Source organism: Phascolarctos cinereus, unplaced genomic scaffold (genome assembly GCF_003287225.1).
Source record: "Phascolarctos cinereus isolate Bilbo 61053 unplaced genomic scaffold, phaCin_HiC Scaffold_726;HRSCAF=1367, whole genome shotgun sequence".
NCBI classification, from domain to species: Eukaryota; Metazoa; Chordata; class Mammalia; order Diprotodontia; family Phascolarctidae; genus Phascolarctos; species Phascolarctos cinereus.
In genome coordinates this window covers 359,757,966-360,031,510 of record NW_027556098.1, presented here as the reverse complement: position 1 = coordinate 360,031,510, position 273,545 = coordinate 359,757,966, and the positions used below count along the sequence as shown (strand labels likewise).

The following is a 273,545-nucleotide window of genomic DNA, read 5'->3' as shown; positions in this document are numbered from 1 at the left end:
GGTCAACAGCCATCTGAGGGGGCCTCAAATTATTGGTGTGCATGGGTGAGCAGGCAGGCCGAGTCGGGAAACTCAGTGGTGATGGGACAATGAAATCCCTAAACTGACTTTTCCCCCTGGACCCAGAAAACACTGGATAATTGGCACCAGATCCCTGGCACCAGCAGGGCCCTAGAGCAAGCTGAGGTCTCATTTTGTTCCTTCAGTCCTAATGCTTTACTCAAAATCATTTCTTTGTTTTGCCCCTTCTCTTTATTTTTTTTTCTTCTCTCATGCTTTGTGTCTCTGTCCCTGAGGCAGAGTCCCTGACTGGGAAATGAGCTAGAGGGAGGCTTAGGAGAGGACAATAGGGCCCTACCAGTGGATCCCCTTCTCCTGGGCCACAAAGCCAGTTTGGAAGGAGTATAGAAGCTCTTCTCATTTGAAGAGGCTGAAGGAACAGAGACTGCTTCCCTGGCCTAGCCTCCCCTTCTGATTTCTTGAAGCTAGCTCTGAAGAAGCTTGTTTTCCTAATTGTCTGGTTAATCCTTTGCAAGAGTTTAGGTTTACTCTTTAAAACAACTGACCTGCAAAAAAGCAACAGAAGAGAAAGTCCAAGTCAGAGCCAAGCTGGAGCAATTTGAAAAAAGTGACGCTCAGAAAATTCCCTGATCTCTAGGGTTTCGTGACAATTTCTCCAAATAAGACACAAACCATCATCCCCAGACACCCACTGTGTGCCTAGTGACCCTCATTTGTGCTTGGCCTTTTGGTCCAGCTCCCCAGTTGGGGGCAGATCAAATTCATCCCAGTCACTAGATTTTTCCTGGACTTTGGGGCTGAGCAGGATGGGAGTGGTTTTTCCACAAAGTGTTCTTTTTTTTTCCCCCTTGGATCAGGGGTCAGGCAGGCAGGCAGGTACCAGCTCCTACTTCTCCTGCCCAGCAATGCCTGTGCTGGGGTATTGGTATGCACATGGATGCGTGTCTGTGCACGGATGCGTCTGTGTGTGCACACACTCACCTTCAGGGGAAGCCTCTCATTCTTTCCCAGAGACTCAGATGTCCCTGGGCTCAGACACACAGTGCTGTTTCCCCAGCAAAAAGATTTTCCTCCCAGATTTTTTTTTAAATGGATCATACCCACTAAGAGGGAGACCAGCTAAAGAAATGAGGTGTTAATCCACCGTGTGTGTATGTGAATATTTGTGCCTACACATATCAATATTGGTGTGATGTTATGTTAATATGTAGATATAGGTGTATTTCTGTGTGGACTGAATTTCCGTGTGTACATCAATCTCTGTTCCTATAGTCGTCAATCAGCAAGTATCTATTAAGCACCTAATATGAGCTAGGTGCTGAGGACATAAGTACAAAGAGTGAAACTATCTCTGCATGGAAAGAGCTTTTATGAGTGTGCGGGTTTCTCAGTGTCTGTGTGGTTTGGTGTACGTTGGTAAGTGGTGTGTGCACTCACAAACCTGTCTGAAATGTCTGTGGGCTTGCATGTTTTTATGGATGTCCATGTTTTTGCATGTATTTCTGGACAGTTGTGTAGGCACGCATGTGTACATTAATATGGGAGACAGTGGGTCCCTGGGGATCAGCACAGGACTGGGGAGGGTGTGGATGATGGCAATGGTAAAACCTTAGGGCATTTAGAAGGGTTAATATTCCCAGGCCTGCAGCTACCATGTTTGGGAGGATGGAAAGGCACCATTCACCAAAATAATGGCTACTCGAGCTAGCTCAGAGTCCTTTAAACCATTAAGACATGGGCCTGGGGATGCATGTTTAGTGGCCATGTGTGGTCATGGTATATATGCTCAGGCCCACACCTATGTATGTTCATATGTGTTTATGTCCATGGGACGGGAGCTTACACATGCCCAACCCAATACCCAGCAAAGGATATCAGAGGATAATCCTAGCCCATCTCAGAGTTCTGTCAGCTGCAATCCCACAGTGGCTGAGGCTTCCGCCAGGTGATGGTTTTGCATTTGCTGCTGTTTCTCAACTCACCCGGGGGGCCACATTCAACCAGGCTGACCCACCCCTTCAGGGGCTCACCTGGCCCCAGGCAGCTTCTGCCCTGGATGGAAGCTGTCAGCCAAAGGACATAGCCAAGAGGGGCAAGGGTTGCTTGGAGGCCTGTTTAATGATTGCCTGGGAAGCGTGCAGACTGGCCCTCTGTGCTCTGACTTCCCCCTCCACCCCCACCTCTCCCATGGTTCTGAATGAAGAGGGTGGGGGAGAATCCCCTGGATGGAGCTGGGCTTGGCCCCCACCATTCCCTGAGTTCCTCCACTCTGAGTCTGGTCTCACTGGGGCCTCTACATAGGGTCTATCACTCCTCCTACATCCAAATTTGGTGGATTGAAAGTGCTTCTTGGAGTGAGGCAGCAAAGCCTGGGGCTCTCTGCTCTGCTCTTCTCTGCTCTGCTCTGCTCCCCTCCCCTCCCCTCTCCTCCCCTCTGGCCTCCCAGGCCTCTTGTGGGAGAGTACTGCCCTCTATTGGTCTTTCAGCCAGGGGAACATGTGAGCTGAGCTTTCCAGAGAATAAGATCGTTGGGGTAGGGGGGAAAATCCAAGAACTGGGCCCACCTGCTCCCAAACCCTATCCCCCATAGCCCAGGGAGAAACAGCCTCAGCCCCTGAGACCTGACCTCATTCCGTCCTATACACAGTTTCTCGGACTTTGCCCATTTCTCAGGGCCTTTTAAATACAATCTGTCAATCTTACACACACACACACACACACACGCACGCACGCACGCACGCACGCACGCACGCACCCCCCATAGCAACAAAGGATGGTCAGGGCTAGGCCTACTCAGAAAAGCTGTGAGTATATAGATGCCAGGTTCCTGAAACTTGTAATAAAAGTGTTTATACTGTCATCTAAGGACTATTCTCTGAAGATCTCCAAGCACCCCAGACAACCTACACTTTACTAAATTAGCTAGTATCAACCTTCAGTTCCCCTCTCCTCTATTATCACTTCTGAGTCCCCTTCTGATAACTGGCAAGACGATGTAAGTGTACATATGTGTAATCCTGTTTTTTAAACATACACCTCCACATATACATATGCATGTATGTATGCAAACACATACATACAGAGCAAGGAGCTATCTACTTGTGTCTCCACAATTTCACTGCCTTAGATAAAATGCAAATCATGTAAATACATTCACAACAGTCAGGCTGTAAACACACCCGTACAGACGCAGCCCTCCCTCACTGCCACACACAGTTGTACACTGTCACTGTTACACATATACACATACATATATATACACACAATTCCACTGTCCTTTTACACCCTCACAAAATTGCCTATCAGTATGTTCTAGGCAGTCACGCGCCCATCACACTGTCACTGACACACGCACAGAGCCATAGTATCTCTTCAGCACTCACTGTCACCCTCGTACACCGTTGCCCTGGTCGCACAGTCAGTCACGTCATGGAGATCATAGTCACACTCAAAGCCACAAGTTCACACAGTCATGCTAACACGGAGACATAGCACACACAATCACAGGTACACTCGCACATCCCCAGTGTTCCACCTAGGTCACAACTCCCATCTTTGATCATTTGCCCTGTACCCTTTTGCCAGGTGATGAGAGAGAGCTCTCTCTCTCCAGGCCAAGTTCCATTGAGTTTCTGGGAGCTGCTTCCCTGAGCTGGTACTGGGTAAGGCTGGTTATTACTAGCCTACAAAGGAAGAACTGAGGCATATGGTCTCATACACAAGAAATAATGTTCATGTTAAATCAGACCTCATGCATAATGCATAATGCCTGGTGCCTGATCTCACATTATTTTGGGTGTTCGTCAAAATCAGTGTTATTTCTTGTAAGCTCTCCTGAAAAGATGGGGAGGTGGAGGGGGGGTGGTAAAGTCGTTTGTTAATTACCCACACTGTATCATGGACACATCGCTGAGAACATTCCTTGCCAAGGGCTCTCTCTGTGCTCTTGAGTTCCACATAGCTGTCTCTCTCATCTCTATCTCTGTGACTGTCTCTGTCTCTCTGGATGCAGTGACTTCTCTGCAGCTCAGTGTCTGTGGCCCTAAGTATGTCTCTGTCTGGAGGCCAGGGCTTTCTACCATCATTTTGTTCTCTGTCTCTCTGACTCTGTGTGTGTGTGTGTGTGTGTGTGTGTGTGTGTGTGTGTCTGCCCTTTTTCTGGCTTTAAAGGGGGAAATTTGTAGGTCTCTGTTTTGATGGAAAGAAAAGAGGTCCGTGTATCATTCTGAATCCTCCGGTGTGCTGGGCTTCTGGTCCCTGGAGGGCTGGGGGACTTGAAGCCTCTGCTTCTACTCTCACACCCGATTCATTTGCCGTTTCATGAACTCCCCGTTGATTCATCGCCTCCCCAAGTCAATGACTCACTCCTGATGGCTTTTCAGAATTTCTTTTTCAAAGACTCCTGATTGTTCAGGGTTTCAACAGAGGCGACCTAAAGCTGGAGCTGCTGCTTGGTGAGCTAGCTAGCGGTGGGCTGGTGTACAGCAACAGAATGGGGGAGAATTCTGTTGATCTATCTCAGGCCAGCCCTGGGGGCTGAGCCAAAATGGGGGAGCAGGGCCAGGCAGGGGACCTTGTCCTTGTCCCTAGGCTCTGGGGTTGTAATCATGTTAATAGCAGCTCCTTTATGCTTGCATGGCACATTATCTCATTAGAACTTCACAAATGTGTCAGCAGGAACAGGAATCAGCATTCCCATTTCACAGGTGAGGCATCAGAGCCTCAGAGAGGCCTCTCCTACCAATACCCATAGTAAATGATAGAGCCAGAATTCTAACCCAGATCATCCCTCCCTGAGTCCAGGGCTCTTTCCATCAAACTGTTGATCAAACTGAGTTGGGCAGTAGAGAGAGTGTGGAGACAGTGCTAGACTGGGAATCACAAGAGACTGGGTTTGAGTCTTAGCCTTACACTCACTACCCATGAATATCAAGTCACTTAACTGACCTAAGCCTCAATTTCCTCACATGCAAAGCTGAGGGGATTGGACTTTATGACCTTGTAAGTGCCCTTCCTGCTCTGCATCTGTCATCCTATGAGTCAATCAGAGAACTGGCCCAGGCCCAAGTCTCCCTGGCCCTTGGGAAACTCCCAGACTAAGACAGACACATGTACAGGACATATTGCTGACAACAGCCTGAGAATATTTAACCCAGAGGTGACTGGAAAGGGTAGAATTTCTTCACCTATGGTTCCAGGGTCAGGCATAGTTAGGGAAAAGTCTAAAGGTGGGCTATGACTTATTCCAGGAAAGCAAAACTATTTTGTGAATGGACCAGAACAGCTCCCTGGAGGAGGCAGGCCTTCCAGAGTTATTGAAATGTTATGTGTGGTACAATATGATGCAGAAGAGGTGAGAAATGTGGGGTAGGGCACCCCCCCATCTTCCCTAGAGATCTTTACAGATAGGCAAATGCCTCTGATATGAGGTCAGAGAGGCCTGGAGGCAGGGGGACAGATGCAATAACCTTTTTGGTTACCAGCTCCTGCCTCTAGCTGGGGCTGGTAAACACTGAAGTACCACCTAGCCCAGCTTTCGGTAAATAGTGGCCTGTTTGCCTTAGGTAGGATAAAGTCTATTCCTTGTCTTCTGGGCCACATTTCCCTCATGTGGTCTCCAGCACCAATCTAAATAGTCAGCATGACTATACCAAGCAAAAAAAAAAAATGATGTCCATGATTAGAAGGGGAGGGGAATTTGGAGGGAGGGGATGCAGAGAGGAGGAAGATAGGAAGGAAAGAATGACCAACAGCTATTATTTGTTGATCTAGAATATATAGATGGTTCAGGTTTTCCAACTTAGAGCACATCTCGAGATAACACATCAGCTCAAGGATCCCCTTGACTTCATCTCTTGTTGAGGACAATGAGCAGCCAACCTTATATCCCTGTATGCTTCCTAGCGCAGGGCTGGGTCATGGAGCACCCCAACTATTCCCTCCCAGCAAAGGACCCTGGCTCCCTAGCACTGCCTGAGTCCTCCAGGAACACTTCCTCCCAACAGAATGCTCAAATAGCTGCCCCCACAAAGGGGGCTACTCATCTCAGCACTGTAATGAGCTAATTTTGAGCCTGAGGCAAAAATATAAAATTTCCCCATTCCCTCCCCTACCCTGAGCTTAAGAAAGTGGATGCATATTTCATCTTCTTTTTTTTTCTGCACCATCCCCCAGCCCAGTCCAGCTAAAACTTGGGCTCTTTCACTCCTTCCTTCACTCAGTCAATGCTTCCTGAGTGCCTACTATATACACAGTACATTCTTATTTCAAATGAAATAATATTCGTAAAGCTCTTAGCACATGGTAGGTGCTTAATAAAGCTTATTCCCTCCCCCATCCCCAACCCTGTATTCAGTACTGGTAGAACAAAGGTGAAAATTGGCTGCCCTCATGGAGCTGATATTCTAATAAGGGGGATATGATTTGGACACAGAGAAGCATCCTCAGTGTAATGTCGTGGAGGCAGAGGTGAGATCCCTACAAAGTGCCTACCATGTGCCAGCCGCTGTGATAAGTCCTGGGGATACCAAGAAAGGCAAAAGACAGTCCGTGCTTTCGAGGAGCTCACAGTCTAGGGCCACACAGTTTAGGACAAGCACAAGCTACTGTGTACAAATAAGATCTAGGCAAGAGAATTTAGGGGTGATCAACAGAGGGAAGGCACCAGCATCAAAACTTTCACCAGCCCCCATTAGAGGTAGAGCTCTAGAAATAATTTAGTCCATCTCATTTTACAGATGAGAAAATTGAGGCCTAAAGAGGCTTAAAGATTGCTGGTAAGTGTCTGGGTCAGAATTTGAACTCAGGGCTTCTTTATTCTCAGGAGACTGTTTTACCCACTACCCCAAGCAAGAGGCACAAAGGGAAAGATCATTAATGTTCCAGCTAGGGGAGGTTGGGGGAGGGGGCTAGGGGGGCTCGGAAAGAAGATAGCATTAACTGAGCTAGAGCTTGAAGGAGGGGGAGGATTTCAACAGGCAGAGATTCTAGAATAATGACACCTTGTATTAGGAAGCACTTTCACATCCATTATCTAATTAAGTCTTCAAAACAACCCTGTGAGAGAGTTATTATCCTCCATTGGACAAATAAGGAAACCAAATAATTGACAGAGCCAGCACTTGGACCCAGGTCTTCTAAATCCCATAGGAAAAAGAGCCCAAGACCCTTTATGTGGCCCCACTGCCTCTATAAGCCACAAAGTACCTCTGCCTCTAGGCAGGCTTGGGAGACCATCTTCTTCCCTCCCCTTGGCCCCCACCCCAGGATCCCAGGAACAGAAGCCATAATGTTAGAGGAAATGGGAAGATAGATCTCTGCTCCATCTTCTGCAGATGCTGAACAAATCAGCTCCTACACAAGGGAGGTAAGCAATCTGGCCTAGGGACTGTTCTCTGTTCCTGTTCCTGGGGACCTCCAGCCCAGGAAAAGAATAAGGACAAGGAAAGTTCTCAACAAGTTTCTGTTCTCTCCAAAGCCTTGTCATCAGACAGAAGGCAAACCCAGAAATAAGGGTCTAGAGAGCCATGTATGAGAGAGCCTTCCCTCTTGTCCTGGTCAAGGCCACTCTGCATCCGTGGAATATCAAGCCCTTTCCCCTCCCCTGACACCTGCCTTCACCTTCACTCTTTCCTGGCCTTCCCTCACCACCACCACTACCACCAGCACCACCCTCCTCACTTCTAAGAACAATGATAGCCTATAGTTATATAGCACTTTATTATTATTGGCAACACATTCTTTGACTCCTTATAACCTTAACCCAGTAAGTTGCATGGTCCAGTGGAAAGAGCCATTTGCAGTCAGAGAACCTGAGTTCAAATCTTGGCTCTGAAACTTACTACCAATGTGAAATTGGGCAATACCTGTAGGACGCTGGGTCTCAGTTGCCTGATCTGTACAATGGACTAGATAAGTCTCCCAGGTCTCTTCTAGCACTAAATTTATGAAACTAAGGAACAAAAATTATGCCCATTTTTTACAAATGACAAATCTGAGATACAGAGAATCAGATTCCAATCCCATTGCTCCCCACTTCATCACAAAGCAGACCACACCTCTAGCCCTAGAGGAGTTTTAGCAAAGGGTGACCTTCCCCTAAATCTCCCATATTGGCAAAATTCCAGAGGCTTCTCCCCTTTGATCCACCTGCTGTAAGCCTCACCCACAAACTGTGCAACAGTGAGCTCAAGGAGAAGGACTCAGGATACCTCCTGTGGGATACTGGCTGAATTACTTCTCCTCCTGCCCTTCAATGCTGGGGCAGGACCTGTGAGCTCATAGAGTGATCTTTGGAAGGCCCCCATCTCCAGGAACCCTGGGCAGCTCTATGCTTGGCTCCATACACCAGGACCCCAAAGAAAGTCTGTATACTGCCCGGGTCTGAGCCCCCTGCAGGGTTCTATGTTAAGGACTCAAGAAGTGGCTGATAGGTCTGGAGTCTGTTAGTGGTGGAGGAAGAAAGAACTGGAGAAGCAATCTGTCCACCAGCAAACATTTATTGAACACCTGTTGTGTGCCAGGCACTATGCTAAATCCTGGGGACATAAATAACAAAGTTAAACCATGCCTGCCCTCAAGGAGCTGGGGAACCAAAACATCCATAAATATACGTGCAGAACATAAACGAAATAAATGCAATAAATGAGGGGGTGGGTGGAGATAGTCGTTAACAAAATACAGGGTCCCTAAACAAAGCAGAGGAAAGAATCTAAGAGGCAAAGAATGGATGTTCAAGAATGGGAGTTCAATTATGTGGGACAAGTACAAAGACATGGAAACGGAAATGGGTACACAAGGAACCAGTTTGGCTGGATTGTAGAGAGCAGGAACATGATCCCTGCCACAGACTCAGTTTCTCCTACCCTTCAGCTTCTCTGCTTGGGACCTACTTCTGAGGTTTCTCATTGAATACAATTCACTTTAACAGCTCTCCTAGTTTGAGCATAGTGCTGGGGAAGGCACTGAGGAAGACAGAGTTTAGATAAAAGTGTGGTCCCTCCCTGCCCTCCTAGGATAAGGGAGGAGGCAGCTGGGGGGGGGGGTGAAGAGCGCCAGGCCTGCAGGCAGAACAACTTGAGTTCAAATCCAGCCTCAGACACTTACTAGCTTTGTGACCCTGGGCAATTCACTTATGTTCTGTCTGCCTCAATTTCCTCAAATGTAAAATGGGGATCTTAATAGCACCTACCTCACAGGGTTATTGTAAGGATCAAATGTGTTAATGTTTGTAAAGTACTTATCACAGTGCCTGGCACATAGTAGGTGCTCAATAAATGCTTTTTTTCCTGCCCCCTTTTCTCATGGACCTCACAGTCTAGTAGTAGTGGGAAAATGAAGTAAATGGCCCAATGGAAAGAGCCCTTTCAAAGTCAGAGAACCAAGTTCAAGTCTTGGCTCAGGATAATAGACAATATTATGCTCCTAAGAGACGTTTCATTTATTTAAGGGGGTAAAGAGACAAAGAGATGCCCCAGTTGAGGGCATCCAAGAAGGCCTCTTGGAGGAGACAATATTTGAGTTGGGCTCACATGGGAATGTAGGAACAAAGATAAAATAAGAGAAATTGTTAAGTGGGGGAAAAAAATTGCATCAACTATCACCAATCACTCAAAGAATCACTATTCTCCATGATAAAGAGGGAATTAACACAAATACATAAAACCAAGAGCCATTTTCCAATAGATAAGTGATCAAAGGTCATGACCCACTTTCAAAAACATCATAAACTATAAATGGCCATTTAAAATCACGTCCAAAATTATTAATAAGAAGAGAAGTGCAAATTTAAACTCTAGGGTTTCACTTCACACCCAGAAAATTGGGAAAATGGCGAAAGATGGGAAGAATTAGCATGAGTGGGGTTGTGGAAAGATGGATGCACTATAAACATGGTGTTGATGGGGCTATGAACTGGTCCAACCATTCTGGATATCAATCTGGAATTAAGCAATACAAGTGACTTAAACCATCCACATATACCCTTTGATCCAGTCATACCACTATTAGGCACATACCAAAGGAAGTCACAGACAGAAACAAAGGTCCAATATATGCCAAAATAGTCATGGGAGTACTCTGTGGTAGCAAAACTGGGAGTGGGAGAAGGAGTAGGTGCCCATCAATTAGGGGGGGGAAATCTAACTATCTAATATAGATTTAGAGCTACACAGGACCTTAGGAATCATCAAGTCCAAATATGCATTTTATAAATGAGGACCCTAAGTCCCAGAGAGATTAAATGAGTTTCCCATGGTAACACATCTAATAGGTGTCTGAGGCAGGATTTGAATCTAGGTCTTGCCAACTCCAAGGACTATCCCAAACCCTAAACACCCCACCATGCTACCTCTGCTTCTCACATAAATGCAATAGAATATTATTATTCAGTTAAAAATGAAGATGAGGAATTCAGAACAACTTGGGAAGACTTGTATGAACTGATGCAAAGTGAATTAAATAAAACTAAAAGAATCATGTAACATTATGACCACAACAATATAAATGGAAAGGTTGCTGAAAGGAAACTGACTTCTGAGTAACTGCAAAAAAAACAGCAAAGGTCCTAGAGAACAGGTAAGGAAGCAAACAAAGCTGCACCTTCTTAGTGGGGAGAGGGGGATGCTAGAGCAGAATGCCACCATATTCCCTGTTTTTACTTGATTGTTTTTCTTTGTCGAATAAGGGAGGATTGGATCTGAAGTTGAGGTGACTGAGTGAAGGCAAAGGTCAACAATGAAGGTTTTTTTAAAACCATAACGAATCTGTAGGAATTCAACAGGATGAGAGTGGGAAACAAGATTCTTCCAGCACAGGAAGAAGGGTGATGGTGGACAGGGAAGTAAGAAGGTATGGGGAATGGATGAGGAGGAAGAGGTAGTCCAGGTTGGCTTGAGTTTAGAGGATGTGACAAGCTAGAGGATGTAAAAGGGCTAGAAAGAGAAAGTGGTCTCATGCCAAACTGCCACTTGTACCAGAATAGACCTTACCTAGAAGCGGCCATAGGGAGTCACTGAAGGGATTTGAGCAGAGCAGAGTCGTATACAGATCTACGCATGCCTAAGGAAATTGAATTTGACAGCCTGTGAAGAATGGAGTGGGAAGGGATGGGAACAAAGTTTCCTACAGAACCAACCCCACTCAGTCCCCTACACCCCTACTACCCCCCAGGCCCCCATCACCCTCCCCATCTCTGGCATCCCAGCAGCAGGGGTGGGCGGCTATTGGCTACACAATGAAGTCTCTCTAAACAGCCTACACCCCAAAAGGATTGAGGCAGGGCGAGGGAGGGAAGGCCCAGGAGCTGATGGGGCTTGGCAGGCACCTAAGACTCCTCCTGCCTTTCACACCCTAGCCCCACCCCCTAGGACACAAACAGCCCTCAGTCCCCCTCCCAGCCTCACCATCACAACTGGCCACAACTGTCTTCCAACTGCCCCGTGAATTCCCCTTCTGTGGCCCCCGGGGGAGTGTGGTAGCTAGTTGGCCTGGGCATCAGGGTGTGGCAGCATGAGGGGGCACAATGGGGGCCTGTGGTAGCCAGCAGCAAGAATGCCTGGCTCTCTGGGCCATTGTCTCTTGCCCCTTGGGCTCCCCAGGCCCTACTGGCCTCGCTGGGCTAGTGTGGGGAAGGGTGGGTCAATGCCATGCTGCCCAGGCCACATCCATGTGCCAGGAACACAGGCAGGCCAGGGGCTAGAAACAAGAGAGTCCAGAGTTTTCCTCCTCTCTATCCCTGTCCCTTGAGTGCATAGAGGGATAGATAAAAGGAGTTAAGGAGTGATATAGAGAAAAGGATGACAGGATAGATGGGTGGTGAGAATGAAAAAGAAAGGAGTGAGAAAGGGAAGAATAAATGAAAGGAGGAGGAATGGATGGAAGGATGAAGGGGAAAGGTATGCATGGAAGGAGGTGAGGCAGAATATATGGAGGAAAGGAGGGCTGGAAGGAGAGATGGATGGAGGGAAGAATATGAATGGAAAGAAAGAAGAATATATAGAAAGGGGTGGGAAGAAGGGAGGAGAAGTAGTGGGAGAAAGGATGGCTGCATGAAGGGGGAAGTAAGAGAGGGAGGGATAGTGTGGGTGAGGAAGGATGGATGGATTAGCTCTTCCTGAGTCACCTAGCTCCACAAAAGAGCCTGTTACGAAGCCTAGAAGAAAGTGGACCACAGCCTAAAGAAACCAGACTAGAGGCAAGAATTTTATTTGGGATAGACTGGTATCCACCCAAACCCATCCTACCTGGATGTCTGCTCCCAACCCTGGGGCACCTGGGGAGTCTGCAGAGCTAGGCTGACCCTAGCAGAAGTGGGGGGAGGGGCCTCAGAGGTGCCGTTCAGCTCAGAGACCCAAGTCGTCCATCATAGTGGGGAGGGGAGGGGGTAACCGCATTAGAATAATACAGGATTAGAGTGGGGTTGCCATAGCGACGTATTAGGGCAATGTATCATGAAGCCCCAGCCCCTCCATGATGTATGATGCTCTTGTTCAGTGAAAGTGGGGGGTTGGGGGTGGGGGTGGGCAGTAGATATTCCACCCCCACTGTGGGGCTTGGGGATCAGACAGCAAACGGACTACTTCATCAAAGGGTAGTAAAGGCCTCAGGACCTAAGCCCCCTAATCCACATACACACATATATGCACACATTTACCCATACATATAGCCACAAATGTACACTCATTCACCTTACAAACATCAGCTCTGGGAACAGGAGACTCACCCTTCCCTACCCTCATCCCCAGAAGCCCAGACCAAGAAAGTGACAGCCCTCAGACTGAGTCCAAGCCCCCTGCTGGGTTCAGTCTCCTCAGCCCCGGCTTCGGTCCCTCCAGGTTCTGACCACCCAGGCCCAGCTGCAAACCTTCTTTTACTTAAGGATTTAGGGAGCTAGATTGAGGATTAGGGGGCCAATAACTGAGGGTTGAACAGGTCTTTGAGTGTAAAAAGGGCATGAAGGGAGGAGGTGGGGGTTGGGGGCGGGTAGAGAAGGTAGATAGTCCTTTAGAAATGCTCCCTCCCAACCACATGCCTCAGTGATGCTAACTGGGGACAAGAGAGACAGCTTGGAAATAGAAAACAGGACTATGCTGTCTCTTATAGCTACTTCAAGCTCATAGCTAGTCCTTAAGCAGAGAAAGACCCAGTGATCCCCCTCCTTCCCCCAACCTAATGAATGGCCTTGGACATGAGGGGAAGAGGCTAGGCCTCCATTTCCCCATCTCTCTCAGCATCTCCTGCTCAGCATATGAACCCCAAAGCCTTTTAAAAACAGAGCAATGTGGAACTGGGTCCCTGCATATGTATATCCATGTCAGTCTCCGTGTGTATGTTTGTAGAGCGGTGAGGTGGGGGAGGCCACACTCCTCACCCAGGATGATAATTTTTAGTTAATTCAATTGATTACAATAATTACACACCCCGAAAATTCTTCCTTTTTCCTTCTGAATGCAATGCCCTGGCTCTGTGCCAGAGAAAGGAGAGGTTGGGAAGGGGGGGTGGGGGTGGGGACTAGCTGCTGGCCCAGGGCCAGGGACAAAGACTGCACTATACAACCTTTTCCTCCCTATCTCTAACCCCAATCCCAGGCCCAAACTTCAAATAGAAATCGAGGGCCTTTCTCAGTCATCCATAGAACCTATCCTCACCACTATCACACACAGGCATGAACACACTCCCCATATATGCATGTGTGTGTGTGTGTGTGTGTGTGTGTGTGTGTATGTGTATGCATGTAACCTCACGTACATATTTCCAGACTTATGCACTTATTCCAATCCTGGCCAGAGCAGAGGAGAGGAGAGGAGGGGAGGGGAGGGAAGGGAAGGGGAAGGGAGGGGAGGTAAGAGATGCTTAGAGAGCAGAGAGATCATGTAAAGGACCAAGAGATAGTGAGACCTAGGAGAAAGACTTAGAAGAAAGGAGAGAATGAGATAGGAAAAGAGATGTGAGAGGCTGAAATGAGAGAGAAAAAGACAGGAAAAGAGACAGAGGAGGCTGAGAAGAGAGACTAGGAGAAAGATGAGAAGCTGAGAGGAGAAAGAGAGGGCAGAAAGAACCAGGGAGAGAGAAGTCAAGAAGTCAAGTCAAGAATAGAAAGGAGAGATAGAAAAACAAGCACAGAGAGAAAAGGAAGAATAAATGGGGCAGGGACTCAGAGAAGAGTGTGAACAGTAGACAATGAGAGGAGAGACTAGTAAGGGAAGTGACCCAGGGACAGGACAGGCTCCGTGTATTCCCAGGACAATTCCTAGGGTGGGGGCAGCCCCACAGCTGCATGGTCCAAGACCCCTTGGCCCACAGAGTGGGTGAGCTGATTGCCTACTCCATTCATACCCGTTTCTTCTCAAGGCAGTAACCAAAGGTCAGCATGTGGTACCCAGCCAGCCACGTGCTGTTCATCGCAGGGCCTCACCATGTGAGGTTCCATCAAAACATTGTTGTGTGCTGAGTTCACCCAGGCCCCAACGCCCACTTACCCACTCTGCTCAGTCCTTTCCACAAGGTCCTGTCCAGGCGGTCTGACCTTCCTACTACAATGACCTGTAGCTCTCAGTCCAGCAGGCACCTGGCTCCCAACCTCAGCAGTGGGAGTAGTAGCCTTTAGGGTGAGCCCTACTCTGGTATCTCTGGAAAAATGAGATGAAGTCCTCTCCTGCTTTCCCAGCACATTCTGGAAAAGACTGAATCCCCCAGCATCAGAGAGAGGGCAAGATCAGGGCCTGAGGGGGTGGCTGGGAGGGCAAGGAATATACATGAGGCCACTAAGAATCCTTGGAATGAGATGCCCCCATCAGGGAGCAGCTGAACACATATAATGACATCTCATATCTTACCTCTCTCTGCTCATTCCTCCAAGTGGATCTGAGGGAACAGAGGAGGAGCTTAGGGCCTCTCTGCGTCACCATGACTGTCAGTGGTGGGGGTCAGCCCAGGAAGCCCAGAGCACTGGCTGCCAGCCTGGTCCAGAACACAGGCTCCATTGAGGCCCCGACCCAGGGAGGGCATTTAAAGTCATTGGACACACATGTCCTGCCCACAGGTCCTGGTGTGTGGTTAGCCCTCCCAGAGGCAGGCTGGCCCTGACTAAACCCATTGAGTTGTCCCAGATAGGGTGAACGTAAGTGGAGAAAAGGAAAAGGTACCTTGGGACGCCTGGCAGAAAGAATGTGCTTCTACAGAAAGTTGCCCCTTGTGGTCTTAGTTCCAGACTATTTGTGAGGAGCTACCACCTCCCCACCCCACTGCACTCCACATTTCCTAACTGTATCACAAATGATTAAAAGATGTTGGTAGATGAATGAATATTCCAAATGTATAATGTATATAGGATCTAGATGGGATATTCATTTTTGCCAAAATAGGTTAGGATGGGGGTTCTTGCCTTCCTCACAAAAGTTTCATTTATCCTTCTTAAAACCAGGGAGTCGAAAACCCCAAAGGAAGACACGTTTTGGTGGAGTTTGCACTGGCCACACCCTCTACATGGTGGGAGGTGGGAGTGGGTGGGGAGAGGTTAGGGAGTTGGGGGATAAAGAAATAGAGAATCAAAGTTATGAGAGCATTTGAGCTTGGGGGGGAGGGGCAGGGACCTGGGCACTTATGGAAGTCTTCAGAGAGGGAAGGAGGAACTGCCAGGGGAAGTGACAGAAAGGTGATCAAATCCGGAGCCTAGGCAGGGGACCAAAGCACAGCTTCCAAAAGGTGGCGGGTGGAGAGGGTATGGTATTAGCCCATTACACCGCAAACAGGAAGGGCCAAATGAGGAAGCACTCAGCCGTGGGAGGTGGGAGTATGAATTGCTCACCTTTTTCTCCTAAACATTCAGAACGGTGACTCCCAAAGCCCAGGCCCTGTTTCTCATACTTTATTTCTCCCTCCTGCTACCTCGCTTTGCATCTTTCACCCATCTATCTGCATCTTGGTCCTGTCCCCATCTCCCACTGTCCCCTTCGATGCCTCCCCCCCAGTTCTCTCACTTTTCGTTATTATTAGGTTGTGATTTACATTTGAAACGCTGAGTCAGAAAAACCAAAGGCTGCACTGGCAGAAAGGCGGAGAGGGGGGTCCAAGCCACAAGGAGCTGGCCGAAGAGGCAGCAAAGGACGAAGAATGGATAAGGAGGTCTCTGCTTCTCAGTGAACAGGGGAATTACAGTTCCCAAGGTCTTATTGGCATTCTCCCCACTGTCTCGAGCTCGGGGTCTCTCCGTCTCAGCCCTATCGGGGAAAGAATCTATACGGACAAGAGGAGGGTGGGGGTTGGGTGTGGGGATGGGGATGGGGGGCGGAGTGGAAGGAGGAGAGGTGTGATGAAGACAGCCCGGGATGACCACGACTAAAAGAGTTTTAAATTGGGGAGTCTTGCCTCTTGGGTCGGATCCCGGTGCCAGGGCTTGGGAAAGTGTTCTCCAGCTCAACCGACTGGAAGAGCTTAATCTTCCTCCCCCTCCCACCCCGACGACCGCCGCCAACCCAGCACCATGATTCCCCTCCCAGGAGGAACAGAGTGGAGCAGGAAAGGGCAGGGTCCCAGCTCTCCCTTTCTTCACTCCCTACAGGAGGTAGAGCTATAAGTCCAGCACACTGGGAGACTTGGGCAATGACTGGGTTGATACACACGTGGGCGTAGGGGGGGCACACATGTACAAGCGTGTTTGGCAGGCATGCGTGCCCGCTTCCACCTTGCAAGGCAGAGGGGAGGGAGTGTGCTGGGCAGGTCTGTCTTTGCTCCCTCGGTCTCTCTGCCTCCCTGACAGAGGAACTGGGCATTGTTGCCAAAAATAAACGTTGGCGCTCCCGCTCCCCGGCTCATTAGGGATGCGTGGCGTTTGGCTTCGGGCCCACACCTTGCAGCTCATTATAAATATGCAGTCGCTGCTGGCGCTACCCCAATCATCTCTGCAATCAGAGCTTTTAATTAGGTTAATTAAATTGTATCAAATCTCGCAGGGACGCAGTTCACTGATGCTGATGAGGCAGCCAAAACAGACCCCCGGCTCCTCCGCTAATGAAGGCCGCCGCCTGCCTGAGCGAGCTAGTGAGGGAACGGGAACGCATAATAAGCCGGCATGCATGTCCTCGGAGAGGAGGAGCCGCTGCCCAGGTGGGGGTAGGGAGCATCTCGGTGCAGGGGCCTCCAGTACGTGGTGGTCTGGCAGGCAACGTAGTGGTCCCAGACGCTTTAAGCTGGCAGCACGAGCGGAAGCCAAGAGCCTCCACGAGGGGGAAATCAGCTCTCTCGACAGCTCATCCACAGAAGCAACGGGCAGCTCTACAGCCCACCCCGCATCCTGACCCAGGAGGCCCATTAATAATGGAAAAGGCCTAGCATCAGATGCTCTCATCGGAGCACCTCCAGGATGCCAGGCCAAAAGGCTGGGTCCCAAGGCTTAGTTGCTCTCTGCACTCTGCTGCAGGGCAATGGAAGAGGCTATGCCTCGAGGTAATACTGAGTGGGTTCAACCAGCTCCTGGTCCTTGGTTTCTGCCTCTCAGCCCTCTGCACTCTGATGATGTCACAGGGCTTTTTGGAGCCAGCAGGGCTTGAGGAGCATTTAATCCAAGGAAACTGAGGCAGGCCTGCAAGAGGAAGGGAGAGGAGGTGAAGTCACACAGCTGATGAATTGGCAGTTCTGGGTATCAGATTTTGAACTCAGTTCCTCTGACCCCAGATCCAGTTAGCCTTTCCCTATATATATTACATGGCTTTCTCATTAGCAGAGGAGGCCAAGATGTGCTCAGAGCCAGTCCTGATACTCGTGCCCTGGTCTCCACATGCCACCTAGTGATCCATTGGTTGGGGAGGGGAAAGAGGAATCAAAGAGGAGTTAGGCAACAGCATGAGGAAAAGCCAGCCCTCTCTGGCTCCTACCCCCAGGTGACAAGATCCCTGAGCCCTCCTTTACTTTAGAGCCCCTCTGCCCACCAGAGGGATGTTCCCCACTGTTTAGCAAGGATACCCTGACCCTTCCCTCCCTTGCCCCTCACCCTTTGATGGCATCATCGAATGCCTAGCTGGGTGTTGAGCCTTGAGCTCAGACAGCTGAGAGACCTGAAGACATTCTATCTTTAGGTAAAATAGTCTCCCACTTGAGCTGTCAGAGTAGGGGTCTGGTTCCAGGGTCCTGGAGAGTGATGGCCCACCAGATGCGGGAGGGGGGGGTGTTGGGGGGGGAAGAAGGAAGTAGAAGAGAAACAGTCATCAGCTTCACACCCAGAGGCTTGCTCCCACCATGTTCTGTAGTGGAGCCAGCTGAGTTACCATCCAGATAAATGGAGGTGATGAGAGAAGCTTCCCTCTTTTGGCCAAGTGATGTTTCTGCTAAGGAAGCTGGGTGTTTTAGGAGTTAGAGTTTTTTAATTTGGGGTGGGGTTTTTTCCAGTTTACAGTGATTGGGATTTTTCCCACCCAGTTACATGAAAACATGAAACTTGAAACCAATCCCTCCCCTCATTTGTCCTTCAATGAGAAGCCTTTGCTCGGTTAAAGAGGGGAGAAACAGTAAATGAGTCAGGCTGGCTGTAGGGCTGGTGGAGCTGCAGGCCTGTCTCTGGCCCATCAGGTTCACAAACCTTTGTGAGCCAACCTGGGTCATCGGTGACAGATGCCAGGAAGGGGAGGAGCAGGGATTCCTCCCCACCTACCTTCTGTGGACTTAGTAGCCCAAAAATATATCTGTATTCAGGGACAATGACTCAAGCCCCTAAAATGCCCAATCTTTGTCTTCATCTTATTCAGTCCAACAGTATTCCCTACTTTAAGGAGCCACACAGAGCTGCCCACTCGAGGCCCCTTCTGATGGAGAAAAACAGACATCCCTGGATGCTGAAAGGACTGAAGGAAAAGGACTCGATTTAAACCAGGGTAGGAAGGACAGAACTTCCTGGGCCTGGTACTTGGATTAGACCCAGGAACAGAGAACAAAACGGGGTCCCTGCACATCTTCTTTAAGAATGGGGGGAGACTCTCATGGGACCAGGGCACTTTAGGTGTGGCCCTGCCTAAAGGCAGCAGAATGGACTGCATGACCTCGGCAAATTCCTTTCAGCCCCAGGATTATGAAGCAATAGGGCCAGGGAGAGGGAAATAGAAGCTCATTCCCACTCCACCCCCCATTGCTTCTCCCCTCCATGGGAAACTCCTCCTCACTGCATTTGCTCACCTCCCCCGGGCCTCTGGGGAGCTGGGTGGGAGCATTCTCAGCAAGGAGGCCCCAAGACCTGATGAGTTGGAGGGGGAGCACCCTCTGACCTGAAAGGCAGCTGCACAAGCCCAAGAAACCTGTACTGGCTCAGCCTCCACTGTGCAATTCTGCTCTGCCTACAGCTCCTCCACCCAAAGGCTGCAGTGGGCACGCCCCCTCGGCCCCCACACCCTCACCCCAACACAGTTCCCAGGGCTGGCACTCGTGGAGAGGGAAGGAGACAGGCAACCGGGAGACACACACCTACTCCTCTAACCGTTTCATGTCCCAACAGGCCCAGGCCCCACCGGCCTACACAAGCAGAGCACCCCGTCTCTCTCCGGTTGGGGGGCACACGGCTTTGATTGCATAATGTACTCCCGCAAGCAGATGGAGCAGCTAGATGTTAATTATGACGAGGCAAGTGCAGTGTGACATTGCCAGCATCACCAGGGAGCCAGACCCCGACCTAATGGGGAGGTGGGAGGGGAAAGGGTGGAAGGGAGAAGGGGGAGGAGGAAGGGGGAAGGCAGGAGACAGCCTGCTGAGTCGTTGGGGAACCCCTCATAGACGGGAAGATTCCCAGGATTTCCCCCAATTTGAGTTACAGCAGCAAAGCTCCCCTGGGACCCTCCTTGACCACGAACACGGGAACCCCCCCGAGGGAAGCAATCCCAGACAGCATATAAAAATTAATATTCCAAATGCTTTTGACAAAACATTTATTGAGTGCCTACTACGCACAGAGGGGCAGGCTCACAGGAGCCAGTAGATGCCGCAGGAAAGGGACAGCAGTGCCACCTGCTGGGCCTGTCACCTCCCTGCCCAGCCCGGTGGCAGAGCTAGTAAATGAGGCATCCTCCCAGCTCCTGCCCCCTCTGCAGGGGAGAGAAGTGTCTAAGGTACTTTAGCCCAGCTGAGCCCTGAGGTCATCTCTCTAGAAACGAAAGGTTAATCTATCCAAGAGGGGGACCCCTCTGTTCTTTCCAAGGGGCCCACGTACATGTGAGACTAGATGACAGGGAGACCACGAAGTGCCACTGAAGCACAAAAGACTTCATCATGCTCTGAGCAATCACCCACTGGTCCTGCTGCTAGAAACCCCACCCCCAGTGGACTAGAGATGTGACCCATCTGGAATCTACCACTTCCCCTGGCCCCTGAGGGGTGCACGCTAAAGAACATGGCCTCTCACTTCCCTCAAATACAGCCAATCCAGCGGAACAGCCTGGAAAGCATCCATCAGGTGTCGAACTTTCCACTGAGAATGAGGACCAGCGCCAGCTAAGACTCATCGGGCCTCTGGCCAAGACAGGTGGTTGCAGGAAAGGGCACCTGAAGGAACCCCAGGAGGTGTCCCAACATGGAGCTCCACAAAGTCCCCTTTCAGACCTTTATAAACTCTCCACAGCCCTGGATGGGCTCTCGCAATGGTTGAGTGAGACAGGCATTCCAAACGTGCTCCACTCACAGCTTCACAGTGCATCTTCAAAGCACAGAATTCCAAACCCCCAAGGTGGGTCTCCATGTCGGGGAAACTCAGGCCACCACCTGGGAAATGACTGGGCCAATGTAACCAACCTCACTCTTTACTTCTAGAGGGCTATTCACTGTACCAAGCTACCCCTTACCTGTTTAAGTGGCCACAGCACCCAGCCATACCTAGTTATGAATGTTCATCTAAAAGAACCTGCCAAGTAGGGCAAGGAGCAGGGTGCATGAGGGGCAGCACCGGACCCTGCCTGAGGTGGGATGTGAGAGAGGATGGCCTCAGGTCAGTAATAATGATGATAATGATAACAGCCAGCATTTATATGGCTTTCACATATGCAAAGGCACTATACTGTTATCCATACTCAATGCTACCTTATAAAGGGAGCTGCTGTGATCCCACTAGGCAACACTTCCCTCCAGAAGCCAGTTAAGTTTCCCTGAGTTTCTCTGACCTTTATACATTCCCTTCTCTTTTCAAGGCTGTGCCTCAATTCTATTAGGTGATCCTTGCAGAAAGAGGCCACCTCACACTCGGTTCTGTACTGGGGCTGGCAATCATGGGCACTTGTTAAGTGTTAATAATGATAGAAAGGAAAAAAAAATCATTAAAATCTACCCACAGCTGTTCCCCCTCCAGGGCACTGGTGGAGTGTGAGCAAGCCTCCCAGAGCACTCTCCCCCACCCCCACCCCCAACCATCTGCTCTAAGCATGCTCAGTCCTGTCAGGCCTCAAGCCCACAATCCCTACAAGGGCACAAGAAGCAGGTGTGATTCTTGGGGAAGGGGGGGGGGGAGCTGCTGCAGCCTGAGGCCTGTGTCCCCAGGGTGAGAGGGCCATGCCAAGCCATTTGTGGCCTCTGAATCATGGGAACTCCACTAGAGCACAGGGCAGGGGCAAGGAGCCAGGTCTGTTCTGATTTGAGCTGCCTCAGCAAGGGGAAAGGCGTTCCTGGACCTCTGCTTTCATGGGACCCCAGCCCATACTCTAGCCCAAGGTAATTAAAAAAATAAAAACCTCCTCAGAAAGCTGTCGTGTCACTTCTGAGGAGGCAGAAAGTGTATTTGCAAATGAACTTATTTTGTTCATCCATACTGTAGCCACAAGGAGGAAAATCCTGTTTAACAGAATCACAAGTTATTAGAAAAATAGAATTCTTGTGCCTAAAGAATGACCAGACTTAGACAACAAGAATTTAACGTTTTCGTTGACTTTTAAATTTGTAAATAGCTGGGGAGTTGACTGTTTCATTCTTCACCTTCACTCTGGGGGTTTTATCCTGCAAAACAGAGGGAAAAAATTAGTACAATTGGGGGGGGGGTTGAAGAAGAAGGTCTCAAAAACAGAGAAACAACTGAATAGGCTATTTATGTGAAAGTAACTAAAAGTCTATGAGTATCTAAAGAGTCTGACATTTAGTGGATAGATGATAATAACATGGAAGTGTCATCTTAGACTCTTCAGCTCTGCTATTTAACTACACAATATCGTCTATTTTTAAACACCAGTGAGTGGCACTCACTGTTTTGTTAACCTGTTTAAATGTTACGGAGAGCTATTCATAAGCTATAAAGTTCAAATGCTGCCCGTTCCTACCCTATGCTGTTCCAAAGCACTGACTAATAACCCCCTTATTACCTTCTTAATCAAGGAACATTTCAACACTCCCAGAGTAACAGACATTGGCTCAAACTGTGCCCCTAAGGAGCAGACATTTTCACCGCACCTGATTTACACACAGATGAAATCCAGTCTCAGTTAAGACCTTTAAAAGAAACGAAGGCCTGAGGCTTTTCTCTACTCACCAGAAGATCTTTGCGTGTTTGGATTTTCTGTGCAATAACAAACAATTCCTTCTCCCTCTCGATACGTTGCTTCAGGAGGCTGTATTGCCTTTTCCTCTCTCTAGCTAGCTTCTATAAGAGAAAAATATACAACTATTTTCAGCAAAACAAACAAATGGAGTAAAAGTCACTAAGAAATGTTTCGGAGCCCAACGGGAGGCCAGATCTACCAAGGCTTAAATAAGCTCTTTTCATGACTCCACCAGGACCTCGCTACGAGGCAATGGATGAATTGCTCTGAGTTTGGGGGACTGCGCTCATTTGGAACCTCCAATAATCACAGCACCCTTTTGTAGATCAATTCTGTTTACCCAAGGGCATCATTACCGAGGGCAGCAACCCTATGAGGTGACTGATCATTAGCCCCATTATGCAGGAAACTCAGACTAAGAGAAGTGACTTGCACAAGGTCACAGAGCATGTAAGCAGGAGACGAAACCCAAACTCAGAACCTCCTAACTCCAACCTTCCCCTCCCTCTCCTCCCTCCAACCACTTCCATGGTCTGTCTGGGATCTGAACATCTCAAGGCCAACAGAAGTGGCTGGGAAAGTATGGCCTGGTCCTTTTGTAGGCACTCCATGAGATTCTGAAAAAACTTCAGGAAAAAAAAGAAATGGCCCTGCCCAAATTCTGAAGCTTCTCCCTGCTGACCCTTCCTTACATGCCCCTTTTCAGAGACACAGTCACTACCTAATGTGGCACCAAAGCTCTGCCAAATGTTTAGCTCTAGAGTAACAGGAGTGAAGAGGCTATCCTCTTCCAGTCCATCCACCTTGAGCAGAATGCCTCAAACAGCCCCGATCACAAGGGACAAACACTGCTAGCTAAAACAAGGGAACAGGGCATGCCCCAGCACCCTACCTCTTTCCACTCCTCCCCATCCACTGGGGCAAAGCAATGCAACCAGGTAGTGACAGACAGCAATCTCGGGGGACCAGCATTTAATACTCAGGAAAGGTCAATGACACACTTAACTATTACCAAAACTATTTCACAAAGAGGGTAATGCCAGAAAACCAGCCTGGCTGCTCCAACTGCTGTGTATGTAGAGGGAATATTCTTGGACCTGAGATGACGACAATTCACCAACTATACCACAGTCTCCCAACAGCGGTTTCAGACAGCTTTTGTTTTCACTTTATTGCACACGCTGTCAAATTTATGGGATTGCCCAATATATTCAAACTAATTAGGGGTATTTATATTACTAAAGCAAGTTTAGCTGCCTCTGAGCTAGAAGAAACTGCTGTGAATTAAACATTGGAGGCAAAGCTGATGCTGTGTAAATGATTCAAATCACAACAGAACAGCTGTCTGCTTGAAACTCACAAATTTTTTTTTTCAATGAATCAGAACTGAGATTTCAATTCTCTGAGAAACCAAGCATCATGCTTCATAAACCCAATCACAATCATGGAAGAGAGTCACAAGGGAAAACCCAACAGAAATTCATCACTGAGGTGTGGTGGGCTTCGTGGTGGAGAGAAGACCCAGGCTCTGGCACCAACTGTACAATATCTGAGCTTTGTGAGTGACCCAAACAAATGACAAGCTCCCTGAGCTTCAATCTCCTTATCCAAAAACTAAGGGAGAAAGACCACCTTCAAGCACTGTTGTAGGGATCAAGTAAGATGGTGGGCATGGAAGCATCTTGTCAACTGCTACTCTAGAAATGTGAGTTATTATTTATAACCAAAAAACTTGCGGGGAGGGGCCCACAGGGAGATACATAATCACTGCTACATACAAGGCCTCAGACCAAAATAGTCCAAGTGCTGTATCCTTCAATGATAACCTCTTCCCTAGGATCAGAGAATGTTACTGATGGAAGGAATCCCAGAGATTACCTAGTCCCTCAATAGATTCACTTATACATTTTAAACATTTTTAGCACTTGTGACATATCTTGTCCCAATAGAGGAAGAATGATCCCTTGACTGTACTCAAATTTACCAATAATCTCATTTGTTATTATTTATAACAACAAATTTTTGTTCTTCAGTTGTTTTTCAGTGGTATCTGACTCTTCATGACTCCATTTGGGGTTTTCTCAGCAAAGATACTGGAGTGGTTTGCCATTTCCTTCTACAGAACATTTTACAGATGAGGAAACTGAGGCAAACAGGGTTAAGTGACTTGCTCAGGGTCACACAGCTAGTAAGTGTCTGAGCCTACATCTGAACTCGGGAAGATGAGTCTTCCTGACTCCAGGCCCAGCTCTGTGCACTATGGTGCCATCTAGAAGCCCCAATGTATACAACACTTTGAGGTCTGCAAACACTTTACTTATGTTACCTCATTAGATTCTCACAACAACCCTGTGGGTTAGGGGGCTATTATTAACCTCACTTTACAGATAGGGAAACTGAGGCAGAAGTTAAGTGACTTGCCCAGGGTCACACAATTAATAAATGTCTGAGACATGATTTGAATTAAGATCTGACTCCAAATCCAACACTCTACACATACAATTAGTCTGATTAGTTTTAGAACAAAAAAGAACCCTGAAACCTGGATTAGAAGCCAGAAGCTTTCTGTTCTGGCTCTGCCCCTCACTAGTTATATGAACTGGCAGAAATCACTTCCCCTCTCTACAGCTCAGTTTCTTCATTTGTAGAATGAGGGAGTTGGACTAATAACTTTAGTGCCTTCCAGCACTAAAATTCTATTTTTAAAAAAATCCAAAAACTGGGGGTCTACAAGTCCAGCGGGTCCAAACCTGCATTAGTAGCTCTACCCAATCGCATCTTTAGCACCAAAATAATAATCACTAGCATTTGCACAGCACTTTAAGGTTTATGAAGCGCTATATAAATATCTCATTTAAAAGAGACTTTTTTTTAAATCTCATTTTTATCCTCACAACAACCCTAGATGTAGGTTCTGGTTATTATCCCCATTTTATAGATTAGGAAACTGAGGCAGACAGAGGTTCGGTGACTTGCTCAGGGTCACCCAGCTAGTAAGTGTCTGAGGCTAGATCTGAACTCAGGACTTCCTGACTCTAGCCACCACAAAACTACCATCATCCTCTCCAAACAAACCAGACTGTGAGCCAGTTTCCAGTCTCAGAAATCAAGAGTTTATAACAAGTATCTTTGTTATACAAGGTGGCAAAAAGGAAAAAAAAAGTCCTCCCACTCCCCTTGAGCTGAATGAACAGAACTGAGGCACAAAGCACCTCGATTTGGCTCCGCTTCGTCACACCCTTCACTGTTTCTTTCTTCAAGGTCTCTATCCTCGGCCGGTTGTAGACTCTCTTCACTAGCTCGGGGGCCGTCTGCAGGTGAGTCGCAATATCAAACTCTTTAACTAAAGTGCAGAGAGGGAGAGCTTCCTGAGTCACCGCACCACAGTGACAGCCCGCAGGCCGGGACCCTCACCCAAGCCCCCGAGTCCTCAGGGCGCCCCCTACCTTCCTTTTTGGTGTCAAAGAAGAACACGTGCTTGTTCTTCTGCTTTCCTGAGGCCTCCAGCAGGTGGAGCTCCGATTTCAGGCGTTCAATTTTCTAAAGGAAAGTCAAGGGCACATCGGCCTGGACTCTAGGGTCTCAGCCCACAAGTCTCAAAGGCTACCCTTGCCCACCTCCCCCTACCCCAGCCCACATTCCCAACAAGCAAAGAAGAAGTGCACTCGCAGGTGCTGAGACTTCACCTGGGCAAGCTTCTGTCCACCCAAGACCCAGCTCGGCTGAGGATCATTCTTCAGTGACGTCACACTCTCCCAGAATGGAACTGAGGCCCACAAGCCCATGCAGGACTCCATTTTAACAAGAGGGAAACATCAGGAGAGAATGCTCCCCATACTACCTTGACTTCTGCCACCCTCTTCATCTCCACATATTTGATGTCCTGAGTCTTCATCACCTTCAGCTGCTCATCGGTCACCTCGTCCTTGGGCTGCTTGACCACGTGGACCCCATCCTAAAAGTCGGTTCAACCACCCACTAAATTAACCACCCAAGGAGTAGTTAAGGAGTCCCACAGGTGGCCCAGGCCTCTCTAAAGGAGGTCACTCCCCTCACAGACAGCTCAGCTCAGCCTGCGTTGTGCAGGAAGCCCGTCTCCCTTATGTGCCTTCTCCTAAAGGTCCCCATTAACCCTAGTTCTGCCCTCGAGGGTCACGCTGAGTAAGTCTGATCCTTTTTCAATATTAACATACCTTTAGATAGTTTAAGAAAACAATCACTCCCCACAAAGTCTTCTCTACTTCACAAATCCTCCTCATCTGATAGGGTTTTGAGACCCTTTACCATCCTGGTTATCTTCCTCTAGAAGGACTTCAACTTGTCCCTCCTAAAATGTGGCACCCAGAGGTAGATAAAATACTGCAGATGTGGGCAGGGGGGACAGTCAGACCATCACTGCTCTGATTCTGGACAAAAGCCTTCTTATAGTGACACTGGCAAAAAGTACATTACCTTATTCAATGGCCACATCCCATTACTGAATCATACTGGGTCTGAGATCCACTAGGACCACCAAGTCTTTTTTTACTTATGAAGGTATCCATGCTTATCCCCTCCTGCTCCTCTTCCTACACTAAGTGTATGTGGCACAAACTCATTTTGCCATTCATATACCTTCTCTTCAGAGCAACCACTAACATAAAATGATTCATACCCAGCCCCCAAAAGCCTCTCTGTTGGACAATAAGTGTGATGATAGGTAAACTGGAGATTAGCCCAGGATTAGCCTTACCACCCTTCCCACAATGGCAAGATACTCAATGAATACTTCTGGGTCAATCAGACACTGACCTGGAGTTGAACCCGAGTCATCTTAAAGTAAAACTCATCAGGATTTTTTTCCAGAGCCTTCTTCCGAAGGGCTCTGAGATGCTCCTGTTTCTTGTGGTAGTCACTGAAAAACACATTAAACAGTGTTTACTAAATGGCTTCCTCAGACCAGATCAATCCCAACAAGCAGCTTGGACAGGGATCTGAAAGTTCATGGACAACAAAGCCCACAGTTCACTGTAGCCCCAAAGCAATTCAGCAACTGTCAACATCTCTCTTGCAAATGAAAGATATTCCATCCAGTTCATTTCTCTTCATCAAATCAAAGTACAATCTATGTCACAGAAGCCACAGATAGTAAGAAGACCAAGGTTCAACTCTCAGCCTGGCCACTTACTTGCCATGGAATCTTGGTAAGTCATTTAACTTCTCTAGACCTTGACTTCTTCATCCATACACTGAGAATAACAGCAGCACTGCTTATTTCTAGGGTAGCTCTAAGGGTCAGTCAGGTGGTAGATGTAAAGGACTCTGTCAAAGGTCAGAAGTTATCTATACATCAGTTATCGTATGACCGCCCTCTCTCCCAGCCTGTCATACCCAACTTGGGCTACCTGGCCTACTTCAGTTTAGCAACATTCCTGTCACTCAAGAAGCCAAGAGCCTCACAAAGTGAGAAACTAAGCATCTGGGGGGGGGGTCTGGATGCCAGATGGGGTCACGGACAGAAAGAACATGATTCCAGAGTGACAAAGACAACAAGTGTAGATAAGGCAGATACCATCATGCCCATTTTACAGCTGGGGAAACCAACTGTCAGAGACACTGTGTCCCACTGAAGGTCATACAGCAACCAGGAGAAGATGAGTCTTCTGGATCCCTGATTTAGCACCAGGCCCCACCACCTCCCTCGGGAACTGATGGGCCTTCAAAATTCCATAAAATGCTCCTCCCATTTTGTACTGGAGGTACAAGGAAGACCTGGGCCATCCTGTGGAATGACCAAGAAAGGTCACTAGCAAGCATTTGACGACAACAATGGTGCTAACTGTGCTATCACGGATTCATTATCATGGGGGGAAGGGTGGGAGGGGAGGGCAGTCACTGTAGCCCCAACTTTCACATCTGGATCACAAACTCTCCCACATCCACACCTCATGGGGATGTAAGAGATGGAACAACTGGATACTGAGATGCTATCTGGCATTTCAAGGACTGGAGAGGAAAAAAACCTGTTTTTTGGCTCAAATACCAAGACCATCACAAACAAAGTCACTTTGAGGAAATGAATCTGGAACAAAATGTTGCAACTGGAGTTGCTACAAATATTACTATGCCTAAACTAAGAGACCAGTGTGGGGCCAGGAAAAAGTGTCTGAGGGGCTGCCAAAGGTTTGGCTACAATCAATGGCAGGAAACATCCCCTTCTGGAACTGGAGCAATTTTGTCGCAGTGCTTCAAGACTATCATGTTATTTGCAGGAGCTTGAACAGAAGAATCAACTCACTTGGCACGAAGTTTATAATCTTTCTTCTTTTCCAGAAAGCCCAGATGTTTTCGAAAGCCAGGCTAGAAGACAAAAACACGGTGTTTGGTTTCCCCAGCACACTACACACTCAATAAAGCTCCCATCTGACTGTCACCAGCCCCTCTGAAGAGACAAGTAAAGCCATGTCCTTGGAGCCATCCCTGTGCTCCAGCTTCCCTCCCTCCCCGATTCCTCCATACCTATCCTCTGCCAGAGGACAAGATACATCGAGCTGGGCGCCAGCAGGTTTAAAAGCTTGGCCATGGCAGGCTTTCTAGCCAATTAAGGACAGAGGGAGGCAACAATGACTGTGCACCATGTAAGCAGTTGCCAACAGAACTAAAATTAATGTGAATTGGATCCAAGAGTTTGTAGAAAACCAAGCAGAGGGAATATAATGCGTATGTCTAGTGTCCCAGCAAATCTTAGGGAAGGTAGGGAAAGCTTTCTACCTGAAGGAGAACACCCCTGGTAGGGAGGCTGGCTACAAGGATGGAATTGCGGAAGGGGGGGAGGGGCCTGAACGTGTATCTGTTACTCTGACACTATAGGAGTGGTTGTAGTAAGAAGTAGACTTTTTTTATGGATTGATCTGACGTTAAGAAGTCTACTAATATACTGCACATTTATGAGATGGTTCATCGTGTTCTGTCATCCTTTCAAAAAGGAGTATCTTTGGTAAATCCATGCCTTTTTCCCCATAGATCCCTCCTCTACGGTCACATACTTCATAACCATCTGGTCTGAGCATTTAGAGCAGGAAAGGACTTTAAAAATTCCCTATCCAAATGGTTCCCAACTTTTTCAAGTAAAAGAAGCCTTTTAAACATCAAAAAATGTAACATCCCCACATGATGGTGAATGTACCAAATAACCATTAATGAAGAAAAATATAACAAAAACCTCTATGAAATCAATGTTGCTTTTAAATGAAATTATATTCTATTCATCACAACAGCACCCACAAACATTTGAAAAACAGTAATACTTATACGTGAAAGATATAGTCTTTATTCCATCTACAGAAGATAAGTTTGTCAAAATAGTAGATATCCAGTGTACTGGAGAACTAAGTAAATTGTGACACATTAACGTGGTGGAATATTTACTGCACTAAAAAAAACCAATGAAAACGAAACATTCAGAGAAACATGAAAGACTAATGTGAACTCCAGAAGAATGAAGTCAGCAGAACCATGAAAACAACATACACACTGACTAAAGCAATGTAAATGAAAGGAACAATCAAGTGAAACTGACAGTGGTCATCAGAATGACCACACTTGGCCCAGTGACAATTCTCTTTTGATGGTGAAGTAGGGGCTTTCAGGTCTACAATATTGCATTCAGTGTCAGGATAGGTCTATGAGTCATTTAATTTCCTGAATGTTTTTTTTTCTTTTTTAATCTATTAAAAGAGAAGGCTCGCTAGGTACAGCACGGATGAACGTAACAGGCAATGAATGTGACATAAGAACAAAAGATTTGAAGAATAAATTAAAGGAAAAATGTAGTGGGAAGAATGGAAGTTAGGAAGAATGGAGGGGGAAAAGTATCCATCAACAAGGGATTCAGGAGTCAGGATCTGTCCTTGGAAGACGTGTATCAATCAGAAGAATGGGGGCAGGGGGAGAGAATTAAGCACATTTATCATATCACTCCCCTTCAACAGCTCCCTATCATCCAGGAGGTCAACTCTAACCACAGAACGTTGGAGCTAGAAGGATTCTTCCAGAACATCTTGTCCGATCTCCTCATTTTACAAATGATGAAACTGAGGCCCAGAGAGTATTAGCAGCCTACTCTGGAAAGAACACCAGATGTCAAGTCATGTAACCTTGGGAAAGTCACTTAACCTCTCGAGGCCCAGATTTCATCATCTGTAAGGGGACTGAACTAGATGATCTCTAAAAGCTCTCAATCCAATGAACCAATTGCTTGCTCAAAGCAAGCCACTTCGGGGCACAGCCCAGCCCTGCCCAAAGAAGCTACCGGATGATCCCTATTACCCCAGAATCCAATCTGTCTGGCATTTAAAGATCTTCATACTTGGGCCCCTTCCTACTTTTCCAGGCTTCTTATACTTTGCCCCCCACCCCCTCACTTACTCTATAATCCAGTAATCCTGGCCTCCTGGGAGTTCTTGAACACTTGACAATCCAGCTTTCAACCCTGACATTTCTGAGCATTTTCACTGGCTGTCCCCCATGCCCAGAATTCTCTCCCTCCTCACCTCCACCTCTTCGCTTCCCTGGCTTCCTTCAAGTCTCAGCTCACTCCTGCCTTCAGCAAGAACCCTCTCCTGGTGCCATTTAATGCTAGAAACCTCCCCTACTAATCATCTCCAATTTAGTCTGTATATAACTTGGATGTACATAGTTACTTGCATGTCGTTTCCGCTATTCAAATATGAGCTCCTTGATGGCATGGACTGTTTTTTGCCTTTTCTTTTTATCCCCTCAGTTTAGCACATATGAAGAGCTTAAGAAATGCTTATAGATGGGGCAGCTAGGTAGTGCAGTGCATAGAGCTCCAGCCTTGGAGTCAGGTGGACCTGAGTTCAAATGTGGCCTCAGACACTTGACACTTAACTAGCTGGGTGACCCTGGGCAAATCACTTAACCCCGACTGCCTCACCAAAAAGAAAAAGAAATGTTTGTGGATAACAGAAAGGATGACAGAACTCAGGTCTCCTAATTAACCATAGAAGACTCTCATACTATACCACCCCAGCAAAGTGATTACGGTGTTAAATGAGCCAGTCTGTAAACATTTATTAAGGCCCTACTATGTGCTAGGCACTGTGCTAAGGACTGGCGATCTAAAAAGAAGCAAAAGACAGTCTCTGCCCTCAGAATTCAAAATCTAATGGAGGCAACAACAAGCGAACAAATATGAACAAATTATATATAGGATACCTAGGAAATAACAGAAAGAAGGCAACAGCATTAAGAGGGGTTGGGAAAGGCTTCCCATAGAAGATGGTTGGCACTTAAAGGAAGCCAGCAAAGTCAGTAGGTGGAGATGAGGAGGGGAGAGCATTCCAGGTTTGGGGGACAGCCAGAGAAAATGGCCAGAGCTGAGAGATGGAGTGTCTTGTTCATCGAACAGGCTGAGGCCAGGGTCACTGGGGTGTTGGGGAATAAGGTGCATGAAGCCTGGAAAAGTGGGAAGGAACTAGGTTATGAAGGGCTTTGAACACCAAACAGAGGAAAGAACTCTGGACCTATAATCACAGGGCCTGGATTTGACTCCTGGCTAATCCATTTTATGAACTGTGTGTGATCTTGAGCAGTTCACTTAACTTCCCCCGGTCTCAGTTTCCTCACCTGTAAAATGGGACTCACAGATGAAGACGCTACCTCTACAGACGCTACCTGGCACGTTCTCTAAAACTTTCAAGCATTAGAGACGCATACAGCATTGAGAATGGCCTGCCCGGGGTCGGACTGCCAACCTAACAGGTGAGACTTGAACCCAAGTCTCCCTGATTCCCAGGCCAGCTTTCTAGTCACAGAATAAATGCAAGATAACAAAAATTCGTTGAATTTAGCCCTGGCCTCAAAGTTAGGGAATCTGGGTCCGGGTCCTCGTCCTGATCCTAACTCTGCCACTACCTCTATGCAGAGCGTAAGTTAGCTCCCGCTAGCCCTCTCCAGAACTCAAGCATCTGGAGCCTGGGCTTCTAGGCCCCTAGACCCCTCGAAATAGACATTAGATGGTTCCACCAAGTAGGAGCCCAGAGAGCGTGGTATGCAAATGAGGCGGCGGAAACGCCGACCAGGAGCCGGCCCAAGATGTGCGCACGCGCCAGGCTGAACTCCGAGTGAAAAAAAGCCGGACCCGCACCACGGAGTCACGGCGGGGTTGGAAACCCGAGGAGCCGCAGGGAAGGAGGGAGGGGGTCATACCTGGCTTCGTTCCCGGTGCTCCCGCTGCCGGGACTTCGCTGCCTTTTTAAACGCTGCCGACATGTCGCTTCCCTCTTCCGAGAGCCCAAGACGCACCTCCGACTACCGCTCCGCCTCAGCCGCCGCGCAGGAAACAGGCCGCGCCACTGGATGGCCCCTCCCACTTTCACCGCACAGCCTATCGAACTCGGACCTCTTCGGAAGAGTCGTCGCCAAACCTAGGGCTACTCGAAAGCCCTTCTGGGAAATGTAGTTTCTCTTGGGGTGGAGCCACGTGACATCTCGCCCGTTGTTGATTGCCAGCTCTCACGTTCCACCGCCTAAGACTTCGTGCTCTGCTAGTCCTTGGCTGTAAATCAATGTATAACACTTTGTTTAGCGCGTACTATATGCCAGCTAGCTGGTGCAGTGGTTAAAGCGCCGGGAAATCAGGAAGACATCTTCTTGAGTTCGAATGTGGACTCAGACACTCACTAGCTGTGTGATCCTGGCCAAGTCACTTGACGCTGCTTCAGTTTCCTCATCTGTAGAATGAGCTGGAGAAGGAAATGGCAAACCACTCCAGTATCTTTGCCAAGAAGAACAAGACGCGACTGGACAGCAACAACATGTGCCAGGCACTGTGCTAATGGCTGGGGGGTACAAAAAAGAGTTAAAAGACAGCCATAGCCCTTGGGGAGCTTACAATCTAAGAGGGCAGACAACATGCAAACAAAGCATGCTATATGGGATAAATTGTAAATAATTAACAGAGGGAAGGCACTGAAATTAAGAGGGGATGGGGGAAGGCTTTCTATAGAAGGTAGGATTTTAGTTGGGACGTAAAGGAGACCAAGGAGGTCAGTAGTTAGAGTGGAGGAGGGAGAACGTTCTAGGCATGAAGGACAGCCAGAGAGAATGTCCAGAGACAAGAGATGGGGTGTCCTGTTCATGAAACAGCCAGGAGCCCAGTGTCACTGCGTGGAAGAGTATCCTATTGGAGAGTAAGGTGGAAGAAGAGTGGAAAGGTGGGAGGGGGCCAGGTTATGAAGGGCTTTGAATGCCAAACACAGCATTTTGTATTTGATCTTAAAGGGGCATAGGAAGCCACTGGAGTTATTGAATAGGGAGGTGACAATGACAGACCTCTGCTTTAAGAAAATCACTTATGGGGCAGCTAGGTGATGCAGTGGCTAAAGCACGGGCCCTGGAGTCAGGAGGACCTGAGTTCAAATCCAGCCTCAGACATATAACACTCACTAGCTGTGTGACTCTGGGCAAGTCACTTAACCCCAATTGCCTCACCAAAAAAAGAAAGAAAAAAAGAAAATCACTTTGGTGGCTGGATGGATGGTTGATTGGAGTGGGGGGAAGGACTTGAGGCAGGTAGACTCACCAGTAGGTCATTGCAATAATCTAGGCATGAGGTGATAAGGGCCTGCACTAGAATGGTGACAGTGTCAGAAGACAGAAGGTATACAAGAGATAATACAAAAGTGAAATTGACCTTGGCAACAGCTTGGATATGGAGGGTGAGAGAGTGAGACCCTGAGGATGACTCCTAGGTTGCAAGCCTGAGAGACTGGAAAGATGGGGGTGTCCTGTATAGTAATATACAAGGGCAGGGGGTTGGGGGGGAGGGAAGATGAGTTCCCTTTTGAGCATATTGAGTTTAAGATATCTACTGGACATCCAGTTTGAGATGTCTGAAAGGCATTTGGAGAGACAAGAGGTCAGCAGAGAGGTTGGGGCAGGGTAAATAGATTGGAGAATTATCAGCATGGAGGTGGCAGTTAAATCCATGGGAACTGATGACATCACCAAGTGAAGTAGTAATAGAAGAAGAAGAGAAGGCCCAGGATAGAACCCTATGGATACCTACAGTTAGAGGGTGTGATCTGGAAGAGGATGCAGGAAAAGGACACTGAGGAGGAGGGGCCAGATAGGAAGGAGGAGAACAGGAAAGAGTCATGTCCAAAAAACCTATAGAAAAGAGAAGGACAGGGTGATCAACAGTGTCAAAGGCTGTAGAGAAGTAGAGGAGAAAGAGGTTTGAGAAAGACGGTTGGATTTGGCAGCTAAGAGATCACTGGTAACTTTGGAGAGGGCAATTTCAGTGAGGTTGGAAACCAGATTTTAAGGGGTTAAGAAGAGAGTGAGGAGAAAAAGTGGAAACACCTGTTATAGACTGCTGTTGGAGGAATTTAGCCCCAAAAGGTAGAAGAGATATAGGATGATAGTTAGCAGAGATGGAAGCATGAAAGAGATTTGTGCATATTTGTAAACAGTAGGGAATGAGCCAATAGACAGGAATAGCTTGAAAATGTGAAATAGTGGAGATGACAGGGTGTCTGTTAGAAGAGACAAGTTAGAATGGGATCACTTGAACAAGTAGAGGGGTTAGCCGTAAAGAGTAAGGCCATTTCATCGTGTGAGACGGGGTGAAGGAGAAAAGAGTGGCATAAGGTACCTGTGTGATAGGGGATGAGGAAGAGAGGAGAAGAGAGATCATTTTTTTTTGTAAAATATGAGACAAGTTCTCAGCTGAGAGTGGGGGAAGGGGAGCCATGGGAGGTGAAAGGAGGGATGAAAAGGTTTAGAAGAGCCACTGAGGAGAGTGGGAGAGTGAGTCAGTGAGGGAGGTATATAGCAGGATTGCCTAGCAGCAGTGAGGGCCTTGTTGGGGTTGTGTAACATAAATTTTTGGTGAACCCAGTTAGAACAGTTGTGTGAGTAACCTTTGTACAGCAGCATGTGTGGAGGCGCAAGGGGGACAAATAGGAGTGACCTAAGGCTGAGGCTTAGCTGGATGTAATCAGTGATATGATGGGGTGGGGGGGGGCCTTCAAGAGATGATAACATAGAGTTGAATTGGTTCACCAAGTGATGAAGATGGGGAAAATATGGGGAAGATGGGGACAGAGGATAGTGCAGGGGAGGTGGCCTAAGAGAGAATTGAGGGGGTAAAGAAATTGGCAGTCGCAGTGTGGATGAAGAGTAGAGTTATGTAAGAAAAGGCAGAAGTAGAGGTGAAAAGCCGAGAGATTATGACTGGATAAGGAGATTTCAAAATTCTTGAACTTAAAGACAGCACATTTGTGCATCATGGCAAGATCAAGGATAAGACCGTCTTTGAGCTGGCACCTCAAAACATGGAGTTGGCCCTTCCTGGAGGCTGAGCCAGACACAAGAAACCCAAATTCACATTCTCTTAACAATGTTTAACCCTTTTCCATAGTTCTGAGTTTAATTTGCTGCTTTGGGGTTGCTGAAGTAGCCCCATATAACTGGCTACCGTTCATGGTTGGTCATGGGAACAAAAAGAAATTGACCCACAATTGCTCCTAAATATGAGAATTAAGGCTTCTCTGGCTCCTGGCCATATAAATTAAAATTCCTCCTGTATTTATAGTAGTTTACAGGTTACAAACCACTTTCACATCCATGTATGGCCCCATAAGACCTTATGAGGGAAGCTAGGCACATGTTCTTATACCCATTTTACATATTAGGAAACTGAGGTCTAGAGAGCAGAATAACAATAGTTCTCATTTCTGTGCTGTGGTTTGCAACACACTTTTCCCACTACAACCCTGTGAGCCCAACAATGTAAATAGTTTCTGTTTGCCCAAAGTCACCTACCTGTTAAGTAAAGGAGGCAGGACTCGGGGTCCCAGGATTTTAGAGTTTTAAAGGATCTAAGGCCAACCCCTCATTTTGAAAAGCTGGAAACTTAAACCCAAACCCACCTTTTAGCCAATCAAGTTATTCACACAAGGTTATAGGGTCATAGCTACAGCCAAAGTTCAAGAAGCCACAGAGAACTTCTACTTCAGCCTCTCATTTTACTGTTGAGGAAATTGAGGCCCAGAGAAGATCAACGATGTGCCCAAAGTTATCTGTCCCCGTCCTGAGGTGGGGATAAAGACCCTCCAGAACCAAAGCCCTCTCCTCTATACCAGGATAAACTCTTACAAAGACAACCTGTTAGCTGGGAACCATGGACCCCCTAGTCACTGAGACTATGATCAGAGCTTCTTCCATAACATGAACTAAAGCTTCCTGAGAACTCTGGCCCAACAGAATCATCTCCCTTCTCTAAGACCCTCAGAATTTGGGGGTTCTAGATAGCATAGTCATATAAGTTATGTCATGTTCATAGTTGCAAACGTTGCTTAACTTCTCACACACATCTTGTCTACCATGTTAGATTTTTGAGCTCTGACCATATCTTGCTTTTAGATGTCCCCACCCCCACCCTAATGCCTTGATGAATCATTCTGGTTGTTTCCTTCCAGATATGAGAGGGGCAATGTGGTACAATGCAAAGACAACTGGGCTTGGGGCCAGGTGACCTATGTTTTCATCTGAACTCTGCCACTAATAAACTGTATGACCATGGACAATAGTAATCTGTATGACCCCTTTCCCTCTATGTGCCAGTCTCCCACCTATAAAGTTATTGGGCTGAACTAGATGCCATATAGTTCTTTCCATCTCTGACAGTCTGTGACCCAAGCCCCTCCCAGCTCTGACATTCTCTGTTCTAAGTCTCCTCCCAGCTTTCACATCCTGTGTTCTCTGTCACAAAGCTACGTTTGAAGGACAGAGTCTCAGGGACAGAGGAATCTTAGATCAGCCCAGTGGTTACAGGGAAATGGGTTTCCACCCTCTAGGGTAGCTCTCACCAGGTCCACCCCACATTGACTTGTATTACTCTGATCAGAACTTCCAGATAAAGAGATCTTGAGAAATTGTGTCCTCACTACTGTCCAGGGAGATTTAGATGGGCTGGGCTGATCTTGGGAAAAACTGCTTGTGCAGGCTACCTGTCCCCTCTCCCCCCTCCCTCCCCCCCCCCAGCTCAAGGCATAGGAATCTGAGAAAAGACTCATTGTACTACCTCACCCCCAAGAGTCATAAACCCATTTACTGAATAATCCCTCATATCTGTACTGGCTTCTCAAGTACCTCCACATACAATTATGTCATCTGATCTTCATAACCCTGCAAGACAAGTATTATTATCCCCATTTTACAGATGAAGACAGACTCAGAGGTGAAGTTACTTGGCTCAGTTAGTAAGTATAGAGCTGGAACTCAGGCCCGGACTTTCCGACTTTCATTCCAATATTCTTCCCATCGAGCCACCTGGCCTTTGGGAGGGCCCCTCTGGGGGTATACAAAGCAATGTTGGTTTTGCTTTGGTTCCTGGAAATTTAAAGGTATGTCATTACTGATCAATATTAGCCCAGAGATAGTGCCCTTGGACACCCCTCTACACACACACACACACACACACACACACACACACACACACACCCCTACAGGACCTGCAGGTGGCACCCCAAAGCAAAGATAACCGAATTAATCCTGAGGAGGAAGTTCTCTTGATGTGGGAGAAAGGAGGGGTTGGAGCAGAGAAACAGTCCAGCCATCACAGAAGAAAAGTAAAACTGTTTTCATCGCATTTAGAGTTTTTCACATTTACAGAAGGTCACACTACCACGGGGCAACCAAGTTCCTTCCTATTCAGCCAATCCAAGTCCAGGCTGGACGAAGGGTATGCATATGCTGGGACTGACCCCTCCTAACTCCTACAGGACATTACTCCTCCTCCCTCCGCCCCCACTGCCAACATCCACGTGCTGCCAGGGGTGGATTGGGGGCAGCTGCCTGACCAGCCTGCTTCTCCAGTGCACCTGTTCCATGAAGCCTCTAGGGTGGAGTGAAGGAGGGAACAGAAAGTCCAAGTGGCCTGAACCCCACAGAGTCCCCTGGTGGCTTATCCCCAAGACCAAAGAAGCCAGAGACAGGCCAGGTGGGGACCTGGGGCTGTGGAAGAGGGCAAAAAGACAAGGCCAATTTTGCAGCCTATTCCAGAGTACAGACAGCACAGCCCAGTAAAATGAGCAGTGAACTGCTTCTGAATTCCAGCCTTGCTATTTACTACCTTTGTGACCTTGGCCAAATCCTGCTCTAGCCCACTTTTTCTCACCTGAAATTCTATCCCGCCTCATCTCAGCTTCTTGATTTCTCTGGCTTTCTTCAAGTCCCAGCTAAAACTCCCCCCCAGCAAGTCTTTCCCAATCTCCCTTAATGCTAGGGCTTTCCTTCTGCTGATTACCCCCAATTTATCCTGCATATAATTTGTTTGTACATAAGTATTTGCATGTGGTCTCCCCTATTAGACTGTGAGCTCATTGAGGGCAGGGACTGTCTTTTACCTTCTTTCACATCCCTGCTACTAAGCAAATAGTAGGTGCTTAATAAACATGTATTGACTGACTGCAAAATTAGGTGATTACACTAGGTCTCTAAGGTCCATTTAAATTCTAAATCGGCGGAACCTTCAGCCTCCAGGCCACATGTGGCCCTTTAGGTCGTCAAGTGCAACCCTTTGACTGAATTCAAACTGCACTTAAAGACCTAGAGGGCGGCATGTGGCCTCGAGGCCGAAGGTTCCCTACCCCTATTCTAAATCCTACTATCCTAAGACATACCCATCCTTAAGACCCAAAGGTCCCTGACTGCCACAGACAGCTGAAAGTGATGTCTGCAGCCTCCTAATTCTCTTGTTACATTGTTACCTCTCTTGGGCTCTTATGTTCTATTTTATATTATGCTTATTTGAGTACAAGTCTCATTTCCCTACCCAACTGTAAGCTCCTTGAGGACAGGGACTTTTTTTTTTAATCTTGGTATCTCCTCCAGTGCAGAGCACAGAACTTTTGACATAATAAGTACGTAATATCATAGTGTACCACCTAGCCTGGTACAATGGAATGAGTGTTGTGTTTAAAGTCAAAGGGTCCAGGTGCAAATTCCACCACTATTACTACCTACATGCCCCTAAGCAAGTCTGTTGGCCTCAGTTTCCCCATCTGTTAGGCAGTTATATGAGATGGCCTCTAAGGTTCCTTCCAGCATGAAATCTATGATGTAAGTCAGAAGACCTGGATTCTAGCCCTGGCTCTGCCTCTTGTTCCAAATGAGACCTCAATTTCGCTCTCTGTAAAATGGTCGATCACACTACATCACCTTTGAGCTGCCTTCCAGGTCTGACCCATGTTTTAAGGTTCCTTGCCACTCTGACATGCTGTGGTACTACTCTGTGGTCTAAGGCTCCTTCCAGATCTGATGTTCTCTGAATCTGTTCCATTCTTTTCTGCCATTCCAGTCCCTAGGTTCCCAGCCCTGCAACAACTCAACCTCCTTCTGCCATGAACCTTTAGTTTCTTCTCCATCACTTTCTTCCCTAAAAGGACCAGGATACTAAAATCCATTCCAGTCTTCAGTGCTCCCTTTTCGCTCAGGGTTCCCTCCCCTCCCCAGGGCAGAATCCCCTCCCTCTAAGTGGTCAGGCTCTCCCTCATAGGCCAGACCACAAAACAGTGGCCAAAGGCTTAGACCTCCAGTACTCCAGTATTGATGCCTCCTCATGGATCATCCCAGTTGAAAGGAAACTTAGACCATCTAGGCCAACCCCCTCATTTTACAGATGAGGAAATTGGGGCACAGACACTGAAAAGGATCTGCCCCACGACCACATGAAAAGACTTACAGGGCAGGCTTTCTTTCACCACAGGGCTCAGAATAAATTTAGCACTGATCTGAATCCCTTGGGTCCAGAGAAAAAAAGAATCAGAATTAGAGGCCAAGAGCCTCAGAATGGAAAGAAACCTAATGGGGGTGGGCGTGGAGGGGGCTGGAGAGGCTCTCCTGGGATTTTAATTTCTGTTCTTAATTGTCCCCGGAGCCAGTTTATCTGGAAGGTTATTTCCAGGATCAGTTTGTTGTCTCTTTATTTTGCAAACAGCCCCAGCAGTGCCTCCTCACTTCCCCCACTTTCCCTCCCCGTCACTCAGGGGCTATTTATTTCTGGTGACAAGCCCCATCGTCCCTTGTGGGGGTGTATCAAAGCATTGGAGGGGACAGGGTGTCACTGGCAGCAGGCAGGCAGCCTCGTATGGCACAGAAGAAGGTTGGAGCAAAAAAAGCTCCAACACCCCCACCCCCAGCGACTGGCCTTTCTCCCCTGCTTCTCTAAAAGCACTGGGATCAAGGGATCAAGGATCATCAGGCTCTCCCCAGGGCCTCAAAGGTCAAGGCTATTTCTGGACATGGGGGAAACAGAGGCAGTAGAGTCAGGATATTTTTGGTGTCAGGGATGGGGCCAGAGGGTAAGTTGGAGAAAGAAGGCATCTCCCTCCCTTCTACAATCCCCACCTCCCGCTGTACGTACACACACACACACACACACACACACACACACACACACACACACACACACAGCCCACACCCATAACTTTTAAATAAAGAACTCTGGAAGGTCACAGATCCATCTGCAGGAATCCTTTCTGCTGTCACCACTCTGAGTAGCAGGAGTATGTCGTCCCCCCTCTCAAGTCACCTAGGGAGAATTATATATTACCCATGTAACTTTGGGGGAGTCCACTTGTTCTCCCAACCTGCTTTTTTCTGTAAAATGGGAAAGCTATGAGGTACCCTGGTACAGTGGAAAAACCACTGACTGAAGTCAGAGGCCTGGGTTCCAATACCGCCGAAGATGACCTTACACAAATCTCCAGGCCTCAGGTTCCCCATGTATTACAATGAGGAGGTTACAATAGATGACCTCAGAGGTCCCTTCCAGCTAGGTCTATGATACTATGACTAGGTGGTCTCTAAATGCCCTTCCAGCCTTCAATCTAGCAGTGTTATGACCTGAAACACCAACATGCCCCTACCCTTTCCATGGCTACAGCTACGCTAACCCCAACTGAGCCCCCCACCCACCCACCCAAGCTGTGGGATCTAACTTGTGTTCCGTAGTCATGTTGGGCTAGGGATCTAGGGGACGAAAGACACCTCCACTTCACCCATAGGAAGGAATTCCTTGAGGCCTTACTCAGATTCTTAGAGTAGGGGCAAGAAAGATTCCACCATGGAAAAGGGGAGAGATCAGTGGATAGCGAGTGAGTCAAAGGACCTGGTATAGTGGGAAAAGGGCAGGATTTGGAATCCTATTTCCTGGCTTGAAATCCTGGTTCTGCCACTCTTTGTCACTTGGGCAAATCCCTCAGGGCCTCAGTTTCTTCATTTGTAAAATGAAGGGTTTGGACTTAGATGCCCTATAAAAATCCCTACCAGCTCTAAATCCCTGAGCAGATGGTTCAAATCCTAACCCTGCTATCTACCACCTATATGATTTAGGCAAAGGCACTTACCCTCTGCGCCTCAGTTTCTCAAGATGCAAAATGAAGGGATTGGGCTAGATTAACAAAGCTCTATATTAAATCTGAAGGCTCAGACCCCACCTGAAAATACTTCCTAACCCTTAGCAAGAGAGGCCAAAGCAAGGGTCTCCAAAGAGCCCTGGGAAGTCTTTCAATTCAAAATGCCTACTGTGTGCAAGGCCATAGTCTGAGGCCCAGGGCCAGAGGACCAGCACAGATAGGCCAGACTTGGGACAGGGGGCTCGGGGAGGGGCTCTGGTCGAGGGGGCGGGGTCCCAGGTTGTAGGGGGGAGAGCAACAAGGAGAGGGGTGGGTCCAAGAGGCACTGGGGGAGGGGGGCCGGGGGCGGGGTCCGGGCTGGGCTGGGCGGGCTCCCGCCCTCACTTCCTCCGGGAGGGGTTAGGGACGTTGTGCTCAGAGTCGCCCACACAGTCTCTGGACAGGAGTCGCCTGAGCCGCCCGTCCGGCCCCGGCCCCCCAGGTAAGAGCCACCGCCCCGCGCACGGCGGCGGGCAGAAAGACTCGGCCAACCGAGATCCTACCCCAGCACCCCGCCCTCGGCCCCAGCTGGGGCTGCACCCCCTCCTCCACCTCATCAAGCTTCCTGGCTAGACTCTACCCTTGAATTTGCCCCCAGCCCAACGTCCCAGGCCGATCAGTCCCCTCCTGCTGGGGCCGTGCTCTCCTGCTGGGACAGGAAGGTGTGGCGGGAGTAGGGGACGCGGGGAACGGAGAAGAGTTCCCGAGTGGCACACAAAGGGTTAACGGCAGCTGTTTCTCCGCCTGTCCCCGGCTTGCTTGCCTGCCTGCCTGCCTGCCTGCCTGCCTGCCTGCCTGCCGCCTGACTGCCTGCCCAGGTTCCAGCTTCCGAGCGACCCCAGAGCCCGGCAGACCGTGCTGAGCCGAGCTACATAGTCGAGGCCGGGTAGGGAGGGAGCTCCCCGCTGCCGAAACCCCACTGACATCTCCCCCTTCCCCGCCCTTCCCCAACGGCCTCTGTCTGTGCCCTCCCGCTGGGAACCGGCCGGCTAGTTTCTGATCCTGGCCAGACTCTCCCTTGGGGGACAAGGAAGGGAGGCCGGAGGGGTGGGGGGAAAGGTTCCCGCCGTCCCACTGGGTGTGGGACTGTTGTGGGGAGCCAAACTGCAGAAGGAAAAGACAGAAACTCGGAGGCACCCAGAGACTGAGACACAATTGAGAGACAAAGATGGAGGAGGCGTCAGGGAAAGAGAAACAGACACACGGAGACTCGGAGTGAGACAGACATACCTGGCTAGCCCTAAACTTTTATCTTCCAATTCAAATCTCCGTCCCAGTGCCTCAGCCCCAGGGGAGAAAGACTGAATGAACTGGCTGTCCCTGGGCCCTTGGGAGCTTCATCCATCCTTCCCTTAGCAAGCCTTTTCCTTTCCCAAGCAGCTTTGTCCTTCCAGGCCCCCATGGGAAGGGGGGAGGAAAGAGGAGAATTTAGGTTTGGTGCCAGGCAGCTGGTAAGAGGGAGGGAGGGGGAGGGGGAGGGAGAGAGAGAGAAAGTGTGTGAGTGTTAAATTTCGCCCCTTGAGTATTCTGTCAACAAACCCACCAACTCCTGGAATCTGGGGAAGAGGAGGAAAGGGGGAGGAGGGCAGAGAGAGAAGGTTGTAGTCCTAGTCACAGCTGGGGGTGGGGGGCAGGGCAGGTTCTCTGCTAGCCAGTGGGGAAATAAATGTCCTCGAATTTGTATGCCCTTCCAAACAGTGGAGTAGTTAGTGGGTATAATGGGAAACTTTATTTGCGTGAATATTTAGGGAACTGGGAGTGTCTGGCCCTCTGAGATAGAGGAGGCAAAGGGAACCTAGATCCTAACCCTGTTAATGTTCTCTGCCTTCTGGCTAGCTTGGCTGAAACATTTCCAAATCACTTCTCTCCCCTAAGAACTCAGTATTGGCAGCCTTTTGGCAGCCACACATTCCTGTAGAGCTCAGAGGGGATCCACCAGGTGTGTCAGAAAGGAGGAGGAGAAACAGATGGCTGGGTAACCCTGGAGTCCAGCGTTTGGTAAAGAGTGACTTTTCCACTGGAGCTAAGCAGGCTGGACCTGAGGGAATCCCTGGGCTTCTGCTTGATTCCCATGCTGAACAGACCGGTTGGGGAGCCCTTCTCACATTTTTGCCCCTGCTCCGTTCTTTGGCTATAGAATACAACAGTTCAGTTCAATTCACCAGATATTTATTACCAAACAACTACTGTGTACAAGGCGCAATGCTGGATTCCAAGAACACAAGGAAGACAATTACTACGGCCACTGCCCCTACCTGGCCAGAACTTAGCATCTACTATGGGAGATGTGACTCAATGGGAACAAAGCTAAGCCCCCTACTAGAGAGAATGTGATAGAAACAGAGGAGAGTTAGACCAAGTGCTATGAGAAACTTAAGGAGGGAGAACACACACAGAAGGCACTATCTCTTAGGGGGAAAAGTCCCAGGCTTGGACTGAAGCCTAGGAGGGGATGGAGAGTCTCCCATCTTCGATACACACCCCCGCCTCCACCACTGCCCTGGGGAAATTCAACGCCTGCCCACTCCTGGGCATTGAGAATCAATATCGTAGGATCCTGCCTCTGGCCTGCAGACAGGATTCCAGGAGTAAGAAGGCACTAAAATGGCCCTGTGTAGATCTCAGAGCAAGATTCTCCTTTTCATTGTAGCCCTGATACCCTGGGGGAAGAAGGAATCAAGTACATCGGAACTCTGCATTCTGGTGACTTCTTGTCGCCCACTCCCACCCCATCCTGGCATGCACCTACGTTTGAGGGGAAGAAAGCTGCCCAGAAAGGAAATGGAGATTATAAAGTGGGGGGGGGAGAAGAGAGTGACCTGGAGGGCCTTTAAATTTCATCCACAACGCTTTGCTACTCTAGCTGCACCAGGTAGACCAGACAGACTTGGTAGTGTGTGGTATATGGAGTGTTGGTCCAGAAGTCTGCTAGACCTGGGTTCAAGTGCCGCCACTGGCAGCTAAGGATAGTAACATCTATTGTTGCTACCTCAAGGGGTTATTGAGGATTTAATAAAATAATCTATGGTAAGTGCTTTATGAATGCCAGCTGCTCTGATCCCCCCTCCCCCTAACCCAGGAGGGGAAACCCCTTGTCTCAGGAGCTGGAGGCCAGGCCAGGGAGGAAGGAAAGGGTCCTGGACACTCCCCGACGGAGTGCACTCACCTGCACTGACCACTCTTACGTGTAGTGTTGAATGGCCAAGCAGGGCTTCAGATACTGGGCCAGAGGAAGCATGGGCTGGGGGAAGGGGAAGGAATGGGAAGAATAGAGGGGTCCAGGCCAGAGAGGGGAACATTCTGGAGAGTCAGAACCTGTTTCCCTCAGGGTTCTCTCAGTTTTGCAGGTACCCTTTCCCAGAGGGGTCTTCCCCTCCTGTACAGAAAGGGAAACTGAGTCACAGAACAATTAGTCCCTGAGGAACAAGTTCAGGGATCTTAATAGAGTCCCATATTGCCTGATAAACCTGCTGATGGAAACTTTATTCAAATAAGCACTGCTACCCTGTAGCAGAACTATATATACCCTACACCCTAGAGGAACTGAAGCAGACTGCCTATTTCTGGGAACTTCTCCCCAAACAACCATGGCCCAAGGGACTGACCTGAACTCCTGAGTCCCAGGGAAGGATTGTCCCTAGAAAGGATCACTGTGGTCAGGGTAGTCTGACAGGGAATCCCTGTTCCTCAGAAATGACTGATCCCCAGAGGAACCTCAGCTCTTTCCCTGGTTTCTTTCCCCTAAATCCATTGTCCCTGTGACTGTTTCAGGAAGGGGACTCTGAGGCCACTTAGCCCAATTCCCATAGGCTTGTATGAGATGGAGGGTGAGCAGTTTACCCTACCTGATGAGCTCTGCTCATCAGAGTGAGATCTGTTGGAGAGGAAACCTCAACTGAGGGGAAGGAGAAGGGGTTCTTTTTTTCCTTAAAGTCGGGGGGGGGGTGCGGGGGGGAGAGCCAGTCTCCTGTCCTGTATGTAGCTCCCTCCCCCCAGCTCTCCCTGTGCAGCTTGGTCTCAAGTCTGGCAGGGGAGGGTAATAGGAGGGTCACTTTGGAGAGGAATGAAGGATAACATTTAGAAAAGTGTGATGGTAAGGGGGAAGGGTGGGGAGGTGCAAAGATAAAATAAGGGGAGCTGAAGGAGAAACTGAGGGGAGGAGTGAGGACTAAATGAGTAACTAGATGTGTGTTGGGGAGTAGGGTAGACTAATGTAATGGGAGGCTTGAAGGTAACCTGAGGAGGATTGGAGAGAGGTGTGAAGGGCAGCTAGCTGGCCAGGCTACTTTTCCCCCATGGAATCGGATGCTTTGGTCTCTGTCCCTTTAACTTCCCCGGCTTTTCTCTGCCTCTGCCCCAGGGCCTTCCCATCTTCTCCTCCTCCTACTTCCAGCCCCTTCCTGTCCTACTCTGTTACCTTTCTCTGTCTCACCCCAGGCTGGGTTCCAGGTGCCCCAAGGAGGCCAGGGGCAAGGAGACTGGTGTCTGACTAGGGGACTTCTGTCTTAGAAGCTTCTGAGAAGGGAGTTGGGGTAACTTGGGACCCCTCTCCCCCTAATCCCCAGTCCCATCGACTCCAGCTCCTGCGCCTGCTGCAGAGGCAGCTGCGCTGATGACCTCACCCCACAAACACGCTTTGTTCCTGAGAAAATGGAAACTGTCTGAGGTTTGGGGGCCGGGTGTCTGCAGCAACAGCTCCTAGGGCTCCCCTCCTTCCGCCTCCCCTCCCTCCCCCCTAAGCCCAGCCAGGAGCCAAAGGGAAGTAAGATTTAGATCTAGGAAGATAAGATAATCGGAGCTCACTTTTTGTATGGCTCTTTAATGTTCATGAACTGCTTTTTTCTTGACAACTATGAGGAAGGCAGAGCAGGTTATTACTGCTTCCATTTTACAGATGAGAAAACTGAGGTTCAGAGAGATAGAATGATTTGTCCAGGGTCATATAACTTGGTAACCAAAGTTGTGTGGCAGAATTGGAACTCAAACCGAAGTACCTTGGAGCTAAATCCAGTGCTTTTCCCACTATAAAACACCGTCTTTGCCTTCCTCACTCCAAATGCAAATTCTTCTTTATCTGTCCCCCTCAGAAAACCAGGAAAAAGTAGAAGAGGGAACTCTTCACTACAGAGGTGGGAGGGGAGAAGGAATGACTTTACAGCCTTGTAAGGAGCAACTTAGCCAGTCCTAAAATCTGAGGAGTGCTTTGCCAGGCTCTCAAGAAGCCGAATGAGGTCAGGAATAGCTGGGGTATGGGCAGTGAGTGACCCATGTGAAATAGAGACTGTGCACTACACACATTCTCCCTTTCTCTCTACCCGTCTCTCTTTTTTTTTTTTCCTTTCCATTTGCTAGTGAATTTTGACATCTGGCCATCTGTGCTCCCCACAGATGCTGCATATGTTTGACACCAAGACTGCCAGTTAATGCTGTGGGAAAACAAATGGACCTGAGTGGCTGGAGGCCTGGGGAGTGGAGGGGAAAGAGGCAGGCTTAGGAGAAAGGGCTGGGAACACAGAGGCTTCTGGAAGCCTAACTGTTCCCCCTCAACTTTTGAGAGGCTTCCCACATTGGATTCTCACCCTTGGGCTTCATTCTGTTTGCTGCCACCTCCCATTTTCAGCCAGTCAATCCACATGCATTCATTAAGTGTCTGCGGTGTGCCAGGCACTTTGCTAAGTGCTGAGGATGAAGAGAAGAAAATGAAATAACACCTGCCTTCATGGAGTTTACATTCCACTAGAACAAGGCTTCTTAACCCCTGCAATCTATGAACTTTATTCTTGAAAAATATTTTGATAAGTGTATTGTAATATAATTGTTTTCCTTTCTATGTATTTTATGCATTTAAAAATGTGATTCTGAGAAAGGGTCCATGACACAGAAAGGTAAGAACCCCTGCACTAGAAGGATGCAACATGTTCACAGAAAGTAAACACAAGATATATACAAAAGAAATATACAGTAAAACAGTAGGGTTCTAATAGTGGGACAGAGGTGAGGGGAAGTAACTTGTGGCATCTCCTCTCTTTTTTCCTGGGCACGGACCATGAGGAGCAATTACATCTCCTTCATCACTTACCCCATAAGTGCCCAGCTGCTAGTGTCCTCCCTCCAGAAATTCCTTTCCACTTACTTTGTATATTATTATTAGCAGGATTATATAAGGCCCACATTCACTTATAGGTCACCTCTCAGTCTGCTACTTAAGCAGTACTTTACCCCAAGCTCTAAGGTGATCCAGGAGAGTATATTTATTTGTTTCCTCATTAATAACATTTAATGTAGCTATCAATGAACTAAGCTCAGGGCCCAGCCTCAGTTTATCAAATATCATTTATTTAATAAACAATAGATATCTCTTTTCTGAATTATAGTTATGTGTATATCTTTATATATTAAGTTCCTTAATTTCATAAGATTAAATAAAAATATTTTAGATCACAGCCATAATCACCTCCAACCATCACTATAACGGCAGATTACTTCTCCTTACTTCTGGAAAAGTAAGTCCACCATTCAGTTCACTGAAGATCCCAAATAAAGTCTCTTCTCAGGAAATCTTATCATCCTCTTTGAAAAACAAGGGTTTAAACAATACCATCAAGAAAGAAGACATCTCCATCCTCTTTCTGCCTTTAACTTCTTTCAAGCCATCACTGCTTAGTCTCTCCCAATACAGTTAAAACAGCAATTTCCACAATTCATTTGGCTTTCACAGCTATGTTAACTATAGCCTCTGTGGGAAAAGTTTTTGAATAGATGTTTATGGATGTGCATGTTGTCTTTACACCTAGAATGTAAGCGCCTAGAGGGCAGGGACTGTTTCGTATTTGTCTTCTGATCCTCAGTACCTAGTATGGTCCTTGGCACATAGTAATAAATGTTTGTTGATTGAGCATAGATTTGGAACTAGAAGGAACTTAGAGACTAATAGTCTAACTTCTCCCTTTGCAAACTTTAAAGCACTATATAATAATACCTATCTCTTATTTCACTGATGAGGAAACCAAGGGCTTGAATATGAATGAGAAGTGAATTTAACAGGGGCAGATCGGTGTCTGGGTTCTAGGTAGCTGTAGTACACAGAGCACCAGCCCTGGAGTCGGGAGGAACTGAGTTCAAATTCAGACTCAGACACTGGACGCTTATGAGCTGTGTGTCCCTGGTCGAGTCACTTAACCCCGACTGCTTCGTGTGCCCCCCCCCAAAAAAAATTCACTTACCCAGTGTCAAACAAGTAATATTACAGCTGGGATTTGAACCCCAAACTTCAAATCCAGCACCCTTTCTAATAACACACTATGCTGCCTCCTTTTCTTCGACCCCTGAGCTGTGTTCTCTCTGACACCCACCCCGGCTTCTAGCTTTAGATTGAAGTGTCTTCTCAGTCTGTCCACGGCCCGGGGCACCAGAATCATAGTTTGCTCCCAAAATAATAAGGTCTCCTTGGTGCTCTCTGAGGGCCTGGGAAAGGGTAGAATTCTGCATCAGATCTTCAAGGGGGAGCTAAGACAGTTGTTAAGATGGGGCAGAGAGGAAGCCTCACTTAGTGTCACTCTGCCCCCTTACCCAGATCAGTCACTGGGGAAGGAAAGCTTGAGGGTGGGGGGAAGTAGTGAGGGGGGTAGGTAGTGGAAGGAACTCCTCAGAGCCAGGACAGGAAGTGAGTCATTGGTGGGGGAGGAGGGTTCATCCCTCCATCAGGCTCTGCTAGGACCCAAATTAGGAAGCAGTCTCTTCTTCCTGTCCCTGACCTGACCCCTCTGCCCTAGAGATTCAGAGGGAGAAGATGGGGAGCCCTCCACACACCAGCTATGTATGTCCACATCCCCCAGGACCTCTCTGTAGCCTGAAGCCACTCAGCTCCTTATCCCTCCTTTCTCAGGACTGGAGTTGAAGTGGAGTGTTGCCTTAAGATTTCAAAGGCAATTTCCCCCGTTCTTTCCTCAACACAATTCAGTCAATTCTGGTTTCCCTCTTCTAGGGTTACACTGACTTCTGGTTCCCCTCCTTGGGGTGATCTAAGCTCCCCCACTTAGCCCCAGAGCCAAGAAAAGACTAGCAAGTTTTGAAAATTGAGGCACTTGGGACTCACATACCACACTTGCAGGCCAGAGAGAGTGAGATGTTCTGGCGTTAACAATCTGTATGTCTAAGACAGATGACCTAAAACACAATCCTTCTTATTCCACCATCCTGAATGTTGTACCCATGAGGACTACCCACCTTGCCTACCTCCAAGGCTGTTCTAGCCCAGCTCCATGCTGGCCTTTCTTATTTTTTTGAGGAGATCTGAGGGACTCGACTATTTCTCTGTTCCCATTGCACCTGTGTGACCCATCTCCTCAAGCCATAACCCCTGACTCCTTTGTGGTCTCTCTCTTCAGGGCCCTTGACACCACCATGAGTGAGGCCTTCGACTGTGCCAAGTGTGGGGAGTCCCTGTATGGCCGGAAGTATATCCAGGCAGAGGGCGGCCCCCACTGTGTTCCCTGTTATGATGGCACCTTCGCCAACACATGTGCCGAGTGCAAGGAGCTTATTGGGCATGATTCTCGGGTGAGGATGGGCACCAGCTGCCAAGCTGGCTTTGATTTGCAGACACTTAAGTTCCAGACACTTAAATCTGTTCTAGGCTTCATTTTCCTTATCTGAGAAATGGGAGAAGGGCTTTGTGCCTCAGAGGAAGACAGTGAAGAAGGATCTGTCCAGGAGAATGCCATGTGGCCTTGGGAATGGTGGGGAGTTTGGGTTGACCCTAAACCCAAGTGTGTTATTCCTCTCCCTGTGTCCCAACAGGAACTGTTCTATGAAGATCGCCACTATCATGAAGGCTGCTTCCGCTGCTGCCGCTGTGAGAAGTCCCTGGCAGATGAGCCTTTTACTTGCCAGGACAATGAGCTCTTGTGTAATGAGTGTTATTGCAGCGCCTTCTCCTCTCAGTGCTCGGCCTGTGGGGAGACCGTCATGCCTGGTATGGGCATTAGGACAGAGAGGTCCCTTGAATGGGGAGGATGGGCATGGTGTGGCCTTGTTGGGCGTTCAGGGAAAGTGGAGTCCCTGAAGGAAGGGGCTGTGCTTTTCTGTCCTTTGACCCCTTCTCCCTCCCAAACAGGGTCTCGGAAGCTAGAGTATGGGGGTCAGACCTGGCACGAACACTGCTTCCTCTGCAGCGGCTGTGAGCAGCCTCTAGGCTCCCGCTCCTTTGTGCCTGACAAGGGTGCTCACTACTGCGTACCCTGCTACGAAAGCAAATTTGCCCCTCGATGTGCCCGCTGCAGCAAGGTAAGATCAGGGATGGGTTTGGGGAGGAGGACACGCAGATGTGGAAGACAGGGGTCAGGGCTCTGGACCCAGGGGTTGGTATCTCTAAAATGTCCAGCTCCTTCCCATATCAGCTTCCCGAGGCTTTGCTTTGTCTTCCAAGAGGAACTAGAGATTGATGCAGGATAGTACCCCCTCTACTCTAGGCCAGTGTCCTAAATCCAATCCCATGCTCCCTGACCCTGGCTCCCTAATTCCATATCCCGTGTGTTCCCAAACTGATATTTCCTTAGCCCTCTGCCCTTAGTGTCCTGCCCCCTGATTGTGTCCCTGTCCCACCAGACACTGACACAAGGTGGAGTGACTTATCGTGACCAGCCCTGGCATCGAGAGTGCCTGGTCTGCACTGGGTGCCAAACCCCCCTGGCTGGCCAACAGTTCACATCCCGGGACGATGACCCCTATTGTGTGAATTGCTTTGGGGAGCTCTATGCACCGAAATGTAGCAGCTGCAAGCGGCCCATCACAGGTGGGGAGCTGGCTCCTCCTGTTGGGGAGTGGGGTTATTATGGTAGGGGTTGATTGGGGGGCCTCTCTCCCGGTAGATAATGGGGACTCATCATACTGTGGCTGGAGGAGAGGAGGGAGCCTTCTGGGAATGAGAGGAGGGTATTGGGGGATCTGACCTCACCTTTTCCATTTCCCCTACCTAGCAGGACTTGGCGGGGGCAAGTATGTGTCATTTGAGGACCGCCACTGGCACCACAGCTGCTTCTCCTGTGCCCGCTGCTCAACCTCCCTTGTGGGCCAGGGATTCATACCTGATGGAGATCAAGTTCTCTGCCAAGGATGCAGCCAAGCTGATCTCTGAGGGAGCCTCCCCGGCTGGGGACCTCCCAGGATACTCCCACCTCAAAGCTGGGGTCTCCTATAAACCCAAATGTCCCCTTGGTTGTCCCATCCCAAACTCAGGATGCCCCCCATTCCCACAGCTCCCTAATCCCAGCTCAGAAGGTAGTGAGCTCCCTGTCGCTGGAAGTCTTCAAGCAGAGGCTGGATGACCATTTGTTCAGGATGTTGTAGAGCAATCTTCCTGTTCAGGTAGGGGTTGAACTAAATGACCTCGGAGGTGTCTTCTAGCTCTAGGAGTCAATGGAACCCTGAGACCCTCACCAAGAGCCTCCTGGCCTGCCTGAAATCCTAACCCCCAAGTCTCTAACCAGAGGTCCTTAAACTTGAGACCACTCATGCCCACAACAAACCCAGGACCGCAGGCTTCAAAGCCCAAAGATTTTCTTAGTCCTCCCAGAGGACCTTAAACCCAGGCCATATCAACAGAGGTCTGACACAGTCCTTTCCTGTTCTCATCTGTCTGAGGCTGTTTTGGCTCGGAGGACTAAACTGGGGTGGGGGTGCAGGGTGAGGAGGAGAAAAGGACACAGGGCCCTTAATTGGGGCTGGGGGAGTAAAGGGGAAGGGGGAACCACTCATCCTCCCTCTCCTTTCTTGCTTCTGCAATAAAAGTGTGATGAAACTGTAGCAGTTACTCTTTGAGTAACCCCAGATTCCTCTTTTTGCCCAAGACCCTTTTCTCTCTTCAAAAGGTACAGATGCTAAACACGTATCTGGCAGAGTCTAGGGAATGGTGGCCATCCCCTCTCTCCTACTGCCTCTGCTACGCAGTGGAGCTCAGTGAAAGTGATCACAACCTCTCCCCTCTCCCCAACTCACACACATATCATCCCCCACTTTTCCCAAGGCCTGGCCTCCTGCTGCAGCTTAAAGGATAATTTTAATCTTCCATCCTCTGTGGGGATGGAATGGTGGCAAAAATAAAAACCATTCTTCCTAGAGTGTTTCAAACTTACAAAGCCCTTCTCTTACATCAGCTCTGTGGATGCATCATTTTCACCTTTCTACTGATAAGGAAACTGAGGCCTTGCGGAGGTCACACATCAAGCCTCTATGAGAAGCACCCTGGTTCTAACCCCCCCACCCCTTCCCCTGTATTAAACTTCTTAAAATACAGTGTGACACAGGGTTATAATTTTAATAGCTCATGTCTCTGTATCCCCAGGGGCTAGTACAGAAGTGGGGAACCTGCAGCCTGGAGGTCACATGTGACCCTTGAGGACCTAAAGGGCCACATTGTTCTGTGAAGTTTGGATTCGAAGGGCTGCACTCGAGGACCTAGAGGGCCATGTGTGGCCTTGAGGCTACAGGTTCCCTACCCCTGGATGCCTGGCAAATAGTCAGTGCTCCATAAATGTTTGTTGACTGATTGCTTTCTGTAGCTGTTTACACTGTTGTACAGTGGATAGAACCCTGGACTTGGAATCGGGAAGACTGAGTTGTTGTCTAGACTCAGCCAGCCCTGGGCAAGTCTCAAGCTCTGCTTCAGTTTTCTCATCTGTAAAATAAGTATAATTAATAGCAACCACCTCCCAGGGTTGTTGTGAGGATCAAATGAGATAATATTTGTAAAGTACTTTTCCAGCCTTGAAGGGCTATCTAAATGCCCATTATTATAATAATCTTATCCTCCCAACCGCCTGGTGAAGTAGATAATGGATGTATAATTACTCCCATTTTAGAGATGAGGAAACTGATTCGATCCAGAGGCATTCTTTTCACTACTGTTGGGCTACCTCCTCGTTCTCCTCTAGAAACACCCATTTGCAACCCTCACCTCGCCTTTCGCCTCATCTTCCGCCCCAAAAAGGAACAGAAGCTGCTTCCCTTTCATTGCCACAGTCAGTCCCTGGACCCCCACCATAGCTCCCTGCCCCCCGACACTTTCCCGAGACGGGTAGAAGCAGGGGAGGGGGGGGCCGGCCAGGCCCCCCCTTCCCCCCCCCCCCCCCCGGGATTCGCTCTCGGCTGCACGTTTTTAGCCAAAAAAGGCAAAGGAGCAGCTGCATGAGGCAGGAACATCTGGATCCGATTCCCGGCATGAATGGGTCATGGCCCCGCCTTCCCCTCCCGCTCCCAACATGGGTGATTCATGGATCGGTTTGGGAGAGGGAAGGGGGCTGCCCCCCAAAATGGGAGGAGGGGGTCTGAGGGAGGTCGGCGTCTGAATGACTACACGTCCCCTCCCCTAGGGATGTAGGGAGGCAGAAGGGGGCTGCACTCCTCCAGTTTGCTTCTGCTCCCCACCTCCCCTCATTCCCTCTTTCTTGCTTTCTAGCCAGCCCTTCCCCCCGTCCCTCAGTAACTTGACTGCAGTCAGACCGCAGAAAACTTTCTAGTTCCTTGGCCCGCTTTGTGACTCTTATTTCTCTGTCTCTGTCTCTCTGTCTCTGTCTCTGTGTCTCTGTCTGTCTGTCTGTCTGTCTCTCTCTCTCTCTCTGTCTGTCTCTCTCTCTCTCTGTCTGTCTGTCTGTCTGTCTCTCTCTCTCTCTGTCTGTCTGTCTGTCTCTCTCTCTCTCTCTCTCTCTCTCTCTCTCTCTCTCTCTCTCTCTCTCTCTCCTCTCCCTCTCTCCCCCCTTCCTCTCCCTCTCATCTAATTCTCTTTCTTCTCCCTATGTGTCTCAGACAGACACAAAGACACACAAACTTAAGGTTAGTCGAGCCTAGAAGCTAAGGATGTCTCCCTTCCCCACGCCCACTTCAGGGGAGCAGAGGGGGCACAGAAATATTACAGTAGCCTTCTAACCAGTCCTCGGCCTCCACTGCCTTCACCCTCTAATTCAGCCTTTATACACTGCCAGATTAATCTTCTTTATGCATACATGAATCACTTCACTTGCGGAGATAATGCTGGAGGCCAGAGACATTGGTGCTGGGCGGGACCACAGAAGTCGTTTGGTCCATCCCTTCATTTTACAAGCTAAAGAAACTGAGGCCAGGAAAGGGGAAGTGATTTGTTCATGGTCACCCCACAAATAGGTGGCAAGAGGAGGATTCCAACACCGACTGTCTCCTGACTCCTAGTTGCCTCCCCACTGACAGCAGTCAGTATAAATTCCATTTATGGCCTTTCACGATCTAATTCCAATTGGATAGTCCAGCTTTATCTCATAGTACTCCCTTGCCTGTACTCTGAAACAACTGTCCCTCTCTGTCATCTTGTCCTCTTGAAATCCCCATGCCTGGAATGGACTCACTCTGCACCCTCCCCTCCACCCAATCCCTATCAGTTCCAATCTCTGTCTTCCTTTAAGACTCAACTCTGGCACCCCCTCCTCCCTAGCATGAAGTCTTCCCAGACTCCCCAGGTGAAAGGGATCTCTTCCCTGCTCACATTTTCTATGGCACTTCTCAGGACTCTCCCTGGCCCTTAACTCACTCTTCCCTGTCATGGTTATTTGCATACAAACCCTTCCCTGACTTAAAAATGCATTATGGTGGAGTAAAGAGAACAATGAATTTGGAGTCAGCATCTCAGATCTGCTACTTATCTGTGGAACTGTGGGCAAATCCCCTTCCCTTGTCTGGGCCTCAGTTTCCTCATTCCTGCTCCAAATAAGACAATAGGGCCTTTATGTAGAATCTATCTTTGTAATCCCAGCACAGGGGCACTTATGTAGTTGGGGATGGGGTGGAAGTTGATCAGCCTACCATTTTTTTTTAGCATTTAATTTTATTTTTTCTCATTACATATAAACAAAAAATTTATATTCTTTTCTTGTTAATTTTAAATTCCATATTGTCTCCCTCTCTCCCTTCCCTCCCCATTTAGAAGCAGCTAGGTGGCACAGTGGATAGAGAGCTGGGACTGGAGTTGGGTAGACCTGAATTCAGATATGGCTTCATATACGTACTAGCAGTGTGACCTTGGATAAGTCACTTAACTTCTGTTTGCCTCAGTTTCCTCATCTGTAAAATGAGCCAGAGAAGGACCTTTGCAAGATCTCTCATCCAAAATGATGGAATTAGAGGGCAACTTAGCCACTGGCTGGCCAAGAATTGATGGCCCTTTAAAAAAGTGGGATACACTTTCTAGTAATTGAATTGAGGATTGAATCAGGAAACAGTTTTGAGCAGTATGACTGCCTCTGTGAGTCCAGAGAAAACCAGCTTTGGATATTGAGAGTTGAGCTGCAGAGAGAAGCAGGCTCAGAGACCCCAGCTGAGCAAACTCCCCAGCACAGACACTGCACCCAGAATAAGCAACATAGTGATATGAAAGGAAAGGACCCTGGGGACCTGCAGATGAGTTGCCTTGGCCCCATGTACTAAGTGTCAGCCTCTGTACTAGTGTGTTTTCAATCTTTCCACTAATGCTGTGTGTGGTTGTGATGTGTTGTTGGGTAGGAGAGTGTGCCTCAGGTTTATGGGGTGGGGGGTGGGGAATGTGTTGTAACTATTATTCCTACCATCTCAGAAAATACTTTTGTGTCAACCTGCTGACTATTAAACGTAAATGCTCTGGTGGGGACTCATAATCGATAGTTTTAAGAATGTAAAAGCACAGAGTATCTTAAACCTGTGGGTAGTTGCCCCCTAGGGAGCGACCCATGAGTCAGAGCTGGAGGTACCCTGCAAAGGGTACGGCACTTGGCATTGAAATTCCACTAACCCACATTGCTTCCATTCTGTCTGCTGCCCCCATCCCTAAACACCCATCACAAGATAGATGACCAGTAGGTGGTTGGCTGTTGTCCTTCATGCTTGAAAAGGACCAAAATGACATCACCATGTCAGGATCAGTGTACAACGTGTCCAATTGTGGCAATACAAGCCCAGAAGGCTCAATCACAGGTTGGGCACAGATAGACCACATGAACATTTGGAGTGGAGATGTCTCTAAATTTGCATGTCACCTTTCTTTGGAGCTACTGCAATTCTCTTTTGCTCATAGTACACAGAGCCTTTTTTGATGCTGGCATGCCATGCTGGGCAGTCCTGTGCCAATATCTCCCATGCCTCACAATCAATTCCAAAGTTCTTCAAAGTGACCCTGAGAGTGTCCTTGTATCGCTTCATCTGACCTCTGTGTGAGTGCTTACCTTATTTGAGTTCTTCATAAAATAATATTTTAGGCAAACATGCATTTGGCATTCAAACAATGTGGCCAATCCATCTGAGTTGCAATCTCTGACATAGAGTTTGAATGCTTGTCAGTTCAGCTCAAGAAACAACCTCAGTGTCTGGTACTTTATCTTGCCAAGTGATCTTCAGAATCTTCCTAAGACAATTCAAATGGAAGTGATTCAGTTTCCTGGCATGGCACTCTGGTAGACTGTCCAGGTTTCACAAGCATACATCAATGAGGTCAGCACAATGGCTCTGTAGACCTTCAGTTTAGTAGGCAGCCTAACATCTCCTCTTTCCTACACTTTCCTTCGGAGCCTCCCAAACACTGAGAGAGTTCTGATGATGAGTGTGTGTTAACCTCATCATCTACGTGTACTTCACTGAAAGCACAGGTAAGTGAACTTATCCACAGACCTAGAGTGCTAGACCAACCATAGACTTATCCTCTCCAAACTAAACATTCAAATTCAACAAAAGCAGTGGCCCCAAGGCAAGATGCCTACCAGAAGATTTAATGTCAACAGATTAGATTGCTTCTCCATTCAAGAACAGTTTGTTGCTAACTTGTAGGGAAAGCTGAGCCAACATGCTGGCTAGTAACAATGGAACAGCAGAAGAGTGGGCAGCTTTCGGGAATTTGGTGTCTGGCACCACATCTGGCCCAGGACACTTGAAAACATCGAGACCAGTTTGATGAAAATGATGGGGAAATTCAGAAGCTGCTAAATGAAAAATTAGAAGTCCATAGGATAGTTATCCTGCAGCATTTAACTCCATCAAAAGTAAAGTGCAAGCAAAGCTCAGAGATGCAAGATTCTTGGCTCAGTAAGAAGGCCGATGAAATTCAGTTTTACACTGATAGTAACAACCCAAAGTGTGTGTGTGTGTGTGTGTGTGTGTGTGTGTGTGTGTGTGTGTGTGTGTGTGCTAATGATTCCCTAGTGGCTATTTATGGGCCAAAGACCTATGCTGCATCTCAACTACTCAGTGCTGATGGAGCCACATTGATTAGTGATTAGGACGTGATCCTGGAGAGATGGGCTGAACACTTCTGTGGTGCTCTCAACAGACCATCATTAATCAATGCTGAAGCCACTGATAGTATACCTGAGATTGAAGTCAATCTGTGTCTAGCCGAACTTCCACCTGAAAAAGAGGTTTTGAATGCAAGCACCTGGTGCTGATCTATTCTAGATGAGATTTACAAGGCAGGGGGTCCACTGCTCATACAAAAGCTGACTGAAATCTTCCAGGTTATGTGGCAAAAGGAGGTTATCCCCAGGAGTTCAAGGATGCCTCTATCGTCCATCTCTATAAAGGAAAAGAAAATAGATTGTCCTGTGACAATCATAGAGGAGTCTCTCTCTTAGTCATTGCTGGCAAGATCTTGCCAGAGTCCTCCTTAGTAGGCTGATTCTTCACCTGGAAGATGGTCATCTACTGGAGAGTCAGTGTGGTTTCAGAAAGGGCTGAGGAATGGTCGATAGGGTGTTTGCTACCCGACAACTGCAGGAGAAACACCAAGAGCAGAACTGGGGTCTGTACACAATGTTTATCAACCTGACCAAGGCCTTTGATTCTGTCAGCTGCAAGGGCTTGTGGAAGATCATGGCAAAATTTGGTTGGAAGTTCATCAGTATTATATACCAGTTCCATGATGGCAATGCTCTGGAGCTTTCGCAGTCACCAATAGAGTGAAACAGAGCTGTGTGCTTCCTCCCAGACTTTTTAGCATATTTTCAGCGATATTGTCGGACACCTTCACCGAGGACAAAAATGGCATCAAAGTCAACTATTGCATTGGTGGGAAATTATTTAACTTGAAAAGATGATCAATAAATAAATAAATTACTAAAAAACTGGAAACAAAATGTGTATCAATTGGTTAATGTCTGAACGAATAGTAGTACATAAATGTCATGGGATATTATTACATGCTAAGAACTTACTAATACAAAGTCAAAGAAAAATGGAAAGACTTGTATGAGCTGATGAGAGTGAAGTAAAGTAGGAGACCAATATATACAGTGATAATGACTACGGGAACATAAATTTTAAAAAGTAACCAAGGAAACCAAATTTTGATAAATTGTACCATCTCTGGGGTAGTGACATCAGCCAGCTTTGTCCACAGAGGGCAATCACTACTCTTCCTACTCAGAGCTCTATCACTGAATAACTCTGAGAGGCTGGAGTTTCTGATACTGTCACTTAGGAGCCTCCATTCAGGGTGCTTCCCTTGCCCCCCTCCCCATTATCTATCAATCAGCTGATAGTAATTAGCTTTTATAAAAGGATACTTACTGAGAAGGTATAGTAAGAAGGTTTGTTGTGTCTGCCCTTTGTTCTCGAAGAGGACCATGACATCAAGGAGGTGATGACATGACTTGCAATTGACTTTGATTTGAGTGAGGGAGGGCTGTGCAAGGTCACTAGCCTCACTTTCTCCTCCAGAGCCATCTGGGTCCAGTGGCCAGATATTCATCAGGACGACTGGAAATGGCCCAGCAGCAAGTAGAGCAGTTGCATAATATTACCCCCAAATGAGGGAGTGTGTTCTTTCTTGGGAAGAGGAGACTCAAAGTTAAAAAGCCCCTACAAACTTTGGGCCTTCCCCCCTCCTCAATCACGAGCATATGCTTTCGTCTGCACAAATTTAATTCCTGGGAATTGAGCTCGATCTTAAAGCTGGAACATCCAGTAGAGAATAGGTCCTCCTAGACATGACAGTCCTTGGAAGAATCCCCACCAAATCCACTTTATGGAGTGGCATCACAGGTGAGCAACGTAATCCTGGGCTCCACTGGGTAACTTCATGTAGAATGTGACCAGTCAATCCATTCCTGGGCTCAGACAAACAGACTGCTCCTCTGGATTCAGGTATTGCTGCTACTAGCTCCCAAGGCCTCTGCTAGCAATCTGATTTGTTGAGGGGACCGTTGGGGGTTCTTCCAACCTTTTGAAGCTCAAAAAGGTAGTAACCTGGTCGATTCTATTTTCATATGCTCATTCATCTAAGATCAGGAAAGAAGAAATACAACAGAAACAGGAGCCATATATTCAGGGCCCCATGGCAGCCTGAGGACATAAGTCTACCCCTTCTCTCTGCTGAGGTCCATCAAAGTTCTTCCTCACTGGAAAGCCTCCAGAGGAGAATAAATGGAGATCTTTCACTTGACTCTTTTGTGGGTACCCTCAGTTCTGGCTCAATCTCTTCATTATCAGCTCTTCCAGCTTCTCAACCAACCAGAAGATTTTTCATCATGACCCAAACAAGCTTCCAGAGTTGGATTGGTGGCAGGTAGGACTATTGTTCATGGTTTAATGTAACCAGAGAGGCAAATCTGTTCAGGTTTTAAGGACTGGGTCTTCATTACATGAGAAAGAGAAATATGGAAAGACTTCTATGAATTGATGCAGAATGAAGTCAGCAGAACCAGAACAAAAAAACCACAATGATCACCATAATGTAAAAATAGGAAAGAAAATAACCCTAAAAGGAAGCCAACCTAAAAAATTATGGAGGTCTATCTTAGTTCTAGAGAACAGACAATGAAACAAACCTTTTTTTTTTTTAGAATAGCTAGGGTGTGGATGTTCAGGGAGGACTACCACCTCTGGTGTGAAGACTTGGTGAGCCCTTCTCAGGACACCTTTGGTGTCCACTCAACTCTCACCTGTGGCTCCAAGAAGCTGTAGCAGGTTCAGAAGCCATACCCCCGTAAAACTGTCTTGGCAGACAGGCTAAACCAAGTGGAGGGTATCTGACAGGCCTCAAACCCGTCAGTGAGTTAGGGGGACGTCTGCTCTTTGTGGTTTGGGAAGTCTAATTATGTAGTGAAAGAAAAGCGCTAAATTCAGGAGTCAAAGGATTTGAATAAAAAGTCCCATCTGACCCCTGTTAACACTGTGAGTACACACACAAGGGAACATTAACAGAAGGTAGGTCGGAGTCAGAATCAGGAGACCCTGGTTCTAGCTGTGCAATCCTTGGCAAGTTACTTCATCTCAGAGTCTCCATTTCTTCATCTGTAAAATGGGAGTGATGACATCACAAGGCTGTGAAAAAAGAGTTTTATAAATTAAAAAAAAGACTGGGGGAATTGTTATTCGCTGGGTCTCCTATGCAGTTTCCTCCTGGGTAGAGAAGTATGTCAACCAAGAAATATTTATTAAGCATCCACTATGTGCCAATCACTGGCAATACTAAGACCTCAGACCACAGGCAAACAGTCAAGTACAAACAAACTGTATACAGGATAAATTGGAGATAATCAGCAGAGGGGAGGGATTGGGAAAGGCTTCCTGTAGAAGGTGGGGTTTTGGCCTGGACTTGAAGGAAGCCCCAGAGGTCTGTAGTCGGAATGGAGGAGAGAGAACATTCCAGGCATGGGGGTTGCTGCTGTTGTCTTTCATTCTTAAAGAGGACGGTGACCTCAGGGAGGTGATGCCGTGACTTCTAGATGAATCAGAGCCACCAGCCTCACTTTCTCCTCTGGAGCCAGGTGGGTCCAGTGGCCAGTTATCGATGGGAAAATGCTCAGAAAGGAGAGATAAGAGTGTCTGATCTGTGGAACGCCTGTGTCACCAGATCTAAGATGACATGCAAGGTGTAAGAAGACTAGAAAGGTAGGAGGGGGCTAGGTTACAAGGGCTTTCAATGACAAACAGAGCATTTTGTATTTGTTTCTGAAGGTAATAGGGAGCCACTGGAGATTATTTTGTAGGAATGGCATGATTAGACCTTTGATTTAATCATTTTGACAACTGAATAGAGAATGGAAGAGAGTGGGGAGGGTTTTTTTGTGTTTTTTTAAAACAATTTTTGTGGGGATAACTAGATGGCCAAGTAGATAGAGCATTGGCTCTGGAGCCAGGAGTACCTGAGTTCAAATCCAGCTTCAGACACGTGACACTTAGTAGCTGTGTGACTCTGTCACTTAACCCCAATCACCTCACCAAAAAAACAAACAATTTTTGTGTGTCATTCTTGGCAAGTCACTTTATCTGAGTCTCAGGTTTTTTGTCTGTAAAATGAGGCTGATAACATTACAAGGCTGTGAAAATATGGGTTTTGTAAATTTTAAAGGATTATGGAAATTATTATTCTCTGGGATAATTTATAGAGCATTGTGCAAATTTTAAAGCCGCCTTAGAAATGTCAGTGATGAAGGCGACGATGTAAAATAAAGGGATTGGACAAGATGATCTCTAGCAACTCTAAATCACATTTTAGAAATATGGTTTCTTCATCTGGGAAATGGGTACAGTAACACTTGACCGGCTTCACTCACGGGGCTATTGTGAAGAGGACGGGATATGAATGAGGTCTGTTATCTCACATCCTGCCTCGCCGTCCCGGGTCCCCGAACCCCAGCCTCAAGGAGGCCCCAGGAGGCCCAGATAGGTCACAGACCCCTCTGGCCGCTCTGCTCTCCTCCAGGAACGTGAGCACAGGCGGCTGAGGGACGCCAGTGTCTCCGCATGGTCAGCAGGGGGCGCTGCCGCCTCGGCCCGAGCCACCTGCTCCTCTCGGTGCTTCTCCCTTTACTATCTCCTCCCCGGCCCCACTCCCAGGCAAGGACTTCCGGCGAGGGCGGAACGTTAGTGTCGCTGGGTGCGAGGCGCGGGCGGCAGAGCGCGCTGAGAGGCACCGGCGGTTGCGGTGACTTCCGGTCGTAGAGGCTGCTGGAGTGAGGTGGAGGTGGTGGGGGCAAGATGGAGACTATTCTGGAGCAGCAGCGGCGCTACCATGAAGAGAAGGAGCGGCTCATGGACGTCATGGCCAAGGAGATGCTCATTAAGAAGTCGACGGTGAGCGACCGAAGGGAGGGCAACGGGCGACGCGGGGAGGGAGAGAGAGAGAGAGGGAAAAAAAAGCGGGCACATCCGGGATCCTGCCCCTCCCCCTCCCCCGGCCCCCGGGATTCCCCCCTCTCCAGTGTCCCAGGGCCCACCCTCAGCTTCGGGGGGCACGCATCCAGCCGGGGGGGACTGTTCCGCTGCAGTCCGGGGACTGGGGGTGGGGGTCCCCGGCAGGTTGAAGCTGACCCTATCTGTGTCTCTTTCCCCTTCAGCTCCGGGACCAGATCAACTCGGACCATCGCACTCGGGCTATGCAGGACGTGAGTTCTGGGGCGGGGAGGGTCCGAATGCGGGCAGAGTGTAAGCCCCCGGAGGGCAGGCGCCAACCACCTCACTGTATCCCCAACTTCTCTTTGAAGCCTTTTCCTGCTTAGCTGTTTGCGTATGGTCTTCCCCATGGGACTGTGAGCTCCTCAAGGGCGGCGACTGTTCTGTTTTTTGTCTTTTATCAGTGTCCTTCGTGTTTAGGCCAGGGCCTGTCAGCTCTGAGGCTGGAACATTGGTAATGGTTTATTGACTGACATAGTGAGCGCTTAATTAATGCTTGTTTGGCTTTCCAAGAAGGGCGGCGGAGGCACCGGGCCATCGATGGTCAGTGTGCTAGAATTTAACCCGTTTCCTATGGGCCTGACACTGTGCTAAGCACTGGGAATACAAAGAAGGGCAGAAGAACAAACAGGCCCTGCTGTCTAGTCCGGCACAATCCAGTGGAAGGTGGGATTAATCACTTTATTCATTTCAGGTCAATAACCATTACCCACCTACTCCGTGTGAACACACAGTGTTCATTTTTGAAGTTAGCTGCCAGAGAAGGAAGAGATTAGAATCTCAACAGGATTAGATCTGAGAAAGCATGGAGCCTAGCCCCCATCTGACCAGGACTTCTCTCTGGCTCTCCATGCTTTTGGACTATCTAGGTCCCTCATGGAGTACCTTTTCCACAGCATATAGACAAGGGATCAGCATCCCTGGGTTTGAATCCCAGCTCTGCCTGGGATTAGGAAGACCTGAGTTCAGATGCTTCCTGTCTGTGCGCCCCTGGGCAAGTCACTTCATCTCTGTCTTACTCAGTTTCCTCATCTATGAAATAGGGATAATTTTAGTACCTACCTCCCAAGGTTGTGAGGTACAAATGAGATGGTGTTTGTAAAGAGCTTTGCAAACCTTAAAGTGATATATAAATGCTAGCGATTAGTAGTAGTAGTAGTTTTATGACCTCAAGCAAGATATTTCACTATCTAATCGTAATAATATCTTCACTGTCTGCTGAAGTCTTAGTGCCCCTTAGAGGACTGAAAAATCTTTGTTGGATATCCAGCTGTGAGGTGACAGAAATTGCTTTATGTTGATGAGGTGGGGTTTTTTTTGTGTGTTTTTTTTTTTTGCCTTTTAGAGGTACATGGAAGTCAGTGGAAACCTGAGAGATTTGTATGATGACAAGGATGGGTAAGTGGCAGTGCTGGGCCATGTATGGGGGCTTCAGGGGAACCAGTGTCAATCAAATTACCGACCCTGGCCTCTTGTTTTCTCTTTTGGTCCTTTTGGGAATTTCAGGTTAAGAAAGGAGGAGCTCAGTGCTATTTCAGGACCAAATGAATTTGCAGAATTCTATAATAGACTCAAACAGATAAAAGAATTCCACCGGAAGCACCCAAATGAGGTAAGCCCTAAGAGTTGTTGATGAAATGTGGCATATACTTTCAGAGTGAGCCAAGGGATAGATACTACAAGAAGAGACAGCAGAGAGGAGGAGCACTACAGATCTTTGGTTTGTTTGTACTCATCAGTTACGTGATCTGCACCTTAGAGTTGTTCTGATGACCTATAACAGCTGAGCAAGGGGAGTATATTTATCATTGAAAGACAGGGTAGGACAGGCTTTGGCAGCTGTTGTCTCCATGTTTCCAAGTTTGCCATATTAACACTTTTTCCTGTAAAATTATATTATGTATGAATATAGAGATTATCTTTATTATTGTTATTATAGTATGACAAATAGACATTTTGGTATAGTGCCACAATAGAGTGCTGGACTTGACGTGAGGAAGACTTGGGTTCAAATCCTGCCTCTGATACTTACTAGCTATTTGACTACAGGCAAGTAATTTATACACTCTGAGTCTCATTTTCCCCTTCTGTAAAATAGGGATAATACCTGAAGTACCTACCTCCAAGGGTTGTTACAATGTATGGAGAACACTTTGCAGACTTTAAAGGATTATTATGAACGTGTGAATGTTCATTATCATTATCATTATTATTATCACTGTTATGTGTAGTTGACCATAATATTTGTTGAGTGTCTACTATATGCATGTACTAAAAAAGAAACAAAAGAAGTCTAAGACTTGGTCTTTGCCCTGAAAGAGTTGTCTCAGCAGAGAGACACATTTAAGTACCAGACAGGAGACAGCCATGGTATACTGAGCAGTGCTGACTTGGGCTCAGGACTATTTCCCCTATACCCAGGAGAGCTGGGTTTTAATTCCGTTCTGGTGCTAACGAGCTCTGTGGCTTTGAGCAAGTTACTATGTCATGGTTCTGGGCCTCAATTTTAGGGTCTGCAAAATGAGGTGCTTGGGTTGGATGACCACTAAGATCCATCCAGCTCTGACCTGGCATGATGCTGAGGATACAGGGAGTGAGCACTATAGGCAGTTAAAGGCAAGAAAGCTCAAGGAGTGGAGGAAGAAGAAAGCTTTTTCAAGAGGGAGGACTTGAATTTGGCCTTGAAGGATGGTTCAGTAGAGAGTCGTGGGAAGGGTATTCTGGTAAGGGAGCACTGGGAGAAAAGGTAGAGAAGTGAGAATAAACAAGATATGTTTGAGGAACAGTGAGTAACCAACCTTAAGTGAAAGGTCATGTTGGATTTTAGCAGGAGAGGAGGAAAGGGAGTGTGAGGTCAGACTATAGAGCTTTGAATTTCAGGTTCAGGGGTGTAGGAGGTGGAAAAGATCAAAGGCTTTTGAGGAAGGTTATTATGTGAAAGTAACAGAAATTAGAAAAGGTAATCTGCCAGTGGTATACAGGCTGAATTGGCTGTAGGGACCAATGAGGCAGTTAAAATCATCTAGGTATAAGGCGATATGGACTTGGGCTAAGTTGGTGCCAGTGGGAATGAAAAGCCAGGGAGATGCCTGCATTGAGGAGGAATGTGGGCACAGTAGCTAAGGAAGCACATCTACCAGTGTAAGTCTGTCCTTACCATTGTGGGTTGTCACCTGTCTTCTGGTCATGAACAGATGAACAGAAAAGTAATTATTAAGCACTTGCTTTGTGCCAGACACTGCGCTGAAGTGCAGGATACAAAAAGAAAAGCAAGTAGGGAAAATCAAGAGTTGTCAAGGAGCTCACATTTCTAATTAGGGGAGAAAACATGGATGTGTTAGAGGCTTTAGTGTGTTAGCGGTCCTTAGTGTGCAGCTACAGGTCAGGCCTTAGGTTGAATTGTTTGGTCAGATGTCAGTGCCCTGAGGGTTTGGAAGACAGAGTGTAAGGTCTGGTAAGGATAGGAATAAGAGGGAAGGCTTGGGAATCCCTTGGTCACCTTGCTGTGATGTATTAGAGTCCGAGACAGTGCTGCAAGCCACACTACATATAGAGTCCAGTTCATTTCACAGAGCCCTACATACGAGACAGTGTTGCTTCTGTTCAGAGGAATTGGAGGATCCAAGAGGCAGCTAGGTGGCATGGTGGGTAGAGCACTAGCCCTGGATTCAGGAGGACCTGAGTTCAAATCCGGCCTCAGACCAAAAACACTTGACGCTTACTAGCTATGTGACCAAGTCACTTCACCCCGCTTGCCTTTAAAAAAAAAAAAGGAAAGAAGTGGAGGATCCACCTGGGCTTTGTGCTTTCTCTTCTCAGATTTGTGTGCCAATGTCAGTGGAATTTGAGGAGCTCCTGAAAGCCAGAGAAAATCCTAGTGAAGAGGCACAAAGTAAGTGGGGTTTCACATTTCATATTAGCAAAAATATAGCAATTGTTCAGCCAGTTTTTGTGTAATTGCAGCTGTCTTCCCCACTGTGGAAAATAGAGTCTCCCAGAGAAAAATGTGTGTTAGTTCCCTCAGGCTATTTAGTGAGGTGAAATCTTGGCTTGGTTCCTTGCTGAAGGGGATGTCACTTAGGAAGCAGTTGGCCTCAGTTTCTATAATCACTTGGAAGTAGGTGCCTGGAACCTTTTCTTCCAGAGTTCACTTAGCTTCAGTGACTTGGAAAGCTTCTCAGCATGTTGTGGTCAGCTTACCCCAGAAGCAGCAGGGGACAGCTTTGTGAATGGACCTTACTGTCTAGTGAAGAAGCAAACAGGCTAAATGAATAGGCTGGCCAGAGAGGTTTTGTGTAAGGGACTGTTTTTAATTTATTTGGGGCAACTGTCCTCTCTGATTGCCTCAGACTTGGTGGAGTTCACAGATGAAGAAGGATATGGCCGTTACCTGGATCTTCATGACTGCTACCTTAAGTACATTAACTTGAAAGCATCTGAGGTAAGATATTAGAGAGAAATCTTGATTCACAGAAGTGGATCAGGGAGGTTGGGCTGGGGATGTTGACTCTGAAGCAGGTGGTGTTTCACTTCCTGCTAGATTGGAGATGGGATGTGCACTCTTTGAATGAGCCTCCACTTGAAAAATGAAAACACAATAGGTGGTGTGTGCTAATTACGTACAACACAATTGTGCCCAGTGCTGTGGGGACTACAGTGATGTGTAAAGCGTGAAGGAAAATGCCTTTATTAGCATTTTCTATGTGCTAAACCCTACTAGGAGCTGAGACTATAAATAGAAAAGTGAGATAGTCCCCATCCTCAAGGAACTTTCATCCTGCTGGGGGAGAAGGGGTGGTCACCAGAGGAGGTCAAATGGCAGTGTTCGTTGAAGAAATCAGAGGGATGGTGAGTGGAACCGTAGAGGAGGTGATTGATTGACATGCCTTTTTCAGTAGCAACGGCAGTATAGATTTGATTATGATTCCTAGGGGAAGAGATGGAAAGGGGGTATAGAGCACATGTTCATAGGCAGGCTGGATGGAAGGGAGAGGAAGGTCATGACTGAGAAAGTTGGCTAGGTTAGCTAGATATGGTGGGCCATCTAACCATGTGCATTTGTGCCCATACACTCACCAATCATGAGCCCCAAAGTAGGAAGGGCAAAGCCGAATGGCTAAAATCCCCCAGGGCAAGGTATCTGGAAGTGTGGTGGTTCCCAGGGTGCAGCAGTAGGATGGAAGGCAAGCAGATGGCTGGGGCAGAAGCATGGACCCTGCGTTTAAGAAGTTTACAATATAGTTGATAGAAACATGAGTTCAGATCAGCTAATGTTTACAAAACACCTTCTGTGTAAATGTCACTGAGTTAGGTACTGAGAATTTTTAACTGCAAAAACAGTTGACAAATAATAACTCCCAGGTGAAGAACATAAACATGAAGTAAGATCAGAATTGAGAAGAAACTTTCCCAAAAGTTAATTGGCTCTGTCTGGAGCATCCTACTGGATGCTGGAAGAAATCTCGTTGTAATTTAATTTTTTGGTCACTGTGTCTGCTTCTCTTCTAAATGTACAGGCTAGTAGATTGCCTACCAAAGTAGTGCAAGGATTGAATGTTGGAAAAATTGCACGTGAAGAAAAAGACTCCTGAGTTCTCAAATTGGATCTTGTATAGAATTGATTAGACTATGTCTTTGAGTTCTGCACACCCAGCTTACTCAAGCCTCCTGCGTTATTTTTCAGAAACTGGATTATATCACATACTTGTCTATCTTTGACCAGTTATTTGATATTCCCAAGGAAAGGAAGAATGCAGAGTACAAGAGGTGAGCATTGTCAAGCTTCTTGGCTTGTTTTTTTTAAATTAGAAGCTAAATTCTAACCCTGGCTATTCTGTGACCACTCTAGAGTTATTGGGGAATGTGGAACTCTAAAGAACCAGTTTTAGAACATTTATACTCCACCAGTCTTGGCAGAGTGAATATACTTTAAAATTATTATGAACTTGACAAACATGAATACTTCTGTATAGAAAGAACAGGGACAAAAATAATTTTATATGAAACTGTGAAGCTCATGTACAGCTTGGTTTTTGCAAAGTATGTGTTAAATTTAACACGTGTTAAATTTAAACACTGCCTTACTTGTCTTTGTCCCCTTCTGAACTTCATGTTCTTTACTGTGCATTTTGATGGACCTTTCTTTTCTTTTTAATCATGGTCTCTCTTTTTCCCCTTCTCCCAAATAAAAGCCTTTTATCGTAACAAGTATGTGCAGTTAAGCAAAACAAATCCATACATTGGCTATGTCTGAAGCTGTCTCGTCTGCACCTCTAGTTCATCCACTCTGCCAAGAGGTGGGCTTCGTTATCAGTCTTGCAGGGTGTTTTCCTTTACAGTGTTGTAATCATTGTATTAATTGATCTCCCAGCTCTGCTCACTTCAGTCTGCATCAGTTGAAAGGAGTCTCACATTTTTCTGAATCTGTTCCTTTTGTCATTTCTTATGGCACAATAATAGAAGGAATATGATTTTGTCATCTTAAGCCCAACCTGCTGCTTCATTACTGTCCCCCATAAGCCATATAAGGCTCTCATGCTTAGGGCTTTGTGTCTTTGGGGCTGTGGCTACAGTGACAAAACCAGGCCTATGCTTGGAGGGGAAACAGGACTTGTTTTGCTTTGCCACCTCCATCACAGCACCTCTGACTTTCTCTGACTGAGTGTCTCTCTCTGTTAGGTACCTGGAGATGTTGCTCGAGTACCTCCAGGACTACACAGACAGGGTGAAGCCCCTACAAGACCAGAATGAACTGTTTGGGAAGATTCAGAATGAATTTGAGAAGAAGTGGGACAATGGTACCTTCCCCGGCTGGCCGGTGAGTCTTGCCCTTTGCATTTTAGTAAAGGACTTGATATAATAGATGGTCCTTTCACACTCAGTTGTGGCCCAGAAGCATTCTCTGCCCTGTAGTTTTATGGAATCTGGTTTTCTTTTGGAGATCATTCCTAAGACTTGAATGTGTGGAAGTAAGAGGGATCCATTGTTATTGCTCTAGAGCTGGCTATTAATAAAATTCCTTGGTTTTCTTTCTTGGCAGAAAGAAACAAGCAGTGCCCTGACCCACGCTGGAGCCCATCTTGACCTCTCTGCATTTTCCTCCTGGGAGGTATGTTTTCTGTAATTCTCCAGTCTGTCTCACAGACTAACCAGCCACTTTCGTTTGTTTGTTTGTTTGTAACACATTCTTTTCTTTGCAATTAAAAAACAAAAAGGTTTTCTAGAACTGAATACATGTATAAGATAAGGAAAAATCAAATGGGATAATGTGTCTATACACTTGAGTAATTGTAAAGTGCCATATGTATATGTGGTACTATGATTATTAACTTTACTGTTGCTTCACCATGATATGGAGATCACCCTAGGATCTCAAGTTCAAGCAGGAGTCATTTTTTTCAGCATCCTAACTCATTCCTCTGTTTTATAGGAGTTGGCCTCCTTGGGTCTGGACAGACTGAAATCTGCACTCTTGGCTTTAGGGCTGAAATGTGGCGGGTAAGAGGCAGGGACTATAGTCTTAGCTGCCCAGTATTCCCTTTCTCCACTTGTTCATCATAATCATTAGAGGAACTTAAGCTCCATTTGTCCGACTCCTGTAAAACTAGCCAAGTGCAGGTGAGACTGCCTGTTGTGATAACAGGGAATCCTTTGTCCTCTTGTCTTTACACAGTACACTGGAAGAGAGAGCCCAGAGGCTGTTCAGCACTAAAGGCAAGTCCCTGGAATCACTCGACTCCTCTCTGTTTGCAAAGAATCCCAAATCAAAGGGAACCAAGAGGTGAGTGACCTGGTAGCTTCTGTGTCCCCTCATAAAGTTGATTCTGTCTTGGTCCTCTTCCCTGGCAGGTGGTATGGTGTTGGAGGAGCATTGGACTTGGAGGCAGAATCCCAGGATTTAAATCCCAGCTTTGACATGCTGGCAAGTCATTCACCTCTGAGTCTCACACTCCTCATGTGTAAATTAGGGATAACAGTACTTGGGTATTCAACCCCCAAAGACTCACATCAAAGTGTTTTATCAATGAGTTGCTCTCATTATTGTTTAAAAGGTAGATTTTGAAGCCTGTGTCTTGCCATCACTGATACATAGTGATGGCCAGTCAAGCAGCACTACTGGAGGAAAGTTGTATTAATATTCCCACACAAGGGGGCAGCTAGGTAGCGCAGTGGATAGAGTACCGGCCCTGGATTCAGGGGACCTGAGTTCAAATCCGGCCTCAGTCACATAACACTTAACTAGCTGTGTGACCCTTGGCAAGTCACTTAACCCCATTGCCTAACCAAAAAACAAAACAAGCCAAAAAAAGTATTCCCACACAACTAAATTTACACTTGTTTAATTTAGAGTTGACTCTAGACCGTGCTATAGAAATGTTACCTCAATTAGCTAGAAGCATAAATAGATTGAATTTAGCAAACATTTAGTAAACGTCAACTTGAAGCAAGGAACTTTGTGTGAAAGACAAAACATAACCCCTTCTGCCCTCCACAAATTTAATCTCTGCTAAAGAGCTGTAGTACCTACCCAGATGAGCATAACACGGTCAAGAGGTATGGGGCAAAAGAGAGCTCATACAAAGTACTCTTGAGAGACCTGTGAAAGAGAGAGTTGATAGCATTGAGAGCTGGAGTACAGGCAGCCTGGAAGAAAGAGAAGGTTTCTGAGAGACCTTGAGGAGGAGGAGGAGGAGGTGCGTTTCTGATGTCGAGTATTGCTTGTCTCAATGCATGCTGGCTAGATTTGTTATGATGATTTAAGAAATTCAACTTTATTTTACAGTCTAGTGTGGTAGTAACATAGATTGTGTTAAGGTATGTAATGTAAGATAAAGCTGGAAAGGCATGTTGGAGCCATATTAAAGTTCTAATTAAAGAGTTTGTGTCTTATCCTAGTGGTAGTAGGGAGCCACCAAAGGTTTCTGAGCGCTAGAGTCCAAGTGGCTGTGTATATGAAAAGAAAGTTGGGAAGAGGTATTATGAAGTTAGTGACAGGATTTAGAAGTTTTAGGTATGGGGGAGGGGAGAAAAGGAAGGGAAAGATCAGAGATGACTTCATTTTGGTCTGTTCAATGGTAATAGGCCAGTACCCCAATACTCTGAGGTTCTTTGTCAGTGGCATAAAGTGTAGTCATTGCCTCTGTGACAGTATTTTCAAATTTCTAGAAGATTCTATACTCTTGTTTTATCAACCCATTATGGGTTTAGGTGGTTATAGCTTTTAAGATTTTAAAAATTCTCTAAAGGAAATCTTCACTTACAGGGAGTGAGGTGCAAAGTGGTTCCTAGGATTAGGGGATTGAGTTGAATTATAGAGAACCCCCATTATATCAAATTTCAGTCCTCTTCAAATGACCTGGATTTACTTCTTGTTCGCAGGGACACTGAGAGGAATAAAGACATTGCTTTCCTTGAAGCCCAGATCTATGAATATGTAGAGATCCTCGGGGTGAGTATGTAGCTCTGAAGGTAATGATGACCCACTGAAAGGCCATCTACCTATCTTTTTTTTGCTTAGACGATTAAATGAAAAAGGATTATTGAGGTCAAAAGGTTGTTTTCCTTGGACAGCTTCAAGTTCTCCACACTGGTCTTGGGCACAACCCGAGTTGCCAGTCTTCCCAAGCATAACTGGGTGCCAAATCTGTCTCTAGTTTTTGATTGTAGGGAGTCAACTGCATCCCTCTACACTTTTGAGAGCATGCTGTATTTATGTTCAAGAGGTGTCTTGGGGATTTGAGACCATTTGATTTCTGGAACAAGTTCTGGTCTTTGGAAGGATGAGGCTTCTTCACCTTTGGCTAAGACAGTCTGATCCCTACTATAAAGGATATTAAGTGAATGACTATAATCTTGAGCTTTTTTGTCCCAGATTAGGAGATACATTCAGACAGGAAGCTCTGAAACTGTTCGGATCAGATAAGTCCAGTAAGTCATTTCTGCTTTTTAAAAACCTGTAATCCTTGTCCTATCAGAAAATAAAATTGCAGGTGCTGCAGACCATTTGAAGAGGTGTTCCTGATTCCATGTCCCTGGACATAATGGTTCCAAGGACTTTGGGCAAGTCGAGAGAAGTTCCCCTCAATAATAATGATAGCTAGCATTTATATAGTGCTTTAAGGTTGTTAAAACACTTTATATATTATCTCATTTGATCTTCACAATAACCTTGTGAAGATAAGTGCTATTAGTTTCCCCAAACTGAAGCTGAGGTTAAGTGACTTGACCAAGGTCACATAGCAGATATCTGAGGGAGATTTGAACTTTGGGCTTCTGGACTCCAGGCCCTGCACTTGTAACCACTATACCACCTAGATACCTTGTTAAAAATGTATTTGTCTTTTTATTTTTTGTTATATTGAACTTGACAAACATCAACAAACATTTCCATATGCAGAGAGCAGAAAAACGACTGTATATAAATCTTATGTATACCTTTAGTTTTTTGAAAATTTATAATAAATTCATCTTGTTAGTTTCAAAGCTGTCGTCCTTCTATGTTTTTCTCTTGTTCCCTCCTTTGCTTATTAAAAAAATACTTCAGTGACACTTTTTTCATCCCTTTTTGGGGCATCACTATTTTTAGCTCCCTCTCCTCCAGTGTTTTTCCTCCCATTAAAAAAATAGAAACCTAACTCTTTAACAAGCATAGCCGAGCAAAATTGATCCACACATTGGCTGTGTCTGAAAATGTTACTTCTTACTCTGTAGCTTTAGTCTGGCTTCCCTGTCAGGTGGTAGGTAGCATGTTTCATTGTTAGTTCTTTGGAGTTGTGGTTGGTTTTTGTATTGATCAGAGTTCTTTAAGTCTTTCAAAGTAGTTTCCCCCCCCCAAAGTTGTAGTTATTATATAAACTGTTCTAGTTCTATTTACTGCACTCTGCATCCGTATATACAAGCATTCCCACATTTCTCTGGATCTATCCCTTGTCATTTTTTATTGCACAGTGATATTTTGTTATATTTATATACTGTAATTTATTGAGCTATCTCCATTTGCTGGGCAACTATATGCCCCACCCCACCCTTCACCTTAGTTTCCAGTTCTTGGCTATAACAAAAAGTGCTCCTGTGAATATTTTTATATGTAGGGATTCTTTTCCTCTCTTTTGGGTATATTCCTGTTAGTGATATGATAGGGTCAGAGAGGATTCCCTGTTTTGTTGGGGTATAGCTCCAAATGGTGTCCCAAAAGGACTGGATCACTTTACGGTTCCACCCATAGTGCCTCAGCAACTGTCTTTGTCCTCCCACATTGAGCTACACTTCTCCTGCCTATTTATTAATTAGGTTATCTTCTTTTAGGAACAGCGACATCTCACTCATGAAAATGTGCAACGCAAACAGGCACGGACAGGGGAGGAAAGAGAGGAGGAAGAGGAAGAGCAAATAAGTGAGAGTGAAAGTGAAGATGAAGAGAATGAGATTATCTACAACCCCAAAAACCTGCCCCTGGGTTGGGATGGCAAAGTGAGTGCTCGTACCCCATTCAGGGGGCCTGTTTAGCCCTTCCTGTCTTCACGCTTCAGGGTCTTACTGTGTCCTGTGTCTCATTTCTTCCAGCCCATTCCATACTGGCTGTATAAGCTACACGGCCTCAATATAAACTATAACTGTGAGATCTGTGGCAACTACACCTATCGGGGACCCAAGGCCTTCCAGCGACATTTTGCGGTAAGGAGTCCTGAGGCCTGTTCCACCAGAAAGGAGAACAAAGCCAAGGGGGGGAAATCTTTAAATGGAAACAACCCATAGCCAGCTCCTTTGTGGAGTTAAGAGAGAAGAGGAAGGATGATTAGACAGTGTGCTTGGAGGTCTTGGAATATGGTGGGGTGCCCTGGGCCAGCAGCACATGCCTGTGCAGCCCTGGAGTCAGAGCTGAAGCCATTGTGGAGCTGGCATCCTGCTGAACCTTCCCCTGTGGACCTCTTGGTTATAACATACATGGGCCAGACTGAAGGCACCAATCAGTATGCTTCCCAAAAGCCGTTAAGCTGAACAGTGCAGAAGAGTGATGGTGAGAGGCAGTGTGTGCACCATTACACCCGTGTCGTTTACCATTCTTTAAAAGGGAGGAAATGAGGTCAGGAACGTGTATGTTACTTTTTTGATTTCTTTTTCTTCAGACTACATCATTCCATACAGACATTCCCGTACTTCTTTGAATTTTGTTTCTTTTTCTTAATTCCCTTTCTTTTCCCTTGGCTTTTTTTACCTTCTCAATACCTATGTCTTACACTTTTCTCAGAGCATTTCATGGTCCATCGATGGCATTAAAGGCTGAGAGAGGGTCTACTTCTGGTCCTGAAGTTGCTGTGGGCTTCTACATTGTGCCTCTTACGGAAAGGAAAGCCATTTATGACATGAAGGATGACAGTGTTCATAGTAGCATTTTTATTTTTTGGCTAGGCAGTGGAGTTAAGTGACAAGTCACTTGCCCAGGGTCACACAGCTAGTAAGTGTTATGTGTCTGAGGCCGGATTTGAACTCAGGTCCTCCTGAATCCAGGGCCAGTGCTGTATCCACTGCGCCAGCTAGCTGCCCCTCCATAGTAGCATTCTTAAAACAAGTTGTTAATGAAAGGATTTGCCATGGCCAGCAAAATAGCTTAAACTTCTTATTTTCAGCTATTTTTGCTGCTTAAAAAGAACTGTTCCAAGAGGAAAAGGCTTCTAATAAGGAGAAAGAATGTTAGACTTAAAGTCAAGAGAATTGGCCTAGTGTTGAATTTTGATACTTATTTGCTTTCAAGCAGATCTCTTAACTTTTTCAAGCCTGTTTTCCATCTGTAAAATGGGGTTAATTATGATACATGTATCCCCTGTCTTCCAGGATGGTTGTGCAAAAAAGCACCATAGAAAAGTATACCTTTTTTTAAACATTAGTTCATATCTAACGTAATCTTTATCATATTTTCTGCTCTTTCATAGACCAACAGTGAAATGAGCTTCTTATTTACAGAGATGGTATTATTGGCCAATCATCACTAAAGCTATGCTTTGGGTTAGTTTTCTAGTAGTGGTAATGGTTTGTGTCTAGCCAGCCATCCTCTGTCACCCACTTCTCCTTGAAATAACAGTATGCATTTTAAAATGACTAGTCAAAAGGTTGATTAGAAAGGTTCATTAAAATCATAGAATGATGGAACTGAGAGATATGTAGTCTGACTGCCCTGCTTTGCAGATGAGGAAACTTATTCCCAAAGGGGAAAGTTCCCTTTGCTGTAGTTGCATAGCTAACTAGTTTTAGAGCCGGTACTTAGACAACATTGTGCTGATTCCCTCTCTGGTACTCTTTGCTGCACCATGATGTTGCCTACCGTTCTGTACTCATGGCACAGTTATTGGCAGCAAGATGGACTGGCCCATAGAAGCTAGGCCTGAACTGACTGATTTTGACTAAATAGTACAACTAGGAAGAAAAGTATTTGGGGCCAAATGGTGTAGTACTTTTTTGAATCATCTGCTTCCTGTGGTGTTAATTACAGTCTTAAGTGCTTTTAGGGAGAGTCTAACGAAGGGGGAGTTTCAAGATTTAGGGATGAAATAAGAATAATGCTTTGTGTGTAGCTGATACCATTTCCCATTGTCCTTCTGACTTTCTTCCCTCCCAGGAGTGGCGTCATGCTCATGGCATGAGGTGCTTGGGCATTCCAAATACAGCCCACTTTGCTAATGTGACCCAGATTGAAGATGCTGTCTCTTGTAAGTAACCTTTAGTTCTAAGTATTAGGACAGACTTGAGTGCCCACTCCATTTATCCCTTACTACCCTTGGTGCCAGTGGTGAATCAGCTCTCACAGAAAGCCCTCTGAAAGGTGGCACAGTCTTGTCTTTTTTCCTGTCTTGCCAAGCTAGAAGTATAAAGGGTACCTATGCCAGGCACTTCTCCCATTACCGATGGGCACAAGAGCTTTTACCTGCTCAATTTCCACACTGGAACAGTTTGCTCCTCCTTAGGTATCTTAGAGACTTCTGGCTCCTGAGGATTCATATTAATGCCAAACTTAGTGTGGGCACATGACCAGTGTTAGCCCTCTTAGCTCAGCTGAGAAGGTCCCCCAGCTTCAGCCTCCCCAGTGGCTGGAATTACAGGCATGTGCTAGTGTGCCTGGCAGAATGGAGTGGTCTTCAGTATCTGACTGACAGTGCCATCAGCTTTCCTTCATTAATATGGACCCCAAGGTGATGTGGCCATATTCTTACCAAGGTTCCCCTCACTCAGCTCATCTGTTAGCTCCTCCTTATCATTTAATTCTAGGACACTTAACCTGTCATGCTGCAGTCTGATCTCAAGGACTTGAGGTTACAGAGCAGGTGCTCATTCTATGCCAACGAAATCACAGCCAGGGGAGGGTGTAGGGGGTAGGGATGTGACGTCAACTTTAAAATGCCATGTTAATGCCGGCTCTTAGTATTTCCATTCCGCCAAAGTTCTGATAGACACGTAGCTCTTAGATTCTGAAGTAGAGTTGGAGTTCTAGTCCCATACAGCCCCTGGATACTATTAATACTAATTGCTGGTCATTGTTTTGTAGTGTGGGCCAAACTGAAACTGCAGAAGGCTTCTGAACGGTGGCAGCCTGACACTGAGGTAAGGGGCCATATTGAGATCACTGGTGGAGCTGGTCAGGGAGGCTGCTGAGCAGCAAAGACCTGCTCCTTTATCAAGCAGCTGTAGGCCTTGGCCTGGCTATGTTGCATCGCAGCAGTGAGTTTCTGGTCATGGCCAGTGAAGGCCTGGTGGTGGTCCAAATAGATTTCATGCTAAACGCTTGCAGGAGTATGGTTTGTAATAGGATAATGAATATCCTTTGGTTTCTGACATCACTTAGAAATTAACCTGGGATGTATCATAAAATCTCCACTGTCGCCTTCTTTCAAGTATCCCATTGTAGTATGGAGGTGACTCTGTGTTTTCAGAGGCTGTGCCAGCCAGAATAAAAGCTCTGCCAAGTCCCACGAGACTGGAAGGGTTTCCATTTAGGACCTCATGGTGGGTGGGCTCTGCATCTGACATCCAAAGACTAACCTAGCTTAGTAAGGAGAAACTTATCGCCACAGGGATGACCACCAAGGGCTGAATTTTTTGAGCCATAGCAACTCATAAAGACAGCTTCCTTAGTATTCTTTGGTTGAGGGAGTGCCCATGCCAATAAAATCATGAATTCTTGAAGCATGTCATAAAGCCAGAAATCACCTTATGTGTCTTTCTTCAAAAATAGTGTCATCTTTCTATTAATTCTGGCAAGGATTTGTTAAGGGGGTCAGCAGCGGTTAGACGAGTCCTTTGCCTTACCAGAGTGAACCAGTAGCCACAAAAATTGAGAGTGGATGCCCTTCAGCAGGGGTTCCTCATCTTTTCTGTGTCCAAGACCCCTTGGGCAGTCCAGTGAAACCTTTGTTTTTAAAATACATAGGATTATGAATGAAATCAATCCTATTAAAAGTTATCAAGATATTAAGATAAACAAGTTCATGGACCCCAAGTTAAGAACCCCTGCCCTAGGAGCTCTGAATACTTTTGCATGATCTGCCTTTGTTGGGGATATCTAATGACTGGCTGGCTCCTGTACAGATGTGATTATCAGTAATGAGACTGCCCTCCTTGTTTCGGAGGGGTGAAGATGGTTTGCAGAGGGAGTGCACATGTTAAGGCAAACACCAAGTGGTGGGTACTAGAGTGGGAAACGGCCGCCATGTTTTGCTCATGTACCTTGAGATTGCCCAGAAGTGAGCTGAGGCCATTTGCAAACATCCAAATGCTCATTTTCCTCAAGGCTAATAAACCACTTCCCTCTTTGTTTCTCCCCCGTTTTTCAGGAGGAGTATGAGGATTCCAGTGGAAATGTTGTGAATAAGAAGACATATGAGGACTTGAAACGCCAGGGACTGCTCTAGTGTCTTGAGGACAAGCTCTGTGACTGGTGGAGCATCCTGGGATTTGGCATATTTTTTGTTCCACACAAGCACATGTTCCCAAAGACTGCTACATGATCTAACATTCTACCATGTGTCTTGTGAAGATAAGAATTGTGGACATAGTGAAGATTTGAAATATGTTTAAATTTTTGTTTTATATTAAAAAGAGTTCTGCAGAAAAACAAAAAAACTAGACTTGATTTGAATGTGACATGTCCTAAAGCCTAGTAGGGAATCCAGTTCTTCAGGCCATTAGTTCTGTCACTTTCCTGTGCCTAGTCTGGAAGGTCAGAGGTTGAAAAGAAGAAAGAACTGTATCAGAATGTCAGAAATCGGCAGACTACTGTATCGTTAATGTGAAGCCAACACAGAGCTGCCTCAGGGCCCTCCTCAGGGAACCACCAAGCACCATTGCTCTTCTCTCTTCCTTCTGTCCCTTTTCACTGGAGGACTTCTCTCTCGATGGCACCAGGGGAGCCCCATGCTTAGTTGTTGGAGCACCAGCAGCTGTTTCCTCATATGGGAGGAGCCTGTGACCTTTAACTCTGTGTTTTCAGTGTCCTCCTTATTTTCACAGTCGGTCAACACGCATTTGAGGTCCTGCTATGTGCTGGGCCTGGGGGATACAGGGACAAAAGGTGAAACACACTCTTCACACTCTTGACATGGGTCGGAATTCTCTTGTGGCTCCCCAGATCTTTTCTTCCTTGTTTTTATTGTGTAGCTTTTTTTCCCTCAAAGAACACTTCTCCCTGATGACCCAGAGAGAAAACATGGTGTTCTTCCAGTCTCTGTCCCTCTTCTAAGAGAGGGCCAGGCTACACTTTGAGGACAATTTGTGGTTCCTTGGCCATGACAGAAAGACAAACATGCCTTCTCTTCTGGATACTGAAATAGTTTCCTTGCCCTCCATTCTTGTAGGAAGTAAGATCTTCAGTCTCTAGTCCTCCTTCACTCTTGTGGGAAGGTATTGCAATAGGTGATCTCAAAAGACGTTTCTGTGGCAAGCTGCCTGTTGGTCTTGCCTGCTCACCTCCATAGGGGCTGTTCAGGAAAGAGTTTTCTTGTCTTTCCTTCCAAGATAAGGCTCACTTGCTCACCCTGCTTTGGTTCAGCACATAACACCATACCTTGCATACAGTAGGCACTTAATAAATATGCCTTGAATTGTCTAGTTGCAGTTAGAGCCGCTGTCTGCCAAATGCCTCTTCCCCATGAGACCACGTTAAACTCAGCCCTATGCCATCATCCATGGGAATTTGACCATGGTCTACTCTTGTGGGCCTCAATTCCTTCAATAAAATGGGGGTCAGAAAGGGAACAAGATTGGCCTGAATGATTTCTGAAGCCCTTCCTTTATCTAAAGCTCTGATCCTCCTCCTGTCTGGGTTTGAACCTCAACAGCTTTTTACTAGCAATGTGATCTTGAGCTGTCTTCCCCCTTCTAGGTGTCAGTTTCCTCAGGTGTAAGTTGAAGCAGGTAGAGGTGACCAGCCCCTCAGGCCTCTTCTTGGTCTGTTTCCTCCAAGCTATGATCCCAAGTCTTCTCTTTCTGCTCTCCTCGGCTCCAGGAGCCTCTGGGACCTCTTCTGCCCTGGGCCTGGTCGTGTCCCACTCCTTCACCTGAAGGCTTGGCAATGGACGGCTGAGCCCTGCCCTCTGCCTCTGCGTGGGGCTTTCCCTACCCCGTATATTGTGCTGTCAGGTTCCCATGGCATTTTATGTACTTTCTCATTTAATCCTTATGAAGTAGGTGATACATTATTCATCCATATCTTATAGATGAGGAATCTGAGGCTCAAAAGAGATTAATTGACCTTGCCCTTGATTAACCTGGTAGAGTAACAACAGCCAGAAAGATTGGAACCCGTTCAGTCTGACTTTTAGGCAGATACACAGATAGACACCCCTACCCAGACCTGATAACTACCAAACCAGACTTGCTGCCAAGATTGTTATCCATCTGCATTTGCTATGGTGTAAGTCATCCAGAGAGGTGGGTATTGGCTTGGGTTGTACTACTGACACCCTCCCAAGTTCTTAGGACCCCGGGGCAGTTTACACGGCAAGGTGGTGAACAGGGCTCAGGATACCACTTTGGGGTTTGGTACTCTGTCTCAGGAAAGGACCAGGGAGTGTGGGGGTGGGGGCACCTGAGCTTTCCACAGGGCTGTCCCACGAGATCCTTTTATTAAAGGGATTTGTTCTGTGAACTTTGTATTCAGTCAAGGGGCCACACTTGAGGACCTAGAGGGCCACTTGTGGCCTTAAGGCCACAGGTTCCCCACTCTTGTCCAAGACTGACTGCCATGCTGTGCCTTGCCCCACAGCCAGTAGCTATGGCCAGACAGTCCACATCCTAGGTATCATTCTTCCATAATGGGAGAGAGATGTTAGTGATAACCACAAGAAATTATGGAATGCCACTACGGCCACCAATGAATTGAAAATGGAACTTATCACTGAGAGGCCATGGAGAGAGGCGTGAGAGGATAGGAGAAGACCTAAACATTACAAACAAGGCCTCAGGAAGAGATTTGGAGTAGACGATGCCTTCAAAGAAATGGGTAAGCATGAAAGATGAGCTGGTTGTGTGAGGGACAGTTGATGGCTGTCCTGTGTCAGGAAAAGTGTAGCAAAGGCATGGGCACATTGGGCAGCCCCCTCAAGGTGGATCAAGTCCAAGTTGAAGTTAACAGTCTTGTATTATCAGGGACTTACTGTGTCAGGCACTGCACTAAGGGCTGAGGATACAGAGCAAGGCAAAAAACTTCCGTTCCTGGTCTAAGAGGGAGACGATACTCAAATGACAATGTACAAACAAGCCATCACATACGTGGAAAATTAAAGAGAGTCCCAGAGGGAAGCCTCTCAAGAAAGACTGGAAGAGGCTTCTTGTTGGAAGTGAGCCATGAGCTGAAACTTGAAGGAAGCCACGAAAGAGTTCCAAGTATTGGGGGACAGCCAGGGAAAAGGTCCAGAGCTGGAGATGGAGGGTCACATCCGAGGAAGAGCAAGAGGGCCAGAGTGGCTGGATCAAAGGACAGCGAAGGGAGTAAGGTGTGAGAAGACTGGAAAGGCGGGCAGGGGCCAGGTTATGAAGACTTGAGCTGTTTATATTTGATCTGGGAAAGCAATAGGGAACCACTGGAGTTAATTGAATGGGCTGGACAAATGGACAGAGACCAGAATCACATAGGGTGGACAGGCACAAGCTGCAGGGTCACAATCTGCATTATTCGCTTGAGTATTTAAGAAGAGCTCCTATTTCTTTTTTTTTTTTATTTTAGTTTATTTTTGTTTTGTTTTAGGCATTTGGGATTAAGTGACTTGCCCAGGGTCACACAGCTAGTAAATGTCAAGTGTTTGGTCTGAGGCTGGATTTGAACTCAGGTCCTCCTGACTTCAGGGCCAGTGCTCTATCCACTGTGCCACCTAGCTGCCCCCCCAGAGCTCCTATTTCTGTAACTCTCTAATTATTATAAGCACTTCTATCACAATAACCCTGTGCAAGGTAGTGGATGGCTGGAAGGGCATTAGAAGTTGGGAGGAGCGATCAGAACATGATGCTTGAGCTACAAGGTGAGAAGGAAAGCGAGCGTTCCAGACGTGGGGCACACAGGACAAATGTAACACAGAAAAAGGACCATCTTGTGTGAGGGACAGAGGCCAGTTTGGCTGCAAGTGTGGGAAGGGGAAGAATAGATAATGAAGCTGGAAAGATGGGTTGGGGCCAGGTTGTGAAGGAGGAGTTTATGCTTTCTCCAAGAGAGCCACTTGAAATCAACCAGTAGGATAGTGACATGGTCAGATCTATACCTACGGAAAATCACCCACATGGCTGTGTGGAGGGTGGACCCAAGTAGTGAAAGGCTGGGGGCAGGGAACCAGCTAATACAAAGACACTCCATGTGCCCCATTTTGAGAGAGTTCAGCCCTTGTCCCTTGGGCTCCCTAGGACCCAAGGGCCACTTTTCACATAGTAATTTATAGACTAGTTCCTGCAGCTGTTGAAAACCTCAGTTGGACTATGTGGTCTCTTGGGGCTCTAGAGTAGCATGGATGGATATTAAAACTTAATTCAGCCATCCAGGAGGGCTTGATTACTGTAATGAGCCACTGGGGCAATTAGTGCCAGGGAAAAACAAGGAGGTGATAAACTGGCAGGACAGTGGGTGGGATTGGCTGGGTGGTGGAGGGGAAGGTCAAGACCACTAATACGTGATAGGCATAGGGATGTGGTGGAAAGAGCACTCATTGGTCAGATCTGAGTCCTCACCTCTAGCACTTACTAGGGCTGCGACCTTGGGCAAGTCGCTTCACCTCTGAGCCTCAGTTTCCTGGCTATAACTTCTACTTTCTACCTCTCAGGGTTCTGAGCAAAGCTTTTGGAAACCTTAAAGTGCTATGTAAATGTTATTATGGGGAAGTCATGAAGTATACTTGATAACTCTCTTAAATTTCCAAGTTCCTCCCTTGGGCTTGGGAGGTCTGGGGCACTTAGGTTTGTGCTGAGACCCAAACCTCACTGCCTTCAAGCAAATCCTTAGAATTGGAGCCATTCAAAGGATGTATGGGCCACTTCAGAAGGGAATGAGTTTCCTTTAAGCAGAGACTAGATGACTATTTGTCAAGGAAGCTCAGAGGGAATTCATATTCAAGTAAGATGAACTGTGAGGTTCTTTCTACCCTTGGATTTTTATAGATGGGAAAACTGAAGTTCAGAGATAAGATCTGAGTGAGCCCCATGATTCCATTCTTAAATAATAGCTCAAATTTCTTATAGCACTTTCCTCAGACCAGCTCCTTGAAGTAGGAAGACAAATATTATTTTTCCCATTTTATGGATTAGGAAGTTAAGTTTTAGCAAAAGGCAGCAACTTGGGTTTGAATCTAGGTCTCCTAATGCCAGTCAGTCAATTTATTAAAGGTCTCCTGTGTGCCAGGCTCTGAGCCAAGTGCCAGGGTTACAAAAAGGAACAAAAGACAGTCCATGCCCTCAAGGAGCTCACAATCGATTGACATCTGTTATATTTAGATTATACTGGCCTTTGGGGCAGCTAGGTGGCTCCGTGGATAGAGCTCCAGAGCTCCAGCCTTGGAGTCAGGAGGATCTGGGTTCAAATTTACCTCAGACACTTGAAGTTTACTAGCTGTGTGGCCTTGGGCAAGTCACTTAACTCTGATTGCCTCACCAAAAAAAGAAAAAAATAGATAATTCTGGCTTTCTTGCATTATGAGCTTAATGTCCTCCCCTTATTTTACTTCTCTGCAGAATACAAGACACTGGATCTCTCTCTCTCTCTCTCTCTCTCTCTCTCTCTCTCTCTCTCTCTCTCTCTCTCTCTCTCTCTCTCTGTGTCTCCCCCCCTCTGTGTCTCTCCCCCCCCCCCACACCCCATCTCCTGTGGAACGGGGGTGTTCATTGCTGTTATGGGCACTGCTGGCCCCACGTGGGGCATGGTGGAGTTGTGTTTCTCCTGTGTTTGGGCAGTGCTAGGTTGACTTCCCAATCTAAGAGCCAGCATTTACAGAGCACTTTCAGGTCCATGTGTTGCCTCGTTCGGCCCTCACAACTCTGGGAGGTAGATGCTATCGTTATCACCCCCACCCTCTCCGTTTTACAGATGAGAAACCTGAGACGTGGAGGGGTTAAGTGACTTGTGTGGTGGGGAGCAATGGAGGGGATACACAGTTATACAGCGCCTATTTATTCTGGGCACTGTGCTGATCACTTTACACATAGTATTTGACCCTCACAATAACCCTACAAGGTAGGTGCTGTTGTTATTCCCACTTGACAAGGACACCTGGGCAAGCTGTGGTTAGCTTGCCTAGGGTTGCACACTCAGTAACTGTCTCAGGCAGGTTTTGAACTTGGGTCTTCCTGATTCCATGTCCGGCACACTCTTCACTGGGCCACTTAGGTGCTTGTCCTACTTTCACAGCCAGGGAAGAGGATTGACTTCCTCCTCTAAGTGAGGGATCACCCAAAGGCCCCAGACAGATGCCTCTGTTCAACCCCCATCTGATTCCTCTTATATCCTTCTTAAGGACAAGGCAGGAAGTTGGAGATTTTCCTCTTGGAAATCAAACCAAAATTCAGCACCTGCTCCTATGGCAATGATTTTTGTGAAGCCAGAGGCAAAACCTGGGATTGACACTCTTGGCCATGAGCTCCACTCCCTATTCCCTGGATAGGCAGGCATTCCATTACTTCACTCCCTTCAAACTGGGTCTGTGCCTCCCATCTCAGACGCAAAGCCCCAGTATCTTTGGTTGATTCCCCCCACTCCCACCCCTGCCCCCTCCCACTGGGATTACTTGTGCTGGAGGAGCTCAGACAAGGGAAATAATGAGATGGGGGGGACAGGAGAGGGCAGCGCTCCAGGGCTATTTTGCTTAGGACTCTTCTACCTGGGCCTCCCCATCCCTGGACTCTGCCCAGACTTGCTTTCTCTTACCTACCTCTAGGTCAGTTGGTCAGTCAACAAACATTAAGTGCCTACTATATTCCAGGCACTATGTACTTCACTAGGCATACTAGGAAGTAAAAAACAATCTCTTGCCTCAGTCCTCTGACTGGAATCTTAACCTCCCCCATCATTCAGGCAAGAAAGAATAATAGCAAATTTCTATAGCATTTTAACATTTACAAAACATTTTCTTCACAACCCTGTGTGGTGGGTATTCTTCTTTATTCCATTACCTAGCAGTAATAGCATTCCTTCTCCTCCTTCCATCAGGCATCCTGAGTGTTGCCTTGTCTTTCCAATATGCATAGAGTTGGGGACCTCAGCCCATAATCTAAAGTATGAGGCCCTGAGCAGGGAAGGAACAGCCAAATCTCTGTCCTGTAGGTGCCCTAGCTGAGCCTGGGGAGGGGATTGCACTGACCTCTGTGACAGCTGATCTGAGGAGCCTCCCCCTCCCCCCCCCGTTGCCCCGCAGGCACTTGGAATCTGGTTATCCCTGGGAAGTTAAGGCCTTATGTCCTCCAGGCCACTGGTGAGGGAACCTTCCCTATTGGTACTACTTAGGGGAAGGGAGCAGAGGTAATTCTTCCTCTTTTTAAAATGAGGAAACAGATCTCCAGAGAACTGGATGAGTTGACTCATCCATAGCCATTCGGCTAATAAGTATCTGAACTGGGATTTGAACTTGGGTCTCCTGGCTCCAGGTCCAGAGGTCTTTCTGCTACTACACCACTGTGTCCACCACTACTACCCACTCAGTTTCACTATGCATTTAAACTCAAGCAGCGGCCCTTAACCTGGAGTCCCTGAACTTGGCAGTGGAGGTGAGTTTTAAAAAATATATTTTTCTGACTATTTCATTATAATTATAATTTCCTTTGTAATCCTTTGTATTTTAAGCATTTAACAGCATTATTTTGAGAAGGGATCCATAAGCCCATGGACACAGGACACAAAAAAATGTTAAGAAGCCCTGAGCCCCTATGCTCAGGGCTCTGGGGGGGAGGCAGAATAGCTCTCAGGTGAGGTCTGATGCTTTCTTCCTTCCCCTCTGTCCACCTCCTTCTGAGATTTCTGGCACAGCCCAGGAGAAGTACTTGCTGGCAGATGGGAGGAGGAGGGAGTGAAGAAAGGCCTCTTGCTCTGGCTAAGTTGCAGAAGTTTCCCTGAGTTTTCTCTAAGGAAGGATGTGGAGAGATCAACCATACTTCACCTTTAGCCCCTGTTAGGGGCATCAGAAAGCAACGTGGATGACAGGTGCCTCCCTGAGTTCCAGCCTCACCAGAATGAGCTATCGGCCCCCAGACTCCTGCCCGTGACCAGTGCCCTCACATACTCTTAGTCACACCCAGGTACCTGGGCTTCTGGGGCCACTGAGTGATAAAACTGACGATGTTTAGCTGGTCTTGGGAGGGCTGGTCTGAGGGATGGAGGAAGAGCTGGGATTCATGTCGAATAGGGAATGAGAGACTGGGGCTTTTCCTGGTCCCTAGATTCAGTCTCACCTCTCCCTTCAGTGGCTCTCAGATGCCAGGAGGGTCCTGTGCATATCAGGACTGGGGGATATTGTCACCAGAAATCAGAATGACCAAAAAGAGCTGGCTCTAAGCCCCTCAGCTTCTATCCCCTCTGACACCCCACCCCTCAGCTACTCACACCAGCCACATCTACACAGGTCAAAGAATGGCAGGCTTTGACTTACTGGGCAAGGCTGCTCCGTCCCTTATGTCTCATCCCTGCATGAGGACATGGTAACTTTGGCAAGATCTTCCTGGTGTTCTGTCTCTGCCTCAGTTTTCCCTTAGAAAGACTGAGGAATCCAGATGCTTTGAAGGTCCTTCAAGAAGTACTAGGTAGGTGGGATGGGGAATCTATCCAATTCTTGAACACTTGGTCTGAATTCTCAATGATCAAGGAAAGGAAAAGAGAGTAAGGTTGACTGATAGTCCATCCTCAGTGGCCAGGGCAACATTTGTCCAAGGAGCTTCTGCTGTGACCACTGTGAAGCCCCATTCCTTACCCTAATGCCCAAAGAATAGCAGTAATAGCAGTACCTTCTTCTCCTTCCTTCCCTTCACCCCCCATCCCCCCATCATCATTTAACTTCAGGCACCAGGCATCCTGAGTGTTGTCTTGTCTCTCCAACATACATAGTGTTGGGGAGCTCAGCCCATAATTCAGAGTAGGAGCGGGGAAGGAACAACCAAATCTCTGTCCTGTAGGTGTCCTAGCTGTGCCTGGAGTGGGGTGTGTGTGTGTGTGTGGAATTGCACTGTCCTCTGTGACAGCTCCCACTGCTGATCTGAAGAATCCATTAGGCTGCAGCAGGGGCTTGGAATCTGGTTACCACCGCGAAGCTAAGGGCTTGTGTCCTCCGGGCGGTTGGGGAAGGAACCTTCCCTATTGGTATTACTTAGGGGAAGGGAGCGGAGGTAATTCATGGCCTGAGGCTGTATTCTCCTTTCTTTGAATAGGGGTGAAGAGGGAATTCCTTGGGTTCCTTTCTCTTGGTAGGTGAGAATCTTGGTCTTGGGGACTCAGTGATCGTGCACTCAAAACACAGGAGTTATCTAAATGAAGCGGCTCTGGTGGAGAGGTATGTCTTGCCCCTGGGGAGCCTGAGGCCTGGGGGGATAGGGCTCTTAGGGATTAAGGACTGCTAGTTTTTTGCTTCTTGTTGTGACCAATGGGATCTGACAGCTACTTCCTGCCCTATTCTGCCCTGAGGCAAATTGAAGATGAGGAAAAGACCTGCAGTTTGGATATAAATTCTACATGATCATAACCTGCACACCTTCTGATGACCAGAGTCCAAGCCTGGAGTCCTTAGAGATCATTCTCTAGGGACTCTTATGGGAGATTGAGCCTAGATCAGGAGGTCTCAGGGGCTCAGTGCCAGAGTAAGAGGGAGACACCTTGGGTAAGGGGTGTGATCTGTGCGTTGGGGTCAGGGTAGGACTGTATCTAACATGCCTGGAGACCCCAGGCAACAACACCAGGAGATCTGGTTCGCTCAGCTGTCCCTCTGGGAAACTACATCATGGATCTGACCCTGAAGTGCTCTGGTCCATTTCTGACCTCAGTTTTGGGGAGGGGCAGTTCAGAGCTTGGTGCCCTCGTTGTCCTAGATGGGACACCTGAGTAGGAGGGGACAGTGAGACAAGAATTGATGAGCACAGAGGCTCCACTTTCCCTTCTTCCTGTCTGCTGGTGAGTGTGTCTGACACCTCCACTGAAACAAACAAACAAAAGTCCCTTCCTCCAAATAAACCTCAGCCACACTCCTGTCCTCTGCTGCAGAACTTTTCCCCAGGGCCTGTTCTTTCCACCTGTGAAGCCAAAATCCCACCCCTCCACCCCCCCAACCCTGTCCATCCTCACACTGAATAGAAGGCAAATGAGTCCCTGGCCAGAGGCACAGGATGCCTGTATCTTTCCTTCCTGGCACCTGCTCTGAGCTCCAGTTGGAGCTGGGACACTGGGACATTGGGGCATTGGGATGGAGGCCACCATCACCATGCCAACCACAGCAGCTGCTGCTCCCCTTAGTGCCCTTTACTGGGCTGCGGGGCCTAGAGAGTGGTGACTACCTTGATGGAAAAGGCAGGGACAGCGAGTTTCTAGAAGCAGGGATATACTTCTCTTGCCCTTTCCCCCATCCCCTCCTCTGAGGGCAGTCACCCCTGCGAGGCAGCCTTAGGTCTTGCATGGGGAAGCTGGGGTATAAGGAAGGAACAGAGGGAAGCAGCTAAAGGAATGGGCCAGAGATCCTCTCTTCTGCTGAGATCAGGGGGAGCTGTTGGTGGGAAGGAGCTGTTTCCTTCTAGCCTTCCATCCCCCAGTCAGGGAAGTTTCAGCCCTGCTCTTCTCCCCATGGACTCTGCTGACTCCTCTGCCATGTCCTCTCCCATTGGAAATGTGACCTCGATAAACATTATGTGACTGAAAGGTGGATGTTTACCGAAGGCAAGTAGTGGACGGTGAATGGGGAACATGGGAGAGGTGTTGGAGCCCAGCAGCTTTACCTGGTTTCCATCTGTAAAACAGGACAGGCCATGGCTTTAACCACCCCATAGTTTTGGAAAGGAAGGAGTGGCTGGGTTTTCTTCTCCAGCATGGGAATAGGAAAAGAATGGCCCGCTTCTCACCATCATGATTGACATCCCCAGGTAGGAGAGTGAACCCTCTCCATTGGTTGGGAGGTTTAGGGCAGGGTGAGAGGTTCTATAGAATCAGAGAAGACAACCCAAGCACAAACGTGTCCAGATTTAAAGGTTTACTGAATGTCTTTTTTATGCGCCCAGGACTGTGTAAGAAGTTAAACTCAGTCACAAAGTATTATTAACAAAAGGGACCTTAGAATACAGAACACACACATACATACATATGTGTATGTATGTGACATTTTAGATAAAACATACAATTATGTAATACATTATTTACATATGATGCCACCGTGTATATATGTTATATATTATACATATAACATTAATAATATAATGTGTATTATAACATGTATAACAAATTATATACGTTAAAAAATAGTCAACTATATAATACTGTTACATTGTATATTATAATACATACATAGAATATATATAATATACATAGTATATAATTGTATACATTTGTACAATATATACCTATAATGTACAATAAGGTTAGGTTGATAATATATTATTATATGCATATTATATATGTATTAAGCTTATTAAAGTTTAACATTACACTAAGACTTTTGGGACAACTATACACACACATATAGATAGGATTCAGATCTATGATCTCATTAGTATAGGAAGTTCATAGGGGAGGAAACTCCCTCTACCATTTCAGATCAGTATATTCATTGAAACTTAATCTTAAAGAATTACCTCAAGTAATAGTATCAAACTGAAATAGAAATAAGGCCGCTAAACTGTATATAGGGATCCCCACAGGACACATATTGACCTAGAGCATCACATCATATTAATAGAATCGACGTTTTATTGTATTTTTATTTAATTTGCTAAATATTTCCCAGTTACATTTTTATTCTGATTCAGATTGAACTTAGAAGGGTTTCAGGGAGGGCCACTGTTTGACACCTCTGACCCAGAGATTAAGTGACTCAAAGAGGACCCAAAACCAGAATGTAACCAGAATGGGATTTGAACCCAGGTCTTCAAGGTTTCTAGGCTAACTCTGTGTACTATGCCATGCTGATAGATAGATGATAGGTAGAGAGAGAGATAGATATATAGATAAAGGAGGATATTGATAGTAGACAGACAGACAGATAGATGTATAGATACATACATAGATACCTGGATACATAGCTAAGCAGCACAGTGGATAAAGCACTGGCCCTAGAGTCAGAAAGACTCATCTTTCTGAGTTCAAGTCTGGTTTCAGACACTTGCTAGCTGTGTGACCCTAAGCAAGTCACTTAATCCTGTCTGCCTCAGTTTCCTCATATGTAAAATGAGCTAGAGAAGGAAATGGCAAACCACTCCAATATCTTTGCCTAGAAAACCCCAAATGGGGTCATGAAGAGTTAGACTGGATAGAAGAACAACTAAAAAGATAGATTGATAGGCAGACAGGTTGACTCCCACCCCCCAAAAAATTACCTTGTATTTATATATTTGTGTATTATGAGTTTATTCGTGTGTGTATTACTTCTTCTGATAGAATATAAACTCCTTGACAGCTGTGGCTTTCACTTTATCCTCGTATCTCCAGTGCCTAGCACGGTGCCTGACACTTAAAAATGCTTGTGAATGGAATGCTTGGTATCAAAGTTGGAAGAGACTTAGAATGTTAGAGCAGAACAGACCTTTGAACAAAGAATTTAAAGCTCCAATGGACCTTAGAATATGGATTGTCTAAGGGGGCAGAGACCTGAAAGCCTTCATTTTACAAGTGGGGATACTGAGGCCTATCTAAAGGAATGTACTTGTTTCAGGGCCTCACAGCTGGGAAGTGACAGTCTTCTAACATTGAGTCTGATGGTTTTTACACCATACTACCCATTTACACTTTTCAGGCGGTGGAAATCAGGGTTCTTCACATCACAAATATTTGCTTAGAATCACAGAACCTTGAAACTGGAAGAAAGTATTTGGGATCCCAGGTGCTTTACACCAATTTATAGACCGTACAGGTCATTTAGTCCAACTCTCTCATTTTATAGGTCAAGATATTGAGGCCCCGAGCAATTAAATAATTTGTCACACAGCAAGCAAATGGCAGAGCTGGGATTTGAACCCAAGTCCTCCAATTCCCAATCCTGAGGGTTTTTCTCAACTGTGTCATGTAGCCTCCTCTAGTTTAACTTCCTCATTGTTACAAATGGGGAAATTGAAGCCCAGAAGAGACTTAAGGTCAGAAGCTGAGCAGGGAACTGCTGCTCAGGCCCCTGGGCTCTTAGGCCAATATTACTGTCTGTGATGGGTACAGAGATCATCAGTGTAGGGGAACACTTGGTGACTCATGTCACCAATATTTTGGCAGCTCGTTTTAACTTAAGATCTTAGAATCCTATATTTAGAACTAGGAGGCACCTTAGAAACCATCCAGTGCAATCCCCTCATTTTATTGATGTGAAAATTGAGGCCATAAAAGGTTAAATAACTTGCTTAACATCACATAGGTTGTAAGTTGTGAAGTAGAATTTGAACCTAAACCTTTGACTGCAAATTCAGTACTTTTTCCACAATACCAGGATTTCCTTCATAGTTTCGGAAAGTTGTATGGGGCACTGAAAGGTTGTGACTTGCCCAAGGTCACACGTCTAGTATGTGTCAAAGACTAGCTAGACTGAACCCAGGTCTTCTTGATTCCAAGACCTGTTCTCTATCTCTTATGCACCCTGCTTCTTTCTTCTTCCTATCACACTCAGAAGGTTTGTGTCCTAGCTCTGAGTCTTATTAAGTGTGGGTAAGTCTCCTTACGGTCAACTAAAGGGTCTCTAAGATTCCTTCCAACTGCCCCTAAGAATGAGAGTACCCTAAGGCTCTATCTTCCACCCACTTTTCTTCTCTCCTTATGTTCTCTCTGCCAATGGTTTAATCATCTCTATACAAATGACTCCCAAATCTAAATGCAAGTTCAGGGCCACACTCACCACTGCTCCCTCAAGATGCTGGGCTTACATTGGCCAGCACCAATCCCACGGACTTATCCCTCAGAGTATCCTTCTGTCTTTGAATTATTATTCTACCACCCTGCAACTCTGACATTTAATCCAGGGAAATCTCCATAATAAAGCTCAAGTATATTTCGTGTCTAAATTTCTCCAAACATGGGTAACAACATCCCCAGCTTCTGTATAAGCACTCAAGGTGATAATGTGTTAGGCATGTCATTGTTAAGTCATCTAAGTAGTGTCCAGCTGTATTGTTGTTGTTCAGTCATGACCCCATTTGGGTTTTTCTTGGCAGAGATACTGGAGTGGTTTGCCATTTCCTTCTCCAGCTCACTTTACAGATGAGGAACTGTGGCAGTCAGAGTTGAATGACTTGTCCAGGGTCACACAGCTAGTAAGTGTCTAAGCCGGATTTGAACTCATGAGCATGAGTCTTCCTGATTTCAAGCCCAGTGCTCTATCCACTGTGCTACCTAACTTGGCCATGGGTCAACCTTTATTCCACCTCATAAGAAAATGCAAAAGATGAAAAAGATTCACAGGCATCCAGGAACATGTATAGAAGCACATAAAAATATTCAAGCAGCTCATATGCTCCCCTTGAAAGGGAAATAGGCTTGAGAAGAGAGAGGAAATGGAAATTAAACATTTACATAGTACCTACTAAGTGCCAGGAATTGCACTAAGTGCTTTTCTACAAACATCTCATTTGATCTTCACGACAACACTGCAAGATAGGTATGCTATTATCCCCATTTTACAGTTTAGGAAACTGAGACAAACACAGGTGCCCAGGGTCACACAGTTAGCAAGCGTCTGCATTTGGATTTGAAATCAGGTCTTCCTGACTCCAGGGTCAGTGCTCCATCCACTTTACCATTAGTTGACTCTGTGAACTCCATTTGAGGCAACCTTTGTCATTTTAATGAGTCTCTCCCACAAGCTACTACGGTGTCCCCAAAACTCATAGTATCACTACAGAAAGTCAACATACTGCAGAGGCTATTAAAGAAGCAATCCTTTTTCCATCAGACTTACATTATCTGAAAAATTCCTAGTTAGAGGCTGGAAAAGTATCCTTTGCTTCCCCTCCCCTCCTCCCCTACTTATTGTTTTGTTTTCCAAGGACACTGTGCAAGAATTACATGAGCAAACCTCCCAAGAGGCAATTCTTTTTATGAAACTTCCCCTCTAGAAGGGCTGATGATAAAATTTTCAGACTCTTAAACCCAGAGTTAACCACAAGACGAAACCCCAAGCCTGGCATTGCCCATGAAATATCCCTTTTCTACTAGAAGGCTAGATTCTGAGATCTCTCTGTCCAGGGAATTCCCCAGCTCCTCACAGCAAGGTTTAGGTTTGGTAACATTGTCCATGAACTCCCGTCTTTGAATAAGGCCCTCTCTGGTTCTGCCACATTCTTCTTCGGGAGCACTCATTGCCTCAGCTGCTATAGTCTCTTGAGCTGGGAAAGAGTACTCTTGGACGCCTTTCTTTTATGCCACTGCAAGCATGTCCAACTCTTCCATGTGTAAGGTGCCATTAGATGTTTCTAGGTGGAGGAGAGATCCTTTACTATCCCTCAAGAAAGGTGCAGGGGAAAATAGGACCAGAAAGAAACTTGAGTTCAAATTCAGCCTCAGACATTTACTAGCTGCATGACCCTAGGCAAATTATTTAACCTCTTTCTGCCTCAGTTTTCTTCTCTGTAAACTAGGAAATAATAAGAGTACCTACCTCCCAGGTTTGTTGTGAGATCAAATCAGATAATATTTGTAAAGAACTTTGTAAGCCTTAAAGAGCAATATAAATGCTAGCGATGTAGTAGTAATAGTAGCAGTAATAGTAGTAGTAGTAGTAGTAGTAGTAGTAGTAGTGTCATCATTTTGTCTTTGTAGTTCTGAGAGCCATTGTGGCTCAGTTGTTGTCCTGGAAGAGGACCATGACATCAGGGAGGTGATGCCATAACATGCAAGTGAATTGGATTTAAGTGAGGGAGGGCTGTGAAAAGTCACCAGCCTCACTTTCTCCTCTGGAGCCATCTGGGTCCAGTGGCAAGATATAGATCAGGACTGGTGGATACAGTTTTGAAACCAGGATTTAAGCTTAAGTTCTAACTTTGACACATACTGGCTGTGTGACCCTGGGCAAGTTATTTTTCCTCTTATTGCTCTAAGCTCTTTCTAAGATTGAGTTATAGTGAGTGTCAGACTCTGTGACCTAATAGTGTGTTATAATGGGCAGGGTGCTAGATTTGAAGAAATAGGATGTGGATTCCTCACGTATTACCTGCTAGATAGCCTACAAGTCACTTAAGCTATCTGGTCCTCAATTTCCTCATCTGTAAAATGGGAGGGGGCTTGGATTAGATGACCTCTAAGGTCCTTTCCAGCTCTGAAGTCTCTAAATCCAAAGATTCACTTAGAGAAGTTTACCAAAGGATTATTGAATTGAGTTCTACTTAGTATGACACCATTTGCATGCCAGGATTCAGACCTCCAGCTTGGGATGGGGTTTTGTGTATTTGCATATGTATGGGGGGCAGGCGGGGGTGGGGGTGGGGGTGGGGGAAGGGTAGGAAGATAGGGGTGCTAAATGGCCTGGAGCCCGTGGTGGTTTTCAATAATCTTGCAGGGGCTGTCTGGTCTGCTAAGGATCCTTCAAGACTGCGGAGATGCTTAAGGGGTTAATAGCCTGGTCATGTAGGGACAGGCGCAGTGCAGGCTGGGACTTGTAGGTCTTCTGGCCCCTTGGCCTCCCGGCCCGCGGGCAGCTGCGTGGAGCCTGGAGGGAGGTGTAGTGAGCTGGCGCTGTCTCGCAGTCCCCAGGCTCTCCGTTGTCTCCAGCACTCAGCAGGCAGTGACATCACCGGAGGTAGGCAGGCAGGTTAACAGTGGAGTGCTCTAGCAGGCTAAGCAATGAGCTGCAGGACCGGGCTGGAGTCCGGGTGGGCAGACTAACAAGGGTGGGGTTGGAGGCTGCGGATGTGTAGCTTGGGTGGGGTATCCTTCTCCCCATTCACTTGCCTGTCGCTGCAGGACACTTCGTCCCCTCCTGTCCCCTCCTCCGGCTGATGCAACCCGACTGGACACCCGCCCCGGGAACGAGTGGTGGAGATTGGAGAAGAGTAGCGGGGCTGGACTATGGTCCCAGGCCACTCCAATCCCCTAAAACTTCTCGTCCTTTGCCCTCTCTTCTCATCCTCCCCCGCTCTCCTCTCGCCTCTCTCAGCCCTTCGGGGCCCCGGGACTCTAACTACCCTCTCTGACATCCATTCAGTTATCCCGCCTGGACCTAAGGAAGTCTACCGCCCTCGCTCGCAGGCTCCCAGCTGTGCGTCTCTGGGTCCAGCTGCAGCTGCCAGAATGGACCAGTCTGGGGCCATTCAGGAGACCCTGGCTCAGGGTGAACACTGCGTTATTGTATCCTTTCCTTGTAGGTCAGGCTCTTGAAGGGTGGGGGAGGGGAAAATGAGGAAGGCAGCAGAGCACTGCGTGGTGCCCAGGGTGGTGAGGGGCTCTTGGGAACACAAAAAGTTTTCTCCCTCTCCTGGTCCCATTCCTGCAGAACCTGGTCCCATTTCTATTGCTGTCTCACTGCTCCCGTACCCCTGCTGGGTAGGTAAGGGAGAGGTGGGGAAGATCAGGGTGGAGTGAGCTTAGTTGAAAGACATCCCTTCCTTACTTCCCTTCTTCCCTCCTATTTTCCTTGACCTTGGGCGGCAGGCGGTACAGGGTGTAGTGTGTGCCGGGGATAGTCTACAAAGCCGCCTCTTGGGCTTGGTCCGATGTGGCCCGGAGTATGCGTAAGTGAACTCAGAATGACACCACGGCCAAGCGGAAGGGACCTTAAAGTTCATCTCTTTCAGCCCTTTCATTTTACAGATGAGGAAACTGAGGTCCGGTGAGGGAAAGGGGCCTATCCAAGGTTCCTGAGCTAGTGAGTGGAAGAGCTAGAAATTAAACCCAAATTTTGGGTCTCCTGTTCCCACGGTTTTTGCATTTTAGCAGCTGTCTCCTGCTTTTCCCTGGCACACCATTTAATTAACTTGGAACTCTAATTGTGGCACTGGTGTTAATTTGGTCTCTCTGGGTAGACCTCAGAGCTAGTAAAGGGCTGGGGCTATGTCTTATTCTTCTTTTACTTCCATCCCCCCAACACAACACAGGGAACTGTGTTGCTTAGATTGATTGGGTCAAAGTTCAGTGACCCAATATAATTCAACAAACCAGCTGTGTGTAAGGCAAAGCTAGGTGGTGCAGGGCCTGAAGTCAGCAAGACATCTTCCTGAGTTCAAATCCAGTCTCAGACACTTACTATGTGACCCTGGTCAAGTCACTTCACCCTGACTGCCTCAGTTCCTTATCTGTAAAATGAGCAGGAGAAGGAAATGGCAAACCACTCCAGTATCTTTGCCAAGAAAACCCCAAAATGGGTCATGAAGAGGGGGACAGGACTGAAGAATAGCAACATTCATAAGGCTCTGTGCTTAGTGTGAAGGGAGATTTAAGGAGGAAGATGCAGCCCTTGTCTTCACAGAGCTTGCAATCATATAGAGGGGAAAAATTGGCCCATTTCTGTGATTTTTATTAATGTGGAGAAAGTCCTGTGTGAAAATGTCCTCTGCTGTTTTAGTTCAGCAGCTTTCTTCTGATATCATGTTAGAGAGTTGCCTGGGGCACTGACAGATTAAGGAATTTTAATATGGTACTACAGCTAGTACAAATATATGTCATAGGAAGGATTGAACTCAGGGCTGGCCCTGTGTCCATTACAGCAGAGTGCCTCTGTATAAAGGAGATAAGCCAACTGAATTGAACTGGTGCCAGGAATGCATGAAGAAATAGCCTTTATGAAGTGTTTGCTCTGTGTTTAGTACTGGTCATACAAATTGAAAAGCTCTTTAGAAGTTTACTTTCTAGTAGAAGGAGACCACAAATATAGGAAGTGGTAGCCAGGGAGGGTGCTTTGATTTGGAAAGTCACAGGAATGATGAATGGAACCACTGGGGAATCAGCTGACACACATATCCCAGAAGCAATGGATGAAAAGGGGAGATGAGGGGTACTTGCCTCAGCAGGGCAGAGGGAAAGGAGTTGCTGGGATGGATAGTCACATGGGATTTCCAGGAAGGTCTGGGGCCTGGGAATGGCTAGATATAGCGAACCCTTACATTTGCAATCACTAATTCGGGCACAATATGGCCCTAGGACAGTGGTTCTAACGCTTAGTGGGTTAAGTCAGTCAGGGCATGATCTCAGGGGTCTGTCTGATGGTCCCAAGGGAGCATCAGCAGGGGAGAAAGCAGGATGGAATTCAGGAAGATTTGGGTTCATGTCCTGCTTGTGACATGTATTTGTCAATAGAATAAAACAATTCAGTTCAATAAGCAAGCACCTATTATGTTTGATTCCTGGAGATGCAAAGATGAAACAAAATACTGTTCCTGCCCTTCAAAGAGCTTACCTGTCTACTAGGTAGATTAGACAAGGACACAGATGACTCCAGTAAAAAGCAGAGTATAGTAAGTGTCCCAAGAGAATGACTGGAGAGCTTCAAGGAGGGGGAGCTCTCTTCTAGCTGAGAGGGATCTCCCATGTTTGAGCAGCATGACAATGTTCCTAAGCCCCAGCACATGCATATGCACCTCTACCTTTCAGAAGACTTAGCTTTATGTCTCAGCTCAGGTGCTGCCTCTTCAATGAAGCCTTCCCCAATTGTTGTACACACTTTCTCCTTACTCAAAAGACCACCGTAATAATAACTCACATTTGTACAGCACTTTAAGTTGGCATTGTGCTTTCTTCATAACAACCCTATGAGATATGTTGTGCAAGTATTCTTCATCCCCCTTTTGCAGATAAGGAAACTCAAGCCATGAGCAATTAAGTGACTTTCCCATGGTAACCTAGAGGTTCTGAGGTGAGGCGCAGACTCACAAAAATTGAGTGTTGGAAAGGACTTCGGTGGCCAGACCAGAGTTTAAAGGAATCCCTCACAATCACATGTCCAAAAATGGTCATCCAGCCTCTGTGCTCCAAGATCTCCAAGGTGTTGGAATGGGGGTGAGGGAATCTCTTTCTTTAGTAAGCTTTTCAAAAAGGGAAATGAGCTTAATTTAGTAGGACAGGGTCTTTGTAATCATCAGTTCTCTTTCTGGGTGTTCACCTACATTTCTTTAATGATCCATTCTAAAATTTTCCCAGGAATTGACTTTAAGTTCAATGCTTCCCCATGAGACTGTGAGCTTCTCTGGAGCAATGTTTTTGCCTTTGTTAGCCTTTGTTAGCAACTGAGAGTGCTTAGCATAGTCTGTGGCACATAGTAGACACTTAGTAAATGTTGGTTGCCTGACTGACCATAGACTGTTCCCTTATTCTTCTTTTGAAAATTGGGACAATGAGTCTTTCTCCAGTCTCATGGTGCCCCTCCCATTTTCTATGGTCTTTCAAGTATTATTAGTGATAATAAATAGCTCAGCAATCACACCTGCCATTTCTTTAAGTAGTAGAGGACCAGGTGACTTGAGTTCATTAAGGACAGACAAGTGCCCTTTTGTTGTTTCCTTATTTATCATGGCCACCAATTCTATTAAGCCATTCTTTGTTGGGTCATGTCTAGTTGACACAACCAAAAAAAAAGGCATTTAGAGAAAACAGAAGCAAAATGAAAACTGAGCAGCCCTACCTTCTCTCTGTTGTCAGTTACCATTGTCCCATCCACCCTAGGCCAAGGTCCTATCATTTCTTTGATCCTCCTTTTTCTTTCAATATAGCTTTAAAAGGCAAACACCTCTTTTTCGTCCTTAACTTCCTTTGCCAGCTCCAACTCATCCTAAGCTCTATCCCTTCTGACACTATTTTTACAGGACCATGCCATACTTTTATATGTGTCCAGTGTTACATAGACTCGATTCTATCTTCCGCACGTTTCTTTTTAAAATCTAAGTTGATTGGTGAGTTCCCTGTATATCGACATTGGTCACTTCAAATAAATCCCACTTTTCATCACTGAAATTGTTTTCCTACATGTCTTCAGAATTTCATTCTTAAAAATCTTTCATCTTTCCTGAGCTGACTTTCCACGTAGCATTTTAGTCCATGGGCTCCAGCTTGTATTTTCTCTTGAATCCTGTGAAATCTGCCTTCCCAAAATCCAGTGTGAATGTCAGATTCTCAATCAATTAATCAACTCATCAACAGTTATTAAGGGTTACTATGTGTCAGGCACTGTACTAAATGCTGGGGATGCAAAGAAAGGCAAAACCAGTTCTTTCCCTCAAGGAGCTTACATTCTGGTGAGGGAGTGAATAATTAGGTATATAGTATACAGACTAGATGAAAGGGGACCTTAGAGGAGAATGCTGTCACTACTTGGGAGATGGAGAAAGGCTTTCTGCAGAAAGTGGCATTTGAGCTGGAAAGAAATTTTTATTAATTTTTTAGAAGAATTTAAAGAAAACCCAGGATTTTAAGAGATGGAGGTGAAGAGGCAGAGTATTCCAGGCATGGGGCAGAGTCATTGCAAAGGCATGGAGATGGGAGATGGGAGATGGAATGTAGCATTGGAGGAGCAGTGTGGCTGGATTATTAAATATGTGGAAGAAGAGTAAAATGTAAGCAGACTGGAAAAGTAAGAAGAGATTTTTCCCTCCTCTATCAGAAATGCTTGGGGAAATTCATCACTTCTCCCCAGCAAACCTTCATTTCTACTCCAGCAACTAGTTTCTCAATGTGAGACTGTGATGGAGAATAGGCAATGGGGTTAAGTGACTTGCCCAGGGTCACACAGCTAGTGAGTGTTATATGTCTGAGGCTGGATTTGAACTCAAGTCCTCCTGAATCCAGAGCTGGTGCTCTATCCACTGTGCCACCTAGCTGCCCCATTCCTTCACCTGTTGAAGGATGAAATTATCACTAAGGCAAGTCAAGAAATTAGCTGTCCTGCTTTGTCAGGGAAAGACAGAAAGAGGAAAGGAGGGAAAGAGAGAGAGACAGAAGGTTAGAGACAGGGATCTCCGGCAGATGTCTGGATTATCGAAGTCCTCCATCACTACTCTACCATACCTCTGTTCCAGGCTTGTGATCTCTTTCCTCTTCTTGTCCAGGCAATCTGTAGTATGCTCCACTGAGAAATCTCTTCTGTTTCTCTCTCCATTAACATTCATACAAATATTCCATCACACTTCCCTGTTTGGTTTCTGTAGTTCCTTACATGTGTATATCTCTTTAAGATACAGTGCTGTCCCACTCCACCACCTTTTCTTTTTCTGTTTCTTTTGTACATGATATGCCCATTTTGAGCCATGATCTGGCCATGTGTCTTATCCAACCAGGTCTCAGTGATATCTTTGAAGTTAAGTTTGCCTCCTTTCATAAGGACTTCTAGTTCCTCTTATGTGTTGCATAACGGCTGGGCATTTGTGTATAGAAATGGGAAGTCATGAGGTTTTACTACTGAGCCTTCCCTTGGATTTTGTTTCCTGTGAATTGTATGTTTCAATTACTCTTCTTAATTCATCGTAGCTACTCTCTTCAGGGATATGTACCTGTCGGCAGCCCTCTCCCTCCCTCCTCTGTCTTTTTTAATTTAAAGCCCTTTTGTTTAAGACATTTAGCAAATACATTTTTATCAACCTCTGTTAGGTGTACTTCATCTCTGACCAGGAATTTGTCATCTTTATATTTTATTATATCTTTATATTTTATATTTTAATCTGTCCAGAAGTACAAATACTGTCTTCAGCTACCACCTTCTTAGCCAACTGTTCACATCCCCAAATAATTTTTCTCTTCTTTGTTACCTCTTGCTTTAAATGGTTAACAATGAGAAAGCTGCATCCTGGGGCCCCGCAAGAAACCTTTGGTTTCTTGCCCAGGACTTTATAAGCATGGGCAATATGTTTCATTTGTATCCATTGAAATCGTCAAAAGTGGATAGTCGCTATCTGTTCTGATAAGCCTCAGGACATTTCCCTGTTATGTCTTGGAACTATGCCCAGGGAAGACAGCAGACCATTGTTATCTTTTCAATAGATAGCTGAACTCTGAGCTGTTGAGCGGGGAATTACCAGTTACTGCTCCTCTTCTCTTCTTCCTCTGACCTTCTTGAATGATCTCTGTGACTCCACTTTTCTTATTCCTTGGCTTTCAAACAGTTTCTCCCACCTCAGGGCATCCAGCTCTAGCCTCTCCAAGATGAGCTTCAAGTCCAGTTTTGAACTCTAATTGTACTTCTCTCCTTTCCCTCCCCTTTCTCAGTCAATCAACAAGCATTTAAATACCAAGCATTGAGGATAGAAAGAAATGCAAAAACATGATCTCTGCCCTCAGTAACTCATATTTTAGTGGGAGAGACAATTTGTAAATAACTGTACATACAAGATAAAAACAGGGTAAATTGGAGGGACTCTCAGAGGAAAGACACTAGCTGAAGGGTGAGGTGTGATTGGGAAAGACCTGTTGCAGAGGGTGGGGTGTGAGTTAATTTTTTTTTAAATTTTATTAGTTTATTTTGATTTATCTACAGTCACTTCCCTATGCTTTTGAGTTTAAAATTTTTCTCCCTCTTCCTCCCCACCATCCTCCCCAGAAGGCGCACAGTCTGATATAGGCTATACATTTACATTCCTATTAAACATAAGTGTGAGTTAAATTTTTAAGGAAGCCAGGGAATCCAAGAAGCAGAGGTGAGGAGGAGGAACATGGCAGATATAGGGGACTCAGAGATGAGAGATGGAGTATCTTCTTCAAAGACAGTAGGCAGGATGGAGTGTCTTTGAGGCACAGAACATAGGCCAGTGTCACTGGATTACAGAGTATGTGAAGGGGATTGAAGTGTAAGAAGGCTGGAAAAAGTCGGAAGAGGCTTTAAAAGCCGAAGGCAGGCTTTTTTTCCTTTTGGCTAGGCAATGGGGTTAAGTGACTTGCCCAGGGTCACACAGCTAGTAAGTGTTGTATGTCTCAGGCTAGATTTGAATTCAGATCCTCCTGAATCCAGGACCAGTGCTCTATCCACTGCACCACCTAGCTGCCCCCAAAGAGAGGCTTTTAAATTTGATCCTGAAGGTATCAGGGAACCACTAGAGTTTTTGGAGTCTATGTATGGTGGGGCAGGGGAGTGTGACATTGTCAAATCTGTGTGTTAGGGAAAATCTTTTTGGCAGCTGAGTAGAAGGTAGCTTGAGGGGAGAGATGGGAGGCAGGGAGACCATTTTAGAAGCTGTTATAATAGTCCAGGTGATAGGTGATAAGGGCTTGCCCGGAGGTAATGGTTATGTGAATGAAGAGGAGGCATATAGGCATATGCATAGATGGCACACAGGTGAGATATTGAGAAGACAGAAACAACAAGATCTGGTAACAGATTGGCTATAAAGGGGCAGCTAGATGGTGCAGAGAATAGAGCACCGACCTTGGAATCTGGAGGACCTGAGTTCAAATTTGCCTCAGACGCTTGACACTTACTAGCTGTGTCACCCTGGGCAAGTCACTTAACCTCCATTGCTTTTGGGGGGGAACAAACAAAAACAGATTGGCTGGCTATGTGAGGTGAGTGTGAGTGGGGAGTCAAGGGTGATACTGAAGTTATGAGCCTGAGGATAGTGGTGACCTTGGCGTGAACAGGAAAGCTGGGAAGATCACGAGTTCATTTGTGGTAGGCCAAGTTTGAAATGATTAAGTAGTAAATAGGAAAATAGAATAGTGTTACATAGAGGAAATCCTCCCCTTTTTCCAACTTGGATTTTACTGTTGGGTTTCCTCTATGTAATACTATTTTCTAAACTACTGATTAAATTAAATCTCTGCTCCACCACCTCAGACCGCTGTTTTTTCCCCTTGAAGCCTTGATTTTCTTCCTTTAAGAGCACCTCCTTCTCCCTAACATCCTGCAATGTTTAGAGGTGTTCTTCACAGCTCTTTTAGCAACTACTCCATGACCAAGACAAACCTACGTATAATCGGAACACAGATAAGTCACCTGACTCCGGCGGAAATATGAATGTTGCACACTCAGTGAAAGCCACTGCACGATTTCTTGTTATTATTCTCCATATTGGATGAAATATTCAGTCCTTTTGTTTGTGTCCCTTTAATTTGAGCATCTTACAAGTATTTATACTTCAAGCTTAAGTTCCTGATTAAGATTTATGGCCTCTTAATAATCTGGCAAACCTACTCAACTTCCCTTCCTTAGACTTACCAACAACTGTATAGCTACATCTTCTCCTTTTTCAGCCTAACACCAAACTCCTTTCTTCAGGACCAGTCTCCTCACCCACCAACCCATTCTCTCAATTTGCTTTACCCTCTGACTTAACCCTGTTTGCCTCAGTTTCCTCATCTGTAAAATGAGCTGGAGAAGGAAATGGCAAACCACTCCAGTATCTTTGCCAAGAAAACCCTAAATGGAGTCACAGACACACACACACACACACACACACACACACACACACACACACACACACACACACACGATGGAGCAACAACTAATTGCTACAATTACTTTTTCTTACTTACTCTGCCTTCTTTTGCCAACTGCTTTCTTCTTTTCTCTCTTGAGTCTATTTCAGGATCTCATCCTTTTTGGTCTGCCTGTGTCCTCTTTAATTATCTTCGATTTTGCTCCTCTTTTAACACAGAAGTAGAATCTAGACTAGTATCTGTGCCTAGAGAGTTTTCTTCCTCCAAATTTTTCTCAATTTCTTCTCCCCAAATTAAAACTCTGACCTACTTCACTAGTTCCAACTCTTCCAAGATATCTATAAGGTTTAATTTTCCTTTCCTGTTCTTCCAAGGAAGATAGAAACATATTAGAAACTGCTCTATTGAGTTATCTACACTAACCCCCTGCCTCATATTTATTTATTCTAAAATTATAATTATTGATATCTTTGGTCACCACAGCCATCATTCTGGATGAGTTTTTCTACCCAAGAATTGAATCCTTCCTTGTAATAGTTAAACACAAATAAATAAGATAGTGATCTTGTCTGACAATGTGCAGAATTCAGTCATGAGAGGGTCCCACTTAACCATTATTCCATTAACTCTTCTCTGGGACCAAGATTAGTTGTTACAGGCACTCAGAATTCAACCATTTTTTAGTGTTCTTTGCGTTACAGTAGTCATCGTGTATAGTATTCCTTTCCCCCCCCCCGCTATCTTTACTTAGTATATACTTACTTTCCCAAGTTTTTCTAAATTCCTCATCTGTACTATTTTTAACTGCACAATAATATTTCAAAATCCTCATATACCACAGTTTTTTAGCCACCTCCCAATCAGTTAGGATCTATTTTGTTTCCAGTTCTTTGTTATCATTAAAAAAATGCTATTAGTATTTTGGCATACATGAGGCCTTACTTTCTATATTTGACCTCCTTAGGATATATTTCTATTTCTTTTTTGTTTAAATTTTTTCTTCAATTGCATGTAAACAAAAATTTTTAAGATTTAAAAAATTTGAGTTTCATATTCTTTTTCTCCTTCTCCCCCCTCTCCCAAAGGCAAACAATTTAATGTAGATTATATATGTACTATCATGTAAAACATTTCCATATTAGCCATATTGAAAAAAAATGCAGATGGTATTTGTCTATTAATGAGATGGCTGGGCCAAAGGATATGCGTAATCTTTTCACCTTTCTCCCATAATTCCCATTTTCCAGAATATGTGCCCCAGTTTTCCCTGTTGCCAATAATTTAGTCATGTGCCTGTCTTCTCCCAGACCTCCAATATTTTTTGTCAGTTTGCTGGGTATGAGGTGAAAACTCAAGAGTTGTTTCAGTTTTTATTTCCCTTATTATGAGTGATTTGAACCATGGTTTTATGTGGTCATTGACAGTTTGCCATTCTTCCTTTAGAAACTGCTCCTGTCCTTTGACCCCTTATCTATTAGGGATCTGAAATTCATTTATGTCTTCATGTTGTATTTTCTGCTACCCCTCCCCTTTCCCTCCAATAAACCATAAGGTCTTTGAGGGCAGGGACTAGTTTTTTTGTTTTTGTCTTTGTGTCACCAGTGCCTAGTGTTTAGAAAAAGCTTAGTCAAGTTTTGCTAAGTCAAATTAAGTTGAGGAGGTTAAAAAAAAAAAAAGGAAAACAAATTGAGGAAGTCTTGAAGAGAAGGAAGGATTTACTTGGCAGAGAAGGGAGATGATGGGCAGATTCTGTTCCAGGTGCTTCCCAGGTAGGGGAGATGGCACATTGCCAGGAGAGGACAGGATGAGATGGAGAAACTTCCAATATTTGTGAACTCAAATCATTACAATATAAAAGAAGACTTGAGGGCATAAGAAAAATGTTAAGTAAAGTGCCAGGCAAAGTTAAGGGAAAGAGACAGCATTTTGACTTGTGGGGTTGGCAATCAGTGAAGGCTTACCAGAAGATGTGACGAGCCCTCTCCACCCCCCCCACCCCTCCCCCTAGCTGTGGTCCCAGAGTGTTCCATAGGGGCCATTGATTCTACAACCAGAGAGCCTCCAGGTTATAGAAGATTCTGAGTGATGGGGAGGGAGTTTATTTCATGATTTATAGCCTCATTACATTTATCAGATTTGCTCATTCTGTGTTCCCCTCTGGGCCAGTTATTGGTCATGGCTAATGTAGCCATTGAATAATAGATGTATATTAACCATGCACTCAGTGTCTTTCCCGTATTCATTCCCAGAAAGCTTTCCAAGGTCTTATGACTTCTTTGGGGGCCTGTGGTCAACCTTAGGGCCTGTGGAAATCAATGATCCTGGGCATCTAAGCAGCCACAAACCTTCTGTCTGCAGCCTCTTCCTGTACAGTCATCGAAGGATGGCGATCGCTGGCGAGGATGTGTCCCTGGACAAAGTGGTGCCCATCACCAGGAATTTTACAGTGGAAGAAGGTGCCTTGTAGGGGTGGGAGAGGTGGTGGTGGTACAACAGACATTATTTAAATGCCTGCTATCTTAGGCATGGGGTGGGGGAATGTAATACAAAATTTTGATCCTGATAAGGACCCTTCCCTCCTTCTCTTGGGGCTAGGATGGAGGAGCAGCTGCTTCATCTCTTCCCCTTGGGCCTCTTTTCATTTTGTCCTTGAGTTGGCCTTCCCCAGAAACCTCAGACTGTGGAAGCCTGAACCCATGAATGGGACTTTCAGAGGTCAAGCTAGTTAGAATCCAAAAAAGATCTTGACAGGCTTGAATACTGGGCTGAATATAGGAAGATGGAGTCATGAATGTCATCATACACTTTTAAAAAATCAACTTGACAAGTCCAAGGTGAGGCGTCATGGTTAGATAGAATCATTTGTCTGAAAAATGATCCAGGGGTTTTATTGTAGTGCAAAGTTAATCTGAGTTAATGGTACAGTATGGAGGCCAAAAAAGCTAATGAAATCTTGGGTTGCATTGAGAGATATAGCTGCCAGGAATAAGGAAGTGATAGCCTGTCTTGCTCAGACCATACCTAGAATATTCTGTTTTGGGTGCCACAGTTTAGAAAACACATTGATGAGCTGGAGAGCAACCCAGATGGTGAAGGAGGTCAAGTCTATCTATGACATGTGAGGATCATTTGAAGAAACTGGAGATATTAGACCTGAAGAAGAGAAGACTCAGGGTGGGAGTAGGGGGAGGGGGTGTTGATAATCGGCTCTGAGTATTTCAAGGATGTGATGAAAAAAAGAGACTTATTCTGTTTCAGCCCAGAGGGCTGAACTAGGAGCACTGGGTAGAAGTCAGAAAGGTACATATTTAGGCTTGATGCCAGGAATAAAACTTTCTACCAATTAGAGCTGTCCAGAAGGGGATTAAGCTACCTTGAGAGGTGGTGGTTTAGTTCACAATGAAGGTCTTCAAGCAGTGGCTAGATGGCCATTTGTCAGTATTGTCATAATGGGGATTCCTCTGGGGGACATGGGGTGGAAGTCTCTTCTACCTCTCATCTGTTGTGATCTTCTGATTCTGAGATGACATTTCTTTTCCTTCTGACAGTATCCCCTGACGGCGACCTCCATGTTCTGGGTAAGCGCTCCAATGATTTTTTTTTTTTGCCTCAAATTGGGAAAGGGTTCAGGGACTGGTGTGAGAGAGGAATGATTAAAGAAAAAAGACTCCCTCTCCCCCACTTCCTTTTGAGAACCATTTGTGGTTGGGTTGAAGATCTGAGCAGTCTATACCTACCAAAAGTACTGCTATGGTGGGGCATGAAGACCATGGCAATCTAACATTTCTATGGTCTTTGGGAGTGGAAAGAATGTTAGATTTAGGGTCAGAAGAGCTGGGTTAAAATCCTCATTTTACTTATGACCTGTATGATCTTGGGTAAGTCAATTTACTACTCAAGGACTCAGTTTCCTCCTCTATAAAATGATACAAGAGAATAAGATATATAATACCATGGAATGACTGTTGGGAAAGCATTCTGAAAAGTCTAGAGTTATAGGATTTAGATATAGAAGGGAGAGATAGCTCAATTGCTCTATCTATTAATATATGGTTGTTGTTCAGTCATGTCCAACTCTTCACGATCCCATTTGGTGTTTTCTTGGCAAAGATACTGGAGTGGCCTTTTCTTTCTCCATCTCATTTTTAGAGATGAGGAAACTAAGGCAAACAAGGTGAAGTGACTTGCCTAGAGTCACACAGCTAGGAAGTGTTCTGAAGCCAGATTTGAACTCAGGAAGATGAGTCTTCTTAACTCCAGGCTCTGCACTCTACCAATGGCACCATCTAGCTCCCCCATTAATAGAGCATTTATTAAGTACTTACTATGTGCCAGGTGCTGGAGAAGGACATGGCAAACCAATTCAGTATCTTTGCCAAGAAAACCCCAAGTGGGGTCATGAACAGTCAGACACAACTAAATCAACAGAACAACAAATGTACCTGGCACTGTGCTAAGCACTGGGCATACAAATACCAATGAAAAAAGCTTGTCCCTACCCTCAGGGAGCTTGCATTCTAACTGGAGAAGACAACATGTTATCATCATCATCATCATCATCATCATCATCATCATCATCATCATCATCATGGATAGCATTTGTATAGCACTTTAAAGTTAACAAAGCAATATCTTAACTAATTTGTAGATGCTATTATTATTTACTTTTTACCAAGGAGGAAACTGAAGCAGAGAAGTTACTTGCCTAGGTCACATGGTTAAGGAGTACCTGAGGCAAGATTAGAGCTCAGGCCTTCCTGGCTCCATGTCCTGGTTCCATGTCTATCCACTGCAAAGGAAGTGGAAAGGGTCAGGGTGGGGATAAATGGGGGAATGGTACTCAAAGAAGCTTGGTTGGCTAGGGAGGAGGTAGAAGGATCAGGAGAGTGAGCAGAGGAATTAGGAGTGGAGTGAGCATGGCCCTTAGGCCAGGGACTCATCAATGAGAAGAGAAAGCTATGAGGTGTCTACCAGAGATCAGATAGTCCAACCACCTCATTTTGTCCAAGTTTTTAGGACTAATTAGTGTCAGAGCTGAGATTTGAACCCAGATCTCCTGGTTCAGTACTCTTCCCATGATATCATATTGCCTCTTATGGGCTTAGCAATTTTCCTTCCTCCGTTCCATTCATAAAATGAAACAGAGCTGGGACTGGGAGGGAGGAATGCAGAGAAAATTAAGGAAGCTTGTTTTGCCATACTGCCAAGGATATCAGTCCTAAGCCTGGATGTGATCTTCGAAGTCTAAGGGAGTAACTTGAAGTGGTGAGCTTAGGAACCCTGGCTCGTTCTCCCCTTGGTAATGGTGACCTAGAGTGGTGCAGGGTAGAGCAGTATGGACTCTTACCCTGTGCCTTTCAGCTGTAGCTTCAGCTCTTCTCTCCTCTGTGCAGGCTCTGATGTGACTGTCTGGATGGAGTCTGAGGAGATAAGCCTCACTGTTCGTCTGCCCTTCGGCTCTCACACAAGAATGTTCCTTCAGGAAGTCATCAGATCCTGCCCAGGTGGGTAAGCCTCCTGTTAACTTCCTTCTCCCTTGATCCCACTTGCTTTTGGGGCCCCTGCCAGCTTCTGTAGGAGTGGAAAAGACTGACTCCAAACTCTATGTGCATTTCATATCCAGGGTCCATTACGGTTTTCACCCTTCAACAATTCAATTCAATGAACCCATCGAGCACCTCCTAATGCAGGGCCTGTGGCATGTATGGGAACACAAAATTAAGCATAGAATAGGCCAGCATTCAAGGAATTTTGATTTTAATAACAGGAAAGACAAACATTCAAATAATCAATCAATCAATCAATAAACATTTATTAAGCACCCACTATGTGTGCAGCACTGTGCTAAGAAGCAAAAGACAGGCCCTGTCCTCAAGGAGCTTATAATCTAACCAGGGAGACAACATGCAAATATATACAAAGCAAGTTCTGTACAGGATAAATAGGAAATAATTAACAGAAGGAAGTCATTAGAATTAGGAAGGATTGGGGAAGTCTTTCAGTAAAAGGATCTTAGTTGGGACTTAAAGGAAGCCAGGGAGGTTAGTAGGTGCAACAGAGGAGGGGGAGCATCCCAGGCACAGCACACAGTCAGAGAGCATGGCCAGAGCCAAGAGATGGAGCATATTGTTTGTGGAACAGCCAGGAGGCCAGTGTCGGTGGGTCAAAGAACACAAGTTCAGGAGTAAGGTGTAAGAAGACTGGAAAAGTGGGGGGGGGGGCGGCGCTAGGTTATGAGGGGCTGTGAATGCCAAATTTTGTATTTGATTCTGGAGGCAATAGGAAGGCATGGGAGTTTATTCAGTAGGGGTGAGTGGGTGACTTTTGCTTTAGGAAAATCACCTTAGTGGCTGAATGGAGAATGGATTGGAATAGGGAGAGACTTGAGGCAGGCAGACCTACCAGCAGATTATTGCTATAGTCTAGGTATGAGGGGATGAGGACAGTATCAGAGGGCAGAAGGGGGTATATTTGTTGCAAAGGTGAAATTGACAAGCCTTGGCAACAGTTTGGATATGGGGGTGTGAGAGAGTTAGGGGTCCAGGATGATACCTAGGCTTTGAGCCCGAGGAACTAGGAGGATGGTGTTGCCCTCTATAGTAATAGGGAAAGGGGTTAGGGGGAGGGTTTAGGCAGAAAGACGAGTTCAGTTTTGGACATGTTGAGTTTCAGATGTCTATTGGACGACCAGTTTGAGATGTCTGAAAAGCAGGTGGAGATGCAAGATTCAACGTCAGAAGAGAGACTGGGGCAGGATGGGTAGATTTGAGAATTCTCAGCATTAGAGATGGTAATTAAAACTATGTGAGCTGATGAGATCATTAAGTGAAATAGACTAGAGTAAGAAGAGAACAGGGCCTGGGATAGAACCAAAGTATAATTAGGTTGGCACATTTCTGCCAGAAACAATTTTTAAAATTTAAATTATGAATCCAAGCATTTTCTGTCTTAAAGAGAGAAATATCTAATCTGGCACAATCTTTCCCTGCCCTCAGACATGTCTCCTCTCCAAGACAATTTGAGATAAATTTATAGGAATCTTAAACAAGGAAAATGTCATAATATTTATTAATTAGGGGCAGCTAGGTGGTGCAGTGGGATAGATAGGCCTCAAGTCAGGAAGACAGGAGTTCAAATGAGGCCCTTGACATTCTTACTAGTTTTAGTGATTTAGCAAACCACTAAACCTCTGTTTGCCTCAGTTTTCCTCATCTGTAAAATGAGGATAATAATGACACCTAACTCCAGGGTTATAGTGAGCATCAAATGAAATATTTGCAAAGCTCTTAGTACAGTGTCTCACACAAACTAAACACTAAAGATTAGCTATTAGCCAGATAATTGGTTTCCTTTATAATCCCACATATTTTATTTTATGCATTTAAAAATATGATTATGAGGAGACAATAGGTTTGTCAGCCTGCTAAAGGGACCCACAATACTGAAAAGGTTAAGAACCCCTGGCGGCATTTTTTCTACTCTTCTTCCTTCTTCCTTCCTTGCTTCCTTTTTTTTTTTAATTGACTGGTTTCCACATCTGGATTTCTACTGCTTGTGCCTCTGGGTCTGATTTTTTGACCTCAAGAAGCCTTCACTCCTTTAAGTAGAATGTGAGCACCTTGAGGTCAGATACTATTTTTTTTAAAAGGGGAAGGGGAAATCTCTTTATCTATACACATAACACAATGCCCTACACATAATAAGAGCTTAATACATTTGTTGAGTTGAATTTTCACCTGTGTAAACAATTGGATGGAGATAAGAAAGAACAGGATGTAAATGGGGTCTAAAGAGTACTAGAGTAGAGAGGATGTGAGGGGCAACTGCTTAGTTGGAGATAAGACTGAAAGGTACTTTCAAGAGGTGCTGATAGGACCTTGAATGTCAGAAACAAGAGATTACTTATACTTTCGTTCAGTAGGCAATAAGGAGGCCCTAGAGAATTTGGTGGAGAGGAGTGATGTGATCCTAGTGAGACATTAGGAAGATTTCTCAGGTCAAATGTGGAGGATGGACTGAAGAAGGGATCTCCTGGAGGCAGGAAGACCAGTGAGGAGGCTTCTACCAGGCAAGCTATGATGAGTGTTTGAACGAGGTTGAGAGGGTAGAAGAAAAGCCACATGTGATAGATATTGCGGAGACAGAAATGGCAGTCCTTGGTACATGAATTGCATTGTGGAGTGAGTCCCCTATGCAAGAGGGCTTAATGATGCCAGTCCTTTTTATCCAGTGTCCCCAGAAGAAGGTCCTATGTGTGAGGGCTTTGAGGTCCTCAGGCCTAGTACTGAGCTGTGGTCATCCAGAGCCTGCATCTCTCCTGTCTCTCTTTTCCCCATATTGCTCATTTCCTGTTCTCTCTTCGGGTACAGCACAGCCTGGCTGTTGAGCCATGGAGATTTCTGCAGGTCCCCTTGTCCCAGGAAGACCTGGAGAGGGGGCCACCAGGGAGCAACCTGGAGCCAGGGGAGCAGAGGGAAGTAGGCTCTTCTGAATTAGGACCAAAGAGAGACACAGAGAATGTCCTAAGGGACCTCTGAGGCCTCTTCTAATCTTATCATTTGTAAGGGAGGAAAGAAGCCCAAGGAGAGGCTCAAGGTCACAAAATGAGTCAGTAACAGAGCTGCAACCAGAATCCAAGGGTCTTGACTCATCCTAGGGCTCTTTCCCTTGTATCAATTCCCCTTTTCTGTCCCAATCTCAGGGTCTGGAGAATGTTGGGGTAGGAGTGAGGAAGTCTTTTTTTGTTAGGGCTGAAACTCAGTGATTCTAATTGTTATTGCTCTTTCCCCAAATACTTTGTTTTTGTTTTGTATATATTTGTATATTGACTTATCTGTCTACATGTCATTTCTCCCTAGTAGAACAGAAGATTCTTAGGGGAGGGACTAGTTCACTGTTGTATTTGCAACCTTAGCTGGTGCAGATACTTAAACAGATGCTTGTAAGATTGAGTTCAACCAATTAATCAAGTATTTATTGAACTCCTGCTAAGTGTTAGGCAGGCACTGGCTAGATGATGGGGATAACCATTCAACAAACATTTGTTGAGTGCTTACTATATGCCTCACATACTGTGCTAAGCACTAGAGATAGAAAAAAAGGCAAAAAACAGCTCCTGCCCTCAAGGAGCTCACAATGTAAAGGAGAGACAACATGAAAGAAGTCAGTCCAAACTATATATATGCACATAAATTGGAGGTAATCACAGACAGGGAGGGCACTAGTATTAAGGGAAACTGGGAAAGGCTTCTTGTTTTTTGTAGAAAGTGGAGTGTTAGGTGATATTTGAAAAAAGCCAGGGAGAAAATTTTAGGCATGAGAGGACAACTAGTGAAAAACGGTCAGTCAGAAGATGGAGTGTCTTGAGTAAAGAACAGCAAAGATACAAAGACAAAAAATGAACAGTTCCCTGCCTCCTGCATTGGAGGAGATAATATGCACAATTGAATTGGGGCAGAAGGGAGGCAACCTGATTGTCTTATCTTATTTGAAAGTTGTCAATAGGAAGAGAAATTAGAATTGTCCTGCTTGACCTCAGAGCATAAACTAGGAGGGAGGGAAAGGAAAAAGTGGGAGAGTGCTTCTGGGAGGCAGATTTTAGCTTGGTAAAAGGCAAAGCTCTGAAAAACCTATCCAACAATGGAATGGATTGCTTAGTAAGGTAGTGAACTAGAGGGTCTGGAAGTATTTAAATGGAGGCTGGATAGCTACTTGTTAGGGTGGAGTTGGACTGGGTACTTTTTGAGATCCCTTGCAGCTCTGAAATTCTGTGAATGTCAGAAAGAAATAAGTAGACTCAGCATGGTTCAGTAGAAAAAGCATTGAATCTGGAGTCAGAAGACCTTGTTAAAATTTCAGTTTTGGCAACTGGGTGATCTTGTGCAAAATGAAGTGGGTTGACTTAGATGTTGAAACCAAATTCTATAGAAATAATAGTATATGGCATTTATAGTAACTGTCTTTAGGAATGCAGTATATTCTCTTTTAATCCTCACCACAATCCTGTGAGCTAGGTTCTATGGGTATTATTATTCTTCCCATTGTACAGGTAAAATGGTTGAGTAATTTGCCCATGATCCCACAGGTAATCAAGTATTAGAATCGGGATTTGAAACTAACTCGGCTCAGGCACTGTATTCATGACACCATGATGCCTCTTTTATGCCCATCTAGCAACAGAAGTGATTTTCCCAGCAACAGCGCGCAGTTATTCACTCAATCAACTAGCTTTTATTAGGCGCTTAAGATGTGCAGCGCTGCGGATCTAGCTAGCGCTTCTACCCCACTCTGGGCCTGGAACTGAAGTTATACCTTTCCTTCCATAGCCCCAAGCCTTGGAGTCCCAGATCCCCAGTTCCGGTGGCTGGGCCGTTACCGGTGCGCAGGTCAGGGGGAGGAACAGCAGCCGAAGATGCAACAGCAGCTTCAGAAACCTGCTCTTGCAGTCGCAGGTAGGTCCCCAGGACGAGCGGGGATTGGTGGAGACTGGGGAAATCCACCCCCGCCGGGAGGCCTCTGGTGATTGGAGGATGGCCCTAGCAAGGGGGCGGGCTCTACGGGCGGAGCGTTCTTCGATTGGCGAAGGCTGCGTGACGTCTAGGAAAGGGGGGGGGCCTGTGGGGGGCTCCTGGAGGGGTGAGGAAGCTGAGGGAGGAAGCTGTGGCAGCGGCTGGGAGATGACATGTCCGGCTTTCGGGAGCGGAATGCTGCAGGTCAGTTTGGGGGCCCCAAAGACCGGAGGCATTTTAGTGGACCAGCAAATTAGCGGGGTGAGAAAGAGGTTCCCGCCCTGCTGCCTCCCCTTCCCTTTTCTGTCTCAGGAGTGGAAGAAGGCTCGATTATTCAGGGTAGGGGCGGGGAAGAGGGGGTGGTCAATGTGCAAAAAAGACGGATTACTCTTGAGGATCGGTGTAAAAGAAGAGAGGGTTATTCGGAAGGGTCAGTGCGCAACAAGAACGATTATACCGGAGGGTCGGTGTGCAAGAGTTATTCGGGAGTGTGCAAGAAGGGCGGATTATTTCGGAAGGTCACTGTGGAAGAAGAGTAGATTATTGGAAGGGGGTGTCTCTGTAGAAGATGGGGATTATTCAAGAGAGTCTAAAAATTCTGTAGAATGTCAACCCCCTGAAGGCAGAGACTGTTTCATTTTTGTCTCTAGACACCTGTGCCTGGTGAATAGTAGGCGTTTAATTAATGTTTGTTGAATTGGAGGGTCACTGTGAAGGGAAGGAGGTCAGGACTGCGTGGTAGGATGGTGGGTGAATCAGGTCATAGAGGAAGATTCATCGACTCAATCTGTGAGCAAGGTGGGGGTAGGAAGATTAATCATCTTAATTAGCCACTTTGTTTCAGTAGAGGGAGAGTCCTCATTGGGTAAAGAGACCATGCATACTTGTGAATGAGTGAAGTACTGTATATATAATAGTGAGGCAAGAGCAACTGGGCTGGAATTGAGATTTGGGTTCTAGTTCCCATTCTGCCATGAAGTCCCTGTGCGATTTTTTTTTAGCAAGTTGTTTCAGTTTCTTACATCTTTCTTTACTCATCTATAAAATGAGAGGGTTCAATTAGGTTAAGCGTTCTTAACTTGGTGTCTCTGAAACTTAAAAATGTTTTGGTAACCGTTTCAATATAACTTGTTTCCTTTATAATCTTATGTGTTTTATTTTATTCTTTCAAACACATGATTTTGAAAAGGGGTCCATAGCTTTTACTAGAATTCGAAAGGGAATCAAAAAAAAAGTTAAGAACCCTGAGCTAGGTGATCTCTAAGAGCTGGAAGGGAGCTAACATCCTGTGAGTCTGTACGAATCAGTAATTAACACTAAACTTGGGCTTTTGGCAGATCCTAGGGAATGACTATAGATTTCTGGGAATCAGATTCCCTAGAAATCTGAGTAAGTGAAAAGGAACTTGTCCCGATAGTCAGGTGATGTGACCAGTGGCGGCTTCTGACAAGCTGTCTGACTTTGGGTAAGTCTGTTCTGTCTCTGGGCCTCACTTTCTTCCTTCTGGCCTGTAATCTCTACAATCCATTCCAGGACTGACCTACAATTTTATTATGTCATTCTTCCCTACACAGCTCCTCAGAATGTTTGAATGTCAGAATTGGAGGAGATCTTAGAGTTAATCTAGTCCAAAGCTCCCCTTTTGTGGATGGGTGACTGAACTCAGAGAAATGAAATTACTTGCTTGAGGTCACAGTAGCCAGGTCATCGTGGCTCCCATGTGTGAATTGAGTATTTGAGGAACTGAGTGTTAGCATTGGACTCCAAGATGAGCTTGCAAGGTAAAAATAATTGGGCAATCTCCACCTAGTCCCTGGTGGGCATTTGTGTGTAGTCCCAAGGGCCAGTTGTTTGGTTGAACTTGGCTAAGTGCAGGCTTATAATGTAGGTCAGCCTGATGCTTTGGTAAGGAATAGCGCAGATTTCTGTAGGCCCAGTTCCAAGACTTTTCTGGAGGGATCAAGTGGGTTAGGACCTTTCCCTTGATGTGGTAATGAATGCCCAGTATATCAAGTAGAATTTGGGTACAATAACAAGATAGTGAGTTGCCTCTTTTTCTCTGTCATTGGCAGGAATTGAAGACTGTGTTAGAGAGCTTTGTCAAGGCCATGAGAACTGGGAGGGACCTGGTTTCACAAGAGTTTAAAGACAGAATAGTGCTTCTCTTTCACTGCAGCCTCCATAAATAGCAGTTCAGGTGCTTGATGGGGATGTTCATTTGTATTGTTTCTAGACTTGACTAAGGGAAACTCAAACCACTTGATCTTGCCACTTTTTTTAAAATTTCTTCAATACTGTGCTCTCTTCTGTGGTACCTTAACAAGTAAGTCATAAAGATGAAAGGGATTTTTTTTTGTTGTCCCTCTGAAGGAAGCTGCCTGTGATCAAGCTCTCAGGGACCTGGTGGAAGAAAGGTACAACCCCTGCATTCCTCCTTCATCGTGGTGTCTTCTCTCTATGTATTATCTCCAGCTTATTCTGGCTGTATCTTATCTGTACATAGCAGTTTGCCTGTTGTCTGGTCCATTATACCCTGAGCTCTTTGAGGGTTGGAACTGGCTTTTAGTCTTTTTTTTTTTTTTTGTATCTGCAGAACTTAGCACAGTGCATGGCACATAAGTAAGTGCTTAATAGATTGAAGGAATAATACTTGTAATGATACTAAAATAATAATTGAAGTACATTCTTTCTCTTCACATGTCAATGTGTTACTGTTACCCAGCTTGCTTCCTTCTTCCAGCAGAGCCCTTCAAAGTCTTCTCAGGCCAGGTTTAAACTTAGTTAACTGCTTCCTTAGCAGATATACACTGGTATATCTGTCTTTGTTTCCATCTCTAAAAACTATCGCTACCTGACTGTTGAGGGCTTTGCCTTTATTGTAGCTTTGTTAGTTAAAAAGTTGCTTCTTTGACAATTGTCTTTGGACTATGTGGGACAGTGTTATTAAATGTTTTCATTAAAAGCGTGGAGATGTGAGGACCAGGCCTTTAGGGCTAGACATTTAGCATTCCAGAACTAGACTGACCTCACTGAGAGTAGGTTGAGGACAAAAAACCAAGTAGGAGGGAGGAACTTTGTTAAAGATTAAGGCCATTCAGGGACAGGGTAATGAAGCCTCAGGAAAGCAGGGACTTCTGGACTTGGGCCCTACTATCTGCACATTATAAAACAGGGAATAAAAAATGGAACAGCAAGAAACCACTTCCCGATAGCCCAGGGTACTAACCAAGACAGAAGTCTTCCAGAAAATGGAAGGAGGGTTGAAAGAAAAAAGAAACCACGTGTAGTGAGTCTCCAGGACAAGTGAACAAAAAAATCCTGCCCTATGGAGAGGGGCTAGGAAAAAAAAGGAACGTTAGAATCCTAGAAGGCTAAAGTCGCAAGGAGTGTTAGGGATCTTCTAGTCTAACTCTATAATTTTACAGATGTTGAACCACTTACCGAGAAGTAACCTTAAAGGCTTGTAGTTCACAGAATCTGAGATTGGAAGGGACCTCTGCAGCCATTCAGTCCACCCCATAAACCAAAGGAATCTCTCCTAGAACATGCCCACAAGTAGTCATCCAGCCTCTACCCCCAGACCTCCAGAGAGGTGGCTCTTGTTCAGTCATGTCCGACTCTTCATGACCCCATTTGGGGTTTTCTTGGCTGAGATACTGGAGTGGTTCGCCATTTCCTTTTCCAGCTCGTTTTATAGATGAGATAGCTAAGGCAAACGAGGTTAAGTGACTTGCCCAGGGTGACACAGCAGAAGAGGCAGATCTTGGATGACCTCTTGAGGTGGTCATTACACTTCTGGATGTCTAGTTGTTAGGAAATGTCACCTGACATTAAGCCCAATTTGCCTCTTTGAAGCTTCCACTCTGTTTTCCTGGTTCTGCCTTCTGGGGCCAAAAAGAACAAGACTAGTCATTCCTCCACAGGGCAGCCTTGTTCTAGAAAAGTTCAGATGGTTGATGAACATCTAGAAAGGCCGGCTGGCTTCGTCAAGAACAGATTGTGCCAAGCTAATCTTGTTTCTTTTTTTGATGGGATGACTGGACTAGTAAATGAGGGGAATGCTGGGAACATATATTAGCTCTATTTTAAGGAGACTTTTGTTCTCATGCTATTCTTGTGGAGAAAGTGCAGAGGTATGGATCACCAGGGTTCTTAACCTCTTTTATGTCACGAGACCCCTTTGGTGGCTGGGCAAAGCTTATGGACCCTTTCTCAAGATCATGTTTTTAATGCATAACATATGAAGGATGACAAAGGAAATGAATTACACATTGAAATACATTTATCAAAATATTTTTTAAAAGTTCATGGAACAGAGGTTAAGGACCTGAGGATTAAACAATGATAGCATTATATACATTGAGAGCTGGTTGAATGGCTGTGCTCAAGAACGGTTGTTAAATATTCAATGACAATGTTGTAGAGAATTTCTAGTAGAGTTGATCTAAGCTTGATTTGGTGCTGTTTGTCATTTTTATCAGTGACTTGAATAATGATAATCGCTAGCATTTGTGCCATGCTTTCAGGTTTACAAAGTGCTTTACAGGTATTATCTCATTTGATTCTCACAACAGCCCTGTGAGGGAGGTGCTATTATTATCCTCATTTTACAGATGAGGAAACTGAGGTAGACAGGGATTAAGTGACTTGCCTAGGGCCACACAGCTAGTGTCTGAGGCTGTGTTTGAAATCAGGTCTTCTGACTCCAAGTTCAGGACTGTATTCAGTAGTCTGGCTAGCAGCTATTATGGATAACAGCACAGATAGATGCCATGCCCATCAACTTTGCAGATGACTCAAGACTGGGATGGATAGCTATTTCCTTGGATAGGAGACAGGATCCAAAAAGAATTTTGTTAGACTAGAGCATTGGGCTAAATCTAATAAATTGAAATTCAATAGAGATAAATTTGAAGTCTTATCCTTGGGTACAAAAAAATCAACTTCACCATTATAAGATGAGAGAGATATGGTTAGACAGTAGATGTTCTGAAAACTCTCTGTGGGTTTTATTGGCCTCTGTGCCCAATATGAGTGAGTAGTATGATGTAGCAGGCAAAAATCCCCAAACTTCATTCATTCTTAGAGTGCATGAAGATTGGTATTGTTCCTAGGAATATGGAGGTGATAGTACCCTCTGCTCTCATTGGACCTCGTTCACTTCTATCCATGGTTGAGGGTTGTTGTTTTTTTAACTAATAGGGAAAGTGAATCTGTCCCTTATTTCTCCTGTTTCCTCTTGCTAGAAAAATCAGAAGTGGGTTTTTTTTCTTTTTCTAGCAAATATCTTACAGTTCACAAGTTCACTGATTAACCCAGATGCTTCTTCAAAGGGACCAGCCCCTTTCTTTGCTCCTGCTTTAGAGACATCAATGGGCATGCTAGGCAGAAGGGCCTATGGGAGAAGGGAGAACTGTAGATCACTCACTCATAGCACAGACCAGAATATTAACATATTCTCATCAATTCTTCATTCTTTTGAATTGGTGTCAAAATGGGAAATGCACATCTGTTTAGATGCTAAACTCATCCAAAGGCCTTGTCTTCTTTGCCAAGTTTCTTTGCCTTCTTCAGCCTGAAAGGCCTTATATTTGGATGAACAACTGGACTGGTCACATCTTCTACTGCTTCTCTGGCAAATGGTTTTCTTTTATTATGCTTCCATTTGTTGTGTGGGGGTTTCTCCTTTAAAGTAGATGTGGCTTGATTTAGAAGAGATGCCCCATTTATTACTATTGTGTGGCTAGAGATGCCTTTACAACAGTGTTCTTTCTCAGAGTGGTCACAGGGGGGAAGACATTTTCTTAGCTTACTTGCATAGGGCTCATGCATCCAGTGTCATTGCATGATACATGAAATACAATTCACATAGGTGTGCTCACTGAGCACTGATTGAGTGATTAATGAGTTGCTCTTTCCCCCAGCTAAATGTGTGTGTATACCTGCATTCTGTCTCAGGGTCCTGCAGAGCCCTGGGGCAGGTCTTCCATGGAATCCTGAGCACTATGCTAGAAGGAAATAGCTGCTCCCAAATCCCATTAGTCTTACTGGAACCAAGCTTTAGGTAACTTAATAAGGTGGTGAGAGCAAGAAACTAACCTTGTCTTTTCAGAACTATTCTAAAATTCTTTGTTTAGTGGAAAGTGGGCAGGGTTGTAACTCAAATGTAGATTGAATTGTGTTACGTTTTGTTTGGTTTCTCTCTCTGGGATCCAGCAAACAAAGCATCATGGCCTGACTGGCCTTTGAAAGGAAATGAATGCTATTTATATCGCAAGATCCCAACAAAGCATAACCCAGATTACCATGGTAGATGCCAGAGAGATTGTTGGAAAAATAGCTCCTGGGCCTCTTAAAAAAATTGCAACTAAGTTCTGGGATTTTCTTCTGTTGGAATTAATAAACAAAGTTTCATTTGTCAACAAGCCCATTCCATGTGAAAGGAATGTTAAAGAATGAATTTTGTTTGCACTTAACCTGTATGCAGTGACCTCCCAATTACCTCTACCTGGGCTGGAAGTTATGCTGGTTTCTAAGCAAATTAATTATTTTAGGTCACCTTGCTGTTCTTACACAGAGGGTTCTTGTGTATTCACTTTCTTCCTTTTTCCCCACTTGCTGTTTTCCTTCTGTGTCCCTTGTAACTTTAGACATAGTCTCAGTTGGCTACAGCAGCAAACTTTCTATCTCCTTAAAAAAAATATTTGCTTTTGAATTCTTTGAGGAACAGATTACAGCAAGGCAAATAAACCATAAACATTCAGTTAGGCATGAAACTTTGAAAACAAGAGTAGTCAGAGACAGCTCAGAGTGAGCAGTAAATATTTATTGGAGCAAAGATGGTTTTATGATGGTTTTATGTTTTACGTTGGTTTAGGTATTTCTTTCCTGAGACATATTGTAGCAATAGTCTTTATGTACAATGTAATTTATGTGATCTGAAGCAAGTGACTAAATACTGAATGAGGTGTTTATTTTTGGAAATGCTAATGATTTCAGTATTGGAACAAAGTTGTGTTGTTGGTTTTTTTTTCCCCCCAGTGCTTCTTTAGCCGGCTAATTTCCCCAGGTTGATTTTTGCTTTTGCTTTAGAAGTTTTATCTTTGGAGGAGACAACAGGCTAAATGTTGAAGAGGGCAAATGTTAATGGTGTATGTCTATTGCAAAAAAAGGAGTAGGATGTTTCAGATGGGGCAGAGTTGAAAGTGAAATTTTAACCTATTTGATTCTCTCTTGATGCAGCAGCATTGGGCACATCTCTTCCCTTCCTTCTATAAAATGGAGATGGGACTATATCCCTCCTGAAATTGTGGCATTCTGATTATGTCATCCAAAGTGTTAGCTGTCCTTCTTGGCTTTGTCTCCTGTAAATGCAATGAATATGATATCTATGCATCTATTCTGTGGAGAACATAGTTATAGATTGCAGATCTAGAAAAGTAAGGATTTGGAATGACACAGTTAATATGTAGCCGCTCTGTTCCTCCTTTAAGGTAGAATTTTTACAAGAAGCTGAGGGTAAGATGGGGCCCCCAGCTGCTCAGTGCTGAGGGCACTACCTTCTTCCTCATTAGGCAGGATAGGCAGCCCTCACTTCTCCTTGGTCTTCTTTTATCCACTTCTCTTTTGGCCCTGTGGGTGGGACACTAAGGCCCTGGGAGGGGAATATTGGATAAAGTGATTTCATAACATTCAACACACCATTTTTCTCTATTGCCTACAATCTGTGTCTTCTTCCTTGGAAGATTTCTTTTTTCTTAAAAATTGTTTTTGTTGATATCTTTTATTTTTATACCATCTTCATTTGCAAATATGTCTTTCTTCCTTGCTCCCTCCCATTCCCCAAGGTCTCATCCCTTGGAACAAATAATTAAAAACACAGGAGTAAAAGGCAGTTCCGAAAAACTAGCCAACGCAATCGAATGGACATTAAATACAATGTTCCATTTCCATCTGCAGTCATCCTGATCTATATCTGGCCACTGGGCCCAGATGGCTCTGGAGGAAAGAGTGAGGCTGGTGACATTGCACAGCCCTGCCTCCCTTAAGTCAGATTCACTTGCAAGTCAAGCCATCACCTTGCTGATGTCATTGGTCCTCTTTGAGAATGAAGGACAAACAACAATCATATCCATAGACTCCCATTTCTGCAGAGAATATAGGGAGGCTGCCTCTTCTCCTTGGTGGCAAGCTTGATCATTATAATTGCAAAATTTTGTATTTTTTTGGGGAGAAGATTATTTTTCTTTCCGTTTACATCATGATAGTCATTGCATATATTATTTTCCTGGATCTGCTTATTTAACTTTGTATCAGTTTACTTCATCTTGGAGGGTTTTTTGCTTGATGACCCAATAGAAGTTACTCAGAATAGAAGAATCCTGTGTGTCATAGATTCACAGATGTAAACCAGAAGAGAGATCCTGCAGTGTGTGATTAGTGATGACAAGGGTTGTCCAGAAACCTGTTGACCTTAAACTGCTTCCTGTTTTAGAAGTTGGGTGTTAAAAAAAAAAAAACAACTGTGCTATTTGGTGTCTGAAGAAGAAGCAAGGCTGGTTTGGAACAGCATTCTGACTTGGGACAACATCGAATTCTCCATTGAAGGTAGTAGTTGAATATTAAATGCAAGCTTGTTATGTGCTAGTACCTAGCACAGTGCCTTGCTCATAATAGACACTTAATAAACTTATTGAATGAGTGAATTAACATTCTTATTGGTGGTAACAGTTATTCCATAGTGACTGAGCAGCCATCATCTGTTAACTACCACGTGAAAACTACTCAGATTTTATCCAGTATATTACATTGTCATAAACTATTAAGTCTCATAGGGGGTTCTTCTCTATCTATAGAGTGTAAGTATAGCTTTTATAAATGCTTACTGAAAAACAATGGTTGGCAGAACACTATTACACAGGAAGTGTTACATGTGGGCAAGACAACAGGTTAAGTGCTTATTATATGCCAGGAAGGGCAGCTGGGTGGCCCAGTGGATTGAGTGCTGGTCCTGGAGTCAGGAAGACTCCTCTTTGTGAGTTCAGATCTGATCTCAGGCGCTTACTAGCTGTGTGGCCCTGCATAAGTCACTTAACCCTATTTGCCTTAATTCCCTATCTATAAAATGAGCTGGAGAAGGAAAAGGCAAACCACTCCAGTTTCTTTGCCACGAAAACCCCATATATGGTCATGGGGAGTCAGACGTGACTGAAAAATGATTTAATAACAGCACACATACCAGGCACTGTACTAAGCATTGGAGATACAAATACAAGCAAAAAGAAAGATAGCCTTTGCTCTCAAAGGGCTAACCTTCTAATAGGGAAAGAGAATACACAAAAAGGGAGTTGAAAAAGTGTGTGTGTGTGTGTGTGTGTGTGTGTGTGTGTATGTGTTGTGTGTGTGTGTGTGTGTGTGTGTGTGTGTGTATGTGTGCGTGTGTAAGGATGAAGGTACTTGGAATAAGTTGGCTGGCCAGGACACCTCCCTGCAATGGAAATTCCTTGAGGAATTCATCAGCAGGAGACCAGGAAGGCATGGCAGAGGGATGTTTCAGGGTGAGGAGGCCCAAGGAATTGGGGAGATTCTAGGTGAGACTACAGCTAAGGCATGGTATTGAAATCCTGAAAGCCAGATGGACAGCCAGGAAGAGAATGGGAACATGACCAGACTGACATTCAGTAAAGTCAACCCTGCTGGGGCTTATGTACTAATTAGGATTGCCGCTAGCCCTTCAATTTGTATCTTGAACTGTTGGCTAAGTGATATTTCAGTGGCATTTGAGATGTTATGGTTTAGTTTGGTGACAAGTTACTGATGATATTGTTAGGAAATGTTCATTGTACCTGTCACAGATAGATATTATACAAACTTATTCACAATTTTTATTGCTATCTTTTGTTATCTTCATTTTCAAATGTATTTTCCCTCCCTGCTACCCATTGAGGCATGCCTTGTAACAATGATTGAAAGAGAAAATATTTTAACAAAACTAACACTTCATTGAGTCTTTTGTTCACTAAGATTAACTCTAGCTTTGTTTTTGAAACAATGTTTGCTGTAGACATTGTTTTTGTAGATTCTTCAGCGCTAGGGAATTAACTCTTGGTGGAAATGATGTGGAAAGTATCACTGTGACACTGACCTGCCCCTCAAGAAACTCAGGAAGGGGAAGTTACGGAGTTCCCCCACCCATTGCAAGAGAACTCTCTCTCTGTCCTCCCTCCCTCAATCTCTCTCTCTCTCTCTCTCTCTCTCTCTCTTCTCTCTCTCTCTCTCTCTCTCTCTCTCTCTCTCACACACACACACACACACACACACACACACACACACACCCACACACACACAGAGACTTACTTTCTGTCTGATGAGATCATGGTGGTCCAAACCAGAAGCATCAAACTTGATTAGAATGTAATTGGGAAAGATTTAACAAAATAAATAAAACTACAACATAACATAATGTTATTTTTTTTTCTAAACCAATATGTGGCCCACAAGAGACAATACTGTTCTAGACTTTTTCCTTGTCTGTATATCTTAAGGAAAGAAAATTAATTAAATACGTAAAATGAACTCTTTACTTATAGTTCTCACCCTATAGGAGTTTATAATCTTATTGTTTAGAAAATATACTGATAGGTAGAAGTTTGAATATTACTACAAGACAGTATTAAGTGCCAAATGAATGAAACAGACAAATTTTATAGTAGTTCTGAGTAGTGTTCCCTTGTGATCTAGAGCAGAGAAGGTAGGGAATAAGCTAGGCTTTGATGGATGGGTGGAAGTTGCATAAAAAAAGAGGAATAGAACTAGAATTCCAGTTATAGGATACTTCTTGAGCAATCCAAATTAAGAGAAAGATCAGAAAGTTTGTGTTATGGTGTAGTAAAAGAAAAGCTTGGTAAAATAGATTAGAAATGGATGCCAAAGGGCCTGAATGCCATGTAAGTAAACCATAGGAGCTCAGAGTTAGAAAGAACATTAGAAATAATTGAGACCCAATTTTATAAGAGGCATGAAGGCTTTTTATCCTATGAATAAAGTGGAAAGCTGTTAAGCTTTTTTTGAAAAAGAAGAAAGGGGCATTTTAGGGGAGGTTTGGGAAAGAAATGAAAGGAATATTTTATTATATATTTATAGATTTATTGATGTGTTTTTTTTAGACCACTAGTCACTTTTCAGTATTTCCCCTTACTTTTTTCATAGCATCCATCATATAAAAAAACTACAAGGTGATCATGACTAATAGTGAGTATAACCTTTCACACCTATAATCTCCCATTTTTCTACTGAGATAAGGGAGTATGTTTTGTCATCTGTTCTCTGGAACTGATTGGTCATCGTTTATGATCTGAGTTCAGATGCCACCTTGCACTGTTTAAATTTAAATCATCACAGTCATTTTGCACAATCTCTTAGCTCTACTTTCTTCATTCTCTATCAGTTCGTATGTTTTCCCATGTTTCTCTGAATTCCTAATACCTCTTGTTTCTTACAGTAAGTAATTTTATATATATAAATACACACACACATAGACACATACAGTAACTTTCTATAGTAACTTTCCACTACATTCACTATCATAATTTGTTCAGCCATTCCCCAGTCAACATTGTGTGTGTGTGTGTGTGTGTGTGTGTGTGTGTGTGTGTGTGTGTCTTCTCTTGCAATAAGTGGGGGAACTTTTACTTGACTTCCCCTTCCTGAGCGACAGGTCAATGTCACAGTAAAGAATTATCGAGAATAATCAATAAGCCTTCACTTTGTTTCTATTGCTATGAATATTTTGGTGTAGGTGAGACTTTACTTTCTGTCTTTTATCTCCTTGGGGATATATATACTCATGGGGGAATTGCTGGATCTAAACGTATGATCAGTTTTGTAACTTTTCTCATGTAATTCCAAATTGTTTCCCCAAATTTCCACACCATTTCACAGCTCCACTATTAGTGAGTTAATTTGCTTATCTTTCTGCAGCCCTTTCAACATGAACTATTTTCATAGTTTTCCTTTGTTGACAGCTAATGGGTGTGAGTTGAAACCTCTGAGTTATTTCAGTTTGTACTTTATTTATGACTTGGAGCAATTTTTCATTTTTGTTGATAATTTGCCTTTTTTTTTGGAGAAAACTTTATATCCTTTAACTACTTTTCTCTTGGGGAAGTACTATTTTTTCCCTATTTGTGTCCTCCTCTTCCTCCTGAGGCCAGGACCACTGACCCTGGTGGGGGAATGGGAGGAGGCAGGCACAGTGACATTACCAAAGGGGTGGGGTTGGCCTTGGTCAGTGGGAGAGAGATGTTTGATGTAGAGATTCCCCCCCCACACACTTACCAGTTTACCTTTTATTCTAGTTGCATTGCTATTGTGTATGCAAAAGCTTTGATCTTGTGTCATTGAAATTATCTGTTTTGTCTTTTACAATCTTTTCTATCCCTTGTTTGCTTATGAATTTTTCCTCAAGTACACTTGTGAAATACATCTCATTCTTCTTTAATTTTTTTAATGGTATGGCCTGAAAGTGATATTTTAAGATTAATCTCGCAGAAGTATGTACAGTGGGGGAGAAAGACTGAAGACAAGAAGAGGATAATTTGAGAAGAAAAGGAAGGGGAAAGCATTTATTAAGTGCCAGGCACTATGCTAAGCACTTTACAAGTCTTACCTTCTTTGATCCTCACAACGACCTTGTGAGGTTAGTGCTATTATCAACCTCATTTTACAGTTGAGGAAATTGAGGTTAAGTAACTTGCCAGGGTCCCAGGGCTGATAAGTGTCTGAGGTAAAATTTGATTTGGCACTAGGCACAGGACTCTATCCATTACACCACCTAGCAGTGCATGTTTAGGCTATGATTTCAAGTGGCTGAGGAATTGGCCTGCTTCTTGCAGATCCCTTCCTGAAAGTGGAAAGAAAAGCAAGAACATCCATAGTTAGGGGGCCAAAGTAGAAGAAAGGACCAGAAGAGGAGTGATCATAGAGATAGAAGGAGCCAGGGTAAGTTGAGGGGGCCAAACCTGTACCTGCTGCCCACCCTATCATGGGCAAGCCTGCAGAGAAGTCATAGCCAGACCTCAGTTCTGAGCTGTCCAAAGAGAGGTGGCTTACCCAGCCCAAGGCTGAGAACTTACTGAAGGCTGCCGTTGGGGAGGGGATGTGTGTCAGTTACGCATGTGAAACTGGTTCAGCTGGCTTTCTCATAAGATATGTGCAATGCACAGTATTTGCAAAGATGAGTTCTTGTGTGCCTTTCACAACATCTGGTCAGAGCGGTAGGATCTGCCCTTCTGACCTGGTATGTCTGCGCTATGAGGAAACCATCTCACATGGGAAATAATTCCAATATGGAACTGAACAAAAAAAGTGGTTGGTGAAAGGTCCTGGAAATTGCATTCTGGTTAATCTCTCAAGATAAGACCCATGGGACTTTGGCTGGCTTTGTATTTGACAAAAGGGCAACTATTAGCCAGCCATCGTGGTGAGTTCTGAAGAATTATATCCTAAAAAGATTAAAAGGGGAATTTATCAAGATTTGGTGGAGTTCATTCTGAAGTGTAGAGCAAATAAATCTTATTTGATTGGCAGTGAAGGAGGAAATGGGCAGCTGACAAGACACAAATTAGTTGCTAAGGCCTAGCTTTTATTTTTATTTCATTTTATTTATTTTTAATTAATTATTTTTTAGTTTTCAACATTCATTTCCATAAGCTTTTTTTTTTAGGCAGTTGGGGTTAAGAGACTTGCTCAGGGTCACACAGCTAGTGAGTGTCAAATGTTTGGTCTGAGGCCGGATTTCCACTCAGGTCCTCCTGACTTCAGGACCAGTGTTCTATCCACTACACCACCTAGCTGCCCCTCCATAAGCTTTTGAGTTTTCAATTTTCTTCCCTCTCCTCCCCTTCCCCCTCCCCAAGATGGTGTGCAATCTGATATAGGCTCTACATGTACATTCATATTAAATACATTTTCACATTAATCTTGTTGTAAAGAAGTATTAGAACCAATGGGAGGAACCACAAGAAAAGAGAAACAAAACAACAAAAAGCGAGAACAGATAGTTTTGCTTCCATCTGCATTCAGACTCCAAAGCTCTTTCTCTGGGTGTGGGATAGCATTTTCCATCATGAGTGTTTTGGAGTTGTCTTAGATCCTCGCATTGCTAAGAAGAGCTAAGTCTATCAAAGTCAGTCATCGCACAATGTGGCTGTTAACTGTGTACAATGTTCTCCTGGTTCTGCTCATTTCACTCAGCATCAGTTCATATAAGTCTTTCCAGGCTTTTCTGAAGACTACCTGCTCATCATTTCTTATAGTACAATAGTATTCCATTATATTCATATACCACAACTTGTTCAAGCCATTCTCCAGTTGATGGGCATCCCCTCAATTTCCAATTCTTGGCTACCATAGAAAGAGCTGCTATAAATATTTTTTGTGCATGTGGGTTCTTTTCTCATTTTTATGATCTTTTGGGATACAGACCTACAAGTGTTATTTCTGGGTCAAAGGGTCTTTGAGATATAAACCTAGTAGAGGTATTGCTGGATCAAAGGGTACACATATTTTTATAGCCCTTTGGGCATAGTTCCAAATTGCTCTCTAGAATGGTTGGATCAATTGGCAACTCCACCAACAATGCATTAGTGTTCCAGTTTTTCCACATCTTCTCCAGCATTTATCATTTTCCTGTTTTGTCATGGTAGCCAATGTGATAGGTGTGATGTGGTATCTCAGAGTTGTTTTAATTTGCATTTGTGTAATCAATAGTGATTTAGAGTATTTTTTGTATGACTATAGACAGCTTTAATTTCATCATCTGAAAACTTCCTGTTCATATTCTTTGACCATTTTTCAATTGGGGAATGACTTATATTCTTATAAATTTGGCCCAGTTGTCTATATATTTTAGAAATGAGGCCTCTATCAGAGACATTGGTTGTAAAAATTGTTACCCAGCTTTCTGCTTCCCTTCTAATCTTGGTTGCATTGGTTTTGTTCCTGCAAAAAATTTTCAGTTTAATGTAATCAAAATTATCCATTTTTGCATTTCATAATATTCTCTATCTCTTGTTGGTCCTAAAAGACAACTTCAAGATAAACATTCTGTGATTCAAGGGGGCAGTGAGTTTGGGGAGACAAAATTCCATTTGAAGTGGAGAAAGAGGATCAGGCAGGAAGAATTTTGCAAATGTCCATTGCCATGTTTTCCATTCCCTGTCTTTTTTCTGCCTTCTAAGGTGATAGCAAGATTTCTTGTTGATTCATAGGTCATGTAAGATATTTTCATTGGAATTTAATGATCTGTTTCAGATGAAGTGATTTTATGGGGCAAACATGGCTGAAAATGTATTTTGCGTCATTCTCTGCAGTTCAGAATTCTTCTGTGGTGTTTCATTCCTCCAGTGATACTACCATAATTTAGGAAACAGAATAAGAGAGTCTGTGACCTCTTCATGTTCTCTATTGACAGGGGATTAACCTTTCTGGAAGCAAGGATGCTATTCATAGAAAAAAAATTTTTTTTCTCCTTTCAATCATGTAGTGTAAACTTTCCCTAAATATTTCTTGGTGTAATATAGATATTGGGAATTCTTAGACTTTTTGGTGTTCAGAGCTTTTTGGAAGAGCAAAAGGCACCAATAAGGGTAAGTGTGCCCTCTCACATTTCTCTGACCTTTGTAAAATGAGGATGTTGGATCAGAAAATAGTGTTGAAGACATGAGCAATGTGAGAGTTTATTTTGTTTGACTACGTATGTTTGTTAGAAGGCTTTGTTTTTGTTTTTTTCTATTGGGGGGAAGTGAGAAGGTAAGGGTGGCAAGGCATAGGGTTTCTCCCTAATGAGAAAGACACAGAAAGAAGACCAGAAGGAATCACAGACAAGTAAGACAGTTTTGAAAATGACATATAGAGTTTGTTATATACTGTATTCACAAAGAAAAGATATTCTCCATTTCATGGACAGTCCTGTCCTTCTGTTCTATACTCTATATAGAAATGCTCATTTTATTTGGTGTTAAGTTCAGAATTTTAAGATTTGGGTGGGAGAAAGAGGGAAAGAAGAAAATGCCCACGGTCTCTTTTCTGACTCTAACGTTCAGGGATTTTCCTTGAGGGGAGAAGGCAGGGTCTGGGCCCTGGGCTTTCCTTGGAGGTGAGAAAATAACAATCCCTCGTATATGCATGACATTTTACAGTTTTCTAAAAATAAGCTGCTCCATTTGACCCTATTAGCAACCTTGCCAATTTATCGGGGCAGATATTATCTCCGCTTTATAGGTGAGAAAATTTCAGGGGAGCTGTGGCCTCAGTCCAAGGTCAGACAGTAAATGACAGAGGCAGATTTAGAATCCATGTCTTTGGGCTATAGATCCTTTCCACTCCATGATACTGCCTCTACTGATGATAGAGAGCAAGGAAGTAAAACTAGCAGCTGAGAATAGAATTGTTTAAAATAAATACTTCCTTCCCTTTGCTTTTGCTATTCTCATTCTATCTATAGTATCTCCTTTATCTCCCCACAATAACTCAGACTTAGCAGAATCTTATTCATCCTTCAAGATCCATCTCTAATATCACCTTTTCTATGATATTTCCCCCTGACTCAATCAATCAGTAAACATTTATTAAGCATCTACTATGTGCCAGGCACTGTGCTAATCTCTAGAGATACAAAAAGAGAGAAAAGACAGTCCCTGCCTTTGAGGGGCTCCTAGTGTAACAGGGAAGACAATACATGAATCCTTATAGTAATTTAAAAAAATTCTTATCTATTTTTGCTTTATAATCTGCATGCTGTTTTCTGCAGTTTCCTCTTTTCCCCTCTACCTGCTCCCTCCCCACCCCCTCCAATAAACTTGAGAACAAGGGCTAGGAATTATGCCTTGTCTTTATTTCTTCTTAAGTGTCTAGCTTCATGCTTTGGTATATAACAGGCTTTGTTCTTATTTGTTGAGTTGAACTACTTCTGTAAACTGTGTACATCACCCACATAGTGGCCAAACCCTTCTATGCAATTTTGGATCAATGTGTATGCCATTATAATTTGAGAACCAGTGATCTATATAAGTAGGTAATTGTAGTTAGAGAAATTAGTGATTTCTACATGATGGGGAAGCTAGGTGGCGCCATAGTGCACCAGGCTTAGAGTCAGGAAGTCTCATCTTCCGAGTTCAAATCCAGCCTCAGACACTTAACTAGTGTGACCCTGGGCAAGTCACTTAACCCTGTTTGCCTCAGTTTTGTCATCTATAAAATGAGCTGGAGAAGCAAATAGCAAAACATTCCTGTACCTTTGCCAAGAAAACCCCAAATGGGGTCTACAAAGAGTCAGAAAGGTCTGAACAAAAAGAAACAATCTCTGTATGGCTAGATATCTGCCTCTTGATACTTTGCTCACCTTTTTGCCCTTTTAGGTATTCCAGATGCTGAAGAACTGAAGCCAAATGGGAAAGGAGTGCTGGGAGAGCAAAGCTCTTGGGTTTTTGAGAAACCTGAAGCTGCATCTACCAGGTAGAATTTCTTTCATTTGGATTTTGTAGGTCTCAGAGTAGGGAGCTTTAGGGTATGATATAAACTGGAGGAAATTCAGCAAGACAGATAAAGGACATTAAAAGACCCCACGGAAGCTGTGCTGTGTCCATAGTCTGGTCTCAATCTCAGACTCTTCCCTTCCTCCCTCCTTCCCTCCATCCCTCCCTCCCTCCCTCTCTCCCTCCCAAAGTCTATATTACTCTTGTGCTTTCCAAGCTAGTAGGAGAAAAGCATAGTCTGGGTAATGGTAGCCATGGCCCTTGCAGCCTAGAGAGTCATGACGAGTATTTGGAGAGGTGCCCAGAGCTTATCATCTTGGGAAAAGGAGACATTTTCCCTTGTCTTGTTTGCTGTGTTGAATAAGACAACATTCTCTAGAAGCGGCTCCTTCCTGTGACTTTGTGGGGTTTGTGGTAAGGAACAAGGTTGCCCTCTGCCACCTTCTGACCACAAGGAGAATTACTTGCCATGGCCAAGTAGACAGCTTTGCTCCGCAAAGAGCCTTCTCTCCTTTTTATCCCCATGGTTCTGATCCCCAAATATAGGCTTTGTATTGATAGGTTTCCCCTGGGGCAGAACTCAAAATGCAAATATCTGGCTTATTGTTGCTTCAGGTCAAATAAATCCAAGCCTGAAATTACCAGCGACATGGTGCGGTCTTCCACTGTGACCGTTTCAGACAAAGCTCATATCTTATCAATGCAGAAGTTTGGGCTCCGAGACACGATTGTGAAATCCCAGCTGGTACAGAAGGAAGAGGCTTACACATATATCCAGAAATTCAGGTAACACACTCAGAAGCGAAATACTGACTTAGCTCTGAAACATAAGCCCTTCCCTTTGTGCCCTGGTCCCAGGTGTCAGTCAGGCTGGAGAATCGCTTTCCTTTGCACCAGTTCCTTCTACCAGACCGGCCTTTCCTTTTTATCGCCTTTTCTCAGTCCTTTGACTTACAAACCATCTCGGTCACTTTGGGCCCTTGAAAAAAGAATTCAAAATGAAAGTTGTATTAATCCACCCCCAAGATTTGGGAAGTCTTTTTAGATAGTTCATTTTATTGTTTGTCCTTTGTTCTGGAAGAAGACCATGACATCAGGGAGGTAATGCCATAATTTGCAAGTGAATTGGATTACAGTGAGGGAGGGCTGTGCAAAGTCACCAGCCTCACTTTCTCCTCTGGAGCCAGCTGGGTTCAGTGGTAAAATATGGATTAGGACAACTAGAGATGGTCCACAGATAATGTATTGGGTTGGTGAAAGATAGAAGGCAGTATGGAAGTGTGTGATTTTGGACATAACTTATTCAGTCCTTAATTTCTTTATCTGTAAAATGAGAATATTGGACAAAAATGAGTCCTTAGGTCCCTTCCAGCTTAAATTTCCATGCATCTCTGATCCCAAGCTAGGATAAAGTACAGAATTTTAATTTTAGAGCTTTCCCTCTTTTAATTATTCCCTATTTATTCTGTATATAGCTTGTTTTGTATATATTTGTTTGCATGTTGTCTCCCCCATTAGAGTGTAAGCTCCTTGAGGACAGGGACTGTCTTTTGCCCTTTTTTGTAACCTCAATGTTTAGCATGATACCTGACACATAGTAGATACTTAATAAATGTTTATTGATTGCTATTTTAAATTATTTTGCATTATGATTATAGAATAGAATAGTGATATTCATTCAACAATCATTTTGTTAAGTGTCAGTTGTATTCAGTGTACTGTGCCAAGTGTCATAGAATCATAAATTTTTGTTGTTGAGTTGTTTAAGTCATGTCTGACTTCTTGACCCCGGTTAGGGTTTTCTTGGCAAAGACACTGGAGTGGTTTGCCATTTCCCTCTCCAGCTCATTTTACAGATGAGGAACTGAAGCAACCAAGGTTAAATAACCAGCCCAGGGTCACACAGCATCTAGTAAGTGTCTGAGGCTGGATTTGTTTGTTTGTTTGTTTGTTTGTTTGTTTGTTTTTTTTGGCTAGGCAATGGGGTTAAGTGACTTGCTCAGCGTCACACAGCTAGTAAGTGTTATGTGTCTGAGGCTGGATTTGAACTCAGGTCCTTCTGAATTCAGGGCCGGTCCTCTTTCCACTGTGCCACCTAGCTGCCCTCTGAGGCTGGATTTGAACTCAGGAAGATGAGTCTTTCTGACTTCAGACCCAGTGCTCTATCCACTGTGCCACCTAGCTGCCCATCATAAATTTAGGGGACCCTAAAAATTGTGTAGTCCAACTTCTTCATTTTACATATGAAGAAAATGAAGGTCAGAATAGCTGAGTGACTTATTCCAGGTCATTTCAGTAATAAGGAGCATTGTCTGAGCTTGAACTCCATTGCCCACTATACCATACCAACTAATATAAGGAAATCCAGGCTCTTGCCCTCAGAGCTTATGATCTAGTTGAAGTGATTAGACATCTACATCGATAAATATGAAATAAATAGGAAAGTGATTAGTATATAAGTGGAGTACAGAGTTCTAAGAGATCACATAAAAGAATGAGACTTTCTAATTAAGGGAATTTAGAGCAGATTTCACAAAGGAGTCATTATTTATTTTTTAAAAATATTTTTAAAAATCTTAAACTTAAAACTCAAGAGATATAAGTAAACAAAAAGTCATAAAACCACATAACCTGAGCTATTTACATACTTTAAAATAGATTTGAACAAAATAATAGGTAGTTTACTATTTCCTTCTGAGTTCTTATTTGTATATTTATACAATTTTGGAAAGATAACAATTTTTTAAAATATGTGTAATTTGTATCTTTTGATCTGTCTCCTACATTTTCCAGTGTATCTCTCCCCAAACCCTTATAACAAAAGTAAAAATAGAAAAGAAAAGCAGTTCAGCAAAGCTAAGCCACACATCAAAAAACCTGACATTGCATGCAGTATTCCATACCCATAGTCATCCACCTCTGCAAGAAAGAGAAGGAGGTGCCTTTTCATATTCAACAAGTATTTATTAAGGGATTATCCTGTGCCAGGTCTTGTGGTAAGCACTGAGTATACAAAGAAAGGCAAAAATGGCCCCTTAAAGGAGCCTGCGTTCTAATGAGGAAGACAGTATGTCAATGACTAGATACATAGAAGGTCTAAGGAGAATAGATGGTTGGCCATCTGAGGGAGGAAGGCAGTAGTATGGGAGGGTGTTGGGAAAGTGCCTCCTGCAGAAGGTGGGATTGGAGGTGAGTCTTAAAGGAAGCCAAGAAAACCATGAGGTGGGAGGGAAGGGGCAGAACAGAGTCAAGAGATAGAGAGTTGGGTTATGTTCAAGGAACACCAAGAAGAACTGAGGCTAGGGGGCAGCTAAGTGGTACAGTGGATATAGTACCAGCCCTATAGTCATGAGGGCCTGAGTTCAAATCCAGCCTCAGACCAGACACTTGACACTTACCAGCTGTGTGACCATGAGCAAGCCACCTAACCTCGATTGCCTCACCAAAAAGCGAAAAAAAAAAGTCCAGGGCTGCTGGATTATAAGTATGTGAAGGAGAGTAAGGTGTAAGAAGACTGAAAGGCTGGGAAGGGGCAAGATGGTACAGGGCTTTCAAAGCCAAACAGGAGCATTTATATTTGATCCTGGAGGTAACTGGGAGCGTCACACCTGCATTTTAGGAAGTCGGACACGACTGAAAAACGACTGAATAACATTCTCTTCTTTGTGTCTGCTTTTTTTTCTAACAAATTTTTATTGATACCTTTTGTTTTTTTAAATCACCAAAATTTCCCTTCCTCTTTCCTTTAGTATCTTTCCTCCTCTCAGAGAGCCAGCCTGTATAAGAAAATATTTATTTTTAATAGTATTTTATTTTTCCCCAATTATATGTCAAGATAAATTTTAACATTCATTTTTACAAGATTTCGAGTTCCAAATCTTTCTCCCTCCCTCTCCTCTCCTCTTCCTAAAATAACAAAATATATTTTTAAAAAAGAAAGAAAAAGAAGAGGGAAAAAAATTAGCAAAACTAATCAGTACATGAGAAAAGTCTGAAAATATATGCAATGTACCATATCTGTGGATGTGGACCTCCTTCCTGGGCAAAAGGAGGCACCTCCTTTAGAGAGCTGTTGTGAGGAATAAATGAAATAACGTATTAAAATTCTTTGTAAACTTTAAAGGGAGGAAAAGGAAATAATCATGTCTTTAGTGCCTGTTTGGTGTCAGGCACTGTGCTAAGTGCTTTACAATCTTTATCTCATTTGATCCTCACAACCTAAGAAGTAGGTGCTATTATTATCCCTATTTTACAGATAAAGAAACTGAGGCATACAGGTGAAGTGACTTGCCCAGGGTCACATAACGGGCTAAGTGTCTGAGGTCAAATCTGAACTCAGATCTTCCTAACTCTACTCCCATGTTCTGTGCACGATGGCATCACCTAACTGCTTCACTATATACATACTAGCTTTTTTTTTTTATCACTTGTTTTGATTCTTCTAGGTACTCATGTGGAAAATCCATTTTTTTTTTTGCCCTCTAAGCTTCTACTTGTGGTTGTTGTGAAGTTACTTGCTCCTTCTTTTAGGGGGATCTCCAAATCTACTATAATTTTTGATGCTGGTTGACGTTTTCTTTGATCTACCCACCTCTCCAGCTTTGGTTCTTGAATTGGAACTTTGTGCCAGGGCGGCACATGCTTGTGCTGAGCCCTTTGGGGTGGAGTAGTTGGCCCTGTTTGGTCTGGTTCTGAGTCACCTGGGTTCCAAAGTTCTGGAGTTAGTTCTTCCAGTCCACCCTCACCCCTCATCTCCCTAGTCTTTGAGATTCAGAGCAGAGGATCTTGAGGGCCCCCTCTGTTGTCTCAGGACAGAATGTTAGGGACCTCAGAACCCCTGAGCCTAGGCTGTCTTGGTGTGAGTGCTGCTACCGCATTCCCTGAAGATTCTGAGGTCTCTGTCCTGGAGCTCTCTGACCACACTGGGTCGTTCTTGGGAGAGGGGAAATCCTTCATTCCTGTTACCTCTAGAATAGACCCTTGCAGGCTACAGTGTCTCTCACCTGTTCCTAGTCCCACTGATGTTGGCTGTGTTGGCAGCCCCCTTTCCTATTGCCCTATGGCTTCTGATGGACCCTTCATGCAATTATGAGATAGAAAAGGTCACTGTAGTTTTTCACTGTATTTCTTGGTCATTACTTGTTCTAGTGATAATTTTAGAGTTTTGTTGGAAAAGGTATGTGGGAGCTGGGCCTTCTGCCTTCTATTCAGAGGCAAAGTTTAATTTTTATTTGTTATTATTATTGGTGTGTCTAGTGCTTAGCACAGTGCCTGGTACATCATCTCATTGTTGTTCAGTCATTTTCACTTGTGTCTGACTCTTCATGATCCCATTTAGGGTTTTCTGGGGAAAGGTACTAGAATGGTTTGCCATTTCCTTCTCCATTTCATTTTACAGATGAGGAAACTGAGGCAAACAGGGTGAAGTGACTTGCTCAGGTCACACAGCTAGGAAGTGTCTGAGGTGAGATTTGAACTCTGGAAGAGGAGTCTTCCTGACTTCAGGCTGGGCACTCTATCCACTATACCACCTAGCTGCCCATTAAGCACAAAGTAGGTGCTTAATAAATGTTTATTGATTGATTGGTTTACATTGTTGTAATTATTATGATTATTGTCTTCCTGGTTTTGTTCACTCACTTTGCAGCAGTTCCTCATACTTCTCCACATACATTTCTTACAGCCCAGTAATATTCCGTTACATTCACGTTCCACAATTTATTCAGCTATTCCCCAGGTGACGGCGTTCAGTTCCTTTATTTAGTCACAGTTATATGGTGTTATTCTAATTCTGCTTCCTTTGCTTTTATAACATGGTATATTTTTCTACATTTCTTTATATTCCTAATTTTAATCGGCTCAGTAACATTTTTCTTTATTGGCCATTCTCTCCATGGCCATTACAATCGACATTTATATAGACTAGTAACGTTTGTCATCTATTTTACATGTATTATCTCAATTGAGATTCACAAAAAATCTTATGAAATGAGACTCAAAGAATAAGTTGAGCGCTGGTTTTCCAAACCGGGAAGGGGCCGAAACAAGCCCCAAAGCCACCTCCTTCCCCTAAATCAAAGCAGGATTTGAAATCAGGCTTGCAGACTCTCACTCCAACACACTACCCCATTATACCATGCTGTCTCATCTAATCACTGGATGTATTGTTTTGAGTTTTTTCTCACAAATTAAAGAGCCATGAATGTTTTTTGGTACTGATAGATCCCTTTTCCCACTTAATAATATCCTTAGGAGAGAGTCTTAGTAGAAGGATCACTGGAACAAAGTGTATATGATTGAACTATAGTTCCAAAGGACTCATACGACACATAGTAGCCACCTCCAAATAGAGCTGATGGCCTTGCATTTTCTTTTCTCTCTTTTTCTTTCTTTTTTGGACATGGCTAATGTGGGTATCTATTTTGCATGACTATTCATCTTTTTTTTGTTTGTTTTGTTTTTGGCTAGGCAATGGGGTTAAGTGACTTGCCCAGGGTCACACAGCTAGTAAATGTTATGTGTCTGAGACTGGATTTGAACTCAGGTCCTCCTGAATTCAGGGTTGGTGCTCTATCCACTGCACCACCTAGCTGCCCCTATTCATCTTTATAATGAGTTTTGTTTTCTAGCCTTCTCAGTGAGTAGGGGAAAGAAAGAAAAAGGAAAATAATTCAAAACTCAAAATAAAATTGAATTAAAAGAACAACAGAATATATAGTTGGTTTTTACAAATCTTGATATATATTTCAAATTGGCCTTCAAAAAGTATCATTTATTTAATCTGGCCAACAGTATGGTAGAATTCTTTTTTCCCAACAGCCCCATTTCCATCAGTTTCTTATTATATATTTCATACATCAGACTTAAAATAGTATTATTTGCAGCAAAAACACATTTTCCCAATGTTTCCTTTTCCTTCTTTAGTTGGGAGGGGTTTTTTTATATGTAAAAATATTCCTTTTATATGTAATCAAATCCATTTTTTTGGTATATCTTTTTTAAAAACATTTTAATTTTTTTTTATCAAAGCATTGTTTACTCCCTCCTACCTTCCCACCAGTGAAAACATTTACAAAATAAAATAGAATAAAACCATTGTAACACACAAGTCAAGCAAAACAAATTCTCACATCCAAAAATGTATTTGGTATTAGACTGTTACCTTTCATCATGAGGTAGGAAGCATTTTCCAGTCCTCTGGAATCATTGTTGATCATTGTGTTGATCAGAGTTCTTAAGTTTTTAAAAATTTGTTCCTTTGTTAAAAGTAGTGATGTTATGGTATAATTTGTTCTCCTGGTTCTTCTGATTTCATTCTAGGTTTATACAAGTCTTCCAGGTTTCTTTGAAAACCATTCTCTTCATTTCTTAAAGCAAAGTAATATTCCATTTCATCCACATATTTTATTTGTTTAGCCATTACCTAATTCATTAGCACCTCCTTGTTTCCAGTTCTTTCACTTTGAGCATTGGTTAATTGGGGAATGGCTCTTATTCTTATAAATTTGAATCAATTCTTTATATATCTTAGAAATGAGACCCTTATCAGAGAAACTTTCTGCAAAGATTTTTATTTTTCCAGGTAAATGTTTCCCTTCCATTCTTAGACCAAATTGTTTGGTCATGAATTTTTCCTTTATCTATAGTTCTGAAAGGCAATTTCTTCCTTGTTCCTCTGATTTCTTTTATGATGTGATGTTTTATATCCACTTGGAGCTTCTCCTGCTATCTGGTACGAGATGTTGATCTAAACCTATTTTTTGCTAGATCATTACCTAGTTTTCCCACCAGTTTTTGTTAAATAGTGAGTCCTTCCTCCAGTAGTTGGAGTCTTTGGGTTTATCAGATACTAGTTTCATGTGCTTCTATATGTTGTATACCTAACCTGTTCCACCTTTTTAACCAGTATCAAATTGTTTCTGCTTATTATTGTTTGTAGTATAGTTTGAGATCTGGCAGGCCCCTTTCCTTCCCACTTTTTTTCATTATTTCCCATGAGATTCTTGGCTATTCCTCCAGATGAATTTTGTCATTCTCTTTTCTAGTTTGATAAAAGCAGTCCTTTGGTAGTTTGATTAGGATGGCCCGGAATAAATAAATTTAGTTAATGATGTCATTTTTAATGTATTGGCTTGACCTATCCAATGAATATTTTCCATATAAATTCTTCCATTTGATAAATTTTTGTCTTTTCTCTACAGTTGAGTGAATCTTTAATTACAATTTTAAATGACTTTTAATGCTTACTTCTTTGATCTAGTTGGGATTTATTATATGTCATATGAGGTATTGATCTAAATTGATCTTTCCCCATACTGGTAAGCAGTTTCCTAGCAATTTTTAACAAAAATGACTGCATTCATTGAGTTCCTTAACTCAATACTTTATAATTTTGGCTTTGTATGCCATTTGGTTGTATTTCTGAATTCGCTATTGTTTCATTCTTACTGAAGGTGTCATGAAAGCTGGCCATTGAAGGCTTGATTAAGAGGGGAAGGAAGATACTCTTAAGTATGAAGAACAACAGTAGTCCAGGATCAGAAATAGAAAGGCATGGAATGTATTGCAGGGAATGCAGAGTAGCCTTAATGAGGAGGTGGCCACATGAAAAAGTCTAGAAGGTGGCTGGGTCATGGAGGGGACTGTGCATTTCAGCCTAAGGAGCTGCTTAGACTTTATTCTGTAGATAACAAGGAGAAACTGGGCCGCAAGTGTATTGTTAGTTCTGGAAATACAAATCATAATTGTTTTTGAGGATCAAATAGGAAATCTTCCATTTGTCTTTTAGAGTCCTTTACGGGGTAGCCCTTTTCTCTCCAATCTCTCTTCAACATGGACATACTTGAGGCATTTGAGACAGTTCTGTTTCCCCTGAGAGTATCCTCTTCTTCAGGCTAAATATCTCCACTATCTTCAGTGACCTTTGTATGGCATGGCTTCCATTTTCCTTCGATGATGCTGTAAGATATGTTGGGTCAAGGATCAAATCAGGGATGATGGATCCAAAGGGGATTATTAGTAGAAAGTCAGGAATGTTTAGTTAGGAATCTGATTTCTTGCTGTTAAAAGGAATGAGAAGTAACTGCTGTGATCACCTTGACCCTCCCTTGGGGTCATAATAAGCAACAGAATACTAAGCATGATGGACCATAATTTGACCTCTCTATGACATTTCTTGTATTTTAAAACTTTTTTTTTCCTCAAAGAGAATGGAGCTAAATAAGAATAGGCAGTAAAACAATATCTTCTTTGTTAGCTCTATATGTTCTTTCAAATCTCACTTTTTTCAAATTGATTCATTTTCATGCTAGGTTCTTTGTGGGAACATACAATGTGAATGGCCAGTCCCCCAAAGAAGGCCTTCGGCCTTGGCTAAGCCAGGATGTTCAGCCTCCAGATATATATTGCATAGGGTAAGTATTTTTATTGCAGAAGCCCTCTGAATCTTCACTTTGGACTCCATGGTGTATGTCTGTGAGCTAAGACTTTGCAACTAATACAGAGGGAATTTTAAAGTGACTAGGTCATTAAAGGTTTCTTTCCTGTTTATTTGCTGTTCTCTGTCATGTAACACATTTCTGGTATTATTGAGATTGAACTATGATTGCTATTTTAATGCTAATATTTATTATTTCCTTTAACCAACTGCCAAAGTCATTATTTTTGGAGAGTTTTGTTCCTTAGTTGTCAGATACTTTGCATGCCACGAACTAATTCTATCATGGAGAAGGCAAAGTTAGAGAAAGCCATAGCAATCCACCAAATCTTTATTAGGCACCAGGCTAGGTCCTGTGAAAGGGACTAGCAGAGTGAGGCGATGTGTTCTGAAGCTGGAGATGGAACTGACAGATCTGAAACAATTATGGAACATGCTTTGTGTTTTATCTTTTCCTGGAGTCTGACTTGTTTCATCTCATTTCTGGCAGGTTCCAAGAACTAGATCTGAGTAAAGAAGCCTTTTTCTTCAATGACACCCCAAAGGAGGAAGAGTGGTTTAAAGCTGTAACTGAGGGTCTGCATCCAGATGCCAAATATGCAAAAGTAAGGTGGGGGTAAGGGCCCATAGAGTTTTGGCTCCTAAAGTTTAGTGTTGGCATCCAGGAAATGATAAGTCATCTTTCCTACAGTTTACATGACCTTTAACTTGACTTAGTGACCAATGGTCCTATTCCTTTTTGTTCCTGGTACAGAAGGGATATGTGGTACTGTTAGAGGGAAAAGATTCAGGGTCCTGGTTCCAAGGTGGGCCAGTAGCACCAGGAACCACGAGCTGTTTTGGGTGTCAGTATACTCAATAACATGGGAGGAAAGAGGAAATATCAGCAAGTCAAAGTAGAGGTTGTCCTCTGTCGTTTTTAGAAAAGTGCTGTATTGTCATTTCCATTGTTTAGAAATGATTCTTTCTCAAAGAAAGAAAGAAAGAAAGAAATTATTCTTTCTCTCAAGAGCTAGAAGAGATACATTATTTTGGACCAATCTTTGTCGAGATGGCTTTACCCTGGCAGAAGTCAATTCTTCCTGCCTTTAGCTTTTATCTGACATACAGGTGATTTCATTAGTTTGCATGCCCTTTTCACAAATTCAGACTGCAAACCCTCCATAGTCAGTCTACAAGCATTTTTAATTTTTTTGCTAGGCAATGGGGTTATGTGACTTGCCCAGTGTAACACAGCTAGTAAGTGTCAAGTGTGTGAGGCCGGATTTGAACTCAGGTCCTCCTGACTCCAGAGCCAGTCCTCTATCCATTGCACCACCCTACCTGCCCCTGAAACTACAAGCATTTGCTAAGCATTTACTAAGAGCTAGGCACAGTGTAAGCACAAAGAAAGGCAAAACATGGGGCAGCTAGGTGGTGCAGTGGATAAAGGACTGGCCCTGGAGCCAGGAGGACCTGAGTTCAAATCCGATCTCAGACACTTGACACTTACTAGCTGTGTGACCCTGGGCAAGTCACTTAACCCTGATTGCCCCACCAAAAAAAAAGAGCAAAACAATCCTTGACTTCAAGGAGCTCTCATCCTAAGGGTGGAGAGAGTGTGTAAACAACTATGGACAGACAAGATGTATACAGAATAAAGGGAAGGAAATCTCATTACAGGGCAGCTAGGTGGTGCAGTAGATTGAACATCAGCCCTGGAATCAGGAGGACCTGAGTTCAAATCTGACCTCCGATGCTTACTAGCTGTGTGATGCTGGACAAGTCAATTAACCTTGTTTGCCTCAGTTTCCTCATCTGTATAATGAGCTGAAGAAGGAAATGGCAAACCACTCCAGTATCTTTGCCAAAAAAACCCCAAGTGGGGTCACAGAGAGTTGGACGTCACTGAAATGACTCAATAACAACAATAATCTTATAAGCAAAGAGCTAGCAGTGGAAGAGGAGAAAGGAGGAGGAGGGCTCAGAAAGGACCTCTTGAAGAAGATAGGATTTAAGCTGATTCTTAAAGGCAGCGAGGGAAACTTAAGAGGGCGATAAGAAAGGAGAACATTCCTGACATGGGGGAACCACTGAAAAGGCACCAAGTTAAGAGAAGGAATGTCAAGAAGGAGGATGTCAGATTGTTAAGAAAGTGGAGGGTAAGTAAAGTGTAGAAAGACTGGAAAGATAGGAAGGGTTGGGGTTGAAAAGGGCTTTGAAAGCCATAGAGAGGCATCTATATTTGATCCTGGAGATAACAGGGAGCCACTGAAATTTATGGAGGAGGGAGTATTATGGTTAGACCTGAACTTTTAGAAAATTCACTTTGGAACTGAGTGCAGGATGGATTGGAGTGGGGAGAGACTTGGCGTGGGGAGACCAGTTGCAGTAGTCCAGGCATGAAGCGATGAGAGCCTGCCCCGGGTGGTTGGGTGGAGAGAAGGCTTGTATACAAGAGATGCTGTGAAGGTAGAAATGATGAGTTTTGCCAACCTGTTGGCTATGTGGAGTGAGTGTAAGAGGAAGTCCAACATGATACCTTTGTGTGCCTGGGTGACTGGGAGGACTACAATGCTTTTCAACAGGAACAGAATATTTGGGAAGCAGGGAGGCTTAGGGGAAAAGATAATGAACTCTCATTTGGACGTGTTGAGTTTGAGATGCTGATGAGATATCCAATTCAAAATGTCCAAAAGTCAGTTGGTGACACTAGACTGGAGCTCAGGAGAAGACTCAGGCTGGATTGATAGATTTGGGAATCATCTGCATAGAGATATTTGAACCCATGGAAACTGATGAGATCACCAGGTGTGACAGTATAGAGAGAAGAAAATGAGGCCCAGGATGGAGTCTTTTTTTTTTTTTTGGCAATTGGGGTTAAGTGACTTGCCCAGAGTCATACAGCTAGTAAGCGTCAAGTGTTTGGTATGAGGTCAGATTTGAACTCAAATCCCCCTGACTTCAGGGCCAGTGCTCTATTCCCCATACCATCTAATTGCCCCCAGGATGGAATCTTGAGGGTTTCTTTCCTCTTGTTCTATTCTTAACTCTATAATATAGCTTCTGACCTCATCATTCCACTGAAATTGCTCATTTCAGAGTTACCTGTGATAAACTGCCAGATCTAATGACCTTTTCTTAACCTTGAACCTTCTTGACCTCTCTATAGTCTTTGCCGTTCTCACCTTCTCCTTGACACTCTCTTTTCTCTCTTGGCTTTTATGATACTACTCTCTCCTGGTTCTCCTCCAATCTGTTGGACTGCTCCTCAGTCTTTTTATGCTGGATCTTCATCCTGCTCATGCTTGATAACCATGGGTGTCCCCCTGGGCTTTGTCCTGGGCCCTCTTTTCTTCTCCCTTATACTATTTCGCTTGGCAATCTCATCATCTCCTACGGCTTCAATTATTCTGTCTATGCATATGATTCTCAAATCCACTTATCTAGCCTTAACCTCTCTCCTGACCTCCAGATTTGCAACTCCAGTTGTCCACTGGACATCTCATATTGGATGCCTGTAGATGTCTTAAACTCAACATGTTCAAAACTAAACTCATTCTCTTTCCTCCCCAAACCCTTTCCTCTTCCTGACTTCCCTATTGCTGTTGAGAATACCACCATCTTCCTAGTACCTGAGCTTTATCCTCAATGGCTCACTATCTCCTACCATCCCTACCTAGTCAGTTGCCGATTCCTGTCGATTCTCCTTCTGTAACATCTCTCCAATGTGCCTCCTTCTCTCCTCTGACACCATCCCAGTGCAGGCCCTCATCACCACACACTGGGACGACTGCAGTTGCCTTCTAATTGATCTCCTTCTGCTCCAGTCCATTCTCTACTCACCTGTCAAGTTGATCTTCCTAAAGCAAAGGTCTGACCATGTCAAGCACTCTTCCCCATCAACTCCAACTCAGTAAACTTTAGTGGTTCCCTGTCACCTCCAGGATCAGATGCAAACATCTCAAAGCCCTTCATAACCTGGTTCCCTCCTACCTTTCCAGTTTTCTTGTACTTTACCCCAATGTCAGTGACATTGGCTTCCTTGCTGTTTTCTTGCACAACACATTTGATCTCCTGACTTTGGACATTTTCAGTGGCTGTCTCACATTCCTGAAATTCTTTCCTATTCATCCGTATCTCCTGGCTTGATTTCTTTTCTTTTTTTCTTTTTCAGGCAATCAGGCATAGGTGACTTGCCCAGGGTCACCAGCTAGTAAATGTCTGAGGCCAGATTTGAACTCAGGTCCTCCTGACTCCAGGGCTGGTGCTCCATCCATTGTACCACCTAGCTGCCCCTGGCTTCCTTTTAAACTTCAGCTAAAATCTCACCTTCTACAAGAAGCCTTTCCCGAATCCCTTTGATTCTAGTCCCTTTCTTCTTTTGATTATCCCCAATTTATTTTATATATATTTTGTTTATATATAGTTGTTTGCATGTTGTTCCACCCTCCCCTATTAGACTGGGCTCCTTGAGAGCAGGGACTGCTTTGCATCTCTGTCCTTAGTGCTCAGCACAGCTCCTGGCAAATAGAAGGCACTTAATAAATGCTTGCTGATTGACTGACTGACCTGACTCCAGGTCCAGCCTTCTTTCCATTGTACCACCACCAGCCTGAGAAGAAGCAGATGGGTCAGACAGGTGGAAAGAGAGCTACGAGAGAGCAGTGTCCCAAAAGCCTAGAGTATCCAGGAGAAGCATATGACCAGTGGTGTCATAAGCTATAGAGAGAGGTCAGGAAGGATGAAGACTGAGAAAACACCATCATATTTACCAATTTACACATCATTGGTGACCACAGAGAGAGCAATTTCATTTGAAGGATGGAGTCAAAAGCCAGATTAGGGAGGCTTAAGGAGGCTTAAGAATGGGCAGCTAGGTGCCGCCATAGTGCACAGAGAGTCCAGCCTGGAGTTGGAAAGATTCATCTTCCTGAGTTCAAATCCAACTTCAGATGATTATTAACTGTGTGACCCTGGGCAAGTCACTTAACCCTGTTTGCCTCAGTTTACTCATCTGTAAAATGAGCTGGAGAAGGAAGTGGCAAACTATTCAGTATCTCTTCTAAGAAAACCCAAATGGGGTCATGAAGAATTGGACACAACTGAAAAATGACTGAACAACAAAGAATTGAGTTACAGGAATGGAAGTAGAGGCAGCAGTTGTAGACAGCTTTTTCCAGGTATTTAGCTGAGAAAGAGATTAAAGATAGAGGATGATAGTTATCAGCTATGGTAGGATCAAGTGGAAGTTTTTTTGAGGCTGGTGGATACATGTGTGTTTGTAGGCAGCAGGGAAAGCATCAGTAGGTAGGGAAAAATAATAATGATGGTGATAGCTAACATTTATATAGCACTTTAAGGTTTGCAAAGAGCTTTACAAATATCTCATTTTATCCTTACAGTAACTGTGGGAGGTAGGTGCTATTGTAATCTCCATTTTACATATGAAGAAACTGAGGCAGGCAGAGGTTAATTGACTTCCTCAGGGTCACTCAACTTCTCAGTGTCTGACGTTGGATTTGAACTCAGATCTTCCTAACTCTAGGTACAATGCTTTTTCCATTGTACCACCAGCTGCCTGGAGTGAGAGTGGAGATGATAGAAAGGGCAGTCTTTTGGACAAGAGATTGGGTGGATGGGATGTATGTAGAGGGATGTGCCTTGCTAAGGAGAAGGGGCCACTTCATGAGAGAAAGGGCTGATGAAGACAGAGTAAGGAAGACTTCTGAGATCTGTGAGATGAAGAGAAGAGGGAGCTATTAGCAAATAGCCTTAATTTTTCATCGAAATATGAACCAAGTTCTTCCGCTAGGGGTGGGGAATCAGGGTTGCTCCAGGAGATTTGAGGAGAGATGAAAGGTTTGGAATATCCATAATAATGAGAGGTGGAGTATTTAATAATGCATGTAAAGGGCTGCTGTGACCAAAATTTGTCACCTGGTAACTCACTTTGCTGTGCCAAGGCTCTCCAATGCCAATGGTCTTTGGACTTAGACCAATCAGGCACTGGTCCCATAGAGGATTGAAACAGTTCCAGCTGAGTGGGAGTGCCAGAACTTTGGCTCATTCGGAGTAGCATGAAGATCTCAGTGTCACTACCATGCTGTCATGAGGCCTAGGAGCACCACCATCCTAACAAAGAAAAACTTCACAGCTGTGATCTTGTCTTTCAGGTGAAGCTTATCCGACTGGTTGGGATCATGCTTCTCCTTTATGTCAAGCAAGAGCATGCGGTGCACATCTCAGAAGTTGAAGCTGAGACAGTGGGGACAGGAATCATGGGCAGGATGGTGAGTGCATGGTACAGACGGGCATGGGTCTGACCCTTTCCCTGGGCAGTGATTCACAGAGGTCTTAACCCAAGCCAGTGTTTTCCTAATGTGGCTTATGGTGCTGCGTGTGTCTTAAAACACAGAGAGAATTGTACCCTCCAGTAAGGTTAAGAGTCGCCATGATTCACTGCAGTGTTTTGAAGCACTTCAGACTTTGTGTGCCCTCAGCTCCCTAAACCTGCTGAATATTCAATCCCTTTCATAATAATATAAGCTTTGATCTACCTTTATCCTTTTCCCACACTTCAACTGATTGTTGCCTTTCAGCTCATCAAGTGTGTTGTGAACATTGCACTGAAGACATGAGAACAAAAAGTGGGGAAAGGAGTCTTGTTTATTGAAGGGGATTTCCACTGACCTTTAAGGAGAACATTTTTTCCCCCCTTTTCGGATTGAACCTGTGACCTTAGGGTTTGAAACTTCCTTCCCAGCTGTAGATCAGCAGCCATCTTATAGTGTAGGAGGATTGTCTGAAGTACTGTTAGGGGGAGTGCCTTGTTCTGTGCTGCAGCCAGTCTATATCAGAGGCCAGATCGGAACCAGGTCTTCTTAACTCGAAAGCTAGACCTCCATCAGTTATTGCCTCGAATAGAGAACATATGGTTTAGAAACACAGAGTTGCGGAATTAGAAGGGACCTTAGAATTCAGTCTAAATTAAAATGTGAATCCTGCCTAAAGCCTCTGCCTTCAGTGATAGGAAACTCTCATTTTTATCTGAGGCAGTCGATTCTATTTTTTTAAATAACTAGAATTGTTGGGAATTTTTTCCTTTACTGTGAATTGAAATCTGCCTTCCTGTAATTTCTTCTTATTTTTCTTTGTTCTGCCACATGAGGCCAAGTAGACAAGACTGGTCATGTCTTTTCTTCTTCAGATGTGTTCAGTCTTTTCAGTTGTGTCTGACTCTTTGTGACCCCATTTAGGATCTTCTTGACAAATGGTTTGCCATTTCCTTCTCCAACTCATTTTACAGTTGAAGAAACTGAGGCAGACAGGGTTAAGTGACTTGCCCAGGGTCTCACAGCTAGTAAGTATCTGAGGTTGGATTTGAACTCAGGTTGTCCTAACTCCAGGCCCCGCTCTCTATTCACTTACTTCACCATTTAGCTGCCCTCCTTCAAACTAAACCTCCCTAGATTTTTCTACCAATTGAAGCACATTTCTGAATCTGCTCATCACACTCTTCTGGACCTACTTATCAACATTATTTTTACTTCTAAATATTCATTCTTCAGAGTCGTGTCCAGAATACTCCTGATGTAGTCTAGCCAAAGCAGCATTAAGTAGGCTTATCACATACCACACCCTGAGACCCCATACCTCCATTTGTGTAGCCTAGGATTGTATTATTTTCTTGTCTGGCACATCATTCTGCTAATTCATATTGGGTCTGTAGGCCACTCAAAACCCTCAGGTTTTTTGAATTAAAAGCGGGGCTTTTTATGTATCCCCATGGATACTAATTTGTAATCAACCAATCAGCAAGCATTTATTAAGCACCTCGTGTTTCCAGGTGCTGTGCTATGTGGTAGGGATACAAAGGCAAAAGCAGAAAAGCTTTTGTCCTCAAGGAACTTCCATTCTCACAGGGGATACAATGTGGAAGTGTTATTTATGTACAAAGTGGAAACAAGTTAACTTGACTGGCAAGGTGTTAGAGGTTTAGAGGACTAGGAAAAGCCTCCTGCAGAAGATAGTATTTGAGCGAAGACCTAAAGGAAATCAGGGATTCCAAAACCCAGAGGTGAGCTGGGGTGCAGGGATTTTTAAGCTTTTTTTGTGTCATGGCCCCGTTGGCTGGCTGTCTGGCGAAAACTTTGACCTCTTTCTCAGAATCGTATTTTTAAATGAACAAAATAAAACACACGGGATTACAAAGGAAACAAAATGTACCAACATATAGTTATATCAGGTGTTAATTTCACAGTCCCCTGGTGTAATGGAAAGGCAGTGTTAGACATTAGAGTTTCAGTTCTCATTCTTTCTGGTTGGTGGTTGTGTAAACTTGATCAAATCAGCCTCTTTTCAGGTATCTAAATATCTTCCTCTGTAAAATATGGATAGTAATGCCTGCCCTACCTGTATTGGGAGCAGCAAGATGGCACAGTAGATAGAGAACTGGACCTGGAGTCAGGAAGATTCATCTTCCTGAGTTCAAATCAGGCCTCAAACACTTTCCAGCTGTGTGATCCTGGGAAAGTCACTTAACCCTGTTTGCCTCGGTTTCCTCTTCTGTAGAATGAGCTTGAGAAAAAAATGGCAAACCACTCAGTATCTTTGCCAAGAAAACCCCAAATGGTCTCAAAAAGAGTCAGACATGACTAAAACGACTGAACAACAAGGTGTAATGGAATTATTTTGATGATCAAATCAGATAACAGCTATGAAAACTTTTTGAAAAGCATAAAACACTATTCAAAGGTGTAGTATTTCCAATACTGATACAATCAGCTGTGACTTAGATAATATTTTTTGGTCTGTTTTATAGGGTAATAAAGGAGGAGTGGCAATCCGGTTCCGATTTCATAATACAAGCATCTGTATTGTGAATTCCCATCTGGCAGCCCACACTGAGGAGTATGAAAGGAGGAACCAGGATTACAAAGACATCTGCTCCCGAATGCAGTTCTGTCAGGTTGATCCAAATCTTCCTCCTCTCACCATTGGCAAGCATGAGTGAGTGGCTAATTTTGCCCCATCTGCTGAACCACTGATATCCATATTCAGTTCTAGGCTTCTGAAAAAGAGGTGGGGCTTTCACTCCTGCAGTGACATAGTCAGCTTACACATATTCATGTATAAAGCTTCTGTTGCAAACTGTCAATCCTGGACTTTTCTCTCCTCATTGTCTAGCCAACTTGGGGCATCTCTAACTCTTCATTATTTGGTGTGTCCATAGGAAACACAGACTTATATCAATTGGCTACCCCAAAGCAAATTGTACAATGGATCCCAGACCCAGTTTTAAAAGCATTTGTTGTTCTGAATTACCTGCGTCCCTCTTCCTCCCCATTAGTATTGATCATTAAGAGCATTTGCTTTGGTTCTATTTATCTTGGAGTTCAGCTTCAGCTGCTTAGATCATTCTGTGTTAAGAACTTCCCCATGCTTCTTATCCTTTCCCTCCAGTTCACTTTCTTTTGTTTTTGTCTGTTTTCTTTTTTAAATACTTTTTATTAAATGACAAAATCCCACTATATGGGTAGATTTTTGGCGGATGTGTGAAGCTCGTGCAATTTGTTCTTGGAAAGAGGCAGGCTGGTGTGACCATGGTGGCGTCCACCAGGGGGCGCGCAGAGCCCTGAACCTGCTCCTGCCTGCGCGCGCGTGTGTTTGTGTGTGTGTGTGTGTGTGTGTGTGGTGTGTGTGTGTGTGTGTGTGTGTGTGAGAATTGGAACGTGGGCTTCTGGAAACTGACAGGCTAGCTTTCATTCTTTAAGGAACCTGGCCAGGAGTGTGTCTTATCAGCTGTGCTCTTCCTTCCTGTTGGAAAGGCAGAGTCCCAGATTTGAAGATGCAGCTAATGTCAGTTTGGCTGCTTTGTACCTTGTGGATGCTTTGATCTAATTTGTGCTATGTGTGTGAGAGTGTGTGTGTGTGTGTGTGCGTGTGCGCGTGTGCGTGTGCTGCTGTGCTAAACTGCCTAGTGAGGTGGTAGTTGGCTTCTCCGAGAGCAATCAGGGTGTTTACAGCGTGTGTGGCATCATCTGGGGTTTTCCGTCTCCTTCATACCCAAATGATATTTGTCATTAAACATTAACACTCTCCATGGAGGAGCGGCAAATGCGTAATGTTTTCTGGGAGCCAAGCCCTGGAAACCAAGTCTTTCAGCGCCTTCAGTGAACCAGAATATGTAGGGGCAAGGGGCTGCTGCTATTTGGTATCCCTTGGAGATCTGCACAAGCCCCTATTGAAAGGATCTTTTTAGCCTCTCTCCTGGGGATGAGGTGCATAATCTTATTCCACAGACTTGGGTAAATAACTCCCCCTTGGGGGTAGGGGAGAGGAGGTGGGGGGAGGCTCTTTCATTCTGAACTCAGAACTGGAATGGCTGAGCAAGAAGTGTAGACACACAGCAAAGACATTTTATGGCTAGCTGAATCACTTTCCCAACCAGCTTCCCCAAGTCTTGCTCATCTAGGGCCTTCTGAGGAGAGCCCCAGTTGGGACAGGTTACAGTCCTGCCTAAAAACCCTGTTGCCCTTGTCCTCTGTCCTCACAGTGTGATCCTATGGCTGGGGGACCTCAACTACAGAATAGAAGAGCTGGATGTGGAAACAGTGAAAAAACTCATCGAGGAGAAGGCATTTCAAACCCTGTACACGTATGATCAGGTACAGAGAGCCAACGGTAGGCCGGGTAAGCGGCCCACTCACCTCCAGCCATCACACGAGCACCGATGCCCTTGGACTCTCGGGAACCTCCGAGGAGAAGCGCTGGGCCTTCGATGTTGGGACTCGCCAGTCTGGCACATGGGGAGACTTTTCCCCATCTACTCCATCTCTCTCTTGTCACACAGTTCCTTCATATTCAGCCAACATTTCTCAGCTCTTCCCCAAATTCTCGGATTTTCTTTGCCTCTTCTCTCATTGCTTCATTGGGAGCTGAGACTTGGGAAGAGGCTTGCTCGGTGATTCACATTGATTTCTTGAGCAAGCTGCTTCTTCTCTTCTTCTTCCCCATACTAGGTGGTGTCATTCTTTTCTGAGAACTGCCATTGCTGAAAAAACTTTCTCTACTTCCTTCATGATCCTCTCATGTCATTTGTCAGTTTCCATCCCCTTTTAACTTAAAAATCCTTTGCTGGAGCATCGATCCTATGTGCATTTTTCTGCCTTTCTGAGGTTCATACATTTAAATGTTTTTATGAATTGGTTACATGATCACCAAATTCTGTTTTGGAAAAAAAAAGATCTCTTTTTTCCATATTAGCCTCAGAACCTTTAATGTTCCCCCTTTTTTCCAGAACTTTATTATTCCAATCCGTTCAAATCTTTCTATTCCTATTTTGTAACAACAAGAAAGTGACTTAGAACAAAACAACCAACTCTAATGTTGTAATCATTGAAGAGTCACCTTCAGTAGGCCCATTTTGCTTCTGACTTTCTTCGCCAGTAAATTCTCTTGTTTTTCTCCAATCCTCATTTCTAACACAAAGCCATTCTTTTCCTTGCTGCCCATCTTTTAGTTTCTTAACAGCTTAGTTTCATGCATCAAAGTCTCATTTTCATGTCTTGTCTCATCTTTATTCATTGGCCTATTTTAGTGGTCTTTCCAGAAGCGATAGCACACATCTTGTGCCTTGTGCTACTCTTTTTAGATGGCTTGTAAGCATCCTGCCTTGTTATTTCTTTGTCTAGTTCCCTCCTCAGTCCATTTTGACTTTTGAAAATTCAAAATGCATTTTGAAAATTCAGATGACCTGGAAGGTTATGCTATCTGGAACCCAGTCCCAGCTGCGAGAGTTATTAAAGCTTTTCTGTGCCATTCCCAATGGTGTCAGGTGTGAGATTCCAGGGACTATTACAAAAATGCCTCTAGTTTTCGCCTTTTGCTAGGAATGGGATCTGAAAGTAGTTGACAGAGACCTGGCACTCATGGCTGCTGATGGTCAAACTACACTGAGTAGATGCCATGAGGAGGAGGTGAGCAGTTGAGTTGTTCATGAGCTATTCACTCAGGATTCCTTGGACCTATCTATTCACTTCTTTTGTGGAAGACCCTTAAAAAAGGTGGAATGGCAAATAAGCTTTATGATGGCTCCATACTCTGCAAGTGTTAAGGCTGGGAATCTATAAGGTTTTCTTAACTATGCTGATAGAAGAATAGCCAACAAGCTCCTGTTCTCAGGGGTTGGAGTTGAGCACAAATTATGCAATGGTCCGGCTCCCACCATTGGCTGTCCATTCTCCTTTAATAGGAAATTTCATAAGTTAATACTAGGGTTTGCTTTCCTCCCTTCCAACAGCTGAAAATTCAAGTGGCTGCAAAAGCCGTCTTCCAAGGCTTCACGGAGGGGGAGCTGTCTTTCCAGCCTACCTACAAGTATGACACTGGCTCTGATGAGTGGGACACCAGGTAGGTTGCAGGAGATCGAACAAGTGGGAGGCATGTGGACCCTAGCCTTCTTTATCTTCTCACTGAGCTCTAGTCATGGCACCTGTTTTCTTTTCCTTGGTTCTCTCTCTCATGGAAGCATCCTGAGACCCCCATTAAGCTACATACATAAATACTACAGATTACAAAATACTATTAGGATAATATTTCAAAGTCCTTGGTCTCACCTGGATAAGAAATTCTTATTTGTCTTAAACAATTCTGAAGCAATACCTTGCGCTGAGTTTTTTTTGCCCTTTACCAATGACCTAACCACTTCCTTGAGGAAATTGAGTAAACAGTTCAAGGAGAATTAAGGCAGTGACTGGACAAGGTCTAGGGGTCTTCCATTGTTCCACTGAAGAGTTAGACCCTCTTTCCCCATGCCTTGACCAGATGAATGTAATGATCAGCCGAGGAAAAGGAAGTCTTTGATTACTTCGGTTAATGGGAGTATTTCTTAAGTTCATCTTTGACCACCTGGAAAGGGGAATCCTTGAAAGGAGTGGTGAAAGAAGGATTGGATGGCTTTAGGAAAATGATTCTCCAACAGTATGCAGAAAGTTAAGCGATTATTGTTCTGTTTGATGAAACAAAATGTTAACTGAACTTTCACTTGAACTCTTTAAACATCTTCTGTCTTATTGTGGAATTTTGCCCATTGTGTAGGAATTCTGTAAATAGTAAATCCAAAATGGCTTGGGAGAAAGAGATTTTCAAAGCCAGAGGGAAGCTCAGCCCACCTTTGGTCTTCTCTCTAAGCAGAAATGTTTAGAATTAACTTAACCTAATAAAAATTGTTTCCAGCAGGTGTGTGCCTAAATTGCAGAGTACAGAATTTTCCTCCATAGTTCTTAGCTTGATTTCAGTATTTTGTCTTTTGATCTCCAGTACTCCCAATAGTGAGTTTGCCGTCCATTTCTCTAGGGCAGTGGTTCTCAAGTAGTGGAGTGAGGATTCTTGGGGGGCCCCTGAGACTCTTTTAAGAAGTCCAAAGCTATTTTCATAATATGAAGATGTTTTATCAATTGATATTACTTACCCACATAGGCAAAAGCTCTTGGTTGGGGAAGATCCTCAATAATTTTTAAGAGTGGAAAGGCATCTTGAGACCAAAACATTTGAGAATTGCTGCTCCAGGGTGATAGGAGAAATCCTAGCCATCACCTGGGACTTGGATGCTCCCCATAAGAATCCTGGGCACTGTCTTTTATTCCCTCGGAAGTTGCTGTTTAAATTTAGACTCTTTTCCTAATAATCAGTGAACCATGAAGGAGAGAATTAGGAAGGTAATTATACAGGACCAAAAGATGTTTCATAGTTTGGGAGTTTTAAAGGCTATGTGCTTAAACCAAGAACATAAACTGTTCTTATTCCTCCCTGGGCAAATCCCTGCAGTTAGAATCAATGTAAACTGAATCCCTGTCAGGAGAAGTAATCTGTATTATTACTGCTGAATTGTTCTTAAGGCATCACCATAGAGATGATCCACATGACCACATACATCACTAGGCTGGGCTCTGCTCCAGTCAGGCAGTAGACGGTACAAGGGGGTAAGCACTCAGGACTGTCTTTGAAACAGACTTCTCGGTGCATTTCTTTTCATTGCAGTGAAAAGTGCCGAGCCCCTGCCTGGTGTGACCGCATTCTGTGGAAGGGGAAGAACATTACTCAGCTGAGTTACCAAAACCACATGGCTCTAAAGACGAGTGACCACAAGCCGGTCAGCGCAGTGTTTGACATTGGAGTAAGTGACAAACCATTTGTAGCCAAGGCGTTTTCCATCTTTCAGGTTTCATTCATTTCTAGTCATGTTGCTTCTGTCTCTTTCAATGAAAGCCTCCAGGAAGTATCTGCTCACAGCCTGTCAGCAGCAGAAGCCCTGTGCTGCTAGACACCAATCAGCCTTTGATGCTGGACCTGCATCTTGGCAGAGCTGCCAGCCAAGTATTTGCTGGTATCAAGGCCCTTGCCAAGAGGGGAATGGTTGACAGTCACAAGCATTGCTTCTAGCGGAGCCTATTAACTATACTTCTCTCTGGAATCTTTGCTAGTGAATTTTCAATGCCCAGGTCTTCATTTTTTTTAAGAGAAAATCACTGTTCTTATTCTGTGTTGTGTGTAAATTTGCCTGATTCCCATGCTGTGAGCCCCTCTGTACTGAAACAGGAGAAGCTACTTCCTGGCAGAAGACCAAACCTCTGGCATTTTCCTTCCAGGTAAGAGTAGTAAATGAAGAGCTGTACCGGAAGACCCTGGAAGAGATCGTCCGGTCACTGGATAAGATGGAGAATGCCAACATCCCATCAGTGACCCTGTCCAAGAGAGAGGTAGGAGGGACGTGGTCATAATTCTGGCAGCCAACTCTTCTGACAATGCAATTTTGACTCCCTTAGCTTGTTAGGGCAGAAGGTTCGAGGACAACTCAGGGCTATGGCCTCAGTCCACCAGGCTCTGGCATAGCCTTGAGAAGCAGTTGGCCCCATCGTTTGCCTTGTGAAGTAGGGCTATTGCTGATGGCTTGGCAAAGCTAAGTGCAAGTTCACAGATTTTAGACTGTGGTCAGCACTTCATCTTGCATAGGCACTGGCCTGCATAATTCCAATTCATTCTCAGTTGCCGGGAATGCAGTATGTGGTAGTTCATTTTGTAGCAGATTTGCCTATCTAATAATGCTTGGCTTTGGCCAGTAGGAAAATGCAGTGACTTTTTTGTTTATGGTTTTTTTTTAATCATGAAACTGATGGTATTGAGAAGGGAAGCAAAAGAAAATAGTGTGACACTGTGGGAGCAGGTGGGGGAAAGTGTCGTTGAGATAAACAATTTGCTATACATAATCCCCAAAATGAATCATCTAAATTGGTCAAAGAGCAGCAGAAGAAACTTATGTGATACTCTGGCCTTCCCCACCAGAATTCAGAATAGCTTCTTTCGAAGCTGTCATGGAGGAGGTGTGTTGGGTGAGCTGGGCCAACTCTCCCTTTGCCGTCTTGTCTCTCTCTCTTGCAGTCACTTTATATGGCGAAGGCCAGTTTAACACGAGGTCTTTGCTCCTTTTTAGAATAAGCTTTCTGTAGGCATGGAGTCTGATGTTAGCTGGGTACAGAAAGGTTAAACTTTCACATGGCTATTCTTCCACTCTGGGCTAAACTCAGAAATCCAAGGGCTGTTGCTACTAGTAAATGATTAATAGAGCCAAGATATTGGCTCACCGAAGATGGTCCCTTGTTTTTTTCCAAGAATTTAAGAATTATGGCTTTGGGGGTAAAGTGGCAGGGTAGCGGAGCAGAAGGTGCTGGTGCTCACTGATCCCTGGTCTTCTTCTAGTTCTTATTCCAGGATGTGAAGTACATGCAGCTGCAGGTAGAGTCTTTCATGATTTATAATGGGCAAGTGCCCTGCCAGTTTGAATTCATCAACAAACCTGGCGAAAATTCCTACTGCAAGCAGTGGCTGAATGCCAACCCCAGCAAGGGATTCCTTCTACCTGGTAAGTCTTCTTCCTTACCTGGCTGTGCAAATGAAGAAAAACAGTTCTGTTTCCAAGGGTAGTAGAGAGAGGAAGGTAGTTTTAAAGACATGTCATCATAGTCCTATAGAAGCTCACATTTATATAGTGCTTTGGTTTAGGAAGCTTTTCCTGGGCATTACCTGATTTGATCATCAGAGCAACCTCAAATCAGGCAGGGCAAGTATCTCCATTTTACAGATGAGGAAACTTGCTGAGAGATATCAGTGACAGGTCCAAGGTCACACAGCTGGTAAGTGACAGAGCTGGGGCTCCTTCCTAGGCCTTCTGCCCCCAGACATGGTGGCTCACTGTTGTGGCTGCCATACTGTGCTTGGTACATTCCATGGGAGTGCCATATACATGTGCTACAGCAGCCACAGGAGGGAGGCAAGCAGAGGATAGTTGGTGAGACTGCCACTGCTGAGAAATGTCTTCAGTGGTTTTGCTATAATCAAATCTTAGATATCTACAGTAGTATAGAGCTGTCAAATGAGGTGAATCATCTAGAAATCTTTATATCTGGCTATAGGGTACACAATATTATTTTTCTTCCCTAGATGTTATTTTTATACCATATTTATAGTGCTGTGTGGCAGAGGAATGCTGCCCAGGGATTGAACATTTTCCATGGGTAATTCACACTCTGATTATTAAGAGGTGACTAGACTCACTACTAGCTTGGTATTGACTCCCATCTTACTCGGAGAAGAGTCTGATGCACACATTTACATTATATCTATACAATCTCAATGAGTACTTGTTACCTAAAGTGTTGAATTATTTGATGTGTCACAATACTGTTGCCTTTTCAACTACATTGTAAGAACTTCCTGAGCAAGAGTCATTCTCCTTAGTGCTTAGCCGTGTGCTGTGGACACAGTGTAGCTCAGTTACTACTTTCTCTAGGTTGATTTTCTCACACTCTGTCTTTTGGTCCTCCATTGCCTTATATCACCCTCTCTTTCTAGATTCTGCCGTTGAGATTGAATTGGAGCTGTTTGTTAATAAGACCACTGCTACAAAGCTCAATTCAGGGGAGGACCAAATTGAAGATATTCTGGTTTTGCACCTGGACAGGGGGAAGGATTACTTTTTATCTGTGTCTGGGAACTACCTGCCCAGCTGTTTTGGTTCTCCCCTCCACACTCTGTGTTACATGCGGGAGCCCATCCAGGACTTGACATACGAAACCATTCGAGAACTGGTGAGTGAACACTTGAGACTGAAGGGACCCTGCTCACAAATGAAGTAATCGGAACTGAGGAGTGGCAAAATCACTAGATCCCCAAAGTTGGAAGGGACCTCAGATTGGGCACTGAGTACATGTTAAAAGTAGGGCCACCCACTCCTCCCCAGTGGTCACCCAGCTTCTTCCTGAAGACCTCCAGTGATGGAGGTCTTTACTACCATCTCAGGCATGTCATTCCATTGTTAGACAGCTCTAACCATTGAGTTTTTATTTTGAATCAAAATTTTCTCTTTGTGACATAGGAACCAAATTTTCTTGTCCCTGCCTTCCTAGTGGACTTGTTAAATCTATGGCAGCATTTTATTTCTCATAGTCTTATTGTTATTCTGTCTTTTATTCAATCCACTGGCCCTCACTGATGTTTTCTTCTGATGTCTCATCATGGCAGGTAGGTGACCCTGGGTTTTTCAAAGGCCATTCCAGTTGAATGCAAACAGTGGCAGGTGCGTCTGTGTTGGAAAGGCTTTAATGATGTACCCAATGATAGATTGTAAGTGTCTTCCCTAGAAATTTGGTAACTAAAGTGAGGAGGCTTGTAATCTGCTTCAGTGGAAGTAGTTAGTAAACACACTAATGAAATAGTGTCTTTTGAAAAAATAGTGAAGGAGATTTAAGACCTAAAAGGCCAAGACTATTTCTAAGAAGATTCAAATAGCTTGAAGCAAACTATGGGATGATTTGTGTGTGGATTTTGTCCAAGCATTTTCAACAAGGGATCTTATTCCCATCCTTATTCCTATAAGGCAAGTAGAGTCAAGGATTTGTTTCCCCATTATACAGATGAAAAAACAAAGGTTAGGAGAGGTTGCAAGTGGTAAAGTTAGAACTAGAACCCAGGTCTCCAGATCTCTAACTTGAGACTGATTTGTAGAATCATAAAACTGGGAGGAAACTGCAGATCACATGTTCCAACCCCTCCATTTTGTGGATGAGGAGCTAGACTACAGCATCCCTCTTCTTTAATTATCTTGGGTGGATCATGATAGAGTTGAACCGGTATTTCAGCTAAGTCATTGGTATTGCTCTCTGTACCTCGAATAATGCACCTGATCTAATTTACACTTTCTGCCCTTGGGAATGGGAAGCTTGGTGGGTTGTATGGAAGTACCTCCTCTCTCTCTCATAGGTTCTCTCATCCAGCAGATCTCTTTCTTGGAGCCCCCCAAGCAGAAGAGGGAAGTTGTCCTAGTTAGCTGAATCTTTTCATAATTATCTTTCCCTTTCAGACCTTAATGCCGCTGCAGACAGAAGATGATGGGACCCGGGAAGAGAAACCTCTAGAAATCCCCAAAGAGCTTTGGATGATGGTTGATCACTTGTATCGAAATGCTTCCCAGCAGGTAGATGATGCCCAAGGTGCTGGGTTCCACACACCCCCAAGCCACCTTTAGAAAGAGTATCAGCTTGAAGCATACTGTTTTCTCTCTTTTGTTTTTTCTTTCTCATGGTTTTTCCCTTTTGTTTTGATTCTTCTTTCAAAACATGACTAATGTGGGAATATGTTTCATATTGTACATGTGTAGCCTATATCAGATTGCATGCCATCTTGGGGAGGGGAAGGGAGGGGGAGGGAGGGAGGGAGAAAAAAATTTGGAACTCAAAATCTTGTAAAAGTGAATGTTGAAACTGTATATGTAATTGGAAAAAAAATACTATTAAGTAGAGGAAAGAAAAGAAGGAAGGAAGGAGGGAAGGAAGGAAGGAAGGAAGGAAGGAAGAAGGAAGGAAGGAAGGAAGGAAGGAGGAAGGAAAGGAAGGAAGGAGGAAGAGAAGAAGGAAGGAAGAAGAAAGGAAAGGAAGGAAGAAAGAAGGAAAGAAAGAAGGAAAGAAGGAAGAAAGAAGGAGGAAGAAGGAAAGAAGAAGAAGGAAAGAAGGAAAGAAAGAAGGAAAGAAAGAAGAAAGAAAGAAGAAAGAAAGAAGAAAGAAAGAAGGAAAGAAAGAAAGAAAGAAAGAGCGAGCAAAAGGTGCTTCCAGCCCTCACAGCTCACAGCCTTGATTTGAAGGTGGCCGGGGAGAGCAGCCCTCCCTCCCTGAGGAAGGGCTGTGTGGCCCAGGCCCCAAGGGGCCATTTTGTTGCAATCAACAACTCCCTTCCCCTTAAGGAGGCAGAGTAGATGTGCTCTATAAACTCCAAGCCATCTCCAAAGGGCTGGCTTGTGTCGAATGTTTTTTGTTGGATGAGGCAGCTGCTTGCTCATCCTCCTGGTGTTGGACCTTTCAAGAAAGTTCATTTCTCTAGTTTTGGTGCCGTCCTTGGAAAGGTGTATAACCATGTTGTAGTAGACTGGTCAGTGGGGCACTGGGCTTTAGTTCTGGCTGTGTCACCAACTCACTGTGTGACCTTGGGCCAGTCACTTAGTCTGTGGGCTTCAGTATTCCTGTCTGTTAAACTGAAAGTTCTCCAAGGGCCCTTCCTTCCAGCTCTAACATTCTAGGGCTCCATGTTCTGTGATCTTATGTACATACTTTCTGGACATGGAAGGGACTGATTCAGAAACCTAGGAGGAGCTGGTATGAAGAAGAACCCCGAGTCAGGAGACCTTAGGCCTGGCATCTAGGAGATGAAATGGATAGAGCACCAGGTCTGGAGTCAGAAAGACCTGAGTTTAGGTCCAGCCTCAGATACTTCCTAGCTATATGACCCTGGGAAAGTCACTTAGCCGCTGCCTGCCTCAGTTTCCTCATCTGCAAAATAGGGATTACAATAGCACCTTACTCACAGGGCTGTTGTGAGGATCAAATGAGATACTTGTGAAGCACTTTGCAAACCTTGGAGGTCCTATATAAATGCTAGCTATCATCATTTGTTATTATCACAGGTAGATTTGTAGAAATGATCTTACCATTCTGTTACCTGGCAAAGAGTAAGACAAGCTCTTGCCATACTCCCCTTCCTCTCATTTGTGGAAGGACTCCTTTCAATGACCTCTTTAGGGTAGTGCATAACCATATTTTATCGCTAACAAACATATAGAAGTTTTTATAAAACAATAAATGTAAACTTTTCTAAAATGAAATAAAAGTATATTAGATCAGGTGGCAATACGCTTATTGTTTTAGTCTTGTTGCTTGCATTTGGCTAAGTTGTTTTTTTCTATATGTTAATAGAATTTTTTTTAATATTAAAAAAAATCCTGCTAACAGCAGCTGCAGGAAGCCGAGGCATTTAGAGCTCCCCCCCTCCCTTTTTTTTGTACTACTGTTATGTCCTTATTCTGTGATAATGGGCAGGATTTAGTAATAAATGCCTTGTCATTATAAAGGTGCCCCTAGTGAGGAAGGACCTGGAAATGCTGCTGAGTTAAATTGGTTTCATTAGACAAGGCCGGGCTCCTCACCACTCTGGCCTGGAGGACTCACCAAAGTTCAGCTCTTTGCCCTGTGCCTATGATTATTTCTAGTTTCAGAAAGATAAGCATTAAAAAACAATCTGAAACAGACTGCTTACTGTGATTTTCTTTCCTCTTGAAGGAAGATCTGTTTCAGCAGCCAGGCCTACGGTCAGAGTTTGAGTTGATTCGTGACTGTTTGGACACTGGGATGCTCGACACCCTCTGTATCCTTCTCACATGAAGTCGATTGCTGCTCAGAAGAGACGTTTCTCTAGGAATTGAGAGCCCTCATCATGAGGGAGGCTCTTTACACATCTCAGCTTCCACTCTGGCAGATAATTGAGAACCAGGATCCAGGGAGGAGTCCTTCTGACTACCATCCCATACCAGGAGCAGGGAAAATTAATCCATCAATAAACATTTACTAAGTGCCTATTATGTGCCAGGCACTGTGCAAAGTGCTGGGGGTACAAAAAGAGGCAAAAAAATCCCTGCCCTGAAGGAGCTTGCAATCTAATGGGGCAGACAACATGCAAACAACTATATACAAAGCAAGCTATGTACAGGATAAATAGGAAGTAATTGAAGGAAAAGGCACTAGAATTAAGAGGGTTGGGGAAGGCTTCCTGTTGGAGGTGGGATTTTAGTCAGCACTTGAAGGAAGCCAGGGAGGTCGGTAGTCAGAATGGAGGAGGGAGAGCATTCCAGGCATGGGGGACATCTGGAGGAAGTGCTCAGAATCAGGACATGGATTGTCTTGTTCGTGGAACAGCCAGGAGGCAGTGTCACTGGATTGAAGAGTCTATGTTAAACAGTAGGGTGTAAGAAGACTGGAAAGGTAGGAGGGCTTTGAATGCCAAACAACATTCTGTATTTGATCCTGCAGGCAATAGGGAGCCAGATGAGTTTATTGAGTAGGGGAGTGACATGAGCTTTAGTAAAGTCACTTTATTAATTGAATGGAGGATGGATCAGAGTGGAGAGAGTCTAGACAAACAGACCCACCAGCAGGCTAGTGCAATACTCCAGGTGTGAGGTGATGGGGGCCTGCACCAGAGTGGTGGCAGAGTCGGAGGAGAGGGACAGCTAGATGGTGCAGTGGATAGAGCACTGGCCCTGGATTCAGGAGGACCTGAGTTCAAATCCAGCCTCAGACACACAACACATACTAGCTGTGTGACCCTGGGCAAGTCACTTAACCCCATTGCCTAGCCAAAAGAAAAAAAAATACAAAACAGAGTCGGAGGAGAGATGTTTCAAAGGTGACATTGGCACCAGCTTGTCCTTTTTCTCACCACAGACAGTAGGGTTTGCCTGTCCCTTAACCACGCAACACTAGCGGGAAGCAATCACTCTGTGGCAGAGGCCCTGCTGCTTTTCCTGGAGAGTTTACCTGAGCCTGTCGTCTGTTACAGCTTGTATGACACCTGTCTGGAGTGTTCAAGCAACTACCCGTTGAGTAAACAGGTAGGAATCAACCCTGTGTCCATAGGCCTGGTCAAATGTACTGGGAATAACAACATGCTTACGTCATGCTTAAGGAATGATTGGGCTCAGAGGACAGGGGTGGATCAATTTTAGATCAGGCATTGGCCATTTAAAACACAAGGAGATGGTCACAAGATGGTAACTTTAGGCTTGGATCTACATAGATGCAGAGCTAGAAGGAATCTTAGAGCTTGGATGGCCCAACCCCTTCATTTTACAGGTACAATTGAAGCCAAGTTATTGTCAGGAAAGGTGGCTGGAGCTACCAAGGCTTTGGCAAACTAAAGTCAGTAGGCGAAATAGGTCCCAAGCTCAGCTCTGAAAAAGAAAATTTGAGGAGATACCTCCTCTCCCTACTTTGTTGTAGAGGTTGAAGACTGTGGGTATGGATTAGTGTACATAATTTCAGACTTCCGGGATGACATTGGTTAGTTTTGCAGAATTTTTTTTTTGTTATAAGCAATCATTTTGGGTAGAAGTGTCAAGAAGGGTATGGTAGGAAATGTAGGTGTTGTAAAAAAAAAAGCTAGCAATAAAAATTAAAAAAAAGAGAGATACTCTCACCTCATGGAATTACAGGCATTCAGACTGAACATGCCCACTGAGGTCAGGTAATCCAACTCTTACTGGCATAAGTATCCCTTCTATGGCAACGTTCTTGACAAGTGGTAATCCAGATTCCTCATGTACATGAATATGGCAAACTTCTCTCTGTTACTTTCTCCTTTGCCTCTCCAGTGCCCTCAAGAACATAAGGTTGTATAAAAGCTGATCCCTTTGAATCCCACTGTAGCCTATCAGCTGTTTCCCTAGAATACCCAATACAAATTATTCCTCCATTCAACAATTTTATTGAGCTTTTACTATGTGGAAGACATTTGTGTGTTTAAGGAGGGTACTGGTAACTGATGAATTTAGTAAGAATGTGTAGTGATTTTTTTTTAACAGGGACATTTGCCTGCCTAATCATGGACTCCCACCTTTCCCTTCTCCTCCATACAGGAGAAGGCATTTAAAAGGCCAATAATATTGGAGCCCTTATCAGGAGAGGGATTAGAAATAAAGGAGAAAAACATTCTCTTTTTCTCATAGGAAACCATGGTGGATCTGACCTATGATACTGTGGGCAAATCTGCTTAGCTCCTTTCCAGAAATACATGGGGCTACCTAGAGTAAGTAAGTCCAGAGAAGAGCAGCTAAATTGATGGGACATGAAGACTTCTTGTATAAGAAAACAAACTGAGAGTAAACACTTTGGTCTGCAGAACCAAAGGCTATGAAGGAGGTAGAATGGAATAAAGTCTGTAAGATCCCAAAGAGGATTCATGGTCTGAGGGAAAAGGGCTATAGAAGCACTCCTACTAGATTAGATCTCTGGAAGCACTTCTAGATGTTTTAAACACTCAAATTTATGTCAAGTAAGAATAAATTATTCACACATCAGGGCAAGCCTTTGGAAGTTGACATCTCAAGAAATGGTACATTGGGAAGTCACCTGTGAGACTTTGGGGAAGTCACTCTTGGGTCTCAGTATCTTCCTTTGAAAATGTAGGGGTTGGATTAATGACCTTTGGGGGTCATTCTAGCTTTCAGTTTATGAAAATAATGAATTCTAAAAGAGATAAACCTATTTTAGGAAGCACTTTTGCAAGCTAGAGCTGAATACAGAGAATGGTGACCAGAATGGTTGAGGAAACTTGAGAATATTCCCTAAGCAGACCCACAGAAGAAACTAGGGATGTTAAATCTAGAGACAATAAGGTTTAAGATTAACATAAGCACCTTCAGGCATGGGAAGAACTAGCATACTTAAAATCCCAGCAGGCAGAATGAGAAACCAGGTTTTGGTTCCATGTGGGGAAAAACTAGCCAGAGGTGGAATGGTCTGCCCCGAAGGGGGCCCTTTCTTTAAGGTCTTCAAAAAGAGTATAGACTCACTTGTCAGGGGTGTTGTAGAGGCAGTGCCTTATTTAGGGCCGGACTAGAGAGAGAGGTTCCCTGATTGAGATTCAGGCTAGCTAGAACAGCCAGTTTGAGGACAGCTAGTTCCTAATTAGTGCCATTAGTGAATCCAGTGAAGTGGTCACATGTATTTCAAAAGTTGCACTTTTTGCAGTTATAATTTTGTAAAACATGGTGATTGGTTCCAGCCCAATGGAAACAGCGTGTGAACTTGAATACTACAGCTACTCTGTGGAATTCATTATTTGCACTAATTAATTAGGACTGATCTGTTCATCTCCAATCTTTTGGGTTATCATCTTTGAGGTTAAAGCCATGTTCATCTCAGAAACTGAAATTCTAGACTATATGGCCTGTGAATTTGACCCAGGTACTGATAATATTGGCAATAGGGAGAGTTGAGCATGGGGATTTTGTGCTGCTGCCTTAAAAAAAAAATAAGTTAACGAAGTTCTCCTCCCTCTTCTAGATTATCTCCACTCTCCCCACTTGCCACAAAAATGTCTTCAATTATTTGATGGCATTTCTGAAAGAATTACTGAACAATTCAGGGAAGAACCATTTGGATGAGAAGATTTTAGGTGAGTGTCAATTTATCTGTGCATCCTGAAGGCTCATTTGTGATCAGGGGACGGGTCCAAGTTCTAAGATTTTCTCAGTGTTCAACTGGGGCAAAACATACTATTCCTGAAGCATTATTAATAAGTTTTCACTCTGAACAATGAAAAATGTTGCCTTTGTGCCCTTCCCAGGGCCTGGGACAATGGAACATTAGGCAAAGCCTCCTTGTGCTGAATCAATTGTGTTTTGTATTTTTTTTATGCAGCTAGCACATTTGGCAGCTTGCTGCTCCGTTCTCCAGCCGGTCACCAAAAGCCAGATGTGGCAGAGAAGAAGAAGGCTCAGGACTTCATCCAACAGTTCCTTGTGTGAGGATTCAGCACACCCTGAGGCCTTCTTACAACTGTCCTCCCTACTCACTGCTGGCAACCAGTCATCCCCAGCTGTTTCAACTCAGTGACCCCTTTGGGCTTCCTGCCTGTGAGTCCACTTGGGAGCCAGGATGCCAGCTGACTGATTTCTGAGCACAGCTTCAATTTCTAGCCCACATTGTCAGCACACACAGCTTTGAGTTAAAAACAGTGTTGAGTAATCACAGTCTGAGGACAACTAGCCAATAGAACTGACATTCAGTGTTCAATCATTTATTTAATACACATACATAGCTTTTACCATTTCCTTTAAAAAAGAAAAAGAGGAAAAACGGTTTTAAAAAACCCAGTAAATACTATTAGCTAGTTTCTTGTGTTCACGTAGCTCATCAGAAGGCCAGCTGTGTAGCTTGGACTGGGCTCACCATGATCAGATGTCATTTCATTAAACAACCCGGAGTCCTGGGAGAGCAAGCATATGTGTGAGTCAGCAGGTCTGCAGGTGCTAGCCAAGCCACAAGGGTTTTTTTCCCCGAGAGCTTGGTTTGAGCACCTGTGCTTCTTGCATCTTGAGCTCGGGCATCCCCGAAAGAGGGTGGACAACCTGGGCCTGGCCAAAGAACCTTTGCGAACAGCATGAGAACTTGAAGATTCAGATGAAGTGGCAAGGTGGAAGCAAATGGGATTTTTCTCAGCTTGCTCATCTCCCACACTGTAGATACTGCACCTCTCTGATAAGTGTAATATATTTTGATGATAAATGTATTTTTAACAGTGGTCAGTGTGGCTATGTTTTGTTGTTACTCCTACACATGTCAATTCTGGGAGTCTTTAGATGGATCCTTGAGTATTCTGGTTTAAAAATTAGTTTTAAAGGCATTTTGTCCAGCAGTTTGGTGATTAATCCCCTTTCATGGTAGGAGAGGGAATAGTCATGGTCTAAATGCCTAAGTGCTCTGCCCTACTTTATTTTGGGGTTGCTTGATCCTAGATGGGAACAACAGGATGGACTAGTTCTGTTACTTCAGTGTCTCTGCCTCTCCAAGAAGGCTCCTTTAGAATCAGATTCTTACAGTTGATAATCCAGTCCACCCTTCTGTCTCACACAGGAATCTCCGATAATAGCAGCCAACATTTGAATAGCAATTTAAAGTTTACAAACTGCTTTACATTCTGAGCTGAGGCTTATAGTTGTAAAGTGATTTGTCCAGGGTAACTTTCAGAGGTAGATTTGCAGGTAAGGGTAAAGTCCCTGTCTCTGCTGACTCCAGGCTTAGCACTCTTTCCATTAGCCAGCACTGCCTTATATGACCCCATCTCTGCTTGTAACATTCTTAAATGATGAGGAACTTAGTACCTCTCAGGACGGCCCATTACACTGTTGGGTAGCTCTAATTGTTATAAATTTCTTCCTCATACTGTGCTAAAATCTGCTTCTCTGAAACTTCTATCCATTGGTCCTGGGTCTGCCCCTGAGACCTGTACCAGTTATGTTCCTTTCTCCATGACAGACCTTCAGGTGTTTGAAGATCATGTTCACATCCTTTCTCAAGTTATTTTTCCAACTATATATAACTCAGTTCCTTTAACTGTTCTCCCCCTGGAGGATATCATCCCTAAATTTATAACTTGACCACAAATATAGATTAAAATTGTGAGATTTTTCATACTTACATCCCATTATAGTAACTCATGGATATTCTAGTATCAATCTATTAATAGAGTTAGTGTTGTAATTAGAAAATTTTTACTGCTCACCTGCCCTGATTATAGAAATTTGCTATGAAAGGAAAAGGACAGATATAGTTATAACAATGTTAAGACCCATCCCCTCAAGGGCACAGACTGACCTGACATATACCATAATTAAGGGAAAAACCCCTTTAGTTCTATAAGATTCTAGGCACGAGTCACATCTGACAACTAATCACATCTTGAAGCTCCACATTATTCAAAGTATCTCAGAATTAAGCAGGTGGGTAAATTTCCTCTTCAGAAAGGAAACAGCACAATGGGGAGACTTGAGTGAAGAGGATCCTATCTGGGGTCACACCAAGGTTGTCCCTTCAACTTTTCCCAGAGACAGACCTGCAGCGGTTCTCAGACTACAGCACATGCCATTTTCTCCTTGAATGGTGGACTATTGTCTTTATAACACTTCAAACAACTATTCCTGTAATCAAACTCAAAACAATATCAGACTGCATCCCATGAGAGTTTACCTCAAATGGCAAAGTTTTACTAACCATAACTTGGGGCTTGGATATTATTAGTTTTCTCATGTTCCCTAACAGCTACATGTCATACTGACCACATTCTGGGAGTTCAAATATACAATGAATATCTGAAAGCCAAACTTTCAAATGAAAGGAAACTCACTCTTTATTATAGTAAATTTGTAGATTCTCCCCTACTCCCCTTTGACAAGGATTGGGAGAGGGGATCCTATTTTTTCTGTTCTAGGTTCTTAAACTTCAGTACTTTAGATTTTACAGCATGTTCAGTAGGGCTGATAAAATCTTCTGACCCTGCCTGAATACAAAGTCTCGAGGGGCCTCACAGATAAGGACATCTTAAAGGGTCTGTACAACTTCCCCTCCCAACAATAAATTATTATTTTTAAACAAAATATACCCCATTAAATATTGGATAGTTTTCAAATGTCTATTTTTAAAATCACACCCTTTTAAACAGCTCACTTCATAATTTAACAGCATCCAGATTAAATAGTCCTTCAGGGGCAGAACCAAATTCCTGATTATGTAAGGATAACTAATCTTTATTCCATAGAATGTCTCCTTTGCAATTTAGCACAAAATTTTACATGACCCTGATTAACTCTAATATTCTTACCCTTTTGGATTCCTAAGAACTTCCAAAAATACTTGGTTTCTTTCTAATTTCTTTGGTGATCTTGTCTCTAGTTTACCTAAACAATTGATTCTGTTATATGAAGCTTTGAAAGTTCTACTTTAATCTTTCCAAAAGCCATTCCTAGTTCCTAGTCATCTCACACTTCTTTCCCAACTCCAAATCCTTCTCTCCAGAAAGGGGAAAGAGGTACTTGTGCTTAATCTTCAAACCTCCAAAATCTACTGAGATTTTTAGCTGTTATCATAATATGGAAATTTACAGTAAAGATACTACATATCAATTTCAAATTCAATCTCTAATTCATTTATAATGCTACAAAATTCTACAAAGCAGGAAAAAGTTTTCCCTTTTTTGATTATCTGACTTTACCTCTGTAACCTCATTCTGACCAGGGCTAAAATGACAGAAAGTATCTTGCAAAATTTTATTTTTTTTTAAAACTTAATCTCTTGATGAAAACCTAAAGTGGGAGCGAGTCTCTGCTTATAGGAGCAGAGAGTTAGGCATCAGAGTGCAGAAAGTTGGGAGAACTGTTTCAAGTATGAAGCTATGAAACTTCATTAATCTTCCCCAGCATTCTAAACTCTTTGGCTGCAGTTTTTTTTTTTTATGAACAAAGCAATTTATTAATGAATCTGGTGTGGTTTGTCCTAATGTTTCTTGTTGGCAGCTGCCACCTGTCTGGCAATTCTGTCCAGGTCTCTCTGTCCCTGAGGTGTCAGCTTCTGGCCCCTATGCTGGTCCTTCTCCACCATCTTGAGGCCTTCCAGGACTTGCAGGACCCTCCGGGCCACACTCTGGGAGCCTCTGCTGAAGTGACTGGGCATGACCCCATTGTGCTGGCACCCACTGTAGACCTTGGTCATGGAGCCCACGCCGGCACCACCCCAGAGGTACAGGTGCCAGGCTGTGGAGGTGGCCCAGGTGTAGAACCAGTTCTTGTCATAGGGCACCAGCTCCTTATGTTTGGCCAGCTTGACTGTGTCCACCCATTTGGGGACTTTCAGCTTCCCTGACTTTTTCAGGAAGGCAGCCAGGGCCCAGACGAACTCCTGCTGGTTCACATCCTTCACCATGACTCTGGGCATCATGTGGGCTTCCCGAGGCCAGCCAGGGAAAAGGCTGGCTGCAGCTTTTTACAGTAGTATTTATGGCTGCCTGCATTTCCCCCTTAGACCTCTTTCAAGGTAACAGAATCTACAAACCTTAAACACAACACAAAAGATTTTTCTGAGCATTTTACAAAGACATAAAAACAGAAACAAAAATAGTAAGACCAAAAAAATTAGTGTACCCAATTTTCCAAAATTTGCAGTAATTGAAAATCCCTTCTTCAGGCCAATTTTGGATTCGTTTGGATTTTAATATATTTTAGCATAATTTGAGAGTTCTATCTTTGAGTCACCCCCTCCACTCCTGTATGGGAATCTATACCTGCTTTCAGGCCCATAAGAATTTCCCTAAGGGGGTGTCAACTTAACAGCACTCTCTTCCCCACCTCTCATGCCAAATGAAATTTATGCAGGGAGCTTACCATCAGGAAGCTATTCCCAAATCCCATCATTTCCCCAAGGGAACATCTTTAACTTTATGGAGGCTTATCTTAGCTTATTTTCCTAAAGGGACTTCTATATTGAGGAGGCTCACCTTAATGATTCCAGGGGTAGGGAACCTTCAGCCTCAAGGCCACATGTGGCCTTCTAGGTCCTTGGGTGTGCCTTTTGACTGAGTCCAAGCTTTACAGAGTAAATCCTTTTATTAAGGGGATTTGCTATGTGAAGGTTGGATTTAGTCAAAGGGCCACACTTGAAGACCTAGAGGGCCACATGTGGCCTTGAGGCTGAATGTTCCCCACCCCTACAACCTATTCCCTTAAAGAAACTTCCTGAGGCCATCTACTTCCCCAACAGTTTACCTTCCCCAGCAGTGTAGGGGCTAACCTTTCCCAATTCTTCCCCAGAAAGCAATGTGTGTGTGTGTGTTGGGGGTTGCTTTCCCCTGCAAACAATGTGGGAGCCTAGGAAGTTTGACCTCCAGGGAAGTTTTCCCCAAAGAAGTCGTTGTTGAAAGATTAACCAAAGTACTCTAGGGAGTTTTTCTGAAAGGCTGTCCTGGTGGCCAGAGTTTCTTTACCTGATTGGCTATGCCAAAGAATCAAGGAATAGTTTTATATATTTTGATAATGTGATGCTTTCACAAGGTTAGGGGGAAAAAATTAACCACATGAAATAGAGGAGAGTGCTTTTAGTTATGGTTTAAAGACAAAGGGCATGAATGGGCACAATCACTCTCATCTGCTGCCAAGTCCTGTCAATTTTACATTTGTAATATTTCTTGCATATCTTGTATTCCCTCCTCTGACACTGCCACCACCCTGGTGAAGGCTTTCATCACACTACGTGAGGACTACTGAAGTTGACTTCCATTATTCTCCCTCTGCCTCAAATTTCTCCTCATTCTAGTCTAACCACTATTCATTTATCAAATTGAACTTCCTAAAGTGCAGGTTACCTCTACCCCTAACCCCTAACTCAACAAATTCTAATGGCTTCCTATCACCTCCAGGATCAACTCTAAAATCTTCTGTTACTCAAAGCCCTTCCTAACCTAGCCCTTTCCATTCTTCTTATACCTTACACCCCTTCCCCCAACTTAATCTTTGATCCAGTGATTCAAACCTCCTTGCTGTTCCTTAAACAAGACATCTAGCTGCAGGTGTTTTCACTGCCTATCCTTCATGCCTGGAATGTTCTCCTTATCTATGCCTCCTGATTTGTATAGTTGGTACATAGCTATTTGCATGTTGTCTTCCACATTAGTGTGAGCTCCTTGAGACCAGAGACCTTTCTCTGTGTCCCCAGTGCTTAGCACACTACCTGGCATTTGTTGCTGTTTATTCTTCATACTTGAAGAGGACCAATGACATCATGATGTTGGGGTTAAGGTGCAGTGTTTGTGGCTGATCAATACAACACGGGCTTGGAAGGCTCTACCACTCAAATATCTGTAATCTTATCAATGTAAAAGTCCCCTGCAATTCATCCTTGCCAGCTCATCCTGTACAATTCTTGCCCATATACTCCAATGAGTCAAAGGTAACCTTCCTGGGTGTCTTGAGACATCAAGAATGCCAATGGAGTACAGAGGTTATGTTGACTATCCTTCATTCTTGGCAGCATGTGGTCAGCCCATCTTTTTCTTTCTTATGTTTCTTTGATTACATCTTTTATTCTAGTTTTTCATAAGACCTTATGTGTTACAGCCTACTTATACTCACTATGGGTCTCTTCACTTCCCTCTGAGTGTTACATTATTTGACTTTTTTGGAGATTAGTGGTTCATGACTCAAATCCATAAAACATCAGAATACAGCTATTAAAAATATGGGCTCTTGTTTTGGTGAGAATTCTGGGAAATGCAAAGCTCCTACTAATGAATCTAACATTGGTGGTTTAAAAAAAATATGTGGAACAGATAGGGGGTTGAAGATAGAACACTGCACTGCTCCACCAGAAATCTCCATACAGATTAGCTTTGATCCATTCATGGATATTTTTTAAGTCTACATGGATGTGTAGCTGGTTGAATCTGTGCTATCCTCTAGCCTACATTTCTCCATCTTGTGCACAACGATGACTTAAGAGACTCTGAACACCTAAATTTCAGGGAGGCATCGGAAAATGTCTCAAGAATTTGCCTTATTGACCAGCCTAGTAATCTGTCAAATTAACAGTTCACATTTATATAATACTTTAAGGTTTGCCAGATGCTCCACCTACCACATGCAATCCCCACAACCCGGGGAGGTAGGCTCTATCATCCCCATTCTTAAGAAAACTGAGGTTGGAAACAAATAAAAAGGTTTGCCCAGTCAATGAAGGCTGAGGTAGGATTGAACCCAGGTTCATCCCACCCCCAAATCCATCACACTACCTATCATGATGCCACCCCCCCCATTAGCTCACAAATCTATAGCTCTTTAAGGTTTGCAAACTGGTAGGGGGAATTTCCTCACCCACAGGTCCCCCTGCTAATAATAAAATCACAAGTCTGGTCCAAAACCAAATAATAAGTTGGCAAAACCCTGGCAGGGCTTGTTTGTAGTGAACGCACGCTGGCTGTCAGTGATCGCCAATTCCCTAAGCGCTCCCAAACCATTTGTTTATTAATCTGGCCCGGCTTTCCGCCAGGGATGGATGCCCAGCTCAGCGGTGTGGGGCTACCACGGCCCCCACGGCACTGGGGTGGGGGCGGGGGGCTGTGAGCAGGGAGGGGGAGGCCGGGTGACCGCGGTCAGGGGACGTTAAGAAGGGTCCAGCTTCTCCAGGGGTGTCAGGTCAGTCATTCCCGGGGGAAGGGGGGTGCAGCTGGGGCCAAGGGCAGGAGCTCCAGGGTCCCCTGCCCCAGCTGGCTCTTCCTCGAGGCCCCTCCCAGTGCCCTCGTAGAGAGCCCCAGCCGTTCTTTCAGGTGCATAACCTCGGTCCCTTCAGCTGCAACGCTGGGAGAAGAGCGCACGCCCGCCGCGGGGACGGTGGCGCCCCGGCCTTAGTAAGGGCTCTCTCCCGCCAAGGTCCAGATCGGGAGAAGGTGCAGGGCAGAGACCGAGACCGAGACCGAGATCGAGACCGAGACCGAGACCGAGACCGACACCGCGAGCGTGAGCCGGAGATCGAGACTGAAACTGTGACAGAGCCTCAGCCAGCAGCTGGCCCCGCCCCGCCCGACCCCACACCTCTCCGAGTTTATTGGACGCTCCTCACTCACACCCCCTCCTCCCTCCCCTGCCCAGAGCTCGAGCCCTCAAGGGAGTGGTTGGTTAAGTCCGCGCGCAGGAGACCGGGTGGCTGCTCCCTCTATCTCGTCTTCCTCCGGAAAGAGGAAGCAGAAGTGACGTTGAGGGAAAGGGGGGGAAGGTGGGGGGCAATCATGGTGCCGCTGGGGAGGGGAAGAGCTGCTGCCGCCGCTGTCGTTGCCGGGTGCCGCCAAGGTAAGAGCTGGAGCCGGGCGACCACTTGGGGGTGGAGACTACCTGGGAGGAAGGGTCGGGGAGGGCGGCCCTCGGGGGCCGAAGGAACGTTTTACGGAGGCTGGGGGAGAGATTCCCGGTCCCGTCTCCATGGGGACCCCCCTCCTTCTCTGTCTCCATGGGGACAGGGATCCATCCCCCTCCCCCCATCTCCATGGAGACCTGGCCCCGGCCCCTCCCTGCTCCCCCGGGGAGACCCGGCTTCCTCCGGGATTCCCTGCTACCCCCACCCCTGGCCCAGCCCGCCCGCCAGCTCCTCACCCCCTCAGGGGGTGGGTACCCTCACTTGACCCCCACTCCTCCCTTTTCCTCCCCAGGGGTAGGGGACGAATACTCAAGCCCTTCGAGGTAACTCCCAGGCTAGGACCCTAGCTCGCTCCCCTACCCCCTTCCCTCCCCGAGAGTCTGGTCTCGGGTCCCTCTTCTCCCTCTTCACTGGGGGAGCTCAGCCTGTGTAGGGGTAGGTGGGATCCAGAGCCTCTCTCACCCACCCTTAAAAGGGGACCCTGGCTCCCTGACTTCCTTACTGGAAGTGTGAAGCGTTCCAGCCCTAGCCCCTTCAAGGGCACCTTGAGCCTACCCCCTACCGGGACCCCAGCGCCCGTTCTTCTCTCTTAGAGATCCTCTAATTCCCTCCTGCCCCGGCTTCAGGTGTACTTCACTTCAAATGTCCTTTCCTCCTCCCCTACCCCCTAGTTGAGGAACCTCCTCTATCTATCTCATCGCCTTCTAGCCCTACCAGGGGCATTTACATTCTATGTACCTCCACTCCTTCGTTCTCCTGCTTCAGTTGAACTACCATACCGCCACTAGCCGGGATGAGGGCTCAAACTCACTCTCTCTCCTTCCCTCCCTCTTCCTCTCTCCCCTTTCTTCCTCCTTTTCCCAGGGGGCATGCTTCAGCCTTTCCTTAAGCAATCCCTAGCTCCACATCTCTGCCCCCTACCCCAACATACTTCATTGTCTAGGTTGTCTATATCAGCTGGCCAGAGCCCAGTGTACTCTTATCTTTCTGTTCCTCCTCCCAACTGCAGTGAAGTGCATCCATCTGACAGTTGCATAAACCTGAGTCAGAGGTCAGAAAGGTTCTTTCCTAATCTGGTTCCTCCAACCTCTTTGGCCCCATAGTTTGTGTAGACCCCGTATAGAGATAGGCTGGCTTCCTACTCTATTCTGAGATAGAATGTCCAGCACCAAAACGTGGAAGAGAAAGTTAAGGTGTGAAGCAGAAAATAAGAATGACCATGTTGAAACTTTGTAAATTATCCTGTGCTCATATGTTCTGCTTAGCCTCACCCAGACTTGTAAAACTCGATGTGTCAGATTTGGGGGGAATTGCAGTTCACTGTTTCAAAGAAGAAAAGCTTCCTGTTTGATTCCTGCTCCACCCCCCACCCCCATCAGCAAATCTGCATAGAGAGTGGCTTGTAGTTGGGAGTACCAGGAGAAACGTGATGAAGCAACCACCTTGGAGCTGCCTGAGGGTGTAGTCCAGGAACCCATGTGTAGTAGGAGGGTCCTGTTCTCATTTGAGGGCTATAGGAAGGATTTTTTCTTATATCGCTATCCAGAGTGTCTCATTCTTTAAGTTACCTAATTATGCTTAATGCCTCTACTCCTTTCATTTTCTTCTCTGGTAATCTTTGGGTCACCAAATGGTAAAGAGAAATACACCCGGAAATTCTAGTGAGGCACTTCACTTTTTTAGAAGTGACTTGAGCCTTACACAATAGGCTGACTGATACCACAGAGGCCATAGTATCTATGATTTGTCTAGTCTAGGTCTTCTTGGGGCTCTAAAAAATACTTCACAGAGGGAATAGCAAGGGGTAAAGAGGGCCCTAGTAATATTGCTAGGACTCCTAGGTTTTGAAGGCACCTCAGTCCATGTGGTAGACCTCTAATTTTCAACTTACTCTTTTACAGACTGGTCCTCATCCCATATTTCACAATTGCACTGAGCTCTGTTGAACCATGGGGGAAAACAGTCCAGATGACAGTATCATTTGTTATGAGGCAGAGGAAGATGAACTGTCACATCATGACAAAATACTCAGGTTTGTGGATAAGAATGGACTGATGCCTTCTTCATCGGGAACAGTTTATGACAGGACAACTGTTCTCATTGAGCAGGACCCTGGCACTCTGGAAGATGATGATGATGAAGGACAATGTGGAGAACACCTGCCTTTTTTAGTGGGGGGTCCTGATGAGGGATATCACTTAATAGATCATGAAGGAATGTCCCAGGGTTATGTGCAGCACATCATCTCTCCAGATCAGATCCATTTAACCATAAATCCTGGTTCAACCCCTATGCCGAGAAACATTGAAGGTGCGACTCTCACCCTGCAGTCCGAGTGTCCAGAAACGAAGCGCAAAGAAGTAAGTAAGTTCCTGTCTTAGGAGCCTGGCTTGGTATCAGAGGAAAGTCTGCACCCAGCTCTTGTTTGACATCTGATATTCTGAGGTTATCAAGAGGAATAGTTTAAAAAAATAAAATAAAATAAAATAGGCCCCAGGGCAAAGGCCTGGGTTGGTTTTCTACACTAAATTTTTATTTGTCAGATATTCACTCTAAATTGTTTTGTGTGTATTGGCCTTTTGCTTTTGTTTTGATTATTGGCTGATACATACACACATACACACACACACACACACACACACACACACACACTCTTTGGACTTGTGTGTCAGTTCTTTGAAATTTCTAAGCATAAATAAATGATTACACCCCATCTTCCCCCAGTCAGGATTAAAATGGAAACTTGACTGTTTGGTAAACTCCAGAGACTTGATGTTGAAATAATTGCTCTTTCCTATATAGAAGCCTAAGAAAAGGGACAGTTGCTGCATTAGGGTTTTCCCCTGGGATGTATGTTAGTGGCTTGTTTTCAAGATGGATGACTCTGGGAGCCTGAGTGAAGCTTTATTATCTTGGTAAAATTTTAATGCCTCACAATTGAAAACTAGATGTCTTTCACAGTAATTTCAGGAAAATAATAGATAATGCAAATTCTCTCTAAGAGAAAAAAAGCTAACACTTTTAGTCTCCAGTTTAATTAGAAGCAAAAAGGGTATGCACTAGAGGTAGTCATGTATATTTTCTAGAAACTGATTGTAGGTCAGGTAAAAATGGGTCAGTAGTAGCAGCACTATCTGTGATTAAATGGAAGGACTTACTAGACAGATACCAGTTGTAGAGAATGTTAAAATCTTTTTTTCTTCCCTGCTATTTGGGGTTGGAATTGGGGAATTTATTATCCTTGAAAAAATTCATTAAGGAAGATCAGTCATAGTCTTAGAGTTGGGATTAACTCAGCCTCTTAGGTTTCTGCCATCCTATGTTTGTGTATTTGAGTTAAAAAAACCAAAATGCAAGGCTTGACTTCTATTAAATTTCATCGTGATTTTGGTTCGAGGTTCCATCTGGATTGGACTAGATCCTGTGGCCTCGAGGTCACATGTGGCTCTCTGGGTCCTCAAGTGCAGCCCTTTGATGGAGTCCAAGTTTTACAGAACAAATCTTTATTAAGGGGATTTGTTCTGGAAAGTCTGGTTCTTGACTCCTGGACTAGATGACTTCGAAGGTCCCTTCTAGCTCTAAGTCTATGATACTGTGAGTTTTGATTCTACCAACATATTAGCTATCTTCTTTAGCTTTATGTCAGCCATGACTTTGATAAACCTGTCATATCTTCACCCAAAAGTATTGAAGAAAACTGGGGAAGGACAGTACTGTGGAAACAACTATTTTCCTAAGCTTATAGGATTAAATCTGGAAAGGCTCTGAGAGATTACCTAGTCCAATACTGTATTTTGCCACTGAAGGAAGTTAGGTCTGGGGGGTGGAAGAGGGAGAGAGAAAATGACTTGCAGTAGGCCCACTCAGGTAGTAAGTAGCAGAACTAGGGTTTGAATCAAGGTTTTCTGACTTCAGATCTAGGTTGACATTGATCCATCAACCAACCTTTGTTTGGGGTGTGGTTGTTCAATGTCTCTAACTACAAGTCAGCTGGCCCATGGTGTTCATCCTCCGTAATGGTTATTGAGGAGATTTTTGTCACTGTTCAGGAAACCACCACAAGGTCAGGCAGGATTTTGCCTGAGAGTTTTTGAGGTAGCTTGTACTTTTCTAGGAGAGAAGGAAAGTAAAACCCTGGTTTGAACCCTGGTCTCGTTGTAAGTGGCTTTCTTATCTTTTGGCTCTGACCAGGCTCACTGGTGAATCAGTCAGGTAGCTAGGCTGAGCAGGCCAGTATTTCAGGGCCTCAGGGTGTGCTGTCGTCCACTTCTCAGTTCATTAAGTAGCTCTGTACTCTGTGCAGTGCTCTGTGCTGAGTGCTGTGGATGCAAAGATGAAAATGGTATGTTCTGCCTGGAAGGAGTTTCCTTTCTACCTGGTTGACCTAGCAAATAAATGCATTATAAGGAGGAGGTGGAGGAGAGAGCGCACTGACAGCCAGAGGGATCTGGAGAGTCTTCCCACAGGAGGTGGCATTTGAGCTGAGCTTTGAAGGCAGCCAAGGATTCTAGGAGGGCCAGTTGAGGAGGGAGAGCATTCTAGGCATGGAGGCTAGGCAGCCTGGGCAAAGTTTGGCTTGCTTTTATCTCGGTGCCTGTCCATTTTGGAGTGAAGACTGCTTGGTTTGCCCTTTTTTCTAGGGTATTCGTTATCTGTGATGAGATTTCAGTCTGATTTTTCCTTGTTGCCCCATTCTTCTGTCATATCCCTAGTTGAACTATGTGATTAGTTTCTCTGTAGAACTGCTTCATGGTTTGTTCCTGCTAGCTGTCCCTCTGGTAAGCATTATCTTTGGGGCAGAAAGTTTGCACAATAGACCCACTCCATTGTCTTCTGCTGAGGTGTTGTGGTTGTTGGTAACTGTGTCTTTCTCTTTGATGTTTACTGTTCCTTTTACTGCTTTTTCTTTGTTGGGCTTGTAGCTTTAAGTAAGAATTTTCCTATTGTAATTTTGTTATTCCCTTTTTTTCCCCACTACCAGTACAGTTGATGGTTACTTCTTTGAATGCTTTGTAAATTTGTTTCAGTTACTCCTGTTTGAAGTTCTAGTTCAGTGTTTTCCACCTGTTAAGTTCATGTCCTACTTGTGATCTTGTCAGAGCACACTGAAGGGTAAGGGGGCACTATCTACCAACCCAAGGAGCCACCTGTTCATTTGCCTGTAAGATCACTGCCCAGACTCAGGAGACTGTTCACTCTCCAGTTTTGCAACTTGCTGGCTTTGTGATCTTTGACAATGAACTTTACTTCTCCTTGCTTCAGTTTCTCCATCTGTGAAATAAGATTAATGGTATACCTACCTACCTCACAGGACCATTGCTGATGTGCATATGGTGTGTTGTAGTTAAATGCATACCATTTTCTCCTCATATCATGGTTAATAGCCAGACACCCAAAAAATTGGCAAAGAAAAGGGACTTTGAAAGTTGAGGGAGTCCAAAGATGCCATTGTAATGCAACAGTATGTCCCAGTACATTGGCTGGGTTACAGTGCTCTTACTCACAAAGAACGGTTAGAGATGGTGGCATTATATTCTGTCAAGGGCTCTCTCAACTTTGTCCATGTAGAAAAGTGGTTCTCAAAGGGTGTGCTGTGACATATTAGAGTGCCACAGATTTGGTTAGGTTTGCTGCAAGATTTTGCACCAGGCGTTATTGCAGGTGAAAGAAAGTTTAAATAATTTTGATTAATGAAAATGTTGCTGACCCAGCATGCATAGTATGGTATGCATTGTGGCTGTTGGAAGCTGCGTCTTGATAAATATGGTAAGTATAATATTCACAAAATAATTTCCTATTACACTATGTACTACCTCAGAACATCAGATCTTAGACTTGCAAACAGCTCAGCATTCTGCTGAGGCCACCCTTATTGAAGGGAAGCTGTGCATGCATTAATCTCCTGACTCTCCCATAGAGTTGTCAACTTAAACATTCAGCTTCTACAGTTCCTCATGGCAAAGAATACGGTGCTCTTAAGCAAAGAAAATTTGAGAATCCCTGGCATTCTAGAACTGGAGAGAACCTTAGAAGGCATCTAGCACAACTTCCATCCATGCTGTCTATAACATCCCCACCAAGCAGGGTTCATCCAGCTTCTTTTAAAACATCTCCAGTCTCCCCCCAGGGTAGTGCATTCCATTTCTGAACTGTTCTGATAATTGGGAAGCTTTTTCTTCCCAATGAGTGATGCAAAACCCACCTCCATTTAATCCCCCTTCCCCCTCTCCTTCTGTCCCCCCACTGATCCTAGTTCTGCTCCCTGGGGCCTGGCAGAGCAATGTGGATTCCGTTTCCACGTGGATATCTCTTCTGATCCTTAAGGACCAATATCCCATCCCCCATTAAGTTAGTAAACATTCCCACTTTCTTCAGCCGGGTTGCCAGTGGCCAGATCTCAGCATGTCTAAATCAGAACTCATTATCTTTCCCTAAAACTTCCCCTCTTCTTTGTGTCCCTGTTACTATCAATAGCACCACTCTCCTTCTAGTCACCCAGGCCCAAAACCTCAGTGTTATCCTTGGCATCTCCACTCTTACTCATCCCATAGATCTAGTCCATTGTGAAATCTTGACCTTTAAACTTTCACAGCCTCTCACGTAATACTTTCTTACTCATCAACTACCTTTCCATTCACTTTGCCACTTATTTCAGCCCCTCATCATTTCTGGTCTACACTATTACACTGATTTTCTTTTTGATTCACCTGCCTAAAGGCTCTTCTCTCTCCAGTCTATTTTCCACTTAGTTGTCTGCATGGTTTTCCTAAAGCATAAGCCAGATCATGGCATCTCCTCTGCTCAGTAAACTCTAGTGGCTCCCTACTACCCCCAGGATCAAATGTAAAATCTTTTGGCAGTTAATCACCACTTATCCCTTTCCTACCCTTCCAATTTTCATATGCCTTATTTCCCTTTACAACTGCACTGATCCAGCTACACGGGTTTACTTGCTATTCCTTGCATATCTCCCATCTCTGTCTTTGTACTGTCACCATGGAATATTCTCCCTCCCCCAACTCTGCCTCGTCATTTACCTGCCTTCCTTCAGGACTCAGTTCAAATCTCACCTTCTGCAGGAAGCATTTGCAGGTTCTTCTAGCTTTTGTGGCCTTCCCCTCTGAGATACCCTTTTTCTTCTGCTCTCTACGTATCTAGTTCTCTATGTGTTGTCTCCCCCGTTAGAATGGAAGTGCTTTATGAACAGGGACTGCACTTTTTCATTTCTTTGTATCCTGAGTGTTTAGAGAAGTGTCTGGCACATAGCTAGGATTTAACATAGGCGGGTTGATTTGGGCATTTTCTTATACTGATGAAAATATTGACGTGATCTTTTTTCCACCTTCCTCCAACCCCCGCAAAAAGTTCATTTCCAAGCTGGTTGTTTAGAATTTGGTATTTCCTGACAAAAATTATGTTATAGATGATAAATAGGCAGATATTCCATAAAAGCCCGTTTAACTTACAATGTTATTGCTCTCTAGTGCTGGTCATACTTGAGAATGAAACTTTCTAAAGCAGGATTTCTAGCAAGCAGTCGACAAACTTTGGTAACACTCTTTAGTACCTTTTCTGTGCCAGGCCCTGTGCTTGACACTGGGGTTTCAAAGTCAAAAATGAGATTGTTCGTGCCCTTGAGGAGTTTATATTCTCAAAGGGGAGATGTGTAGGCATGTGTATTTATATATACACAGATATGTAGCATGTGTATACTTACATGCACATTATATACATTGTATATGTATAGCAATAATCTATGTATCATTTATCTGTGGGCAAATGCACTTGAGGCTTCAGTTTGGAATACATGGAAACAATGTAGCATTTGGAAAGAGTACTGGAGGTGGAGCCCCAAGCCCTGGATTCCAGGCCTGCCTCTATCACTGACCAGCCATGTGACCTTGGTCATTTAATCTCGCAGCCTTTTTTCTCATCTGTAAAATGGGATTGGAAATACTTGCAGTATCTACCTGAGAGTGGAGTTGCAGAGATCAGATGAAAATGTATATGAAACACGTCTGTAAACTTCAGTGCCCTAAAAAGTTGGGAGCTGTTATTGTTGTCTTGCCCTAGCATACCAAGACATAGACACTCCTCTGTGTCTCTTCCCTAAGTTGTCAGACAGTGGCATCAGTAAGAGACTACCTGAGTTCCTAATTGTCAGATCCTGTTTCCAGTAGTGGGGAGCAAGAATTCCATCCGTGACAGGGAGCTGTGACAGGTAGTAGATGAGGGGTCTTACTGTAGAGTAGGAAGGGTGAAGAGCTTTAGGCTGAGCTCCTTCTAGAAGAAGAAGAAGGAGACAGCTTGAGGGCTCTTGGCTACTAGGAGGAGATTTAATATGGTGTGGGGTTAGGGCAGTGTGTGGTAATTGGGAAAGTCGTGAAGATCAAAAGAAATCCAAAGACAGGAACAAGAGGGAAATTCCTGCATCCATACTGATAGAAGGAGGTGCCCTGGTAGTAGTAACGACATGTTCCTAGTTATGACTGCCTGTACTCAGAGAACTTTAAGATCATATAGTTTAACCTTCTGGGGGGTTGCAAATGGGTCCAAAAATCCTATACTGTGGACCTCATTTTTCATTTCTCTTTCATCTCTCGTTGGTATGTGCAGCTCAACATCCTTTCCTTACCCTCCCATGACTTTCAAGGCTATTTTGTTCCTTGATGTGTGTTTAATACATAGTTTTCCTCAGCTTTTATAGTACTTTCCTCATCTCGTCACCACCCACTCCTTCTAAATTCCTCTGACTTCGTTTGACTCCCCTCTTTCTGTATCCCCAGTACTTAGCACAGTGTAGGTACATAGTAGGTGCTAAATAAGTTTTACTGGCTAACTTTTGACTGGGACGGATACACTTTTGTTCAATATTTCTCACTATAGTGTGTATGTATGTATATACACACACATATACAAATGTATATGCGCATGTGTGTACATATATACACACAGAAAGAAATCCTTCTTGCATTCTGGACCCTTCAGAATCAGTTCCTTGAATGTTTATCTGTTTCCTGCCTCCTGGCTGGAATTTTTACACGTTAGTTCAGACCCAACACTAAATACTAAATCCTTAACATGACCCAACTCTGCCATCTTCTTCAGCTCTCTCATAATAACAAATTCTTCTTCTTGGCCTAGGTTAACATTAGTTTAGTTACATCAATATCCAAGATCCCAGAGTTTATCTTTATTGGTATAATCAAAGCAGCCGATACCATAAGACTGATTTTACTGAAATGAACCATAGAAAACAGTTCTATCTTCACACGGTCTGTCCCTTAGCAGTTTTCCTTTTCTGATATATTTGGACATTGCTTGGATTTCCCTTCTTTTGAAACTTGGTACCATTGAAAATTCAGGACTGTGGTATCTTTTTCCCTCACCAGCAGTGAGGTAGGAAGATTACCTGTTATGTAGGCTCAAAAGATGACATAGTTGCTTTGAGATTCGGACAATTGGACATGTTTGCCACTAACTGGCTGTATGGCCTCTGGAAAATTACTCTTTTCTCAGCCTCAATTTCCTCTATAAAATGAAGGGATTGAATCGATCCTCTCTAAGGATCCCTCTCAGTTGTCAAATTTCTGATATGATTCTGGATGTTCTGAATACGCTGTCGGTATTAAATTCCTGCTCCAGGACTTGGGTATCTAACAAAACATAGCAAAAAGCTGTTTTCTTTTGGGTGAGGTGGAGTAACAGCTTCCACTTTGAAATAGTATTTCAGTTCAGGGAAAATCCACAGCTCACCTTGCCACTCCCTCCCCCTCCTCAGTTGAACTTCTGTGCTTAACTGATCCAAGCAAAAGAAAGAATACTTTATTGATCCATGGTCCCATTCATCATGGGACCTTTAAGGAGACTGTCTGAAGAATGGCAACACTCATCTTTATTGTCATAAACTTCTTTTTCATTGGGTCATGGAAACTTTAGTTCCATACAAAGTTCTGGTTCTTTTGCTTTAAACACTCAGCTGCTCTTTAGGTCTCTTTAGTATGGATCTATAACTCACGGCCACCTTGGTCCTGTGATACTACATGCTAAGTCCTAGATGAGTTCTCCAGAGCGAAGATAGATAAGGTACTGAAATTATGTGATAACACAGATATTATCAGAGTCAAGAAATATTTATTGTGCCTACTGTATGTGTTTGTGTGGGGGAGCCCCAGGCTGGGTCTATGGGGACACAGATACATAGACCCTCTGAGTTGGAAGGAATCTCAAAGATCACCTAGTGTGCCCTTGCCTCTTAGAAGCATGAAGTCCTGGTGTGTAAGTCATAGTTCTTGTCCCATAAGGAATTATGTGGGGGAGAGGAAAAGGAGAGGTGAAGGAAGGGAGAAAGTGGAATTGGTGTGTAAAATCACGTGCTAACCATCGAATGAGTGGGAATAGAACACAAGTTCAGAGAAAGGAATGGTCACTCAAATCTGTAATACTTGGCTAAGACTTCATAAGGGAGGTGGGTTTTGAGGTTAGGTAGTATATAAACAAGTAGAGGAGAGAGAAGAAGGATGTTCTAAGCTGGAGTAACAGCCTGAGAAAAGGAGAAGAGACAAGAATGTGCAGCACATCTTAGTTTGGCTGGAGGGAATCAGTGGAAGATACATAGATTGTGGAAAGCTTTGAATGCCGACCTAGAGAGCATAGACTGGATTGAAGGCAGTGAGGAGCCATTGAAAGCTTTTGAACCGGCAGGTGACACATGTGAAAACATATTTTAGAAAGATTAGTCTGGTAGTAGTATTTAGGATGAAGTAGCTAGGCGGTGCAGTGAGTAAAGCACTGGGCTTGAAATCAGGAAGACTGATCTTCCAGAGTTCAAATCCTACCTCAGACACTAACTAGTTGTGTCACCCTGGGCAAGTTACTTAACCCTGTTTCCCTCAGTTTCCTCGTCTGTAAAATGAACTGGAGAAAGAAATGGCAAACTACTTTAGTAACTTTGCCAAGAAAACCCCAAAATAGAGTCACAAAGGGTCAGAAATGACTGAAAATCTGACTGAAAAAATGACTGAACATCATCAGAGGTGGGGATACCAGTCTGGAGGACTCCTCTGTAATAGTCTAGTAATGAGGGGTTAAGGGTCTGAGCTGTAGTGACTGCAGTAGGAAAGGAAAAGAGGGATTAAAAAGAAATTATAAAGGAAAAATTGAAAAGACTGAAGGGACAGGGAAAGGGAGAGACAGATGGACAGACGTGTCAAGGATGACTCCAGAGAGGCCAGCTAGAGGTTTAGATAACACCAGGACATTCAAGTAGAGATGGCCAATAAGTAATTAGCTGTCTGGGAGCTAAGTGGCATAGTAGATAGAACACCAGGCCTGGAGTCAGGGAGATCTGAGTTAAAACTTGTCTCAGACACTATTACTAGCAGTGGAACCTTCTGTTTGCCTCAGTTTCCTCTTCTGTAAAATGGGGATAATAATAGCACCTACCTCCCAGGATTGTTGTGAGGATCAATTGGGACACTCTTTGTAAAGCACTTAAAGCCTCAAACGTGGTAAGGGTTATATAAATGTTAGTTGTTGTTATTATTATCTATTACTATGGGGCTGCAGCTTAGGAGAGAAGTCAGGGCTGCCAAGGAAGATTTGGAAAACCTCTAACTAGTGATACTTGAAGCCACAAAATGTTATAAGAACTCTGCAGATGAAAGTACCCTCTTTTTCAAGAGTAAAACAAGGGTTTGGGGTATGCCTCTGTGTAGGTGGGAAGAGGAAGAGGAGCCTAGCTAAGGAGACTGAAGGAGCAAAGCTGTAGGGATTGTCTCATGTGAGTCAAAGATAGAGTGGTGATTAGCACTTTGTCAAGAAAAGCAAAGACTGAGACATAGAGAATGCGATTTTTTGATGAGGCCATCTTTGGGGACTTTAAGGAATACCAATTTAATAATGGAGTGGAAACCAAATTGCAAGGAATTAAGGAACCGATGGTTGTTTGTGGGGGCCACACTGGCCCCCCCCACCCTGCTCTTATCCCCTTCTCCTTCTATTTTCCTGTAAGGCAGGATAGATTTCTATACCTCGTTGCCTGTATATCTTATTTCCCAGTTGCATGTAAAAACAATTTTTAATATTCATTTTTAAAACTTTGAGGTCCATATTCTCTCCCTTCCTTGATCCCCACCCACTGTCAGAATCACAGAATATTAATGTATTAATGTTGGGGAAGGGACCTTAGGGAGAATCTAATCTGATCCCCTCCTTTTATTCATGATCATACTGAGGCTCAAAGAAGTTAGGGCTTGCTTAAGATCACGTAAAGCGTGTCAAAGCTGGAATTAGAACCCAGCTCTTCTGATTCCTAGGATTACTAGGTCAGCGTTCTTGTGACTTTTTGGGTTCGCTTCATTATAATGAAGAAGACAAGTTGTGTTAAGAGAGTTTTATGTGGTAGTGTTAAAATATAAAGCAGAATTTTGGTAGAACAGAATATTGTAAAAACAGTATATACTAGATTCGTATCCTTAAAAGTCAATGTGTATGTGTTTTGGTTTATTTACTTGAGAATATTCAGTTTACTCAAAAGCTTAGTTTAACCACTTTGCTCATTTCCAAGATTAACAATGGACATACAAAAGTCATTTTTTAATGCATCATGATGTAGATAGACTAGATTAGGGTAGATTCAGGAAAACTTCAGATCAGATCCTGCCTCTGACACTTAGCCATGGGACCATGTGCAAATCATTGAGCTTATCTGAGCCCTAGGCAACTTATAGACAGATTATGAACTGCCTCGGTGTGGGTAGTTCTTATACCCATATCACAGATCCTTGATGTATTGCTGTATGTTTATCCTTAAAACATATGTATTTAATAAAAGAGGAAAGCCTGCTTGTTGATATATTTCAAGGATCCATGATTTCATCAATGTGGGAGTTTACCCTCATCTGTGCAAATGGAAATTCCATTGTAACTTCGGTGGCCTTAGTGAGTGACTGTGGCCAGTCTGGTGTAATGGGTCTCTCTGAGCTGGGCTGACCTGTTCCAGGGCTGGCACCTTCCTTGGCAAAGCCTTCAAGAACTTAGGTTCACCTCAGTGGGTAGGACTTGATGGAGGAAAGTCCCAGGAATAACACTAAATTTTCAGATTTAATAGCAAGGAAATAAATAACTTGGATTTTTGGAAACTATGGTAATGGAGCCCAAGCTGCAGCATCTCCAACCAAGCTCTAAAGTTTAGGTGGGATGTGTGTATGTTCTATGAGTACCACCCTGAGTGACTGGGGGAGGGCTCATTGCCAGATTGGCTGAAGGCTGGTGTCTCTTGAAAACCACAGAGGGACTGTGTCAGTGGATGGGATACCCACACCAAAGAGATGGCAGGTCTTTGGAGTGATAATGTAGGTTACAGCAAGGAGATGTTTCTTTAAGGCATCTCCTGGGAATGGTACACAGGGACCTCGGGGGATTTAGTTTACGACTAGCCCTTCAGTGCCACTGACCAGGCAAGCTTTGTGTGATAGGTGAAGCGGTACCAGTGCACCTTTGAGGGCTGCCCTCGCACCTATAGCACGGCTGGCAACCTGCGCACCCACCAGAAGACCCACCGAGGAGAGTATACTTTTGTCTGCAACCAAGAGGGCTGTGGCAAAGCTTTCCTCACCTCATACAGCCTCAAGATCCATGTGCGAGTACACACGAAGGAGAAGCCATTTGAGTGTGATGTGCAGGGCTGCGAGAAGGCATTCAACACATTGTACAGGTCAGTCCCACCCTCCCTGAATGATTGTGTGTCATCTTCTCTCTTTGGAGAGGCAGGCAACCAGGTGCACAGAGTCAGATATGGTGGTCACCTTGGTTGTGTGTTCTGTGAGACAACAGAGCAAAGATTTTGCCTCTTGCATTGTCATTTTGTCCCTTGGCTCAAGACTTTGCTGTGTGGGGCCGAGGCTTTGTAACTCTTTCTTGTCTTACCATGGAGAGCTTCTCTCAATCACACTGAGAACTGTCTGCTTTGGTTCTGAATGGGATGGTGAGGGGGCTGGAGGTGAGACATCCTGGCCCTTATTTTGAATCTTCTGCTTGCTAACATAAAGCAGTTTCCCCTTCTCACCCCTCCCCTTGAGCAGTTTTCACATTTGTCTATTCTCCAAATCTGATCCTGCTTAGGACTGTCAGGGACCAGCTACTGTTAGAAGTAAGGTAGGGGAAGGGGGAGGGAGCTTAGCACTAGAAAAAATGTAGATGCAGAAATGGAGTGTCAGGTGGCCAAGTTCAATATTGAAAAAACTGCCAGAAAGGGTATCCAGGGAACAACGCAGGTGCTGTTAGTTACTTGCTCACTGTTAATGCCAACAACCAGTCTCCTTTATGCATGTGTTGCCCTTCCCAGCTCCATATCTTAAAGGCATAGAGATATGTTGACATCCCTGAGAACAATCTGGATATATCCTGGCCTGGCCCAGAAGGGTGAGGACTAAATTATGGTAAAGAGAATTTTCCTGGCTGTTTTTCAGGCTGAAAGCACACCAGCGGCTGCATACAGGGAAAACCTTTAACTGTGAATCCGAAGGCTGCAGCAAGTACTTCACCACGCTCAGTGATCTGAGGAAGCACATTCGAACCCACACAGGAGAAAAGCCATTTCGGTAGGTTACTGAGTCTGTCACTTCAGGGCCACAGAGCTCCTGATCACAAACCAGGTTTCTACTGCCTTCCTCCTTTCAAATGGGGAGACTTCCTGTAGTCTGTCTACACCACAGTAGGAACATCTTCTCCAGTACTGGCCACAGATGTCTTGAGGGCACACCTGCACTTGTTGAGGTCTTGATGGGGATGTCTCATAAAAAGACTAGTTGTGAAAACAGCTCAAGTTTTGCTTTTATTGCTTTGTATTATCTTATTTGACTATCACAGTAATCCTGTGAAGTAGGTCATATAGTATTCATTTGATATGTGAGGAAATTGAAATGATTTAATAATAGTTAATATTTTGGTAATTTAAGGTTTTACAAAGTACTTTATACATATTGTCTCCCGTGGATCCTCCCAAGAACCTTGTTTAGGTGTTGTTACAGCCTGAGGTCACACAATTCCCCTTAGCTTATTTTGGTCAACATGGTGAACCAGCTTGACTTGATCAGGTTTGGATGGATTGACATTTCTTCTCCAGGGCCCATGCAAACAAACATGTCCTTGGTGTTTGTGCTTGGCACGATTAAGCTTTTATGTGGTAGAATTTCAGGATTATTAGAGCTCGAAGAGACCATAGAGATCCCTAAGGCCCAGCCCCCTCATTTCATAGGGAATCTGAAGGCCCAGAGAGGGGAAGGGACTTCATGCTCATGGTCAGAGACTGAACTCCAGGATTGTTGTGTTGATAGAAGTGCTAATCTCTTTTCTTTTTGTCAGATGACTCCGTTTGTAAGAATATGTTGTAACTAACCAATTTTGATTGGTTTTATTTTTATTTCATGTTTAGGGCACTCATTTGTGTGAATTTTGTAGTAGTCATCTCTAATTCATTCAAGCACGAGGTATTCATTAGATGCGTGTTATGTGCCAGGCACTGGGGTTAGAAAAAACTGAAAGTGGTCCTTCTTATCAAGGTGCTTCCATTCTTTTGGGGGTTGGATGTGGCAGACTACATGCACTTATATGATAAGTGTGTACAAATAAGTACAAAATAAAATGAAGGTAGTCCAAGGAGGGGAGGACCAGGACTTGGATTGGACTCGTGTGTGTGTGTGTGTGTGTGTGTGTGTGTGTGTGTGTGTGTGTGTGTGCGTGCGTAACGATTTCATATATAAGGTGGTGCTTGACCTGATCTTGAAGGAAGTGGTGTGCTAGAGAAGATACTTGGAGTCAAGGAGACCTGGGTTCAAATCCTGCCTCAGATAGTGATTACCTTGTGATCTTGGGCAAGTCATTTAACCTCTCAGTGTCTCAGTTTCTTCATCTGTAAAGTGAAGGGGGTTGGAGTTGATGACCTGAGATCCTTTCCAGCTCTAGATCCATGATCTTGTGATCTATAATCATGTGGTTCTGTCAGGCAGAGGTGAGGAGGGAGCATATTTCAGGCCAGGGGTGCAAAGGTTTGGGGAAGGATTATGGAGTATTGTGTGTGAAGGGCAGCAACAAGGCCAGTTTGGCTGGAGTGCAGCGTGGAGGGAGGGCGTAACATGGGATGAGGCTGGGAAGGGCTGTAAAAGCCAAGTGGAAGAGTTTTATTTTATCCTAGAGGTACTAGGGAGCCACTGGAGTTTATTGAGTAGGGGAGTGATGTGGTCAGATCCAAGTATGAGGAAAATCACTTGGGCAGATGTGTGGATGAACATATTCTCTAAAGTAGTGAATGAAAAGTCTTACCCTGTCATAAAGTCCACAGCATTCATGACACCCACTGCTAATAGAGCTTTTCTCTCCTCTGTACTCAATGCCCTCTTAACCCTGATTCCACCACCTTCTCTGAAGTGTTCTTGCTGCGTACTTAAGTCATAGGTGGTAGAAGTCCCCCTTATCTAATGGTTGCTGTTTCTCTGTGTTTAAATGACTTGTTCAGGTGTGATCACGATGGCTGTGGGAAGGCATTTGCAGCAAGCCACCACCTTAAAACACACGTCCGAACACACACTGGTGAGTTTTTTATTTATCTTGTTTTTTTTTAACTATAAATGTAATGACAGTATGATTTCACTTGTTTAGAAACGTTATCTTGTTTCTTCTTCATGCTAGCCCAGTATGTTAGGTATTAGTATTGTTTTTTCCATTTGATGGATAAGGAAACTGGGGTCAAAGACTTGCCCAGGGTAACAAAGCTAGTAAGGAGGCAGAGTTAGGACTGGAACCCAGGTCTTTTGATGCCAAGCTTTCTGTTGTTAATGGTTGGCTCTACATAATTGCGAGGAAGTAGAGGGAGAGGCTAATTAGCTCAGTCTTCCCCCATGAATATGTAGTTTTCAAAGTAAGATTATAGAACTTATAACTGAAAGAGACCTTGGAGATCATTTTGTTTGATACCCTCATTTTATGGAGAATGAAACGGAGGTTCAGAGAGAAGGGACTTATCCAAGGTCACACATAGTGGAACTGTGCTTGTCCTGACTTCCTGGGGGACCTACTATTTCTATTCTGTCCTGCTGTTTCATCAGTAATAAATATCCCCAAGAGATAGGGGGAAATGCAAGAGTTCCTACAAAGTAGAACCCAGGAAGACTTGCTCATCTGTTTGAACATTGGAATGCCAGGCTATGGTCAGCGCTTTGTCCATTCAGAGTTTACAGTGGGAAGCAGTTAGAACTTGATGCAGGAAGCTTTCCATGTTGCTTCCTGCCTGGACACCGAGTGCCCACACGAGAATCCATGTTTACTTTAGTTAGTTGAAGTGGGGGTGGGGAGCAAACAAAATCCGCTTGGAGTAAAGCTAACTTAGGGTCCAAATAACTTTGTCCTCCCTTCAGGTGAAAGACCCTTCTTCTGCCCCAGCAACGGCTGTGAGAAGACATTCAGCACTCAGTACAGTCTCAAAAGTCATATGAAAGGTCATGATAACAAAGGACATTCATATAATGCACTTCCAAATAGCGTGTCTGAGGTATGACATTCTTTATTCCCTTTCCTATACTTTGATCTCTGTGATACAGGCTACTTGCTTAGCTGCTTTGTGTAATATCAAGGTAAACGTGTTTTTTGTTTGTTTGTTTTTTAATTAATTTATTTTGAATTATCAACAATCACTTCTATAAGCTTTTGAGTTTTAAATTTTTCTCCCCATCCCTCCCCAAGATGGCACACAATCTGATATAGGCTATACATATACATTCCTATTAAACATATTTTCACATTAGTCATCTTGTAAGGAAGAATTAGAACCAACAGGAGGAACCACAAGAAAGAGGAAACAGAACACAACAGAAGAAAAAAATAGCAAATGGTATGCTTCAATCTGCATTCAAACTCCATAGTTCTTTCTTCTTTGTGGATAGCGTTTTCCATCACGAGGCCTTTGGAGATGTCGAAGATCCTTGTATTGCTGAGAAGGGTTAAGTTTATTAATATTAGTCTTTGCACAACATTGTGTACAACATTCTCCTGGTTCTGCTCACTTCACTCAGCATCAGACCATACAAGTCTTTCCAGGTTTTTCTGAAGTCAGCCTGTTCATTGTTTCTTATAGCACAATAGCATTCCATTACATTCATATACCACAACTTGCTCAGCCATTCCCCAATTGATGGACATCCTCTCAATTTCCAATTCTTGGCCACCACAAAAAGAGCTGCTATGAATATTTTTGTACATATGGGTCCTTTCCCATTTGTATGATCTCTCTGGGATACAGCCCTAGAAGTCCTATTGCTGGGTTAAAGGGGTAAACGTGTTTTAAAGCTTGTTCTTTCACCAGATTTCTGTTGATGAGAGGGTAGCAGACTGTGTCAAGATGGATGTGCCTTTTGATGGGGAAGGGAATCCAGAAATTCATCCAGATTCTGTTTCCAAGGACTCCTATTTATGTGATGCTTCATGATTTACAAAGTACCTCCCTCACATAGCTGTGTGAGGCAGGTAGTAGATTATGATCTCTTTTTATAGTTTCAGGAGCATGTTATAAATTTCAAGTGACTCACCCCGATTCCCCTTCAATAATAATGGGAAGATCTTGGCCCCCCCATCCCAGTGTGTGATGTCTGCCACTCTCCCTACTCCTCTCCTCTGATTGGTTGGGGTTCATTCTGGGCCTTTGTAAAATGAAGTTCTTGATTCTTTGCTGCTTTCATGGGGCTACTCTGTGATTTTTAATGCACTAACTTTTAAAAATATTTTTTATTATTTTTATATGTCACATATATTTTCAAATCTCTTTTTCTTCTCCTCAGAGAGGAGGTTGTAAGAATGAAAGGTGGTGGGGTGGGGAGGGGGTGGAGACAGTTCAGCAGCACTAACTAGGACTCATGCTGCCTCCACTAGTACATGTTGAGGCCATGTCCATAGTTCCCTATCTCTGAAAAGAAGGGATCCAGGTATATGTTCTTTAGGGCCAAGCTTGGCCATTACAACTACATGGCCTTCAGTGACACAGAAGGCAGCAGGTCATTGACTTCCCCGGGGCATCTGTTGGTCCTTGGTAGTCCTTCAGTTTGTCTGTGGAATCTCCCTTGTTCTGTTCATGTTTCTAGTGTGGGAGGGTTTATAAAGTGCTTCAGAAGGCTCCGATTTGTTGTGTTCATTCCCAGAGGGCAGAACCAGGAGCTGGAAACTGAAGGGGCAGATCTGTTTAAAATGAGAGCCATTCATAAATGGGCTGCTTCAGGAGATATTAAGTAACCTTTGGAGGTTTTCAAACAGGGTTGGGTGGGGACTGTCAATCAACAGACATTTTTTAAAGCATTTACTGTGTGCTTGGCATTGGGCTAAGTGTTGGGCATACAAAGAGCTTATAAGCTTCCTGAGGGAAGGGACTTTTTTGCCTTTCTTTGTATCCTCAGTGCTTAGCCCAGTGCCTAACACATAGTAGGTGCTTAATAAATGTTTGTTGATTGACCAGTGTAATGGAGCAGACAATATTTGCATAGATACAAACCAGATTCATAGAGTAGAGTAGAAGGGAGGTAAGCTTAGAGGGGAAGGTTCTAGCATCTGGTGGCACCAAGAAAGTTCTGCAAAAGCTTGTGTTTGATCTGAGTTTCAAAGGAAGCCAGGGGTCTCAGAGATGGAGGAGAGCAGGGAGAGCATTTACTGTAGGAAGGACCTATGTTGAGGTCCCTCCTAATTGTAATATTCTGTGATTCATTATTAGTGTTTCATCAAGCTCAGCCCCAGAATGTTGGCTCTGTGTAATGAATCATTCTGACCACAGCAATTTATGAAGTACATTGTCTTATGAGGGGTGGAAGTGTCTTATGAGGGCAGGAAGCTTTAGGACCTGCAAGAGTGGAGGGAGCCGCCACTCAAATGAAATCACGACTCTTTAGAAGTCCCTCTCCTCCAAAGCAGCAGATTGCTTTTTGTGGTCATAGGTAGAGTCTGCTGGGTCATTGGCTGTATTGAAGTGGTTCACAGCTCCAAACATCTAAGAACTGCTGGCCAGAAGCACAGCAGTTCATATTGTGCTATCTTTGTAGCCTATTTTTATAAAGGGTTAGTCAGGTTTATAATTAAGTGACTTTCTTTTTGCTAAGTGAAGGAAGCCCCTGTGGCTTTGGAGTGATGCTTGCTCCTGAGAAATGCGTCTATAAGTGCTGATTTGGGTTTTTTCCCAACACTGCAGGACACAAACCACTCACTTTGTCTGAGCGACTTGAGCCTCAAATCCAAGGATTCTGAGCTACGAGAAAATTCTAATACAGTAAGTAGAGTTGTCATCCGTTGAGATATATGGGACCAAAAGCAATGTCAAAAAAACCAAAACCGAAAACAGGCTAGTATTGGCCTTCCTCTGGACTTGGTTGACCTCCATTCTTTCATCTTGGCTATTTGCCTTTCTATGCAGTTCTGCTCTTAGATTCCGAGGACGTTGCTTCTCCAACCGGAGGCTCCTCTGATTTGGTGTCCACCTCCCCCCACCCCAGTAATGTACAACCTTTATTCAGCAAACATTTGTAAGGGCCTACTATGTATTAGGTATCTTATATGATTGTGTGCTTTTCAGTGATTGATTTTTGTGACATTATGTTGAAGGAAAGCTTTGACTCACCATTTCCCCTAGAAAAGAGGCATTTTTGGCCTCAGCTCTGATGGCTCTAATTTGCTCTGTTAGGATTAGGAATGTTCCCACCATCCCAATGAATTCTTGACATGTTTTCACAGATCTTCAGTCAGTGCTTATACAGGCCGTTTGATACAGTTCTCAGAATTATACTAAAGTCTCTCTTCCTTTTGAAGACTTGATTCTTTGGGTGATTTTTTTTTCCCATTTGAAGAAGTCATATGGAATGGCAGTGGGGCCAAAAAAAAATCATCTCCCCCTTGATGAGCCTTCTGATGATGACCCTCTGCCTGTGACTGGACTTACCCTTGGCCACCAGACTCAAGAGCCTCTGCCAGATCTTTTTTGCTCTGGCAGGCCTGCCAGCACACGTCCTCTTTTGGCACAGCCTTGGAGAGCCCGGGGTTCCCTCTACCCCACAAGAGTTGTCAGAGGAAGGCTTGGCTATGTGTGGTGTGGACAAAATAAATAGTCATTAACAACATGGCTGAAGATATTCAAGTAGACTGATGGTCTAGATGACCATGGGTCAGGGATGTGATGAAAGGGATTCAATACTGGTAGAAGGTTAGACTCTATGCCCAGGTGCCTGAGTATCTTGGATTCCAGTGTCCTCTTATAATCTCTCAGATCATCTTAAGTGGCCCTAACTAGGGCTTTGCCTTATAGAAGAATGTTTTCTGGAGCCCTGAGGCCATCAGGCAGGGTAGATAGTAGGCACTGGACTGGTGAACACCCTCTTCTAAAACAACTCCCATGAAGTGATAGAAAAAGTCTACCCCTCCCTGCCAGATTGCCTGACCCTAATAAGCTCCTTCCTGATTAATGAAGATCACAGGAGCAACGAAGCCAATCTGGTGCTTGGAGACCCCTGGCAAAGAGGCAAGAGAGAGATTGATTTCTACTATGTATCTGGAAGATATTGAGAGTGTTACAGAAATACACCTTGGATAGGCCATGTGGTAGAAAAGCCGGGGCCCTGTCTCAGGCTCTAGAACAGGCTGACATGACTCTTGCTGCATGGGATATAGAAAGCACAGTGGACTAGAAATTTGGAGACCTGGGTTTAGTCTCCGCTCTGCCACTAACCTCCTTTGTACCTGTAGGCAAGTTGCCCAGTAATGATTATGGTCCTAGGATTGTAGGTTTAGCATTGGAAAGGATGTTAGAGATTATTTAGTCCAACTTGATAATTTTACAGATGAAAAAACTGGCCCACAGAGTAGGAGTGACTCCTCAGGGCCACAGAGGTGTGGTAAGAGGCAGAGGAGAGGCAGTATGGAGTGAGGGGGAGAAGAGAGAAGGAAGAAGCCCCAAGCTAGAATTAAAAGGCAGATTTTCAAATGCAGCCTTATTTCCATTGTCCCTTCTTCAAAGGTCCCATCTTGTTCCAAAGGCCACGCTTTTCTTGGGGCTCTGACAAGTATTAGTAGAGAGCATTCCTTTTTATTCCCTTTCACATTTTAGCATGTTTCCTTTCCTAGACACATGGCCAAGACCTTAGCACAATTTCACCAGCAGTCATCTTTGAATCAATGTTCCAGAACTCAGATGATACTACAATCCAGGAAAACAAGCAGACAGGTTTGTTCCTTAACTGATCATGAGTTTGGTTAGGGGGGTGGATTGCATGCTTAGTGTTGGTTCTCTAAGGTGGGATCTGTTGGCTCACATGACCTCATCAACCCTTTTCAAAAAGCCAGGGATTTTTGAAATCCTCCTCCCTAGAGCTGTTATATGTGAAAGGTCCAGCTGGCTTCTTTTTTTTTTTAGGAAGAATGGGACTTGTCCAGGGCCCATCACACCCATCTTTGAGGAAGAGGCAGAGGCAGAGGCAGACTAGGGCCCCAGACATGTCAGTGTTACTGACCTGCACTCGGTTCTCTGAAGAGCCTTCTCTCCAGGGGCAGCAGGTCTGCTTATTGCTCCTGCTCCAGAGGGGCGGGCCGAGGGGTGTAAGCCCAGAATGTTCCTAAGCGGAGCTTCAGGACTTCAGATTTTTCTGTTCAGGCAGAGAGCCTCAAACTTCAGGGCCGAGGTTGCCAGAGGAGCTTGTGGCCCTGGCACCTTTTCCAGAGGTGAAAAGCAGAAGCCGCCTGTAGGCGAGGATGCTTCAAGGGGCTGCGACCGCCTCGGGTGCCCCAGTGATTGCTCTGTGTGTGTTGGGGCGGGGAGGGCCAGGCTTGGGAGACTCAGTGCATACATTCTTATTTCTTTTTCTTGCCAGCTGCCTTGATTGAAAGTTTTAATGGTGATACAGAGTCAGTCACCGCTGTTCCACCCTCCACGGGAGATTCAGCATCTTTATCTCTTCCACTTGTACTGCAGCCTGGCATCTCCGAGCCTTCTCAGTCTGCACTACCTGCCTCCACACCGCCTGCTCCTCCTCCTCTGACTGCTCCCTCCATAGGAACTAGTTCCCAGCCACCTGCATTTGGGACCCACCCTGCTATTTTACAGCCTCCAGAAGGGCCAGTTGGCCACAGCACACAGTTTGCTGCTAATCACCAAGAGTTTCTTCCGCACCGTCAGCCACCGCAGCCCCTTGTGTCAGGACTTTCTGTCGTTGCTGGGGCTCCTGCAGTAACAGCAGCACCACCAACTACCACTGAGGCCATGCCAGCTCTGGTTCAGACTCTGCCTCTGGGGGCCACCCCTGTTCTGACGAGCAATCCCACCATAACCATCACGCCAACTCCCAGCACGGCTATTCTGCAGTCCAGCATAGTGATGGGAGACCAGAATCTACAGTGGATACTCAATGGTGCAACTGGCCCCCCCCAAAGCCAAGAGCAAATTGTGAGTACCAGATACTGACTTATGTGAATGTGGAAGGATTTGTACTTGGAACAGTAGAATCCTTGAATCTTCATGGCAAGGAGACCTTCCAGAGCAGCTATGGAAGAAGCTCCTTGAGATCAGGGCTGCTTCCCTGTTTTGTTGTATTCTTAATGTCTAGCATGATGCCTGGCACTTAGAAGGTGCTTCAGTCAGTGTTCATTGATTGATTACTTGATCAGCTAGTCCAATCAAATTTTATAGATGAGACCTTTTGGAGAGCTTTCAGTTAACTTACACAAGTTCACAGGGGTAAATTAGTTTGCAGGTAGTAAGTATCAGAGCTGAGATTGGAACCCAGTCTGAATTTAGCGATCTTTGTACTGGGCTCCAATATCTTTCATTAGAGCCTTATTCAAGAACATTCATACTCAGTTTTTCTATGATAGGGGGATGTAAATTTCAGAGAACATTGGATTAGAAGGTTGTAAAGTTTAGCTCTAGTTATTTGAAGGAATCCCCTGCTTTTGGTTTATTCCCTTCACATAAACCTGAAAATAGCTCTCATGGAACATGTTTCCTCTCTGAGACAAAGCCAGGCTGCTGGAAAAGACTGATTCTTATACCTACTCCAAGGACCCAGGGGACAGCATCTGCCCAGGCCTTTCAGAACTATTCTGAAAGTGTTTTTACAAAATGTTCCTGCTGTAGAGGCTTGTTGAAGCCATCTAGTTCCATCCTTCCCTAAATCCATGTCCTTGATAAGTGGTCTTCCTACCCTGCTTGACCCTCACAGTGTTATTGGCAGGCTGATTGCCTACACAGTGAACATTCAGAAACACAGATGGGCATGGCCTCCACTTGGGGGGATTCTGATAGCTTGGTTTCTGGGTGGCAGGAGTTGGTGGGGGAAGGACTTGGTTCTTTGTATATCTACCCTGTTTTGGTCACCATAAATGTGATTTCATTTTTTTTTTCAGCAACAAGCTTCTAAGGTAGAGAAAGTGTTTTTTACCACTGCAGTACCTGTCGCTAGCAGTGCAGGTAAGTGTACTGCCTCTTTCCTCCCAGAGAAAGTAAACCCCTTAACATAAGTAGTTGACTTGTTGACTTAGTCAGCTTTGCAGCTTTATTATATTTCATTAGCATCACTCAACTCGGCATTCTATCCTGCTTGCTTATTAGAACTGAAATGCTCTTCTTTTTCCATTAGTAAAACTTGAAAAGTTCTGTGCTTGTGCCTTCAACCTGGTAATTTTGAGTTTTATGATAGGAGCAGGTTCTTTCTTTCTCAGAGACAGAAAGGTTGTAAATCTCAGTTTATTGTTGAGGAAAGGGCGAGTGTGCACTCCTTTGCTTCTCTTCTAGTTTCCCTGGGAATTAACCCCTTGGTCCTCAAGCTCCCTTTCCCATCAAGCCTAGCCGAGGATTGTACACACATCAGACTTTGGCCATAATTATCACCGTTCTTTCTTAAGTGATGGCCCATTTTGCTGTGTATGTTATGAGATGTTCTGTATCTGTCATTTGACCCTTACAGTAGCTGTGTAAGGTGAATGCTACACATGTCATTCCCTGAGGCTTAGAGAAGGGAGGGTCACATTAGAGTTAGGGATAGAGCTCGTAACTGTAACCTTAGTCTCCGGCCTTCCAGTCCAGTGCTCTTCTCACTTCCCCTGCTGCCTCCCATGTAGAAGACAGCGACCACACCTGCTTCCCTGACACTCAGCCTGTCCTTGTATGTGAGAGGCATTCGAGGGAGTAGTTAACCTTTTACTTACAGAGAAGGGTCTGTCTTACAGCATAGAGGCAGTTTCTTTACTTTACCTTACCTTTCCTTACCATACCTGATACCTATGAAATTATAGGTCAAAAAAAAATCGCCCCAAACAAGCAGTAGCAGCAAAGATACAACTAAAACCAGGTTTCCAAATCCAGCACCCGAGAGAGTTCTTAACCTGCTGAAGTTTGTGACAACGTCTTTTCAGAATGAGTTTATTATTTATTATTATAGTTTGTTTATTATTTAGTTACATTTTAGTTTATGGTCTATTGAAGTTTCTGGAGCCCATGCTCTCCTCCCATAGAGTGGCCACCATTCTTCCTCTTTGCTCTTTCCCAGGGAGCTCCGTGCAGCAGATTGGCCTCAGTGTTCCTGTGATCATCATCAAACAGGAAGAGGCCTGTCAGTGCCAGTGTGCATGCCGGGACTCTGCCAAGGACCGAGCTGCTGGCAGTGGCAGCGGCAGTGGCAGCGGCCAGAGGAAGGGCTGTTCCTCACCGCCTCCTCCAGAGCCCAGCCCTCGGGTTCCTGATGGCCCATCCCTCCATCTACCCCCCCAGACTTTTCCCTCTTCCACTCCATTGTCATCCTCCTCCACCTCCCCTTCTGGCAGCCGGAGCAGACAGGCAGAGAACCCTTCAGACTCTCAGACTGAGTCATTAAGTGCCATGGACGTATCCGAGTTCCTGTCCCTCCAGAGCCCGGACACCCCATCCAACCTGATTCCCATAGAAGCACTACTGCAGGGGGAGGAGGATATCAGCTTAACCAGCAGCTTTGCTAAATGAAGCGCCCGTGGCTCTCTCGCTTCTGAGAAGAAAGCCTAGCAGAGCTACAAAGAACAGATGGCCTCCCTCTGGGGGTCACAAGTTTGAAGGATGAAGAGGTTTGCTGTTGGGAAGTCATACTTCTCAGACATCATTTCTTTATTCTCATCCCAGGAATGTCCATTTTAAGGAACCGATCTTTGGAGAAAAAAACAACAACAAAAACAAAAAAAAACACAAAAAAAGCTAAGTTATAAATGAACTATTTTGGCTGCACTGTATGTCACTTTTGCTTATTGTCATGTGAACATGGAAATTAAGGTTACTCGTATGCATAAAAATTCTAAATTGAAAGGGGTGTGGTTTCCATCAATCTTAGATTGTTTATTACTTGTATTGGGGCATTTGGAGTTTGGGGAGTGTAGTCTCATTCCAGCTCTCAGGTGACTCTCTTTCCTGGGTAGATCTGAGACTAAGCCACAAACTGAAATGCAAGCCAGTGACCCCAAAGAGGGGAAAGAGTGGTAGTAGAGGAAGAAGCTGTGTGTGTTGGGCAGGACTTAAGTGTGGTTGGTGTATGGCAAGGAGCCTCAGGGAAGGCTGAGGCCAGTGGTTGCAGAAGATCCAGGGACCAGGAAAGCCTGATGTTTGGTGTGGGGCCCAGGGAGGGCACTGACTTGTGTTGGCTGGAAGACCAGCACTAGGATGTTGTGTGTGTTCAGGGTGGACATTAGCAAGGTGGTCATGGTTTCTTTATCTCCTTGGCTTTTCCAGGATCTCTCTTGGCTGTTGGGAGCTATAGGTTGTGGTGCCTTTCAGGAAGGGAAAAGATCCCTGTTTGTACCTTTGAGCTGACTTGCCATGTTTAGCCTAGAGTCTCTTTGTTGACTTTTATCCTCTCTTGGGCCACTTGACCTTTGCAGAGCAAAGGTGGGCCAACTTTGTCAGGATGTGGTGAGGGCTGAAGGAAGTCTTCAGATGGAGTGGAGTTGGCAAGGTAGGCTGCCCTAGTTGGGGTCCTGGTCCGGCGAATCGGCTGCTTCCTGTCTGGTTTTGCCCTGTATCCTTACTAATGCAAACGAGTATAATTTCTCTGTTGACATGTGCAACATAGCTTAGTAATTTGATATGAAAACTATGATCTTCTAACCTACTCAGGGTAAAGTAAAGCAAAATTTTAAAAAAAATCCCCCTTCCACCAAAAAGCCTGAAGTGTTGCAATAAGGTTTTTTTTCCTCCAATTTGGAATGTTTTGTTATGTTGCATTATATAAAAAAAGAAAAAAGGAAAAAAAATGTTTATCTTTATAGAATTTTATCCACTTCTTTCTGGCTATGGCTCCAAGTCATTTCATTTAAGAACAGTATCTCATAGTTTTTGTTGTTTTATGTCAAGGGGCTCTAGTGACTTAGTCATAAGAGTGGTGACATCTTTGCCCATAGAATTCAGAAATTTAGTTCCACCCAGTAAATAGGCTGGGCCTTCTGCCTCCTCTGTAGTCTTTTTCCTTCCTTCTTCCTATTTGGAAGGAATAGGATGTCCTATGAGCCAGAGTATACTGCAGACCCCATATATTTAGGCCAAGGACAACTAAGAGTTTACCTTCTTCCTTCTTCCAAGGGCTTGAATTCCTCATTGACCCCTAGCCACCAATGACCACAAAGATATATTTGCCTCTTTCGTTTCCCAAGCCAGCATTCAGGGACAGCCATGTAGGTGCCCAGGGCAGTCAGTTTGATCTCAGTTTGACTTCAGGTGTTCTCATCAGGATGTTCAGAAATCCTCTGCCTCTCCCCCTCTCCCTACCTCACCCCAGAAAAAGTTGTTACTGTCGTGAGGAAAAAGATAGGTTTTAATCAGGGCAAATAATTTGCCTTTCCAGGAGCAATGAAGCAAAGGCTGAAAGTAGTTGAAAAGGGGAGTAGATGAAGTCTTATCTCCCAGAACGGGGTGGGGGAGGACTTCCTGTTACTGCAATGCGGTACGTTCAGTGATATCACTTTGTGTATAGGAGTCTCCGTAACTTGATTGCAATAGAGAGGCTTCCTTGGAGGAGCTGAGCCTGTGCTGCCTCTGCAGCTGTCCATGCTGTTTTATTGACAGCTCAAAGACCCCCTCCCCGCTCACCCCCTCTCCACACACACCTTTTACAAACTGGGACCATCCTGCTCAGGTCTAGAGGGGTGGGGGAGGAGCCACAGAGTCCTGGGCTGCACCCTCCCACCCCATTCTGAATCTGGATTCAGGCCTGGACCCAGAAACATTGAAAACTGCTCTTTTGATAGTCACATCATTATTTTATAGATGGTTTTCTACGTGCCAACTCTTGTCTTTTTCAGAAATCTGCCTATGCTGCGCAGGGGACCACCAGAGCACAGGAGGAGGAGGATTGTAGAAAAGCCACAGAGTGTGGCTCAGATGAACAGGCTTTTCTTGTTGAACAAGTTCAGGTTCTGTCACTTGGTGATGACCTTAGGATTTGGTCAGGCAGATCATAGAAACCTCACAATCATTAAACAACAAGAAGTTGTCCAGCTTACAGTGATCAGAGTTCTTAAATCCATTCAGCTTTTGATAAATCAGGAATTCCCTTAAAATGGCAGTGATGATAAGCAAACTCGTAAGGCAGGGTCATTCACCTGAGAGGGCAGTCTTCTCTTCCAGTCTCTTCAAGTTCCTATGGATATAAAAGAAACTCCCTTCTTGTCTACATGAACTCTGGGCTGGGCATCCTCTCCAAGCTAGGCCCCTAACAAGGGTGGGGCACCTTGGACCCAGACAGGAGCAAGCTCAGGAGTTGCACTGGGACCAGAAAGACCCTTAGGTGGGAGTTGGGTTTCTTGAACTTGTGAGACTGGGGTCCCCACAGAGACTCAGAGGTGTTATAGACTTTAGAAGAAAAGGCTGCATCTGTAGATTGGAATTGATTTTGGGCCTCACGGCCTAGAAGGGTAATTGAGACATGCCTTATCTCGCTGCTTCTTTGGTGATTGCTTAATACCGTGGATTGGAGTTTATGGGCTGAGGTGGTTGGCAAGGAAAGTCAGCGTTGGCGGGCACCACCAAGCTGCCTTAAACTGTGTTCTCAAACTGGACTGTGCTCCAGATTTCAGTGACAACCAGAACTGCCGGTCCTCAGAGGTTGTGTGTATGTTTGTGTGTGTGTGTGTGTGTGTGTGTGTGTGTGATTGTGTGCATGCATGCAAGCTTGTGTGCTTGTGCCCATCCGTGAAGAGTCTCCTTCTGGAATAAGCAAAAAAGAGGGGGAGGGAATATGATGGGGAGAGGCCTCCTAGCTCCTCACTGTGGGGCTGACTGTGTGTGGCTTCACAGCCGCTTGCCTCTTGGGGAACCGCTGGGTTGGCCACGAGGGTTGGAATTATTTATTGAGTTCTGCCTTTTCCAGAAGGAGTTCATGGTACATAAGGAGGGAGACATGAAGTGTAGAATCCTCCAGGGGTCAGAGGACCCCAGGGAGGGAACCTCCGGGTGTACCTATGGCTTGGAGAGGGTCAGGATGAGGACCTACAGACTGGTTTGGAATAATGGAGGCCAAGGTTTCATTGGAGAGGCTTGGTACAATGCGGAATGTTTTCAGAGAGATGAGTTTGCAGAACCTCATACTGGTATATTAAAGAAATAATAAAAATGAAAAAGCACTTTAGGTTATGTTGTCCTTAACCCGATTGCTGCAATTTCTTTTGTATATATATTTTCCACAAAGTTTTATTTTTTTCTCTGAGAAGATGGAGGCGTAAAGAGAAAAGCACTTAGCTTGGTGCAATACTTGTAGTTTGGTAGATGTTGTCCCATGCAGACCTTGCCTTGGCCCAGGCTCGGTGTTGCTCGGTTCCACAACATGGTGCCCTGTCTGTAAGGAAACACTATTATGCATTCCTAGCAACTAACTACGAAATCTATGCAAACCCTCTCCCTGTTCCCTGGGCTGAAAGGGGGAGAGGGGCTCTCCTCGGAAGAGCTGCTCATCGCTTTTCCCTTGGCCTGTTTGGAGATCACTCCCCTACACAGACACAGCCTCTTTTCAGCTGCAGTTCATTGTCTTTCTCCTGCCCTGGAAGGGCAGTGAGAAAAGCCTAAAGGGAAGGGACAAGTTGGTCTTGGGGCAGAAACTTTGCACCTTCTAGACTTTGATATTGGCAATCAGGGCCATTGTCTTGTTATAAAGACTCCTACAGAGTCAGGGAATTCATTGGATTTTTGTAACTGCAGCAGCACTGTTAAATGTCTTACTGGACTTCCAATCACAAATATTTGTATTGAGGAAGAAGGAACCATTCCTGGCTCTGTGCTGTGTAGCTCTCCTCTTCCCTTCTCTTTGTCCACAGAAGGAAATTCCCTTGGTGCTTGTTGGCTCCAGTAGACTGAGCTGTAGTATTCGCCTCGGCCCTGTAAGCTGATTTATCCGAGGTGGAGGACAGCCCTTAATCCCTTGATTTCATCTTCTCATTGGAAAGTAGGTTCAGAGAGAAGTTTTAAAGTAAAATTCCAACCAAAACAGGGACTGTTTGCTGTAGAGCTAATATCCAAGTGACTTCTTAGACTATGGGCAACCTAGGGAGCTGACGCTTCCTCGTTTTGAGGAAGGGAGGGAGAGAGCAAAAGGAAATGATACCTATATTTCTGATTGGTTAAGTCTTCATTTGGAATGTTCCCTTTGACTTATTTGGAGGGAAATTTTTCCCAGTGTGATCCATAGTTTTTAAGGTGATGATTGTGGGCTGGGCTAATCCTAATTTTTGGTATTTTGTCTTACTGTATCTCCTGTTCTACAGTTGGATTCTGTCTGCACTGAAAATGCAAATTAAACTGGATATTGATGTCAGAATGTATGAAAGTCTAAGCTCTTGTTCTTGTCTCCAGATTTCTAAGCCTGACCTGTTGTGCTCCCAGCAGAGTCTGCTGGGCTTCTTCTACAAAGGGCCCTTTACACTCAATGTAACTTCTGCTGTTCTGTTACAAGAAACTTTTTCATACGACACTTTTCAGCAGAATCAGGCAGGGCTGGGGGCAGGAGGTGGGATGGTGTGGATGGTTTTTTGTTTTTGTTTTTCTCAATATCCTTGTTACTCCAACTGTGGTACAAAGTCACAGTCTTCTCTTGGCCTCTTTCCTTTCCTGTTCTTGTGCCTGCCGCTCTTTCTGCCTGACTCAGCCACCCACAACCAATGTTGTAGTGTTCTGGAGAAAGAGAGAATATTGTTACTGGGGAGTAGCAGGCTCCTTAGGGATGGAGTGGGCTGTGTGAAGACTCCTAGCTCCTGTTTGGGAGGAGGCCTTCTGCTGTGACTCCAGGCTAGATCATCCAACCAGGCACTGAGACTGTTGTTTTCACTTCTGCCACATTTATTATAGGCCCAAGCTTTTGGTAATGGTTTTTAAAATCCTGATTATGTAAACGTCTATATCAAAGGAACTTATTTAAATATGAAACATGGGAACAACTGACTTCCACTGAGCAATGTGAAGATGTTAGTTACAGGTTCAGTACTTCCAAAGGAAGAACCCTCCAAACCCAAAAAAAACCAAGTAAATATGAATTTGTATTTTTGAAGAATGTGAAATAATGGTGTTTGCTTAATTGCTCATTTTGTATAAAGTTAATATTGTACTTTACAAATCTGCTAAGAAGTGGAAATTTAACTTTTTGGAATTGAAAAAAGCAATATTAAATACTAATGAAATCCTAATTAAATGCTTATTTAAATTTGGTAGTGTCAGTGGCATTTTTTCACTTAAGTGATACTGTCCTCCAAATCCTGCAACCTTAGTCACACTGTTGGATGAAAGTTTATGGGCTTCTGACAAATAAACCTTGCCTTTTTCTGGGAGACACCAGTAGCACCCAGTCTACCACTCAAACCACAACAGAGCTGTTTCAGGTTAGAGGCCAAGTAACAGCTTGGGTCTGAAGTGCTCCCGACCTCTTAGACTCGGGGCTTGTACATTCAACACAAAACTGAGAATTCGGGGGCCCAAGAGAATGGGAACAGCTCCAGCTGCTGACAATGAGGGGGACTGGGGTAGTTGGGGGCGGTGGTGGTGAACACAAGGACTCAGATGTTGAAGGCAGTGGCTTGATCCCAAGTGATTAACTCACTGGAGGATGGGAAGAGAGGTAGAAACTCCACCTCATTCCAAGTCATGTATGATCATCAATTCAGGAGAGGGTGGGTTGAAACCAATCCCTCTGATTGTTTTTGTGAGGTTGTGTGCCCTCCATCACTTCACCATAACAGCTCCCTCAGTGGTCCAGAGCCACACTTTGGACCTTCAGATCAGTTTTATTCCTGGGCACCTAAGGCAGAAGTTGCAAAAGTGCCCCTGAGAAAATTTTCACCCCACCCTCCCTTCCTTTGGTAAGGCCTCTAGGAGGGCAGCCTCTGCCCCTTGCCTTTCCTGGATTCCAGATGGACAGTGGAGGTTGTGGGGGATGGTCAAGGGCAAAGAGGCTGGTGAGAGTATGGCTCTGAGGAGGGAGTACTAGAGATGAAAGGGTTAAAACCTAGATTATAGCCTTTGATCTGGGAAGCATGGCAGCTCTTAAGTGAGATTATTTTAGCCATAATTCTCCCCGACACACATCTGTACTATAACCATTACATCATCTTTTCCCCAAAATTCACCCATCTTCTGTTGAGGACATCACCATCTTTGTGGTCACTTCATTTCATCCCACTCATCCAGTCTCTCTCTGCCACATCTCATATCCATCCCCTTCTCTCACAGCTGCTTACTTGATTTCATGCCCCCTTCATTTCTCATGTGGATTCACCTCTTCCAGAAGCAGCCCTCCATGCTGCTGCTGCTACCAAATCGATTTTTGTAAAATTCAGGTCTGACTGTGTGCTCTAGTGGGCTCCTTACTGACACTGAGCAAATGTTTCATTTTCCTCCCATCCTTTTAAAATATATTTTTGTGTAAGTTTTTAAAAATATATAACTATTAGTATAAGGACACAGCAATACACTTTTTCAATCTATCCAGGTGGCTTTTTAAAATTAAAAATTTTCCATTTATCAAGTATTTTTTTACTTCTCCCATATACTCAAGCAAAACAAATGCCTATATTGGCCATGTCCAGAAAAACACATATATGCAATGGAAGGGACTTAGCATTTCTGTAGTGCCTACTGTGTGCCAGGCACTCTACAAATATCCCTTGACCTTCACTATAATCATGTGAGAGCGGTACTGTTATCCCCATTCTAGTTTGAGGAAATGGGCAGATGGAGGTTAAGTGACTTGCCCAGGTTAGAGAGCTGAGTGACTGAAGCTGCATTTAAATTCAGGTCTTTCTGACTCCAGGCCCTGCAATCTACGGGGCACCACCCATCTGCCTAATTAGTGTCCTTGTCCCAGTTCTTGCTGGAAAAAAATTTTGTAACGACAGGCTCACTCAGTCAAAAAAGTTTGGAGACCACACTGGTTTAGAATTGCCCATGAAACATAGCAACACGGGTCAATTCAACATGAATTTATTAAGTGCCCAGCACAGTTCAGAAGTAATAGGACCTTCAAAGAACTTAACAGTTGAATGAAGGAATACACATAAAAGGGAGATGAATTGGGGAGGGGGGTTGGTTGGAGGTCCTTCGGAGGGAGTTCACCACACAGCTAGGTGAAGAAAGAAGATAATGGCTTTCGGGGCCTCCTTCAGTGGGAGCTTTGGGAGGAACCACCCAGCTGAGAAGCGGCAGGGGTAGAGGGTGCTTCCAGTGTGAGAAGTCCAGGGGTGAAGAGGTTTCTTTGGCGTGGGGAAGAGCTGGTACAGCCTGGAGAACCTCTTCTGCCCGCTATAGCAAGGCTGCCTGGGCCTGTGCAGCTGAGGGATGGGTCTGTACCCATACAGCCCCTAGACAACAAGGTTCCAGGGCCATCCTGGGTGCAGCAGAGAACTGTGGCCCCAAGAATATAAAGCTGCGGTTGTTCAATCACAGTCGGGCTGGTGGATGTGAATTTTGTCAGTTGTTCGGCACCTTTTGCTGTAGGCAAGTGTCTCATTGGCCTTACCCTGGATACACCTTGGCACGGGCCTTTCACAGAGGTATAGACAGAATCCAGAGTAAGCACAGTAGATGTCACTGGGCAAGTCAACTAACCTCTGTTTGCCTCAGTTTCCTCAACTGTAAAATGGGGATAGTTAATAGCATCTATCACCCAGGGTTGTTGTGAGGATGAAATGAGATAATATTAATAAAGTGCTTAGCACAGTGCCTGGCATACAGTGGGTGCTTAATAGATGCTTGTCCTTCGCTTGGAGCCAAGTGACCTGTCCAAGCTTCAAGGCCTTCTAACCCACCTCCAGCCCCAAAGCCCAGCCCCTTTTTTGCCAGCCCCTCCTTGCCCCGCCCCTGTGGATCTCTGATTCCTGGAGGCGCGCTGCCCCTTTAAGGCGGCGCAGGAGGGGTCTGCGGGGGCTCACGTCACTTCCTCCCGGAAGTTCCCATTCGCCGATGGTCCGGACGCCTCCGCCTGCCGTGCTGGCGGCCGTGGAAGCCGCAGCTATGGGGTTGGGAGATGGGGCTCTGGCCTCCAGAGTCGGTTGTCTCCTACCCTCCCTACCTGGGGCCCGGCTCTTGCAGCTGCCTCGGTGTGTCGCCGACTCTCGTGCCGGTCGGGCCGCGGGCTCCAAGCAAGACTTGGAAGGTGAGGAAGGCGGCGAGGGGCGGAGCTGTGGCGGGGAATACGCTGCCGGTGAGAGTCTGGCCGCTGGGGGGCGCTTGCGCTGCCCGAGCTGGGAGGGGGGGGCGGATTAGGGGGACGGTGTCCGAGCTGCCTTGGAGCGCGGGGGCCCCTGGGCGGCGCATGCTTTCTTTGAGCTGAGGCGGTGGGTACGATGATCTTTTTCCGGGGGGGGGCCGGGACGCATGCGCCGCCCGTGGTGGGCGGGGCAGCTCCAGAGACTCCTCTCCCACGCCCTCTGCGCTTGCTTTTCCAGGCTGGTCCGAAGCTCTGTCGGCTGCCGTGACCTCGCTCCGCGCAGGCGGGCTGGTCGCCGTCCCCACGGACACGCTGTACGGCGTGGCCTGCTCGGCCTCCTGCTCCGCGGCCCTCGGCGCGGTGTACAGCCTCAAGGGCCGCTGCCAGACCAAGCCGCTGGCCGTGTGCCTGGGCCGCGTGGCGGACATCTACAGGTGAGGCTGGGACCCCGAGCACCGGGGGCCAGGGTCCGTGCGGGGAGCCCACGGGTGGAAGGGGCGGGGCCGGGTCTTGGAAACTGCTTAAAAATGGAGCTGCCCCAGGAGTCCTCCAGAGCAATGTGGAGGCCCACCTGAAAGGGGAGCTGTGGAAATGGTTACTGTTCAGGAGCCTGCGGGGAGTTCAGATGCAGCCTCTGAGTGACCCTCAGGCGAATCGTTTAACCTGTTTGCCTCAGTTTCTTCAGCTGTAAAATAGAACAGGCTGATTGTTTAGATGAAATATTTGTAAAGCACTTTGCAAACCTTAAAACTATATAAATGGTAGCTTATCGTTATCATTGTTGTTCGTGAACATAAACTGCCAGCTGCACAAAGACTGGTCAGACCTTTTACAGCTAGGAATCTATGTATGCAAAAATGCTTTGGGAGTGAGAAAATTAGATTCATTTCATCAGACCTTTATCGTGATATATCCCTGCTGTGTTGTACGTTAAACAGTAAGATAATGTTTCTGTACTCAAAAGGCTTATAGTCCTGACACCTCAAAAATATGTAATTCTGGACAGAGTTTGATCGGCTTAGGGGAGTGTTACAGACGAAGTGTGCTAGAGATTCAGAGAAGGGAACGATCAGTTTTAGAAAAGGGTATTGTGGAAGACGATACTGCAGCGATTTATTTTTTCCAGTTTAACTGCTTCCCTTGCCTCCAGCTTTACTGATTTAGGGATAGGGATTCAACCTGTGGTTTCACTGGTAGAGGGCACTTCAGATAAGGACACTTTTACCGTTACAGGTTGGCACCTTTTCTGAACTTGTAATCTTAGAGTGCCCTTGAGCCATAAGAAGCTAAATAACTTGGTCGGGGTCATAGCCATTTTGTGTCAGAGCCTGGGTTTGAATACAAGTTGCCCTGCTTTTTGAGGCTGGCTCTATAGCCACTGCACTCCTGCCTTCACATGATTGGGCATCCGACATCCCAGACGCATTTAATTTATGCAAAAACTTTTTGCTATTTGAAATGGATAGTTTTATGGGTGAATGATTAAAGCATTAATTAAGTGCTTACTATGTGCAAAACACAGTGCTAAATGCTGGAGTACAAATAGAAAAGTAAGATAGCTCCTGCTCTCAGTGAGTTCACAATCTAATGGGGGAGCCCACATATCTGGAAGATTCAGCTTCAAGTCACATGGAAAGCTCCCATGGTTCTTAGGGTGCGGCAGAGATGGTAGCACTGTCTTCTCACTTTCCACTGGCGAAATCATCGGGTTTTGACACTGGACTATGTGACAGTGCCAAGGATTTTGGTAGCAAGGACTTTCCAGGTCTTGAGTACATATGGCTGGAGCATCCATAGGAGCAGTTACAAGGCAGCTTCACCCTAGGGCTTGCTTCCTGGGCTGACGGTACGGGCTGACAGCATAATTGTTCCCCAGGCTCTTGGTTGGGTTCAGGGTCTTGAACTGTCTCCATCTGGAGGAAATGCTGATCAGGGTGGTGGTGGTTTGACTTGGCTGCAGCATGCTGCTTTCTGTCTCCACCTCGGTCATGATGCCTTAGCTAGTCTGCCTTGCTTGCCCTATGAATGGTAGTTGGTTGGCAGTTGGTAGAGATAGTTAGCCTTGTCTCCACAGGATTTGCTTCTCCTGGGCTAAAAATAGAGCTGGTGGTTTGAGGGTGTTGCTGCCACTCCCGGGCCTCCTGTGCTTATTGTCTGCTTCTAAGTGGCAGTTGGTCAACCATTGTTGCTGTGGTGATGAGGAGGGTAGGTGTCTTCTATACAGAATTTCTTGCCTCAATGGTGGCTGGAGGCAGGTCTGGTGGTTGGGGGACGCTATTCTCATGGCTCTTGGAGTTCTAGGTCCTGGGCCAGGTATGTCAGTGTCTGAAGGGATACTGTGATCAGAGTGGTGGCGGTGGCCTAATCTGCCTGGCACATTCTGCCTCATCTCGCCCTTGGGATGTCTTGATGCTCTGTCTAGGTTGGCTTGCTTGCCCTGTGAGTGGGCATTGGCTGGCAGTTGGGATGATGGATGACCCCTTTACGGAAGTTGCTTCCCCAGCAATGGCTGTGGGGGCCGAATATAATGATAATTGTAGTTTAGTTAAGTGAACCTAGCATAGTTGTACATGGTGTTTCCTTCTTTTTTTTGTGACAAAAACTTCATATTAGGGTTGAGTATCTGTTTGGAACTTATTGTGGTATTAGACAGTGAAAGGCTGAAATAAAGAGCATTCTTAGAACATTTGAAAAATAGACTAAGTCCACCTTCAGTATGTTTAACATTGACTAACATTTGGTCCCCAGAAAAAATACTTTATAAAGAAAATGAAGATTTTAACTGTACTTTGAAGGATAGATAGGTTTTCAACAGTAGAGAGGATACTCCCGACATAAGCAGTGGCATGAGTAAAAGGTACAGAGCTGGGGGAGAGGGTAGGCCATGTGTGGCACCAGGTTATAAAGGGCCTGAAGTGACAGGCTAAGGGCTGGACTACGAGGCAGCTCAGACCCTAAAGGTTGGGGGCCAGAGAGGGATGTCATTAGGAAGAGGAAGCGTGGCCACAGTTAGCCCTCATGTGATATAGGGATGTGTGGTGGTAATCATGGGCTGACCTGCAGTAAGTGCTCCTCAGACACTGAACTTGGCTTTTTTTCTTACCCAGGTATTGCCAGGTGAGGGTCCCCCGAGAGGTCCTGGAGGACCTGCTGCCTGGTCCTGTGACCCTGGTGATGGAACGTTCAGGAGAGCTCAACAAGGACCTAAATCCTTTCACACCAGTGAGTGCAAGACTGAAAAGTGTAATCTGTGGAAGGGACTCAAGTCATCTCATTCAGACCAGCTCTATACTCGCCCCATTTTACAGATAGGGAACCTGAGGACCACAGTGAATTTGTAGCAGAGCTGGGAGTAGAACACAGACACTCGGGGCTTGTGCTCTTTCCGCTGCTCTCTGCTGCCTCATTTTCCTTCTGCTTAATTTCCTTAATGGCTTGGGATCTGACAGTTGCTTTCAGTAGGTTCTTGGGCTTTTCCCAGCTTTAAGCTTCTTGACTGAAGCTTTTCTCTTTGCTGTATAGCTTGTAGGTGTTCGGATACCTGATCATGCCTTCATGAAAGATTTGGCTCAGATGTTCTCAGGACCCCTCGCCCTCACCAGTGCCAACCTAAGCTCACAGCCAAGTTCACTGAATGTTAAGGTAAGTCTTGTCACTATGTGCTCCGTCCTCTCCGCTCCCCCTGCACTATCTGTGATTTCACCAGAGGCTACAGGTGTATCAGCCTTGAGAGAGCTCTGGGCTGAGGTGATTAGGTCCTCTTCCCCTGGCCTTGTGACTACAGGAAAAGTCACTGCTTTTTCTTTTTTATTAGAATCATAGATCTAGAGCTGGAAGGATATCTAGTCCAATCCTCCAGTTTTATTGATGGGGAAAAAAAAAAACAACAACCCAGGTCTAGAGATGTTAAATGAGTTCTCCAAGGTCATATAGGTAGTGAAGGACAAGGCTGGGATTTGAATTCAAGTCCTGTAACTCCAAGTTCAGCTTTCTTTCCATTTTACCTTGAAGCTTCTGTGAATATTCCATGTTGAGTGGGAAAGAAGCCGTGACCTGTCTTTCCTAAGAGACAGAGCCACAAGAACACACCTGTGGATGACTCCTCCCCCTTCCAGGCCCCCCCAATAAATTTAAATGAAAAACATTAAAAGGTTCCTAGCTTGAAAACCCAAATACAGTGACACCTCTGATAGCTTATACAACCCTCTGTATCCAAAGCTCACTCCCCCTCTATGAAGAAGAGGGAAATAGGCTCAATCATCTGTCCTCTGAAGGAAGATTGGTCACCCAATTTGATCTTTTTCTGCAAGTTTTTTTAATGTTAATTTTCATCTACATTATTGTGGTCATTGTGTGTTCTGATGTGGCTGTCTTCACTTCTACAAGTATTCTCATATGTTTTCTGTTTCTTGTAATCATGATTTCTTATGGCACAATAATATACCTTACATTCACATGCCACATTTGTTTAGCTAGTCCCCAATAGCAGGATACAGGACTAAATAGTTTCAAAGATTATTCCTTTATAATACTGGTAATATTGCAAAGGTATCTCAGACTGTGCTTATCTATGCTATAAGACTGATTTTCACAGTAGTTTGATGAAAGAAGAGACACAATTAAATTCAGTGTTTGTTTTAGAAGTTCCTGAAGGGGGTCTTGTTTTGGCATTGAAACGGGTGGCTCACTTTGGGGGGAGTGGTCTAAGGGCTTGCTTCTCTTTCCTGTCCGGGTTTGAGATCTGGTCATCCCATGTCCCCTTCATTCCTACTTTTCCCCCTTTGGTTTCTCTTGAGGTTCTAGACCCTTTCTTCCTCCTGATAAATTTTGTCCAGTTCTAGAAAGTATCCTTAGCAGTTTTTTTAAACATTTGACAAAGGAGGTTTACTTTGTTCTAACACAGCAACACTAGGCAACAAGTATATAGCAGCACTTCATTTCTAGAAGGAGCTCTCCCTCATTTTTTATCTGGTCATTAAGTCATCAGGTTATGAGGTCTCTTTTGGCACCCACAGTCTGAAAGGTGCACAGAGACTATATGAGGCTGAGATTTTTAAGTCCCTCCTTAGAAATTTAATGTAGCACTGAATCTGTAAATTTAGGCCGAATAGTTATTTGCACTATGTTGTAATATCTTGTAATCTCATTGTCGCCCCGCAACCAGATAGTACACCGAACGGAGAGGCGTGAAATAAGACATGTAGTGGGACCAGGCGGAGCAGAAAACTGACTCAGTTTATTTTTCTGAGGGTACAGGATATATAGAGAAAATCCATCCTAACTTCAGAGTTCCTCCCTGTGAGACACTCCCCGAAACATCTGCTAAGGATGTGATAACATACATTTCCTCCTTATCAGAGTTCCTACATAGAGTTGTAAATTCCAAGGCTTTTTCCTGGCGCCTGTATAGAGGAGTGGATATGTAAATCTAAGGTTCAAAGAGTGAGAAGGAATGTCTCAGGAACCTCCTAACAAGGAGAGATTGGAGAGCTGTGCCTCTTAATCATTGAGTCCTTTTGGGTAAAAGCCTGGGCAGAGGTCAAACTCTGCCCTGGATCTTAAACCCATATCAGACTCTTAAGATCGGCCCTCTACATCTCATCAGTCTGGTACCCTTTATGGCGTTTGTACTCATTAGGGGTATAAGGTACAGAATTCACCTGGCTGGGGAACCCGGTACTTTCCCCATAACAGTGGGGTAGTCTTTTGATACTAAATAAAGAGGCCAAGTATCTCCAGATTGACTATAGGTCATAGTTTAATCAGTCATTATGAAAACATACAAACGGGGGGGGGGGGGATCTTCAATCTGGGATGGCAGCCAGACTGTTCAGTGGATCCCTGCTAAAGAACCCCAAAAATCCCTGTGGTGATTAGAGAAACTAGACAAAGAGAGGAGGAGCTGGAGAGTCCATAACTACTGATTGGTGGGTATCTTTGGTTTTCTGCTCAGTAATGAGCTCGGGTGTTAAGCCAGTGTTATACCCAAACACAAGTTTGTGTACTGGTCATGTACTGGTCATATATGGGTCACAGTATTCTTGTGCCTTTCATAGGTCATAGTATCTAAGTTTGGCTCAGTACTAGAATATGATTTGGTATCTAAATTAAGATTTGTTAATAGGTCACCATGTTCAGGTTTTCACCTTTCACGGAGTTTAAGTTTTTATGGCTTTTCCCCAGTCAGGACCCCACAAGGGGCTAAGCCTTCTCCCTTTCACCCCGAAGATGGGGAAAGAGGAGAGGAGGACTCATTGGAATGATTCTGGTTTTATACTAATTTGGGTTGCTGCTATTGAGGGCTGAACCATTTTAGCAAGATATTATCATGTTAGTAAGCATCTTTGCACAGCGGCTTCAGGATATGGCCTAAACAGCTGGACATCTCCCTGAGTATCACAGAGTTGTAGTAACCAAACCCTTTAAGTGTTTGGCACTTTGGAGTGAGATAACTTTGGTTGTGCTCTGTGTCATCAGAAGGTGTGTACAGCGCAGTATCATGGTAGAGAACTCTGGTGAGCATTCACCCTAACCTCATCTGTGCTATCTTTAGGAGTTCCAGGATCTCTGGCCTCACTTGTCATTAGTCATTGATGGAGGACCAATTGGAGATGTAAAAAGTCCTGAATGTCGACTTGGCTCCACTGTGGTAGACTTATCAGTGCCTGGAAAGTACAAAATTATCCGACCGGGCTGGTAAGTATGTTCTCTCAGGGTGGGAAGAAAAGGGATGGGCTTTTTGGTTTTTTCTGCCCCCTGGTGAAAGAGAAGGGTGAAACTTATGACTTAGGAAATTCTGGTTGTGAAAAAGTCTGCAGGTGTAAAACAGACTTTGTCCTTTGTTGCTTCCTCTAGTGCACTGACACAGACTGCAGCCATCCTCCAGAAGAAGTACGGCTTGGTCCCCTCAGAAGAGCCCTGCTCCTGAAAAGGGAGAAGATTACAAGGACTGGAGCTAGGCACTGTGTGTCTGTTAATTGGTGTGACCTTGTTTAATGAGGTCATTGGGGCCACTTCTACAGACTTAACCTCTTTAAGTCTTGGAGATCCCGAGGAAACCTTAGACTCTGCTTGTTTGAACTTACATAAACTGACTCTTTCCAATGATTTGATGGAAAAAGAGATGTGATTACATTCAGTGTTCGTTTTACAAGTTCCTGAGGATGGCCTTGTTCTGACATTGGAATAAGTGGTTTACTTTTGGGAAAGTAGTCTAAGCACTTGCTTGTCTTTCCTCCAAAGGTTTGAGATCTGGAGAGATCTCCTATGTGGGTCCCTGACTGGTAGCAAGGGCCAGAAGCTTGTGACTGTTAATATTATTACCAGGTGACCAAAGTCTTGGGGTTTTTTTTGCTACTGGTGTTGGAACTAGGAGGAAATAAAATCTCAAAGGGCGTCAGTTATGCTCTATATTACTTCTTGGGGCAGTGTCTGTTTCCGTGAGATAATATTTATAAAGTGCTTAGTGAAGTGCCTGGCTTATAGTAGGTGCTATATTCTCTTCCCTGCCCCCTCCTCTTCTTATCTGCAGAGAACAATGGTACTGTAAACACCAAGGAATACGTAGTGAGATAAGATGGTGGAGTAAAATCTTACTTTTTTGGTTAATCAGAAATGAAGTCTGAGATGTAATCAGTAATGAGGTTTAGACTTTTAAAAAATCAGGGTGGTAGTTGTCGACCTCTTCTGAAGTCATGGTGTAATTGTTCTCTTGGGCTCCTGAACTAATTTTTATTAGGGAGAGGAATCTGGGAATGTCAGTCTGGAACGGCTTTGATTATGGGCTCAGTGAATGATTGGGTCTCTAGCTTTTGAGGTGTAGCCTAACCATTACTTTCAACCATCGTTTATGAAGTACTTACTGTGTGCCAGGCACTGGTAGGTACTGGAGATTCCCAGGAAAACTCAAAAAGAAACAATCTGTTTCCTCAAGGAACTTCTGTTGGGAGATTTGCAATGTGTAGGGAGATAAAAAGTAAAATCTTGAAAGCAATTTCAAGAAAGAAGGAACTCTAATATGGGGGTGGGGGTTGTGAAGGGCCTAGGGCAGGAAGTGCCATTAGCACTAGACTAGCCTTAATGGAAGGAGGGAGCACTTTTAAGAGGTCGGAAGTAGAGAATGGAGTTCATTACAAGTGTGGGGAAAGGCCTATGGAAAGACCCAGGCAGAACACAGACTATTATGGACTGGACAGATTCAGGTGTGCATGGAAAAGAAGTAAAAGAGAATGATACAAAATGAGACTGAAAATTTGTGTAGGAACTAGGTCATACTGGACTTTAAAGGCCAACCTGAAGAGTCTAGATTTGATCATAGAGACAATAGGGAGCCACAGAAAGATTTTTTAAGTAGGGGAGTTGATAGTCAGATCTGTTTTAGGAATATCCATTTGGGAGGTGTGTGGAGGATGGATGGAGATAAGGTTGGGAGACTAGTAGCAGGGACACCAGTTGTAAGGCTATCGTAATATTCTGGATGATATAGCAGGAGGATCTGAACCAGGGCAAATAGAGACACAGGATTGAATGAGTTCAGTGTTAGGGAGTTAGGTTTGACAAGGCTAACCAACTGATTGGCTGTGAGGATTGAGGTAAGAATGGCAGGTTGGAAAAACTCTTTCTGGCACTTAAAGCCCATCATAACCTGGTTTCTTCTCGGTTTTTTTAGTTGTCTTACACATTAATCTTTCCACATACTCTGCAGTCCAGTGACAGCTCTCCTCCTTTCTGTTCCTCAGCAACACTCCATCTCGGGACTTGTGAATTTTCACTGGCTGTTTTCCCATGACTGGAATTCACTCCCTCTTCACCCCTACCTGGTGGCTTCCTGCGAGTCTCAGCTGAAACCCCACCTTCTACAAGAGGTCTTTCCTAGTTCCTCTTAATCCTAGTGCCTTCCTCCTGAGGTTACCTTCAAGGTGTCCTATATGTCTCATTTGTGCATGCCTCCTCCATTAGATTGTGAGTTCCTTAAGAACAGGAACTATATTTTTGTTTGTTTTTTCCTTTGGTATCCTCAGTGGTTAGCCACAGTATCTGGCACATAAGTGCTTAATAAATGCTTGTTGATTGACTCGATGCTGTCCTGACGGCCATGGTGGTGGGGATTGCAGGAAGGATGGGTTTGGGGGGGGGATGAGCTTGATATGGATCATGTTGCATTTAAGATTCCAGTGGCACTAAAGGTACAGGTGTCCTCAGGCATTTGATCATTGATAGTTCAGGAGAGATTAGGACTGAATAGTTAGATTTGGGAATTTTGTTTGCTGGGGATGAGAGGTCATGAAAAGATTTCTTTTTTTTTAGAGTAGAAGAGCACTGTTGAAATGTTTTAGATGTTAAGGGAAGGAACTATGGATAAGGAGAGATTGATGATGAGAGCAAGAGGGAGGGAGTGCTCCAATGGGCGAGCTCCTGGAGAAGATTTAGGGAGGGGTGGGATTGAGAGGAAAAGAAGGGCCACTTCTAGAGTCTAGAGGAAAGGACAGAAGGAGAAATTATGTTGATTGTTTTCCAGGTGTGAAATAGGAGAGAGGGAGCTCAACAGATGGCTTTGATTTTTCTCTGTAAAGTAGGGGGCCTGGCCGGACATAAGGAGTGTTATGGGCTGCAAAAGCAGTTGCCACTGGAGAAGCCAAGAGCAAAATTAGGAAAGAATGATTGCCACCTGATTTGTCACAGGGGAATAGATTTTTTGACCACAGCAACTCCATGTCGCCCTGGGTATGAATATCACAGCCATATTGACGATGATTGGAAGCCTGAAGTATTTTCAGTTGGATGCCAGTTGTGCTCTAATAGAGTTCAGTAGAAAGAATGGTGGACATTTGGGGGATGCCTGAGTTCTTGTCTTTCCTCTGGTACTTGATCCTTCCTCAGTTATGGAACCACAGTTTCCTCATGAGTGAGATGGAAACACTAGTTTATCTAAAGTACTTCCTACAAAGTTGTGAGATTCAAACAACGTAAGGAATGCAAAATGTTTGCGTGTCTTGAAGAGCTACATAAATGTCAGTTACTACAATACCTGTCACTAAGTCAACCAAGGTTGCCAGGTAGGCCTCTTGGCAGCCTACTTTAATGAAAATCCTCCTAGATAATGGTGTGGTTTACTTGTAACTTATAGGAGTATTGAGTATTCCACTTTCCTGACTCCTGCATCCTCGTCTCCTGTGCGCCTCTACCAAAGGGCGGAATGGAGAGTACTACAAAGCGAATGTTTTTGAAACGTCACTAGGTTAAATGCTTCAGCTCAGCCTGTCCCCAGATTTATTACAAATTCAGAATGAGATATAGTAGTAAAAAGGCTTGGAGGGAGGAAAGAAAGGGGAAAGGAATTAGCATTTATAGAGTGCCTACTATGTGCCAGGCACTGTGCTAAGTGGTTTTTACAAATACCTCATTTGTTCCTCATACCCACCTGTCTAGGTAGCCGTTGTTATCCCTGTTTTACAGTTGAAGAAATAGGCACACAGGAGTTAACTTGCCTGGAGTCACACAGTGAGTGAGGCTGGATTTGAACTCAAGCTTTCCTGACTCCTGACCCAGTGCTCTCTGTCCTATGCCCATCAGCTGTCTGGTGGAAATAGGAAGATCTGGGTCTTAGTTGTGGCTTTGCCAGCACTACACTCCTTCTTACTTTGGACTTCTGGATTCTCCTTCCAGGACATATTTTCCCACCTGCAAAGTGAAGTTGAACTGGATAGATACAAGGGTCCTTTACACTAGTGGTTTAAGAAACACTTATGACTAGAAAAGAGAGCACTTGACATTTATTTAATTAATACAAATCAGAGTAGCACTGAAAAGTGGCTCTACTGGGTGGGGTTCGTTACTTAAATTTTTGCCAACAGGGATGTGTGAGGTGGAGGCACCAAAAAACCATTAATACCATCTCTTTTCACTACTGTCCCATCAACTTGTAGGACTCTGCAAGCCAGGTGAATCCCCTGAATAAGGGGTTTTGTTTTGTTGCTGAAGAGGATGAGTTTTGAGCCATTTTGACTCATTCAAGGCCCAGGAAGCAAAACACAGGACTTGGTATACTCCACCTTCAGGAAAGGAAAGCCCCCAGCTTTGGCCTACCCATAAGGAAGGCTTTGCTTCAAGACCCGTTGATTGCCCAGATTCCTTCTCACACTGATTTCTGGCCATCAGTCATACTCCATGGGGTTTTCCTTTTTAAAATGCTCAAGGAGAAGTTTCTCGGAGGAGGCAAACCATGATTTCTACTTCTATCCTCAGGGAGAGTGGAGCAAGGCATCAGGTGGGGCTTGGGAAAGGGATTGGATGCATGCTGAGCTCCAACCCTGCCCTCACTGTTTTGAGAGCAGAGCAGCTGTTTATGAAATACCACAAGTACTCCCCCACTTTACAATGACCTACTGTAGCGAAGTGCAAGTCTAGAAAGGATTTTGGAGCTTTACTGAATGTCCTAATGCTGGGTCACTGGCCCAGATACCTGTAAGACTGTCTGTCCCCTCACTGTTAACTGCGACTGAGCGCATTGGGCTTTGCTGCAGATGACCCTCCACACTATCCCAACCTAAGGAGCTTGATTCATTCATTCTTCACATCTGGCCTAGTCACACAAGGCAATATCCAGGAGCACCAGCACTCCTGGCTTAGAGATGAAGGTTTCTGTGGCCTCGTTCAGTGTGCCACAGTGCAGCTCCTTTCCATGTGTCTGGGACTCTGTGGTTCCTCAACTCCCCATACTTGAGTCTACAGATCCAGTCACATCAACCATTGTTCCTTCTCTTTAATGAAGTGCTCAGCCCAGCGCCGAGTCAGCTGCAGGTATAAGTTAGGCTGGTGGGGCAGGTAGTCCAGGTAGAGGCGGGTGAGGGTCTTCTTGGGGATGGCCTTCTCGATCTGGGTCCCTTCATGCCACTCATTAAAGGAAGTGATGGAGACGATCTCTGGCCTTACCGTGAGGGCCGCCTGCAGGGCGGTCTCATAGTACTTGCCGTTGACCCGGTTCCGGGTATTGTGGTTATTCCAGGGCCTAATGCTAGTGTCAATATAGCCTGGCCCCACGCTTGGGATGAACATCAGATTGTTGGCATCACAGAAAGTCTTGACTGCTTTCCAGTTCTGGTGGGAGGAGCCAAAGGAGAAGCCATTGGAGGCAAAGTAGGTGTACATACCGTCAAAGCCAGCAGACAAGATGTCACGCTTGTGCGCCTCCTCCACCAGCAGGGCGATAAACACCCCGTCGTAGGGAGTGTTTCTGATTGAGTGGGATCCCGAGGGGGTGAGGAGGTTGGCCCAAGCCTCAGGTGGGGTAAGGTATGAGTCATAGATGTAGAACAGTGGCAGGCTCCTGCCCATGCTGTTTTTATAGCGATAAAATGCTCCATGGGATCCATACCTAAAGGGTGGGAGGCAACATAGAAACCCCTGTTAGGAGCACATGTGCCTAATTTGTGAGCCCACCCACCCTCCCACACCTGCATGTGGTATTGTGGCTACGAGAGTTCTAGAGCAGTTCTTCACCTGGCATCTGTAGCCTTAAATTTTTTTTTTATAACTTTTAATATAATTGGTTTCCTTTGTATTTAAAAACATGACTCTGAAAAGGGCTTCGTAGGCTTTATGAGACTGCCTAAAGGGTTCAGGACACAAAGCAAGATGAGGAAGCCCAGTTCTATAACCAAGTCTGGTTGGTTGTATGTATGTCTGGTCTTGCATGTGAACCCTCTGAGCAGTCAACTAAGAATGTGCCACAGCCCAGTGCTGTTGGAACATTTGCACTTGTCACATCCCAAACCCCAGCCCCCAGCCCAGCATAGGCAATTGCTGTGGAAGGCATTCTTTGCTCAGGCCCAAGAAAGTGCCCACGTTGGGCTCAGCACACACAAAGCCTTACGTATCAATGATGTACTTGACGTTGTCATGAAGCGTCCGGTCATCCCGACCCTTGTAGGGCTGTATGTGAAAGGCCACCTGCCGTGGATAGAAGTGAGTCATGGGTTGTGAATATGGGCCCAGGCCCTACCTTCTGCCCCCCTTCAGGGAGGAAGCCATCCCTTAGTAAAGTAGTTGGGCCTGACATGGCACCCACAACCTTCAGGCAGCTATAGTGCTAGCACTTGGAGCAGAAGAGGGAAAGATAACAAAGCTATGGAGTAATGGGGCAGACCTGACTTCAAAAATCTAACTAGCCTACCTTGTGTAACTGTGGGCCAGTCATTAGGCTCTCTGGCTAGCTCTGAAATGAGGTGCAGGGATGGGCTGATGACTGAGGTTATTCCAGTCCTACAACCTACGGTTTTATGACCTCAGTTCAAGTCCCATCTCTATCACTTAATAGCTATGTGATTGTAGGAAAGTGGATCTCTCTGGGCTTGCACATAGGCATCAATTGAGGTAGCTCGGTGGTGCAGTGGACGGAGTGCTGGACTTGGAGACGGGAAGAACAAAATTCAAGTCCAGCCTCAGACACTAGCTGTAAGACCCTGGGCAAGTACATCACCTAACCTCTGTCTGCCTCAGTTTCCTCATCTGTAAAATGGGGATAATAATAGCACCTACCTCTGGGAGAGGTGAGGATAAAATAATATTTGTGAAGCACCTGCTTTAAGTGCTATATAGACATTAGCTGTTACTAAACACCTTGAACGGAATAGTTTCCTCATCAGTTAAATGGAGGTGATAATATTTGCACAGGGCTGTTAATCCCACTGCTAGTGCCTTCCCTCTCAACTTACCTTCCATTTACCCCGTCTGTACCTTGTAAATGATTTGCATGCTGTCACCTTCATAACAATGTGAGCTCCTTTAGGGAAGGAGCCAGGTTTTGCTTTGCCTTGTATGGCCAGCACTTAGCACAGTGATAAACCCATAATAAACTTTTGTCGACTGACATACAGTAGTCATTAAAATATCTTCATTTGGAGGCTTCCTCATCTCTTCAATAGGGATGATAATCCCTGCACTACTTGCCACAAGGGGCTGTTGTATTATAAATGTAAAGTGCTTTGCAAACCAAAAAGTATTATGTAAATGTTAATTCAATCTAACCAGCATTTATTAAGTGCCTGATGTATGTAAGCATTGTGATAGGCACAGGGGATACTAATGCAAAGAAAAATAGTACTTGCCCACATGGAGCATCCATTCTACTGGCAACTTACACAATGTAAACTGGTAAGAAAAATACAAGGTAGTTTGAGAAGGAGGAAAAATTACAACTTCGAGTTCAGGGGATGGCACCTTAGCTCAGTCTTGAGAAAAGGGAGTTCAATTCCTTCCATTTTACTGATGAACTAAGAGCTTCTGGGACCCCCGTAGGACAGAGCATCTTTAAATTCTCCCTGGTTGGCTCTTACTGAGAATGAGCCTCTTCCTGAAAAGTAACTGACCACGTGGGAAAGGAGGAGCCCAAGAAAATAATCACATCCCAACAAACAAAGGAGCCCCATATCCCACCCACACCACAAAGCTAGAGAGTGCTTGCCTTGGATGCACAGAAATCGAAGAAAGGGGCTTTTCCATCTCCTCCCCCTATCTAGATTTACTTACCTTGATGCTGTACTGATGGGCAGTATCAAGAATAGCAGGTACTAGATCATCTGAGGGTTCTCCATTGTCATCAGCCATGCCTGGTGGGTACCAGGACAGGACCAGGACCCCTATGACACAAAAGTGTAAAAACAGCCCACATTTAGACAACATTTTTCTTACAGCAATCCTGTGAGTGCAAATAGGGTTTTTAGCCCCATTTAATGAATGAGAAACATGAACCTCAGAGAGGGAGAGTGACTTGCCTAGGGTTATACAGCTAATAAGGACAAGATCCAAAATTTGACTTCTAGGACAAGTGATCTATTACTGCAGGGGAACAGTTCCAGGCCCAACTTCCTTGCCCTGCTTACACACACACACACACACACACACACAATTTTAATTAGAATGTCTAACAAGTCAGTCCATGACTTCAGAGGAATGTTTCTGAGAAACCTGAATGAGGCCAAGGATGTTCTACTTCTCTTCATGTAAGAGAACTTAATAAAATACTATTCTAATCTAAAAGATGCTGTAGCACTGGAACTGTCCAGAGGCTGTGGTGCTGAAACCGCAGCTTTGGGGGGAAATAAGAGCTGTCCCCAGGTGAGCAGTTACACAAGTCAGTCCTAGCACACAGAAGACCGTCTATGAGTAAACAAGAAAGTGAGGCAAACCTCGTGTTTAGCAACTGAAACTTTTTTTCTTCTTTGAGAGAAAGCTTCACTTTTCTGTGTGTTTTTTTTAAGTGAAAAAAGCAAGAAATATTCTACTGATGAATCCTGAAATAATAGTCTCCCCAAGCCCAAGGGTCTTTGGAGCCAAAGCAGGAACTAGAGGGACCAGAGGTAATTAGAAGAATACCTCCAGTGTCTGAGACATGAGAGAGAGCAGCAAAGGAGGTCATTCAGTGCTGCAGAACTACTGGGGTTGTCCACTCCCCTGCTTTTGTGAACACCCACACCCTTTCAGGGAGCTTAAAGAAGTCTCCATCTTGTTATTAAGTCTGCTGCAACTGCTTAAATGAGCCTGCAGGCCCTGTCACCTCCACTTGCCTGAGATCTCAAGCAGAAAATGAAGACTGCATTAGCATGGCTTCTATTGAGCATGGATGTACTCTTCCCCAGCCCAATTTGCTGTGCATTCCAACCAAAGGCTTTGGAGGCCCCCGCCCTTGTATTTTTATTCTTAATAAAGAAAAATTTGTTGGTCTCCCCAAATGGACAATTCCTGACTGGGACCCTGCATACACCTTTAACTGCCTCTCCTATGTCCCTGGCTCAGAGATCAATATCTGGGATCAGGGAGGGAGAGCATGGCTGCCTGTTTAGGTGTATGTGGAGGGGGTGGGCCGAAGTGGCTTACTTGGCAGCATAATGTAGTGGAAATCACTGGATTTAAGAGTCAGAGGGCAATTTGCTGAATCATAGCTCTGCTACTAACTACTTGCATGACCTTGGGCAAATCATTTGCCTCTGCTAGACCTCAGTTTCCTCATCTGTAAAATGATGGTTTAGGAAGTTTGAGGGAGTAGTGGCTTGGGTGGCGATAGGAGATTACCTGGGGGGGGCCTTACCTTACCTTAGCTGGGGTCCATGGAAAGGTCCTTTGTGTATTTGCATGGGGTGGAGGGAGGGCAGGGAGGGCCCTGTTTGGAGCCCTGGAAGCCTTGGGGAAGGAGGTCCTTACCGATGGCAGCAGCTTTGAGCTGGTTCATATGCTCCCGCAAGACTTCGGGATCCCTGGAGCTGTAGGGTCCCAGCTCAGGGTAGAAGCTGGAGCCCAGGTCATCCGGGGGGCTATGGCGGCCCTTGGGGTAGCTGGCGGACACTTTAGGGTCCCAATGCGGTACCATAACGTGGTCCCAGTGCACATAGCGGCCCTCCCGGCCCCGTGGACTGCCATACCACGAATAGTAGAAGACGTGCAGGTCTGAGTAGACAGGCGGACCAGATCCTGGGGCAGGAACAGGGGCTGGGGCCGGGCTGGGGCCCGCAGCTGTGCGCGGCGGAGCAGGGGGTGGCGGCTGCGGAGCCCGGGCGGCCTCCGCCTCTGCTGCTGGGGGCCCAGCGGGCGCGGGGGCACGGCGCTCAAATGGGCCCAGCTCCAGTCCCGGAGCGAGCTCTGGAAGCCCGTCGGGCGCCTTCAATGTGCGCAGCCCCATGAGAGTGCCAAAAGCGAAGAGCAGAACGAGGAACAGCGCGATGCAAGCGCGGCGCCGCCGCCGGGCCATGGCCTGCTGCAGGCCTCCCTCGGGCTCAGCCCCGCTGCCAGACTAACCCCCGGCCGCGCTCGGGGGCCTTCCCTGCTTAGCCATGGCCCAACGGGCCTCCTGGCCCTGGCAGCGACCGCAGCCGCCCGCGCCCAACTTCGACTCACTTGCGGCCTGCGACCCACAGAGACGACTTGTCTGCGATCCCAACCTAAAAATAAATAAATAAATAAATAAATAAATAAATAAATAAAATAACACAATCGACTCCTCCCGAAACCTGCCTGTAGTGCAGGCGGGCCCTGCACACAGAGAATGCAGCCGGCTTGAACCATGTTGCCCAGTGCTTTGGGGGTGGTATTGGGGGAGGTGGAGAGATCCAACAACGAAAGAGGTCAAAGCAGAATACAACCGCGATCCCTACGGGACTCCACGGACCGAGAATCCTAGATTCAAGTCGTATTTTATTTATTCTGCAAGACTGTTTCTTTAGGTTCAACACGGTAGAGGAAAAGACCAGTTGAAAATCTACGGAGGTTCCCCCCTCCTCCGCGCCTCGGTGCTGCATGGAAAGGCCCGAGTTGCGACTTTAGGGTTGCAATGTTCTAGGTTTCTACTATGGCCCTATGGTTCCTGCTATCGCTCGAGTTCTGGAGACCCAGGTATCTCATAGCTCCGCCCTCAGAGAGCACAGTACCGGGCTGGTGTTAGCAGCGTTTTAGCATCCCCGAAACAGCTTTTGCAAATCAGATATTTGGGGTCCAACTCCAAACCATGTGTTGCTCAGAGCTCTGGGATGTTGTCCCCTCCATTTATTCCCATCCCTGATGGTACCATACCCAATCCCCGATCTGACCGCATCTAACACTTACCTGCCTCGCTGAGCCAGTCTCCTATGCCTCCAGCTAACTACCTTCTCCACTATCGCTTCTTCACACAACCCACAGGTGGACTCCTTGGCCCCTCCTTGCCTCACCAGACCTCTTTGCTGCTTCTGCGGAGTAACCTATTACACACAGGACACCTGTGGGTTTTACTTTTTCTCCATCTACTGACTTCTACACAGAGGCGCACACAACTCTGCCCAAAAGTACCCTTCAACAACCCGCAACCCAGGGACCTATTAATGTCAGTATTAGTTTTTTTTTTTTTTTTTTTTTACGGTAGAGGGAGAGGGACGGACCTATGCTTTCTTTAATGTGGGGAACTTCCTATTCTAATGCAGATAGGCACTAAGCAGAACTCAGGGCTTCCTCTCTGGAGCTCAACTTCCAGTCCATTCTAACATGCTCCTCTTTTTTTTTTTTGGGCAATTGGCGTTAAGTGACTTGCCCAGGGTCACACAGTTAGTGTTAAGTGTTTGGTCTGAGAGCAGATTTGAACTCAGGTCCTCCTGACTTCAGGGCCGGTGCTCTATCCACTGCTCCACCGAGCTGCTCCCATGCTCCTCTTTATTCACTACATTACCCCTGTCAGGTAGGTTATTGAGTGTCTGAGCATCTGTATCTTACAGATTAGGGAAATTAGAGCCAGGTTTCACACATCCACACTCTAGGTTTGGAGTTGGATAACCTGGATTCAAATTCTGGTTCTGATACTTTTTTTTTAGGTTTGTGTTTCTATTTTTTATGTATTATTATGTTTTTGGACCTGTGGGAACTTAGGCAAGCAGTTTAATTTCCCTGGGCCTCAGCTTTCTCAACTGTAAAATTAGGTTTGGATCTTGTTGTTTAGTCATGTCCAGCTCTTTGTGACTCCATTTGGGGTTGTCTTGGCAAAGATACTGGAGTAGTTTGCCATTTCCACCCCCAACTTCTTTTACAGATAAGGAAACTGAGGCAAGCAGGGTTAAGTGACTTGCCCAGGGTCATAGAGCTACTAAGTGTCTGAGGCCAGATTTGAACTCAGAGCTCCAGGCCCACCACTCTATCCACTGAGCCACCTAGCTTCCTTCTAACTCTAACAAGCTGTAGAAGACCTTGTAGCCATGGAGCTTTGGAGAAATGGTGGTGCTGAAATCCCAGCTTTGGGGAGAACAAAGCTTCTGATCTCAGAAAATACAAGTCAAAGTTTGAGGATCCGTGACACTCTTTTCACTGCAACATGATAAAGGTGTGGGTAAGTGAGGCAGTTCCCTAGAATCCCTAGATTTGAAGAACTTCCAACCTCCTTTTGACAATTCAATGGCATGGTAGTGTAACTGTTTCTTCCCCATGTGGGGATCAAAACTTTTCCAGACCTCTCAGGCTGGGAGATTCACATCCATAACTTGAAAGAAAGTAAAAGATTTTGAAAGTGGAGATTAAAACTGAATGCATTCCAGGAATGATGCACAGTCTGTGGAAATGTGTGAAAACAGAAGATGAAATATCAAATTTGGGAAGAGTTGGCTTTGTTGAATTGTAGAATGGCCCAGAGACCAACTCAATGCTCAATTAAAGTACCTATCCCAGTGTACTGATAGACTAACTCAATGAACACTGGTCCAACTTCATGTTATGATCGAGATAAGATACATTCCTCATAATCTTGGTTTTTCCTAAGTAGATTGCCAGTCTGGTCTCACTTTGTAGAGACTTTTCTGATTCTTTCCCTTCTCCTAGGTTTTTATCTTCTCTTCCTCATCAGATTACCTTGAAATAATTATCCTAACATTCATATAACTCCTACTATGTACCAAGCACATAGCTTTACAAATATTATCTCATTTTATTCTCACAACAAACTTGAGAGTTAAGTGCTGTTATTATCCCCATTTTACAGATCAAGAAATTGAGGCAAAGAGATGTTAAGTCCAATTTTATGACCATTTATTAAGTGCCTACTATGTGTCAGGCACTTTGCTAAGCACTGGGAATACAGCTGATAAAAAGAAAGTCCCTGCTTTCAAGGAGCTCAAAAGCTAATGGGAGGGGATAGCTAGGTGGCACAATAGATAGAGCACTGGCCCTGGATTCGGAAGAACCTGAGTTCAAATCTGAACTCAGACACTTGATACTTAACTAGCTGTGTGACCCTTGGCAAGTCACTTAACCTCAATTACCTCACCAAACAAACAAACAAAACCAACAAAACCAAACCCCAAAAAACCTAATGGGAGGAGACAGCTCACAAAAGGAAGCAAGAAGAGGGAAGAAGACCACGGGGTACCTATACGAGGGCATCTTGTTCAGTGTAGTTGAAACCAGGCAGAGCGACAGAGGCAGAGTGTAATGAGTGGGGAAAGTCCAGTTTCTGTCTTCTATTAAGGATGGTATTGGGAGGAGCTTGGTACTTCATCCTTCAGGTAAGGAAGTTGGTCAATCAAGGCTTGCATGATGGTGAGATTAGAGGTGAGGAGCTTGACCTCGGAGGGGCATCTCGTTCTGTACAGTTGAAAAAAGGCAGAGCAGTAGGTGCAGAGCGGAGCTGTCCAGAGAGCCCAGGGTCACACAGTGATCTATTAAGTATCTGAGACTGGATTTGAACTCAGGTCTTCCTGACCTCAAGCACTACACTCTATTCACTGAACCACCTAGCTACCCCCACTTCTTGATGTGCATGCTGAATCCCTCAGTAGAATATGAGCTCCTTAGGGACAGGGAATGTTGCAATTTTGTTTTTGTATCCCTGGAACTCAGCACAGCGCCTGGGGCATTGCAGGCATTTTAAACATGGCTGTTGAACTGAATTGAGGAGAATACCTGTAAAACATTTGTGAAATTACATAGTCCTTTCAGTAATCACTAACCCTTCCTCAACATTGAAACCCATCCTCCCCTCCTTTTTTTTCTTTTAACACCAATATTCTCCAGGTGATGATGGATTATTGAGAGTTCAAAACAATTCAATCCTGTACACAGTGATCTTAGGAGAATTCAAATCGCTAGTGACTCACATTAGTGGAAAGAGCATGGTGGGTGTAAGAAGGCAGAAGCATATAATCCAAGGTTTCCATTTTGCATCTTTAATAGAACGAAAGAAATATTCCATTAATTAAAAAATTAAAATGTAAATTAAATGTAAATTAAAATGTAATTTTATTCTGCATCATGAGCAGAATGAATATGAATGAGTATGAATAGCTTATAAAACTTAATGGTTTTGGTTGGGGGGGGTTGGTTATTTACCTCAGGGTTGCTTTGCCTTTCTCTACCACCATAGACTTGCACTGACCTCTCTATTTATTTGGGCATAGGGCCACAATTCACAGCAGTTGAGAAACCTCTGTCCCCTGGAAGATGGTACCAGGACATTACACTTGCTCACTGGATTCCTTGGTCTGCAGTCCAACTGAAGGGAAGTCATGTGGTAACCAAAAGCCTGGGGCCGTCTAACCTGCGGGCAAGGCATGAGAGGGAAAAGACCTGGGGAATATAGGGAGAGAACAGCTAAGGAAGCACTACATGAGATAGGCAGGAACTGAAGTAAAGGTGGGGCAGAGGGAACCTTTAGTAGATAAGGCAGTGTGGGAAGGAACCTGGGCAGAGGTCATTAGGGGCAAGGTGAGGAGGTACAGGATTGGTGGCAGAGGGAGTAGGGGCAGGGAGATAGGGTAATGGAGCATCAGGTGAAGGAGGCAAGGGCGTGGAGAGCACCTGAGGAAGAGGGCTAGTGGAGTAAGGGGAAATCTATGGACAGGATGCCAGCAGAATAGGGAAAACCTTAGTGGGGAGAGGCTTTGGTTGGGGGGGGGACGACGTGGGAGAAAGGGCATGAAGTGGAGGGCAATGAGGAAAGATGAGAGAATCTGGAGGTAGAGCAACAGATCTCATGGGCCCCTGGAGGAAGGGGTTGATTAGAGTACACCAGGCAGAAATGGCTTCTTTCTTTCTCCCAACCCTCTCCCTTGAGTGAAAGGGACAAATCCCAGTACTTTTCTTTAGAGATATTCATTTTGTGTTTTTCAAAATTTCCCCCTCTCTTTATTTCTTTTAAATGTCCTTTAGATTTTGGCAGGAGACAGAGCGCTATCCAAGCTGAATTTTTTTTACTCTTCTTTTCTCTCTTGCCTCCTGCCCCCTATCAGGAGTAGACTTTTATTGGATTTTGTTTTAAATAAATCCAGCAACCATTCATTAAATACCTACTGTGTACAATGCAGTAGGGTTGACTGAGGAAACTGAGACCCAGATATATTAAATGAATTGTCTGAGGCCAAACAAAGAATTAACGACCAATCAAACTCAGGATTAGTTTGGTTTTTTTTTTTATTTGAAATTCAGAGCTTTCCCCATTCATTATACCGCTGCTATCCCAGCAGCCAAGTCCTCTACAATAGAGTAGGGTGTTGCATTGGAGGGACATCATGTCTTTGTTTCAGCAAAGGAAGGCTTGGACCCTGCTTGTGTTTTGGGGTCCTATGACCCCTGGATCAATCCTCCTACCTGCTAGTCACAGAGATATGTAGATACTTTTCTCTCCAAGCTTCCTAGCTGGCCATTAAGTTTTTCAGGTAGATAATGCTAGCTAGACAGAAGGCTGATCTATGAATCATTTCCTGCTTACCTCACAGGGAGAAAGGGGAACAAAAGTGACAATGACCTGGAAAGAATATCTACATGGACACTTTCTCCCCTAGTACAGATTGCAACCTGTTCACACTTTTAAATACCATACAATTCTTGTCTGTGTGTTTCTGTAAATCCATAGGATATTGACTCCACTTTCTGGAGGCCTTCCTCACATGATCTTTTAATATTTAATGGATATCTGCCTAGTCTCTGCCTTCAAGGAGCTGGCATTGTCGTGGGGAGCTAAAACCTGCAAGCAGATAAACTCAGGGTAATAGGTGGAGAGATAAAAGACAAACAATAAGGAGAATTGTTAAAAGCTTTTCTTGGGTGGCACCTAAATTGAACCTTGAAAGAATCTGAAGATTATAAGAGGTTGGTTGGGAAAGGACCTCATTCAATTCATGGGAGGGGGCAGTCTGTGCAAAGAAACAAAGTGGGAAACAGTAGCTGCATTTGAGAAACAGCAAACAGACCATTTTGATTGTAACATGGTGTGCCTGAAGTGGAATTATACGAAATAAAGCCAGAGAGATTGGTTGTTGTCCTGGGAGCTGGAAGATGACCAAAGTGACATCACTATGTCAGGGTCAATGTACAGTGTGTCTCACTGTGGCTAATCTGACCAAGGTGAACTCAGAAGGCTCTACCATAGGTCGGCACAAATAGTGCATATTGGGAATGGAGATGTCTCTAAACAGTTTTTGTTTGTTTTGACCTCAGGGTAAGCACAGTAAGCAGGCCAGCACTAGATTGGGGGAAGCAGACAATTTTTAGGGCACTTTTTTTATAGCCCCTTCCTTCAAGCCAGGTGGTGGACTGTGTGGTTCTTCAAAAAGGCTACTCAGACACCCAGAGGTCTGCTGAATCCCACTGCTGCTTCAGGCCAGCCCTAGGTTGCCTATGTGCAGGGTTGTGGCTGTAGCTCCTGGTGTACCTACGCCTTCTCCTTTGTCACTTGCCTGTCACCACAGAATGTTGAGGTAGGTAAGGATGGTAAAATGGTATGGGTGATGGCTTTCGATTTGAATATAAATTTGATTTAAGTGAGGCAGAGTTGCCAGAAGTCATCAGCCTCACACTCTCTTCCAAAGTCATCAGAGTTCAATGGTAAGACAAAAGTCAAGACAACCATCAATGGCTTGAGATGCAGTGGATGACCATGGTATCTTCAATGTCTAACAGAATTCTAAGCTCTCCACAGTGCCTGCTTCAGCTGCCTTCATGATTATTGGAATAATTTGTTTGCATCTGACTATTCCCCCTGGGAAGTCTTTACATGCTTGGGGTAGACACTCCCTAATTCACCCATGGGTTTGAGACCTGTTGGTTACCTTCAACCTGGTTTAGCCTGTCTGCTGAAACAGTTTACTAAGGTATGGCTGCTGTTCATGCTACAGCTTCTTGGAGCCACAGGTGAGAATTGGAGGGCGGGGAGACATCAAAGGTGGAAAGCAGCTCTGAAAGGGGCTTGGCAAGCCCTCGCACTAGAAGTAGGAGTCTTCCCTTTACACCCCAAACACTTCACCCATAGAGATGGTGATGGGCTTGAAATGCTAAGCTAAATTCGTGTTTTCATCCTAGAAGCAATAGGAAGTCCTCAGAGGTTATGGAGCAGAAATGTGTGCAACAAGGGCAGGCTTGTATTCTAGTAAGTGCACCTATGTTGGGGATGGATTGGAGAGGGGGAAAGATGGCAGCCAGGAACTCATTCAGGAGACAGTTGTTCAAAGGAGAAGTGATGAGAGCTTGATCCATGTGTATGGAGGGAGTGGAGTGGGAGAGAGAATAGCATTTATTAAGTACCCACTATGTTCCAGACTCTATGTTCTGATTAAGTAATGTAGCGAATATGAGAATAATTGAATGCTTATATTAAGTAATATAACAAGTATAAATACAAAGTGTTTTATGAGTATTATCTCATTTGATAAGGGAAGGACATGAATCCATAAGTTCTAGCAACTTCCCTTTCCTGAACCTCAGTTTCCCTCATCTGTAAAATGAGAGAGTGATTATATACATAGATAGATGATAGATAGATAGATATAAATAACACACACACACAATTTCTCCCAGCTTTAAGTCCTATGACTCAAGTCTTTTACATTACTTCCTGTTGGTGTAACAATTAGAAATATGCCGCCACCAATTTACACTTGTCCAATATTTCCTCAATGACCTTTGGCTCCCCCTTGATTTTTATTCTATGGACACTGTTGAGTTCTATGACTTTCAGTCATACAGCATCAATGGGAAAAGATCGTTATGAAGTGATTTTCTCTATAGTCCTGAGAATTGTTTGGGTTGTTAGCAGCAAGCATTCCTCTCAGGGCACTGTCAGTCCACCAATAAACATTTATGAAGTACCTCTTATATGCCAGATATCGTACTTTATTGTTCAGCTGTATCTAACTCTTCATGACCCAAGGTTTTCTTGGCAAAGATACTGGAATGGTTTGCCATTTCCTACTCCAGCTCATTTTACAGATGTGGAAACTGAGGCATATAAGGTTAAGTGACTTGCCCAGGGTCACCCAGTAGCAAGTGTCTGAGGCCGGATTTGAACTCAGGAAAATGAATCTTCCTGATCCCAGGCCCAGTGCTCTCTCCACTGAGCCACCTAGCTGTCCCTGACATCATGTTAAGCACACACAAGTAAAAAGAAAGGCAGTCCTGGCTCTTACAGAGCTTACCATCTACTGGGGAAGTCTACACACAAAAGGAAGCTGAAAAGCTGGGGAGGCAAAGGGGGAGGGGGAAGATCCTGGGTTCTGGGGCATGATGGAGAAGTTTAAAGAAGATTAAAAATAGTGCTGCTGGTGGGACATGGAGGCAGAGTGTGTAAATGAAGCCCAACAAGGGAGATTTCAGAAGCGAAGAACATCTAATATAAAGCAGAGGCCAACAGAGTAGATAAGGACAAACACACTCTTTTTTGGCTCTGGCCCAGACCCTGGAGGCAGCCAGGGAGATTAAAAGGGAGGAAGACCACACTGGGTTTTTTTTTGGTTTTTTTGGGGGGGCAGTGAGGGTTAAGTGACTTGCTCAGGGTCACACAGCTAGTAAGTGTTATGTGTCTGAAGCTGGATTTGAACTCAGGTCGTTCTGAACTCAGAGCTGGTGCTCTATCCGCTGTGCCACCTAGCTGCCCCAGGAAGACCACATTGGGAGAAAAAGAAAACCCCATTTGATCAAGAATTCCTCCCATTGGAGGTAAGACACCTCTTCCCCAATTTTAGAAGTGTGAGAACCAAGAACCCCTCATTATCGATCAACAATCCTTTACTAAGAGCCTCTACTGTGCTAGGCACAGACAAAAGGCAAAATCAGGACTGATTCTCAAGGAGCTTACATTTTACATTTATTTACAATTTACTTAATATTTTCCCTTAAACCACCCCTGGGGACATTCTGTTGTATAAGTGGGTGAGCTGCTTGGTGTGAAGGGCAGTAATATGAGAGAAAGATGGACAAGTAGGAGAAAAGTCAGTTTGTGGTGGACTTTGAATGCCAGGGTCAGATTCATGAACTTTACTTGATAATAGCACCAATTATTCTTCTTCCCAAAAGCACCCCTCTGACACCTCATCATGGGATGGAGGTGGTCCCAGCTCCTTCAAGTTAATGCCAGTGGAGTTCAATCTCTTTTCTATTCTACTAAGCTTGGAAATCTAGTCCTGTGAAAATTCAGAGGTTGCTGCCTTGTCACTAATAGATTGGTCATTTGGTGATGAAATCACTGGCCATGGAAACCCAGGAAACAAATGTAGTCAAACTCTGGGAACCTGAATCATCTGTGAGAGTAGGAGTTGGAATAAGGATCCTCAGAAGTTCTATGGGCTACATGAGGGGACTTACCTAGGCTAACTATTGGGCCTTTCGAATTTTAAAGAAACTATTGGAGAGAAGATCTATTTGGAATTGCAAAGCTGGATACCTTAAAACTGCTAGGAAAAAAAAGCCTTTTAAAAAAATTATCTTGTTATAAACTGTATTGGAAACAGTCAGCTTTTTTTCCCTAGTGTGTTTAATAGTCAAATTGGTTCTTTTTGAGATGATTTTTGCAGACTTTTCCATTTGTTGATTTACTGAACATTCAAATACTTATACTTGCTATATTACTTAATCCTGTATAAGTACTGATATTTACAAGTGTGATATTAAAAAGTTCTATGAGAACCAAGTTCCTGGGTAATTTAATCATTTTATTAATAAAGCCAGCAGGTTATTAATTTAAAAAAAAAGATGGTCATTTGGCTGTCTCTTTTAAACCAAAGACCCCTAATGGCAGTGGGGTCACAGTTTATACATCCTTTGAAGCTGAGGTGTTCCTGAGGGATGCCTAATCACCTCTGTTTGGTTAATCAAATGGGAAGTGGGCTACCTTGGGGTACTTGACTTAAGGCATTCAAATCTTGGTCAAAGAGACATCAATTTCCGTATCACCTGTCTTGATAATAGGGAGAATCAACATTTTCCTAGGACCTATCTAAGCAAGCACAATGAGCAGGAATACTCCCATTAGCCTAAACCAGGTCCTCAAGTTCTGCCCTTTGACATTCTGTGAAGTTTAGATTCAGGCAGCCCTGGCCCTAAACTTAGAATTTCTTTTACTGTCTGATTCGATCTTGGACTGGGTAAATCTTTAAGAGAGATTTCCCATACTGGTTGATTTCTGGATGAGGAAGTAAAAAAGGGGAAAATCTTTGGTCCTAATACAGTAATTAGTTATTCAATATAAGAAATATTCATTTCTTACAGAAGTGTGAAGTTTGCATCCCTAAAATACTATTGCCTAGCAATATGCCTAAAGCATATTATAATAATTCAAATATTTGTCTTTGTCCTTTTTCCTTCCCTCCTTCTTTCCCTCCTTCCTTCCCTCCTTCCTTCCTTCCTTCCTTCCTTCCTTCCTTCCTTCCTTCCTTCCTTCCTTCCTTCCTTCCTTCCTTCCCTCCTTCCTTCCCTCCCTCCTTCCTTCCTCCTTCCTTCCCTCCCTCCTTCCTTCCCTCCTTCCTTCCTTCCCTCCTTCCTTCTTCCTTCCTTCCTTCCTTCCTTCCTTCCTTCCTTCCTTCCTTCCTTCCTTCCTTCCTTCCTTCCTTCCTTCCTTCCTTCCTTCCTTCCTTTTCCTTTCCAGCCAAGAATACTTACCTTATTTTTTACATGAGTCCAAATAGCTTATCTGAGATTCTTTTGGATTGTAGATTTGCTTGGTGGCCTAGAAAACCTGTAGTAATCAACCCTAAGTAAAATTTCTTTTCTCTGGTTCTTCACTCTTATTCAGGGCTAATTTGATCTTGGTTTCTATTGTCTCTAACTGATCTTACCTGTCCTTTTATTGGATGAATTTGGAATTCCAGTAGGATGCCCTTTCAGTGGCAGGGATTTATTGGGGGGGAAATTTTGAATACCCTTAACAGTAGGAATCCAGAGAAAGTTTACCTTGATTTCAGAGGGGATTATCTATCACACAGAGAAACCTTGAGAAATTTTGGTGTGCCCTGTGTGGAAAGGGAAACCTAAAATTTTTGTACTTGCTCCAGTTGGATAACCTTATTTGCTAAGGGAATTATGGAAAAATTTTTCATCTCAGACAGTTTGATTTGGAGGCAAAAGCTATAGAGCAAGAGTTCTAAACTGGGGTCCATAGACCTCTAAGTGGTCCATAGACAGATTTTTGGGGGTCCATGAGCTTGGATGAGAAAAATTACATTTTTATTTTTACTGAAATTGAGCATTTTCTCAAATTATTTAAAAATATTATTCTGAAAAAGAACCCACGGACTTCACTGGATTGCCAGATGGGTTCATGACAGAAAAAAAGTTAAGAACCTCTGTTCCATAGGGACTATGACTGCTACAGAACTATTTTTTGATATGGAAAGACTGATTTTATACTACTTAAAAAGTTCTTGAAAATCTGGCCTCTGTGTGTGCATCAGGTGTAGAGGGGCCTCTTTGGAGGTAAAGGTAAAGTGGGCTAATCAGTCGGTAAACATTTATTAACTGTGTGCCAAGAACTGTGCTAAGACTTGGAGATAGAAAGAAAGGCGAAAGACAGCCCCTGCCCTCAAGGAGCTCACTATCTAAAGGGAGAGATAACATAGAAAAGGTACATACAAGATAAACAGGAAACAAGAAACAAAGAGTGGGGCACTAGATTTAAGAGGGATTTGTAAAGACTTGTGTAAAGAGTAGGATTGTAGCTGGGATTTGAAGGAAGCCAGGGACACCAGGAGGCAGAGATTGGGGGCAATGGGAGGGAATGTATTCCATACATAGGGGACAGCCAGTGAAAATGCTGAGAGTTGAGATATGGAGTATCTTCTTGAGAAATAGCAAGGAGACTGTTGTCACACACTGTGTGTGTGTGTGTGTGTGTGTGTGTGTGTGTGTGTGTGTGTGTGTGAGGGGTATTAAGTGTAAGAAAACTGGAAAGGTGGGGGTGGGTCTAGTTATGAAGGGCTTCGGATACCAGTCAAGATAAAGTACCCCAGCACCCTCTGGACACAGTACCAATTTCGTAGTCCAAGCTGCCTGAATGGGAACCCAGCTGTCCAGTTCCAGTTGGGTAACTCAGCTCATCCTCCCCTGCCCTCGGCTTTCCTCCTCTCCTCTCCTCAGGGTGTTCTGCCCAAAGGAAGGTAAATTTGGATGGCCAAAAGCTGCCTAGTTAACTTGGGATTTACCGGCTAGATTTCTTTCTCAAAGAACAAGCCTTATACCCAATTCACTCTGGAGCTCATAGATTGTACAATAGGTCCCTGCCCAAACACCACTTTATGGTTCTTTTTTGGACCCTCCTGGCTCAGAGTGAATGTCAATAGTAACTGTTTCTCTTTTGGCCAGCAGCACTGAGGGTCTTCCCCTCCCAGTTTGATTTTTTTTTTTTATCAAAGGGGCCATCCCTTGATTCACTAACTTAAAGAGATCTATTCACTGAATAGGCTTTACCTCACTCAAAGTTGGAACCTGAAAAGACCTTAGCTTAAAAGGGCCAGGGTCTCCCACTGCAGCCTGGGCCATCTCCAATCATCCTGATGAATATCTGACCACTGGACCCAGATGGCTCTGGAGGAGAAAGTGAGACTGGTGATCATGCACACCCCTCCCTCACTCAAATCAAAGTCAATTGCAAGCCATGTCCTCATCTCCCTGATGTCACGGTCCTCTTCCAGAACGAAGGACAAACACAACAACAACAACCTGGCATGTGACTGAGCCCAGAAAAGAATGACTCCTCTGTAAGAGACATAGAGGATGAGGACCCCAGGCCTCTGGAGTCAGTGAACCCCTGTCGCTGCAGAAGCATCGGGTCAAATGGGTTTGTTTTCTCCCCTGAAGGATGAAATGCTGACTTCTAGTCAATAGGAAATCCCTAATTCCAGTGGGGAGATCCCCTGCCTCCCATGCTCAGGGAATTACGTTAGGAACCAGGTTTTCCTTCCAGGAAGCTTGATTTTTCTTTTTTTTTTCTATATTGTTTTTGGGTTGGGGAAGGCCCTTTCCACAAGCAAGAAAACCAGAAATAACCCAATATGACTTTGTAAAAATGATGTGTTTGTGCTGCCATGTATTTGGAAGCATGGAAGAATGTAAATGACTGCATTTAATTTGAACTGTGCCATACAAAGTTTTCCAGAGATTCTTTGGCATTGGCGAAGGCATTCAAATAGGAAATGCAAACTCCCCAAGTTACTAAGGAGTTGTAAAGGCTTTGACCTTTGCCAAATGCCCTCAGATAGATTTGTTGAGAATAGCAAGTATGACAGCTGAGGGGAAGAGCATCTGGGTGGGGTTGAAAGCACCCTGCCCTGTTTTAGCCTTGATCCTTTAACTAGAAAAGAATATCTCAATCAATGAATGAATGAATCAATCAATCAATCACTTTTAGGCTTTAGAGTTAGCACTAAAAGGCCATTGAACTGGAATGATTGCGCAAGAATCCTGTTTGGGTAGGCTGAGGAAACTTGGCCATGCTCCAGAGACTGGTTATAAATTATCAAGAAAATTGAGAAGGGATTGAATCCCAGAAATGAAGACACATTGGACATTCTAGCTGTACCTCCTGAGAAGGGACCAACTGGGGTGGGGAGGAGGCCTCACTTTTTGCTTCAGCCATGGCTCCTTCCCCTACTCTTTTGCTCTGGGTGGAAGAGTACCTTGCAAGCTTCAAGGGGTTCAGAGGATGTTGAGACTTTCATCTCCCATTGTTATAACCATGGCCCAGCATCAGTTGTCAGCACTGTATCAAAGAATCTGGACCTGGGTGAGATGGTTTTTCTTTTCTCCCTTGAGGCTAAGAAACCAAGCAAGGCTTGACCAAGCCTTTATTTTGGTCACAACTGTGTCTGATCACAGTGAGGAGAATGAAGGAAAGAAGGATGGAAGAGGGGATGTCAAGATTTCAGCCTCTGCCCAGGAACAGCCTTACTGCTATGCAATCTTAACTTTGTACTTCTTGCTTTTCAGTTTTGCTTCAGAAAATGTACTTTATCAGTTACATGAGTGAGAAGTTTTTTTGAGGCTCACTATAGGGAAAAAGACAAAGGGATGATGGTGATAAGCCAAGCCAGTTATGATTTTGGGAGGAACAAATTTATTATACTCCTACCATAATTCAGAATCTAGGATAGACAACTGTGGAGCAGTCATTCAAACTCAATTGGCATTAAGCTGGCGGATACACATTGGGATGGCAGGTCTTGTTGGCTCATGTACTAATGATTAAACTGGTGCCGTTTGATCTTGGAGTGCCACCTTGTGGCTTGTGGATGTATTGCACCCTGAGGCACATGAAAACACTGCTGGTGTGTGCAGCCTACTCAATATTCTTGGAACACAATACTCCCATCTCCTTTCTCCAGGCCTTTATACTGGATTTCCCATGCCTCCCTCTACTTCCTAGCTTCCCTTCAATCCTCAGCTCAAATCCAACCTTCCTCAAGAGGCCTCTCTCGGTCTATCTGCAATCCCCATGTCCCCTTTAGTGCCTTCCTCTTCCGAGATTACCTTCCAACTACTTGCATATATCTATTATGGATCTACTTATATACTGCCTCCTCCATTAGACTGTACTCTCTTTCCTCCATTCCTTTGCAGAAGTAGAAGCTCCATGGGTACGAAACATTTATTTTCAGATTATTTTTTCAATGTATTCTTCAGTTTTGCTGATTGTTGTATTTCCTCTTCTTTATTTTTTTTCTTTTAAGAATATTCTTTATTATATGAGATAGCTCCTTGGGAGGGTGGAAAGGAGAAGGACACAAAAGGAAATTTAGAATTGAAATTAAGGTAAACTGAGGCACAGAGTTCCAAGCATGATCAATTTATTAATAAAGCACACATTTGCCAGTGAACAGGGTCTCAGCCTCCTCAGCTAGCTAAGACCCTGAATGAAGGCTGACAGATCATTTTTATGTACAAAAGGAAGGGTATCCGAAAACCAGAAGGCAGCATCATAGGTGGGGAAAACAATATGATTGGTCACAAAGTCAGAAGCATCATAGATGTGGGGGACAATATTATTGGCTAGAAATTTGGAATACAGGCCTAGCAACAACCCCTTCTTCCATACTGTTGCTATGGGAAGCTCACTGGTGGTGTCCACCTGCATGGCTAGTTAGTGTCACAGTGATAACAGATCAGACTTTCTTTTTTTTATTTTTATTTTTAGGCAGTTGGGGTTAAGTGACTTGCCCAGGGTCATACAGCTAGAAAGTGTCAAGTGTTTGGTTTGAGGCCAGATTTGAACTCAGATCCTCCAGATTCCAGGGCCGGTGCTCTATCCACTGCGCCACCTAGCTGCCCCAAAACCAGACTTTCTTGAAGGACACTCAGTGGTGCAGAGATAACAGATCAGACTTGCTGGTATCCACCTGCCATCCTTCAAGGATAACAGATTTTCTTGACACAAGAATAGAATAGTGATTAGCAGGAAAACTGATCTTCTAAACTTAACTCAGAGACAATGAGTGATTTACAGGATAGCTGAACTTCCAAACTTAACTCAGAAACAAATGAAATGTGATTTAATAGTTACACAAAATGCCAGTGGTGATACAAAATGAAATCAATTACAGAATAGAATCAATTTGATTTTCTCGACTTTCATGTAAAAACAAAAAAAACTCAATAAACATTTTATTAAAAAAAATAATTTAAGATCCTTGAGGACAGAGACTGTCTTTTGCCTTTCTTTGCATCCCTACTGCTTAACATAGTGCCTGGCACATAGTAAGTACTTAACGAATGCTTGCTGACTGACTGACCAGAGTTACATGATTGGTGTTATTATCAAGGAGAGCCTGGAATGCCAGGCTAAGAAATATGACTTTTGCTTGGTAAGTAGTTGGGAGCTACTGAAGAGTTTTGAGTGGGTTTGAATGCCAATTCTGTATCTGTGACCTTGGTCGAGTCACTTCTGTTTGGGCCTCAATTTCATCTATGAAGAAGGGGGGTTGGATTAAATTATCTCTGAGGTCCCTTCCATTTCTAAATCTATTATCCTATGAGCATAGGAGTGATATATTTGTGTATTAGAAAAATTGCTCTAGCAGCATGTGAAAAATGGCTTGATTTGGGGAGAGTATGGAGACTGGAATGATGAGTTTCTAGTCTGGACATAAGGTGATAAGGGCTTATATTAGACTTTAGCCAGTGGGAATAGAGAAGAAGTTTCAAAGATTTTCCTCATCTTTAAAATGAGGATAATCATGCCAGAATTATACAGGTATAGTCCCCTCATTGTCAGTGGGGGCTGCTGGGAAGTATAGTTTTCCCAGCTAGAATGAGAGCCTGAAGGATTATTACAAATGAGAGATACAATGGGCATGAAACTTTAAAACTCTGTGAAGAAGAAGGGGATTCTGGGGTGATAGCAAGTTAACACTTTAGTTTAATGAATAATCCTATAACTCTTCTAAGCAGAACCCCCAAACCTGAAATTGGGACTCACATATTTCTCCTAGTTGTTTTCAAACTAGTAGTTTGAGCAGTAGTTTTCAAAATGCGGTCCATGGACCCAGAGGTCAACATTATTTTCATAATAATGCTGAGATGTTGTCTATTAAAATACTACCCCCTTTCCAACTATACATCGGTGTGAGACTCAATTTTCTTCAAATACTTCAACCGAAAAACCATTTCACAATAGATTCCATGCAGAATCAGATATAAGAATCTAGCTGTCTCCTATTAAGACAGAAATTTGCAAAAATTCTTAAAGGTATGCCATTCTACTCACCAAAATTTTTTAGTTTTGGAAAATGTGGTTATTTTTCATTAAAATGTGCTATTTATGTGACCAGGTAATGGATTTATTATTGTTCATTTCAAATGAATTAATATGTAAGTATTTAAAAAATTTATCATTTTATAATGCAGTAAATATTGATAGATATAGTTCATATAAACAAAAACTCTTTGGGATCCTTAGCAATTTTTGAGAATGCATAACTTGAGTCCCAAGGCCCATTGAGATGGGATTTTCTCCTCATTGGTGAAAATCAATGCCTTGCACCTTCATGAGAGTCAGGGCAAAGTTGGTCAGAGCAGGAAGAGAACTTCAGTCTTTTCATAATTGGTAGACTCTTCAATCTCTTTAGGGTTCAAGTGTTTCTGGCCTTCAACTTTGAGAAGCAAGATGGATGATACCAAACCCACTTCAGGTTGCTGAAGGAAAAGACTCTGGGGAAAAGCTGACATGAGAGGAGCTGGCAATGTCTATTCCTAGCTTGCTACACCAGAGATTTTGGAGAACTTCTCCTTGGATGAGATCTGGGACTCTTTCTTTCTCTCGGTTGAGCTGTTACCTTGAACCCAAAGGGAGTAGTCTATTCCTTTACTGTCTATTATCTGGTATATAGTCTTCTCTCTTTTTTTTATTAGAGTTTAAAAAATGTTTTATTTTTATTTTCAGTTCCAAATTCTCTCTCTCTCTTCTTCCACCCTTCCCCTACCCATTGAGAAAGCAATGATTTCTGTTTGGTATGGATTTGGATAAATGGATTTCTTTACTGTTTGGTATGTGTGTGTTCCTTGTGGGATTGATATTTGGTGAGAAGAAAGTCATCTTGGATATAAAGTTTGGGGTCCTGCTCCCCTCAAATGATGAACAGTGATCAGAAGCTAGATTGAACCTGAAAACCAACCCCAAGACTAATGATATTTAAGGAAGCAGACAGATATAATTCTAGCCCCTCTCTTTGAGAAGAGCAGAGCAACGAAACTTCTGGCCTCAAACTCCTGCTTTACCTCCTAGCAGGAAATAAAGTCTCCCTTCGAGAAGGGTGGAGAGAAAAGAGGCTAGAGATGTGTATTTGTCTCCTTTCTAGCAGCCCAATGATACCACCATGCTATGTGTGTGTGTGTGTGTGTGTGTGTGTGTGTGTGTGTGTGAAGCCCATGTCATAGGTATAAAGGGATCCTAACATCAAAAAGTCTGAGAACCATTGTCCTACCAGTATTAACCAAATGGAGCCATGGTGTAGCAGAGTGTTAATACTCATCCTCCAGGCCAAATGCTGCCCTTTTTTACCCAAAGGAATGGGGCAGTTAAGAGGGACCTCTCATGCTCCACAACAACACCTATCATACGTTATTATTCTAAGGAAAGCCAAAGACTATAGGAATGTGAGTTACTATTCTTAGTTAATAAACATTTATTAAGCTCCTACTATGTGTCAGACATTGTGCTAATATTATTTAATCCTCACAACAACCCTATGAGTTATTATTATTATTATTATTTTTATCATTCCCATTTTACAGTTGAGGAAACTGAGGTGGGCAAATAAAAGATAACTTGCCCAGGATCACGCAGCTGCAAGTGTCTCAGATCTGATTTAAACTCAGGTCTTCTTGACTCCGCACCCAGCACTCTAACCATTGTGCTACCAGCCTACCAAACATTTATCATGTGCCAGGCACTGTATCCTCTCAGCTGGGGATACAAAGAAAGGCAAACACAGTTCATGCCCTAAAAGAGCTCACATTTTTAATGTTGGAGACAGCACATGAATAATTATGCACATACATCGACAGAGTAGATGGAAGGCAATCTCAGAGAGAAGGCATTAGCAGTGGGGGATAGGTAGGGAAACTAGTAAGGCCTCCTTTGCAAAGTAAGATCTGTCCTGAATCTTGAAGCCAGGGAAGCTAAAAGACAGAGATGAGGAGGGAGAGCATTCAGGCATGGGGGGGCACACAGTGTAGGGGTTGTGGCAAGGAAGCCAGTGTCAATGGATCAAAGACCCTTGGAAGAAGGTAAGGTGTAAGAAAATTGGAAAAGTGGGAAGGGGCCACATTGTGAAGAGCTTTAAATGACAGAAGATTTTATAGTTGATGCTGGAGGTAATAGGGAGCCACAGAAGTTTATAGGTTTGGGGCAGGAATCACATAATTAGATTTTTACTTTAGGACCACTTTGGCAATTGAGAGGAGAATGGATGGGAGACCAACCAGCAAGCTACTGCAATTGTCCAGGTGAGGCAATGAGGTGCCCTGCAGTTGAGTGGTAACAGTGTCAGAGGAGAGAAGGCAAAATACGCAAAAGATATTGAGAAGATTGCCTTTCTCTGTATCCTCAGCACTTAATATTGTGCCTGGCACATGGTAAGGGCTTAATAAATGCTTGTTGACTTGATAAGATCTGACAAGAGAGATTAGATGTGTGGAGTATGAGTGGTGAGTTAAGGATGACACAAAAGTTGTGAGCTTGGGGAACTAGGAGGGTGATACTCCCCATGACAGTAATAAGAAAGTTTGGAAGAGGAGAGAAAGATAATATTCGTTGGGTTTTTGGTTTTTTGGGGGGTGAGGCAATCATGGCTAAGTGACTTGCCCAGGGTCACACAGCTAACAAGTGGCTAATGTCTGAAGCAGGATTTGAACTCAGGTCCTTCTGACTCCAGAGCTGTTGCTCTATCCACTGTGCCACCTAGCTATCCCTATGATATTTGTTTTAAATATGTTTGAGATGCCAAAAGATGATCCAGTCTGCGATGTTCGAAAAGCAGTTTGATGCTTCAGGACTGGAGTTCAGGAGAGAGAATAAAGGCTAGAAGTGCAGATCTGGGAATAATCCACATAGAGATATAATTGAACCAGTGGGACCTGAGTTCACCAAGAAGAGGGAAAAGAAGAAAAAGAGAAAAGAGCCCAAGACAGATGCATGGGAGACACCCATGGTTACAGGTCATGATCTGGAGGATGACCAGCAAAGGAGCCTGAGAAGGAGTAGTCAGAAAGGTAGGAGGAGAATCAGGAGAGAGTAGTGCCAGGAAAACCTACAGATAACTGAGTAGTATCAAGGAGAAGAGGGTGATGAACAGCAAATGTCAAAGCCTGCAGAGAAGTCAAGGAGGATGAAGATTGAGGAAAGGTTGTTGGGTTTGTCAATGAAGAGATCATTGGTGACTTTGGAGAGAGCAGTTTCAGCTGAGATGCTATGTGTACAATACTGACTTCAAGTGTTCAGAGAAAGGAGAGTAAATTACCCATGTACTATTCAGTCTCCTTTCCATAAACTGGGGATAATCATACCTATAGCACTTACTTCACACAGTTGTTATGAGATATGCTAATTATTACTCTTCCCAGGGGAAGAAAGCCTTGAACTGAGGCTTGGTATACACAAGCTGCAACTGGGTAAATGAAAATGGCTTTGAATTGGAAGAAAAATCACATATGCAATATTGGACAGTGGCAATACTTTCTCACAGACACAGGGTCTCTGCTGGGCATGTTGCTTATCTGGGCTCCCAGGGTCTGTTCTTCTCTGCAAATTGATTCTAATTATCAGAGATAGTTTTACCTTGAATACATAGTCAAGTTTCTTCTCTGTTGCTACAGAGCACATTCCTTAAAACTGCTTCCTCCTTCAAATAGCTCTGTCTCTTTGGGTCTCAACTTCCTCAACTGCGCCTTGAACTCTTCTGTAAAAATTCAATTTTGTTTTATTTTCAGTTCTGAATTCTCTCTCTCCCTATACCTCCTCCCCTATCCATTGAGAGGGCAAGAAAAACAAAACTCATTACAAATATATGTATATAATCATGTAAAACAAATTCCCGCATTATGTATGTCTGAGAGAAACAGAGACAGAGACAGAGATAGAGAGACAGAGACAGAGAGACAGAGATGAAAATATGCTTCCATTTGCAATTTAAGCCCATCTGCTCTCTCTATCACCAGTAAAATACAGCAGGAAGAAATGGAAAGAGAAATTACATTTAAAATAGCTACTGATGGCATAAACATGGATAGCATGTTTCATCATGAGTCCTTGGGAATTGTGGTTGGTTATTGTGTTAATCAGAGTTATTAAACCTTTCAAAGTTAATTATCTTTATAACATTGCTGTTATTGTAGAAATTGTTCTGCTCACTTCATTTTGACTCATTTCCCACAAGTGTTCCTAGGTTTTCTTATCCTCTTCATTGTTTCTTGATCACCCAATGGCATTCCATTGCATTCATGTACCACAGCATGTTCAGCCATCCCCCACTTGATGGGCATCCCCTTGGTTACCAATTCTTTGCCACCACGAAGAGCCACTATAAATATTTTTGTACATATGGGTCCTTTTCATCTTTCTTTGATCTCTTTAGGGTATGGGCTACATCTTGGTATCACTGGGCCAAAGGGTATGTACAGTTTAATAGCTTTTTGGAGGTATTTCCAAATTGCTTTCCAGAATGGCTGGGCTAGTTCATAGCTTCGCCAATAGTGCATTAGTGTACCTCTCACAGGTACAGCAGTTTCCCCTGTTTCTCTAGAATTTGTCATTTTCTTTTTTTGTCATATTAGCTAATCTGATGGGTGCGAGGTAGTACCTCAGTTGTTTTAATTTACATTTCTTTAAATATTAGTGATTTAGAGCAGTTGTATCAAACAGAAATAGAAACAGGAACCACTAAACCCTACATAAAGACCTCTGCAGGCTGTATATTGACTAAGAAAGCTACATATTAACATTACCTATGTTCTATAATATTTGCATTTCTTTTGTTATATATTTCCCAATTCTCAAGAGTATTTTGGGCTGTGTGTAGCCCACAGACCATGTGTTTGACATCTGATTTAGAGCATTTTTTCATATGATTAATTAGCTTGGATTTCTCCCTCTATAAACTGCTCATTCATATCCTTTGATCATTTATCAATTTGGGAATGTCTCTGATTCTTGTAAATCTGACTCAGTTCCCTATATATCTTAGAAGTGAAAAATTCATCAGAGAAACTTCCTGCAAAGATCCCCCCACCCCAGTTTCTTGCTTTTCTTCTATTAGTTATATCGATTTTATTTATGCAAAAAACTTTAAGTTTTATGTATTAAAAACTATTTTGCCCCATGTGAATCTTTCTATCTTTTGTTCGGTCATAAACTCTTTTGCTATCCATAGACCTGACTGGTAATTTCTTCCAGGCTCCACTAATTTGCCTATGCTATCACTCTTTGTGTCTAATAATGTACTCATTTTGAATTTATCTTGGTATACAATATGAGATGTGGGTCCTTAGTTTTTGCCAGACTACTTTCCAGTTTCCTCAATAATTTTTTTTAATCAAATAGTGAATTCTTGCCCCAGTAGCTGGGATCTTTGCTTTTTGTGTTTGTTTGCTTGTTTTTTTGGCAAGGCAATTGGGGTTAAGTGACTTGCACAGGGTCACATGACTAGGAAGTGTTAAGTGTCTGAGGTCAGACTTGAACTCAGGTCCTTCTGACTCTAGAGCCGGTGCTCTATCCACAGGATCTTTGTTTTTATCAAACGTTAGGTTACTGTGCTCATTTGCTTCTGCATACTGTATACATAATCTGTTCCACTGATCAACTTCTTTATTTCTTACCTAGTAACAAACTGTTTTGATGATTACAGCTTTGTAGTGAAGTTTGAGATCTTATGCTACTAGATCCCTTCTTGCCTTTGCTTTTTTTTTTCCTTACTGATTCCCTTCATATTCTTAACCTTTTTTATTCCTCCAGATGGATTTTTAATTATTTTTTTTACTTATCTAAAGAATTATTTGGTAGTTTGATTGGCATGACACTGAATAAGTACATTAATCTTGGTAGTGTTGTCATTTTTATTATGTTGGCTCAGCCTACCCATGAGCAATTAATATTGCTCTAATTATTTAAATGTCTTTATTGTGTGAAAAGTGTTTTGTAGTTCTATTCATATAGTTCCTGTGTGTGTCTTATCAGATAGCTTCCCAAATATTTATGCTATCAGTACCTATTTTAAATGTAATTTCTCTTTGTATCTCTTCCTGTTGGATTTTAAATTGGTAATATACAGAAATGCTGATTGTTTGTGAGGGTTTATATTACATCCTGCAATTTTGCTGAAGTTGTTACTTATTTTGATTAGCTTTTTTAGTTGAAGCTCTAGAATTCTCTAAGTAAACCATTATACCACCCTGCAAAAAGTGATAGTTTTGTTTCCTTTTTGCCTGTTTATTCCATCAATTTCTTTTTCCTGTCATTGCTGTAGCTAGCATTTCCAGTGTGATATTGAAGAGTAATGGTGATAATGGGTATCCTTGCTTTACTGTTGATTTTATTAGAAAGGATTCTACCTGATAACCATTGTAAGTAATGCTTGTTCTTGTTTTTAAATATATCACTTATCATTTTAAGGAAAGCTCCATTTATCCTTATTTGTTCCTTTCTAATGTTCTTAAAAGGAATAAGTATTATATTTATCAAAAACTTTTTCTGTATCAGTTGAAATTATTCTATGATTTTTGTTATTACTTTGGTCAAGTATATTAATAGTAGTAATAATTATGCTAGTAATAGTTTACCTATTATTGAACCAGTCTTGCATTCCTGGTATAAATCTAACCTGGTCATCAAATCTGATGTTTGTGACATATTGCTGTAGTCTCTTTGCTAATATTTTTATTTAAAAATTTAAAATTTTTATTTAAAAATTAAAAAATCAGTATTCATTAGGGAAATTGGTCTATAGATTTCTTTCTCTGTTTTGACTGTTTCTGATTTAGATATCAATTCCATATTTATGTCATGTAAAGTACTTGATAGGATTCCCTCTTTACCTATTTTCCCTAACAGTTTATGTAGGAATGGAATTAATTGTTCTTTAAATATTTGGTAGAATTCTCTTGTAAATCCATCTGGTCCTGGGCTTTTTTTTCCCTTAGGGAGTTCATTTGTTTGTTCAATTTCTTTTTCTAAGAGAGGGCTATTTAAGGATTTTATTTCCTGTTCTATTAATCTGAACAATTTATATTTTTATAAATATTCATTAATTTCATTTAGATTGTCAATTTTATTGGCATATAGTTGGGTGAACTAGTTCTTAATGTTTGCTTTTATTTCTTCTTCATTAGTTGTGAATTCACCTTTTTCATTTTTGATACTGGTAATTTGGTTTCCTTATTTTAAAAAAATCAAATAAAAAAATCAGATTAGCTAATGGCTTATCCATTTATTTTTAAAACTATCTCTAGGTTGTACTTATTAATTCAATAGAATTTTTTTACTTTCAATTTTGTTAATTTTTGTTTGATTTTCAGGATTTCTATTTTGGTATTTAATTAAAAGTTTTGAATTTGTTGATTTTCTAGGTTTGTTTTTCAGTTCCATGCCCAATTCATTGCCTCGTACTGTCTCTCCTTTTATTGATGAAAGAGTTCAGAGTTACACATTTCCCCCTAAGTACTGCTTTGGCCGCATTCCTCAGATTTTGATATGTTGTCTCATTGTTGTCATTATTATTTTGTTTTTTGTTTTTGTTTTTGTTTTTTAATTTATTTATTTATTTTTTTGGCTAGGCAATGGGGTTAAGTGAGTTGCCCAGAGTCACACAGCTAGTAAGTATCTGACCAGTCTGAGGCTGGTCCTTCTGACTCCAGGGTTGGTGCTCTATCCACTGTGCCACCTAGCTGCTCTCATGTTGTCATTATTTTTAATGAAATTATTGTTTCTATAATTTGTTCTTTGACTCATCCATTCTTTAGGATTGAATTATGTAGTTTCCAATTAATTTTTAATCTTTGTTCCAAAAGCCCTTTATGGAATGTATTTTTATTGCATTATGGTTCAAAGAAGATGCTCTTCTACATTTGTTTGAGAGATTTTTATGTCTGAATACACAGTTAATTTTTTGAATATTCTATGAGCAGCTAAGAAATATACTCTTTTCTATTATCATTCAATATTCTTCAGAATATTGCCATAGTTAACTTTTCTAAAATTCTATTTAGATCCTTAACTTCATTCTCATTTATTTTTCAGTTTATCTAGAATTGAGAGGAGTAAATAGAGGTCCCCCACTATTATAGTTGTACTATCTGTTTCTTCTTGTAAATTCATTTAACTTTTCCTTTAAGAATTTAGATGCTTGGCCATTTGGTGTATATACTTTTAGTGTTGCTATTAATTCATTGCTTATAGTACCTTTTAACAAAATGTAATTTCTTTCCTTGGGTGACTAGGTAGCATAGTGGATAGACTTCTGGGCCTGGAACTGGGTAGATGCATCTTCTTGGGTTCAAATCTGTCCTTAGAGACTTACTAGCTGTGTGACCCTGTGCAAGTCACTTAACCCTTTTTGCCTCAGTTTCTTCAGTTGTAAAAATGGGAATAATAATAGCACATACCTCCCAGGGTTGTTGTAATGATTACATGAGATATTTGTAAAGCACTTGCCACATAGTAGGTGCTTAATAAATGCTTGTTTCTTTTTTTCCTTCCTCCCTTCCTTCCTTCCTTCCTTCTTTCCTTCCTTCTTTCTTTTTTCCTTTTTCACATTCAAAGTATATTTCCAACAATGGAACTGTTGGATCTAGGGATATCTCTCTCCCCCTTCCCACATCTTTGGATTAGGCTACAAGAGACAGCACTGATTGTGAGTTCAGCTGGGCCAGAGGGACAAAATCACTAGATTATGACTCAGGCACATTACTGTCTCAGATCTCCCTACCATTTATTTTGCTTGGATACCTTCACATCCAGATCCCTAACTCTAAGAACTGTCAAGCTGTGGAAACTGACTTCACTGTCTCAACATCCATGATGGGCTTGGTCATCAAAGAGCCCTGGAAGGTGAAAGACTAAGTCAAATTATTTTTCCCCTAACCCATAGTAAGCAAACCCTACTTATTGCTCCTTTTTCCTGTTATTCCTGTGATTCCAAGCCACTATTTACTAGGTTACCCTTTTGTTCATTCCGTTCTCTCACTAATCTTTAATCTCTGTCTATTAACTGCTTCCCTATGTAACCCCTGCCCCAAAGCCCATTAGCTTAGGACTCTCTCCTTGTTGGTGAAGATGAATGTGGAGATAGCAAGACCTCTAAATTTCCACAGTCTTCTTCAAGCTTAGAGTCTTAGAGTCTTTGTGGGTGCTTCAGGCTTCCATCTTTTCCTAGAAACACACCCATGTCTTCCTAGTCCTTAAAGTACCCATATCTGATCTGACCATTCCTGATATTGTTCTACATCTCTCCTCTTTTTCACAGCTAAACACTTTGAGAAAGCTGTCTACAATCCATATCTCTACTTACCACATTTCATTCTCTTCTAAGCCTATAATCTAACTTCCAATCTCATCATCCAACTGAAACCATTCTCTACAAAGTTACCAGTGAACCCTTAATTGCTGTTCATAGAGTTCCAGGGTTTGTTTTGGCAGGTAGATTCCCAGATATTTTATATTGTCTACAGTCATTTTACATGGAATTTCTCTTTATATCTCTTGCTTCTTGGCTTTGTTGGCAATATATAGAAATGCTGATGATTTATGTGGGCTTATTTTATATCCTGCAACTTTGCTAAAGTTATTGTTTCAAGTAGTTTTTTAGTTGATTCTCTAGGATTCTATAAGTATACCATCATATTATCAGCAAAGACTGTTAGTCTTGTTTCCTCACTGTCTACTCTAATTCCTTCAATTTCTTTTTCTTCTCTCATTGAAAGAAGCTAACATTTCTACTACAATATTGAATAATAGTGGTGATAATGGACATCCTTGTTTCACCCCTGATCTTATTGGAAATGCTTCTAGCTTATTCCCATTACATGTAATGCTTCTGATGGTTTTAGATAGATACTACTTATCATTTTAAGGAAAACTCCATTTATTCCTATGCTCTCTAGTTTTTTTAATGGGAATGGTTGCTGTATTTTGTCAAAATTTTCTGCACCTATTAAGAAAATCATATGATTTCTGTTAGTTTTGTTACTGAATATGGTCAATTATACTGGTAGTTTTCCTAATATTAAACTAGCCTTGCACTTCTGGTATGAATTTCAACTAGTCATAGTGTATTATCCTGGCAATAAATTGCTGTAATCTCTTTGTCAATATTTTATTTAAAGTTTTTGCATCAATATTCATTACGGAAGTTGTTCTATAATTTTCGTTCTCTATTTTGGCTCTTCCTGGTTTAAGTATCATATTTGTGTCATAAAAGGAATTTGGTAGGACTCTTTCTTCATTTATTTTTCCAAATAATTTATATGGTATTGGAATTAATTGTTCTTTAAATGTTTGGTAGAATTAACTTGAAAATCCATCTGGCCCTGGAGATTTTTTCTTAGGACATTCATTGATGGCTGTTTTGATTTATTTTTTCTAAAATGGGGTTATTTAAGTATTGTATTTCCTCTTTTGTTAATCTGGGCAATTTATAATTTTGTATATCCATGCATTTCACTTAGATTGCCAGATGCATTGGCATCCAATTGCACAAAATAGCTCCTAATTATTGCTTTAATTTCATCTTCATTAGTGGTGAATTCACCCTTTTCATTTTTTATACTGGTAATTGTTTTCTTCTTTCTTTTTTTAAAAATCAAATTAACCAAAGGTTTATCTATTTTATTGTTTTCTCCCCCTTAAAACCAGCCCTTAGTTTTATTTATTAGTTCAAAAATCTCCTTATTTTCAATTTTATTAATCTCTCCTTTGATTTTCAGAATTTTTAATTTGGTATTTAATTGGGGATTTAAAATTTGTTCTTCTTCTAGCTTTTTTTGGTTGCATGCCCAATTCATTGGTCTTCTCTTTCTCTATTTTATTCATATAAGCATTTAGGGATATAACAATCTCCCCATAAGAATTGCTTTGGCTGCATTCCATAAGTTTTGGTATGTTGTCTCATTATTGTCATTCTCTTTGATAAAATTATTGTTTCTATGATTTTGTTTGACCCGCAGTCTTTAGGATTAGATTATTTAGTTTCTAATTCGTTTTCAGCCTATCTTTCCCTAGCCCTTTATTACATATAATTTTTATTGCATCATGATCTGAAAGGGATGCATTTAATATTTCTGCCTTTCTGCATTTGATTGTTAGGTTTATATGCCCTAATACATGGTCAATTTTTGTATAGGTGCCATATACCACTGAGAAAAAGGTATATTCCTTTCTATTCCCATTCAGTTTTCTCCAGAGGTCTATCATATCTAACTTTTCTAAAATTCTATTCACCTCCTCAACTTCTTTTTTATTCTGTGGTTAGATTTATCGAGTTCTGAGAAAAAGTTGTTGAGGTCCCCCACTAGTATAGTTTTGCTGCCTATTTCTTCCTGTAACTCATTTAACTTCTTCTGTAAGAATTCAGATGCTACCACTTGGTGCAATTATTTTTAGTATTGATATTACTTCATTATCTATGGTACCTTTTAGCAAGATATAGTTTTCTTCCTTACCTCTTTTAATTAGATCTAGTTTTGCTTTTGCTTTGTCTGAGATCAGGATTGTTACTGCTGCTTTTTTTTTCACATGACTATAGATAGCTTTGATTTCTTCATCTGAAAACTGCCTGTTCATATCTTTTTACCATTTATCAATTGGGGAATGATTTGTATTCTTATAAATTTGACTCAGTTCTCTATGTATTTTTGAAATGAGGCCTTTATCAGAAACACTGACTGTAAAAATTGTTTTCTCAGCTTTTTGCTTTCCTTCTTAATCTTGGTTGCATTGGCTTTGTTTGCGCAAAGCCTTTTAATGTAATGTAATCAAAATTATCCATTTTGCATTTCATAATGTTCTCTATCTCTTGTTTGGTCATAAATTCTTCCCTTCTCCATACATCTGACAGGTAAACTATTTCTTACTCTCCTACTTTGCTTATAATATTACCCTTTATGTCTAAATTGTGTATCCATTTTGACCTTATCTTGGCATACAGTTGTAAGATGTTGGTCTATTCCTACTTTCTTTTACATTATTTTCCAATTTTCCCAGCAGTTTTTGTCAAGTAGTGAGTTCTTATCCCAGAAGCTGGAGTCTTTGGGTTTATCAAATAGTATATTAATACAGTCATTGACTACTGTGTCTTGTGTGCCTAACCTATTCCACTGATTCACCACTCTATTTCTTAGCCACTACCAAGTAGTTTTGATGATTGCTGCTTTATAATACATTTTTAGATCTGGTATGGCTAGGGGTAATTTCTTCCAACAACTATTTTAACCGCTTGTTTTGAGATATCACAGCAGTTTTCCTCAATAATTTCTTAAATGATGCCATCTTTTTTTTTTTTTAATCATGACCTTCAGGCAGCCCAATAATTTTTAAGTTATGTCTCCTGGATCTATTTTTCAGGCCAGTTATTTCTCCAATGAAGTATTTTACATTTTCTTCTATTTTCATTCTTTTGATTTTGTTTGACTAATTCTTGATATCTCATAGGGTTATTAGCTTCCATTTGCCCAATTCTAGTTTTTAAGGAATTACTTTCTTCAGTTAGCTTTTCTACCACTTTTTCTATTTGGCCAATTCTACTTTTAAAGGAGTTGTTTTCTTCAGTCAATTTTTGTGCTTCGTTTTCCAAGTTGTTGACTCTTTTTTGATAATTCTCCTACATAACTCTCGTTTCTTTTCCCAATTTTTCTTCTACCTCTCTTACTTGATTTTTAAGATCTTTTTTGAGCTCTATCAAGAGGACTTTTTGGTCTTGAGACCAATTCATATTTCCCTTTGAAACTTCACATGTAGACATTTTGACATTGTCCCCTTCTGAGTCTGTGTTTTGATGTTCTCTGTTGCCATAGTAGCTTTCTATTGTGGGGGCTCTTTTCTTTTTCTTACTCATTTTCCAGACTATTTCATGACTTTTAAAGTTGAGCTCTGCTCCTGGGGCACAGAGGTCACTATCCCAAGCTTCTTATGCTAGGGATCAGGGGCCTGATTACTGGCTTTTCACACAAAGGCCTCAGATGTTTGTAACTTGCCCACTGTGCTGGGGATGGCCAGGCCTAGTCAAGTTTGTTGAATTGGGCTTGCAGGGCTTGAAACTTATCTCACTGCTGGCCTGCTAAGCCAGGACTGAGGGGCCTCAGTTGCTGATCTATGCTGTGACTAAGAGCCTCTGGCTGGCTTGCTTGGACACTCTGTGCTGGACTGTGCTCTGCTTTTACCAAAGTGAGACAGATCTTTCCTGAAGTCCTTCTCAGTTCTCTTAAGCTGGGAAATTGTTTCACTCCATCTTTTTGTGGGTTCTGTTGCTCCAGAATCCATTTAGACACTTAATTTAATGTTGTTTCTGAGGGAAACTGGGGAGAGCTCAGGCAACTTCCTGACTTCTCTCTGTCATCTTTGCTATGCCCCTCAAAAAAAAAAAAGAAATTTTAAAAAGTTATAATGGACTTTGTAGCTATCTGCAAAGAGATGATAACTGAACCTATGAGACCTTTGAGAACATGCATAGAGAAAGTATGGAAAAATAAGTGGGCCCCAGACAGAGCCTTTAGGGACATCTACAGTCAGGGTAGGACATCAATGATGACCCATCAAAGGAGATAAGTGGTCAGAGAGCTGAGCTAAAAACGAGGAGAGCATCTTCATGAAAGCTGAGGGAAGATAACACATCCCAAAGGAGGCAGTGGTGAACAGTATTGAACACTAAGGAGAAGTAAAGAAGGATGGGGATTAAGGAGGGAAAACATTGGATTTAACAATAAAGAGATTGTTAGTAACTTCTGAGAGAGCAATTTAGTCCAGTGATGGGATTAGCATTCAGATTACAAGGAATTCAGAAGTGAGTAGAAAGAAAGTGAAATCAATGAATATAGTCTTTCTTGGGACAGGTATCTGTGCTCTATTTGTGCTCCTTCTTTTGCACTGGGATACCTGCCTTATCCCTTTTCCTGGAATTCTCTATACCTGAACCTTCCACACTAGAAACTTCCAGCATTCTAGCCAATCCCTGGATACTTCCTTACTGTGACATCAAAGGTGGAAACCAATTAGTTGTGACTTCCCTTTCCTATAAAACACAGTGGACCTATCCCAAGACTGCATCAAGAAACAACTTTGAGTATGCACTAAACTTAGAGGAGTGACTTTCACAATTTGTACTCAAGATCATGATGACCATCCCTCCCAGAATCATTGATCCCCTTCCTCACCCTGCCTTGGCCAGATGGTTGACTCCCCGGAGATCCAGATTCTCTTCTATTGGCTAATTCTCATGTATGTCCTGGCCCCTTTTCTCTTCAGTGACTGTGATCCAAATATATCCTGTCTTCCCTTTCTTCTCTCACCCTCTTTATGTCTCCATAGGATTCTCAAATGTCATGTATGTAAGTTAAAATGTGCCAAATAGGCACTGGCCCTGAAATCAGGAGGACCTGCATTCAAATCTGACCTCAGACCAAACACTTGACACTTACTAGCTGTGTAACCCTGGGCAAGTCACTTAACCCCAATTGCCTAAAAAGAAAAAAAAAGAAAAAAATGTGCCAAATAAAGACCATGACTTTCAGTATTTACCAGCCTGCTTCTTCTGTGAAAACCTCTTAAATCCTTAAAAACAGTTGCAATGGACTGGGAAAGAGGGGATGATTGAAGGAGTTATGTAAACCTCTGTTGAGGATATGGGAGGTAATGGATTGATGGAGAAAGTGTGGAATAAGACTTGGCCTTTGCAAGGAGATAGACCACCTTTTCTTTGGAGAATAGAACAAAGAGAAAATAGGGCAGGGGGCTGATATAAAGGAGTCGAGATGTAGAGTAGGAGAGAAGAGAACTCATAAGGAAGACCTCTTTTATCTCAGTAAAGGAATAGATGGAGAGGTCCTGTTTGGAGAAGGAGAAAATGTAGAATTTGGCTTGGAGAGAAGAGGCTTTCTGATTCTTTTCCTTCAAGGCTTTTCTTGGGTCTTCTACTCTTCTCATTCTACACTATCCCTTAGTTTATCAGCTCTCATGGGTTCAATGATCAACTTTATGCAGATGAGTCTCAGATTTATATATTCAGCCCTAATCTTTCTCCTGAATTTTAGAATCCAACTTCTAGCTGCCAGGTAGGTGCACATCACCTAATCTTGCCAGCATCTCAAACTCAATATGTCCCAAACATAACATCATTCTTTCTAAATCTGTCTCTGCACTAAACTTCCTGATTTCAGTGGAGGTCACCACTATGATCCCAATCACCTAGGTTCATCACCTCAGAAGTTGTCCTTGATTCTTGCTTCTCCTTCCCCCACTCCCAATATTCAATCAATTGCCAAGTTGGTCTTCCATGTCATCCCTTCCCCTTTCTGTATGTACACACTGTCTCCAGCTCAGGTTAGGTTTTCAATACCACCTTCTTGAACTATTATAACACAACCAAATTGAGAGTCTCTCCCTACTCTACCCTATTCTTTACCCAGCTGTGTCCAAAAACATTCCTGTAATCCTCTGCTTGGTGCCCCATCGTTCCCCAGTCTTGATGTGTCCTCCCTTCTCAAATTATTTCATAGTGACTTATCCAGGTTAGAAAGCCAGCCTGATCTAGTGGATAGAATGATGGACTCGGAGTGAGACATGGGAAATAGTGGGCAAATCACTTAAACTCTATAAGCCTTTCTTAGCCTTAGAGGGACTAATCATATTTTCCCCCTGCTAATCACAAAATTTTACTTTTTCAATTAATTAATTAATTAATTTTTAGTTTTCAACATTCACTTCCATGAGATTTTGAGTTTTAAATTTTCTCCCCATCCATTCCCTCCCCCTACCCCAAGATGGCGTGCAATCTGATATAGGCTGTACATATACATTCATATTAAACATATTTTCACATTAGTCGTGTTGTAAAGAAGCTTTAGAACGAATGGGAAGAACCACAAGAAAGAAGAAACAAAATAACAACAAAAAAGATAGCAAATAGTATACTTCAATCGGCATTCAAACTCCATAGTTCTTTGTCTGGGTGTAGATAGAATTTTCCATCATGAGTTTTTTGGAGTTACCTTAGATCCTTGCATTGCTAAGAAGAGATAAATAAGTCTATCAAAGGCAGTCATCGCACAGTGTTGCTGTTACTGTGTATACTGTTCTGATTCTGCTCACTTCACTCAGCATCAGTTCATTTAAGTCTTTCCAGGTTTTTCTGAAGTCTGCCTGCTCATCATTTCTTTTTTTTATTATTAATTTATTTTGATTTATCAACAATCACTTCCATAAGCTTTTGAGTTTTTAATTTTTCTCCCCATACCTCCCCTTCTCCCTCCCCAAGACAGCATGCAATCTGATATAGGCTATACATATACATTCTTATTAAACATATTTTCAGATTAGTCATCTTGTAAAGAGGAATTAGAACCAATAGGAGGAGCCACATGAAAGAGGAAACAAAATAAAACAGAAGAAAAAAATAGAGTAAGTATGCTTTGATCAGCATTCAAACTCCATAGTTCTTTCTCTGGATGTGGATAGCATTTTCCATAATGAGACTTTTGGAGATGTCTTAGATCCTTGCATTGCTGAGAAGGGCTAAGTAAGTCTATCAAAGTTAGTGATTGAACAATATGGCTGTTGCTGTGTACAATGTTCTCTTGGTTCTGCTCACTTCACTCAGCATCAGTCCATACAAGTCTTTCCAGGTTTTTCTGAAGTCTGCCTGCTCATCATTTCTTATAGAACAATAGTATTCAATTACATTAATATACCACAACTTGTTCAGCCATTCCCCAATTGATGGGCATCCCCTCAATTTCCAATTCTTTGCCACCACAAAAAGAGCTGCTATAAATATTTTTGTGCATGTACGTTCTTTTCCCATTTTTATGACCTCTTTGGGATACAAACCTAGTAGAGGTATTGCTGGATCAAAGGGTACACACAGTTTTATAGCCCTTTGGACATAGTTCCAAATAGTTCTCCAGAATGGTTGGATCAATCCACAAACACTACCAACAATGCATTATGTTCCAATTTTGCTACATCTTCTCCAACATTTATCATTTTCTTATTTTGTCATGTTAGCCAATCTGATAGGTATGAGATGATACCCCAGAGTTTTGATCTGTATTTTAGAGGGGCTAATTTTACAGACTGGAGAAGTGAGGGCTCTCTAAGCCATGCCCCACCACTGAGCAGCAAATGTTCTTTAAATGCATGGTTCTATGATGTGCTCCCACCATATCACTAAAGTGAAAGCAGACTGCAATGCACAGTTTATCTATACAAGTAGAGTCTATTAAATGATGACAGCTGGCTTAATCCAGAGAAGATGAAAAGGGATGCTAGAATTGTGGCTGCCTCTGACATTCTTCCCAGGCCTCTGACAAAGATGAATCTGTCTCCATACAGACAGCAAGCTCCCACATCTATTAAGGGAAAGTGGTACGATCTGAGGCTGAATTGTTCTTGCTTAGATAGATGAAAAAGCCTCACTTTTGATGTAGGTAAGGCCTCATTCTCATTTGCCTATGAAGGTCTTGGGGGCACTAATTGGCCAAGATTCCAGAGGGGGAGCTCAAGGACAACTCCGGAACTTGTGATTGGCCTTCAAGAGGACTAATTGCCTCTTCCTAGGGCAGGTTCTCATAACTATCCTCAGAATTACTTTGAAGTAGTATTTTCTGGAGGGTGGGTATGGGAAGAGCTTACCCAGTAAGACTTCTCAACAAAAATTACCAAGAGGAAAAACAATTGACCTTTAATAGGCAAGCTAAGATTTACAAAGGGTTTTGATGAACTTTAAAGAAACTATTACTTCAACATGAAATCAAAAAAGGTTACAATTGTTTGGTCTTCTCTGACTCTTCATGACCCCATTTGGGGTTTTCTTGACAGAGATACTGGAGTGGTTAGCCATTTCCTTCTCCAGCTCATTTTATACATGAGGAAACTGAGACAAACAGGATTAAGTGTTTTGCCAGGGTCACACATAGTAAGTGGCTGAGGATTTGTGCTAGAGAAGATGAGTCTTCCTGACTCCAGGCCCAGCACTCTATCCATTATGCCACCTAGCTGCCCTAAGGGTCACAAGACATTATACTAAATACAAATATTTATTCTACTAAAGAAATTTCCTAAAATGGGAGCTGCACTGACAATGGTAGTAGACAGTAAGTAATAAGTGGATCCAGTCCCATTTATGAGTTTGGTCTGTTACTTAACTTTGGTTTCTACAAGGAGAAAATTAATACATTAAGGACACCCGGAGTCTCTAGGGGGAAAGAATAATACATAAAACAATGACTGAGAAAAAATTCACCCCAACCAACTTTTGGGCAGCTAGTTCACAGAGTGCCAGGCTGAAGTCAGGAAGACTCATCTTCCTGAGTTCAAATCTGGCCTCAGACACTTATTAGCTGCTGTGTGACCCTGGGCAAATCACTTAACCCTGTTTGCCTCAATTTCCTCATCTGTAAAGTGAGCTGGAGAAGGAAATGGCAAACCACTCTAGTGTCTTAGCCAAGAAAACCCCAAATAGAGTCACGAATAGTCAAACATGACTGAAAATGATTGAACAACAATGAAAAAATACTTTAAGATTATAAATAGCAGTCTGGAAAAGAGTAAATTCCCACACTGGTCTTTTAGGTACTGATCAGTAAGTGTTGTATCTTTACACACACACACACACATACACACACACACCATCCAGTAAGATATAAAATTCTTGAGGGAAGGGACCATTTTTAAAATGTAGATATAAGGGCAGCTTGGTGGCCCAGTGGATAGAGCACTGGCCGTGAAGTCAGGAGGACCTGAGTTCAAATCTGGCCTCTGACCAAGCACTTGACACTTACTAGATGTGTGACCCTGGGCAAGTCACTTAACCCCAATTGCCTAAAAAAAAATATTGGTATACCCAGAACCTAACACAGTGTTTTACACATAGTAGTGTGTAATTTGTTGTAGTCTTACATACTTAAAATTTGTCTAGTTGGTATTAAAGGTTTTGGGCAGGGCACTTTTAGTGGCCACCAAAGTATTTTCATGGGCAGAGCTAGGAAGGTTTAGTCTTTTCTGGACTTAGAGAAAGCATAGGACATGTTCAGTCTGGAATCTATTTAGACAGGAGTAGAAAGTAGATAAGAACAGAGAAGAACCTGTAGCTGTTATAAGCAAGTTTGTTCTACTCTCCTTCTCCTTTTTCTCCCTCTCCTTCCCAGGAGGGAACTGCCCCCAGCTTTGTGATTCCAGACACTTCTCCAGCCTCTGGCCTCCATATTAGCAAAGTGAGGGGATTGGACCAGATAGTCTCTCAGGCAACCTTTCTGGCTCTGACATTCTAAAATCAGCTCTGACAATCCATGTACTGTGTTCTATGTTCTAAGGTCTCTTCCAGTTCTGATGTCGATTTTATGACATTTTACTCCTGTCCCTGGATAGAAAACCCCAGATTCAGGCACCTCTGCTGCCCTCAAGCTCCCTAGCTCTGTCTGGTGAGAAAGCGGGTTTCCCTTGCTCACCTAGGGGCTGCCCTCATAGCCCTCTCTTTGATTTCGAGTGGGTTGGCTGATATTTAAATGCCTTCCTGAGAAGAGTTCCAACAGACCGTTAGGGTTTAGGGATATCCAGCATCTAAAAACCTCTCAGCCCCCAGACGTCGAAGTGACTGGGAGAAGCATGAAAGACTTGCCCTTTGACCCACTGGACAGCAGAAATGGGAGGAAACCACCCCAGGACTGAAAAGGGTAGAAATGACAAGGTCAGACCGAGTCTGACAGGATTAACGGAAAGTCTATAGGCCTGTGCTAATTTGGTCTTCTTCCGCTTAACTCCCCAGCGAAGCTTTACAGCCTAACTTTGTCCTGGGCCTGAAGACAGAAGCAATTTGTGCTGCCAGCAGTCCGGCAATAGGGAAGCCCCTTCAAATTCCCTGGCCACCTTGGTAAGGAGGTAGGGGAGGAACCCAGTGAAGAAAAGGCCTTGGACCTCCAGCTGCACATTATGCCAGGCCTCGGGGCTTCGTTTATTCAGTTGCCCCGGCAAAGGCAGTGGAGGCAGGACAGGCCCAGGTTTCAGAGAAGTGAGTCTGAGATCTTGTTGCAGCCTGCAGAGAACTCCAGATTAGGGTCTCCTGCTCAAAAGAACACAGAAACGGTGTTTGTGGGGGCAGATCTGGAGGCCACGGAGACCCTAAACATCGAGTAGATCTGGTGATGTCCAAGAAGGACCTAAAGGCAGTCTGTAGGGTGCTGGGCCGAGAAGTCCCCAAGTCTGTCACAACCAAGGACCTTCGCAGCTGGCTTTTGGAGAATTCGGGCGCGTCAGGGAGGACGATCAGGAGGACTCACGCCTCAATCAAGGCGGCCCACCGCCCTTTGGGGATGAGAGGAGGCTGGGATGACGCGGAGTCTGGACAGGAGGACTTGGAGGAGAGAGCTCCCTTCCCCGCAGAGGCTAGCAGGGACCAAGTGGGGCCTGGAGGATTTGCAGCCAGACTGGACGGCGGCGGAGCCACTGACGCAAAGGGCAAGACGCAGGGGAAGATGAGCAAGGCCGAGGCTGAGGCAGAGCCCCCCGACTCTTCCTCCATCTCCGCAGGGCGCCTGGGCAATGGTGGGGGCAATGAGCTCCCGTCCTCGGAGAGACGAGGATTCCCGGGCTCCCGGAAGCTCTTTGGCTGGAGGGCGAGAGGCAAAGCGATCAAGCGGCTGGAGCTCGTCCTGGACAACCTCGGGGAGAGCAGCTCCAAAGACCTGCGCTCCGAGGAGGGCAAGCAGGCCAGAACTTGCCTAAAAGTACCCGAGTGTTCTTCCCCGCGGGAGCTGCCCGACGCTACGAAGCGGCGTTCCACGCCGTCGGGCCCGACAGAGGAGCAGTTGGGGGTCTCCCCAGAGGTGGAGGTGCGGGGTGGCGAAGCGCGCCTGCCCCCTTGGACCACTTCTCAGGAGAAGGCAAATCGAAGCTTCAACTACGGGCCCGAGTTATTTTGGCATCAGCTGAGCCGACTTCGGCCCCGGCCCCGGGAGCCCTACATGAGCTTCGCCGCCCAGGTGACTGGGCTGGTCGGCGCTTGGGTAGAGAAGGCCGGGGCGATGACACGGGAGGAGGTAATAGAGCTGATTCGACTCGAACACGTGATGGATCAGCTCCCCGAGCAGCTCCGCCATCTTGTGCTGGCCCAGCAGCCCAAGACGGCCATGCAGGCGGCCGCTCTGGCGGACCAGATCTCCTCCCAAAGGGGCCGTCGTTCGGGGTCGCGGCCCGGGCCCGGGCCCGGGATCTGGCCTTCGTTCTCCCAAGTGCAGGCTTCCCCTATTGGAAAGGGGTTCAAGTAAAGCACCCAGAAAGGCCACACTGTCAGAAAGGAGGCCACGTCCAAGAAGGAATCCCAGTCATCGGGGGCCGGTTGGGGATGGAAGCCCACTCCTGTCCGCACCTGTCACAAATGTGGCAAGGTTGGACATACTCGAGCCAACGGCCCAGCTGGAATTCCACAGATACCTAATTCAGGGCCAGGATAAGGGTATTAGAGTGAGAAGGGTAAAGCAGGGAAAGGGACTATGGAGAACCGGGGTTAGGGATGGGGGTGGCGGGAAGCCCGAGGAGGGAAGGAAGAGACCCCTGTGGCTGGAGTATAGACAACCTTCAATTAAACATTTTTTTAAAAAAATATTTTACTAATGCATTTTATTTTCAACAAACTTGTTAAGGGCCAAGAAATGCACACTATGCTGGGTTGTGGGGTAAGAAAAACTGAAGTGACCCAGCTTCGGGCCTCAAGACTCTTACATTTCATTGGTGGGAAATAGGAGCAAGGTACGGAGTAGCAAAGAAGAGGTACTGGTAAAGTCCTGTACATATTTTTAAGGAATAATACCTTAAGGCTGAAGAATCACTTTCAGTTGGGGATGGAGGTTGGGTAAGTAGATCAGAAAAGATTTAGTTAAAGTGTGCTCCCTCTGCTGAGTTTTAAGGGAAGAGGATTCTAAAGGCAGACCTAAGATTTTCCATTCCAGCCATGGGGATCGTCTATAGGAGTACCAGGAGTCTAGAGGAATGGAGATTGGGAACCATTTTCCCTCCCTGTACTTCATTTTCCCCATCTGCAAAGGGAGGGCCTTAGACTAGATAACTTCTTCATACTCCAACCATCCATCCATCCATCCATCCAAGCAGTGGATTTGGCTTCCAGTACAGCCACTCCCCTGGAAAAGGGAGTCACGAACCTCTTCATCTCCAGAGCCTGTGATCCTCTTGGAAGGGAACATAGGTGCTTGGGCAACATGGTCACTGGGAATAGAAGTGGGGAGTACAAGTGAAAGAGAAATAGGGATACTGAGCTACTGGCTGAATTTCCTGATTCTGGGTCGTGAACTTTGTAAAACTGTTTTAAGGTTGAGTGACCCTCTGGAAAGAGTCTAGGACCCCCTACCTCAAACCCAGATAACATTCTCTTGAGGGACCCTACTCCAGGCTCCAACATTTCAGCTTTTCCACCTGACCCAGCCCAGAGCCACCATGAGCTGCTGGGGCTTTGGTTGTCACTGGTGGGGTTGGGGGGATACCTGGACATCTCGCTTGGTTTCCATCTGTGCTGGGACCTAGGTGTATCAGGATAGTAATAAAATTGGCCAGTTTGTTTCCATGTCCCATTCTGAACCTGCCTTATTCTCTTGTACACTTTTATGTCCTATTGATGGTCTTTTCATTCTTTTATATCTGCAACTTCCCATTAATTAATGCCTTCCCCCATTAATTAATGCCTTCCTTCTCCCCCTCATCTCCCAGGTATAGAGTTCTGCTTTGTAATAGGTTTAGTCAAGTAAAAGAAACCAACTTTTTGGCCATATTGAGAAACATATCTCATTTCACTCCTCTATCTCATCTTCTCTCTTTGGGAGGTGAGAAGTAAATTTCATCATCAGTCCTCCAAAGTCATGTTTGGTCATTGCATGGATTAAAGAACATTGAAATTTTCTAAACAAGAGAAGGACCTGGAGAGTTGAGAATCTTCACGTGGTTCATGTACATTAGGCAGCCTTGGGATCCCAAAGTACTTTGGACCTCAGGTCTGGGCTGCATACAGGGATCAGTCTGGCCAGGCATAGCAAATAGTCTTCCCAGGTGAGGCTTGGTGCTGAATCTTTGCCATAGAGTAGAAGAGTAGAGCTGGAAAGGAACCCAGAGGTCATCTCCCCCAATTCCCCTCCCTTTGGCAGATAAGTAAACTGAGACCTAGAGAGGTCTGGGTTCACCTGACCACAGAGAAAGGAGGAGTAAAAACAAATAGCCAGAAGACATGAAGGACTTAAATGATCCTGACTCTAAACCCCTCCTGCAGGGACTGCCACAGTGAAAGCAGGGAAGAGAGAAGTAGAGGGTTCATTAGCACAGACCATTGAAGCAGTAACAGATGGAGAGGTCTAGGAAGCTGGGTCAAATGTTCTTATGCCTTTGGACTATAGGAACCAAGAGTCAGGGTCACTAAGAGGAGGCTCATCATAATTCCCTGCCATTCAGAATCCAAAGCCAGGAGTCAACATAAGACTACTCGAAGTGAATCTGTCCAATCTGGCGATGAAGATGAAGTTTCTGAAACTGAGTCTTTTGGCATCTCCTGTTAGAACCAGAAAGGCCAAACAGAGAGAGTCTAAATTTCAGTTGGATCCAAATACTGCTCTATTGGCTTAAGAAACTTATGCTGAGTCACAGTGCTCAGGTGTTTCATTCACTGAAAGCCACAGAACAAGGAACAAACAATGGAAATGAAAGGAAGAAGCTGATGCAGAAGCTGAAGTGGAAGATAATAAGGACAGGCCAAGCAAATGTAAACCAGAAGGAATATGTAGCTGCTTCCCAACCAGGAAGCATCTCTGAATCCACATGCGTGAATACTCAGAGTTTAGATACTGAACAGACTGCTCCTGCTCCAGGAAGCAGGCCCAATCAATGCAAAGATGAAATTTGGGTATTTGATGATAAATCCTTAGTGAAAAGTTCATAAGAAAAACCAGAAGTACAGACACCATTGCAAAAAAGTCTTCAGAAGGAAAGAATTTAAACAAAGAGCCATATATGTTGGAGGAGGAAAAAGAAACAAGTTATGAAGAACTTCAGCAAAGCAACTTTGAAAAACAATTTTCTTCTCAAAGCCAGTCAACACTAGATAAAACCAAATCAGAACACACACACACACACACACACACACACACACACACACACACCCACACACACACACACCCCAAAACAAACGATTTAAAAAACCCAGGTACTGACAGGGTAAGAAAAGCTCTTGTTCTTTCAGTTGAATGTAAGGAGGGGAGCAAACAGAATGAAAAGGCAGAGGAAATCAGTGAGGTTACAGAAATTACAGGTAATGAGAATAGTGACCACAAAATCAGCATCATTGAAGATTCTAATGACAAAAAAGAACATTTGAAAAAATACCGAGATAAGCCCCACCTCTGTTTCCAACAGGTCCCATGATTACAGTAATTCTGTCCTGTTAGCTCTCAGCAATTATGAGGACCAGGTATCTGAAGATAATGAGAGTGAAGAATATACACTGTGTTTTATTGAGAGTAGTGAGCAAAAGCTTTCATCAGAAAAAGATTCAGAAGATAATCCATCAAATGATGTATTCTTTGGCCTTGATAAAAACCTCTGGATTGAGTTATGATAAGAATTATTACACAGAGAAAAAAACCAAAGTAGCCAGTGAGCAGGAAAATGATGAAGAAGAAAGTGAAGAGAAGGAACCTATAGACCAGGAAGAAAATGAAGATGAGTTTATAGATGAAGATGACTTATTAAGTAACACCAAATCTAACCTCTTGAAGTTGTCGAGTAGCAGCATAGATCGTGGTCTGGGTAGTAAGCAACTTGGAGGCTTGTATATTAACTTTAATGCAGAAAAAAATGCCCTTACACAAACAAAAGAGAAAAACCAAAAGGAGCTCTTGCAGAAAATCGTAATTACTCCTGATTTTAAAAAGAAGGATTGCAGCCCACCATACGAGGAACCACAATGTCAACTTAAGAAAAAACGCAGAGAGGAACAGAAAAAAACAGCTGGAGATGGCTGGTTTGCTATGAAAGCCACAGAATGGACAACTGAACTGAAAAACAATCTCAAAGCACTTCAGATAAGAACCAGTATGGAACCTAAAAGGTTTTACAAGAAAAATGATAGAGATGGTTGCCCTAAATATTTCCAGGTTGGAATGATTGCTGACAATCCCACTGACTTCTATCATTCATGAATTCCTAAGAAGCAAAGGAAAAGAACAATTGTGGAAGAATTGCTGGCTGATTCTGAATTCAGAAGGTACAATAAAAGACAGTAAATAGAGATCATGATGGAAAAAGCCACTAATGCAACCAGAAAGAAGTTTCAGAAAAAGAAGACATTTCAAAACTAAAATTTAGTTACCTAAACATAACCTCAAGATTTTTTTCATCTTTATTTTTCCTTTATTCACTAAATATGGAGAGAGAGAGAGAGACAGAGAGAGAGAGAGAGAGAGAGAGAGAGAGAGAGAGAGAGAGAGAGAGAGAGAGAGAGAGAGAGAGAGAGAGAGAACCTGGTCAGATTCTGGCTACGCTGGAGGCAAGCCAATATAGTTAGCACATGCTGTATTCTGTATCTACTAGGGAGGCTTCAATACTTGTTAAATGGGAGTGATCTGCAAATGGCTGAGGGATTAAAGCAAGGAGGAAAAAAGAGGGAGATCTTGACTGAATGATGGAAAGTCATGCTGAAGGTGGAGAGATATATTTCTGGACAGAGACCTTAAAGTGCTCTAATCTGTAGGGATTTGGTGCATTGGGAAATTACTTCTTATGAGAGTATTGTGTCTCCCAGGGCAATATCTTGACTCAAGAGAAGGGAAATCAAAGTCTTTTTTTTGGGGGGGGGGAATCAGCATCTAGAAGGGTGGAAAGACATGAACCAAGATAGGAGATTGTATAGCAAATTGTAAATAAAATTACCATAGGTAAGCAGAAGGTTGAGTTGGACTGAACAATTTGGGATACAAGGGAATTTCCACCTTGGGGACCTCATTATCTTCCTCAGGAATTGATACTGCTAAGACTGGGACACAACAACAACAAAAAGATGAAGCAGCAAGATCTAAGGGGCAATAATAGAAACTGTTCAGAATAGAGTACACAGACTTGGTATTTTTTTTTTCGGCCAAAGACAAGGTTTATTAAAGATCCACCATATTGGCCAGACTCTTAAGGAATGTAAACATCTGTAATGCTTATATTGACAAGCTGGCTAGAATGAGTCTCAGCCATTGGCTACATTTTAAGAATCTGAACACTTGGCTAGATTCTTAAAGAATCTGAGCCATGACTTGTTATTTTAGAAGCCTTAATTCCATTAAGTACACAAAGAGACTTAAGAAAGAATAAATAAGTATGAAGTCCATGAATCAAAGAATAAAAATTTGGAAAAGACAGAAAAGTAAGAGAATTAATGAAGAGAACAAAGTAAATATCATTTTTTTTAAAAAAAAGGCACAGGAAAAAAAAGCCTTAACAAATGAAAAAGAGAAGAGGGGAGATTTTGGAGAGGGAAAAAAGAAAGAGAAGAGAGGGGAAGTTAGATGACCTTTTTTAACAATAGAAAAAGGAATCAATAAGGTAAGTTAAATGAGGAAAAGGGTTGACAAACAAGAGTAGAGGATTAAAGGTAAGGGGCAAAGTCCATACGGTAGTAGGGTTACCTTAAAGTAAATTAAACAAAATAATTATACAGACAAAACACGGCCTTAAAAAATGAGGGAGAACAAAACCCCCCCAATTTAGTAGACATAAATTAAGGAAATATAAACCTAGCTAATATTTTAAAATATTAATGGATTAAATAACCCAATAAATTATTATCATCATCATTATTATTATTATTTGCTTTTTGAAAATAACCCAATAAATAAAAGAGAGTGACAGAATGGATAGGAAAACAAAACCCTGCAATTTTTCTTTTTAAGAAGCACAACTAAAAAGCAAAAGCATCCACAGAATAAAAATGAAGGGCAGGAGCAAAATTTCCTGTTCATCATGTGATTCCCAGAACCAGGAGTTGCAATCATGCTATCAGACAAAGTAAAAACAAAAATTCACTACATGAAAAGAGATGGCTTGTATATTCATGGAAGAGTAGGCACTACCTTAATTGGAAGGAATGTTGTATTACAAATCTTTTTACTATGCTATTTCATTAAGTACTTTTGCTAAAAAAAATTAGAGTATACCTTTTACCTTTTAGTGTAGTAACCCTATCTCAACCCTATCTCAAAAGGAAATAAGGTTAATCTAGCATGACCTGCTCTTGATCAAGCCATTCTAATTCTTTGTGGTCACTACTTTCTTTTCTAGATATTCTCTTACCATCCTTTAATAATGTGTTCTAGGATTTTGCTAGAAATCAAAGACAAGATCAATGACCTACATTATGCAAGTTTCTTCTTCTTCTTCTTCTTCTTCTTCTTCTTCTTCTTCTTCTTCTTCTTCTTCTTCTTCTTCTTCTCTTCTTCTTCTTCTCCTCCTCCTCCTCCTCCTTCTTCTTCTCCTTCTGTTCTTCTCTTCTTCCTCCTCCTCTTCTTCTTCAAAAATCAAGATATTTTCTGTTCTCCTTTTCTGTGAGACTTTTCCCTATCTCTATGAGCCTTTATCTATCACTGATAATGACATACATCAATCATATCCACTAACTTTTTTTGTATTTGTAATTCCTCTAGGCCAGGTGACTTGAATTCATTAAGGGAATTTAGGTAGTTATGTATTTTAGACACATATCTCCTTACTTATCTTGGGCATCATTTACATATTAGTCACCTTTGTTTTGTGTTTTTTGATCAAAAAGCCAATTTTCTTGATAGGAAAAAAAACAGAAAAGGAGTAAGAATCAAATATTTTGATTTACTGTCTATAAGCCTTTATTCCATTCACCCTGAACACCACTCTTATCCTTTTAAAAAAAAAACAACTTTTCTGTTTTCCTAAATGTAGCTTTTTAAAAAGCTCTTTTTGTTGTTCTTTGCTTTACTTGTCAGTCTAGGCTCATTCAGAATATTAACATTCAGTACCATTCATATAGTGCCACACTACACTTTTGTATTTATCCTTTTATTTTCCCTTATTTCATCTTGTGTACTTCTTTTACCAAAAAAAAAAAAACACCATAAATAGATTGGTTAATTTCCTGTGCATCCACCCTTGTCTTTAGTCAATTCTCTTTTCCACCTACTCATCAGAATTGGTTCTTTTTGTGTCTTTGAAATTTCATTCTTGAGAGCTTGGCACCTTGCCTGGCCTGACTTTCCCCTATAGAATTTTCATTCATGGGATACTCCCTAATCTTCCTCTGAATGCTTTGAAATGCCTGGAATTTCTTTCCTTCTCTATAATAAACTCTAAAAGGGAGTATTCATTTCCCTCCAACTTATCCATAAATCCCACCCTAGTTGTGAGAATCAGATCCTGAATAGAATTTCTCCTTTCTAATAACCCCACATTTAGAAAGATGAAATTAGTATTAAGGCAAATCAAGAAATTACATACTGCTCTGTCTTTTTTTTTTAGAAGAAGAGTTCTAGCAGATGTATGGATAGTTTAGATCTATTCATCACTCTATATCCCCTTCTGTGTCAAGCTTATGGTCTACTTCCTAAGTTTCTCAACCATTTCCTCTTTCTGTCAAAATGATTTTCTGATGAGAAAAATCACTTCTGTACTGGTCTCTGTTGATATTCACCCAAATGTTCTTCAGCATACTTTACCTCCCTGGTTCCTGAATTTCTTCTTATTAATATATTTTCTAATTATGACTGTCATAATAATGACTATCATTTCTTTAGTGCTTTAAAGTTCGAAAAGTACTTTTTTAAAGGTAAAAACTATGCTAAAACATGAGATGCCATGTATTTTGCCCCATTTCCTCCTCATAACAACTATTTGAGGTAGGCACTATTATTATCCTCATTTTACAGATCATGGAAATGAATCAGACAGAGATGAAATGACCTACCCAGGCTCTCACAGCTGACAAATGTGTGGGGGTAGAATTTGCACTTGGGTCTTCATGACTTCAAGTCCAATGTTCCATCCAGCATGCCTCTATAGCTACATATAAGATACTATCCATGCCCTTTAATCTAATCCTATTTCTTTTACTTTAATTTTTCTTTTTCAAAGTTATCAAGCATGTTTTTTCTCTCTCCTACCTCCCTCTACTCAAAAGAAAGAAAGAAAGAGAAGAAAGAAGGTAGGAAGAAGGAAGGAAAGAAGTAGGGAAGAACTCATGTATCATATAAGCATAGTCAAGCAAAACAAATTCCCACACTGATTATGTTCAAAAATGCATTTCTTATTTTGCACATTTTAACATCACCTCTGTTATGAGATGGGCAGGGCTCTTTATTTCTTCTTTTTTTTAGTAAGTCTTCTGGAAACATAGTTAATCACTTAGTTGAGCAGAATTCTTTAGTCTTTCATAATTGTTTATTTTGACAATGGTGTTATAGCATAAATTGTTTTTTGGCGCAAGAGTAACCCCAGTCCCCAAACCCATTGTTATGTAACTTTCCTTATTGGTGGAGACCAATGCCCTGCTCTTGCAAGAGGGGCAAGGTGGAATTGGTGAGAGTGGGGAGAGAGGAGAGCTTTAGTATTTTTACCAGTCTTCAAGAGTTTCTTCAAGTCTTTGGACCTGCTTCAAGTCTCTTCAGGTTCTGCAGTCACTTTAGGAACTTTTGGCTTCTAGCATCAAGAGAGAAAATGGACAATGCCAATCCCAATAAAATTATATTAAATAAAAGCCCTGTGAAAAAAAAGTACTAAAAATCAACAGGAGACTAAATAACTTAGCCCTGTTTCTTTTCAATAGAATATTCAGTTCAATAGAATATTCTGTAGCACCATATTCAATTGTCTTATCCCACAAAATCCCAGTGTTACTTATGCCATCAAATTTGTCTCCTTTGTGTTAGGAATTCTTGTTCATCTTGCTTGTTGCCTATTCTTTGTGCATTTTATACCAACATTTAAGCCATAGGTTTTATTCCTGGTTCCTTTGTTGAATTTTATCTCCTGTAAATTCTCTTTACATTGTACAAGCTCTCCATTTTATCTGGTTTAGTGGGTATACATGGGCATTTTTTTCCTTCCCCCTTCCTCTCCTTTTCAATTTAAAACTCAAGAAAGTCCTTTTTAGATGCACTCCATCTCAGGTCAGAAATCTTTCATTTCTATATTTTAAGCTATAGTCCAAAAAAATCTAAATCCCATTCTTAAATGCCATGTTCTTAACCAGGTTTTCTTTTGCTCATTATTCATCTTTGATATGCAGCCATGATCAAAACATTGCTTATTCTACCATTGTCTTCAGTTTCTTGAAACACTTTAAAATTTGAGGCAATTTTTAAAGATTCCATCTGACAGCATCATTGGATCACCAAAGTTGGGAGGAAGTCATCCATTTTGCCTAGTCCTGAGAGTTTCCTATCACAACTTGCATCCATGTCCCAGAGAGACAACAGATGTCTATAATGCTGCTATTAAATTAACAAAAAGCTTCTTTACCAGCTCAGGCCTCTTCATAGCAGAGTAGCATAATTCTAGTTATCTAGTTACCTTGGCTTTCTTTGTGTGTCTGTGTTTATATTCCTCTATGTTGTGTGTATCTTTGGGGAAGGGTCATACATTGGGCTGTGATACAAGCTGCCTGAGATCTTAGGTACTGAGAACACTGTAGGTTTTGGCAATAATGATTATACCCAAAGATCAGTGACAGCCTCATTTTTAACGCTACCTGCTAAGCACTCCTATATTTTCTTGAGCATGCCTCTGTCAGATCTGGGTCATAATGCCCTTACATGTTTGGATGTTTGACCAAAATTTCCCATTTTTATCCTGTTTGATGTATGTGGTATCCAGAGCTGTCCCTGTTTCCCAGAGCTAAGGCCTAGCAAGCAGGCTGTGCCCTGAACTTGACATAACAACAATCCTTTGTGCTCTGGATGATCTCACCCTCTGGCAAAGTGTATTGCTTTCACCAGCAACAAGTATTCACTGCA

General features: G+C 44.0%; 7 protein-coding genes and 2 pseudogenes across 16 annotated transcripts; 6 read left to right on the top strand and 3 right to left on the bottom strand.

The window, feature by feature from the left end:
• Positions 1–21,890: 21,890 nt before the first annotated feature.
• On the bottom strand, positions 21,891–33,334 carry UTP11 (UTP11 small subunit processome component). Its single transcript, XM_020983614.2, has 8 exons — positions 32,721–33,334; positions 28,789–28,850; positions 27,303–27,405; positions 26,353–26,466; positions 25,958–26,051; positions 25,724–25,854; positions 22,502–22,612; positions 21,891–21,975 (listed from the first exon to the last, which is right to left on the bottom strand). The coding sequence occupies exons 1-8, from the start codon at positions 32,781–32,783 to the stop codon at positions 21,892–21,894; spliced, it is 762 nt and encodes a 253-aa protein (XP_020839273.1). The 5' UTR covers positions 32,784–33,334; the 3' UTR covers position 21,891.
• An 8,976-nt stretch (positions 33,335–42,310) lies between these two features.
• Positions 42,311–53,269, top strand: FHL3 (four and a half LIM domains 3). 3 transcript variants are annotated; one of them, XM_078145463.1, is made up of 7 exons: positions 42,325–42,419; positions 42,796–42,863; positions 50,365–50,536; positions 50,777–50,951; positions 51,093–51,262; positions 51,584–51,770; positions 51,955–53,269. In XM_078145463.1, the coding sequence occupies exons 3-7, from the start codon at positions 50,381–50,383 to the stop codon at positions 52,110–52,112; spliced, it is 846 nt and encodes a 281-aa protein (XP_078001589.1). In that variant the 5' UTR covers positions 42,325–42,419; positions 42,796–42,863; positions 50,365–50,380; the 3' UTR covers positions 52,113–53,269. The 3 variants fall into 3 exon arrangements, with proteins under 3 accessions (XP_020839272.1, XP_020839270.1, XP_078001589.1); XM_020983613.2 differs by lacking the exon at positions 42,796–42,863 and having other exon boundaries at positions 42,311–42,419; positions 51,958–53,269; XM_020983611.2 differs by lacking the exon at positions 42,796–42,863 and having other exon boundaries at positions 42,311–42,419.
• A 9,612-nt stretch (positions 53,270–62,881) lies between these two features.
• Positions 62,882–79,249, top strand: SF3A3 (splicing factor 3a subunit 3). The gene is made up of 17 exons (XM_020983615.2): positions 62,882–63,037; positions 63,301–63,348; positions 64,482–64,534; positions 64,643–64,748; positions 66,956–67,028; positions 67,486–67,577; positions 68,820–68,902; positions 69,815–69,953; positions 70,176–70,244; positions 70,566–70,633; positions 70,809–70,916; positions 72,515–72,584; positions 74,441–74,605; positions 74,699–74,809; positions 76,749–76,839; positions 77,673–77,728; positions 78,958–79,249. Exons 1-17 carry the CDS (start codon positions 62,942–62,944, stop codon positions 79,033–79,035), a joined length of 1,506 nt encoding a protein of 501 aa, XP_020839274.1. The 5' UTR covers positions 62,882–62,941; the 3' UTR covers positions 79,036–79,249.
• A 16,181-nt stretch (positions 79,250–95,430) lies between these two features.
• Positions 95,431–167,227, top strand: INPP5B (inositol polyphosphate-5-phosphatase B). Of its 6 annotated transcripts, XM_020983617.2 has the most exons (24): positions 95,431–95,538; positions 95,944–96,086; positions 96,390–96,469; positions 106,446–106,543; positions 107,636–107,665; positions 109,481–109,591; positions 114,413–114,538; positions 132,013–132,109; positions 132,745–132,915; positions 141,441–141,542; positions 142,056–142,170; positions 147,721–147,837; positions 150,369–150,556; positions 152,103–152,214; positions 153,849–153,958; positions 155,588–155,723; positions 156,196–156,306; positions 157,304–157,466; positions 158,456–158,691; positions 159,963–160,076; positions 162,208–162,292; positions 163,408–163,535; positions 165,988–166,099; positions 166,345–167,227. In XM_020983617.2, exons 2-24 carry the CDS (start codon positions 96,030–96,032, stop codon positions 166,449–166,451), a joined length of 2,706 nt encoding a protein of 901 aa, XP_020839276.1. In that variant the 5' UTR covers positions 95,431–95,538; positions 95,944–96,029; the 3' UTR covers positions 166,452–167,227. The 6 variants fall into 6 exon arrangements, with proteins under 6 accessions (XP_020839276.1, XP_078001588.1, XP_020839277.1 ...); XM_020983616.2 differs by lacking the exon at positions 95,431–95,538 and having other exon boundaries at positions 95,656–96,086; XM_078145462.1 differs by lacking the exons at positions 95,431–95,538; positions 132,745–132,915 and having other exon boundaries at positions 95,641–96,086.
• A 2,700-nt stretch (positions 167,228–169,927) lies between these two features.
• Positions 169,928–170,412, bottom strand: LOC110205993 (small ribosomal subunit protein eS19 pseudogene; annotated as a pseudogene).
• A 3,438-nt stretch (positions 170,413–173,850) lies between these two features.
• MTF1 (metal regulatory transcription factor 1) lies at positions 173,851–206,087 on the top strand. Its single transcript, XM_020983621.2, has 11 exons — positions 173,851–174,311; positions 176,277–176,735; positions 187,854–188,092; positions 188,847–188,978; positions 190,892–190,965; positions 191,790–191,923; positions 194,597–194,674; positions 196,519–196,618; positions 197,262–197,833; positions 198,793–198,856; positions 199,935–206,087. The coding sequence occupies exons 2-11, from the start codon at positions 176,325–176,327 to the stop codon at positions 200,381–200,383; spliced, it is 2,253 nt and encodes a 750-aa protein (XP_020839280.1). The 5' UTR covers positions 173,851–174,311; positions 176,277–176,324; the 3' UTR covers positions 200,384–206,087.
• Positions 206,088–208,811: 2,724 nt separating this feature from the next.
• YRDC (yrdC N6-threonylcarbamoyltransferase domain containing) lies at positions 208,812–218,157 on the top strand. Of its 3 annotated transcripts, XM_078145460.1 has the most exons (7): positions 208,812–209,030; positions 209,323–209,518; positions 212,192–212,306; positions 212,607–212,726; positions 215,638–215,780; positions 215,940–216,048; positions 217,823–218,157. In XM_078145460.1, exons 1-6 carry the CDS (start codon positions 208,838–208,840, stop codon positions 216,010–216,012), a joined length of 840 nt encoding a protein of 279 aa, XP_078001586.1. In that variant the 5' UTR covers positions 208,812–208,837; the 3' UTR covers positions 216,013–216,048; positions 217,823–218,157. The 3 variants fall into 3 exon arrangements, with proteins under 3 accessions (XP_078001586.1, XP_078001587.1, XP_020839282.1); XM_078145461.1 differs by lacking the exon at positions 215,940–216,048; XM_020983623.2 differs by having other exon boundaries at positions 215,940–218,157.
• Positions 218,158–219,838: 1,681 nt separating this feature from the next.
• On the bottom strand, positions 219,839–226,086 carry MANEAL (mannosidase endo-alpha like). The gene is made up of 4 exons (XM_020983622.2): positions 225,282–226,086; positions 223,611–223,720; positions 221,956–222,032; positions 219,839–221,457 (listed from the first exon to the last, which is right to left on the bottom strand). Exons 1-4 carry the CDS (start codon positions 225,823–225,825, stop codon positions 220,821–220,823), a joined length of 1,368 nt encoding a protein of 455 aa, XP_020839281.1. The 5' UTR covers positions 225,826–226,086; the 3' UTR covers positions 219,839–220,820.
• A 36,587-nt stretch (positions 226,087–262,673) lies between these two features.
• LOC110206027 (deoxynucleotidyltransferase terminal-interacting protein 2-like) lies at positions 262,674–267,881 on the top strand (annotated as a pseudogene).
• Positions 267,882–273,545: the final 5,664 nt, after the last annotated feature.

What these genes read in the sequence shown, in the direction of transcription:
- SF3A3 (XM_020983615.2), top strand. Translation starts at nt 62,942, where the DNA reads ATGGAGACTATTCTGGAGCAGCAGCGGCGCTACCATGAAGAGAAGGAG. An exon ending in CTGCATTTTCCTCCTGGGAG is followed by an intron (nt 70,245 to 70,565) that starts GTATGTTTTCTG and finishes TCTGTTTTATAG; the next exon opens with GAGTTGGCCTCCTTGGGTCT. An exon ending in CCTTCCAGCGACATTTTGCG is followed by an intron (nt 74,810 to 76,748) that starts GTAAGGAGTCCT and finishes CTTCCCTCCCAG; the next exon opens with GAGTGGCGTCATGCTCATGG.
- MTF1 (XM_020983621.2), top strand. Translation starts at nt 176,325, where the DNA reads ATGGGGGAAAACAGTCCAGATGACAGTATCATTTGTTATGAGGCAGAG. An exon ending in CCCAAAGCCAAGAGCAAATT is followed by an intron (nt 197,834 to 198,792) that starts GTGAGTACCAGA and finishes TTTTTTTTTCAG; the next exon opens with CAACAAGCTTCTAAGGTAGA. An exon ending in ACCTGTCGCTAGCAGTGCAG is followed by an intron (nt 198,857 to 199,934) that starts GTAAGTGTACTG and finishes GCTCTTTCCCAG; the next exon opens with GGAGCTCCGTGCAGCAGATT.
- UTP11 (XM_020983614.2), bottom strand. Translation starts at nt 32,783, where the DNA reads ATGTCGGCAGCGTTTAAAAAGGCAGCGAAGTCCCGGCAGCGGGAGCAC. An exon ending in TGACTCGGGTTCAACTCCAG is followed by an intron (nt 26,467 to 27,302) that starts GTCAGTGTCTGA and finishes ACCGACTTTTAG; the next exon opens with GATGGGGTCCACGTGGTCAA. An exon ending in AGAGGGTGGCAGAAGTCAAG is followed by an intron (nt 26,052 to 26,352) that starts GTAGTATGGGGA and finishes ACTTTCCTTTAG; the next exon opens with AAAATTGAACGCCTGAAATC.
- INPP5B (XM_020983616.2), top strand. Translation starts at nt 95,808, where the DNA reads ATGGTCCCAGGCCACTCCAATCCCCTAAAACTTCTCGTCCTTTGCCCT. An exon ending in CAGATGCCAAATATGCAAAA is followed by an intron (nt 142,171 to 147,720) that starts GTAAGGTGGGGG and finishes CTTGTCTTTCAG; the next exon opens with GTGAAGCTTATCCGACTGGT. An exon ending in TGGGATGCTCGACACCCTCT is followed by an intron (nt 162,293 to 163,407) that starts GTATCCTTCTCA and finishes ACGCAACACTAG; the next exon opens with CGGGAAGCAATCACTCTGTG.
- MANEAL (XM_020983622.2), bottom strand. Translation starts at nt 225,825, where the DNA reads ATGGCCCGGCGGCGGCGCCGCGCTTGCATCGCGCTGTTCCTCGTTCTG. An exon ending in CCCATCAGTACAGCATCAAG is followed by an intron (nt 222,033 to 223,610) that starts GTAAGTAAATCT and finishes TATCCACGGCAG; the next exon opens with GTGGCCTTTCACATACAGCC. An exon ending in GTCAAGTACATCATTGATAC is followed by an intron (nt 221,458 to 221,955) that starts GTAAGGCTTTGT and finishes CCCACCCTTTAG; the next exon opens with GTATGGATCCCATGGAGCAT.
- FHL3 (XM_020983611.2), top strand. Translation starts at nt 50,381, where the DNA reads ATGAGTGAGGCCTTCGACTGTGCCAAGTGTGGGGAGTCCCTGTATGGC. An exon ending in TGGGGAGACCGTCATGCCTG is followed by an intron (nt 50,952 to 51,092) that starts GTATGGGCATTA and finishes CCTCCCAAACAG; the next exon opens with GGTCTCGGAAGCTAGAGTAT. An exon ending in CTGCAAGCGGCCCATCACAG is followed by an intron (nt 51,771 to 51,954) that starts GTGGGGAGCTGG and finishes TCCCCTACCTAG; the next exon opens with CAGGACTTGGCGGGGGCAAG.
- YRDC (XM_078145460.1), top strand. Translation starts at nt 208,838, where the DNA reads ATGGTCCGGACGCCTCCGCCTGCCGTGCTGGCGGCCGTGGAAGCCGCA. An exon ending in CTCCAAGCAAGACTTGGAAG is followed by an intron (nt 209,031 to 209,322) that starts GTGAGGAAGGCG and finishes TTGCTTTTCCAG; the next exon opens with GCTGGTCCGAAGCTCTGTCG. An exon ending in ACCTAAATCCTTTCACACCA is followed by an intron (nt 212,307 to 212,606) that starts GTGAGTGCAAGA and finishes TTTGCTGTATAG; the next exon opens with CTTGTAGGTGTTCGGATACC.